Source organism: Aotus nancymaae, unplaced genomic scaffold (genome assembly GCF_030222135.1).
Source record: "Aotus nancymaae isolate 86718 unplaced genomic scaffold, 86718_ANA_hifiasm-v0.15.2.pri h1tg000012l, whole genome shotgun sequence".
Classification (NCBI taxonomy): Eukaryota; Metazoa; Chordata; class Mammalia; order Primates; family Aotidae; genus Aotus; species Aotus nancymaae.
In genome coordinates, this window is record NW_026988423.1 from 12161450 (window position 1) to 12413209 (window position 251760).

Below are 251760 nucleotides of genomic sequence, written 5' to 3' on the forward strand. Positions count from 1 at the left end.
ATGATCAAGTATGTCACTGATACGCTGATAGATAAAAATGAGCACTGAGCATTAATTCTGGATCTGCTAGTGTGGAAAGTCACCAATGACCTTGACCCGAAGAGCTTAGTAGAATGATGAGGGTGAAGTCAAACTTCATTCTCACTGCACCGAGAATAGAATGAGAACGGAGGAGAGAAAACAGACTTTTTAAAAATGAGTTTTCTGTCAACTGGAGGAAGGGCTAGAGGGAAGAGGCAATGCCAAGATTTGCTGTTTACACATTATAAAAATGTTATTGTATGCTAATAGGAATAATCCTGTAAAGAAGAGAAAAAATTAATAACACAGAGAGAAGAGGCAATTTAGTAGTTGAGAAGGGATAAAATCCAGTGCATAAATGAGTGGATTGGCCCTAGATAAGAACAACAAAAAAATTTATCTGGAGTTACGAAGAGAAAAAGTAGAGTTCATAAGTATAAATGCAGGTATACCTACAGATATGCTACAAATTTCCTTCTATTTGCTCAGTAAAAAACGAAGTACAGTCATAATCTGAGAATGAAAAGAGGGAAGATATGAAATAGTCCTTTAGCACTGCACTCAAATATACTTGGCACATATCTCACTTGAGAACTTACCACATTGTGCTGTAATTATTTATGTAAAAATCTCTTTTTCCACTAAATTATAAAATAATTTAAGGTAGAGGAAGTGCTTTTTATTTTTGCTTTACCAGCACATAACACAGTGCTCTAACCAACAAATGTTTGTCAACTCACTGATTGAATAAATTAGTATTATTGATTCCTTTAAGATTTGGGAGCAAAGCCAAGAGTGTTAAAATAGCAATCAATAAAATACTGTCAAACATCTACTTGATATATATGCCTAAGCGTAGGCTGCAAATATTCAAAAATTGAAAACATTAAACTTCAACTTATTTGTGAAATTAAAAACTACAGATAGAACACAAACATTTAGCTTTTTAACGTACGAAGGAAGTAATTACATGCTAATATAAAAAAATGTGCAGAGTTATAAGTTATACTGGAGTATATTTCACACTGAATCTAGGTATCCAACATTTTATACAAAACATCAAAGTTCAGCTTCCAAAAAGCCAGTATCTGAAAAAAAGTTACTACAACAATAATTTCCATTGAAAAAAAGTAGAAGCACTCACAACATAAAAACTGTTTACTTAGAAAATACGACTACGGTGTGAGTTGAGAACAAATAAAAATTACATTCCTTGGATCAGGTAAGGGAAAACAGAATATCCCATACTCTCATCCAGGCATGGTAGCTCACACCTGCAATCCCAGCATTTTGGGAAGCTGAAATAGGAGGACAGCTTAAGACTAGGAGTTCAAGGCTACAGTGAGCTACAACTGGGTCACTGCACTCCAGCCTGGGTGAAAGGGCCAGACTCTGTCTTAATAAATACAAATAAAACAAAAAGAAAAATAAATAAAAACTCGTATTACTTAAGATTTTGTGACAATCAGTACAACTCAAAAGCAATGATTAGGCTACAATTTGTTAACTTACATGCAAACCCCAAACCACCCTAAAATGGGTTATTTGGAACAGTTACTTTTAGAACCACCAAAATTCAAAGATACTGTTTAAAAATCCAGAAATAAAAACAAACTTGAATCATATATATTTTTAGTATCATTTAATTCTTTAATACTTTGGGGACATTTCCTTTTCCTTTAACAAAAAGAGTAGAAGTGATACTATATACTGCTATTAGAAAATTAAGAGCTTTTCTATAAAATCCTATGACATGAAAATTAAATTATTACTGAATACATGAAGTCTTATTTTTTAAAATGCTAAAGAAGCCAGACAATAGACTTAACAACCATGAAGCAAACCCATTTCCCTTCGAAACAAGGATTTCCTATGCTTTCTAAATATCCCTTCAGAAAAGCCCTTCTCTAAATTAACTGAACAATTTGGAATACCAAGAAGAAGGTACAGAACAGGAACATGAGCAGATCATCGAATATATCTGTTTTTACTCCCTGGTGACTAAAATGAAGTGCACAGGAGCAGGTGAAGAAGAAAACAACACAATCTCCTGATGTACAGTTGTCACAGACTCAGAGCAGTCTGCTGCTGTGACTCTCTCTGCCTGTGACCTGAGGGTCAGTTGCTTCATTAGATGCAATGGAAATAAAACCGGGATCTGAAGAGAAATTTTAAGATGCAAGGTACACTCAACGGTTTTTACTTTTGGTGAAGTCATATGGTTTCCACCATTGAGCAAACTGCAGTGCCTTTTTCCTCTGATCCTCAAAGCTTTCTCGGATGCCTTTCCTCCAAAGACGTGGTTCTATATCCAGCATCCCACCAATGATTTCCTTTTAAAGAATGAGAAAAGCAAAAACACAAGCATGTATAAATAATAATGAAACCAGAAATGAAACTATTTCTGTTTATTCTGCTATAAACTATAACAAGTAGTTCTCCATGACAATGTTCAATAATAAATACTAGTTGAAATTTTTAAAAACATTGTTTTCAATTAATTCTAACTCTGCAAACCCTGTGATTCTAGGAGTGCAAGTTAGCTGCATCTCCTATCAAGTAATTTGTCCATTTTGTTGCTGCTTATTAGCACATCTACTAGATGGTAACAAAGGGGAGGCAGAAAAAGTGAAATTTAATTAATTTGGTCTCTATTAGAGGCTCTGGTAAACAATTTTGCAAAAGAGTTAATCAACTTGTAGCAATTATTAACTTTACTGCTCAACTGCAGTTAAAACCTAGGCTAATGTTCTCTCTCTGATACCAAGAATATTTATAAATTAGTTTCTTCCACTATTAGCAGGAAATCTTTTTTTAGAAAGCAAAATTCTATTTTAATACTAGCCTAAGTAAACCTATTAATAGAATTAAAAATTATATATTACTTTCATTTAAAAAATCACATTCTCAAGTCCTAAAACAAATGGCTTTTTGGTTATCTGCTTATCATTCTTGATTTCCTTCAAGATCCTCTTCCTGTGCTGTTAGCTATAGAAAAAAATCAAATTTAGGCATGTGAGTATCCATGTACAGGAAGACATGGGGAGACTCCTAATACTTAAATGCTTAAAGGGAGGGCGATATGCAACAAAGCAAACAACACAGACTAAGGTCAGGTTCTGCACAGTCAGCCCAGCTCCACTGGACTGTGTGGCGAGATCCTATGCAAACCACAGACTAAGGTCAGGTTCTGCACAGTCAGCCCAGCTCCACTGGACTGTGTGGCGAGATCCTATGCAAACCACAGACTAAGGTCGGGTTCTGCACAGTCAGCCCAGCTCCACTGGACTGTGTGCTGAGATCCTACGCAAACCACATCATCTCTCAGATGCAGTTTCTTCATCTTACTTGGGGACCTACTATGCACAAGCCAATGCCGTATTTGTAGGGGATACAGCAATCACTAACATTCAGTGTCTTCAGACAGAATAGAATCTGGAGTTGTGATGGAAGCAATAATAATCCAGTTACATAGCATACTGTCTCATAAAGTAGAAGAAGGTAGAAGAAGGTAAGTGCCAAAGCAGACCATTTGGAAACTCAAAAAAAGAAAAAATTCTATTTGTTGGATAGACCAGGAGATGCTTCATGGAAAAGAGAATCTCCTATACATCAGGGAAGAGAGACAAAGGGGTCAACAGAGATAGGAGAAAAGAGAAATGTGGCAAAATTAGATTTAGTTCAAGAGTTTCTCAGCATTGGTCCAAATAAGCAATGTAGTTTAAGAAAGACTAGCTTATAAAAGTTTACCTAAAACTGTCTATAAAATATCAAGTTTTGTCTTATATGTACCGTATAAGCTTGATGTTTGTTGTTATCCAAGCAGCTGCTAATGCAAAGAGACTATCCCAATAATCTTTTCTTTGTCTCTGAACAACTGCTTAAGTAGCAGACTGCAGGGAGTTCTTGAGCCCACAGGCTGTGTCTTAAAAAGCACATTTTGGGGAAAATGGGTCAGTGACACAGTGCTGACAGAGAAATTTACTTTTCACTCCAAAACTGTATCATATAAACTAGAATGCATGAATAATAAGTGAAGGGAGGGCAATCTCCCAGTTTAATGTATACAACTGTTTTTAAAAAATGAATATTTTAAGTCCTTTTTTCTAGGAATAATTTTTGTTCGTTTTTTGTTTTTGTTTTTAATAAATCCAGCCATAGAACTTTCAGTTATAAAGCTCTACTGAATAACAACAGGATTTTTCAGAACAGCGGAAAAGCATTTCTTTCTAGTTAAAAAAAAAAATTGTGAACACTTCTCAAACAAGTTTCTGTAATATGTTCTAACAGTTCAAAGATGCATGTTACTCTGTTACTCTGGTTAACCCATTAAGGACAAGATCATTACAAGTTTTGAATCAAACCTCTGGAGTTGCAATTCCTCTTGAGATATTTTTACTCATTGCAGAAGATAGCCCTCTGAAGGAGATGAAAGTGGGGACCAGGGTGGAGAAAAGGGAATCCCAAGCAGAGTTCATCAAGGCCTCCTTTTTTAGAGGGCCTGGCTACACAGGGATAAATATGAGTGGAAAGGCCTGATCTATACTAGATTAAAGCCTCACTTCTAGGGCTATCATTGCCCAGACTACTTTTGACTGTTTCAGTTGCTGCATTAACTTTATTCCAGTTCCTGATACAAATAAACTTCTGAGATATTCTGTAGACTTTAATTTTAAAACTATACCCCACAGAATATAAGAAGGCAATCTGTGGTAGTGGATTAAAAGATCTGTATGCTAATATTTGCCCAGAAACTATCAGCGTAAAATGAGTCATGTGCTCTTCTTGGACTACGTCTTGTTTAATTATCAATGGAGATGAGAAAATTTGTTCTGCAGTTCAACCATGACTATATGTACCCCTAGTTTTGTCACTTATTAGCACATTACCCTAGGCAAGTTACCTCATCTCTCTGTAGCTCAGTTTCTTCATCTGTAAAGTGAAATTCATAATAATATCCACACAACAGGATTATTGTGAGCATTAAATGAATGCAGCTGGCACACTGTAAACCCTTAATAAGTTTTAGCAATTATCATCATTCTCAACACAATCCTGGCTGCCTCCAAAAACAACCATTATAGTAACTGTTGACACTGTCAAGAAATGTTCGGTTCCAAAGTAACATTCCTGACTCTGTTATATATATTCTGGGATATTTTTATTAATAGTTGCCAGGTATTTTCTCTCTAAAAACTGGGTGGAGCAGTACTCACCAACTTCTTTGTATACTGTGCCCAAAGTTTCTATTTCCCTTCAAAAGAAAAACGTTACCAAATTGCTAACTCTGGGATTTTATCAAATTTGTGAGCATACCTTTCCAAAGTAATGAGAGAATTTCTGCTGATCTTCAATTACATGGGCAAACCCTCCGTGAAGGCCAAAATCCACAGAGAAATAAGGTAACCCTCTGGGTACCTAAGTAAACAGACAAATCACAAATGGAATACAGTATGAAATCAGAAGTTCTGTTTAATCCCTCCCCTCTTCTCTGGAGGGAAGTAATTTCAGGCATCTCTCAAGACAAATGTATAAAATTAATTTCCAATTCTAGAAATATTTAAACAATGACCTACATTTCTGAGTAAAATATTTCATTTTGGTAGCCTTTCAGCCAGATAGTTCACCATTATCTACCAATTATAATCAAAACCAACTATTTTGCTGTCCTTGGGGAAAACCAGGAGGAAAAATGGCACTTTTTAAAAACACAAATGCAGAATAATTTCCCTTAGGCTACACAAATAGAGAATAAGCATATGCCTTCTTAAATTCTACTCACGATGCAGAACAGCAAGAGAGACATGGCCACATACTAAGAGCTCTCCTTGAATCAAAGAGAATTCTCCAAAGAATTCTCTTTGATGAATGCACAGCTGTGCATTTATCAAAGATAAATTAAACAAAAATAATCATAATTTTTTTATGAACTGGTGAAGGAGATATAGCAATACTTAGTTTATCAGCCTTATTTCAAAATATCTCCAGGATTAAATCCCTATTGTCTTTTTCTCTTCCTTCTTTACTCCTCCCCTCTTTCCCTCACTCTACACACACACACACACACACACACACACACACACACACACTTTAAACTATCTCATGACTAGAAAAAGCTGAAACTTCTTTATCAATTAAGTAGATTTTGGGTCCTTGCAAGTTTTGCTTCAAAGCCCAAACTTTGCCACTATAAATTATCCAAGCATGTCAATTTATAGTAACATTTCTCCTCTCTAAACCCCTCAGACAGTACATACTTGCTTTACTTATTTGGGCACTGAACTACAGGGTCCTACTTAACTATACAAATTGTGTATTGTGTCCTTAAAAGGGCACAATGTGGAAGGGCACAGTATGGTATAGTGGAAAGTGGTCACCTTGAAATATTATAAGGCAACTAAAATTAATGCTTATAAAAAGTTCCTGTTATTTAAAAAGTACAAGTAAAAATCTGTTTACAAAGTAGCATATAACATTAAATACAGACAAATGGGTTACGAGTTGTGGCTTTAATTTTTCTTTCTATATTTCTGCATTTTTAAATATAATAATCATGTTAGGACCTTGACTATTAGGAAAAAATAAAATAAAAGAGACAGACAAGGCTCCAACTGCAACTCCGATTCTTATAAGTGTATTTCAGACAAGTTAATTAACATCTCTGAGTTGCATGAGAAACATGAATGCCCTAGTCCCCAATTTGCCATGAATATGCTGCCTTACGTGACAAAAGGGACTTTGCAGATGTGATTAAGCATCTTGAAATGAGGGGATTATCCTGGCTAATCCAGATAGGCCCAATGTAATCATAAGGACACTAATAAGACAGAGATAGGAGGGTCAGAGTCAGAGAAAGATGGAAGATACTACACTCTTGGCTTTGAAGATGAACAAAGGGACTTTGCAGATGTGATTAAGCATCTTGAAATGAGGGGATTATCCTGGCTAATCCAGATAGGCCCAATGTAATCATAAGGACACTAATAAGAGAGAGATAGGAGGGTCAGAGTCAGAGAAAGATGGAAGATACTACACTCTTGGCTTTGAAGATGAACAAAGGGGCCATAAGCCATGGAATGCAGGTGGCTTCTAACAGCTAGAAAAGGCAAAGGAACGGATTCTTTCTAGAGCTGCCAGAAGGAATGCAAGCCTGCTGACACCTTGATTTTAGCCCAAAGAAACCCAATTTATACTTATGATCACCAGATTTTTAAGATAAATCTGTGGTGTTTTATGCCAATATGTTTGTGGTAATTTCTTACAGTAGCAATAGGAAACCGCTATACATGCCAAGGCTCAACAAACTAAGGCATATTTGCCAAGATGGCACAGCGAACACATTGCTACTTTCCACAAAATGCAACTGCTGTCACAAGCTCCCCTATTCTCTCCCTGCAGGAAGCAAAAGGTACAACCTGCTGCTTGCTAGAAGAGTTGCTGGTCAGCAGGCACTGCAAAGGCTCTAGTATCAAAGCGTTGGTACATTTACCACTTTCTTTCCCCTGCACTGGCCAGTCAGAGGAAATGCATTTGAAACTCTCATACCACTCTTTAAAGGCACTGACAGAATTAAAGCAAAATTTTTTATTTATGGTAGAAAAATAGAAGAAGTATTTGGATTTTTCACTTTTATTCCACGTTACTCCTGACTTCTTATGAGTAGCCTTGAGTTTGAAGGCCTCTGGTAAACCCACATTTTCGTGAGAAGTGCTTTCCTTAGTTTATAATATCAGTCTCTAAATGTCGGATGTTTCTTCGATTTCTATAGTTATCACAAGATTAAACTTAAAATACAATTTTTTAAAGTTCAGAAAGAATTCTCATGCAATATCACTAAAAGAGCCTTGTGAAAAATGACCACTTTTCTTGACAGTTACTTATTATCATGTAATTCCTCTGCAATGAACACTCAGATCTGTTTTTCCTGTTTATTTCCATGAACTTCCTATTACACTGAAAAAAAAGCAAATGCGCCAGAGAAGATGAACCAAATGGGTGGAAAAAGAGAAGTTTACCTTCATACAGCATAGAAAAATATAAATTTTAAAAACTCAGAATGGATTACATATACGTGAATCTCTATTATAAGCCAAGAATTTACACAGTGGGAAAAAAAAAAACACCCCACCCTCAATGATGCAGGCGAAATACTTTGTGAAATTATTAAGGACATAAAGCTTTTAAAAAAGAAGTATAATAAGGTTCTTTCAGAAGTAATAATGTTAAAATAACTCAGTATTATTAACTTCATGTTTAAAAATACTTTTATTAATTTTTGAAAACATAATGGAATGTTTATTAACTAAAAAGTGACCTTCTTTGGAATTATTCTTACACTTATGAACTCTTCCCATTCTTAATTCCATCCACATAATTACAAAATCTTAAATCTAAAAGGGGCTGGGTGCAGTGGCTCACACCTGTAATCCCAGCACTTTGGGAGGCCACCATAGGCCAATCACAAGGTCAGGATTTCGAGACCAGTCTGACCAACATGATGAAAGCCCATCTCTACTAAAAATACAAAACTTAGCTGGAGGTGGTGGTGCACACCTGTAATCCCAGCTACTCAGAAGGCTGAGGCAGGAGAATCACTTGAACCCAGGAGATGGAGGTTGCAGTGAGCCGAGATCACACCACTGTACCATAGCCTGTGCGACAAAGCAAGACTCTGTCTCAAAAAAAAGGGGATCTCAAGAGGCCATCTGGCTCATCCTTCATTGACTGTGACCCACAGCTAGTCTCAGATACAATACTATGTGATGCCTTAATAAAAGCAATTGTTGCTGTCTTTGAAATGCTTTAAAGTTGAATATACAATTGCCATTTTTACAGAATCTGTATTTCTTATTTTTCATAATGTTAAGTTAAAATATTAAGACCTACTGGCTACTTAATTCAGGCACTCGAGCTTTTACAAAAGAAACAAATAATAAGGTATTAGATGTTTTGCCAGTAAGAAAATGTATGTACATTATAGAAAATGAGGACTAATACATCAAAATTTTTTTCCTTTGAAATATTTTCAACTGTCATTAAAATTGTGTTCTGAAAGAATACTTAACAGCATGAGAAATTATAACATGAGAAGTGAAAAACCTAGCACAAAAGATGTATGTATATTAAATGCCTTTTTCTATAAGCACATAAAGGAGAGAAGTAAACAGTACATTTAGAGAGTTTGTTTGGTTTTGTTCTATTTTGTTTTTTAATGTGTCATCTGGCCCAATTCATCAGCAGAGAAGAGAAAATGATTGTAGATAATGTTTTACCTCTGAAATAAGACTATGTATCTTGAATAATGTAATAAAATGGAATCTTTTGATGGGAATATAGTAAGTGTAATAAGGAATCCTATTAGTTACGTGACATTTAACAGAAGTCTGGCTTCCCAAAATAAGAAATGGGGAATAAGTATTCTAGTGACATCTAACAGAACAGGGACTGGCAAACTTTTTCTGAAAAGGACCACACAATAAAATACTTTAGGCTTTGCAGGTCATACGTTCTTGGTAGGGACTATTCAAATGTGTCCTTGTACCATGAAAGCAGAACATAAGCAATACCTAAGCAAATAAGCATGGCTGTGTTCCAATAAAAGTGCATTTACACAAACAGGCAGAAGACTGGGTTTAGCACACAGGGCTTGAGTTGCCAACCCCAGCACTAGACTATAATCTCCATCAAGTCTAGAATCTTTCTGTTTTTTCCCACTATGTACAAAAAGCATCCTGAACAGTGCCTGGTAAATAACAGGCACACAATAAATATCTGTAGAATCAACTTCTTTTTCAATAGAAAAACAAAAAGGAACCACACTTCTATTAAATCTCTATTCCATTTCATTTGTATTTCTAGAAAAGAAAAAAAAGTCTTTACCAGACATACTCAACTTATGTGTAACCTGTACATAAAAGTTGATCTGCAAATAAAGATTAAACTATGAAGTGTGATTAAGCAAGTCTCAAAAAAAACCCCACAATCTAACTCAGCTACTATTTTATAGTTTTATAGGAACATAATAGTGAACCTCTGTATAAGAAAAAGAAAATGAGTTTCCAATTCAAAATAGAACCTCTAGGAAAATTTTCCTCTCAGTATAATTACAGAACAATATATTCCAAGAAGGCCCTTCTCATGACTTGTCCCACAGGGGCTGAGAAGCTCACCACAGGAGTTCTTACAGCAGACTAATGGCTGCCATAGCCAATTATAGGGACTACAGTGGCAGAAGACCAAAGGTCAGGGAGAAACATTCATGTGAACAAATAGAAACCCTCTACAAAGAAATAAGCATTTTCTAGACCAGGTAGGATAAAAATAACTTCTTCATTTGTGGAATTAGTTACTTTGCCTTTAACCAGTGATCTCTTTCTAAACTAAGATGTAGAAATGAATAAAGATGCTCAGCACTAGGATAATTTCTTTTACCAGAAAAAAAATTGATACTTACAGACTTTCTGATATCTTTTAAAGAGAGATCTATCAACTTCCTGTTCATGGACCATTCTTCATCAGATTCCATTATGGCTTTCTAAAATATAGCCATTTATTAAGTGAAAAAAGAACATGTAAGTAAATAAAAAGCAGACAGCTTATAACAAGTAACGCAGTAAAGTAATTATGGGGTATATTAGACATAGGAGGCCATTATTCTGAACTGATTAAGGCTTTAATTTTAGTTTTAGAATATGAACTTCTTAAATTTTTAAAATCCTATCGTTAGCCAAACATGATATTATTTTACTCATACTTAACTGTTGTACTAACTTGAGTTCAACTTTACATGACAATCCTTAATAAGACCAACCAATTTAATATGAAACATAATTTGTGTTCATAAAGTTCAATTTAATATGGAACATAATTTGTGAACCTTAGTAATCTCTATGACCTTGCTGCAGTCATAGAGATTACTGAATAAATTCATGTAGTTTTACTGTTCTTCTTCCAAAAAGTAACAGAGTAAGTTACATGCTTTCTGGCAACCAAAGACTTGCACGATTTCTGCCCATATAATGACAAATTACAAATACAGGAAAAAAATATGCTCTAGAAAATAAAGCCTGTTTTTTAAAAATGCAGAAAGCATAAGTCTATTTCAAGCGGATAGTAACTTAACTTTGATTGCATGCAACTGAATGATTTTATTTACCCCACACACGTTTTATGTTTTTGATGTCAGAATTTATACAACTATAATTTGTCAATTTGTAATTTAAAAAACAAGAATTTTTTAAAATGCAGGGAGAAAATATATAGAAATGGAATAAGACTTTTTATGCTAAGCAATGTAACTACTATTTATGCTAAAGAAATAGCTAAAAGCCAGAGTGATGAATATAAAATAACTTCATGTTTTTACAGTACTGTTATTAATGAAGCAAATTTTAAAGATAAAATAACACTCAAATAAGTTCAATTTAAATAGAAAAGATACAGTGCTATTCCCTATTTAAAAGATATAAGTTGCTTGGTTTGACACTGTAATATAGCACATTCAATACAAAAGCATCTTCAATGATCACATAAAAGGTTTAGTGTAGTAAAGCGATACACCATTCTAAGAGATGACATTTTTGTCAACCCTTATGAGCAAAAGTGGCTGCTCTATGTTAGGTCATATTCCTCAAATGACTCTAGTCACAATCATCTAGGACTGTATTGAGGAAGTACAAAATTAAGCACGCTGAAAAAAAGTATAATAATCTCTTTTCAACTAAGTTTGGTTAACACAGGACTGGCATGGGTCTTTGGGATTATCTGGCTGATTCTCTTATATCTTAATAGCATAATTCTTCACATCAAATAATCAAGTTGTCTTTAAAAATTGCTAGAGAGAAAGTAAAATTTTACCAATTCATAAATCTTAACAGATTTTACAATTCTTTTTATTGGAACTTACAGTTCATATTAATAAATTTTGTCATCCCATGTTGTCTAAACGTTTCACATGCAATCTTCTTATACCAGATCACAAAACATTATCTTCCTTTACCTTTGGACTTGTTACTGTTTCATATATGGTTCTACATTTACACATCTGTATTAGTCTATAAATTACAATGTATTTAGGTCAGGATCAAACACATACTATTTTATAAAAGCTCTTTGAATACTGTAAATTATACTTAGTTGGTTATGAACTCTAGTCATTATATGTCCAAAATTACATATCAAGGTTAGAATTTTTTCTTTTTACAAAAAGCATGAAATATTAAATACTAAAACTTACAGCAATAACTTGTCTCAGCAATTGTAATGTGTATTATTGGTTATCTTTGGCTCTAGTGTATTTCAGTAGTCAGTTTTCTAGAGTTCTGACTATAATTCTGACTTGAAAGTATTTCAAAGTAAAATAATGATTTCATCTGAGAAATAGGAAATTAAAATAGAAATTATAAGTACCATTTAATAGTACATTTGTACTCCTAAATAAGCATGCTTTTAAAAAGGTCAAAATCAAAAATCTTCTGACAGCAATTTATAGAGCAGAGTATTTTGTGCTTTATTTCTTTCTTTCTTTTTTTTTAAATTTTTTTATTTTTTTGAGGCAGGGTCTCACTCTGTCACCCAGTCCAGAGTGCAGTGGTGCAACTGCAGTTTACTGCAACCTCCACCTCCCGGGTTCAAGTGATTCTCCTGCCTCAGCCTCCCAAGTATCTGAGATTACAGGTGCCCGCCACCATACCCAGTTAATTTTTGTATTTTTGGTGGAGTCGGGGTTATCATGTTGGTCAGGCTGGTCTTGAACTCCTGACCTCAGGTGATCCGCCCACCTTGGCCTCCCAAGTGAGCCACTGTGCCTGGCCTATTTCATTTCTTTGTATAAATTTTGATGTAAGTATATAGGAGAAAAATACATTAATAAAGACAACAATATCTGTAAAATAGCACTGTAGCGAAAAATAAGTATATATGCAAATACTACCTATAAATACCTTAAAATAGATGGGAGCCATATCACCCACTTCCTTGGGGACAGGAATACATTCATAAACCATGTGATACTGTTTCTTCATGCTCATATTAGTTTCTAAAAAGATGCAGTCCAATCCTTTATCTTCAAACATCTTTACCAATGATTTTCTGAACATCTAAAAACAAAAGAACTAGGTAAAGAAAACACTTATAGGAGATTCAAAATAAAACATTTTCAGGAGACTTGAAATATGAAAACCTTAATTAAAAAGTACAAATCCCTTTAAGGTGAAAAATAAACAATAATACTGAACTACGTAATGTTATAATTACTTTACCTTCTAGATCTACTATATAATTTCATATATTTAAGCAAAATTTTTTAAAAAACTGAAACCCACTATGTATATATTATAGTTTCAATAAAATGAGAAAAAGATGAGATAAAAATCAAATTTCAGTGGTAAAATACGCAGAACTGACAGAACAATTACAGGAAAACATCCATAAGCCAAAAGAGGTACTCTGCGCAGATGGGCATCCTTAAACTCAGAAATACATAAGAGAATTCACTTCCAATTGTTTTCCTGTGCTTACAGTATCTGCATTTGTTGGTTCCCTGTCTGCTGACCCATCACTAGTAACTTTGTATATTCAGGTAGTCCTCTATTTTCACAAATAACGCAATCCTATAAAGTATATGATATCCAAATATACCAAAGCTGGAAAGTAATAGGGTTTTCTCTCCCCAAGGAACTAAGCATTATTATACAACTATATACAAGTATACACACACATATAATCAGTATGTGTGTGTGTGTGTATTTCACACTCCTAGGCCTAAGGGGCAGCTGTTTGTAGAGGGTGGCTGAATGGAGCTGAGTGCTCCAGGATGTCCACATACATTCACGTGATACCCCTTGGAGTACAGGATGGAGCTAGGGATTGAAAATAAGGGGCCAGGAGCAGTGGCTCACGCCTATAATCCCAGCACTTTGGGAGGCCGAGGCGGGTGGATCACGAGGTCAAGAGATCGAGACCATCCTGGTCAACATGGTGAAACCCTGTCTCTACTAAAAATACAAAAATTAGCTGGGCATGGTGGCGTGCGTCTGTAGTCCCAGTTACTTGGGAGGCTGAGGCAGGAGAACTGCTTGAACCCAGGAGGCGGAGGTTGCAGTGCGCAGAGATTGAGCCATTGCACTCCAGCCTCGGTAACAAGGGTGAAACTCCATCTCAAAAAACAAAAAAAGAAAAGAAGGGGAGCAGGCTGAAGGCTGGGTGCCAGAGCCCAGCTCTGCCCATACCACCATGTCTTACTGTGAACCTCTCAAGGTGTCTAAGAATTCTGGATGGGCGCAGTGGCTAACGCCAGTAATCCTAACACTTTGGGAGGCCAAGACAGATGGGTCACCTGAGGTCAGGAGTTTAAGAACAAGGTGTCTAAGAATTCTAAATTAAAGCTGGCCTTGTAAAATGTTGTGAAAGTATATTTAAGTAGGAAGATAAAATGTATTTTATTTAGATTTATCAGCTTGATTTATAACTTTTTAATATTTTTTTAAACATTTTTGTTTTGAGGTAATTACAGATCACATATAGTTATAAGAAATAATACAGAAAGATCTGTGTACCCTTTACTCAGTTTCCCCCAAAGGTAACATCTTATAAAACTATACTATAATATCACAACCAGGATACTGACATTGATATAGTCAAGATTAAGAGTAATTCCAACACCGTCCAGAAAGATCTCTACTGTTACCGGCTTACTACTTCTTCTTCTTTTATTTTTAGAGATGTGGTTATGCTATGTTGCCCAGGCTGAAGTACCATTGGCTATTCACAGGTGCAATCATAGCACACTACAACCTCATATTCAGGCTCAAACAATCCTCCCCCATTAGCCACCTGAGTAGCTGGGACTAAAGGTGCACACCACCATGGTCAGCTCCTGTTACCCTTTTATAGTCACAGTCATTCCACACCCTACCCAGTCCCCATTCCCACTTCTTCTGCCTTCACCCTTAATGTGTTCCTGATTTAATTCTGACATTTCAATAATGTTACATAAATAGAACCATGTAATCTTTTGAGGTAGGCTTTGTTTTTTTCTTCAACTATTACTTTAAGTTCAAGGGTACATGTGCAGGATGTGTATGTCTGTTACAAAGTGTGCCATGGTGGTCTGCCGCACAGATCATCCCATTACCTAGGTATTAAGCCTAGCATCCATCAGTTATTCTTCCTGATGCTCTCCCTCCTCCCACACCCCACCCACCAACAGGCTCCAGTGTGTGTTGTTCCCCAATGCCATGTATCCAGGTGTTCTCAACATTTAGCTCTCATTTATAAGTGAGAACACATGGTATTTGGTTTTCTCTTCCGGCATTAACTTGCTGAGGATAATGGCTTCCAACTCCATCCATGTCCCTGCAAAGGACATGATCTCATTCCTTTTCATGGCTGCATAGTATTCCATGGTGTACATGTACCACATTTTCTTTATCCAATCTATCATGTATCGGCATTTAGGTTGTTTCAGTTCTCAATGTAAACAAGTGTGCTTTTCAGGGTCTATTTAGTGCCACATTTCCACGTATTTGTGCTTTCTGTTGTTGACTTTCCTGTTCAAATTGGACCCTAAGCACATTACTGAAGTGCCATCTGGTGTTCATTAGCACAAGACTGTGATGTGATGCGCCTTATGGAGAGAATAAGCTTTAGAGAAGCTTCCTTCAAGCAGTCTTTAATCTTTGATTCTGAGAGTTTTTATCATAAATGCGTATGAATTTCATCAAATGTTTTTTCCTTATTGTTTGATATGATCATGGTGAATTATACTAATTTATTCTCAAAATTAAACCAGTCTTGCATACTTGGTATAAGCCCCACTTGGACGTAGTACATAATTGTTTTTATTATAGAGTTTACTGCCAAACTCTATTTGTTAACATTTTGTTAATAATTTTTACACCTCTATTCACAAGGGATATCGAGCTGTATTTGATTTAACTGTCTTGCGGTATGAGGATAACACTAACTTATGGTATCAGGATAATACTAACTCCCAATACAAATGAATTGGAAAGTGTTCCTTCCTCAAGAGATTATATAAAATTGGTGTCAATACTTTAAAAGTTTTATAAAATTCTCCGGTGAAACCATCTGGGTTTAGAGATTTAATTTTTTAGAAGTTTTCCATTTTGAAGTTTACTTCTTTATCAGTTAAAAGATTGTTCAAATTGTCTCTTTCATATTGAGTGTGTTGTAACAGTTTGTAATTCAAGGAACTGGTCTATTACATCTATGTTGTCAAACTTATTTAGAGTTGTTCATATTATTCCCTTGTTATATTTTTGATGACTGCAAAATCTGTACTGATACTGTTTCCTTTCTGATATTGGTAACTTGTTTTTTCTCATTTTTTTTTCTTTGTTGGTCTTGCTGGAAGTTTGTTAATTTACCTTTTTTAAAACACCAGCTATTGTTTCACTAATTTTCTCTGTGATTTTCTATTTTCAATTTCATTGATTTCTGCTCTTATCTTTATATTTCTGTTCTTCTGCTTGCTTTGGATTTACTTTGCTCTTCTTTTTCTAGGTTATTGAGGTGAAGGTTTTTCCTCTTTTCTATCTTAAGTATTTAGTGCTATAAATTTCTCCCTCGGTACTCCCTTAGTTGTGCCTCACAAATCTTAACATTTTTAATTTCATTGTAATTCAGTTTGATTATTTTTTAACTTTCTCCTGAAACTTCTTTTTGAGCTTGATTGAAGTGTATTATTTAATTTCCAAGTATTTGAAAATTTTTCTATTATCTTTCTGTTATTAATTTATAGTTTGATTCCACTGTGGTCAGAGAATGCACTATGTGATTTCAATTGTTTTATTTCTTGAGGTTAATTTTGTTTATTTTGATACAGGCTCAGAGAAATATAAGTATTCTAATATTGTTGAGTAGAGTGTTATACAAATATTGATTAGATCTTTCTGACTGATGGTTAAAGTAGGCTGACTAATGGCCCCCAAAGAAATCCAGGTCCTATTCTCAAGAACCTGGCAAAAGAGACTTTTCAAATATAATTAAGAATCTTGAGATAGGAAAATTATCCTGAATTACCTGGGTATATCTTAAATGTAATTAAAAGTTGCCTTATAAGAGGGAGGCAGAGGAAGTTTTGACTGAAGAAGAGAAGGCAATATGATGATAGAAGCAGAGACTGAAAGGATGCAGCCACAAGCCAAGAAATGCTGGCAGCCCCCAGAAACTGAAGAGGTAAGGAATAGATTCTCTCCCAGAGTCTCCAGAAGCAACCAGTCCAGCCGATACCTTGATTTTAGCCCCATAAGACTAATTTGGAATCTGACCTCCAGACAATAAGAAAATACACTTCCATAGTTTTACAGCACAAACTCTGTGATAATTTGTTACAGAAACCATAGGAAACTAGTGCAATGGGGTTTTTAAGTTCTTTTATATCCTTGATGATTTTCAGGCTGGTTGTTCTATCAATTGTTGAAAAGGGGGGAGTTGAAGTCTCTAACAATAATTATGATGTTGTTGTTTTCTCCTTTCAGCTCTATCGATTTTTGTTTTACACATTTTGTGCCTCAGTGTTCGTGCACACACATTTAGGACTGCTATGTCTTCTTGGTGGATTGACCCTTCCGTCATTATGCAATGTCCCTCTCTTCTTTGGTAATTTCCTCTGCTCTAAAGTCTACTTTATCTAGCATAAATATAGCCACTCCTGCTTTCTTTTGATTAATAGCTGCATAATAGATATTTTTCCATCCTTTTATATTACTCTACCTGTGATATTATTATATCTGAAGTGAGTTCTTGTAGACAGCATATAGTTGAGTTATAAAATCCCGTCTACCAAACTATCTTTTAACTGATATGTTTATACTGCTTATTGATATAATAGAAATACTCTATTTTTATTTTTTTGTTTTCTGTTTGTTTTCTCTACTGTTTTTCTGGTTCCTTTCTCCTGCCTTCCTGTGGTTACTTGAACATTTTTAGAATTCCATTTTGATTTATCAGTCGTGTTTTTCAGTCTGTCAATTTGTATAGTTTTTAAAGCGGTTCTAAGTGTTGCTCTAAAGGCACTACATATACATACATATACACTTAATCACTGTCTACTAAGGCCATTTTACAAATGCAAATAAAATAGACACCTTATTCCCTTTATGTCCTTTCACTCTCCCAGAGTTAGAATATAATTGTCTTAAATACTTTCTCTACCTACACTTGGAAACACATCAGACACCAGGCGCAGTGGCTCATACCTGTAATTCCAGCACTTTGGGAGGCCAAGGCAGGTGGGTCACTGAGGTCAGGAGTTCAAGACCAGTCTGGCCAACATGGTGAAACCCCATCTCTACTAAACATACAAAAATTAGCCAGGCATGGTGATGCATGCCTGTAGTGCTAGCTACTCAGGAAGCTAAGGCACAAGAGTTGCTTGAACCCAGGGGGCAGGGGTTGCAGTGAGCCAAGATCACACCACTGCACTCCAGCCTGGGTGACAGAGTAAGACTCCATCTCAAAAAAAGTTTCGGGGGGCTGCCAGCATTTCTTGGCTAGTGGCTACATCATTTCAGTCTCTGCTTGTGTCATCATATTGGTTTCTCCTCTTCTTTAGTCAAAACTTCTTTCCTCCTTCCTTATTTTCCAGGACTTTTTCTTTTATCATTTCTGTTTAAAGAACTACTTCCTTTAGCTATTCTTTTAGGATATCTCTGCTGATGACAATTTCTCTTTGTTTTCCATCACCTAACAATGTCTTGATTTTCTTCCTTATTCCTGAAGGATATTTTCACTAGAAACAGAATTCTTGCTTGACAGTTATTTTCTTTCAGCACTTGAGAAATGTGCTACTTCCTTCTGGACTCCATGGTTTCTAGTAAGAAATATACTGTCATTCAAACTGTATTTTCCTTCTAGTACTTGTTGCATTTTCCTAATTGCCTGTTGAAGCATTTTTACAAGGGCTGCTTTAAAATCTCTGTCAGATTATTAGAACATCTCTGTTATCTTTGTGTTGCTGTCTATTAATTACCTTTTTCATCCAAGTTGAGACTGTCTTTATAACAAGTAACTTTCAATTGAAATCTGGACATTTTGAGAATTAAGACACTGGATCTTATTTAAATTTTCTGCTTTTTAAGGCTTTTCCTAATAGTGCTCCATCAGAAGAAAGAGGGATATTACCTCATTACTGCCATATGGGAATAGAAGTTCAGGTTCCCAACTTGGCCTCAGTTGACACTCAAAAATGGAAGAGGCTACTCATTACTGCTGGGTAGCAGATGGGAGTTCTAGGTTCCCATTAGGCTTCCACTAATACTGTCCTGACTGGGAGGAGGAGGCATGCCTCTTGTCTCCTTCCCACATGGTTTCCACTCATCATTATCTTCACATGCCTAGTGTTATGTGCACACACAAAAAAACTGAAAAACAGAATTAAATAGGAAAACATACAAATTCAGTATCATGACAGCTTTTCAGATTGTCTCTATTTTGTTATTTGTTACTATGCTTATAAACTTTTATTTATTTAAAAAAAACTTTATAGTTACTTATTTCAATATCTAGTCCTAGAGTGAGAAGATAACCTTATATACTAGAAAAAAGGAAAATCGTTACCAGAGTGGAACTATATATTTGTAAATCAAAGTTTTTTAAAGAAGAAAAGATGTACACAGAAAGCAATAGCAACAACAATAAAAGGTTAAATAATCTAAAAATTACCTCACAAACATCCTTACTTCACACTTGCTCATACTCCCTTTCTGGCTTAATTATTGGATGACTGTTCTAGATTTTATCTGGAGAATAGTGAAGAAGGCAGCCTCAAAATGTTATGAATTATGAACAAAAACTGAAAAAACACTAAATTAGTGTTGCAACAATGGTTCTGTATTATAAAATATATAAACCTCATACTAATAGCTTCAAGGAGAATACACATTTATGTACTTCTCGCTTTCTCTTTTTTCTCTCTCTCTACATAGACACACACACACATAAAAGATTTTAATTTAAAAATATGAGTTTAATGAAATAATTTGAGTTTGATCAACTCTACCAAAAGCATGATGTTCTCCATACTCAAAAACAAATACACTATATAAAAATATTCATTTTTTTAAAAAGTTATGTAACAACTAAACAATGGAAAAAGTATTTGTGGTTCCCTATCATAAGGTAAATCAAAACCATTTTATATTTCACAGAGATATAGAGTTCCTATGTTATTGAGATGACATAAAATTCCCATATTCCTAGTAAAAAACACTTCATTCTTTGGGTAACCCCTACTTTCCACATTTCCAACCTATCATTATTCATCTAATTGCCCATTCCTCATTTAGTCAGTGCATCCAGACTACAATTTCTTATAATCAGTTTAAGGAAACTATACTGCAGAATGTTGCAGGTCCTTTTGTATTACCACAGCATAAAAAAATCAAGCACCTATGAATACATAATTTTGACATTAAAATTAAAGTACTCCTTAAAACTATTAATGCTATATAGGATGAATTTTGGAATATTAATGCTATTTAGTCAAGTTTTTAAAATATAACATGCCTAAATATAAAGTTAACAAGTTATCCCAAGGTAAATGTTATGAGACAGAGCAGAACACACTTATCTCTACTCTCTCCACAGAGTAACACCTCAAAAATAAATTAAAACAATTGTTTAAAAGGCATACTTGAACAAAGGAAATCAGAGAAGACACAATGACAAATCTGATCATTCTATAAGGTCTGACTTACATGCTAGAAAGTTCGCTAATACCTCGAGGAGGAGAAAGAAGGTTAGCAGGGATAGCAAAGAAGAAACCCACGCTATACTGCAGATACTTCAAAAGGCTCAGGAGTTGGTAGCACCAAGTACTTATGGAAGTAGAGGTGAAAGTGTGGCTAAAAACAGATGATGTAGAGGAAAGCCTATTAAAAAAGCAGTTAACATGCCAGATCACGTCCTTGTCATCAGAAAACTAAAGGATTATCCTCTGGAAAAGGTAAAATAAGGTATCTGAGCTAGAAAACCAGATACAGTTAAAAGTTTACATTCTGAAAACAGGGATGTTATCAGAAAGGTTACTTAATGTCCATCCATTGTTCAACACTCTGCCACCTCCAGCCTTCTTCCCCCATTCAGCTCCCAGAACACTGGCAAGCAGACTCAGACGGCAGGAGATGGAGATGGCAGAAAGAGTCTTTTCTGAAGATCTGACTAGCCCCAAGAAAAAGACCTAAAGGTACTAACATTGGCTATTTCCTAACGACATGGCCCCACATATCACTCCACATTGAAATTCACTGTACATAAGCATCAGTGACCCTCCATTTTCCCCACCCTACCAATTTGGGATTTTTTTTTTAAGGGACTTATACAGTGTTCGACTACAGCATATGTTCAAGAAAATTTCTAAAAATGGTAACAATAAATTTAGAGGGAACCAAGTTTCACTATATATTTAACAAAACCAGCAATTTGGATCTTATTTGAAATCTGTGATTACTCAAGTATGCTATGCTAAATGATCTTTGCATTTTCTGTTAAATAAGAAATCTAAAATTTCATTTAAATATGACTAGATAATGTTGACTTTTAAAACCACTTGCAAGAAGTGGCTCCTGCATTACAACATTTGGCAACAACATTTTGCACAAGTCAAATCATTTTTTTAATATATTCAATAAAAGAGGTGAATAATCAAAGATATTCACTAGGGTAGAATTAATTTGACTTGTTGTACATATTGGAAAGTAAAATAACAACAACGGCAAACTGTACTTCTCCAAGGTAGGATTCAGATGTTTCATTAGTTCGCTAACCTACAATAATTTATAACTTCTAACAATTATTTTCCTGTCTCACAAAAAAGGAGCTATAACACCATTATTTGCATAAAACAATTTGGCTTTTTCTCTCTTTTTCCCTTTTCCACAATGCATTTGGTTTCCAAAATCTGCTAAACTATAATGTAAACTATACTAGAAATGCATCATATATTTATGGCAGAATTAATGAATTGACTGATCTCTTCATTTCTTACAGCACCTGAAATATTATATTCATGTATTCAGTATCTGCTAAATTGAATAAAAATCTTCATCTACTTAAACTGTTTTCATCAAGCAGCTTAATTTCTTGTAGAAATATAAAACATACACACTGCATTTCTGACATTACTTAAAATATTTCTGGCACTACATTTTGCTCTAAGTTAAATCAGTTTTATATGTGCAAATTTTTAAAAGGCATCCTGGAAACATTCTAAAATAATTCTAAAAACTGAATTTCCATACTTTCCACCTTAAATTACCCATTGGCATTGGCATCCACTACTAGGAAAACCCAAACTTTCACTCAAAAACACTTATATTCTTACTTTTGCTTAGTTGAAGATGCAATAAAACAATCTACCCTTTTAACTTTAACAGCATAAACTTTAAAATTACAAGGTGTTAAGGACTAAATTTCATTAAATGCCATCAAAACATCTCTTCTTTTGACATACCTATCAGCATGGTGCAAAGACTAGTCATCTCTTGTACAGCACTAACTTACAGTTTTCATATTTCCTAATTAAGGCTCCCCATGGCCCCTATTCAGCTGTCTGGCATTAGAAAAATAAAGAGTTTTCTTCCTTTCTTTCCTGGTCATTATTAGGTCTTGAAATAATTCAGCAACAATTTCACCCATGTTGTGCCTTTCACTCTCTTAAAGCCAGCCACAAAAACAAGTCCCTGAATCCAAAAGCTAGGCCAGATTATGAAGGAAAAAGAGCAATTAAAACTAGTAATAAAATCACCACAAAAACACAGCAGCAGAGAAGACTAATTCTATTACAGGAAAATACGGCAACTGCTAAATATAAACCTCTGACTCCTAAAATTTCTTTTCATTATCTGAAAATGTCTCTCCTTTTAGCTGCAATTTATTGGCTTACTATGGTAAGAATGATTCTTTCATGCTACAAAAGAAGTGTTGAAATATTCAACTAATTTTTTTAAGTAAAAATAATTATTACTTTGTCACAGTTTATTTCGTAGACAAAAGGTCTCAAAATCTTGAGTAGACAAGGGAAACAAAATGATGGAAACATCATGATCCACAGATATATACAACTGTGAAAACACATATGTTTAAGTTCAGAAACTGAAATCATTAAATGAAGGTATTAAAACCTATTGGAATTTATCACAATAATTTACAAAAAATGTTCATGAGTTTTAAAATGATAATGAACATTTATCATGCTGACCTGGATTTCCTCCCAGATGTCTTCATCCAGTAAAGTAGCTGCTCTGTGGTGCTGCAAAGGGACTATCAGGCAGTGCCCCTCAGTAAGAGACTGTACGTTGGGTAAACATAAATAAACCTATGGGGAAAAAATTCAAAAGGTGAAATGTTATTGCTATCTATTCTCAGTTGTAACAGATGAACCCTTAGCAGAAAAAAAAATGATGAATATTTAATGAAGAATACTTAAGAATTGTTTTTGTAAATGTTAATATTTTTAAAGATATTTAATATTTTTAAAGCCATCAAAATAGCTTTTAACAAACTGTAAATTTAGAGCACAGATCTCAATTTTCACCATTATATATCAGACAAGGATTAAGACTAGACAAAGAAGAGCAGAATGAATGATACATTACCCTTAATCTGAAGAAGCTACATACTTTGAAAACTCTTGAAACAACACAACTTTCACAAAAATCAAAAGACACAAGGCCTGGTAATGGTATTCTAACTGAAGCCTACTTATCAGGCCTTCCTTGTCTGATTAGCTGAGAAAAGAGAATTAACTCAGCTAAGAGGAAGAGGAAATGATCTCAGAATGGCTTTACCGCTCTGCTTATTTACATACATGTATAACCTAAAAACTGGTGCTATTTTTCCATTATACACAAACTGTGTAACTTTTTTATTTTTTATTTTTTGAGACGGAGTTTCACTCTTGTTACCCAGGCTGGAGTGCAATGGCACGATCTCGGCTCACTGCAACCTCCACCTCCTGGGTTCAGGCAATTCTCCTGCCTCAGCCTCCTGAGTAGCTGGGATTACAGGCACGCGCCACCATGCCCAGCTAATTTTTTGTATCTTTAGTAGAGACGGGGTTTCACCATGTTGATCAGGATGGTCTTGATCTCTTGACCTTGTGATCCACCTGCCTCGGCCTCCCAAAGTGCTGGGATTACAGGCGTGAGCCACCGCGCCCGGCCCTGTGTATCTTTTAAAAAAGGGTTAATCAGTATGTTTGCAGAGAACAAAAGCATTACAAAGGGCTTTATCTTATTTCTGTTATATTTTGCTGGGTTTTAGCTAGAAATAGTTTGTATGGCAGACATTATTTAATAGAATAACTCAAATTTTTAAACCTTCGCTGACAACAAAGCAGGAGTAGAGTGGACATCTACCTAAAATTACAGTAAAATCACAACCACGTTCATGAAAAAAAGAAAAAGAAATCAAGATTAAGGGCCATGGAAATGTCTGCAGACAACTTACAAGATTCAGAAAATGAAATATTTAAAGACATTACTGAATTTTCTACATAATTACTGAAATAGAGTCAGGTACAAGCGTCAACGATAGGTCAATTAAGTTGCAATAAAATTCATTTTTAAAAGCAGTATAAACATAAAAATCACCTAAAATTGGTATCAAAATCAGTTTTTCTAAACAAAAACAGACACATAAAAAAGAAATTAATACCTAAATAAATCAGAACACACAAAAAAGCAGTACTTTTTATTTGACAGACAGCAGAGCTACTAATTGAATAATCAATAATTACTGAGGGCCTATTACATGCCAGGTAGTGTTGTACAGCTAGGGAATCAATAATGAGCAGGGACACAAATCCCAACCCATAAGGAACTTATGGGGTGCTACAGATTGAATGTCTGTGTGCCTCCAAAATTAAATCTTAACACCCAAGGTGATAATATTTGGAGGTAGGGGAATTTGGAAGGTGATTGGATCATGAGGGCTCTGAATGGGATTGATTCCCTTATAAAAGAGGCCCCAGGTAATGTGCTTGTCACTTCTACCATGTAAGGACATGGTAATAAGATGGCTATCTGTGAACCAGGCCGTGGGACATCACCAGACACTAAATCTGCTAGCACTTTGATCTTGGACTTCCCAGCCTCCAGAACTGACTTCAATAAATTGTGTTACTGATAAGCAACCCAGTCTAAGGTATTTTTTATAGTAGCACAAACTAAGGCATGAAAGAAGAAAGACAAATAAGCAATGTAAATGTAAAGTAAAATGTATATAATATTTCAGATGATGATAAGGGGTACTAAAAAAAAATAAAGCAGAAAAAGGTATACATAGTGTCTAGGGAGATGTTAGGAAGCCCCCCTTTAAAGTTATCTATTAGGGTAACATTTGAGAAGATATGTGAAGGAAGGAAGGGTATACACAGAAAGAAGCCCCCAGGCAAAGGGAAAAGCATGTGAGGAGGATGCATACCAAGTATGTTCTCCAGATGGTCAAACAGCCAGTGTGGCTAAGCTGAACATGAGAGGAAGGCTCACAGACAGTGAGGTAAGAGGAAGAATTGGGCCTGTAGGCCTCATAGGCGACGATAAGGATTCCAGCTTTCGTCTGAAAGCCAGGTCTGACTAATGATGACTTAAAAGTCAAAAAGATCACTTGCTACTGTACAGAGAAAGGGCAAAGGAAAAAGGCAGAAAAACCCATTAGGAAACTATTACAGGAGTCTAGTTATAGATGATAATGACTTGAGCCAGGGTGGTAGAAATAAAGATTATGAAATGTGGTCAGAACAGGAATATATTTTGAAACACAGCCAATAGAATTTAGAAATGGACTAAAAAAGAGGAAGACTACAGGAGGGTTAGTATTAGCTTAAGATAAATAAATGTGGAGACAAGTATTAGACCTTTACCTAAGTTTGAGATGTTTATTAGGTATCCAAGTGGAAATTAGGTTGGATATATAAACCTAGAATTCTAGGAGATACTTGGGTTAAAATGTAAATTTGCTAGTGGTCTATAAACAGTACTCATGAAGTGAACAGAACATTATAAGCAAAGATATCTCTATTATAGCTTTTTAAGAGAGTGCAAGCAAAAATTCTGAAAGTCTTCTGTAGCAGACTGCACAAATGCATCCAGTTATTCACTACTCCATATACCCAAACTCTTCACAATGTTACTATGTAGCTCCTCCCATCAAGAGGTGGAGTTGCAAACAGGCCTTATGATTCATGAGAGCCAAAAGAATATGGTAGAAATGATGGTGGTCAGTTCCAAGTCTCTGCCTCAAGAGGCCTTGTGCACTTCTGCTAATTCTCTTGGAACAAGCCTAGCTCCCATGTGAAATCTATGCTAGCCTACTGGAAGATGAGAGAACATACAAAACAGAATGATTTAAATGTCTTAAGCCACTAAATTTTGGTGTTTTCTTTATGTATAAATACTAGTATATCTCCACTTCCCCCATTTAAGGGGATAAATGGAAGACTAGATAATTCTCAGGTCTAATGTATAAAGTCTTTACTCTCCTAAGATCTGAGATCCAGTAAGGGCAGCACCCATTTCAGACAGCTTGTATTCCCAGAATGAACCATGTTGTGTATACCTCAGTGTCTTTGCTCATGATGTCCTGTATTTCCCATATACTGAAATTTATCCTATTCCACCATTAAAATGAAGCACAAGACATACTTCTTCCAGAAAGCCTTCCTTGATACTCCACGGTAACTTAAATATTCCTCCTTTGTGTTTCCATAACACTCTTGCATATATATCACTGCATTAAAATTTATCTGTTTATGTTTGCCTGCTTCCCGTAAAGCTGTAAGCAACTTGAGGAGGTTTTAGGCATATTTATATTTCTAGTACCTAGGACTAGAGACTGACAAACAGGCTGATAAGTGAATGAATACCTGATAAGTGAACTAATTACCAAAGAGATTTTGTTTCTTTTTCTAAATCAAATTAGAAGTAATGACTAGAATCATGTAAAAATATCAAAGAATGAACATAACTCTTATTTAAGTTATAACTGTTTTTACGTAAAAGTTGGGAAAGAAACTGAGAAAAATAAATATAATTAGTTAAGATGAATTTTTACAAATTATTTAATTTTGAATGGGACTTTGACATTTATCTTTTAGTTAAGTATGAAGGAAAAGAGAAGAAAAAGAAGGATGAAAAAATAAAAGAAGCCAAAATTGACATTGATGAATTAACTACTTCAACAACCTAAAGATATTAAAGACTACGGATATGTGTACATACATGTATGTATACAATAAACAACATAAATATGTATATGTATGTTTTCCAAACTATAAGTTCCTGAAACCAGCATTCATTCAACTTCTTCCACCTTTTCTCACTGACTCCACTCCTGCCTTCTTTCTGCTCCATCAATGCCAAGCTCATTTCCTCCTCAGGGCTTTTTACTGATGGGCCTTCCTGAAACATTATTCATTCCTATCTTCATGCTACTTGTCCTTCCCATTTTATATATCTTTACTAAAGATCCTTAGAGAAGCCTTCCAGACTACCGTGTGAAAAAAATACCATCATTTTCTCCATTTCTTCACTTTACTTGCTTTATGACAATTAATTCTTTCAAATCAGGGCAATTATACCTTTATTTACTGCCTTATTGCACTAGGCATAAGGTCCAAAAGTCTATCTGATTCTTGACTTTTCCCCAGTGACTAATTAGGGTATGGCATATATTAGGTATACCAAAATTATTTACTTAATATAAGAATTAAATCAGTAAGTATTTATTGAAATCAATTACTATTATGTACTACAACCAGGGCTAGATGCTTGGCATACAATGGAGAGCAAGAGTTATCGCTATCTTCACGGAGCTTAAAAACTATTAGGGGAAAGACCCAATAAACAGGTAAAACAAAGAAAATAACTTCTTCAAGTTATTCTATGAAGAAACAACAAAGCTCTATGAGAATGTAAGTAAAGGTTAATAAATACTTCTTACCTTAACACCTATTGCAACAATAAGATGCTTGGGAAATTGAGAGCTGTCAAAACAATACAGACATTTTTCCATTTGTGCAGCAAGACTCCGATGCTCAGCAATAGCTTTTTTCCGCTGGTTCTCTTCCTCTTCACCAAGACGTTCTCTCTCAGCTGCTTTGGAGACAAACATGTCATCCAGGGTATAATAGTCTCCATCTGTTTTTCCCATAAACTGAAAAACCAAAATAACAGTAATGAAGAGTAGAACATAGTGATTAAGCTTTCATTGTACTGTGGTATCCTAAATCCATATCTGTAAGTTCTATGATAAAACTCATACATTTAAAAGAAAAAAAAACATGATTAATATTTAAGCTTGATCTTCTAGAGTCAATCATCATCATCATCACAGCTAAAGTTGACTAAATATTTACTATATACAATTCTATATGACTTGTTCATGTTTTATACTCCTATGAGGTAGGATCATTATCATTTTCAACTAATAGATGAGCAAACCGAATCACAGAGAGGTTAAGAAAGTGTAACTTTAAAAATTCACATATACACTATATATTACAGGAAACATTTTTTTTTTTTTTTACCACATCTCCAGGTACCTTCTCCATACCTCCCCTAACATGAACTACAGACAGATTGATGCCTTCAAAATACAAAAACATAAATTTTATTTTCTTATTTTATGTACCTCCTTATAATCCTCAGAGTTCTATACTGTGTACAGAATTAAGTTCAAACTCTTGAACTTGAAAGCCAACAAAATCATACATACAGAAAGTCCTAATGGTTTAAAGCTTAGATTCTACAGTCAAAATGACCATGGTGAAGTTCTCTCTCCTGTATATACAACCTTGAACATATTATTTAATTTCTCTGTGCCCTCTCTATACCTTATTTCCTCATTTACAATGGTTATAACAACCTGCCTGAGTATCCCTTATCCAAAATGCTGGGGATCAGAAGAGTATTAGATTTCCAATTTTTTCTGATTTTGGAATATTTGCATATACATAATAATATATTACAGGGATGGGACACAAGACTAAAATGAAGTTCATTTATGTTTCCTATATACCTTAAATGCATAGCCCTAAGGTAATTGTATATAATATTTTAATAATTATATGCATGAAAAAAAGTTCATCTATATCAGAAAGCAAAGATGTCATTATGTCAGCCACCCGTAAGGAATTACAGCACATTTACACTTAAGTATACCTGCTGCATTGGCACAGGACTGCACAGTTACTCTGTCCTTGGCATCCTCATTTCCTGACAGCCTGTCTCATCAGTTGTAGTATGTCTTCCTGGGTCAACCCTTGAGGTTTAATTCTACTCATTTTTCAATCTTAGGGTAAGATTTAGCTGTCACTTCCATCAAAGAAACTTCCTCCATCTTGCAGGCCCCTCCAATGCGTACTTGCACTGCTGTCAGTCTCAGGATGACTACATTGTATCATACTCATTAAATTGGCTTTTTTTTTCCATTATACTACATTCTACTAAGTGTAATAGAAGTATTAAAGTACTAAGTGTAATGTAAATTACTTAGTGTAATGGAAGTATTAAAGTACTAAGTATTAAAAACAAAACAAAACTACATTTTCTTTATCATCAAATATAAAGCAATAGCAAGATGCTCGGATGTTAGTAGACATTTTAAACAATTTGAAGACAGAGCAATTCTATTCGTGTCAGACAAAGCAGATTTCATAGCACACAGTATTATGAATGATAAAGGGTCACCTGATAAAGGAGTCATAACATCAAAAGGACATAACATTCTGTAGATTACATAAGTTGAAAAGAAAAATTTTAAGAGAACATAACAATCCTCAAGTTTACATACCTAATAACAGAGATTCAAAATATATAACATAAAACCTGATAGAACTGCCAAAGAAATAGATAAATCCTAACGGTAATCAGATTTTAAATACCCCACTCTCTGTAATTGGTAGCACAAACAGAAAAGCAATAGCTACGTAGACTTGCATACACTTTCAACCAACTTAACTTAATTGACATTAATAGAAATTCCACCCAACAGCAGCAAAATTTACATTCTTCTGAAGTGTACATGGAACATCGACCAAGATAGATGACATTCTGGGTCATAACACATGTCTCAGTAAATTTAAAAAGACTCTAGTAACTTAAGGTATGTTCTCTGAACACAATGGAATTAAATTAAAAATCTGTAACAGAAATATCTTTGGAAAACTGCCACGTACTTGGAAACTAAATAGTGTACTTCTAAATCATCCATGAAACAACAAAAAATTAAAAAGGCAATTAGAAATGAATTTAAACAGCAATAAAACAAAAATACAACATACAAGAATTTGTGCAATGCTGCTAAAGCAGAATTTAGAGGGAAAATTGTAGCATTAAACATCTGTATTAAAAGACAAGAAAGTTCTCAAATCAATGATGCCAACTGCCACCTTAAGATACTAGAAAAAGAACAAAAAATAAAATCCAATGTAAATAGAAGAAATTTCTTTAACGCCATCGCTGATAGGTAAAAAGATTATTACCAAGGTATTTCTTAGGGCACACTGACTTCCTTGTTTCTACTAGCAATTTATTTTTTTCTTCCACATTTTCTCCATATTAACCCTTGTATACCTCTTGAGTTTTCCAGGTTTGTCTATTTATGTAAACTGTATTGCCTTACAAATAATTGTTTTAACTTTATATCCTCATCTAAACCCTAATTCATTGTATTCTTAAAAAATATCAGAACTGGTGGACTAATCATTTTCATGAATAAGTGTCCAACTACATGCTAGATATTAATATAAAATTTAAGTATTCTCTAATCCAAATATTTCTGCAACACAGAAATTTATATTCTCACTTGACAGATCAAAAATTGAGGCTAAGAGAAACTAAGTAACTTAATCAAAATCACACATCTATTAAAGGACACAACCAGGAATCAAAATGGGTTTGTCTGACTACAAAACTGCCGAGTGTCTGGGATATAAGTGAGGCTTTCTCCCTTAAGAAACCAATGTTTGAAACACAGAAAGGTTATATTGTGAATACAGTCTATGAAGCAGAATAAAGAGCTAGAAGAAAACTTATCTCAACTGGAATAAACATACCAAATCAAGTTAAGGTACTTATCAACGGGAACACAGATATCTAGTAGGTATTTATCTTATCCAAATACCACAATTATCGTATCCACAATACACATTTATACATACATAACTGGCCCTTCATATGATATAGCCCATTGTGTTTTTGAAAAGTTCATAAACGATCAGATAAAACATCCAATTCAAATCAAATGTTTTATACATGGAAGATGATATTTCTACTCTTAAATCTAGTTTTCATGGATGTCGTCAAACCTCTCTGTTTTACTGAAAAGGATACAGTCTTGCCAATTAAGTCTGACTGATTCTTCAATACAACGGAAATACGGTCCCCACTGATCCAAGAACAATTAATTCCCTCCTCCTACAGCCTCAATTTGCATTTTTACTCATTATCTTTTCTTTGGGCTTTGATACAAAATATTTTTAATTTATCAATCATGTATGCCTCTTCTATGACCTCCAGCCTACCATATTCTCATTACGTGACAGTTAACCATCAACATTTTTTAACACATAGACTGGTAAAAGATAGTGGAGAATGTACTAAGCATAAGATGGAAAACGCGAACAAAATTGCTGGAGGAAAGGAGATAAATAAAGAAAAGAGGGGCATGAAAATACACCTCTTCATCATTTAGACAGACTCCTTTAAAAAGTATATTGTACGAAATCACTTTGGTATACCATAAACAAAAACTAAACAACAGTAAGTTAGCCATTTCATACTCACTAAGATGGCTAGACTCAGATAATAACAAGTGTTGACAAGCATGTGGTAAAATTAAAACTCTCATACACTGTTGATGGGAATGTAAGATGGTGTAGCTGCTTTGGAAAATGGTCTGGTAGTTCCTCAAACAATTCAACATAGATTAATAAAATAGTAAACATATGGCTTACAGGTGTATCCAATCTTTTGGCTTCCCTGGGCCACAAGGAAAGAAGAACCGTCTTGGGCCACACATGAAATATACTAACACTACCCATACCTGATAAGTTAATTTTTAAAAAATCACAAAAATCTCATAATATTTTAAGAAAATTTACAAATTTGCATTGAGTTGCATTCGAAGCCGTCCTGGGCCACATGTGGCCCATGAGCCATAGGTTGGACAAGCTTGGGTCACCACATGACGAAGAAACTCCACTACTAGATATATATATACCCAAGGAAAATGAAAATATATGACCACACAAAAACCTGTACATTAATCTTTATAGCAGCATTATTCATAATAGCCAAAATGTAGAAACAATCTAAATATCCATCAAATGGTGAATGGATAAACAAAATGTGGTACACACAGGGTAGTATTATTTGGCCATAAAAAGAATGACGTACTGATACTTGTTACAACATGGATGATCCATAAAAACATTATGCTAAGTAAAAGAAGTCAGTCATTTAAAAAAGACACTATTCTATGATTCTATTCCTATGAAATGTCAAAAACAGGGAAATCTACAGACAAAATAGATTAGCAGCTGCTTAGGGCTTAAGGAAGAAGAATTGAGAGGGTTAGCTAATTTTAATCTGTATTTTTTCACTGTCAGCAACTTTAACCATGAGTAACAGCTTTTAGTCAATTCTGTGAGTCTGTCCAGCAAAATATTAAATTCAAGAATGGCCTTAGGAACCTATGTACTTGCAGTTGGTGTCAGAAGTAAAGGTGGTGTTGAGGACTCCCCAACATCATGTTTGGCTGGATGGTCAGGGACTTAAAACACAATTAGAGAACTGATGACAAGGAGGTCTGGGGAAAAGGTATGCAAACAGATAGAGACTGCAAGGATACTCATGTCTCACATGACAGCATTGATGCCACTAGCTACGCCTACCATTGTCTCAAAGCTTGTGAACAGCCATGCACCGATAAAAGTTACACATGAGCTCACCATCGTGAGCTTCTACTCCCCAAAGCCAACTGGGCTACAACCACTGATGAATACCCAGTCTGCCAAAAACAGAGACCAATAATGAGCCCCTGATATGATAAATCTCCCTAGAGGGATAAGGCAGCCACCTGGCCATCAAGGTGAATACAACAGACCGCTTCCATCATGGAAGGAATAGTGCTTTCTTCTTACTGGAATAGATACTTACTTTGGATACGGCTTTGCTTTCCTGGCATGCCATGCTTCTGCCAAAACCCCCATGATTCTGAAGTAGTTGGCTGCACAGAACAGTGGACTGTCCTTCTGAAGATGTAATTACAAGTACCAGCTAGGTGCGCACTCTTTGTAGAGCTGGGCTATGTCTTCCAGGACATAGTATATGCTCTAAGTCAGCATCCAAACAATGATGATCCAAAACTAGGATCCGCAGGTCTGGGAATCTTAGGGAAAAATAGGAGTGACTATTACCCTTTGTGATAAACTAGCAAAATTTTTGCTTCCCATTCCTGTTACTTTAAATTCTACTGGTCTAGAGGTTTTGGTACCAAAAGGAGAAATACAGGGCCAGGCACAGCGGTTTGTCTGTAATCCCAGCACTTTGGAAGGCCAAGGCAGGAGGTGGGAAGATTCCTTGAGCCCAGAAATTCAAGACCAGCCTGGACAACATGACAAAACCCCATCTCTATTAAAAAATAAAAATAAAAAATAAAAGGAAAAATGCTTCCACCATGGGACACAACAATGACTCTGACTCACTGAACTTGAAGCTGGGATTGCTACCTGGCTGCTTTGACTCCTCACTCCATTGAATGAAAAGGCATTGTATTGGCTGGAGCAACTGATCCTAACTATCAAGGGCAAATTGGATTGGACTACACAACAGAGGTAAGAGGAAATATGTCTGGAATGTAGGGGATCCTTGAGGGCGCCTCTTAGTATTCTCCTGTTGCATGCATATCGATTGTATAGTAATGAAGTCAGGGCATTTAGAGTATCCATCACTCAAATAATGTACATTGCACCCATTAAATAATTTTTTCATCATCTGCCCTCTTCCCACCCTCTCACTCTTCTGAGTTTCTGTTTTCTATTATTCCATACTCTACATCCATATGTATAAATTACTTAGCTCTCAAAAGTGAGAACATCTGATAATTTGTCTTTCTGGGCCTGACTTGTTTCACTTAAGATAATGGTTTCGAGATTCATTCATGTTGCAGCAAAAAAACATGATTTCATTCTTTCTTATGGCTAAATAGCATTCCATTGTGTATACACCACATTTTCTTTATCCAGTCATCTACTGATAGACATAGGTTGATTCCATTATCTTCGTTCTTGTGAACACTGCTGCGACAGACATACAAGTGCAAGTATTTTTTTATATAATGATTTCTTTCCCTTTGAGTAGATACATAGTAATGGGATTGCTGAATCAAATGGTAGTTCTACTTTTAGTTCTTTGAGAAATCTCCATACCGTTTTCCATAAAGGTTGTACCAATTTTTACTTTCTCCCCAGCAGTGCATAAGAGGTCCTTTATCTCCACATCCTCACAAGCATCTGGTCTTTAAAAAAATTTTAATAATAGCCATTCTGAATGATAATATCTCCTTGTGGTTTTAATGTCCATTTTTCAGATGATTAGTGATGTTGAACATTTTTTCATTTACCTGTTGGCCATTCGCACATCCTCTTTAGAAAGATATTTATTCATATCCTTTGCCCACTTTTTAGTGTGACTATTTGTTGTTACTGCTGAACTGAGTTCCTTGTATATTATTGGATATTAGACCCTTGACAAATGCATATTTTGCAAATCTTTTCTCCAACTGTGGAGGTTGTCGGTTCACTCTGTTTATTGTATCTTTTGCTGCATAGCAGCTTTTTAGTTTAATTAACTCCCATTTGTCTTTGTTTTTAATGCTCGTGTTTTTGAGGTCTTAGTAATGAATTATTTGTCTAGATCAATGTCCAGAAGAGTTTTTCCTAGGTTTTCTTCTAGGATTTTTATAGATTCAAGTCTTACATTTAAGTCTTTAATCCATCTTAAGTTGATTTTTGTTTATGTAGAGAGAGATGGGCCCAGTTCCATACTTCTGCATAGGGCAAACCAATTTTCCCAGCACCATTTACTGAAAAGGGTATCCCTACCCTGGTATATGTTCTGGTCAACTCTGTCAAAGGCCAGTTGATTGTAAATATGTAGCTATATTTCTGTATTTTCTATTCTGTCCCATTGATCTGTATGTCTATTTTTTATGTCAGTACCATGCTGTTTTGAATACTATAGCCTTTGCAGTATAATTTGAAGTCAGATAATGTGATGCCTGCAGCTCTGGGTCTTTTTGTTTGTTTTTGCTTAGGATTGCTTTGGCTATTAAGGCTCTTTTTTGGCTTCATATGAATTTTAAGATTGTTTATTCTAATTCTGTGAAAAATGATGTTGGTATGTTAATAGAGGTTACAATCAATCTGTAGATTACTCTGGCCAGTATGGCAATTTTAGTTTTATTAAGTCTTCTGATCCATGAGCATGGGATGTTTTTCCATTTATTTGTGTCATCTACAATTTCTTTCACAGGTGCTTTACAGTTTTCCTTGTAGAGATCTTTCACCTCCTTAGTTAAATATACTCCTAGGTATTATTTTTTGTAAATGGGATTACCCTCTTGATTTCATTCTCAGCTACATTGTTACTGGTGTATAGAAATGCTACTGATTTTTGTATATTGATTTTGCATCCTGAAACTTTATTGAATTTTTTTAACAAATGAAAATGCAAATACAGCACATCTAAACCTGTGAGATAGAGCAAAAGCAATGCTAAGAGAGAATTTTATAGCATTAAATGTCTACATCAACAAAGTAGAAAAAATAACAAATGAATAACCTAATGTCACACCTCAAGGAACTAGAAAAGCAAGATGAAATCAACCCAAAATTAGCAAAAGAAAAGCTAGATCAAGGCAGAACTAAATTGAGATGCCCCCAAAAAATACAACAGATCAATGATATCAAAAGCTGTCTCTTTGAAAAGGTAAACAAAATTGATAAACTGCTAGCTAAACTACCCAAGAGATAAGAACCGAATAAACAAAATCAGAAATGTAAAAGCAGACATTACAACTGATATCACAGAAATACAAAAGAGCATCAGAGACTATGATGATCAACTATATGCTCACAAACTAGAAAACTAGACGAAATGGATAAATTCCTGGAAACATAAAACCTCCCAAGACTCAACCACTGGCCTTTCTTCCCTTTCCAACAACTTTTTCAAATCAGAATTTAATTATTTAAGCATGCAAAAGATTCTTCTATTTTGAAAATTTGTCTGGCATACATATCCACTTGCCATCACAATAACTACTAAACTTCATGAATAAATCAGATATAGAAGAGAATGATACAAAGATATCATGATTTTATTAAACAGTAACTGACAACTGATAATGAGTGAGGTGCCAAATTATAATTGATACTCAGAATACAACCTTTGTTATTTTAAACTGGCAGAATATGTTTTTCTAATTAGCAAAATTTTCCAAATAGCTAAGAGTTTACCATTTAAATATAAAAATATTTCTTTTGTAGTCATTTTCAAAGGAAATATTCCCAAAGTGTTATAAGCTTTCCTGCCTTTTAGAATATAATAAATGAAACTTTAATCTTTTCCTGATAATACACAATAATTACTGTGATAATAATGTGTCATAATTCAGGAATGGTGCTTTAGAATGCAAAGCGCATTCAAAATCAGAAATGTAAAAGCAGACATTACAACTGGTATCAAAGAAATATAAAAGAGCATCAGAGACTATGATGATCAACTACACACTCACAAACTGGAAAACCTAGAGATAACGGATAACTTTCTGGAAACATACAACCTCCCAGGATTGAACCATTGGCCTTTCTTCCATTTCCAGCAACTCCTCCAAATCAGAATTTAGGTTGGCCAGAATGTAACGCCAGTTGTTCTATGCTAACTATATCAGCAAGAGTTATATGGCTTTTTAGTTATCCATTTTTCTCTTCATTATTTGTGCTCCCTATAAAGTCTGTTGTCAGTTCTTACTGTCATAAGCTCCTTGTGGTAGTCTGTTTCTTCACTTATAATTTGATGGTTTTATCATATTTCTTTTCTAAAACTGGATAACCAATATATTAGAATTATTTATAACATAAAAGTAGAGCTTCAGAGGCACCCTCTCTAGGTAATCAATAAATATTTGTTACATTTGGAGCAAAAATAGAAAAGCTAGCCTACAATCCATAAACATTTGACTAGCATCAAGAGAAGAAACACAAAATGCCACATTTTTTAAACCATAATGACAAACCACAGAAAAAAAGACACATATGCTTGTCTTATTCTCTGGCCCACAGTGACATCCTAGCTAGAAGCAACTTTTTGAATCCTGCAGCTTCTACTACCAATTCTCATTTGTATATTGCATTATTATGATATCAAAATATTCACAATAATTTATTACTGGAGGAAAGTAAGGACACAGATTCTATATATTTTCAAAATTAATTTAAGATTTAAAACCCAACCAAAGAAAATGATTCCAACAAGAAATTATTTTTCAAAGTGGAACTAGAGCCAACTGCCAACTTGATAAAGACACAGAAGAGCAAATAATGATGTATTAAGACAACAAGACAACATAATTAAAACTGTGGTGTTAGTCTTCACTTTATATATTTATACTATTTGAAATGTAATATTACCTGGCTCTTTTACAAATAATTAAAACTAACTTTCAAATGTTTTTTTTTTTTTTTTTTTTTTAAGAGACAGGATCTCAGCCTGTAGCCAGGCTGGAGTACAGTGGTGCAATTGTAATATTAGCTTTTTGATACAGTTAGAAATATATCCACGTTTCAATTATTCACATAAGTACCAAATAAGCATCCAACAAAGTCAACAGTCCTTTGATACTCAGCCTACTAATGATTAAATAACTATTAAGTTCAGGGAAAATCTCAAGTAAAATATATCCTACTATAGGAACTCTCAGGTGACATACTGTATTTCTAAAAGTTGTTCTTCTATAAAATCATGCACCACTGCAATGCTAAAAAGTCAGCAGCTAAATAGATATGCTCAATAAATCATGCTAACTAACCAAGCCTGTTTAAGAAAGAGGGGAGGGGAGTAAGACAAGACACACCAATGGAATTTCATTAAATCACATTAAAATCTTGTGAGTGATCACGACATCAGAATCAAATTCTTTCACTTCCTTGAGTCCCTTAAGCTGATTTCTTACTTGCCTTCAGTGTCCCTCACAAAACATTTGAGAATTAAAACTAACATATTAGAGAGATAAGTTTATGGCACAAGAATGAGTCATCCTTTCCTAAGAGATTGTTTATTGAAGGAAAAAAAAACATCAGCATGGCGTTGGAAAAAGAGAATAAATCACTGAGGTTGAGCCACAGAATTAAGATAATCTCTTCTTAAACACTGAAAATGGAAGTGGATATTTCAGATGCCATACATAAACAGCATGAGATCTGACTTGTCAGCAACCAAAATCTAGGATGGTTTTTAATTCTATACTACTCTCTTACCATCTAAGTAAATAAAAATAAACTTTAATGTTAGCTTTGACAAACAGGTGGCAATGTTTTTCATTAGAATATGTGTATGTCCAAAAGAACTGGGAGCATTATAAGTAATTTCTGTCATCCTTGTCTTGTAACAGAGATAATTTAACATTAAACTACTGAGAGACATAAGTACTTTTCTTCATTTTACTCTGTATAATTCAGTAACTTTAAGAAAACTATTTAACAAAAACTATTCTTTTTTGAGAAAATTAGTATTTCATGATTTTAAGATTTCTATTTTCTATCTTTAATGTTATTATTGGGTCATGCATATTATGCCAAGATGTATAAAAATCCTAATTCCTGCCTGAACTCCTTGTTAGAAAAGAGATAATGATAGGAAGTAGAAGCAGGACTCAAGACTATTCTCCAATATGACATTGGCTTATGTGTAATTTTATATATTCAATATTTAAAGTAAGACATGAATTACAGACTAATTTTTTTAAAGGTGCTATTAAAACATTGCTACTTTTATTCAGGCAAGCTAGTAATATACTCAAGCCATTTGTTAAGCATCTGAGCTTCTAGTTATACACTAAAATATACTAAAAGAATATCACTATTTTTGAAATTTAAAAACGTCTATATTCAATTCTTGATTCTGTGCACTAAAAATTAATCATACGTTCCAGGAAACCTACCCCAGGATCTGACTGTCCCTAAAACCACAGTTCTAGATGATAAAAACTGAAAATGACGATTTCTCCACAGCTCAGTGTTGTCATCACTTTGAAATTTTTAAAAAGTGGAGAAGGCTGACAAAAAGGAAAACAAAAGTAAGAGATGAAAGATGGTACCCCCACCCCACATCCAAGACATCATTTTATTCATCATCGTTTTTTTGTGCTTGTTTTTTAAATATTATTGTTGCAAAATCAAAACCACAGACATCAGTGGCAACAACAGACTGTATCTAAATTTTCTAAGCAATGTTATATAATAGTGAAAACGAGCTTTCTGGAATTCCATGCAATTGACTTCAAGTCTCAAATATGAGATTCCAGAAAACAAATATTTATTGACTGCTATTATGTGTTAATGACTATACTAGATAGGATATATTGGTGAGCCAATGGCATGAACCTTACAGAACAGTGGAAAAAAACACTAACTAAAGGATTACTCAAAGAACTCAAGTTAGAGCTGTGATGGCAATTTGAGATGCTAGCAGAGGGACTAAATAACTCTTCCCTGAAAGAGTTACTATAAAGATGAGATTTGTATGAATCTTCTGTTTAATCAACTAGATAAAAGGGGATAAAAGATGGCAAAATAAAAAAATACTAGAAACAGTATATGCAGTCTGTGGCAGGAGAAAGTACATTCATTTGACAAACTGAATGCAAGTCACCATGGAGGGAGCAGAAGCAGCAAAACAAAAGGGTATGATTCAAGATGAGGCTAAAGAGGTAGTGGCCAGGCCATTTGAGGTCTTGTTAGGCTACATTAAAAAATGTGGTGGTTAGCTTAACAGCAAAAGAATACATTCAAGATGTTTTAACCTAGGGACTAAAGGAGAATATGCACATTTTGAACAAAAAATTATTCTGGTTTCAGGGAGATAGAGATAAGAAAGAAGTGGAAGTTAAGAAGGAATGCTAGAAAACTAGTTAGAAGGCTATTTCCTAGACCAGATAAGAAACAATAATAGCAAGGATAGTGTGGCAACAGGAACAAAGAGGAGACTGACAAAATTGGTGACAGATTGGATGTGGAGAACAAAGGAGAAATCATTCTCCCTCATCTGATGACTGGAACCTTTCTAATCTAGGTTAGATAGTAGTACTACACAATGATATAGGAAATACTGAAAACAAGCCAGATTCTTAAAGAGATACGTGATCATGGGCAAGCTACTGAATATCTCTGAGCATCAGTTTCTATTAAATGGGGTTATAATACCACTGCTAAGAGATAATTATAAGTATTACAGTATGTAAATGGTCTGGCACCTAGCAAGTACTCAAAAACTTGTAGTTATTACTATCTTCTCCCAGATTCTCAAAAGACTGTGTTCACAAATGAGGCAATTTTGCTTCCTGCCTCTTATTCGGGACATCTGGCAATGTCTGGAGACATTTTTGGCTGTTACAACTTAGGGTGAGAGGGGTTGCTACTGGTATTTACTGGCTAGAGGCCAGAGATGCTACTAAACCTTCTACAGTTCACAGACAGTCCTTCCACAACAAAGACTTAGCCAGCCCAAAATAGCAATAGTACCAAGGTTATGAAGCCATGTTCCAGAGGGTTTCTGATTCTGATAACCGCACATGAAAAGTGCTTTTGTATCCATTAATGACAACAACCATCCACATGAGTTAGGGAGTTAAACTGATTTATTACTGATACCCTGTTCAGTCAGTTTCCAAATTCAAGCCTGGTAACAGAAGTAGTTACCACAAGTAAATTCATAACCTAAATTTTAAACATACAAATATATTTATGTCTTCTAACCATGAAAGCTAATTTATTTTTTCATTTTGATGTCTGCGTAAAGAAAAACTTGAATTGCTACAAATTAACTGTCATTTTATTAAGAATCAGACACTCAGATCCTTGAATAAAAATTCTATGAAAACTGGAGGCTTCTTTAGTGTCATTATGTGGAAAAAAATGGTTTGTAATGAAGCTGTTTAATTAGTACTTCATTATTACACAAGGATTACCAACAATGAAAAACAGACTGCAGTCAAATTCTTACAAAACCATTTCAAGTTTTATGTCAGTGTTTATTAAATCAAAATTTTAATCAAAACTGTGAAACTATCCTTCAAGCTCCAAGCTCTTAAATTTATTGGAAATAGATGAATTTGTTGATTAAATATAAACTTCATATCATTTTGGACTCTATGGATAGTGAAGCTATTGAACCACTAGGCTCAACTGCCAACAATTTAAACTTTGATTAAAATCTGAGAGTGTCCAACAGACTTCATAAAATCTCACCAGGGTCAAGAACTAGGACCTGACCACACTGATTAGGTTGTTAATCTCTTGAAATTTGATATTAATATTATAATTTACTGAGAATAAAAACAGTAGATGATTTCAACTATATATTATTAGAGAAACATGTAATATGTATTTTAAAGATTACTTCCAGGGGAAAACATATTAAGCCTTAAGTGATACAAACATAGAAAAAAAAATCAGTAAAAATACAAACATTTTATTACTCAATAAAATCATCTTGTTTTCTTATAATTTAAGAAAAAATCCTAATTATTAGAGTCTTTTTTTCTCTCCATTATCACTCCTTTCTTGTACCTTTCATTTTTCATCCCCTCCAGCCCATGTTTAATGCTCTATCAGTACAAAAAGGATAAAATTACTACCCATAGTACTAACAAAATTAATGAGGAAAGATGTATATAGATCTCCTGAAGATGTGCCTGGTTTATGTTGCCAAGGTAACACTGACGTTCTTAAATTTTAAATGGAAGAGTTTATATTTAAAGAATGTTGGAGTCAACAGAACGTATTTTAAGAAAGAGCAAAGCATACACAGCTTATTATTCCCAAATACCAATAAATGATACAGGGAAATTGAACAAAGACAATTAAATTTAGGCAACAGTCAACAACTATCCATTAACATGAGTCATTTGAATGACAGTACTGCTTACTGTGGACTGAAAAGTAAAGCTGAAGCTTCTGGTGCTGGCTTTTGCAACTCATTAGCTATGGGGACTAGGACAGTTACTTAGCCTAGCATAAGTCATTTAATTCTCTGAAAGTCTCACTTTCCTCAGCTGTAAAATATAAAAGGTTAAACAAGATTAGTAAGGTCCATTTCCAAATCTAAAATTCTTTCGTTCTATGATTTCAAAGGAAGAAATTTCTTTATCAAAAACAAGTTACTATATACCTATTATGCTCTAGAACAACGTAGTGAAGATACTGGCATATCTATGGTAAGAAAATTAGACCAACGTATACTTCTGTGGTATTATGATATGCACTGGTTTTCAACCACAGTTCCTGATTCATAACTCCCGTAGCTATTGTTACAGTCTTGTATTATAATGTTGGGTATCTTACCCGTCAGAGGCAGGCCTCAGGAAAGTCTCTCTCCTGCCCTCCTTTCACACGCCCTAAGGCAGGACTCTAATCTTTTCTATTGTGGGTCTTAAGACCATCCCCAGAGAGAGTCACACCTTACCCTTACGCACTGGGGGAAGGAATACTGAAGTCACGAAGCCTTCATAAAAACCAAAGAGGCCTGGATTTAGTGTCTCTTGATATCTGAATACATGGAGGTTCCTGGAGGGTGGCAGTCCCAGGGATGGCAAACAAGTTCTGCGCTCATTCCCCTACCTCACCCTACATGTCTTTTTGCCTATATCCTTTGTGATAACCTTTATAATAAACCAGTAAAGGTAATTTAAGTGTTTCCCTGAATTCTGTGAGCTGTTCCAGAAAATGAATCAAACCTGATGAGGGGGTCATGTGAACCCCAACTTGAAGCTGGTTGGTCAGAAGTTCAGGAAGCCTGGACTTGTGAGTAGTACCAGTCTAGGCATCTGGGGGACAGACTTGGGAACTGAGCCCCCAACTTGTGGAATCAGACACTATCTCCAGGTAGACAAGTGTCAGAACTGAATTGTGAGGACATCTTGCTGGTGTTCAAGGCTTGGTGTGTGGAGAAAAAAACCCACACATTTGTTCACAGAAGGCTTCTGTGCTGATGACTGTGATGTAAGAGTAGAGGAAAAACACAGTTTAAAGGAGAGTTTTTCTCTACACATCTTTTTCAGGATATTTCTTATTCCCCCTTTTTCATTAATTATGTAGTACATATTTGAAAACACTGAAAAATACAGAAAGGATAAAAAACCAAGAATAATTTCCTCATACAAATGCAATTAAGTTCATATTTGTCATGAAATCTCTTTCTTGATTTGGTTATAAGAAAGAAATGCTACTAAAGATTTAATAGTAAAATACAACTGGAAAGAACATAAATATAACCTGAATTTTGGAACTGCAAGGAAAAAATGGGCAGTAAAAATTAAATAAACAAATATAAGGTACTAATTAAAAAGTGAAATACACATCAACAGCAAAAGGCAGTAGGGCAGACCTAAATACTGAGCACAGGCAGGATCAGACTTCTGTCCAACATGAAACCTTTCCTGTGTCCCCAGTTTAAATTAGGACACCCGGGTATTACTTCCAAAAGACTTTTCACTTGTCTGTCAGAGTACTTTGTACATCCAAATTGACTGAACTATTTTCATAGTTATTTACTTAGTGCGTCCTTTTCCCCACTAGCCTCATAAGCGCCATAAAGTCAAGGATCATTTACTCTTCATGTGCCAGTATGTCCCCAGTAGACCTTATACATTGAATGAGTTCAATTAATATGTGTGGACTAAATAAATAAGCAGAGTATTGTTTTATAAATTTGTATCAACTAATCCTGACTATTCCCAAGGCCTAAGGTCCATTTTCAGAGGAACTACTAAGTAAGAACAGTACGGATTGAATATCACTTATCCAAAATGCTTGGAACCAGAAGTGTTTCAGATTTTAAATTGTTTGGATTTTTAAATGTTTACATACACATTCCATCTTGGGGATGGGACCTAAATCTAACCTTGAAATTCATTTATGATTCATATATACCTAATACATATAGCCTGAAGGTAATTTTATACAATGTTTTAAATAATACATGCAACAAAGTTTGTGTATCCTGAACCATCAAAAAGCAAATGTGTTACTATCTTAGTGTCCAAAAAGTTTTGAATTTTAATGCATTTCAGATTTCTAATTTTTGGATAAGGTATGTTCAACATGTACCCAAATTCAAATACATTTGCCTTGAAGATTATATATCCTAGTCCAGGGATTGAAAAACTACAACTACCAGGCCAAATCAGGCCATTCACAAGTTTCTGTAAATAAAGTTTTGTTGGAATATAGTCAAATCCATTCATTTACATACCATGTATGGTTGCTTTTGTGCTACAATAGCAGTGCTAGTAATTGCAAGAAAAAGCTAAAAATATTTACTATCTGGTCCTTTACAAGAAAAGCTTGCCAACCTCTGTCTTAAACTAATGATTTTAAACTAATAATAAAAATAAACATAGGATAATGAACTTTTTGGGTCATTCATGAAAATATTTGACATAACTAACCTATATACCAACAGTATTACTATCTAAAAATTCAATAACTTAGATACTTTGGTTCATAAACTTTTACGAGTGAAGAGATTAAGCACAGTATTCATGGAAATGGCCAACACTTCAAATACTTTCTTTTTTATAAGCTTTTAGTAATGCTTCCAATTGTTAGCACAGCTGATTTTAATTATTAAACACACAAAACAAATTGCTATTCTGCTGTAATTATTAGGCAGGATGAACTAAAAACCACAATGCGAAATCAGCATTTCCATAGCAACCTGTACTTCCATTAGCCCCACTGCACATAGGTAGGAACTGGCATTACTTTGTATATTGAGAAAAATCACCTCCATTAAATAATACAAGAAAAAAACAACAACAATTTGCTTGGATAAAAATAACACACTTGTCAAGATATTAACACTGCTACAAATTCAATAATATATAAATATTAGTCAATAAAAACTTTTTTTAAAAGTCTGGATTGAATGTGTATCAGCTGCACATTCAATAGTTTATCTAATTTGTAGGTTTATTAATGCTAACAGTTCTGGTTGATTTCTGCTGAAATTTTTGGGTAATAGCTAAATCATATAAAAACCAAAACAACAAGCATATATTTATAAATAATGTAAAAAATGAATGAAAAGTGAGGAATAAACATTTAATGAGTACCTATTGTCTATCCTAGTAAGACCTCTCATAAATCGATTTTAATAGGAAGGGATTTATATAACTGTTTAATTCAAAACGTCATTTTATAAAATTGGGACACTATTTTCTAAGTCAGAACTTTCTATTTCAGCTAACAGAGACTGGAAACAGAAATGTTAACGGTCAAATATCACTGGTAAATTTTTACAGTATTCTAGCTTCTATAATGTTCTAGCTTAGTGAAGCCAATTATATTCTCTTCATTAATCATTTCTTCAATCCCATTGCTTTAAATACCATTAATGCTAACACATCCAAATCTATATGGGAAAGCCAGCATCTACTCAGAACTCTGGGGCAGTCAGCCCACATTACCATGTGACTAGGCATTTCATAATTCACATGTCCACAACAGCATTCTTGATTCCCCCCAGCCCCCAAATGTGTCCCTCCTGCAATTTTTCCCATTTCAATATATGGCACCAGCAATGCCCCATATCCTGACACTTTTCACCAGTTTTACCATCATAATCCATCTATGACTCTATCTGAACTAATATAATATTCTCCTCCTAAGTGATCTCCTGCTTCCACTTCTGCCTCTCTCCAATGCCTTCTCAAAAGAGCAGCCAGAAAAATGCTGTCAAAATATAATTCAAATCATAACACAGCCTTGAAACAACAACAAAAAAAACACCCTTCAAATGGTTTCCCATCATTAAAACAAATGTTAAAGTTCTCCATTTGTTTGAGGTAGGCCTGTAAGACCCTACCTCAGCAGTCCCCAACCTTTTTGGCACCGAGGACCAGTTTCATGGAAGACAATTTTTCCACAGACAGGGTGGCAGGGGCAGTGGTGCGGGTAGGTGCTTTCAGGATGAAACTGTTCCACCTCAGATCAACAGGCATTAGTTAGATTCTCATAAGGGGGTGTGCAACCTAGATGCCTCACATGTGTACTTCACAATAGGGTTCGTGCTCTTATGAGAATCTAATGTTGCCGCTGATCTGACAGGAGGTGGAGCTCAGACAGTAATGCTTTGCTGGCTCACTCTGCTCCCCTTTTGTTGTGCGGCCCAGTTCCTAACAGGCCACAGACCAGTACCCAACCATGGCCCGGGGACTGGGGCCCCCTGACCTAAGTAATCTGACTCCTGTCTCCTATCTCATCTCTACTTGTCTTTCTCTTCCTCCTTCTACTACTAATCACATTTGTCTTTCTGCTGTCTTTTGATGTTCTTCAAGCTTGTCTCTGCTTCAGATCCTTTGCTGTTTCTTCTACTTGAAATAATCTTCCCTCAGATATTTACATGGACCTCTTCCTCACTTTTTTCAGTCTGATGAAACATCACCTATACAGAAAGGCTTTCCCTCAACACGCTGTTGAAAATATCATCTCAGCTCCTTCTACTTTGCTTGATTTTCTACAAAACCGTTTTCAATTTTGTAACATTACATGGTTTATATTATATATTTGCTCACTGTCTTTTTCATCCACTAGAAATATAAGCTCCTGAGGGCACAAACTTTGACCTAATTGCTTCTCTGTATCTCAACTAAAATGGAATCTGGCACAAAATAAGTGTTCAATGACAACTGCCGAATTGATAAATAGCTATTGCAATTTTTAAGAAGGATTTTTCTCTTGTGCATAAACTTGAATGGTTTATAAGATTACTAAAACTATTTAATTCCGACTCCATATACAGTGGTACCACTTCTGAAAAGAAAACTAATAAAAATATGTCTTCCTTCTTTCCGCATTAAAATTCCAGACCCTAGAAAACTTCTGGCATTTTTTCCAAAATAAATAGAGGTAAATTATCTTAATAGGCTAAATGTAAGATTCTGAGTAACTCTTGGTGATAGGTACAAAAGCCATTTCCATTTAAATTCAATTTTATTTTATTGCCCTCTTCCCCAGCACACACATATACACAGAGATACCTTGGTTACTTTATTTTAGTTTTCATTAAGTTTAGTTTTTTTACTGGGTAACATACTCACATAATTATGTTAATATTAAAAGTTAAAAAATACATGATTGTAAGTCTGACAAGGTATACAGTTAAAGGTCTCCCTATCCCATGCCTGTATCTCAGTGACTCAGTTCAAACTTCCACTACCAAAAAGTAACCATTGGTATTACAGAGTGGAAGCTGGCCATTTTTTTTTCTGTAAAGAGCCATACAGTAAATATTTGCAGCTTTATAGACTATCCACTGGCTGTCACGACTACTCAATTCAGCCATTATAGAGTGAAGGCAGCCTTAGATAATATGTAAACGCATGTATATAGTTGTAGTTCAATAAAACTTTATTTGCAAATATAGGCAGTAGGCTGAATTTTTCTCATGGGGGTCACAGTTTTCCAAAACTTGTTACAGAACAGTTTAAATACAATGTCTATTTTATAAAAAATGTTAATGGTAGTGTTTGAAAGAGACTTCAGTGGAAGAGACTGCCATAAAGAATGCTATTTGAAACAAAAATTCATAATACCCATAATGATGTGTTACAATAAATTATATTTTCATATAGATTTAGGACTATTCCCAAATGCCTCTCCATAATTCATAATATATTAATCCGAATATTTTCTTCAGCCTCTTCATGGGACAATTATGAAGAACTGGAAGAACATTAAGACAAGGCAGACTGGTCACCTAATGAACAGCGCACTGCCAATCATTAACTCTGGCTTAAAATTTTCTCTTAAAGGGTAGATTAAATATGTAATTAAAATCTCCACAGAATGCATTAAAGAAATAAACCATAGTCTATATTTAAAAACAAAATTTCAAATGTCTGTTTCTCAACCAGATCAATTCCAAAATGCATGTTTCTAATAAGTCGTACAAAGGATTTAATTTAATAAAATGAACCAAGGTTAGAAAGAACCAAATCTCTCCAAAAAGCAGAATGCTGTTACACTGAATAACCTGATTCTCAAAATTCAAAGGTAACCTAGGAATATATCTTACCTTAGAGGCCATTCTCATGAAGAGCTTGTTTTGATTTTCTGCTGTTCCCATCTTTTCATTTTTGACTAAATCATTTAGGCTTAGATTATCATCATCGTGAAAGTATCTGACCCTTTCTTTTTCCTCATGGGTTGAAACCTATGACAAAATGAACATTATGAATTTAATGAAAACACAAGTCTCTGAGGTATTTCTTAATGGATTACATAAAAATCTGATGTTAAATGTAAAAATTCCACTATATATCACAACCTTTCCTTCCAGTTTATCCCTAATCTATCAGCTTCCATGTGAAAGAACTTCCATTAGAATTACATTCCCTACTTCTGCCTCTTTCCTCTCCTCTTCCCCAGGGATGGAAGCATGATATTATCTGATTTCTGAGTTTTGATAAAAGAGCAAAACTGCTCTATCCCTTCTTCTCTCTCTCTTTTCTGCTCTTCTTCTCCTTATGGTTAAAATTCCTTACCACTGTGGTGGGAAGACTGAAGTTAACCAGACATTGAGTAAGTATATCAGAAACAGAGGTGAATTATTAGCAAATCCACTGCTATGAACTTAATGATTATGTTGCCCCAAAATTCACAGGTTGAAATCTTAATATGAAGGTATTAAGAGGCATGGTTTTTGGGAGGTAACTGAGTTCTGAGCAGGAAGTCCTCAGAAATGAGATTACTACCTGTGATGGTTAATACTGAGTGTCAACTTGATTGGACAAGGTATTGTTCCTGGGTATGTCTGTGAGGGTATTGCCAAAGGAGATTAACATTTGAATTAGTGGACTGGAAGAGGCAGACCCATCCTCAGTGTGGGTGGGTACCATCTAATCAGCTTCCAGTGCAGCTAGAAGTTGAAAGGACTTGACTAACTGAGTCTTCCAGCCTTCATCTTTCTCCCACGCTGGCTGCTTCCTGCCCTTAAACATCAGACTTCAACTTCTTCAGCTTTTGGACTCTTAGACTTACACCAGTGGTTTTCCAGGGACTTTTGGGCCTTCAGCCACAGACTGAAGGCTGCACTGTCAGCTTCCCTACTTTTGAGATTTTGGGACTTGGACTGGATTCCTTGCTCCTCAGTTTGTAGATGGCCTATTGTGGGACTTTACCTTGATATCATGTGAGTCAATCCTCCTTAATAACCTCTGCTTCATATATACATCTATTCTCTTAGTTCTGTCTCTCTAGGGAACCTTGATTGATACAGTACCTCTATTAAAAGACATGACAGTTTGTTCTCTCCCTCTTCTCTCTGCCATGTGAGGATACAAGAAAACTATCATCTACAAACCAGTAAGCATGCCTTCATCAGACAATGAATCTGCCAGCACCCTAATCTTAGACTTCTCAGACTCTGGAACCGTCAGAAATAAATTTCTATTGTTTAAGCCACCCAGTCTATGTTATAGTAGCCCAAACTAAGACACCTAATTCTAATTATTAAACCCTTGATCTGTAAACAGCTTTTATCAAAGCAAAGCTGAGATTCTGGTCTCCATCTAATTCAGTCCCAGATGTTCCTTTCGGTTGGTTCCATACACCCAGGTGTGGAATAGAAAAATACTATTTATTTCCTCCCAAATTAAATCTTTGCAATGCTGCTCTCACATTCCCTTATCCAAATAAAACCCTGTCTTTAACCTCTTTGAGATCTTTGGAACAGGGGTGCAACTACATTTCCCAACATTACTATTCTTGTCTTTACAACTTAAACCTCATATCCCATTACTTCAATCAACCCCTGGCTCCACACACTTAATTTCTGGCCCTCTTGTCTTTTCATTACACTCAAAGAGCAAGCTCTAATCCTGAATGAAAGTGTCTACCTTCTTTACTCCTATACCTAGATTGCTCAGTAGCATGCAACTCAAAAAGGACCCTCGATGCCTTCCGACAATGCATTTATGGATCCCTAGTCAGTTCCATCATTTCATATAATTCAAACCTTTACTATTCTCTCCTGTACCTCTCCAAGCACCAAATTCCTCCCATTACATTAGAATACATATCTATGCCACTTCTGTTTGTTGAATTAATTAATTAGAACCTCTAGCAACACAGGCACTCAAAAGGCAAAAAATAAACATTTGACAGAAATATTCTGAATGAATAGTTCTTTTGTATATGTAATTACCACTTGTCTGATCTTCCAAATTTAAAATAAAAAACCTAACTTGGGAAAGCTGACTATGTTGTTTTTGCCATCTCAAGGGCCTCAAGGTAGTGGTAAAAACTAATTGCTAGAGTTGGAAAATGGAACAGAAAATTAGGTTTATAAAGGATCATGGCACCTACATTAATAAGCCATTACTGTGTATGGATACCCCATTCACCAGGTCTCAAGTTAGCTGTCTAACACTAGTAACAGCTCTGGTTTTCCCTACATTTTCCCTGAGAGCTATAGCAAGTATGCCGAAAGCAGCTGAAAACAACATCAAAGAAATGTACGCTAAAATTAAAATTCTCTTAAACATTCAACATTAACAACTATTTGAAAAAATATAGCTGGATTAGTTTCCATTCTGTAAAAGGCAAAGAGATATAACTAAGAATAAAAGTAATAACATCATTTACTACCTTCCAATATTGGCATTTGAAAGCTACATTTCAGAAAATATTTTGTAGTCTGATACAAAGAAAGCCCCAAGGGGAAGAAAGAATTCTGAATTAATAAACAAAGACATATGTTAAACATACCATCTGTCTCTTTCTTCTTCCTCCTTGTGATTCCAGAGATTTTCCTGGTGTGTTCACAGGCCATACTCTACCAGACTGATCTGTTCGGACAAGGATTACTTCTTGCTGATCTTCATTCTATAAAAAGATTGAGATAACTATTGAAATTATTGTGAAGAAAGTTCAATGTGTTTATTTAATAACAAAAAAAGCATTAAAATGATTTAAGTTTTCCATAATAATGTAGATTGCCTTAAATCTCTTGAATTTTCATTATTCTCTATACTGTAAAATGACCATAATCATTTTACAGTGGGAAAAGGGTGAAAAATATCCAATGTTTATTTTAGTTTTTTTTGTGTTTTTTTTTTTTTGAGACGGAGTTTCGCTCGTTACCCAGGCTGGAGTGCAATGGCGCGATCTCAGCTCACCATAACCTCTGCCTCCTGGGTTCAGGCAATTCTCCTGCCTCAGCCTCCTGAGTAGCTGGGATTACAGGCACGCATCACCATGTCCAGCTAATTTTCTGTATTTTTAGTAGAGATGGGGTTTCACCATGTTGACCAGGATGGTCTCAATCTCTTGACCTCGTGATCCACCCGCCTCGGCCTCCCAATTAGTATTTTTTAAAAAGCAATCAAGAAAAGAAAATTTCAAATAAAGTTTTCATCTAGACAATATTAAAAGATGACGATGTATCAACAGTACATGTGGCATTGTATGAGAATGCTCATCACTTATGCAGCAGATGTAATGTTTAACATCTTTTTAAATTTAAAAGATCCTATTAAAAGTTGATTATAAGAAATAAAGCAATGCCAGACAAACTTGCTAAATTAGCAAATACAATAATACTACACGTAACTTCTATTCTTCCTATTAACAGCCTTCAAATGCCTTTCAGTTTTCTGACTCTTCAGAAGTAATTATATTCCACATACTTTCAAGCCATAATATTTTTCCTACAAACTTTTGGCCAAGTATAAGCCTAGCACAGTACAAAGTAAAAGTAAACTTTATTCTATGATGGAAATGGAAGGTTATTGGAAGGATTCTAATAATCAATAAAGAATATTAGGGAATGACAAAGGAAAATAAATTATTATATCGAAAAGACACCTGCACTCAAATGTTTATCACAGCACTATTCACAACAGCAAAGTCATGGAATCAACCGAAGTGTTCACTAATGGATGACTGAATAGAGAAAATGTGCTGTATGTGCCCTGGAATACTACACAACCATAAAAAGGGAAACATTTTTCACAGCAGCATGGATAGAACTAGAGGCAATTACCCTAAGTGAAATAACTAAGAAAAGCAAATACCGCATGTTCTTACTTAAAAGTGAGAACTAAACAATGGGTACACATGGACCTAAAGAGAACAGACACTACAGTCTCCAAAAGCGAGGAGGATGGAAAGGGCGTAAGGATTGAAAAAATTACCTACTGGGGATAACGTTCACTATTCAGGTGATGCGTAAAACAAAAGCCCAAACCTCAGCATTACATAATATATCCCTGTAACAAACCTGCATATGCAAACCCTAAATCTGTTTTCAAAAATTAAAAACAAAAATTTAATTATGAATATATATAAATAAATATAAATAAATATAATAATTTAATGATTTAAATAATTAATATTATTTTTGTTTTTAATTTTTAAAAACAGATTTAGGTTTTTAATTTATATATATTTATAATTATATATATTTATAATTAAATTAAAATATTAAATTATTAAAATTCATTAAAAATCCATTTGACATAAGACCAAGCAAATTATTCATACTTCAGTTTTCTTCTCAATCAGAATCAAATGTAGAAAAAAATCAATCCCAATTCCATTTAATAGATGTTAATTCCCCAGCTGAAATGGAAGAAAAATATACATATCTATTCTTGATCTTACATTCAAACACAATACTAAATTGATACCAAAGATTATGATTACTTTTCTTCCTCAATACATAAATGAACACTGATTAATGAAGTGCCATCTTTTAAAAGATCTTTTTACTAGCTCCCTTACCAGATAGTAGAGATAGGCAACACATTATAATCTGGTTTCTAACTTTACCATACTGATAAAGCTGGTCTCCCTAAGGACTTTCAAATTACTAAGTCCAATACATAATTAATAAATTATCATCCTCTCTGATTTGAAAGCATTTGGTTCTGTTTATTACATTTTCTAGCCTGAAATTCTTATTCCAGTTTTAAACACTCTACTCTCTCCTGGTTCTGCCTTTACCTCTCTGACCCAATTCATTCATTTATTCATTCATCCATTTACTCATTCATTCATCAAATATTTCTGAAATGTCTGTTTTATCTTAGGAGTAAAAAGAACTATAGCCCCTGCCTTCTATAGGCTTATGGCCTAGTGGGGAAACTACTCCCCACATGAATCATTAATATAAACAAAGTCACCTTCACTTTCTCCTCCATTTCCAGCTACCCTTCAAATGCTGATGATTCCAGGGTTCCTTGGTTTCCACCCTTCTGCCTGAAACCTAATCAATGCCCATATCCCCCAAAAAATTCACTGTGTTAAACACAAATATAATCATGCTATTCTTCGCCTAAAAATCTTCAGGAGCCATTTTTCACCTAGAAGATCAATATCACTCCAAGTACGGCCCACAGACCATTACGAGTCCAAGAATTACTAGCTGTTAAATATTTGTTACTAATCCATGATAAGCTAAGTACGGAAGCCGAGTGTTTATAAACATTTACAGCAATTGTATAGAATTAATATGGTTTGGCTCCACGTTCCCACCCAAGTCTCATCTTGTAGCTCCCATAATTTCCACATGTTGTGGGAGGGACCTGGTGGGAGATGACTGAATCATGGGACAAATCTTTCCTGTGCTGTTCTCGTGATAATGAACAGGTCTCACAAGATCTGATAGTTTTAAAAATGGGAATTTCTCTGCACAAGCTGTCTCCTTCCCTGCTGCCATCCACATAAGATGTGACTTGCTCCTCCTTGCCTTCCACCATGATTGTGAGGCCTACCCAGCCATGTGGAACTGTAAGTGCAATTAAACCTCTTTCTTTCGTAAACTACCTAGTCTCGGGTAAGTCTTTTACAGCAGCGTGAAAACAGACTAATACAAGAATCATTTTATGTGGGCTCAGTCTAAATAAAAACTTGGGACTTTATTTCACGTATCTTTATTTCATCTTTCTGTGATTAATTTTTACTGTATTTTATAAAACTATTAATCCATCACGGTCTGTAAAATTTTAAAATATATATAAACAACCCCGATCCTACACCACAGTCTAAATAGTACTATGAAATAAAGGTAAAGCATTTTCACACAGTATACAAAGCCTTCAAATTTGGGCCCTAGACTTTTCTAGCTCCTTGTAATTTTTGTAAATGTACTATAAATTTTATTTCCTCTGCATGCAACAATTATCCCTTCTTGCTCAACTAGGAAATTAAGAATTTAGTCACAGTCAATGTTCTGTTCCCAATAATTTTAGGCATATGTATGTTGTTAGACTGTAATCATTTCAGTAACTATTTGTCTATTTATATTTTATCAGTCTTTGCAGGACAAAGACTAAGCTATATACTACTTGGTATCTCTAGGACCTGTCACAGTGTAAAACAATAATGGGGATTCAATAAATGCTTGATAAACATCATTAACAAACTGGTGCCTCAGAGAGATTAATTGTACTTGCAAAACTAACCCACTTTCCCTTTAGTCAGCTCTTTCTTTCCTTTGCTGACTTCCTGTTCCTTAGGACTGCCAATACAGAAGATCCCATGTTGCTCCATTTTGGGTACCTGAGACAGAATGCATTCTAACCATCTACATGGCTTTAAAATATAAGACAGAAATGAGAAGTTCACTCTACACAGAAAATATGCAAAAACATTTTCATCATCCATGTAAGTTTGTAATATATCTCAAAAGAAAGCAGAAATACTTCTTCATATAACTAAAAAGCATTTACGAAATCTTTCCATTTTCATAAGAATGCCAAATGCTCCAGGTTTTTAAATTATCCCCAACAATTACAATTTGCTCTGGAGGAAATTGTTTTATATTTTAAAAACATCAAAACTGACAATTTATTAAAGCATTTTATACAGACACTTTAATTAACAAAACCCAAAATGCTCTGGAACCATTTACTTATTAATTCATAAAAGAGCTTTCTGACTGACAAAAATCATAGATTCTTATTTTAAAAGAAGAAAGAAGAAAACAAAACACTTTATATAAAGCCACAAAATCAATTTGTTAACATAACCAGCATAAACCTTCCCTATTGGTATCTACAATATTTGTGAGATAATAAATAATTTTCTCCCACAAATGCATATCATTTTTATAGGAATAAAAACTTGAGGATTCAGGAGATTGTGGCAGACACAAGGCAGGAGTAGACTGTAGCTCTAGAGAGACCAGCATGCAGAGGCTTGCACTGTGAATTTTAGCTTTAGATCAACTGCAAGAACAAACCAACAATCCAGAGAGGACCCATAGACCCTCTGAAGGAGCAGACTGCTCCTGCAAGACCTGGGAGCACCCCAAATACTGTGAGTGTCCCAACTGTGGAAGTGGGAACACACTTCCTCCCAAACACATACCCCCACTGGAGAAGCTGAAGGTCTGTTTGCAGGAGAGGTTTCTGACTTTACCTGGAACTGAGTCAAGTTAGAGAGCCAAGTGAAATACAGAGGTACAGGAAGCAGCAGAAAGGCCCTGGGAGCTCACTGGGTCCCCAAACAGCCCATTCCTGCCTGGCACCACAGGGACCCATCAGGAGGGTGGTCAGAGAAGTCAGTGGTAAAACTCCACAGGGAAAAGAAATTACCTAACTGAACTTTATAAACAGTTTGAACAGGGTGAGAACCCTCTTGGCCAGAACTCGGAGGAATACATGAATCCGGTGTACACACTTCACAGGTAGGAGAAGAACTAAAGCCATTTTCTCTTGCAACTAGAAGGCAGATATCCTCTGGCAAGTTTTCAAGTCCAATTTGCCCTCAGCCTGGAAACAGACATGGCACTGTTGGTGGGCAGTGAGAGTGTGACTGGCCCTTCAGTTTGCGTGTGAGCTGGGTGAGGCCCGTGATGCCGGCTTTCCCCCACTTCCCTGACAACCTGCATGACTCAGCAGAGGCAGCCATTATCCTCCCAAGTAACACAACTCCAGTGACCTGGGAATCTCAGCAGCCCCAGCAAGGCCCGCCCATGGAGAGTCTGAGCTCAGACATGCTTAGTCCTGTCCCGACCTGATGGTCCTTCCCTATCTACCCTGGTGGTGGAAGACAAAGGGTATATAATCTTGGGAATTCTAGAAGCACATCCACCACCAGTCCCTCTCCACACTACTATAGCTCATGGTCTCTGGAAAGTGCCACCTCCTGGCAGGAGTCCAACCAGCACAAATATAGAGCACGAAACCACCAAAGCTAAGGACCCTCACAGAGTCCACTTCACCCTCCGCCACATCCACCAGAACAGGCACTGGTATCCACAGCTGAGAGACCCACAGATGGTTCACATCACAGGACTATGTGCAGACAATATCCAGTATCAGCCTGAAGCCAAGTAGACTTGCTGGGTGGCTAGACCCAGAAGAAAGACACCAAACACTGCAGTTTGGCTCACAGAAAGCCACATCCATAGGAAAAGGGGAAGAGTACTACATCAAAGGAACACTCTATGAGATAAAAGAATCTACACAACAGTCTTCAGCCCTAGACCTTCCCTCCGACACAGCCTACCCAAATGAGAAGGAACCAGAAAACCAACCCTGGTAATATGACAAAATGAGGCTCTTCAACGCCCCCCAAAAACCACACTAGTTCACTAGCAATGGATCCAAACCAAATAGAAATCCCTGATTTCTAAACTCCTAAAAAAGAATTCAGGAGGTTAGTTATTAAGCTAATCAGGGAGGAATCAGAGAAAGGCGAAGTCCAATGCATAAAAATACAAAAAATGATACAAGAGGTGAAGGGAGAAGTATTCAAAGAAATAGATAGCATCAAGCAAAAATACAAGAAGTACAAGGAATACCTGGGAAATTCATTGCAAAAAGATGTGTGCCTAGGCACACTGTCATCAGGTTATCCAAAGTTAAGAAGAAGGAAAGAATCTTAAAAGTTGGGAGACAGAAGCGCCAGGTTACCTATGAAGGAAAACCCATCAGATTAACAGCCGATTTCTCAGCAGAAACCCTACAACCTAAAAGGGAATGGGGACTTATCTTCAGCCTCCTCAAACAAAACAACTTTCAGCCAAGAATTTTGTAACCAGAAAAACTAAGCATGACACATGAAGGAAAGATACAGTCGTTTTCAGACAAATGCTGAGAATTTGCCATTACCAAACCACCACTATAAGAACTGCTAAATGGAGCTCTAAATCTTGAAACAAATCTTTTACATCAAAACACAACCTCTTTAAAGCATAAATCACCCAGGACCTATAAAACAAAAATACAAGTTAAAAAACAAATTTCTGTTCCTTAGGCCTGCCAATAGAGATTACAGTAAGTTTTGCCACTTTGGGTAACCAAGACAGAAACACTGAGGAACTCCGAAATAATGAGTAAGTTCCCAATTTGCCATCACATTAATGCAGAATATGAGGTTTAAGAATCTGTATCAAGCCGAGGCAGGCAGATCACGAGGTCAAGAGATCGAGACCATCCTGGCCAACACGGTGAAACCCTGTCTCTACTAAAAATACAAAAATCAGCCGGGCATGGCGGCACGTGCCTGTAGTCCCTCGGGAGGCTGAAGCGGAAGAATCGGTTGAGCCCGGGAGGTGGAGGTTGCAGTAAGCCAAGAATGTGCCACTGCACTCCAGCCTGGCAACAGAGCAAGACTCCTTCTCAAAAGAAAAGAAAAAAAAATCTGTACCAGTGTCAACAACTATGGCCCACAGGCCAACTCCATTCTTGTGCTTGTTTTCAGTCAGCCCACAAGCTATGGATGGTCTTTACATTATTAAATGATTTGGGGGAATCAAAACAATAGTATTTCATGACAAATTAAAATTCTATACAATTCTAATTTTAGCATCCATAATTAAGGTTTTATTGGAACCCAACCAGGCTCATTCACTGATTTATCATCTATGGCTGCCTTCATGATACAACAGGTGAATAGCTGTAGCACAGATAGGCTAGCACACAAAATCTAAAATATTTACTATGTGATCTCTAAACAAAGTCTGCCAATCTTGGTTCTATATTACTATTAAGCTGATAAAACTAATTCAAAATCATTTTGTAGATTTTTTTTTTACTACATAATAACAAGCAAGATTAAAACTTGCAATTGCTTAATAATAATACACAAGATCCATGTTCGTAACAACAAGAGTAAGAGAATGGGACCTGGTACTCTTATTCTGTTAAAATCCATTCCATGCCATGATGGAGTAACAAAAAACAGGATAACCAGCTGCTGTTTAAAAAAACTAGACAACAGGACAAATACATGAAACAACCATTTTTAGACATTGACTTCTAGAGGAGTGTGATCCCTAAAAGAAGAGAAACAAATGAGATAAACCCTACAATGGCTACAGTTTTCCACCAAGAGGCAGTTTATAGACTACAGTACAGGAAAAGGAATCTAATCAGACCTCAGCTTCCTGGCTGACTGAATTGGGATGTATTTTAACAAGCTGTTAGAAGTAAGAGAAAACCTAACAAAGAATATTAAGCAAACCAAAAGAAAAACAAAAAGAAAGAAAAAAAAATAATGCAAATTAAGAACAAATTTTATTTATTTACATAAAAGAAAGGCAACTATAAAATACTATTTGGCATAACAGTATCTATTTGCAGGATCAAGAGATAATTTTAAAATATAGAAGTAAAGCAACAGAAACAACTAAGAACCAAAGTGGCTTCCACCAGGATTGGAATAAGGTCTGGAAAGGGCTCACAACATTGTTATTATTTGGTATAGCCCTTTTAGCACTACTTGTATGTAATACATTGATTAAAAAGAAAAGAAAAAAGCATACGCTGCTTTGATTCAAAGCTGGTATTAAAAAGTTTAAATGTTTGAAAGCCTTTTCTAGCATTGGAAAATAAAGTAAAACTCTTCCACTAAATCAGATTTTTTTATCAGTGGTCCAGAAACTTCCAGAGTTCATGACGGTAGTCTACAAGTTTGTTATCAATGAATGCCATACAGCATGTTTCAACTTTTATCTTTTAAAATTTCCATAATAATCAATTATTACTATTCTCAGTATTTTCATGACTTTTGAATAATTTCTACTTTATCTCTAATTACGTCCACAAATTGCTCACTACACACAAGTACCTGGCCAAGGCAGTGGGTGGACTGAACACTAAGCTACATTCTGATAAGTGAGATGTATGTCCTAGCTTAAGGCTACTTTTTAATTTGTACAAAAGCATTCACAGGACTGCATCTGCCCAAAGAAGACATCTTTTTCTAACTCCATGAAGGCATCATACAGGCTCAATGCACCCCTTTTAAAGATGCTTTTGCGTGCGCCTGTGATCCCAGCTACTCAGGAGGCCGAGGCAGGAGAATCACTCAAATCCAAGAGGCAGAGGTTGCAGTGAGCCCAGATTGCACCACTGCACTCCAGCATGGGCAACAGAGCAAGACTCTGCTTGAAAAAAAAGAAAAAAAAAAAAGCTTTTAAATTCTCAATTCTGTCCATAGTGTCCCCTTTTTAAAATTCTTAATATACTGCTGTGTTTTCCGTTTTTTTTTTTTTTTTTTTTTAGACTGGCCTTCTTAGAGGCTACCTATTAACTTTGTTCAAATAATAAATTCTAGGGTTCTTTTAAAGTATTTCTATTTATTTTTGGTTTTCTATTTTAGTACTTTCAGTTTTTAATCTATCCTTTGTATATCGTATCTACTCTTTGCTATATTCTCTCATCTCTTTTTTGTTACTACTGGCTAATGCCACAGACACTACTACTAATTATTAATAAATAATAGCTACATTAATTATAACTTAATTTTCTGTTAAAGAATGACACACAAATTATTTACTATTCTTGAGTAAACAGGAACATAATAAATACTATAAGATTTTTCTATGATTCACTGTGCTGTATCAAGTGTTTTTCTTTTCTTTCCTTTTTTTCAGTATTGTGGAATTTCACTCAACTAATTTTATTTTCTTTTCTTCATGAATCTTCATTAACAACTGTCTACCATAATTATTCTAATGAGAACCTCTTTGGTACCTGCGTACTTATGCACTATGTAATTGAAAACTCTATTTTCAGTTTTCCTAAAAGCACATTAAATTTTATTTCTATCTTCAACAATTGGTTATGCATTCAACAATATGGTTAATTTAAAAATACGTACAAGGATAAAATTCACTTTGGGTTTGATATTTTTTCACTTAAAATGTTTTCCCTTTAAACTGCAAATACATAACTATGCGATATTATCCCTCCACCTAACCCCTCCACACACACAAAAAATCTGGAACAGAACATGTACGAATCCATCCCTCCAAAAGAACACCTAAGTCTCAAATGCTACTGTACAGTATAAAGACTTAATTTTTTCATATGCAGTAACATTTCATTTTTCCTTTAAATTTAACAACAGAAAAGGGAATTAAATGCTAATAGTATCGTTAGTGAGAAAAAAAAACGAGCATTTGAGGGAATAGAAGCAAACTGGTGAAGGAGAGAGGCTGGGTCACTCTTCCTTCTCTAAGGAACCACTTAGTTATGGCTTCAGTATCTGTTACAAAGCTCTGTGCAAAGTTTGAAATAGTCTAAGACATAATTCTTCATCCCAAAATTAGATCATTAATATACAATTATAACTATCCAAAGCAACTACTCTACAAGTTTCTCTAAATTATTACACTTCAGAAAATACCATTCACAAAACAATAAAAAAAAAAAATTAACTACCCCAGAAAGCACTAAGAATTAAATACATCCTAGTCATAAGAATGAGTGTTTCCTATACCATGACTGAAGCCTACAGGTCAACACTCCCAGCTAGGATAATAGGATAATACCACGCTAAAGACTATTTTTGTGGTAAATAAATAAAGCTCACAGATAGCAGTCATAAAGAGAATAGCTTTTCCTTTGGCAAAGTTACAAAATGGTAACAGGATCCAAAAATAATGACTATAGCCTCAGAACATTCTCCGGATGCCCAGACTGTACTAGGCCCTATTCAATACCTCCATATTTCTATACTTTTCCTTTGAAGGGTCACCAAAGGACTGTACTTACATATTTGTAAAATTGACCTTATTTGTATGTTCTCTTTCCTGAAAGCTTTTAAAAGGAGTATATGATGTCTGAATTAAGAGCTCAAGGATACATAGAAGTTAACTACGTGAAGAAAAGTATTCTAGGCAAAGAAAGACTGTGTAAAGGCACTGAGGCAGGAGGGAAAACAGCTACTTAGGAAGTCAAGACAAAACAGTGGTCATCTTAGTGTGGTAGATACAGAAAACAAAGAGCAGAGTTAAGAAATATTTAGCAGGTAAAACTGACACTATTTCAAAATGAATTTTCATGAGGTATGAGATTAGAGAACAGATAGATTCTGTATGCTAATATGAGTTTGTATTTATATATCATTTGCTTTATTATTTTTTATTTTTGCTTAAAATATTTGCTCCTATAGTAATACTCTATTTAAAGAAATAAGCCCTCTAGTAATGCCTAACATGATATTTCTAACTGCACAGCACAGAAATGAGGGATACTTTAAGGAGAGTTAAAAAAACAAGCTGAACTGTATAGAAAATAGGTATATCTATTGACCTATTTTGCTTGGCTAGGGAAAAAAACTAGCTAAATGACTAAAAAAATATATTTATGCACACCTACTCTGTGTCAAGCAAGACTGTATCTCAAGTAAAGTGTGCCTACAGTAACATGGTAAGGTAATAGTAGAACAAATGCAAAGCTACAATAATGTTGACTCTAGATTTAAAATATTTGACTTAGAAAATTGAGAGTGCAAAGACCATCTACAAAGAAGGAACTGCAAAGTGTTCATTGAGTAAAGGTCAAACCTCACTGCTTCAATATTAAAAGGAAACCACAAGCAAGTTTTCTGGTCTTATAACTTTTTTTCTGTTGTACTATGCATATGGGGATCAACTCCAGAGATTGGGATGCTAACACATCAAAAAAAAAAAAAAAAAAAAAAGACAGTCTAGGAGTTCACATATTCTGAGAATCACAGCTATGACAAGTGAATGTGTGAACACAGTGAACGACGTACCCAAGAATCAGATCCAAAAGACAGTGTTAAAGCAGTAACTGAATATGGTCAAACTATTACTGGAAATACTTCAAATCACCAGGCAAGCACCTGAGTTTATATACAAAATGATGAATTTATCTATTTATTTATTAATGTTTCTCTATGGCCCTTAGTTAATTCCTCAATTTCTTTAAAGAGAATGTCCATAAACCCTCTCAACATACATGCACAGGAACCAAAATGCATTTCTCTTCTTCATCAGCAGTGTAGACAAAACTTTAAAGCTACTACACCATTATGCAAAGATTATTTCATTCTTTGTTACAAATGTTGAGCTTAATTTCCTGCATTATCTTTTCTTATAAAGTACAGAGCTGAATTCCTTTAGATTAAATGTATACATAATGTGATTCCATTAAAGGATTATTAACAGGCACAAAATATAGAAGGGCAGATTAGGACTAACATATTAAAGAATTCGTATTAGATTTTTCCTGATATAAAACTAGCAATCTCCAAAACTCAGTGAGACCTCATCACTCAGTGTCCAAGCACAAGTTAGATAAAGAAGCTATGTAGTTGGCTTAATGTTAAAATAAAGAAGCTTCACTTGTGTGATGGCCAGACTAGATGAAGTCAAAGATCATGGATCATTTTTAAAATGTACAATAAAATACTACAGAGAATAAAATAAATTAAAGACATTCATAAAACAAGTATTTCAGCATGTCTTGGTTGTCTACAAGATGTCAAGTATTACTCTAGGTACTAGATATGAATTGAAAGAATAACCCTTGTCCTAAATACGAAATAGTTCACCCTCTAAAGGAGAAGAGGAATAAGCAAATTAAAATGCTGATGGTTTTTCACTAAAGCCAAAATGATATTCATATATATTTGAATGAAGATATTTACCTTATTCCCGTAACTTAATACTTCCAACAAACGAGCTAAGCAATGAAAAAATTCTTCCCTGTTCAAGTGTTCTATGTATAGGGTTTTCTTTCCTCTCAAAGGGCAAAATTTCCAGCAGAAGTATTACAAGATATTCCTCTGGAACGTCATCAAATTTCCGTTTAGCAGTAAACAACTTTGTATTCTACTCTAATTTCTAACAAAACCACTTTGAAAGGTAATCAAGGCCCTGGAACTGATGGAATAAATTACTTTAGTGGCAGTAGAGAATTCTTTCAGAATTGTTGGCAGAGATTTGTTTTATATATATACTTAGTAAAGCTTGAACCAGATGTGCAAGTGTACTTGAATCTTCTCTGAAGAGAAGATAAAAATATGCCATTCAGGTCAAAGAATCCTTAGGAAAAAAAAAAACTTTCTGTTTGAAGTTTCAAAGGGCTATACTGTTCCCAAAAGAGACTAACAAACAGAAATTCTACTTGGTGTGATATTTTGAATACTAATCTACTGAGTACTTAAGTCCACTGCTCAAAGCTAGGAGGGTTTAGAAATTTTAAAAACATGAGTAATATCAGAGTCATGTGCACAAGAGATGAGACATAGCCTGTCAATTATTCTATCATACCCTCAAAACCATAGGAAAAATGTTATTTAATAGAATTTCTGCTTCAAATTTTTTCCTTCTGTTCCAAGCCACAAACCACCTCAACCATTTCAAGCAAAGTGGCTCCTTTTGCTTGCCTAAGATACTTTGAAAACTGATTTTACATTAAACAACTGCACAGGATAATGGAAAAAACACTTCACTTTAAGAGGTGTATGAAATGAAATCTAATGGGACATGGCAAACCTTAGTCAAAAGATGTGAAGAAAATGGTCAATTCATTTGATAGGGTCAGCAAAGCCTGACTACAAGAAATAACACAAAAATCTCAGGCTCTGGTCTATTCTTTTATGAGAGAGGAGAGCGAGAGTTTGTGTATGTGTGTGCATGCACACACGTGCGTCCATATGCTAGCATAAAACGGCAAGGTCTATTCTTAATAGTTAGGGTCTCATATAGTAATATCACATTTCTGATCCATTATTCCAAATCTGTTAATTGTACAAAGATCCCTCCTTCTATGGAGTGACATTAACCTGCCAAAAACAGTTAATTTCCCTTAGATGGTTAAGTAACTTTGCAACTCTGAGATTAAGAAATAAATCAAACTTAACCTTTTATATTGCGTTTAGGTAAAAGTATAGTAATAGCTCTGCAACCTTTTTTGGTATAAAATTTATTTCACTTTAATGAAGGAAACACATTTTTAATGGCACTCACATTCATTTATAAATAACTTTTTAAGAATTTGTGTGTCTGTTTTTTGAAGGTATTTGAAACACTTATGTGAATAAGGTATATAAAACGAGTAACAGTTTAAAATTTTATAATTTAATTAAGCTAACCATTAAAATTGCATTAAAGAATTTTAGTCTGATGTATTTCTTAAAATAATTGAGTGATTTGCTAAATTTACCAAGATTATTTAACACTTAAGAGTAGGTTATTTAAGCTAATAAATTTAATAAATATACTAATTAAAATAAAACTAAGTATTCCTTGCTATACTCACAAATATTTAATGCCCTTCAGACATTTTAAAACCTGATTATCAAAAACACTCGTTTTCTATTCTAGAATATATGACAACTAAAGTAAAATGAAAGAGTACTTATGATTCATACTGTATTTTCTTTAATAGGACTAATATTTAAAGAGAGGGACAAAGGCAGAGACGGATTGTCAAAAGATCAAAATGGCACAGTGGTCTCTTTGTCCCATCGACTGGAAGTCACTCTAGAGGCCTCAGCCCTGCTTCTATGAAGCTTGTGAATGAATAAGTAAAATGTGGCACCTAAACACCATAGAGTATTATTCAGCACTAAAAAGAAATGAGCTATCAAACCACGGCAAGATGGACAGGAATCTTAAATACATATTACCAAGTAAAAGAAGCCAATCTGAAAATGCTATTTCAATTATGTAACATTCTGGAAAAGCCAAAACTATGGAGACTGAAAAGATCAGAGGTTGCCAGGGGTTAAGGAGTAGGAAGGGATGAACAGCTGGAGCACAGAGAATTCAGTGCAGTGAAAATACTCTGTATGATACTATAATGGTAGATACATGTCATCACACATTTTTTTCAAACCAACAGAATGTACAATACCAAGAGAGGACCTTAATGTAAACTATGGACTTTGGGTGTTATAATATGTCAATGCAAGTTCATCAACTATAACAAATGTACTACTCTGGTAAGGGCAACTGATTATAGGGGAGGCTATGCTTAGGTAGGGGCAGGAAGTATATGAGAAATCTGTGTACCTTCCTCTCAATTCTGCTGTGAACCTAGCACTGCTCTAAACATAAAATCTTAAAAAGAAAAAAAGTCTCTGAGGTTTCAAAAATGAAAAATGTTGCAACTGTCTAAGAGGATTAGAAAAAAGTCATAATGAAGAAAGGTGATGCCTGGCACAAATAATAAATAGCAAAGGTAAATGTGAAAAACATTTGTTATGTGTAAGACAGTCTTGGAGGTAGGCCTGGAAAATGGGGCCATGCTGTGGAAGGCTCTGCTGCAGGAAGATCTGGTATTTACAGTTAGCACTAATAAACCACTTGAAGTTTCAGAGTACAAAATTAGTTAACCACAAGGACACCTGAAAAAATTGTGTAAGATGGATTTCACAGTACACCTAGTTCTAGCTATCCTCCCAGTCCCTACTTTTGAATACTACTAGTAATTTCTCACTTTCGATTCTTTAGTCTGTGTGAGAAACTTTTTAAAAATATTAGGTACCACAGCTTAGTGTAAACAGCCATTTTCATAAACATATTCTCTATAGTATTATCTAAGTCATGAATGATGTTAGCCTGAAGAAACTTCTAGGGAAGTTGACTTTATACATTCTCATCTCCTTCCACACTGACAGTAAATTATGTAAATTAACCTTTAAGAACAGACCTTTAAAATCAGTTTTAAACTTCATTATATCCCAAACCTGATTCTCCAAAGGAGCTGTTAACCTTGTCCTTCAGCATGAAAAAGAGAAGTACTTTCATGGGTTTAAATCCTTGCCCTACAGTTATTAGTTGTACACCTGGACAACTTACTTAACCTTCTGTGCCTCAGTTTCTTGATCTATAAAACTGTAATAATGACATGGACTACCTCACAGGATATTGTGAAAATTACATGAGTTATTTTGCGGGGAGGGCAGATACTGTTTTTAAAGTTTTTATTTTTATTTATTTATTCTTTTTTTAGAGACGGGGTCTCACCCTGTCATCTAGGCTGGAGTGCAGTGGCATGATCATGACTCACAGCAGCCTGGACCTCCTGGCCTCAAGCAATCCTCTGCCTCAGTCTCCCAAGTAGCTGGGACTACGGGAGCACACCACCACACCCAGCTAGAGTTATTCGTCTACCTCCAAATCTGTAATGAAGAATTTGAACTCAGCTGTTCAACCTCTATCTACATTTATGCTTGTGATTATTTCATGCAGTATCATAGATTTAAATATCACCTATATGTTAATAACTCCCAAATTTCTATCTCCAGCACAGAGGATTTTTTTCCCAACTACCCAATTCTGTCTTCTCCCTACTCCCAACTATCCAACTGCCTACTTGACATCTCCACTTGTTTTACAACTTACAAGCATCCAAACTCTCAATATATCCAAAATAGAACTTCTGACATGCCCCAAAACCTACTCTTCTTCTTTCTTCTACAACTCAAATAATGGCTATTCGTTCAGCTGCTCAAGCTAAAAGCCTTGGAGTCCTCTTTGCCTCCTCTCTTTATTCCATTACCCACACCCTACCTAAATGATAATAAAAATTCTGTCAGCTTTTCTTTCAAAACATATACAGAAAGTATCTATACATATACAAAATGCAGTCACTTCTAACCACCTCCATAGCTACTATCTATCTTGGTCAAAGCCACTATCATTTCTTACACACATTACTACAAAAGCCCACCTCTACTTCAGCTTCTACAAACCGTTCTTAATAAAGAATCCAGAACGGTCCAGTCAAAATATGTTTTCTGCTCAAAACCATCTAATAGTTTCTCACCATCTCAGTCAGAAAAAAAAGCCCACCTCCTTACTAAGACTTCAAAGCTTAACATGATCTGGCTGCCTACAGTCTCTCTAACCTGTATCTCCTACTTCCCTCTGTCATTTATTTCACTCCAGCAACACTGGTCTCCTTGCTATTCTTCCTGTACATCAGACATATTTCCATCTTTGGGCCTTTAAATCTCTGTTCCCTTTGACTGCAACACTCTTCACTCAAAATACACAGAAATTCACTCTTTCACAAACTACAGGTCCTTACATAAAGGCCTTATACTTTTTCAATGAGAATTGGCCAGGCCACCAACCCATCTGTCACTCAAAATTGATACTTCCCTGTCATAGGATAATTTTCAGATATACTGTATTTTTTAATCTGTTTATCATTTTTATAATTTATTGTTTCCATCCCTACGCAAATGAAAGTTCCATGCAGGTAGGTGTTTTTATGTTTTGTTCACTAACAAATAGATGAATCAATCATAGACCAAAGTAATTTGTTTTATATAAAATGAATATCTAATTCAAGTCTCTCATTCTGAAGGAGACAAATTAAGGAACAGTTTGACTCATACAGAAGCAATTAGTAAGCAGCACAGTCTAGAATAAAAGTAGGTCCCCTTGGTCTCAGGCTGAGGTTTTTTTTCCACCAGGGCACACTGATAGATGTAAGAGAATACATAGAAAAGTAATTTTTTAAAAACAAGCATACATACAGATAAACACACAGATACATACACAGACACATCTCACATTAAAATATTACCACTGCACCCTGGACACTGTGGCTCACATCTGTAATCCCAGCACTTTGGGAGGCCAAGGCAGGTGGATCACTTGAAGTCAGTAGTTCAAGACCAGCCTGGCCAACATGGTGAAACCCATCTTTACTAAAAATACAAAAACAAGCCAGGTGTGGTGGGGCACACCTGTAGCCCCAGCTACTCAGAAGGCTGAGGCATGAGAATTTGTTGAACCTGGGAGACAGAGGTTGCAGTGAGCCGAGATCACACTACTGCACTACAGCCTATGCAACTGAGCAAGACACTGTCTCAAAATAAATAAAATAAAAAATTAAATTAAATTAAAATGTTACCACTGCCCAGTAATAATGTTATGCAAGGTAATTACATTCTCCAAAAAAACTTTTATTACTTACCTCTACCCCAGATTTTTTTGGTATCTGCATTACAGTTTCTTTGAATTTATTTGCCTTTTCAAGTTGAGCTTTAAGTTGTGCAGCTAATTCCTTCAAAAAGAAAAACAAGTAAAATATGTGTGACATGTAGTTTAATTCTTTATGACAAAACATTCAAATATACATAACAGAAGAAAAAACAGCATAACAAAACACTCATGTAGCCATCACCTAATTTCAATTACCAACTCACGGCCTAGTATATTACTTTTTAATGAACTTATCTCAGTTACAAACTTCTTGAATACCTGTGACATGTGTTTATGCTTCAAAGATAAATAATTACAAGAACACATATTTTGGAGGAAACATGAAGGAAATACATAACCTTAATGACATTTTTAATAATTCCTAAATATGATAAAAGTTCAATACTTTCAACTTCAGTTATTGGTAATGAAAAAGCTATCATGAGATTGAAAATGTTACCTTCTTGTTTATAATTTAGACGAAAAATTCTGAATATATTTCATTTTTACTTGAGGAAACCTATACAACTGCCATGTAAAGCAATAAACCATGAATAAATTAAATAAGTAGATTTACGTGACATGCAAAGCAAGCTCCACCACAGTGTTCTTCCTGAACACAATAACACACATTTTAACCTCTTATCTCGGTGACCTCTCTTTCACTTCTTTAATTCCTCTGTACGTTCAAAGCTCAAATTGTACTTTCTTGCTATCGTTACTACTGTTTTTGGTTTATTTCCCTTACCAATTTCTAGGATGAGCAGAAGTTCAGTGTTTCCAGGAAACAGATTCAAAAAGATAGAGCAGCATATGTAAGATATGCCCTTTATTAGACGTAACTAACTAATAACAACAGAAATATCTTGTTTGGTTACCATTTGTTCTACTATACTATTGTACTAATAGTTTACCAAAACATAAGATTACTTAAAGATCCCTTGTACTTGGGTTTCAGATGAGTGCATATGTATGACCACGACTGAATCTATTCTACCAAGATGTGCAATATCTGGCTGTGCTGTTCTGCCATGTGCACTTTAATACATACATCTCACTGTATATTATTTCAACATGCATGTGCCATATAATAAATGAATGGATGAATGGATAAATGCAGCTCTTACCAAATCATTCCTCCTTCTTACAATTCTGAGGTAAATCAGTCTTAAATCAAACTTTGCTAAAGGAATTAAATGAGTTAGCCTACACAAAGCATCTAACACAGTATCAGGCACAGCACATTTACTTAAAACTTGAATAAATGACTTAATCCTCCTTTTTTAGGTTCCTAAGTAATTTGGAAAAGTAATAAACATTCTTAACAATACATGACAAAAATGAGGGAGAAAAAATGCTATCTTTATCTCCCTTAAATATGCTCAGTGAGTTAGAAATGCTGGAATAAAGCAAATATCAAAGTAAAAAAGAAATCTAAAAGCACGCAGTTCCTTAGGATCTTAAATTTCAGAGATCTGACAGAGAAAGTAGATCATTTACTTGGAAGTAGGCAGATAGTACTGTTCACAGAAAGGTTCAAATATTTTCTTTCTTTTTTTTTTTTTTTGAGACACAGTCTCGCTTCGTTGTCCAGGCTGGAGGGCAATGCCATGATCTTAGCTCACTGCAATCTCTGCCTCCCAGGTTCAACAATTCTCCCGTCTCAGCCTTCCCAGTAGCTGGAATGACAGTCACGCATCACCGTATCTGGCTAATTTTTGTATTTTTAGTAGAGACAGGATTTCACCATTTTGGCCAGACTAGTCTCGAACGCCTGACCTCAAGTGATCCACTCTTCTTGGCCTCCCTAAGTGCTGGGATTACAGGCGTGGGCACCAAGCCAGGCTGAGAATTTCTTTAAGGAATCGATAACCAACAGTTATTTTCACAGTGTGCTATATCCACACTGCTAAAGAACTTCTAAAATTACTCACAAGAAGTTAAATATTTACTCACTATTCTCCAAAACAACAACTAAGAGTCTTACCATATTCCCCATCATCTCTGCTTTGATAATCTTGGCTCCCAACTTGTTTTTCTCATCAACACTCAGGATGTGAATGGACTCATGCTCTGGACTGCTGTTGGAACAGGACAGATTAACAGCATATGAATTATAGGTGCAATGCAGGCAGTAACATCAAGATTCAAACATTATTTTAACTGAACTCAACAAAGCATTCAGCACCAATAGGAGATCATGATTGTAACACCTGAAAATGAAATTCGATGTTCTACCATAGTTGATAGTTTAAAGTTCTCTGTTACACTGCCATAACTGCCTATGGCAGTTTTAGTAACTGATCAAAATCCCAATAACAATGAGATATACAGTATTTATCAACTCTTCTTATTTAATATCCCCATACCCGTAATTTTAAAAAGGAAACAAACAAAAAACTAGAACCAGGCCATAATTCTATATATCTTTGGAAACTCTTGTCATTCAACATGATTAAGTTGTTAATAATCTAAGAAACTATAAAATGATATATTTAACTTCATTCAAAGAATAAAAGCAATAAGCATGTGCTTTTTTATAAAGTCAGTCCAGAACATATAGTCATATAATATAAACTAGTTTAAAATTGATATCATGTTCCAAACCTGTACTATAGAAGCCTCACACAAAAAATAAACCTCCAGCCAAGGTCAGATTTCCCTAGCTTACTACCTTAAGAAATAAATCAAGGCTACAGTGTAGGACAGTGACCTCAGGCAGAGTCTGAAGGACTTCTGAGTAAAAGAGACAAGAATTCCAAGGTAGCTAGAGTTCACAGAACAGAGTACCAAAGAAGAGAAAACTGCACCAGAAGAAAATCCCAGAGAACTGCAGAGGGCTCCCCTTGAGTACTCAGCAAGGAACTACATGCAGTCAGGAAAAGAACTAACCCAAAGGATTAGAGGTAGAATATTTGGCATTCCTGGGAACTGTGTGTCCAGTCCCACCAGCCAGACTAGGAAATCACATAATTCAAAAAGCACTAGACACAGTATTAAGAGTCTTGCTTCATTAGTGGGAAATAACATCCCCTAGACTAAATGCTGCTCTAGGCCCACCTAAAAAACTTAAAAGTTAAAAGGATTAAATGGTTTCCAATTAACCATATTCCAGAACAAAGCTCAAGAATATTTATAGAAATTCAAAAATGTCTAGCACTCAACAAGGTAGTCTATAAAACAGTATCTAATCAATGATGATCAGACAGGCAAATCAGGCAAATAAGTAGAAAAACACAACCCATAATTAGAACAAAATGCTATCAGTCAAAATCAACCCAGAACCGACACAAATGTAAAAAACAGCAGACAAGGATACTAAAAGTGATTATTATAACACTGCTTCATATGTTCAAAAAGTCAGATACAACAGATATAAAAAAGATCCAAAATAAACTTCTACAGATGAAAACTACAATATGTGAGATTAAAAAAATGCTGGATAAGATTAAAGATTAAACTGTAGAAGTAGAGTTTGGTGAACGTGAAGCAATTTTCTATATGAATTTGAAACACAGAGAAAAGAATCTGTAAAAATGAAAAGAACATCAGAGGGGTGTGGGACAACCTTAAGTATCCCACCATACATGTAACTGAAGATAACTATTTTTAAAAATAATATATTTGAGGTTTAAAACAAGTATAAGCCAAATGTATGACAATGCTAACAGAAAGGAAGAAAAGGGAGAAATGAAAATAAACAATGATTAAGTTCTTATACCATACAGGAGTAGCATATCCCTTGAAGATAGACTATGATAAGTTAAAGGTATAGTACACCATCAAAGACAAAGCAACGGCCGGGCGCGGTGGCTCACACCTATAATCCCAGCACTTTGGGAGGCCAAGGCGGGTAGATCACGAGGTCAAGAGATCGAGACCATCCTGGTTAACATGGTGAAACCCCGTCTCTACTAAAAAAGCTGGGCATGGTGGTGCACACCTGTAGTCCCAGCTACTCAGGAGGCTGAGGCAGGAGAATTGCTTGAACCCAGGAGACGGAGGTTGCAGTGAGCCGAGATCACGCCATTGCACTCCAGCCTGGGTAACAAGAGCAAAACTCCATCTCAAAAAAAAAAAGACAAAGCAACTACTATTTTTTTTTTAATTACAGCAACCAAGGAAATGAAATGGAATGGAATCATAAAAATAATCAAAACAAGTGAGAAAAAGAGGACAAGGTGAACAAAGAATAGATGGGAAAAATAGGAAACAAATAGCAAAATTACATATTTGAACCTAATTATATCAATAACATTATATAAAAATGGTTCAAATACCTAAATTAAAAGGCAGAAATTATCAGATGGATAAAAAGCAAAACTCAACTACAAACAATGCTTTATAAATACAGACATAAGTATGTTAAACATAAAAGGACTGAAAAAGATATATCACATTAATGCTAATCAAAAGAAAGTTGAAGTGGCTACATTAATATCAAACAAGTAAGATTATGGAGAAAAAAATATTGCCAGGAACAAACAAGTTCATTTCATATGAAAAGGAGTCAATCCAACAAGAGTTTACGAATACACAAGCAAAAACTGACAGAAAAGAAATAAACAAATCCACAATTATAGTTGTAAATTTCAATACCTCTCTATCAATACTTGATAGGATAAATACAATAGTCCCCCCTTATCTGCAAGAGTTATGTTCCAAGACCCCTAGTGGAAGCCTGAAATCTTGGATTGTATCAAACTCTATCTATAGTATTTTTCCTATATATATATATACCTATGCTGTCTGACTTATAAATTAGGTACAGTAAGACATTAACAACAACAACTAATAACAAGATAGTACAATTATAACAATATACTGTAATAAAAGTTATATGAAGGTGGTGTCTCTTGCAAAATACTATAATATTTTCAGAGCATGGTTGACCATGGGTAACTGAAACCTCAGACACCAAACTATGGATAAAGGGGGACTACTGTAAACAGAATCAGCAAGCATATGGAAGTCTTGAATAATACCATCAACTAACATGCCCAAATGGACATTCATAGAACACACCACCCAACAAGAATAGAAAACACATTCTTTCCAAGTGCATACAAAATATTTCCTGATAATAAAAAGAAATATGGGGTATTCAATTAGGAAAAGAGGAAGTCAAATTGTCTCTATTTGCAGACGACATAATTGTATATTTAGAAGACCCCATCGTCTCAGCCCAAAATCTCCTTAAGCTGATAAGCAACTTCAGCAAAGTCTCAGGATACAAAATCAATGTGCAAAAATCACAAGCATTCCTATACACCAATAACAGACTAACGGAGAGCCAAATCATGAGCAAACTCCCATTCACCATTGCTACAAGGAGAACAAAATACCTAGGAAAAGAACTAACAAAGGATGTGAAGGACCTCTTCAAGGAGAACTACAAACCACTACTCAAGGAAATCAGAGAGGACACAAACAGATGGAAAAACATTCCATGTTCATGGTTAGTAAGAATCAATATTGTGAAAATGGCCATACTGCTCAAAGTAATTTATAGATTCAATGCTATCTCCATCAAACTACCAGTGACCTTTTTCACAGAACTGGAAAAAAACACCTTAAACTTCATATGGAACCAAAAGAGAGCCTGCACAACCAAAACAATCCAAACCAAAAAGAACAAAGCTAGAGGCATCAAGCTACCTGACTTCAAACTATACTACAAGGCTACAGTAATCAAAACAGCATTGTACTGGTACCAAAACAGAGATTTAGACCAATGAAACAGAACAGAAGCCTCAGAAGTAATGCCACACATCTATAACAATCTGATCTTTGACAAACTTAACACAAACAAGCAATGGGGAAAGGATTCCCTGTTTAATAAATGGTGTTGGGAAAACTGGCTAGCCATATGCAGAAAGCTGAAACTGGACCCCTTCCTTACCCCTTATACAAAAATTAACTCCAGATGGATTAAAGATTTAAATATAAGACCTAGCACCATAAAAACCCTAGAAGTAAACATATGCAAAACCATTCAGGACATAGGCATAGGCAAGGACTTCATGACTAAAACACCAAAAGCAATGGCAACAAAAACCAAAATAGACAAACAGGATCTAATTAAACTTAAGAGCTTCTGCACAGCAAAATAAACAATCATTAGAGTGAACCCACAACCAACAGAATGGGAAAAAATTTTTGCAAGCTACCCATCTGACAAAGGGCTAATATCCAGAATCTACAAAGAACTAAAACAAATATACAAGAAAAAAGCAAACAAACCCATCAAAAAGTAGGTGAAAGATATGAACAGACACTTTTCAAAAGAAGATATTTATGTGGCCAACAAACATATGAAAAAATGCTCATCATCACCGGCCATTAGAGAAATGCAAATCCGAACTACACTGAGATGCCATCTCACACCAGTTAGAATGGCGATCACTAAAAAATCTGGAGACAACAGATGCTGGAGAGGATGTGGAGAAACATGAACACTTTTACACTGTTGATGGGAGTGTAAATTAGTTCAACCATTGTGGAAGACAGTGTGGCAATTCCTCAACGATCTGGAAATAGAAATTCCATTTGACCCAGCAATCTCATTACTGGGCATATATCCAAAGGATTACAAATCACTCTATTATAAAGACACATGCACACATATGTTCATTGCAGCACTGTTTACAATAGCAAAGACTTGGAACCAACTCAAATGTCCATCAAAGATAGACTGGATAAAAATAAATGTGGCACAAATATACCATGGAATACTATGCAGCCATAAAAAAGAATGAGTTCATGTCCTTTTCAGGGACATGGATGAATCTGGAAACCATCAATCTCAGCAAACTGACATAGGAACAGAAAACCAAACACCACATGTTCTCACTCATAAGTGGGTGCTGAACAATGAGAACACACGGACACAGGGAGGGGAGTATCACACACTGGGGTCTGTTGGGGGTGGGGGGACTAGGGGAGGGATAGAAGGGCTGAGGAGATTGGGAAGGGATAGTATTAGGAGAAATACCTAATGTAGGTGAAGGGGGGATGGAAGCAGCAAACCACCATAGCACGTATATACCTATGTAATAATCCTGCAAGATCTGCACATGTACCCCAGAACGTAAAGTAAAATAAATTAAAAATATATATATTTCCTGAGATACACCATGTTCTAAACTATAAAAACAGTCTCAATAAATTCAAAGGAGTTCAAGTTGTACAAACTATGTTCTTTGATCACAATAAAATTAATTAGAAATCATTAACAAAAGCCTCTGGAAAATCCTCAACTATAATATTTGGAAACCATATAGTATACCTGTAAATAACCCATGGGTCAAAAATAAGACCAAAGGAAAATTATATAACACATGTTAGAACTGGTGGAATGCTGCTAATGCATTACTTAGGGGGAAATTTATAGCACTAAATATTTATGTTAGAAAAGATCTCAAATCAATCACCTCAGCTTACAACTTAAGAAAGCACAAAAAGAGCCAATTAAAACAAAGTAAAAATAGTACAAAAAACAAAAAAATCAGAGTGACATAAATAGAAAATAGAAAAATAAATTCAATGAAACCAAAAGCTGACATCTAAGGCAATAAAACTGATAAACCTATAGCGACCAAAAAACAAAGAGATCTAAATTACTAACAGAGAGGTAACATCACCACACATTGTAAGCACTTTACAAAAAGATACCAGATGGCAAATAAGCACATGGAGAGATGGTCAGCATCAGCAGTCATTAGCCATGAAAGGAATACAAATTAAAACCACAATGAGACACCACTACACATCCACTAGAAGAGCCAAAATTTAAAAGACTGACCATTTCAAGTTCTTACAAGGATGTAGAGAAACTGCAAGTCTTATACACTGTTGGTAATCATGTAAAATGGTACAATCACTTAGAAAAACACTTTAGCAGTTTCTTAGTATTTAAACCTACAGTTACCATATGATCTAGCTACTGCTCTCCTAGGTATATTTATCCAAGAGAAAGGAAAGCATATGTCAATACAAAGACTTGTACATAAATGTTCAGAGACACATAATTTATAATAGCCAAAACCTGGAAACAATCTCAATATTCACCAACAGGAGAATGGAAAAACAAATTGTGATGTACTCACCAATAGTATATTACCCATCAATAAAAAGGAATGAACTACTGACATATGCAACAACATAAATGAAGCTCACAATTACACTGAAGTGAAAGCAGACAGACCAAAAAAATAAGACTGCATAATGTATGACCCCATTTACACCAAATTCTAGAAAATGCAAACTACAGTTAACTCTTTTTTTTTTTTTTTTTGAGACGGAGTTTCGCTCTCGTTACCCAGGCTGGAGTGCAATGGCGTGATCTCGGCTCACCGCAACCTCCGCCTCCTGGGTTCAGGCAATTCTCCTGCCTCAGCCTCCTGAGTAGCTGGGATTACAGGCACGCGCCACCATGCCCAGCTAATTTTTTGTATTTTTAGTAGAGACGGGGTTTCACCATGTTGACCAGGATGGTCTCGATCTCTTGACCTCGTGATCCACCCGCCTCGGCCTCCCAAAGTGCTGGGATTACAGGCGTGAGCCACCGCGCCCGGCCCTACAGTTAACTCTTGAACAATGCTGGGTTGAACTGCCCAGGTCCACTTATACACAGATTTTTTTCACCCAAACGTCAATCAAAAATACAGCATTCCAGCATTCACATGATGCAAAAATTACATATACAGAGCAACATATTTTCATACATGTGGGTTCCAACTTGAGTATGTGCGATTATGGCATATTTGAGGGGTCCTAGAACCAATCTCCCATGAATTCCAAGGGACAACTGTAGTCTATGATGAAAGAAAGCAGATGTGGTTGCCTAGAAGTGGAGAGCAGGGGTGTGGGAAAGCAGGAGAGAGAGATTATGAAAGGGCACCAGGGCTTGAGGGGCAATGGTTTAATGAAAATATATGCATTTCAAAACATACCAAAATGTACACTTTTGTATGTTTGCAATTTATTGTATGTCAATTATATCTCAAAGTTTTTTTTTTAACCCTCAAAGGGAGTAATGAAATTTAAAACCAGAGTATAACTAAGCTGTCATAATCTTAAATGTAAAGGATATATCTGATATTATTAGTTTTCCTTAAGTCCCACATTCTATAATACTCTATGAAAATTAACATTAATCATATTTTCTACAAATTTGGTTTCCAAATCAAAACATGACCTACTAAAAATCTTTGGAAATTATTTCTAAATAATAAATTCCTCTGGGGGTAAAAATCTTTTAACAGATAGTATTGGAAAAAAATCTCTACAGAAAACCTATAGCAGCCATTTCTTCCCATATTGTTGAAAGGAAAGGCAATACTCTGGTGTTTAAGAAATCTAAAAATGCGCGGTAAAGCAACACTAGAAAGTAACATATTTTCATTCCCCTCATATTCTTTCAGTCTACATTTTAAAAAACAATTAAAATGAACAGTAGGGACACTGCATTCATGTAAGCAGAAAAACATTATTACTTTTTAGATGCGTCCATGGGCTGAGTTATTGCTTGTTTTATTAGTCGTACTTTTTGTATGGAAAATATTTTTTAGTACTTTTTTCAAATTAAACGCTAAGGTACATGTCATTTTCATTGTATTGCAAATGTAATTTATTTTAATTTCTAGCAATCTAATCATCTCTCTCTTACTAATCAAAATAACTTTTCTCAATTTGCATTCTTTCCCTTCAATTAATTTTCTAAAATTCCCTGCTCTGAAAACTTTTATTTATGTTTATTATGTGGAAGTATAGATAATACATTTTTACATGTATGTATAATGCAAAATAAATTAAATCACAATAGTTGATGCCCTTTCTAAAGAGCACCAGTACCATTATTTCCCTATGAAGTCGCTTTCTCCAGGGTCTCTCAAATTCCTGTTTCCTAAGTGAGAAACTTCTCGGCTTATTTTCCTTCTGCCATTTGTACCTGACCAAGTTTTTCTTTCCAACTAAAGTTATGTCTAGTTCATCCACTTTTCATCTCAACATCAGACAACTAAGAAACCAAAGAACTGAAGAAAGGATCTTTAGGATAAGGAGGTGATGTATCCAGTATTTCTACAATCCTTTCTCTGTTATTCCAGTAGACACTTACTGTAATTCAGATGCAGAACAAATCCATACATAATCACCTATTGAGCTCCACATCCAGAAATAAGCCATCTTGCAAGCAACCTTAAATCTGATAGGATCAGAAGAATTAAAGACCAAGCCACCCATCAATCCATCTCCTTCTCCTAAGAAATGTTTCAGGGTTATTAACACAAACTACTACATCGAATGTCAATATGGCAATAGAATCATGACTATTAATAGATATGAGCAAAAATAAAAGTATAAATACCTAAAAACAGGGTACTAATCAAATTGTTTCTAATGTGAGCTTTTCATGAAGAACTAAAAGTTTCTTTATAACGCCAATACCAATCATAACTGACTCTCCATATATACATAAGAGGATCACCAATATTCTGGGGATCATATGTCAAAAAAACACTGGCATAAGTCATTAAGAAAGAATTCCTAAATTTTCTCCCTTGCCACCCACAATCGGTAGCTACACTTCTCCCTCTCTCTCTCTCTTTTTTTTTTAATATTTCCACCCAAAGCTAATCCTTCTACTTTAATAAGTAAACTGGACCCCACATTCATCCACACTAACTTCAGGGATCTTGCTCAATTGCCCCATCTGTCATCTGCCTACCTGTCTTGCTTCTTCTAAAATGGAAACTAACTCTTTTCCATTAATTATAAATATGTTCTAGTATATATACACTTTCTATCTCTGTCATTCCATAACTCTTAATAATTTAGTCTCCTAAAATCTGACTTCTATACTCTTTCATTAAAAAAAAAAAAAACAGATTAAGTAGCCAAAGAAGTTTGTTATTGTCCATCCAAAGGGCACATCTTTGGGTCATTTCACTTTCCTCTTCCCCTCATGTCTCAAGATGCCAGCTTAGAGATTCTATGAAGGAAGGGCAATGAAGGTAGGCTGACGTCCATCTAAAGCCCATGCATTTTCAGAAGGTAACTAGAATCTCAATGGATCTTTAAAAGAGGTGATTTCCATTGTCATGAAATGGAATAACTCCACACAATTTTTTTTAGTATTTTCTAACAAGAATTGTTTACTAGTAGATGGAAAGTAATGAGGATAAATTACAAAAATACATAAGAATTCTGAACATCTCTTATACTAGTAATTTCAACATTAACAGTTACTTCAATACAATATAACAGTAATAGGCATCAGGTAAAGACATTTAAAGGAAAGCTGTTGAGCACAAAATAACTAAAGAAAACATTATTCTATTTTATTTTGTGAACACCACAGCAAAGACACTGCTCTACAGCAAAAATCAGGGAATCGGCTCTTCCTTTCTTTCCCTAAGCATTTATAATGATAAGCAAATGCTTTCAAAGAAACATCACCATGACACCTGCAATTATCCTGCAAAAAGAAAAAAAGCCCAAGCATGTCTCAATTTCCAGAATTACTGCTGTATTTCAGAAGTCCTTTTTATAATTAATTTCTAAAAAGCAAATCTTATTTTCGCATTAAAATATACTCTCTTTGAAACACACACACACACACACACACACACACACACACAGAGGCTTTGAGGAATAAATAATTAAAAGAGCTCTATCACAACAACATTTTTAAAACCTGCAATTAGTCATCCATAGCATAATGACATTTCAGTCAATGACAGACCACATATAACAGTGATCCCATAAGATTATAATGCTCTATTACTATTGTACTTTTTCTATGTTTAGATACACAAATACTTATCATTGTGTTACAACTGCCAACAGTACTCAGTACAGTAACATGCTGTATTTTGAAGCCTAGAAGCAAAAGGCTGTACCATATGGTGTAGGTATGTACTAAGCTACACCATCTAGGTATGTGTAAGTACACGCTATGCTGTTCACACGACAAAATCGCCTAATAATGAATGTGCCTAACAACAGTTTCTCAGAATACATCCCCATTGTTAAGCCATGTATGATTTTATTATTCTTGTGCTGGCAGTGTTCACAGATCTCCCTTATTATTTTCTCACCAGTTGCTCTCATATCTGCTTCCTTGCCTAAGGATCTCACAACTATGCGCAAAGCCTTCAGAACCTAGCATCCTTCAGTTGACCTTTGTGCTACAGTAACAAACTCTGCCAAGAAGATGACATCCAAAGGTTAAAATATTACATTAAATAAGTTAAGTTTCTGATATTAAATTTATAAAATCAAAATTAAGGACATCTCATTAATTTTTGTTCACATTACATACTACTCTAACTTTCAAATTCCTGGAAATACTTAGCCAATATATTTTCTAACAAAAGAAAAATATATGCAAAAGCACATTTTATTTCTAATAATAAAAAGTTCAAGGTTCTTAATTGCATAGGCCACAATAGTGGATGTTTTTCTGCTAGTTAACATAATCACAGGGCCTAAAATGAATAAAGGAAAAGAGTGATAAATTTGAACACATTCAAGAAAGAATAAATGAAAAAAGAAAAATAGGAAAATTACAAATGATGAAAAATCTATTTGCATTACATGACAAATATAAAGAGCTCTCACGAACAACAACTCAAAAAGAGGGCAAAACATATGACTAGCTAACAAAAAATACAAATAACACATAAAAATATGGCCAACTTCACTCATATTTTAAAAAATAAAAATCAAAGAAATAATCTGTTTCTCAATTATACATATGGCAAAGATTTTTAAAAGTTCAATAATACTATCAGCAAGAAGTAGGAGAAAAGTCATTCCCATGCATGACTGTAAGAGTCTAAATTGGTTAATACCACAAAATATGTAAAAAGTAAAATGTATGTACTCTTTGACCTTACAATTCCAGTCCTTGGAATTTATTTTACAGCTATATTTAAATAGCATGCAAAGATACACACAAAAAATTAAATGCAGCATTGTTTCTTAGAGCAACAAACTGGAAGCAACCTAAAGAGTCCATCAATAGGAAACTGGTGAAAAATATTAGGTTATGCCTAAGTTTTACAATGGAGTATTAAGGAGCCTTTAAAATAAAAAATGTAGGTACATATGGGCTGAAGTAAAAGGATCTTTAAGATATACTTACTCAGAAAAAAGCCAAGATTCTAAATTGTGTATGTATTGTGGAGTTATTTAATTTACATATTAAATATATATTTAAGTTTTTATATGTTTTATATAAAATTTTATACATTAACTATATAGATTACACATTTTCAAATACACTAAAAAATTTGGAAAGATACTACCAACACTATTAAACTGGCAAATAGGATTAGGGTGGAAGTGACATGAAAGGGAGATTTACTCTTTCATTTTATACACATCTACGTTTTATATTCTTGTTTTATACTCTTCTGTCTATATTGTTTAAATTTTATACAGGTACATTTATTCAGATGGTAAATGGCATGTTCTAAAAAACAATACTGGTATAAACAGCAAGAAAGGTAAAGATAAAAGAACAAGACATATAAAGAAGTAAAAACCAATTCAACTAATTTTTCCAATGATGACCATTCATGTAAGACAAAGATATTATTTGTGACAACTTACAGTCTGGTAGACTGACCCATGATATGTTGCAATATTCATTTTACAAGACACAAAGTTATTTTCCAGTCCTCCAGTTCTTGCTGAAAATTCTTCCCTTCTTGCAGCTTATCTGTCTCTTTTTCTCTCTCCTCTGCCTCTAACTGTATTCTAACAAAATTACTCTCACGAAGGGTATCAATAACTTTTCCATAATCAATGTATAAAAGGATAAGATTTTTCTTTCAAAGCAAATTCAAGGTTCTCCCTTTAACCTTATTTGAAAGTATGCTAAACAGACATCAGAATAGAGTCTAAGCTCTCCAAATAACTAATTACATAATAATATCAATGATAACAGTAACAGCTAAGATTTATGGAGCCTTTACTAGGTGCCAGATACTATGCTAAGTTTTTCATACATTAACTCACACAACAACCCCATGAAGTAGATCCTGTTGGTATCCTGGTTTAAGATAAGAAAACCGAAGCACAGCAAAGTGTCAACTCTTGTGAAAGGTCATAAACCCAGGAAATGCATAAGTGTTACACACATGATTGCTAAATAAAATACATGACACTTGGCTAAATTTGAATTTCAGGTAAACAACAAAAATTTTTTGGCATACATATGTCCAAATATTACAAGGAACTCAGTTTTTATTAAAAAAAGAACCTGGAAATCCTAGTTATATAACATTGTGTAAGTCACAACCTGAGTTCCCTCAGTTTCTGCATCTGCAAAATGCAGGGTTCAGACAATTTCTTTTAGTTCTAAATCATTTCTATGTTTTTTTTTTCCTAGTTCTAAAATTCATTAGTCCTAGAACTTTCTGGAATTCTAGCACTTTATAAAAAATTCAGTATTCCCAGGATAATGTTCAGACAAATTAATAATTTCTAACAATCTTTCACTGAACCTTTCTAGGCATTCTTCAAGGTCCTGTCTTGGTCTCTTACTTTACAACCACTCTACATTCTCAGGAATCTTTTTTCTTTTTTTGGATGATTCCTAGATTTTTCCTTCCCTCTCCAGCCAGTCACAGAATCACAGAAAGCCTAAAACCCTTTCTACCATCAAATTAACAGAGTTAACAAAGAATACTATCTTCAAACCAAAAATTACATATATACATACATATATACACACACATATACCTTTTAGTGAGTGCGCTCTTCAAACCAAAAAATTATATATATATATACACAGAGACACACATACATACACAGCTTTTAGTGAGTGCCTATATTATAATGTATCTCTCAGAAGATTACAACTTAAATAAGACATGCAAATATGCAACAATCAGAAAAACAGTTGGAATACTAATTGTGTAGCAGGCATTTTTCTTAGCTACAGTCACAGAAGACCTACAGATCATCCAAATGCTAACCCAATCCTAATGATATCAGGAAAATAAGAGCCTCATTTCCTTAGAGGCTGGGAACTGGAAAAAGTCTACCACCCAGGGTACCTGGAGTGAAGACAGGATAATTACATATGCACACAGGCTTAGGCACTAATCCCTGCCATGTTTATTCGGTCAATACAATTGGATTTCTCCTTCTGTTTCCTGGGAGCAAAGCCCTGACCTGAACCAGAGCCCATTTGACTGGGGCTTAATCACTCGGTTCTGATTTTGCCAGCTCCCTCCCACTAAAAGTTACACACTGAGTTTTATAATCCACTGCTTCAGATGGAGTCATTAACAAAAGTGATTTATCAGACTCACAACCCCAAACCACAGTGCTTTTATTTACTACAACCATAGGTTTCTATTACTTCCTAAAACCTCTTCCTTTAGTGTCCCACTCATTTGGTGCCATTTTTAAACAGATTTAAATGATCATTCAAGTGTAAGTTATTACCCTTTGGACACTATTTTTTCTTTTTCTGCCTATCTTCAACAGGGCCAGCCTTATAGCTAAAGCAAATTGTCTTAGGTTTGGTCCCATTCAATGGGGGTTTCCTCATCTTCTGACCCAGCCCTACGTAAGTGTAACGTATATTTTACATTTAAAACTCTAACATTATCTTTAAAATCTGTCAATTGCCCAAAGTGGATTATTTCTCTCTCTGTGCAAAATAACAACCATAATTCATGCTGCCTTTTGCAAGATCTCTGGCATATATTTGTCACTTTATATTTGGGCTGTGGTAGTATGTTTTCCTTTTGTCTCCTAGACTTCCTGTAGACATACATTATTTATGATTATGATTATACTTAATAAGATAATTTACTTAGAAAATAATGGCACTGGTAACAAAATCTACCAAAATATCTCCTACAGCACATACATTGAAAACATTAACTCATTCTGTTTTTTAAATTGCAAAGAAGCAACATATTTTGAAAAAATATAGTTACTGAATTCAGCTCTTCTAAAAAAAAAAAAAAAGCAAACCTGTGGAAAAAAATGCAATCTACAACACAATATTACTGCATTGCTAAATCTGCCTCTCTTACCCCTTCTATCAATTTTAAGATGTGTGAGACCATAGTCAGAGTTAATGATGTTCTAAAAATACATTTCAGTTCTTTGAACTCTCTGGATCTTACTATTCACTTATCGGGTTAAAAAATGATAAAATACCCAGCAAATGTAGACTTTGTGTCCTGCAGATGTTTATTTAGAGGGTCATCTCTGAAGCCTTCATCTTGTGATTTTTCTCTCGCATCTTCTGGAATGTGTTGGTATTCACCGGTACTGGTTTCCAGCGGCTTTTGATTTGAATGTTTCTTGTCTCCTCTCCCATCAGAGTGACTCCATGTTAATCCTTCTTCACTGTTCTCGGTGGGTTTTCTGAAACCACTATGCAAAGAACCCTGAGCTACCAATGCTGAAGATGAACTAGATGATTCAAATTTTCTGCCTTTGCTGTGAAATGACAGTTCTTCATCATCAGAGGGTCTCAAGAATTTAGCTCTTAAATTTCCAGAAGAAAACTCTTGATTTTGCCTTGGGTTAGATACTCTTCTACATGTTTCTAAAGACCCAGGTCTCTTATCTTTTTCATCACCAATAAATTTATCATTATTGCTATTTTTTGCAGAGTCTGTTATAGCATATCTATCACGTGAACTGTTATCATATTTTACTAAGTCTGATTTTCCACTTTCTTGACTATTTTTCGCTTTATCTGAATATGTGGGTTTCCTCCACCGTTCTCGTCTATAATCTTCTTTTATGGATGCAGCTTTTTCAGCGTCTTCTAATTTCGACTGAAATGCTTCCATTGACTACAAAGGAGAAAAATTAAACAAGATATCTAAAATTAGGAATGGCTAAGTGACTTGCACCCCACATGTCATTGTATGACTCACTGCCAAGTGGCATACTGAAAAGCCCACTAAGGGGGTGAAAGAAGACCCATATAATCATCCTACGCTGACACACTTTTTAAAAACATGCATAAACAATCAAAAATTATCAAATAACAAAAAGATACCCAAAAACAGCCAGTTAGACCAAACGCTCTGCACTAATACAAAGTACAACAGTGAAAACAGCAGAGACAAACTTTTCAAAAAATAATTAATTCCTACTGGTTGTGAGATTCAAGAGGTTAAAATGCTAAAACAGCCTCTCAAGAAAAACATAATAATAATTCAAGAACAAGAAAAACTTCCAAATATAAAATTATGTGCCATAAAAAACTGCACAGATACACAAAAGGAAGAACAGAGATTGCTGAAAACTAAATTAACCTGGGAATTCTCTACATTTTAGGAAAAGGTAGTAAATAAATGTTAAGTTATAAGAAAGAACGACACAAACAATTGATTCTAGAAAATCTAATATGCATTTATTAGTGCTTCCAGAAAGATGGAGCAAAGATGACGGGAGAAGAGCATTAATTTTAAAAATATATAAGAAAATTTCCCCCAGCCAATTTCTCAGAAGGGCTCATCCAATAGCCTTGGGTGGGGAAGAGAAACAAAGAAAAACACAGGAAAAAACCCTAATTCCTGAATCTCAAAACTCAAGGAAAAAGAAAATCCTTTACAATGACTAAATTGGAGAAGGAGTGAATAAGTGTGAGCCTGCATTTGGACAGGGGTAGATAAATAACAAATTACGTGCAAAGGAAAGACAGACTTATCAGCTGTTCATTTATAATAATAAATAAATAATAGAATCAAGATAAAATTTTGAAAAAAATTAAGCTATAATTCTATATAAAGAATTCAACTTACAATCAAATTATCCTTCCTTGGTATGGGAAAAAGAAAATCATTTTCAAAAATGCAGAGAATAAGAGGGCATAGCACTAGCAATTCTGAGGGAAAAAAATTACTCAACATGATTAAGTCACTCCATAAATGAATTAGGGCAAAGATCTCTGGAAAGAAAAAAAAACAGATGCTAAAAACCAAACGGCAAATGCAATGGTCAAGTCTAAATAAATGTCCTTGTAGTTGCAAAGTTAAAAACAATTTTCAAGGAAAAGATGCATCACACAGAAACAGAAAGCAGAAAGGTGGTTACTGCAAGGAGAGGGGATGGGAAGCCGGAGGTCAAAGAGCACAAAGTTTCCATTATATAGGATAACTAAGTCTGGAGATATGATGTTCAGTAAGAGGACTACAGTTAGTAATACCACATTATATACTGAAAATTTGCTAAGAGAGTAGATTTTAGGTACTTTTATCAGACAATAAAGGAGAATAACTATGTGAGATAAATGATACATTAATTTGCTTAACTGTAGTAATTATTTCCTTGTGCATATAAAAACATCCTGGAATACATACCTTAAACATATACAACATAAAAAATAAATAAATAAATAAAAATTTAAAAAACAAACAAAAAAGCACCTTTTACTCAACTTTGAATATAAAGATACTTAAACATGATAATCTTAAACACAAGAAGTCATTACTTAAAGACAAGAATACCAGCTTCCAATCCTCTCATCAAAGTTCTAAAATTACAACTATTTCAAAAAGAAAAGAAAGTTTAAATATTTTAACAGAGAGGAGAAAAGCAAAATAATTATTTGCATATAACTACCTTCCCACATAACCCAAAATTTTCTAAATTAGAATAAGTTTAAAAAATTGGCCAACCAACACCAATAGCAAGTCAGAAAACATTTTTAGATTTCAATTTATAATTGAAAAAAATAAAAATAACCTCAATGGCATATGCATAATAACTGCAGAGAAAATTAGTGAAGTGCATAAATAAATACTCAGTGTTTTGGGATGGGATGACTCTATATTATAAAGATACTAGTTGTTCTTAATTTATCTACACATTTAGTTAAATCAAAATTCCAAAAAGTTATAAATTTATAACAAATTTTGGAAAAATGTTTATTTCTGGTGAGCTTAAACTAAATTTACTAAGAAAAATAAACACATAAGAAAGCAAAGCTAAAGTTTTAGTGACTAACAAGAGAGACCTATTAGTCACACGGTGACTACCATGTAGTAGGTGTTTATTAATTATTTGCTATCTGCATAATTTATCAAAAACCACAATAATTATAACAGTATGATACTAATTCCAGGAAAAGAGAGAAAGATCAATGAAACAGATCTGAAGATAGAAAGATCAATGAAACAGATGTGAGAGAAAAGGAACAGACCCATGTATATAAGAAAATTTAATGCATAATAAACGTGTCATTTCAAATTAGTGGTACACAAAATAATTCATTCAATATATTATAAACAACTATATAAGACTTATGGAAAGTTTGATGCCTATTTTATACCATACACAAATATATATTCCAGAAAGATTAAAGATAAAGCATAAAACATAAAACTGAACAAGTACTCAAAGTAAATATAGCTGTACATTTTTACGACTGTGGTGGTGGGGAAGGCCTGTCAATGAGCATTAACTCATGAAAAAATAATATGAGGGATTTTGATAGGTAAAAATATTTAAAACTTATCCATGGCAAATTATAAGCAAAGTAAAAAACAAACATGAAGCTGAGAGGAAGAATCTGAACAGATTTATTAAAAAGTCTTAAATCATTATTCCAAAGGAAAAATGGGCAAATAATATCAATAGTCAATTCACTAAAAGATACAAATGGCCAAAATAAATATTTAAAAAACTCCAATTCGCCAGTAAACAAATGTAAAAACAAAAGCAAAACTTAAAATTTTTGCCAATCACAATAACATAAACTATAAGGAATGATCTTACTCTTGAAAAATTATGTGATAAAAGATACTCTTAAGCGTAATTTGTTCATTCTTTACGTAGGGAAATTTGGCAATATGTACATTGCTTTATATGTCTATATCCTTTAAACAGGCAATTTCATTTTTACTAATTCACCAATAAGAAAAATATGCAAAATACATTGGACACAGACAGTCAGCACAGTGCTATTTAACAAGGGAAAAGGAAAGCATATAAATGTTCATCCACTGACCAATAGATAAAGGAAAATTCTATAAACGTATAATAAAATATTAAGAGGTCATTAAAATGTATATATTTACTGGCATTAAACTATGTGTAAATTAAGTTAAAAAAGCCAGGGCATATTCCATAAGCCTATTTTAAAACACAGGGGGAGAATATCTGGAAAAGTAAGTTCCAAAAATCTTACTACTTTCTAAACCTGCTTTCCTCTGGCAATTGAGGGAAAAAAAAACAAAACATCAATAATTATTGCAATAGACTGTCCAGAAAAATGGGGAAACTGGTTCTAAAATATATACTGTTGCATGCTTTCATTGTTTTAAGAGTATATACACACTCTTCTAAAAATTCTGTAAAACACCCAAACTCTAGAATATACTTAACTCTGGAATATACAAAAATTTCAACAGTGGTTACCTCCAGAAGTATACCATGCAAACTTTCCAGCATTGTTTAAATTTTCTCACAATGAGAAAATGTTACTTTTACATTAAACACACCCACACTTAAGTTTTATATAGTTAAGCTTTACATTCATTATGCCAATAAAAAATAGATACATGTTTACATAATAATGAAAAGCAGAAAATTACTTCAGTAGTATGAAGACATGAAATTTAATATTAATTCAATTCTTCATGGCACAAAACAAAGCTAAAGGCACTTAATTTTTCACATAATTCTGAAAATAAGACCCATATCCTTAATACAGATACTCACCCCATATCTTTCGGCTACAATGTCCTCAAAGTTTCTGTTTTGTTTCTCAGCTTGTTCCTTCATTCTTAAATAAGACTTCCTTAGCCAGCTTAATCCACCATCTTCTACCACTGAAACTAAATTCCAACATTAAATATTCGTTATACTTTTAATGTGGTTATCATACAATTAATATTTATTGCTTCTATAATGACTTCTAAAGTACAAATATTTTCTTTAAATATATAAGTGCATTTGGAATTCAAGATATGTATTATATGTGAGTGCCCATATATGTAAGCCACAGAGTTTTGCCACTAGGAAGAAGGAAAAGATAAATAAATCTATCTTTAAGAAAATTCCAGTCTAAGAGAATAAGAATAAAAGGACATAATTAATTAAAATAAAAATAATGTGACCACTAATATAAAAAGATACACAGGGTTCAAGAAAGTGAGAAAAGTAAAGAGTTATTTCTGAGTGAGAAGTCAGAGAAAATTCCACAAACCAGGCTCAAGAAAATGAGTTGGGTTTCTATTTTAAAAAGGTAAGAGAGGACATTCCAAGAAATAATTAAGGAGTAAAAGGATACACACAGAAAGGAAAAAGCTACCTCAGTTGCAGAACAAAGAACAAATAGGGAAGCTATGCAAGTGGATGTTAAAACAAATTATCTACTTTACTCATAATTACCAACCATGAACATTTGAAGGCCTTTAATGAATTTTTTAAGCTGGCTTTCTTTTCTTCTTTACACATCACACTTTGGATATGTGTCAAGAAGAAATCAATTACTTAAATAAAAATTCCGTTCCTTATTTTCCTTGCCCCAGAACATGACTGCTTTAAGATCGCCCCAGCTCTATAACCAACAAAAATGCACACACATTGACCCCAAGACATATATAAGAATATTCCTAGCAGAACACTGCAATAATTCCAGCCTGGAAACAACCCAGGAAATGTATACCATCAGTACACAGGACACCTCCTACATTGTGATATAGTCCTAAAATATACTATTTATTTTTATACAGCAAAGAAAATGAAAAACTACAACTGTATACAAGAACATGGATGAATCTCGAAATGTGGGCAAAAGGAGCTTGAAACAAAGGAGGATATACTGGTATCTGGTACTGGAAAACAGAATAATGGTTACCCTTCTGGTGACAAGGTAGTGACTAGAAGGGCCATAAAGGGGGCTTCTGGGTTGCTAATAAGATTTTTCAAACTGTGTGCTGAGTAAATAAATGTTTTCATTTGACGAAAATGATTAGTCTGCTGCTGTACACTTATGGTTTGTGTATTTATGTACATACATAATTTACATGTAAGCAATGGTAGAAAGGTTTTTATATTCGTATTAGATAGTCACTAAATATTTTTTGAATATTTTTATGTATATGTTACATTTCAATAAACAGTTTACTGAAAAAAAAAAACAGATTTTTCAAGGCTCAAATTAATTATATTCAAATTAATTCCATTCCCCCACTCAGATCTCAAAAGTTTGTCTTTACTACGCAATTTATTCCAATATAGCTTTTCTTTATAGGCCTAAAATATTTTGTACTTCAAAACCTAGATCTCTAACTTAATGCAATGATTTCACATTTTATTCAAAAGTTTATTTTACTCTTGTTTTGTTATTCATACAGTTTATGAGTTCAAAGTTAACTATGCAACTACTAGAGGAAGTTAGTCTAAATCTCCAATCTACACAGCAATGAGTAAAAGAAATCCACAGTAATAAATCCCTATATGAATGTTTCAGCTACATAATTAAATTGTTTATTCCAAAGAATTATCTGTGAAACTGGAAAAATGCTGATGCACACAGTATTTTTCTGAACAATCAACAAAATATAATAGCTCAGATAAAAAAAAAATCAGAGAAAAAAGTAAGACTGCTTTTACTCCTCTATGTTGAGAAAATCCAATGGGAATAAGAATTTTCAGCCAATTCCTTCACTAATTAAATCCATACAATTCTAGAAATATTTAAATTAATATTTTATACAATAATTTAATAATTTCACCTTTAGTTGATAATATGTTCTATTTAAGTAGTCCTATTTATCTTGTAATTAGAGATGGCAATAATGAAGTCTTTCTGGTAACGAAAAAAAAATCACCAAACTTAGTATTTAAAGAGTAAACAAAAAATACCAACTTGCAGTACCAACCCGAAATTCAATAAAAAAAATTAAATGAATATTTATTAGGAATATAAAAACCTTCCTACAATAGGAAGTATAAACATGAATGCAGCATGGTTCAGGTCCTGTATGCTCAGAAAAGGATGTATCAAATAATTATATAAGTTAACTGATATGTGGTACGTAACATACACCTAGATTTCAAATCTGTTCTTTATAAGTAAAAAATGAAGACATTTCAATGTATGATTCCATCATAACTCAAAGTCACACTGTTACAGATAAAATATTAATACAACTAAATGAATCTGGGCTATATTCCCCAATTCTCTCAGAAAAAAGACTAACATAAAAATAGCGATAAACTATCAGGAAACCTAGATTTTAGTCTTGATGCTGCTATTAAATATTTGTAAAATCTTAAGTACGTCATTAACTTCTTTGGACCTTTACTCCTTCATCTCTAAAATAAAATAGTTGATTTAAACCATCTTTCAAAATCTTTTCAACTCAAAGATTCTAGCAGAAAAAGCCAAAAAATAAACATAGGGGAAAAAATCAACAGAAAGAACAAAATCACATCGAAAGAGTCTGTAAGCAAGAATTCCTACTAACTACATGGTAATAAAAATAGTCTTCCACTAAAGAATCTAGAGTACCTAATGCTGGACAAAGAATCAGAAGACCTGGGTTCTAGTACTACTAACATGACTAAAGGAAAAATTACCTGCCCACTCTAAGCCTTAGTTTCTTGAGCTATAAAATTAATATAACATCTACACTGCTCTCCTTTACATGATTGCTAAGAAAAAAGCTGATACATAACTGTGCCATATAAATTCTAAAATTCTACAAATATTCCCATTACTAAAATATGACTTAAAATAATTTTGTATGGACTCTGAAAATGATTAACCTACTTTTCTACTGAATTCTAAGAAAAAAATCAAGATTAACATATTAATTATTGAAAATATGTCACTTCAATCATTACAAAAACCTGTTGATAAAACCTTCCCAAAAGATTTAACCATACAAATATCAGACATTATCATCATTATTGAGTACTCACTGTATTCCAGACACTGTGCTAAAAGATTTTCTAATTTAATCTTCACATTATGTAGGATAGGTAACATCATTATTCCCTATTACATATGAATAAATTGGGCTCAAAAGGCCAGAAAATGTCTCCAAAATTATGAAGCTAATTAGTGGAAATGCCAAAATTCTAATCCCAAGTAGACTGACTCCAAAGTCTAGTCCTTTAACAATAACACTATGTCACCTCTACCACCTTAATACTGATACTGCAATATTTTCAGATGCCTAACAGTTCCAGTCCTACCATTGGTCTAAGTAGATGACAACTCTATCTACATATGCAGTAAAACCCATTGATCATTTTTTAAAACTTAATTTCAACTCTGGGATCTTAGCCTCTGACAGACAGAAGCTTTCTGTCATTTTTTTCTCCTTCTGAATAAACAGAAGATGGGAAAGAGAAGTGGTGAAAGCAGATATGAAGAGGGTGGGAGAAGGGCTCTCTAAAAGCTTTATGTAAGGACATTTTCTCCTAGTATCTCTGATTCTGCTGTTTCAGTCTGCTAAAAGATAACACTTAAAGTAAAATTCCAGATCTTCTCCACTCAGTAAAGAACCTGTCGAATGACAAGATTCAAAGACTGGATTTCTCAATTTTAGGTTTTCCTCAAAGAAATTTATTGACTGTTCTCTGACATTAAGGATGGTAAAAGCCTAGATCACAAAAACAGCCCTACAGTAATGGTTGAGTGAGCTAATTTACTGCTTCTCGAACTTTTCTTTAAGTACCTATGAAACAGTATTTCAAAGAGAACCTTATATGACTACAGTTACTATTACATAACTTAGCAGGGACACTTCTGCCTGAAGTTGAAAGACAAAAAAAGATACTACTACAATTACCAATAACTTAGTAAAATTGCTAAATTAAGAAGGAAACTGTAAGGTGCCTCCACTGACATCACTACATAAAATACAAAAGATATGTAGAAGTCCAGGTGAAAAAAAAAATACAAAAGAAATTTAACAAATAGCCAAAATAAAAATACACTATATAAAAAAAGCAGGAAAACATCCTACTGATAAATCACTAAGATGAAAAGAGAATATCATAATGTATAATACTGCCATCTGTATGCTGGGTTAATTGTAATAAACTTTTCATTGAGGTGTCAACACAACATTTAACGTGAATATAAGTGTTTTTCAAATCGTGTTATAAAGTATGCTTATGTGACATTTAAATATTTTGTCTCCATCTGCTGGAAAATAATAGAACTTTCCTAAGGTCAATACAAATTTTATGAATTCCAGAAAAGTAGGAAATTCTGAATATTTAAACTACATCTTTAGTTTTTATACATTACTGTCATGAAATTTCAGAAAATACTCTTACATTTTGTTACAGAATATAACAAACCAAATACATTATTATGTACTCACAGAATCATACTTTGTATTAATCTATTTTAAGTAGAAACTCATATATGAGAATATTTTCAAGTACAAAACTATGTATTTAATTAACTTGCTCCCAAATACATCATAATTAAAACAATCTTCCAAAGTACTAATAATTTAAATAAGGCTTCAAAAGACTGCAAATTTTTATCAATGGTTTCTCATATGTAAACTCGGGTCATACACTTATAATACCAAAAGAAATGCCGGAGGCCAGGTGCAGTAGCTCACACCTGTGATCCTTACACTTTGGGAGGTCAAGGCAGTTAGGTCAAGGCTTAAGTCCAGGAGTGCAAAACCAGCCTAAGCAACACGGTAAAACCAGCCTAAGCAACATGGTAAAACCCCATCTCTACAAAAAATACAAAAAATCATTTGAGAGTGGTGATTCGCACCTGTAGTCCCAGCTACTTGGGAGGCTGAGATGGGAGGATCACTTGAGTGGGAGGTGGAGACTGCAGTGAGCTGTGATTATGCCACTGCACTTCAGCCTGGGTGACACAGCGAGACTGCCTGGAAAAAAATTTTAAAAAGCCTGTGTGTTTATAATCAAAATGCAGAAATACCTTTAGTAATCGATGACACACTGCAGTATTCGGGTGGAAGACCTGTCCCTCCATCCTTCCAGTATGGATTCAATTCTCTTTCCATCAGTTTGGACTAGAACAAATTATTTTCACAGGTGAAATTTCAAAAATAGATCCATCACAAAAAAATTAACAAATAATAAATCTGAGACCCAATCAACAGCAACAATCCTGGACAAATCACTTAAAACATTCTTAAGACATGCTGTTCTGTAACTTCCAGGAAATGTCTAAATTCACATTCATTCAATGTTTTTATTGAATGCCTACTATATCTCAATATTGTGCTAATTGTAGAAGATTTAACTGTCAAAAATCCTGGTCAGCCCTTGCTAGCTTTTAGTACAGTAAGGAATACAGACAATAAAAACAGACATGCGCTTTGAAGACAGAAATATACAGTACTAAGGATCCACAAAAAATTCAAATCCTTCTCACATTGAAGGATCAAAGACTTCCTAGAGGGACTAAATGTGCAGTCTTAGACCTAAGGATGAGCAGAAATCAACTACATTTTCTTTTTTCGTGGTGGGGAGGGAACATAAAAATGTTCCAGGTAGAAAGAATAACAGCAGTAAGTGCAGCACTTTCAGGAAACTTAAAGTAATTCTAACTGGCTAAAACTTAGACTGTGAGTGACTAAGGCCACAAGATTAGGTTGTAGCATAATCAGGGACTGGGCCAGGTGAGCCATTTTGAACTGCTGTGAGGGTTTCATACGGGACCAACGGAGACTCATGAACATGATCAGCTTCAAATCACACAAAGAGCAAACCAGGCTCAGCATGGAGGAAAGACTGGAAAAAAACAAGATTAGAGGCACAACTCCAGTCAGAAGTCTGTGGCAGTAATCCAGGCAAGAGATGAATAGCAGCCTAATCATAGATGCAAGTGCCTCCTGTGTTCTAAGCATGATGTCAGGCATTGGGACTGTAATGTGTAAGGTAGCCATGGTCCTTGCCATTAAATAAATGACGGTCTAGAGAAGGGGGAAAGACAATCAAGCAATATAAATATAGATAAATGAGATCAAAGTAAAGGATGCTAAAGAACTACATACAAATTTTACCTAACTTGACCTTGGGGAGCGGGGGTTAGAAAATGCTTCCTACAAGAAGTAAATGGTGAGAGGATGGCAAGAAATGGAACAAGTCAAACGTTAGGAACTTTAGTTTCCAGGAATACAATATACTACTAAAAATTAAAATGCTGTGTAAAATTTGTTTTTAAAAAGGCTTTTTTAAATGTATTCATAAGCTGACCAGAAAGTAAAGAATCTTCAAAGGAGAAAATTTAAGTTAAAGACTAACCTAAAGGGATACGCAAAACCACAGGGATTTTATTTCTTAGTTTGTATCAGAAAAGGTTCTGTAACCTCCTTTGTTAGTTTACCACAAAATCTTTCAATATCTATAGTCAACGAATTTCTTCCAATGGTCTTAGCTAGACACTCAAAGACACACATATCAGACAGTCAACTGGAAAAAACAAAAGGCTAGAATTGCATACTAAGGACAATTGACAAGAAGCTAGACAAATTGTGAGATACTATCTGAAAATGTATAAAAGACAAAGGACTAAAAACAAAGAACTTCTTTAATCAGTTAGAAAAAGACAAACAACGCTAGTAGAAAAGTAAGCAAAAAACACAAACAAGCAGCTCACAGTACCAGAAATCTGAATGACCAAAAAACACAAAAAGATCTCTCTTGTAGTAATCAGATAATGCATACAAAAAAATGAAATACCATTTCTCATCCATTTATTAGGCTGACAAAAAATTATAAAGTTTGACAATTACTGATACTGAGTAATAGAAAAGAAACATATGCTGCTGGTGCAGTAGAAATTGGAATTCCATTTCACCAGGATCACATGATACCCCTAGAAAAGCTACCAGATTCGGCACATCCTTACTTCTCTGGATTCACGCTTTTGCCTCGTTTTTCGGTCTCTACAGATTTCCTATCGCTTCCTTACCAGCATAGTAACAACAATAAAGTATAAAATAAGCATGCTTATTTTACATTTTATCTACCAGAAATTCTAGATGTCTTGAAATGGAAGTATTTTTATGGTATCTAATTCAACTGAAACAGAAGTTGAGTTTACTTTCAATTTAATGGTATTAAACTAAACTCAATATTCACTCACCATTATATATGCCCTAGATTTATAAACCCAGTAAACTTTTAACTCACTTCTATAGGAAATATATTTTTATTAAACTGATATCACATTTCACAGTTGTTTTCACTACTTGTATTAAATACTATAAAAAATAATATTTTACAAGTTAAACTGCTTTATATAAATGTCTTATAAGTTAAAGGTAAATTAGAAAATTAAAGCATTTCCAATATTCTCTTACCTGTTCAAGTGCTTGGGTTTTCTCCTGCTCTATTTTCCTCATAGTTTCCTTTTCAGCTTTGAGTGATGAGGACGACACAGTTTTAACAGACATAAAATCAACAGTCATCCACTCATCCCTCTGTTAAAAAAGGCAGCCATTTCAATCTGAACTGATTAGAATTTAATAAACACTTGGTAATAAGAGCAAAGATTCTGGAGGCAATCAAACCTGAATCAAGTTCAACATGGCTATATAACTTGAAGCAAGTTTCTTAATCTCTCTGTACTTTAGTCTCTCCTCTATAAAATGGTATAAAATCCCTACCTTTCAAGATTGTTTTAAAGAGTAAACAAGATAACAGATCTAAAGCATCCAGCCCAGTATGGCGATCAAGCAACTGACAACAAGCAATTAAACTTCGTTCCTGTTCAACTTTCTCCTTCACCTGTGGCTAACAGTGAACTAATTACATTCTTCCTTAGGCAGATGAACTATAACCCAAATTTGTGAACTATTCAACTGTTAAGTATTGTTAAGAAAATTAAGGCATGAGGTAAAGGGAAAGAAAAACTGTGAACTCTACTCACTGTAGAAGGGTCAGACAGAGAACAGTATAAGGCTTTAGGTACATAAGTGGAAGGTGCCACTTCTTAACAATCAAAAGCATGAAAACCTCTAAGGCAGGAGAATAGAGAGGAACACTCACTTTTTCACAGTAGAAGGGGAAGTGGGGGTTTAAATATTCAGCAAACAGCACTACTGCCAAAATTATTCATAAAGTATATTGTTTTCAAAGTCTAATTTTTCTCCTGAAAAAAATTAAATCATCTTTCATTTTTATATTCATTTATTCTCAGAAGTTGATACTTCTTTCCTTAAAATCAAGTGGTAGGCCAGCTGCAGTGGCTCATGTGTCTAATCCTAGCACCTTGGGAGGCTGAAGGGGGAGGACTGTTTGAGCTCAGGAGTTCAAGACCAGTCTAGGCAACATAGGGAGACCCCATCTCTACAAAAAATAAAAAATTAGCCAGGCATGGTGGCACACACCTGTGGTCCCAGCTACATGGGAGGTTGAGGTAGGAGCATCACTTGAGCCTGGTATGTTGAGGCTGTGGTGAGCTATGATTGTGCCACTGCAGCCCAGCCTAGACAACAGAGTAAGACCCTGTCTCTAAAATGAATGAATCAAGGATGGACAGGCGGACAGAAGGAAGGAAGTTAGGAAGGAACGAAGGAAGGAAGGAAGGAAGGAAGGAAGGAAGATAAGGTGGCTTGCTTACCTTCATAATTTGGCTGTCATCTTTTTGTGACTTTTCATCTTTCACTTTCCAGGCCTTTTCCTTGTCAGGAGTCTGGGATGGAACAGCCTCAACCCACTCATCTTCAGAGCTCTAAGAACATTTAGCATATAAGTGAAATTCTCAAATTTGCATATTTTGATATAAAAATTCTGTGCTGTTAAGTGGTAGAAATTCAGCATCTTAGAAAAAATGCTTACACTGTATTTCCCCTTTACAAAATGATATTGAAATTTTAAAGAGCTGGGAACTGGTACCATTCCTTCTGAAACTATTCCAAAAATCCAAAAAGAGGGAATCCTTCCCAAATCATTTTATGAGACCAACATCATCCTGATACCAAAACCCGGCAGAGACTCAACAAGAAAAGAAAACTACAGGCCAATATCCATGATGAACATAGATGCAAAAATCTTCAATAAAATACTGGCAAGCCGATTACAACAGCACATCAAAAAGCTTATCCACCATGATCAAGTAGGATTCATCCCGGGGATGCAAGGCTGGTTCAATATACGCAAGTCTATAAATGTAATTCACCACATAAACAGAACCAAAGACAAAAACCACATGATTATCTCAATCGATGCAGAGAAGGCCTTCGACAAAATTCAACAGCCCTTTATGCTAAAAACTCTCAATAAACTAGGTATCGACGGAACGTATCTCAAAATAATAAAAGCTATTTATGACAAACCCACAGCCAATATCATACTGAATGGGCAAAAACTGGAAGCATTCCCTTTGAAATCTGGCACTAGACAAGGATGCCCTCTCTCACCACTCCTATTCAATATAGTACTGGAAGTTCTAGCCAGAGCAATCAGGCAAGAAAAAGAAATAAAGGTATTCAATTAGGAAAGGAGGAAGTCAAATTGTCTCTATTTGCAGACGACATGATGGTATATCTAGAAGACCCCATCATCTCAGCCCAAAATCTCCTGAAACTGATAAGCAACTTCAGCAAAGTCTCAGGATACAAAATCAATGTGCAAAAATCACAAGCATTCCTATACATCAATAACAGACTTAAAGAGAGCCAAATCAAGAACGAACTGCCATTCACAATTGCTACAAAAAGAATAAAATACCTAGGAATACAACTAACAAGGAATGTAAAGGACCTCTTCAAGGAGAACTACAAACCACTGCTCAACAAAATAAGAGAGGGCACAAACAGATGGAGAAACATTCCAGGTTCATGGTTAGGAATAATCAATATCGTGAAAATGGCCATACTGCCCAAAGTAATTTACAGATTCAACACTATCCCCATCAAGCTACCAATGACCTTCTTCACAGAACTGGAAAAAACCACCTTAAACTTCATATGGAACCAAAAGAGAGCCCGCATAGCCAAGTCAATTCTAAGCAAAAAGAACAAAGCGGGCGGCATCACACTACCGGACATCAAACTCTACTACAAGGCTACAGTAATCAAAACAGCATGGTACTGGTACCAAAACAGAGATATAGACCAATGGAACAGAACAGAGGCGTCGGAGGCGACACAACATATCTACAACCACCCGATCTTTGACAAACCTGAAAAAAACAAGCAATGGGGAAAGGATTCCCTGTTCAATAAGTGGTGTTGCGAAAACTGGCTAGCCATATGCAGAAAGCAGAAACTGGACCCCTTCCTGACACCTTACACTAAAATTAACTCCAGATGGATTAAAGAGTTAAACATAAGACCTAACACCATAAAAACCCTAGAAGGAAACCTAGGTAAAACCATTCAGGACATAGGCGTAGGCAAGGACTTTATGACCAAAACACCAAAAGCATTGGCAACAAAAGCCAAAATAGACAAATGGGACCTAATCAAACTCCACAGCTTCTGCATGGCGAAAGAAACAGTCAATAGAGTGAATCGGCAACCAACAGAATAGGAAAAAAATTTTTGCAGCCTAACCATCTGACAAAGGGCTGATATCCAGAATTTACAACAAACTAAAACAGATAAGAAAAAAACAAACAAGTCCATTCAAAAATGGGCGAAGGATATGAACAGATACTTTACAAAAGAAGACATACATGAGGCCAACAAGCATATGAAAAAATGCTCATCATCACTGGTCATTAGAAAAATGCAAATCAAAACTACATTGAGATACCATCTCACACCCGTTAGAATGGCGATCATTAAAAAATCTGGAGACAACAGATGCTGGAGAGGATGTGGAGAAATAGGAACACTTTTACACTGTTGGTGGGAGTGTAAATTAGTTCAACCACTGTGGAAGACAGTGTGGCGATTCCTCAAGGACCTAGAAATAGAAATTCCATTTGACCCAGCAATCCCATTACTGGGTATATATCCAAAAGATTATAAATCGTTCTACTATAAGGACACATGCACATGAATGTTCATTGCAGCACAGTTTACAATAGCAAAGACATGGAACCTACCCAAATGCCCATCGATGATAGACTGGACAGGAAAAATGTGGCACATATACACCATGGAATATTATGCAGCCATCAAAAACAATGAGTTCGCGTCCTTTGTAGGGACATGGATGAACCTGGAAACCATCATTCTCAGCAAACTGACACAAGAACACAAAATCAAACATTGCATGTTCTCACTCATAGACGGGTGTTGAACAATGGGAACACATGGACACAGGGAGGGGAGCACTATACACTGGGGTCTGTTGGGGGGAGTGGAGGGGGACAGCAGGGGGTGGGGAGTTGGGGAGAGATAGCATGGGGAGAAATGCCAAATATAGGTGAAGGGGAGGAAGGCAGCAAATCACACTGCCACGTATGCATCTATGCAACAATCTTGCATGTTTTTCACATGTACCCCAAAACCTAAAAAAAAAAAACAAAAAAAAAAGTCTAAATTCCGGAAGTTAGGGTATCTGAATTCCAGAATCATAAAATGTCTGTATTCTAAAAAAAAAAAAAAAGAAAAAAGAAAAAAGAAAAAGTGCTAGAAATCTAGTTAAAGGACACTTGGAGTCTTCAAAGAAAGACCAAGCTGAACATGCTGAGGATAAGAGTCCACAAGGTCAGGCAAAGAAAAACTACCATGGAAAAAAGAATTACCAAGGACCTGTAAGCAGAACAATCCCCAGAGCTCACAAAGGGCTGGAGGACATTCTAGTTCCTACCAAACAGAGTAAAGAAACCTCACTGAACATCCGGGACAATCAGCAGAGAACCAACAAGGGTCATGCCTTAGTAGAAAGGCTAAACCAGCCCAAGAGTAAAGCTATTCTAGATGCATACGAACAAAACTTAAAAACAAGCCTTGAAAAGGATTAAGCTATTTCACAATTAACGGCCAAAAGAAAGCTCAATACCCTCTAAAGAAGGCAACAAAATCTAGCAGTCACAACATAACTTTCATAAGATTCAGCATCCAATTAAAAGTTTCTAAACATTCAAAGCAGCAAGCAAACGTAATCCATATTCAGGAGAAAAATCATTTAATTGAAACAGAACAGGAAAAAACGAGATAGAATGAAATAGCAAACCAAGACTTTAACACAACTATCATAAATATGTTCAAGGAAGGGAAAATGTGAACATAATGAGGAAATAAACTGAAAAACATTAAAAAGATCCAAATGAAACTTCTAATGATTAAAAAAAGACACAGTACCTGAAATGAAAATTCACTGGATAGGGATAACAGTAAGCTAAATACAGAAAAAGAAAAGTCCAGTGAACCTGAAGCTCATGACATAGCAATAAAATATACCTAACCAAAACATAGACAGGAAAAAGGCTAGAAAGAAAGTGAACACAGGCTCATCAAAGCTGTGAGACGTTATTTTAAGGAGACTACCAAAATGAGAGGGAACAGAAAAAAAAAAAACTCAAAAAAATAGCCAGAAAATTTCATATTTGATGGAAACTGTAAATTCACAAAGCAAAGCAGCGCAGTGAACCTAAGGCAGGCGCTACACTATGAATGTTTTTGTCCCCCACCAGATTCTTACACTGAGATCCTAAACCCCAAGACAACGATAGTAGGAGGTGAGGGTTTGGGAGATGACTGGGAATGGGATTGGTGCGCTTATAAAACATAGCCCAGGCTGAGCACGATGGCTCATGTCTATAATCCCAACGCTTTGGGAGACTGAGGTGAGTGGATTACCTGAGGTCAGCAGTTTGAGATCAGCCTGGCCAACATGGTGAAACCTCGTCTCTACTAAAAATACAAAAATTAGCCGGGCGTGGTGGCACACACCTGTAATCCCAGCAACTTGGGAGGCTGAGGCAGGAAAATTGCTTGAGCCCAGGAGACAGAGGTTGCAGGGAACCAAATCATGCCACTGCACTTCAGCCTGGCCGAAACAGCGAGACTCTGTCTCAAAAGAAAAAAAAAAAAAAAGCCCAAGAGCACTCCCTTCTGCCACGTGAGGTTAGAGTGAGAAGACAGCCATCTATAAGGAAGCAAACCCTCACCAGATACAAAATCTGCCAGCGCCCTCGATCTTAGACCTTCTAGCCTCCCAAACTGTGGGAAATAAGTTTCTGTCATTTATAATCCACCTGTTTGTTTTGGTATAGCACAAATAGACTAAGACAGCAGAATAAACACAAAGAAATCAACACCAAGACATAACACAATTGATTCACTGAAAAATAATCATGAAAAAAAAAAGCCCTAAAAGCATCCAGAATAAAAAAGCACACTACATACAGAGGAAAAAAAGATTAAAATGACTACAGAATCCTCAATATGTACAATACAAGGCAGAAGACACTGGGATGACATTTTATGGGGGGGAAAAAAAACTATAAACTTAAAATTCTATACCTAACAAAGTATCTGAAAAATGAAGATGACTAGTAAGAACTTCTCAGTTTGTAGTAAAAGAAAAAAAGAAAGAATGAAGATGAAATAAAAGAAATTTTCAAACAATAGCTGAGAGAATTCACTGTCTGCAAATCTGTAATACATATTAATGGAAGTTCTATAGACAAAAGGAAAATAGTATTAGAAATTTAGACCTGCATAAAATAATAAAGAATATCAGAGATGATACATCTGTGGGTACATATAAAAGACTTTTCACATGTGTAACTTATTTAAAAGATAACTGACTAAAGTAAAAATATTAAGAATGTATGACATTAAAAATTATAAACAATGTGGGTTTATAACATATGTAGAAGTAAAATATATGACAACAACAGCAAAACAATATGGTAGGAGAAAATGGAAGCATATTTTGGTGAAGGTCTAATCATAAAAGTAAAATCATATATTATTTAAAAGTAGAGTATGGTAAGTTAAAATATGGATAAGACTTAGAGCACTCATTAAAAATAAATAAGGTATACCTAATAAGCCTATAGCAGAGATAAAATGGAATGTTAAAAAACAATCCAAAAGAAGGCAGGAAAAGGAGGGAACAAAGGAAAAAAGAACAAAATAAAAAATAGAAAAGGAGTAACAGGTTGGTAGACTTAAACTCACCCATATCAATTATTACATTAAACATAAATAATCCAAACCAGTACTATTCAACAGAATTTTTCTATACATATACTGTCCAATATAGTAGCCACATAAATATGGCTGATATAATTTTAATGAGTTTTAATTAAAAATGTAAAAGCCATTTATTACATACCTAATAAAGCTTCAAAATACGTAAGGCAAAAACTGACAAAACTGAAAGCAGAAATAGGTAAAAATCCACAAAACAATTAAAAGATTTAAATACTATTTTCTCAGTAACTGTACAGGTGAACAGAAAATCATTAACACTAAACTTAATACTATTAATCCACTTTCCCTAATTGACATTTATAAAACACTATACCTAACAATGGCAGAATACTCATTTCAAATACACGCAGAATTTTCACCAAGATAAATCATAGGCTAGAAAATAAATGTCTCAAAAACTGTTTAAAAACTGAAATTATACAGAGTATAATAAATAATTAAATTCAAAGTCAATAACGAAAAACAAACTCGTAAAATCCACAAATATCTGGAAGTTAAAAAATGTATATATATCCATGAGTCAGAAAAAGTAAAGTAAAAAATATTTTGGCTAGGACAGCAATGAAAACATAACAATGGCAGAATACATACTCATTTCAAATACACATAGAATTTTCACCAAGACAGATCATAGGCTAGTACATAAAATGTCTCAAAAACTTTTTAAAAACTAAAATTATAGAGTATAATAATAATTAAATTCAAAGTCAATAACCAAAAAAAACTAGTAAATCCACAAATATGTGGAAGTTTAAAAATTCATCTATATCCATGAGTAAGAAAAAGAAAAGTAAAAAATAGTTTTAATAGGACAGCAATGAAAACATAACAACTAAGTTAGGTAGAGGTACAACAGCGCTAAGAGAAAAATTTATAAAATAAACACTCATTAGAAAAGAAGATTTCAAATCAATGGCAATGCATTCATCTTAGAAAGTGAGAAATTAGCAAATTAAACACAAAAGTATAAGCAAAGAATAAATATAGTTTAAATCAATGAACTAGAAAACACACAACCAGAGAAAAATTCAAGGAAACTAAAAGGCAATGAATAAAGATTAATAAAACTGATATGCCTCAAGATAGACTGACAGAGGAAACAAAGAGAAAATAGAAATTACCAAAATCAGGAATGAAAGAGAGGATGTCACTATGAATTCTGCAAACTTTAAAAGAACAAAGGAAATATTACAAACAACTTTATGAAAATAAATTTGACAATTTCTATGGAATAAATTCCCAGAAAAACCCAAATTACTAAAACTAACTCTAGAATAAACAGAAAATATTTAACACAGCTATTAAGGGAATTAACTTTGCAGTTAAACCTATTCCACAAAGAAACTCCAGGACCAAACAGTTTCACTGGTGAATTTTAACACTTACAGATGCAAAAAAAGCATTTACCCAATTCAATACTCATTCAAGATACAAACTCTCATAAAACTAGAAATAGAATGTAATTTCCTTAATTTGAAAGGGCATACATGAAAGTCCCAAAGCAGACACCACGCTTAAATGTAAAAACCTGAACACTTTTCACCTAAGTTAAGGAACAAGGCAATCATGTCCACTCTCACCACTTCCATTCAACACTATTTTTAAGTCCTAGCTACTGAAATAAGGCAACCAAAATTAACAAATAAAACAGACATAGAGATTGAAAAGAAAAAATAAAAGTATTTTTCACACATGACATACAATTTACCTAGAAATCCTAAGAAATCTACTAAAAAAGCTACCAACACTAGTATTAGTAAATTTAACAAGGTGACAAGATATACGAGGTAAATACACCAAAAGCAGTTTTTTTCGGATCTTATTGTTTCAAAATCAGTTCTACAATTATATACTAGCTGTAAAGACATTTATTTTAAAATTCAATTTACAATAGCACTTCCAGAAAACAAAATGGATACAATATGTAACAAACGACATGTAAGACCTCTACACTAAATATTTCAAAACGTTATGAGAAAAACCAAAGAAGACATAAATGGCTGGAGAGTGTACCCTGTGCATAATGGATTGAAAGAATATTTTAAGATATCAGTCTCCCAAAACTCCTTCCAATAGCATCAACAAATGATGCTAGAAAAACTGGAAATCCATGTGGGGAAAAAAATAAACTGACACTACATAACATAAATAAAAAATATTTATGGATTACAAATAAGCAAAAAAGCTAAAGCTACAAAACTTCTAGGGAAAAAAAATAGGCCAAGCATCGTGGCTCACACCTGTAATCCCAGCACTTTGGGAGGCTGAGGCAGGAGATCACTAGAGCCCAGGAGTTTGAGACCAGCCTGGGCAACATAGTAAGACTCCATGTCTACAAAAAAAAAAAAAAACTTTTAGCAAATTATCTGGGTGGAGGTGCACATCTATAATCTTAGCTGATTGGGAGACCAAGGCAGCAGCATTGCTTGAGCCCAGGAGTTCGAGGCTGCAGTGAGCTACCATGGTGCCACTGCACTCCAGTCTGTGCAACACAGTGAGATCCTACCTATCTCTTAAAAAAAAAAAATTAATAAAAACACCAAACATAGGAGAAATCACAATCTTGAGGTGTGCAAAAATTAGTATACCAGAAGCACTAAGAAAAAATGATGAAAAAACAAAAAGAAAATATTTAATAAACTGAATTTTACAAAGGAAGACATAGGATGCCCTACAGAGACTTAAAATGATGCTCTACATCCTTGTCCTTCAGGGAAGCACCACATGGGATGTTACACAGTAGAACAGCTAAAAACTACTAAGACTGACAATACCAAGTACTAGCAAGGATGAGGAATAACTGGAACTCATACACTTTGGCTGTATGAGTAGAAAATGCCCAACCACTTTGGAAAACAATGGCATTTTTTCTCCCAGAAAAAAGAAACATGTATATGCACAAGTGTATACGATGTTCACCGTAGCATTATGCCTAACACCCCCTAACTAAAAATAACCCAAATGACTTTAACAGATAAAAAGAAAAGCAAATTGTGGTATATTCACACACTGAAACACAGCAATAAAAAGAAAGTATCTACTGACACATTCAGTAGCAGGAATAAATTACAAAAACACTACGTGGGGTCAAAGAAGCCAGGTACAACAAAGATTATGTTACATGAACCAATTAACATAAAAATCTAGAACAGGAAAAACCTATAGTGTGCAAAAGGAGATATGCAATTGTTCAAACCCAAAGTGGAGGAGGAGAGAGGGAGACAGGGGACCGACTAGAAGAGGCTATGAGGAACGTGATGGGATAGCGGAAATACTTTGTATCTTAACTGACATGGTTCAACAGGCATATTCATCAACAGTACACTTAAAAAAGGAGTACTGTACTTACATAAATTGAACCTCAGTAAAGTTGACTTTAAAACTTAAAAGAAAAAATTAAAGTGACCTTGACAAAGCCAAGATATGCTTTGCAGCCTCACATGTATCCTCAATGCTGCTCAGTAATTTTTTTTTTGCTTCTTTTATTACCTAAGGAAAGCTGTTTCAAATCTATACTATTTCCTCAATCCCTCTGTCCTACTTTTACTCTCATATTATCTCCTCAGTCATTTTACCTTCTACTGCATAAAGGAAAGAGAGGACAAGCAGAAACACCATCACAAATCTGTTCCCTTCTCACCACACCTCCTCATTTATTTATATTTGTATATTTTTACCACTTCCCTCCTCGTTCAGAAGAGAAGGTGCTTCTACTCCTGTACCCTCTCTTCTGAGCTAGGAGGGAAGTGGTAAAAATGTGTAGCTCCAAAGCTACCCTTTCCCCCAGGACCTTGCTATATCAAATTTATCATTCTCCTCAATATTATTTCTCTCTCCTTCCCTAAAAGTATTTTCTCAAAAAGACCCTACCAGGAAAAAGACAGAGCAAGATGGCCAGTAGAAGCCTCAATCCATCATCCTCCCCAACTCCCTGCAAGAATACCAACTTAACAACTATCTACATACTCAAAAAGCACCTTCATAAGAGCCAAAAATCAGGTGAGCACTCACACAACTTAGTTTTAACTTCATATCACTGAAAGAGACACTGAGGAGGGTAGCAGACAGTCTTAAATGGTTGACACCATCCCTCCCCCATCCCCCAGCAGTGGCCATGCAGCACAGAGAATCTGTACACTTTGAAGAGGGAGAGCACAGCAACTGCAAGACATCGCATTGAGCTCAGTAGTGCCGTCAAAGCGGAAAGCAAAGCCGAGCTAAACTCAGCTGATGGCCACCCGTGGAGGGAGTATTTAAACCAGCCCTAGCCAGAGAGGACTCATCTATCCCAGCAGTCAGAACTTGAGCTCCAGCAAGCCTTGTCACCTCAGACTAAAGGGCTATGGAGCTCTAAATAAACTTGAAAGGCAGTCTACGCCACAAAAATTCCAATTCCTCAGTGACTCCTAGTGCTGAACTGGCCTCAGAGCCAATGGATGGGTGGTGGTGGGGCCACTGGGTTGGCTAAGGGAGTGCTTGCACCACCCCTCCCCCAACCCCAGGCTGCACAACGTGCAGCTCCAAAAGAGACCCCATCCTTCTACTTGAGAGGAGAGAGAAGAACAAATGGAGAGAGAACAGCAAATAGAGGACTTCCTCTTGCCTCTCGGATACCAACTCAGCCACAGCTGATATCCAATAAAGAGCCCTTGGGCCCTGAATAACCACCAGCAATACCCAGGTACTACACTGTGAGCCTTCACTGTGAATCTGAGACTTGCTGGATTCAGGTGAGACTCAGCAAATTCCCAGCTCTGGTGGCTATAGGGAGGGCCTCCTTCTGATTGAGAAAAGTAAAGGGGACTTTGTCTTACATCTTAGGTACCAGCTCAGCCACAGGGTGGCAGAACACCAAGAGGGATCTTGGGGTCCCCAACTCCAGGCCTTGGCACTTGGATGGCATTTCTGGATCTGCCCTGGACCAGAGCGGGACTCAGTGCCCTGAAGAGTGAGTCTCAGGCCAAGTAGCATTCACCATAAGCTGACTGAAGAGCTCTTGGGCCTTAAGGGAACATCAGTGGTAGCCTGGCAGTACTCCCGGTGGGTCTACGGTGATGGCTACAGGGTGACGCCCTTCTGCCTGTGGGAAGGGGAGGGAAGAGTGGGAAGGACTGCCGTTCATAGGTTGAGTGCCAGTTCAGTCACAGTTCAGTAGAACACCAGGTAGACTTCTGTGGTTTTTGATGATAGTACCTGGGTCCCTGATGGCACCTCTGGACCCACCTCGGGCCTGGGGGAACTTGCCACCCTGAAGGAAAAGACATAGGCTTAGCTGGCTTCACCATCTGCTGATTGCACAGGGCCTTGAGTGAACACTGGCTGTAGCCAGGTAGTCGTTATAATGGGCCTTGGGCAAGAGCCAATGCTGTGCTTGGCAGTAATTCCCAAATCATATCCCTATCCTCTTAACCCTTCTCTGAAATTCAAGATCAACATTCCTAATATTTCCTGGACATCTCCAAGTAGATGTCTTCCTTTCATATCCTAACTAGTAATACCCTTTTTAAGTTCTCTTGTATTTTAAGTTCCCGTAAGTTATGCATTCAAATAAAATTTTCTCAAATAGCTGCTTTGATGAATTTTAGTACATACTTACTGATGAGCTATCAGACGACTCATTGTTTTTTTCATATTTCTGTTTCTTGCTCTTTTTTTTCTTCTCTCTCTTTGCTTTTTTTGAATGCTTGTCTTTTTTCTTCTTTTTCTTCACAGAGTGTTCCTGCAATCATTTTGAACAGGCAAGAAAAGAATTTATCTTCATCTTAATTTAAAAGAATGTATTTTGAGAGAAAAAATAAAATCCACATTCTAAAAAACTTTCAAACTTTGATGAAATCTTTCAGTAAACCTTAAAACGCCTTCTACAACATACACAATATTAATAAATCATATAACTGAGACTTCTTACCAGAAAAATACAGGGAAAATTTCGGCTTTATTTGGATATTAATGTGACAAATATAATCAAATAAACACATATATACACAAACATGTATACATATGCATATATATACACACACAAACACACAGACATATAATATCCTTCTATGGTCCCCCCAGAAATTCATACAAGACTATTAGGCCATAAAAAATATAACAAGATAGCACAAACTAAAATTACACGAAGAGGCTAGGGGAAGGAGCAGGGATAGGAAAAGGGAAGATGTTGATCAAAAGGTACAAAGTTTGCATGACACTAGAAATAAGTTTTAGTGATATATTACTGAGGATCGTAGTTAAGAATAATGTATTATCTATTCAAAACCATTAAAGAATAGACTTTTAATGTTCTCATCACAAAAAAATAAGTTGGTGAGTTGATGGATATGTTCATTAGCTTGACTGACTCTTTCTGTAATGTATACATAGATCAAACCATCATACTGTACCCCATAAATTTACAATTATTTGTCAATTAAAAATAATTTTTTTAAAAATTATAGGAAAACAGGCTTGAGCCCTAAATAAAATAAAATAAAATAAAATAAAATAAAATAAAATAAAGACATAAAGCTTAAAATGCATAAATTTTTAGGCCTATAAGCTCACTACAGTGGGCCAGAAATTTGAAGCTAACTCTTCTACCAGCCAATTCAAATAACAAAATCTTTCCATGTCATAATGTCCAAAATATTACAATATCTTACTTCTGCCAAGGAGATAAAACTATTCAACAATGCCAATTATGTGATATTCATTCAGTAACTTATGAAAAATTCTATAAAATTATTCCTCCAATATCAGCTTGAATCAGTACTAAAAAAAAAAAATCCTTACATCAAGTAAACCTGTTAGTATTCACCTGTGTGAACTGTTCAATTCGCTCATTCACATCAGGTAGCATCCATGTGTCCTCACCCCGAAGTCGCTTAAGTTCTTTATGCCTTTCTTCTTTTTCAAAATTGGCTTTAGCCTACAATCAAAAGAGAAAGAGGAGAGAGGGAGAGGGAGAGGGAGGGAGGGAGGGAGGGAGGGAGAGGAGAGAGAGAGAGAGAGAGAGAGAGAGAGAGAGAGAGAGAAACCGGCAATTGATCCAACTGTTTTTTTTAAAAAAAAAGAAAAACAAAAACCTATGTCATTTTTATATAAAAATATCCACTCATGAATGAATGTCTACTCCTTGCCAAGAATTTGCTTCTCCAGTATGGAAAACATTGAAAAAACAAAACAAAATCTCTCCTGCATTTATAATCTTCAGTGATTTGATTCAGCAATCAGAGAAAATCCAGGGACAGGAGTCCAGGCCCTCCTGTTTCTCTAAGCTCCCTACCTCAATATGACTTGGAATCCCTTTTTCCTTCACCATTCCCATGGCTACTGCCTTAGACTTTTGCAACATTTAGACAGACCTCCATGGCTTCAATATGCAATGCCTGTACCCCAACACCCAGCGCCCGAATGCTTGAGGAGGAATCATCTTTGCAGAAAGAAAAGATCATATTGGTAATTTGTATTCACTCTTCAACAATGGTCAAATAAAGCAAGTTTTTTCTTGGAAATCGTTCCTGACCTCTCTTTCTTTCCCTATAACTCCAAAGCTGAGTTTGGTCCTTTTCAAATTCTATGCGTATCTCTACTGTAAGATTTATCTCAGCTTACAAACCTTACTCCAAAAACTGCTTAAAATACCAAAGAGAAAAGGATAAATCATATTATATATAGTATATATATATATATATATACACACACATCACTTTATATATATATACACATATTACATATGTTGAAATTAGGAAACAATGTCAACATTTTACCTATCAAAGACTAATCGCCCACTCTTCCCCTTTAAAATCTGGCTGTAGTCATTTTCTCCTGAGTCTCCTCTCTCTCTTCTCCGTTGGCGCCTTCCCATCTGCATTTAAACTGGTTTAAAACTCTTTCAACTCAAAAACTATCACTGAACTCTCCGTTGCTCTCCAACTACAACTTTTCCCTTTCATTGCCACATTTCTTATATCTTGAATAGATTGTCAGATAATTCAGTAGCTTACTTTCTCCATTCTTTTTATGTTACCTCTATGTATCTGAAGTTTAGTGAGAAATAGAATGTTTCTCGATCTTTTGTGAGAGGCTAAATAGACTGGGATTCGTGTTAACTTTTGTTTGGATCAGTATTTTGTTTGGATCGGTAAGAGCTTACAGTATACTAGTCTGGAATTGATACCAACATAATCAGAAGAAGGAAACGTCAAACTGAGTTTCTTCAAATGTGACTTACATGTATTCCAGAAACAGGAAAATTTCATTTCAGATACAGCAGTAGCAATGACTGAGGCTGAGAGACCTGATGACAGTCATTGAAAGCCGCTGGGGACCTACAAAGTGTGCAGTGCGAGTGATAGAAATGTAAAGAATGGATAACTTAAAAGGTAAAGAAACTTTAAGAAAAAGAGACAAATCTCCGTGAAAAGAGAATGAGCAACTGGGACCTGCCAGAACATCTGAAACCGGGAGATTCAAAAGGCTTTATTGGCATTGCAAAGGAAGACCTCACCCAAATTAAGGTGAGATTCAGTACTGACGAGGTGAGGGGAAGGGGTGGATGGGCGGGCTAGCTTACGGGAACCCTCAACTCCTACAACGCTAAATAACTACAAAGGCCCCAAAACAGAGGTACCTGGCGCAACACCTCGGCTCTGGCATTCCGGGTCTGTTCTTTCCGCTCTTCGATACTCTTCGCACTTTCAAATCTACCACTAGCAGCCGCCATACTTGTTGCCATCGTAAAGCTAGGAAGCCGTACGGTAAGTCTAGTTTACGACGGTCGTGATTTAATAAACAAACCAGGACTTCCGGACCCGGAGAAGGAGGAGCGCCGCTCCACCAACAGAGCATGCGTACTTCTGAGGTCGCGGAGGGTTGGGATTACTGCGGCCTGGGTTTTGAAGACTTGAGCAGTGGTGGAGGGGTTAGTGCTTTCGAGTGTTCGATTGTGAGCAGGATTAATACTCATATACATTTATTATACATTTTGCACTGTGTTAACAACTTTCTCACCAATTTTGTCTTAAAAATCATCGGAGTAATTTAGGAACTCCTGGAAGTTAACTTGGTACCTCTCAAAGTTTTCTGCCGAAGTACCCTTTGTCGCCAGAGCATCATCTCCCTGTGCTGGAGGAATGGGATGAAGGGAGACTGCCAGAAAGGTAGTGGAAACTGGCAAGGAAGGGCAGAATTCCTTGAAGATTCAGTATTTTGTTTTGGTGGTTTTTATTTAGCATATGAAACACTCGTGAATTTTGCATTGCACTTAACAATTTATCCGTGTTTACTTCAGTTGTTAAAAGTTTACATTATTTTTTCTCTGACCTCATTATTCACTCATCCATCAAAGCATTTTTCATTACAATGGGCAGTTACCTATTTATTTGTGCGGGGATGTCTGTCTTTTGTTTTACGGATGTATCGCCCAAACATAAAACTTTTATGTTCATGAAGAATGAGATTCTAAAGTGATGAAGTCCTTTGAGAATTTAAGACACTAAGCTTACATTTATAATTATAAAGAAGAAGACCGGGGAATTAATTATAAACTAGATACCTTAAAGACACTAAAAATAAGTAATAATCGAAAGTTGAGGTAAATACTCTTTCTCTTCAGATTTCATAAAATCTAATGCGTGTTTGCAAGAAGGTTTCCAAGAGTTTCTGCATTCACTACCATTCTATGACAGTCTAAATCTTGAGCACACAATGGTTACTGTTTGATATGCAATAGAAAGTATTCATTTTTAAAAAAAAAATGTGATTTACTAATTGACCTTACAAGGTAATATTTAATCAACTGACTACATTGACTAATTTTTGTCATAACTAGCATTTATGTCTTTTCAGATTCTCTTGGAATTCAGAAAAACATCCACTTCACTATTATGCATCAATTCAATAAAAATAAAAAGTTATTCTATTAGAAACGTGTGTTTTAATCAGTTCTGGCTGCTATAACAAAAATATCGTAGACTGGATAGCTTATAATAAAAACAAGTATTTCTCACAGTTCTAGAGGCTGGAAAATCCAAGAACAAGGTGTTGGCCACTGTGCTGTGTGGTGAGGGTGTGTCCTGGTTCCTAAAGGGCAATATTTTAGCCGTGTCTCAAATGGCAGAAAAGGAGAGAGATCTCCCTAGGACTTCTTGTATAGGAATTCATGAGGATGCTGCCCTCATGACCTAATCACTTCCCAAAGTCCCTCCCTCCATATACCCGCACACTGGGGAATAGGTTTCAACACAAGAATTTTTGGGAAACAAGCATTCAGTCTAGAGCAATGTACAGTGATATGAAGAAAACTTTAAAATCTTGCATAAGCTCCCCAAAAGGACTACAACAAATGGAGAGGTATACCATTTGCTCAAAGAAAACAACATCATAAAAAATCATTTCTCTATAAATTTGTTGGTAAATACCATGCAATATAAATAAAACTACCTACAAAAAAATATGTTGGGGTTAGAGAGGAGAACTAGATATATTAAAATAGAAAGAAAGAAAAAGCAGGTTTTGTTGGCTCGGTTTGCTATTTGGCCACACCTAATACAAATCTAGTCCCATGGCTTAATCAAATAAAGAGTAAAATTATAAGGAGCCTAAAGTAGCTGGTCCAGGTTTGATGCAGTTGCTGAAGGAGCCAAATTGTTTCTCCTTTTTTGCTTTGTTGCAGTCTGTGACTTTACTCTTTGTAGTCACAAGGAGGGTATCACATTCTTTCACATCTGTTCATGGCGTCTGATAAACACAAGAATAAAGGGAAAGGACTAAGGGTAAAAGGTGAATGCTTGCTAAGCTGGCCTCAGTTTTTATTAGAAAAATGATAGCTTGGCCGGGCGTGGTGTCTCACGCCTATAACCCCAGCACTTTGGGAGGCCAAGGCGGGTGGATCACTAGGCCAAGAGATCAAGACCATCCTGGTCAACATGGTGAAACCCCATCTCTCCTAAAAATACAAAAATTAGCTGGGCATGGTGGCGCACACCTATAGTCCCAGCTACTCAGGAGGCTGAGGCAGGAGAATTGCTTGAACCCAGGAGGTGGAGGTTGCGGTGAGCCGAGATGGCGCCATTGCACTCCAGCCTGGGTAACAAGAGCGAAACTCCGTCTCAAAAAAAAAAAAGAAAAAGAAAAATGATGGTTTTACCTGAAGGCTACTTCAGTTTTTTTTTTCATTTAAATCTTATGATTCAGAAATAGTTCACGTGGTCACAACTACAAAAGTTTCATGAAGATTGCAGGACAGTTGCGTTATAGAATGTCACTCAGCTTGGGTTTGTCAGAGGTTCTTTTGTGATTAAATTCAAGTTAGGCATCTTAAGCAGGACTATCGCAGAAGTCAGGCTGTCTTACTGCATCTTGATTTCCATTTATTCTATTACTGGTGATGTTAACTCTGATCATTTAAATAAAGTGGCATCTGCCGAGCTTCTCTGCTGTAAAGTACCTCTTTTCCTTTTATAATTATTAAGTATTCTGTGAAGTGGTTCTTTGAAACTATGTAAATTTTGTACCAAATTTTTAAGTTATTTATTTTTATATAATATGGACTCATAATTTCTCAGTGGATTCCTGTTTTTATTTAGAGAGATAAAAAATAGTTATCAGTATTTATTTTGATCCTCAAATTGGTGCAGGTTAGGCCAGTGAGAGCCCTTGCAAGTTGGATTCTGTGTCCTTTAGACATGCACCCACATTCTTTCACCATTTTCTTACTTTCTGGTAGAAGATGGTCCAAGCTCATCTTGTACTTTCTCTGTATGAGTCCTGGAATCAGCTCTTTTTTCCAAGAATCCTGGGCTTATTTTAGTTTAAAATGGTATTCAGACGTTGTCAAAACAAAATAAATCCAGACTTACGTAAAGAAAGACTTAAAGACTATTGAAATAGGGGGAGGGAGAGTGTTACAATAGGGAGAACATTCTGACACTAAGATCTATAAAAGTCTCAAAGGTTGGGAAGAAAGGGCTTTCCTTTTTTTTTATCTTTCTTTCTTTTTTTTTTTTTTTTAAGAGGCAGAGTCTCATTCTTGTCTCTCAGGCTGGAGTGCAGTGGTATGATCATAGATCACTGCAGCCTCAAACTCCTGGGTTCAGACGGCCCGCCAACCTCAAACTCCCAAGTAGCTAAGACTACAGGCATGCTCCCCCATGCCTGGCTAAATTTTTTTTAATTTTGGTAGAGATAGGGTCTTGCTGTGTTGCTCAGGCTGGTCTCAAACTCCTGGGCTCAAGCAAACCTCCTGCCTCAGCTTCCCAAAATGCTGAGATGACAGGCATAAGCCACCATATCCTGCCAGGGCTTTTATAGGGAGGAATAAACAAAGCTAGAAATACCCAGGTTTAAGGGAGTAGGTTGAGCAGGCAGCGTGACAGTTTCCTGTAGCACAGTGACAACCGCCGTTTCCTGTAACCCAAAGGGTAGAGAGATTTCTTGATGGTTGTGGTTTTCCTGGAGCATAGGATTTGGGTAAAGGTCAAAACTGGCATGACCAAGAGCTAGGTCCTATGTATGCTCATTAATTTTGGACTGTTGCTGCTCCCAGGTTTTTTCAATGGGCAGAGCTAGAGAGACAGATATGTAGATATAGATTAAAATATAGATAACATGGCTGGGCACAGTGGCTCATGCTGATAATCCCAGCACTTTGGGAGGCCGAGGTGGGCAGATCACAAGGTCAGGAGATTGAGACCATCCTGGCCAACATGGTGAAACCCTGTTTCTACTAAAAATACAACAATTAGCTGGGCATGGTAGTGCACACCTGTAGTCCCAGCTACTTGGGAGGCTGAGACAGGAGAATTGCTTGAACTCGGGAGGCGGAGGTTGCAGTGAGCCGAGATCGTGCCACTGCACTCCAGCCTGGTGATAGAGCAAGACTCCATCTCAAAATAGATAGATACATACAGACATACATATATACATATAACTACTTCTGTATCTACTTCAATATATTGAAAACCATAAGATCATATACATACCTCCAATTCTAACTCAACACCACAAGATTAATTCTAGTTCTTTTCGTTTCCATATTTGTAAATTCATATTCCTAACAGGGATAAACCTAATTCCCATATATATTTCTTAATATATTACCTTATTTGATCAATGATTCAGCATGTAACCAACTTCCTGTTGCCATCATCACCCCCTCTGATGGTGCCTTCCTCACTCCACTGAGGACTTGACATGCTGTCCTAGGTTACCCCACTCAGGTTTCAACACCCTAAACAGGACCGTTTTCCCACACAGATGGCACTTCTTACCCTGCTTAGGCTCTGATACCCATGTTCCAGGTGTCCCTCATGTGGGTCCCAACCACGTGGGTACCCTTTTACCCTGTTTGTGTTCAGAGCCACTTCTCATTCACCCACATGGATAATGCATTCCTTGTTTAGAACACCAAGTTCAGAAATGGAACGAAAAGGGAAGGAACTGTAAGAGGAAGACCAAGACTTACACCTCTTTTAATCATAACGATTTTCACTTAACCTCCGCAACCCCACATTATTTATATGTCATTTATTTATTGATGAAACTGGGTCACTTTTTTTTAGATATCTCACATTCTGGATTAGTTTATTGCATCTTTTTTTTACTTTAACACTTTTATCCCCTATTTCCATGTCACCTAGCTGGCCCCAGCTACAAGTCTTGCTACTCAGGAGAAACTGCAGCTCTAACAGCTCCCCTCCTGCCCCAGGCCTGCAACAGGGGAGAACACAACTTCAGCATCTACTGCTGAGGTGCTTTCCACAGTTCTGACTGTGAAGGCCATTAATCCATTCCAGAGCAGGCACTCCAGTCTCTGGTTCCAGACTAAAATGCCTATGTGACCATGCTGCTGGGTCGCCAAAGAATGGCTGACTTTGTATATGCCTGGATTAAAAATGACATCCTGCTCTGAGTCCCAGTACTAGAAAAATTTCTGCAGCTATTCTGGGTGTCTTTCCCTCGAAGCTCTCTAAGCCTGTCCCCAAGGTAGCTCCAGGGCTTGGGAGAGACAAAGTGCTCTTCCTTCGCCCAGGATGCTCAGATCCCCAGTGGAAAGATGAGTCACAAAAGGAGGCTCTCTGCTCTCTGCCTGTCTCACATGGATGGGGCTTCACTCACTTTTATTAGCCAGACACCATCATGGGGTCTGTTTACTGGCATTCTCCTTCCCGGGATTTGGGGTGTCTTTCACGATTCTGGCGGATTCCCATTTTCCTTCTTGAATTAAAGCTCACGGAGTTGATCCTTACATACTATCTTGCTATCTCCAAGAGACTGAAGCACACTAAAAGCCTCTGATCCACCATACTGGGAAAGGAAAAAAAAAAAAACAGCGCATTGTTTAAAAACTTTTTTGTAGAGATGGGACCTTGCCGTGTTGCCCAGGCTGGTCTCCAGCTCCTGGCCTCAAGCGATTCTCTTGTCTCCATCTCCCAAAGTGTTGGGATTACAGTCGTGAGCCCCCGCATCAAGCCTCATTGTTGTATTAATTTTCAGTTACCTAATGACAGATGATGCCAAGCATCTTCCTCTATGCTTATTTGCTATCTGTATATCATCTTTGGTGAAGTGTCTGTTCAGATATGTTTGGTTTTTTTATTGTTGAATTTTAAGGGTTCCTTGTATGTTTTGGATAGAAGTCCTTTATTACATATGTGTTTTTTCTAAATATTTTCTCCAAGGTTGTGGCTTGTCTTTTTATCTTATGAATGGTGTCTTTCAAATACCAGTTTTTAATACTAATAAAGTCCAACATTAATTTTTTCTTTCATTAATTGGGCTTTCATGTTGTATCTAAAAAAAAAGTCATCACCAAGTCCAAGGTCACATATATTTTCTCCTAGAAATTTTATACTTTTGCACTCTACATTTAGGTCTGTGGCCCATTCTGAGTTAATTTTTGTGAAAAGTATAAGATCTATGTCTAGGTTGATTTTTGCATATGGTCATTCAATTGTTCCAACACCACTTATTAAAACGACTGTTCCATTGGAGCTTTTTCCAAAGGAGCTTTTTTGCTCCATTTGTTTTTTTAAAAGATCATTGACTATATTTGTGTGGGTTGTTTCTGGGCTCTCTATGTTTTTCTATTGGTCCATATGTCTATTCTTTCACCAGTATCATGCTGGCTTGATCACTGCAGCTTTACAGTAAGAAGTATTAAAATTGGGTAATGTGAGTCCTCCAACTTTGTTCTTCAGTTATTGTGCTGGCTATTTGAGGCTCTTTTTCCTTCCGTATAAAACTAAGAATCAGTTTGTCAGTGTCTTCAAAATAGCTTGCTGGGCATACTGTCACATTTTATGTTCTATAGTTTATATTTTTAGAAAACTAGATTAAGTTTTCCAAATATGGAAATATGTTGTAGACTACGTATGCTTATAATATTAAATATAATTCTTCAATCTCTGAAAGACTGAAGAATCTGGCATGCCCTCCCCTGAAGTGCAAGCATCTGAGTGAGTATTCCTGACTTAGACCTTCCATACCACAGAGAAACATAATTTATTCCTATCAGTCTTTTCAAAATCATAGCTCCTGAAGGTAGTTTATTCACCAAAAATATATAGGGCTTAATATGTGCCAGGCAGTGTTCTAAGTACTTTATCAAAGTTAATTCATTTAATCTGTAAGAGCACCTATGCTATAAGTGTTATTATTATAATACCTACTTTTTAGATGAGGAACTAAGGCATGGAGATGTTATATAATTTGCCAGAGTTCACACCATTAGTAAATTATACACCCAGGATCTGAATGAACGTAGTCTAACTCCCCTGTATATGTACTTAACCACTATTCTGCATTGCTTTTCAACAACAGATGAGAAACTTCAGCCTTTAATGAGCCATTTCTTTCTTGTCAATGAGTAGAATTGTTTTGATAATAATTTAAACAAAATAAAGTATTCATTTGCTTATTCTAAAAGCATCTAAGGGACTCACCATGTACAAGTTATTACCTAGATTTTTCTTTACTACTTTTTAATAGATACAGAAATGAGTTAATCAATCTTAATTGGGCCAAATGAGCTTCACATTGTAAAATTCACTTGGAAGACTTGCATATCATAAAAAACAAAATTATGAGCCACAGACAAAGTCTATAAAACTTGATGTCTCTGGCTCAAAACTGAAGTGCATAAACATTATTTTATTTTATGTTTGTTCCATTTTTATATGACCACACTGAACAGATGATTATGTCTAATCCATGTTTCTCTAAGATAATAACTAATACATGTTTTAGAACCAGCACTGGGAGGAGAATGAGGGCTCAGATACTGGGGGCAAAAGTGAATCTACTTTTCATGGTATTCCTTGATTTCCTTAGTGTAGGTTCTTTGATGATGGCAATTTATCACAACAAAGAATTATAGCAATGAAATGACCACAGTGGTACATTTTCCCTCTTGAAGGCCATAGCCTATGAAATGTTGCTCTCTTGGCACCAGAAAGCTCATATTTTTTCTGAGTAAGTTTTGACAGCTGCTGTGTATATAAAATATAAAGTTTATACAGAGATTTTTAAATTTCATTTCCAGTATTCAGAACCTCAGAAACAAGAAATTTCATTGATATTACTCATACATATGATCACTCACTCAATCTATACTTTCAAGGCTTGGCTAAAAAACAGTCTTCAGATGCATCTGACTGACTCCACAAGGATGGATACTTGCTCCCACACCACTTCTCCTTTCCTCTGCCAAATCACTGAGTTTAGTGGGGTATAGGCTAAGCTTCTGTAACAGAGGAATCCCAAAATACAGCAGGTAAATGAGACAGATGTGAACACTCTGTTGGCGAATGGTCCACCCATAGGAGGATAGTCAGAGACAGGTGATGGCACTCCTCCACCATCCAGGGGCCCAGGTTCCTTGTGGCTCCACCAGCTCCTAGAGTATTTGTAATATTCAAGTTCAAAGCTGGCCCTATGCCCCCACATCTCTATGTCAGCCCACAGGAAGCATGAATAAGCAGAAAGCAGACAAGCAGTTTCATTAAAGAATGTGATCCCAAAGTTGTACACATCATTTTGTATGCAGCCCATTGGCTGGAACTTTAGTCCCATGACCACCACTAGTTGAAGGAGAGTCTGGAAAATGAGCTGAGCAAACATGTGCTCAGCTAAAACTCAGAAGGTTCTATAAATAAAAAGTAGAAGGTGGAGTAGATATTGGGGGATTATTAACCATCCCTACCATGAACCCTTGACATATCATCGTAATGATTTATTTTTTATGTATGTTCCTCCTGAACACATAAATCCTTGATGGGGAACATGTCAAATGTACCTTTATCTCCAGTGCTTATCATGGTGCCATGGTAAGTGCTCAATAAATCTGTTCTTGATTAAATTCAGATTTGCTTAATCTTTCACTGCAAGAGTATTTCTTTTTCTCATTACCTTCACCAGTAAGCCTTCCCACACTCATGTTTCTGCTAGTCCTTCAGTGCCACTCCAGTCTAGGTTCTGGAAATACAAAAATGACTCACTAAAACACAACTGCTGCCTCTGAGGAATTTCTATTTTAATAGAAGAAATTGACACTTTGTGCCTAACCACATGTGCCTATTTTAATTTTAAATTCAGTTTTTCAGTCATGCTGTATATTGGGGAACACAGATATAGGATGTCCACAGAAAGTTCTATTGGACAATGCTGGTCTAGGAATTTTTATTAGCCCTTTTATATACATTTGCATGGCATATGGCTGTTAATTTTCACACATTGCTACAGTGTGTTGGTTTTTCCATCATCAACTTAAGGGGAACACAGAGAGGATGATTACATTGCTGTTAAGTGGGTGCCTTGATAATTTGACTGTTAGATATAGAAAGAACTTTAGAAATAATCTGCTCCAACCCAGTAATTTCAAAGAGGATGAAACTGAAGTCCAAACAAATGAGTTCCCTTACCCCCAGCGTTTGCTGATTTTGCCCTTTCCCTTTTTCATATTAGAATATAATATACAGGGGCAAGATAATATAGAAGAGCACTACCAATGGATAGACCAAATTTATTCATAAATTAAACATTTACTGAAGTCCTTTATATCAAATTATCTGATAGGCCCAAGACCCTGCCCTCACTAGTGGAAAGAAGGAATCTTCCTCCACCTTTCTTTAACCAGTCACCTATATCTAGAAACTCTAACTACGCATCTTCAACCCATCAGAGGCCAAAAATACGTTCCCCTTTATTCTGCAAGTTTTGTCCATTAAGTTGGATGCCTCAACTCATGCAGAGATAAACTGAAAGAACAACAGTAATCTTAAACCCCACCTCCTTCACCTCTTCTCTATTTTTCTTAATGAGTCATTTATTGCTTGTAAATGACATAGTTTGCTATAGACAGACATGAAGGGATGATGCACAATGTTTGCACATGTGGATAGAGAGGGGAGAAACAGCAGAGGACTAAGATCTTTACTTTATCCTCATCTAGGAAATATATGCATTTATTTATATATTTAAATTATTGTTTATTTGTAAATTTTTACAAATTATTTATAATAATTTACTTATTTATAATCATTAGTTTTTAATTTATTCATTTATAATTTTTAATTTTATTTATTTTTAAAATTTTGTTTATTTTTATCTTATATGGTTTTTGTGTTTTTATATAAGCCTAATGGAAAAAAAGATGGCTCCGAAATGTTCTTTTCCAAGGAACAGTATGGCTTTTGGGTTTCGATATGCATGGAAGATGTTTAATAACATGCTGATATTTTTGTTTTGCCTCGGTTATCTTGTTTTAGAGACCTTCCAATCTCCTGATTCATCAGAGAGAATTGATTAGGAAAATTGTAGACTGATGACTTTATGGCAATGATATTCTAAGAGTGCCTTACTCTTCCTTTTTGTCCCCCTTGTCAAGGGTACTGAATGATTGGAATCAAATTACTTTTTACTCATTGATTCAACAAATACGTATCACATATAGAATATGTTCTAGGCACTGCATAAAAGCTGAGTGTCCAAAGATGAAAGCCATAGGCCCCATCTTCAAAAGCTTAGAGTCTTGTAAGGAAGACAAACAAGTAAACCAGAAATTATTCACCAACTGTATCAGTCTGTTCTCACACTTCTAGAAAAGACATAAGTGAAGCTGGTAATTTATAAAAGAAAGAAGTTTAATTGACTCACAGTTCCACCTGGCTGGGGAGGCCTCACAATTATGGTGAAAGGCAAGGAGGAGCAAAGTCACATCTTACATGGTGGCAGGCAAGAGGGAAAATGAGAATCAAGTGAAAGGGCTTCCTCTTATAAAAACTATCAGATCTTGTGAGACTTATTTACTACCATGAGAAGAGTATGGGGGAAACTGTCCTCAAAGTTCAATTATCTCCCACCAGGTCCCTCCCACAGTACATGGGAATTATGGGAGCGACAGTTCAAGATGAGATTTGGGTGGAGACTCAAATCTCTAGTCTCTTTAGAGACTCAGCTTTTAAGTACTGCTCAACACATATTCTTTGTCTGATACATATTTGTTGAATAAATGAGTAAAAAAGTTATTTGAATCCAATCATTCAATGCCCTGGACAAGAGGGACAAAAAGGAAGAGCAAGGGGACATAGTCAAACCATATCACCAACCTTCTTTGAAAACAACAAGCATGCTTCTGCCTCAGGTCATTTATACATGCTATTCCCTCAGCCGGGGATGCTCTTTTTAAATTATGTGAATGTCTATACAGTTTCAACAAAATACAATCAGAGAAGGTTTGTCTCTGTGCTTGTTTCTCCCACTCTCTCCTCACTCCCCTATAGGTAATTATTGTTATTAACCCTGGGTAATCCTTCTTTGGTTTCTTTTTAAAACTATAAGAACAAAAGGAAGCATACCAGACATTATGTACCTTATGATACAATAGGAAGCATATAGAATCACTGACAAGGTATTTTTGTCAAAAACAAAAACCAGTGAATTCAACCCAGCCTTTAGAACTATTTCATTGGAAACACTGGAGCTAGAGAAAAAGGTTAAGGGACACTACCAGGAAGCAATTGACCAAATCCAGAATTCTACCAGACAAATAATACATCCTGAGATACGCCATAGCAGGATCATATTTCATCCTAACTCCTTTTTATAGCTGCATAGTATCCTGTTATAAGAACTTATTTAAATTCATTTATGGCCTATTTTCCCACACCAAAAATAAGTTATATTAAGGTAGAGATTTTAGTCTATTTTTGCTTCAGTGCCTACATAACTATATGTTGATTGAATGAATTTCAGGGCACGTAGTGGCTCTGATACAGAAATCCTTGGGATGATTGCCAGACGAAGGGTGAAGGATGCTCTTAGGTCAGGACTAAGTTTCAGGGTTGAAACTTCTGAAAAGATTTCCCATAAGCAGTAATACTAAACTGCATCTTGAAAACCTGTAACAGGTAGCAGGATAAAGGTGTGGGGGAAGAGGGGAAGGTGACTTCTGGGCAGACAGCACAGAATGACCAAATGGACAGCAGCATGAGAGAACCATGGTACATACAGGCATAGGATCAGGTAAATTGACTGCCCCTACATCTAACAAGTTAGCTAGGAGTGAATTAGAATGATCTCTCCCTTTGATGTGACAACTTGGGAAGAATCTTGCTTCTTTGAATGTCACTCGACACCTGACTCTACTCCTGGACTTCTTCCTTGAAAATATGTATAGAGGTTGAGGACTAGTACTGCTTATGCCCCGTACAAGAGGCATTTCCATCACCCTAAGGAAAAAGGCTAGCTGTGAGATTATCGCCCACCGATGGACCAAAGGAGGTCCTTCTTTATCTTCTCTACATTCCCAATAAATAGGTCTCTGTATCAAGAGGCTGGGTATTATAAGTGATTCATTCAGTTAACTGAAATAAGTAAGTAAAGGAAGATTGGAATATGCCATTTTCCTTTTTGCCTCTGGCTAACTCAGAGATATCTGGAAAATGTATATCTGTATTAGTCAGGGTTCTCTAGAGAGAACGAATAGGATAGATGTATATATGAAGGGGAGCTTATTAAGGAGTATTGACTCACACGATCACAAGGTGAAGTCCCACAATAGGCCACGTGCAAGCTGAGGAGCAAGGAAGCCAGTCTGAGTCCTAAAACCTCATAAGTAGGAAAGCCGACAGTGCAGCCTTCAGTCTGTGGCCGAAGGCCCGAGAGCCCCTGGCAAACAACCGGTGTAAGGCTGAGTCCAAAAGCTGAAGAACTTGGAGTCTGATGTTCAAGGACAGGAAGCATCCAGCACAGGAGAAAGATGAAGCCCAGAAGACTCAGCAAGTCCGCTCTTTCCACGTTCTTCTACCTACTTTATTCTAGCCTCACTGGCAGCTGATTAGATGCTGCCCATCCACATTGAAAGTGGGTCTGCCTCACCCAGTCCACAGACTCAAATGTTAATCTTTTTTGGCCACACCCTCACAGACACACCCAGCAACAATACTTTGCATCCTTCAATCCAATCAAGTTGACACTCCATATTAACCATCTTAGTATCCAAAGGGAGTGATCTGATAAGTAACTGGATTCATTTGTCTAGGGTAACAATTTGTAAGAAGCCATAAACTTTGCACTTCTCTGGACTTAGAACTTCATCTTTTTTAAATTCCAGATCAGGTTATAACCAAAAGCAGCAGTGGCCTCTTGGAGACTGTCTGATTTATTTTATTAGGAAGGCTGCACATCGCACAGCTGGTGCATCTCGGGCAAGGATAACCAGCCAAGGCAGAGTTGATTAGAGGGGCTGAGGCACCTGCTCACCCAGTACCACAGGCATCCAAGACAGCATGCCATGAAATACTGTCTAACCACTCTCGTACGGTTTACACAGTGACCTTGTGTCCATCTTTAAAAGGCAATTTTATTGTTAAGAAGAAACACCCATGAGCCCTTCTACTGAAAAGAGTCACAGGAAATGAGCACATCAAAAATCTAAAGTCTAGATTTTGATACCTTTTCCCTGCCCTTCCCTGTCCCCCACCTATCACGCAGTGTAGAGGAGAGACCGTGCCGACATCGTTAAGCTAAGGTCAGAGCTGCCAGCTGAGCCCTGGCTTACTATGACAAGTTGCCTGTGTCTGCATTCATCTTACAAGGTCTTCTCTACCCTGTATCTCCTTACTATTACCAACACCACCACCTTGCAAAGACATATGCAGACCTGTGAGGCTTGATTCCAGATTCTGACATCGTTCAGTCCCATTCCTCACTAAAGACAGTCAAGCTTAAGGAACAATGAGCTTTTTTTCAAACTTTTTTCTGTGTTTCTTTTTTTTAATTGTTTAAAATTTATTCTTAGAGATCTCTGTTATAATCCTTTTTACTTTTGAAAGAGTCCCAGTTTGGATAAATCGTATGTCCACCCTCCTATTAAGCTGACCTTTTTTCCTTTTCAGAGTAAGGCTGCCTACCTTTAGGTGAAGGTGGAGTTCAAGGAAAGGCCAAGAGCCATCTCTCGCAATGTGCTGAAGTCAGTAACACAGATTTAAAAGTCCCCATCTTCCAGCGACTAGAGTACTACTTTAAAAGGTATTAATGAAGTGTTAATGCACAGATTCTGAACCCAAACTTCCTTGGTTAAATTCTAACTCTGCCAATTGCTGGTTTACATAATCTGCACCATGCCTTAGTTCCTTGCCTGTAAAATGGGAATAAAACTTCTGTGACAACTAAATGAATTAAAACATGTAAAGGTTACACCATTGCCCCCCAGATTTTAAGTGCTCAGTGAACGTTACCAACAATTATTTTCAGGCTTTGCTGAGGACTTCTCTTCGTCTTGTCAACTACATGATGCCGCACTAAAGCTTTTTGTGCCTAATCTTTATGACATAGATGCTAGATTCGCTGCACTCATCTTTGCAAGTCATGTAGGAAACTAAAAACCATTTCTCAGTAAGTCCTCCATGCCAGCGCTTCTCCAGAACTGGAGCCGATCACTGTTTCTCTGGCCGAGCACCAGACAAGGTATTTAGGGGCCATGTTGTCCCCAAATCACCTTCCCCTCGTCTGTTCCATATTAGTTAAGTGTTAATGTGCTTAATTTAACATTAAGTGTAATTTATTTGCAAGGTCAGAGAAGTCACCATGATAAACACTGCTATTACTACTTCCTTAGTGTAATTGTTCTGAAAATATTCCCTCTCCCTCTTTCTGACTACTGTGAACACTAGAAGTCTACTACCCAAGAAGTTCAGCTCCATTGGATGTTTAAATGAAAGCCTAAACAAGCGGGACACTGGCAGTACTTCCTATCTGGGGGGGATTACGTGACTACTCTTTGACCCAGCATCTGGTTTTTCTGGGGTGAATCTCTTACCGGAAAGGGATCCCAATCCAAGGGATTTTGGGAAAGAAAGAATTCAGGGTAAGTCCAGAGAGTAAAGTGAAAGTTTATTAAGAAAGTAGAGGAGTAAAAGAATGGCTACTCCATAGACAGAGCAGCCCCAGGGGCTGCTGATTGCCCTTTTTAATGGTTATTTCTTTAATTGTTAAACAAGGGGTGAATTATTCATGCCTCCCCTTTTTAGACCACATAGGCTAACTTCCTGATGTTGCCATGGCCTTTGTAAACTGTCATGGCACTACTGGGAGTGTAGCAGCAGTGATGACAACCGAAGGTCACTCTCATTGCCATCCTGGTTTTGGTGAGTTTTGACGGGCTTTGGTGGCTTCTTTACCGCAAGCTGCTTTAGCAGCAAGATCTTGAGGACTAAGCTCTGATTTTTTTTTTTTTTATCTTGCCCAAATTCCTACCTAAGGGGTCTGTGGAGTCATGTCCTACAAACCATAAATTCTCATCAGATGGGTTTATTTAACCCAGTATATAGTTTACTTTCCAATGTGACTCTGGCATAACAAGGAAGAAAATCAAAATGTTTTATCCCAAAAGATATTTCCTTGCCATACCTTGAAATTGCCCTGCAAAGTCTCTGTGGGAAAAATCCATATTCTATAGAGAATCCCCTTTCCCCTTTGTTTTCCTTCCTTCCTTTCCAGATGCAGGAGATAATCAACTAAGAGGCAGGCACCCGTTCAGGTCCCATAAGAAGCATTTTACAATCTGCCGTCTCTCTAAAGCTTGCTGAGCGCTTCCTCTGCACAATAAAACTTGGTCTCCACAATCCTTTATTTTAATCTGAACATTTTCTTTCTATTAATCCAAGGTCTTCTGATAAACTCAACCAATTGTCAACCAGAAAATGTTTAAATTTATCTGTAGCCTGGAAGGCCCCACTTTGAGTTGTCCTGTCTTTCTGGACCAAACCAATGTATTTCTTAAATGTATTTGATTGATGTCTCATGCCTCCCTAAAATATATAAAACCAAAGTGTACCCCGACCACCTTGGGCACATCCTGGGACCTCCTGAGGGCTGTGTCCCAGGCCATGGTCACTCATATTTGGCTCAGAAAAAATCTTATTAATTTTACAGAGTTTGGCTCTTTTCATCAACAGTCTTGATGACCGGTGTCTTGTGCTGACCTCCTATCTCATCCTGTGACTAAGAATACCTTAACCTCCTGGGACTGCAGCCCAGTAGGTCTCAGCCTTATTCTGCTCAGTCCCTATTCAAGATGAAGTTGCTCTGGTTCAAATGCCTCTGACAAATCTGGCTCAATGGATGCTTCCGTTTTGCATCCCCACTCCGTGTGGTACGCCTGCCTCATGAGTCTCTAGGTTTCTGGTTTTCCCTCACTGAGGTAAAACTGGCACTGGAATCTGGAATTGGAAGCTACTCCTGAGCCTCAGCTCAGTCAGAAAAGAACTTTGGGGTCTCCCTTTCCTCTTTCCTGGAGCTGGCTCCTGCTTTTATGATCTTTCACATTATTTTGAATGGATCCCGAACCTACATTGTTCAAGTCTGATTCTGATCCCTACCAGATTACTAGGAATGCCCCTTGGCATTTGGATATTGACACCTTCCCTAATCAGAACAGAACTGGTTAAACTTCCTTGGTCTCAGTGACTTAGAAGTGTTCTTTCTCCATGGGGGTGGTATTGACCTGTTTTCCCACTCAGTGGGAACACTGGTGTGCTGTGTGGCTCAAGACAAATCATTCCACCAACTCAGTGGTTTGAAACTCCCACTGTTTTGCCAGGTGAGGCTTTCTCTGGTCTGGGACCTGGGTTGGCTGAGCCTACAGTTAGCAGATTACTAGTCCTCTAAGCAAGGAAAGTAGGAAATGACAAGCTATGAATTTCTAATTTCTCACACTTAAAGTTCATTATATTTTAAGTACCAATCAACTCCTAATTATCCACAGTAATGGGAGGGGGTAATGGCTTATTTTTATACAGCATTGTCCTAAATCACATATGCCTTAAAGCATAATCATTTTCCCCAGAAGCACATTTACTTTGCTAGTTATGCTGTATAAATATGTAAATAAAATATGTAATTTTATTAAAATGAGTCTGCTTTCTCTGAGCACTGTGCCTTATGATTCTAGGAGACATCATGAAGTCTTGTTTGGTGGCAGAGACCAGTCAGCCTTGGATGTGATATTTAGATTAGATGTTTGCTATAGAAAAATTCCATGCATCTGTTGAAGAGTCCATCATTGTGGCCACTTTAAAAATTATGTAACAAGATCATACAGTGAGATTAGGGGTGGAAGTAGGGTATAATTTGGAGTGAGATAGTGAACATATAGATAGTTAGGCTCATCTAACACTAGAACAGGACAAACAGGCAGAAATGGAAAAAATGAGACAATATATTTATTCAATGACAACTTATTGCAATGTTCACATGTTTAAGGACCATGGTTGTTTACTTCATAGTGAGAATGATTTTATACTAAAAATAAAAGTTAGGAAAAGGAGGAGAATGAGAAGAAGAGGATAGTCAGGGGGTGGAGAGAGGAGAAAAGCTCACATATACTGAGTGTGTCTTCCATGCCGAGAACTGTGCTGAGCAATTTATGTGCATTCACTCTTTCAGTCCTTGCAACCACCCTAGGAAGGTATCATCATCGTCCTCATTTTACAGATGGACAAGAAATGTTCAAAGAAGTTAAGTTATATAAGAATCCAAGATAATCTGATTTCAACATCAATACTATTTCCAGTCTTTATTTTTGACTGCCTTCTATAGTATTTTCTACAAGTTATACAGAACAGTGACGTTTTCTATAACTTGAACTGGACAACAACATCCAAGAAGAAAAATAATTTCTTCCAATGAATGAGCCCTTTTAACTTGGATAAAAGATGATTTGGGTGTGAAATGGAAGCTAAGGGTGGATGGTGAATGACATATTTATACTTCTATCTCCATGTTAGTCCAGTCCTCAGTACTTACAACCATGTATCAAAACAGATTATGTTTTTAAAAAGTGTCCCTGCTTGGGGCTGAAGTGACCTACATCTGAAGAAAAATGGTGTTATACAAAGGCAGGGTCTTTGAGAGCTTAGTTTGTTTTGTGCAGGACACAATATAAACTAACATAAATTACGGTGTTATAAAAGTAGTTGTACTTATAGAGCAACTACTTTTATAACACCGTGATTTATGTTAGTTTATATTGCCTACTATACTGTTTTGTATTATTTATATTGTGTACTATAAATGAACAGGTGCTATATTTCTCACAAAGTAAATATTGTCATTCTACAGTAAGTATGTAATTGAAAGAGCCAGCTCTCCAAGGGACAGGATATCAGTGGTGTACATATGGTCAGATGCCAGATGAGTTGTAATGCAGAAGTTTGAGTACTACCGCTTCTCTATGGTTTCTGCTTGTTTCCTTAAATTCTAGCTTATTTTTCATCATGACCAATCACTTAAAGAAAATGCAAAGATCTGAATTATTTTCCTTTTAACTAATTTCTTATAAGACTATCTTCCACAGATCACAAAAACCTGTACAACTCACAGTGTCAATCTGTCTCTAAAAAATAAGTAGAATAAATTCAGTAAGAACAATCATATTCATTATTGTGAGATTCTGTGCCTGGAAACCGCACCTTGTTTGCTAGGATACAGTACATTGTCCCTTCAAAGTGCCTCAGCTCACATGAAGTAATTAAAATGCAAAGTGAAAGCTCATGTTGCAGTGAGGATTTGTCTGATTTTCAATTCAGAATTGCATATCCAGTCAAACTAAGATTCATAAGCAAAGGAGAAATAAAATCCTTTATGAACAAGCAACTGCTGAGAGATTCTGTCACCAGTACACCTGCCTTACAAGAGCTCCTGAAGGAAGCACTAAACATGGAAAGGAACAACCAGTACCAGCCACTGCAAAAACATACCAAATTGTAAAGACCATTGATGCTATGAAGAAACTGCATCAACTAATGGGCAAAAATAACAAGCTACCATCATAATGGCGGGATCAAATTCACACATAACAATATTAACCTTAAATGTAAATGGGCTAAATGCCCCAATCAAAAGACACAGACTGGCAAATTGGATAAAAAGTCAAGACCCATTGGTGTGCTATATTCAGGAGACCCATCTCACTTGCAAGACACACATAGGCTCAAAATAAAGGGATGGAGGAATATTTACCAAGCAAATGGAAAGCAAAAAAAAGCAGGGGTTGTAATCCTAGTCTCTCATAAAACAGACTTTAATCCAACAAAGATCAAAAGAGACAAAGAAGGGCATTACATAATGCTAAAGGGACCAATGCAACTAGAAGAGCTAACTATCCTAAATATATATGCACCCAAGACAAGAGAAACCAGATTCATAAAGGAAGTTCTTACAGACCTACAAAGAGAATTAGACTCCCACACAATAATAGTGGGAGACTTTAACACCCCACTGTCAATATTAGACAGATCAACAAGACAGAAAATTAACAAGGACATCCAGGACTTGCACTCAGCTCTGAACCAAGTGGACCTAAAAGATATCTACAGAACTCTCCACCCCAAATCAACAGAATATACGTTCTTCTCAGCACCATATTGCACTTATTCTAAAACTGACCACATAATTGGAAGTAAAACACTCCTCAGCAAATGCAAAAGAACAGAAATCATAACAAACAGCCTCGCAGACCACAGTGCAATCAAATTAGAATTCAGGATTAAGAAACTCACTCAAAACCACACAACTACATGGAAACTGAACAACCTGCTCCTTAATGACTATTGGATAAACAATGAAATGAAGGCAGATATCAAGATGTTCTTTGAAACCAATGAGAACAAAGACACAACGTACCAGAATCTCTGGGACACATTAAAAGCAGTGTCCAGAGGGAAATTAATAGCACTAAATGCCCACAAGAGAAAGAAGGAAAGATCTCAAATCACACCCTAACATCACGATTAAAAGAACTAAAGGAGCAAGGATAAACAAATTCAAAAGCTAGCAGAAGATAAGAAATAACTAAGATCAGAGTAGAACTGAAGGAGATAGAGACACAAAAAACCTTTCAAAAAAATCAGTGAATCCAGGAGCTGGTTTTCTGAAAAGATCAACAAAATAGATAGACCACTAGCCAGACTAATAAAGAAGAAAAGAGAGAAGAATCAAATAGATGGAATAAAAAATGATAAAGAAGATATCACCACCGATCCCACAGAAATACAAACCACCATCATAGAATAAACACCTCTATGCAAATAAACTACAAAATCTAAAAGAAATGGATAAATTCCTGGACACTTACACCCTCCCAAAACTAAACCAGGAAAAAGTTGATCCCTGAATAGACAAATAACAAGGTCTGAAATTGAGGCAGCTATTAATAGCTTACCAACCAAAAAAAGTCCAGGACCAGAGGGGTTCACAGCCAAATTCTACCACAGGTACAAAGACGAGCTGGTACCATTCCTTCTGAAACTATTCCAAACAATAGAAACTAACTCATTTTATGAGGCCAACATCCTCCTGATACCAAAACCTGGCAGGGACACAACTAAAAAAGAAAATCTCAGGCCAATATCCCTGATGAACATTGACGCAAAAATCCTCAATAACATAATGGCAAACTAAATCCAATAGCATATCAAAAAGTTTATCCATCATGATCAAGTCACCTTCATCCCTGGGATGCAAGACTGGTTCAACATACACAAATCAATAAACATAATCCATCACATAAATAGAACCAATGACAAAAACCACATGATTATCTCAATAGATACAGAGAAGGCCTTCAACAAAATTCAACAGCCCTTTATGCTAAAAACTCATAATAAGAGCTATTTATGACAAACCCATAGCCAATATCATACTGAATGGGCAAAACCTGGAAGCATTCCCTTTGAAAACTGGCCCAAGACAAGAATGTCCTCTCTCACCACTCCTATTCAACATAGTATTGAAAGTTCTGGCCAGGGCAATCAGGCAAGAAAAAGAAATAAAGGATATTCAATTAGGAAGAGAGGAAGTCAAACTGTCTCTATTTGCAGATGACATGATTGTATATTTAGAAGACCCCATCGTCTCAGCCCAAAATCTCCTTAAGCTGATAAGCAACTTCAGCAAAGTCTCAGGATACAAAATCAATGTGCAATAATCACAAGCATTCCTATACACCAATAACAGACAAGCAGAGAGCCAAATCATGAGCAAACTCCCATTCACAATTGCTACAAAGACAATAAAAACTTAGGAATACAACCAACGAGGGATATGAAGGACCTGTTCAAGGAGAACTACAAACCACTGCTCAAGGAGATAAGAGAGGACACAAACAGATGGAAAAACATTCCATGCTCGTGATTAGGAAGAATCAATATTGAGAAAATGGACATACTGCCCAAAGTAATTTATAGATTCAGTGCTATTCCCATCAAGCTATCATTGACTTTCTTCACAGAATTGGTAAAAAAAAAAAAAAAAAAAAAAAAAAAAAAAAAAATCCTAAATTTCATATGGAACCAAAAAAGAGCCTGCACAGCCAAGACAATTCTTTTTTTTTTTTTTTTTTTTTTTTTTGAGACGGAGTTTCGCTCTCGTTACCCAGGCTGGAGTGCAATGGCGCGATCTCGGCTCACTGCAACCTCCGCCTCCTGGGTTCAGGCAATTCTCCTGCCTCAGCTTCCTGAGTAGCTGGGATTACAAGCACGCGCCACCATGCCCAGCTAATTTTTTTGTATTAGTAGAGACGGGGTTTCACAATGTTGACCAGGATGGTCTCGATCTCTTGACCTCGTGATCCACCCGCCTCGGCCTCCCAAAGTGCTGGGATTACAGGCTTGAGCCACCGCGCCCGGCCCCAAGACAATTCTAAACAAACAAACATACAAACAAAAAACAACAAAACTGGAGGCATCACGCTACCTGACTTCAAACTATATTACAAGGCTACAGTAATCAAAACATGGTACTGGTATAAAAACAGAGATACAGACCAATGGAACAGAACAGAGTCCTCAGAGGTAACACCACACATCTACCATCATCTGATCTTTGACAAACCTGACAAAAACAAGCAATGGGGAAAGCATTCACTATTTAATAAATGGTGTCGGGAAAACTGGCTAGCCATATGCAGAAAGCTGAAACTGGATCCCTTCCTTACACTTTATACAAAAATTAACTTAAGATGGATGAAAGATTTAAATGTAAGACCTAAAACCATAAAAACCCTAGAAGAAAACCTGGGCAATACCATTCAGGACATAGGCATGAGCAAGGACTTAATGACTAAAACACCAAAAGCAATTGCAACAAAAGCCAACACTGACAAATGGGATCTAATTAAACCAAAGTGTTTCTTCACAGCAAAAGAAACTATCATTAGTGTGAACAGGAAACCTACAGAATGGGAGTAAATTTTTGCAATCTACCCATCTGACAAAGGGCTAATATCCAGAATCTACAAAGAACTTAATTTACATGAAAAAAAAAAACACATCAAAAAGTGGGCAAAGGATATGAACAAACACTTTTCAAAAGAAGATATTTATGTGGCCAGCAAACATATGCAAAAAAGGTCATCATCACTGGTCATTAAAGAAATGCAAATCAAAACCACAATGAGATACCATCTCATGCCAGTTAGAATGGTGATCACTAAAAAGTCAGGAGACAAAGGATGCAGGAGAGGATGTGGAGAAATAGAAACACTCTTATGCTGTTGGTGGGAGTGTAAATTAGTTCAATCATTGTGGAAGACAGTGTGGCAATTCCTCAAGGATCTGGAAATAGAAATACCATTTTACCCAGCAATCCCATTACTGGGTATATGCCCAAAGGATTATAAATCATTCTATTATAAAGATGCATGCACACGTATGTTTATTGCAGCACTGTTCACAACATCAAAGACTTGGAACCAACCCAAATGCCCATCAATGACAGACTGGACAAGGGAAATGTGGCGTATATATACCATGGAATAATATGAAGCCATAAAAAAAGGATAAGTTCATGTCCTTTGCAGGGACATGGATGAAGCTGGAAACCATCATTCTCAGCAAACTAACACAAGAACAGAAAACCAAACACCACATGTTCTCACTCACAAGTGGGATCTGAACAATGAGAATATATGGACACAGAGAGGGAAACATCACACACTGGGGCCTGTCAGGGGGTGGGGGTTAGGGGAGGGATAGCATTAGGAGAAATACCTAATATAGATGATGGGGTGATGGATGCAGCAAACCACCATGGCACGTGTATAACTATGTAGCAAACCTGCACGTTCTTCACACGTACCCTATAACCTAAAGTATAATTTAAAATAAAAAGAAATTGTCTACGCTAAAGAACTAATAAAAAGTCTTCTCCCTTCTTCCATAGCATTCATCACTGAAAGCCAAAGATAATGCCACTCATGGTGATCAGGACCAGGGAATGACAATAGTTTGCGACTTCTTTCTTTCATTCAGTGAACTGTGGAAAACCAACAACTGCAAAGTCCTAGGTATGTGTATGACCCAGGGATACAGTTTCATAAACAAAGGATTGGCTTACATAAAGTAGGCCTCCCAAATGTTACTGTATTTACACATTGGACTTACTAACAGTTAGATACTATAAAAGTTAAATGCTGAGACAAAATTCCTTTTTTGCATGTATCAAAGTTTTATTCAACCTATTAATGACAGAACTATCCAAAGGCAAGAGCTCTAGTTCCTGAAGTATGTGAACAGAGATTTATAGTCTGTTACCAAAGAAATACTGAAATAGGATTGCTAAATTAGATATACGTTGGTTAGTTTCCCACATTCATGGTGACAGCTTCCTTTAACCTTCAATCTAACTGTAAAGCACTACTGTTTTAAAGCTGTACATCTTCCTTAAGGAAGTTCATTTTTCTGATCTTATTTTTTCTTAAGAGAGGCTTATATGCTTTTTTTTCACATCATACATGGGCTAGTCTGCCAGCCTCCTAAATGGTCTCCTGGCACCCAGTTTTGCCCTCTCTCCTTCCACCCCAAATCATTCTATATAGTGCTACCAAATTAATCTGCCTGAATTGCTGATTTAATTTAAATTGACCTGGCTGATATGATTTAAACTGGCCCAGAGCTATCTATTTATCTATCTATTTTGAGACAGAGTTTCACTCTTGTTGCCCAGGCTGGAGTCCAATGGCGTGGTCTTGACTCACTGCAATCTCCATCTCCCAGGTTCAAGTGATTCTCCTGCCTCAGCCTCTCAAGTAGCGGAGATTACAGGTGCCTGCCATGACAGTCGGCTAATTTTTGCATTTTTTGTAAAGATGAGGTTTCACCATGTTGCCCAGTTGGTCTCGAACTCCTGACCTCAAGTGATGCACCCACCTCAGCCTCCCAAAGTGCTGGGATTACAGGTGTGAGCCACCATGCCCTGCCTACTGATTTATTTAGACACAAAATAATTGTATATATTTATGGGGTCAATACATATGACAGACTGCTCTGTATTTTTAAAAATCTTCCCAGGTGCTCCTGATGTGTAGCAAGATGGAGAACCACTGCTCTAGTCAAACAAGACTTTGCTTTCACTGTGTTGTAATTCCCTCACCATTCAGGCCTATTGAAATCCTTAACCATTCTTCAAAGTCCAATAAATGCCACCCCTTCCATGAAGTCTTCTCTGATTACTCTCACCAAATGTTTTCACAGCCTTTCTCTAAATTTCTACATCAATTTGTATCACATACATAATATCTTATTGTTATAGCAATTAATTATCATTTACTTAGATATTTACAGTTTTCAAAGGTTTTCCATAAATCTCTCTTCTAATCTTTATTCTCTGTGTATGGACACCTAACCACTCCCAAGTTATAATGGGGAAACTCTGCCTCAAAGAGTGTACGTGAGTTTTTTTTCCAAACCCACACAGTTAGTAAATGACAAAGATGCAAACTGAGCCTGGATCTCCTGACTCCTGCCAGCTTGTTGTTGGAAATATTTAAAACAAAAACAAATCCCCTTTCACCACCATTAGAGCTCATAAAAATCACCTAGGAAGCCTGTCAAATGCATACACCTGGGTGGCAGCCTCAATGATTCTAGTTCACTCTAGCCAGAAAGGCCTGGATGCCTGGATTTTCACCAGGCACTGCTGGGTAATTCTCATGCAGGTTTTTGAGAAATACTGCACTAGGTGATTACACACCATATGGAGATTGTAGAAAAACCTCCAAGGGCCATTTTACCCATGTAAAATGATAATTCAAAAATAATTAAGAATTAATGGTGGGAAAAACATTTTTGGGGCCAGCATAGATCACAGACTTGTGCCCAGGGCACTTACTTTTTAATTCTGAACGTTGCTTCTTTAAAACCACATCTGTTGGGTTTTCCAGATGAGCAGGTAGGTTGACCAGAAGTACTCTCAGTGATCGCTGCAAACCTCCTCCTTCTGAATTGTGGCAGGTGCACTTGCTTTGTATTTCTCCTCTGGGAAGCAGAGAGGTCACTTGTAGCACTTCTCATTTCAGAAGGGTTTTGGAGGAACTCATTTGGCTCAGAGTTTTCAAACTAAATATGCCTCATAAGAGACCTGCTGACATTGTGTTCCATTGACTAGGGCGATGATCTAGGCCATCTGGAAAAAATCTCTGCCCAGATTAGAGAAGTACCACTTGTTTCCATGGGAAGAGGCTGAAGTACTTTAAATAAGACATAATTTTACAACCTTGACACTGAAGAAGATATCATTATAGTGTCACCCAAGATAAAAGCTGCCATTTTCTGTTTGGCATGAATTTTCTTCTGTAGGTCATATCTGTTCACAATATCCTGGCTTCCTTCTTTTTTTTTTTTTGAGACAGAGTCTCACTCTGTTGCCAGGTGCCAGGCTGGAGTGCAGTGGCACAATCTCGGCTCACTGCAACCTCTGCCTCCCGGGTTCAAGCAATTCTCCTGCCTCAGCCTCTCGAGTAGCTGGGACTACAGGCGTGCACCACCACGCCGAGCTAATTTTTGTATTTTAAATAGAGACGGGGTTTCACCATGTTGGCCAGGATGGTCTTGATCTCTTGACCTCGTGATCCGCCCACCTCGGCCTCCCAAAGTGCTGGGATTACAGGCTTGAACCACCGCGCCCGGCCTATCCTGGCTTCTATGGGGGAACTTTGTGTCGTCCAAGAAGACTATTCAGATCCATTCATTTCTCAAGCAGAAAATGTTTAAAAGGCTGTCTACAACTGGAAGTACAGAGATTTTTCATTCCTTAAGGGAATATTTACTTGCTGATGTAGAGAGAGGGCAGAACACTGCATTGAACAAGCCCTTGTATCTAGGTGAACTGAATTTTAAAATAGAGTAGACACTATTTATTCTCTTGATCACTACTTAACTTTGGATTCCAGAGAACTTCTGTCTTTTCTCCTCCCACCCTTCGGAATCCTCTGCTGTTCTCAAAAGAAGGTCTGAAGAGCCTGGCCAGTAATAATAATAATACCTAGCATAACCCTATAGGATAATTACAGTGGTAAGTTACCTCATGCTGCATGTTTCTCTCTGAAAAGTATTTTCTCCATTCCCAGGATGGTATGCAGGCCTTTTCGTTTCTTGAAAAGAAAAGAAGGAAACCAATCAACTTTTGGGTTTTGGGGGGCTAAAAGCAGGAGTCATCAGTTAGGTGTAGGGAAATCCACCCTACACCCTGCTCTGTGCCCTGGGAAGCTGACCTTTAGGGACTGCATCAGCTGGGCTCCTTTGCTTCTTGGTTTCCTCTTGAGTTCAGCCAGTGAGAGACAGAGGCAGAGGCTGAGAGTAGGAGAAAAAGGAAGTAGGGGTATTTACCCCTGTAGGGCTTCAGGTTAAATTGCCTGTGTTCTGTTATCAAAGGCCACAGCTCTTGTTAAGTAGCTCTTTCTCCTACAGCCATCATCTTACAGTTCCAATAACTATCCACTCCTCCTGGCCTTGTCATTTTATGTTTAGAAAGAGTAATGGCTCCCAGCTGTCACTAGCTATGGGGTACTTCCACAACCTTATGATGGTTTTCATTAACTTTGCCCACATTTTAAATTTTTATTAAATTTCAATAGCTTGGGCCAGGCGCGGTGGCTCACACCTGTAATCCCAGCACTTTGGGAGGCCGAGGCGGGTGGATCATGAGGCCAAGAGATTGAGACCATCCTGGTCAACATGGTGAAACCCCGTCTCTACTAAAAATACAAAAAATTAGCTGGGCATGGTGGCGCGTGCCTGTAATCCCAGCTACTCGGGAGGCTGAGGCAGGAGAATTGCCTGAACCCAGGAGGCGGAGGTTGCAGTGAGCCGAGATCGCGCCATTGCACTCCAGCCTGGGTAACAAGAGCGAAACTCCATCTCAAAAAAAAAAAAAAAAATTCAATACCTTTAGGAGTACAGTTGTTTTTTTGTTACATGGATGAATCGTATAAAGGCGAAGTCTGGGCTTTCAGTGTACCCATCACCCAAATAGTGTACATTGTACCCAACAGGTAATTTTTCATCCCTCACCCCAACCTCCCCTCTGAGTTTCTAATGTCTCTCATTCCATTCTGTAAGCCCTCGCATACCCATAGCTTAGCTCCTACTTATAAGTGGACAACATCACGGTATTTGCTTTCTGTTTCTGAGTTGCTTCACTTAGGATAATTGCCTCCAGTTCCACCCAAGTTTCTGCAAAAGACATTAATTTGTTCTTTTTCATGGTTGAGTAATATTCTATGGTGTGGGTGTGGGTGTGGGTGTGTGTATGTGACATTTTCTTTATCCACTCATCAATTGATGGGCACTTGGACTCCAGATCTTTGCAATTGTGAATTGTGCTGTGATAAACATACGAGTGCGGGTGTCTTTTTGAGATAATGACTTCTTTTCCTTTGGGTAGATACCCAAAAGTAGAATTGTTGGATCAAATGATAGATGGACTTTTAAGTTCTTTGAGAAATCTCCATACTGTTTTCCATAGAGGGTGTACTCATTTACATTCCCACCAACAGTGTAGATAAATGTTTCCTTTCCACTGCATCTACTTGCCCACAATTTTGTAAACATTTCCTTCATTAAATTCTCCCCTATTCCCTAATTTGAATATTCATCTGTGCTATTTGCTGGGACCCTGACTTATATAGAGGGCAATGCTTAAACAGGCCATGTTAAATGATTTTGGTCTTTCTAGTAATCTTGGTGTATGGAAGCTAGGGGTGACTTTAATTAAATTTGTAAAGTAAAGAGAGCTCACAAATAAGACAATAAATAAGGCAGATCTGATCTATTTCTGTATTAGGCCACAAACCAAGCCTTGATAAATTATAAAAAGTAGAAACAACACAGACAACATTCTCTGATAACAAATTCAATAAGATTAGAAACTCATACAAAATAACAGTTTGCACTATGACTGAAATTTTTTTAACTCTGTCATGGAAGTAACTCTGATCAAAAACAAAATACAGGCCAGGTACAGTGGCTCACATCTATAATCCCAGCACTTTGGAAAGCCAAAGCAGGAGAATCCCTTGAGCCTGGGAGTTCAAGATAAGCCTAGGCAACATAATAAGACTGTCTCTACAAGAAATTTTAAGAATTAGCCAAGCACAGTGGTGCACACCTGTAGTACTAGCTGCTTTGGAGGCTGAGGGAGGAGAATCGCTTAAGTCCAGGAGATCAAGGCTGCAGTGAGCTATGATCACACCACTGCACTCCAGCCTGGGTGACTGAGTGAGACCCATCTCTAAAACATAAATGGAAGTTGCCAAATTTTTAAAAATCCATCATGATGAAAACAAAACATTATCAGAACCTAAAGAAGAACTTAGAGGAAAATTGAATACTTACATCAGTATAAGGGAAAAATAAAAATAAATTTAAAAAGGAAAGCAGTAGGAAAGATATCAATGAGTTAGAAAATAGAAAAACTGTATTAAGAAATAAATCTAATAGCTAATTTGTTGGAGGAAAGTTAAAAAAACCTGCTAACTGAATCAAGTGATAATGAGAGAAAGCACAGAAACACAAAATAAGAAATGGTAAGAAAAAGTAACAACAGGAAAATAAAACTAAAATATCCATAGGTCACTTTGCTCAACTCTGTGCAAATAATTATAAGGTCTGGGTAAAAGGAATAATATTCAAGATATAGCATCTGGCCCTAGAAGAGGCAGAAAGTATATTTCCATAGAAGAAACAGAGAATTTATCAAAGAGCTAATCCCCACCCAATGAAAAAAAAATGATTTTAATAAAAACAGGTTCAAATTGCTTCTTTTTTTTTTTTCTTTGAGATGGAGTCTCACTCTGTTGACCAGGCTGGAGTGCAATGGCACCATCTCAGCTCACTGCAACCTCCGCCTCCTGGGTTCAAGTGGTTCTGCCTCAAGCCTCCCGAGTAGCTGGGATTATAGATGTGTACCACCATGCCTGGCTAAATTTTGTATTTTTACTAGAGATGGGGTTTCTCCATGTTAATCAGGCTGGTCTCCAACTCCTGGCCTCCACTGATCGCCTGCCTCTGCCTCTCAAAGTGCTGGGATTACAGGCATGAGCCATCACACCCACCCATTCTCAAATTGCTTCTTGAAAGAATTCTAACAATTTCATTTAAGGAGCAGACCATTCTAAGGCCAGTTATCTTAGAGCTCAAGGAGTGGAGTGGAGGAAGCAGATGCGTGGAGAGAAAAGTTTCAAATTATTTATGAAGAGAGTATAACATTGACACCAAAACCTCACATGAACTGTAGAGAAAAGAAAACTACAAATGCTTCTCATTTATGACTATCTATGCAAAAATCCTGATTAAAATATTAGCCTAGTAAAAGAAAAAGCACATCACAACGGGTGGAGTTTACCTGAAAAATTTTTAAATGACTGACATTAAACTATCTATTACTATAATTTATCAGATTACAGATACAAGAAAAATAATTGCACTTAGGTCCTCGAGTGCTCAAATAGCATTTAAAAATTTTTAAAAAGATACTTCTTTAAAAAAAAACTCAATAAAATAGAAATAGACTAGATGTTATAATAAAATTTTAGTCATTTTAGCCCCAGAACCAGCAGCATGTTTCATGAAAATCACTACAATTATTTCCACTCGAGTAGAAATAAGACAAAAATAGTTACTGTGTCCACTATTATTTACACTGTACTGGGGGTATTGGCTAACACAAATAGGCAAGAGAAAGTAGTCATAGAAACTGTAAATAAGAAGTGAAAGCTGTCCTATTTGCATATGATGTGACTGGATATCTGCAAATATCAAAAGAACTCACTGGAAATTACAATTGGAAGATACAAAATTGGTACATAGAAATCAGGTTCAAAAAATATTAACACATATAAATACACAAAAAATGACTAGTTAAAATACATACACCATGTCCTTGGGATTAGAGGACTCAACATAGAAATATCAATTTTTCCTAAATTAGTATATAATTTAATATAATCCCAATTAAAATACCAACATGGTTTTTAAATTACCCAAGATGATTCAGAAGTTCACGTCTTAAACAACCCAAAGCAGACAGACAGGAAACTGGGTAAGAGTAATTGGAGGGAAAAGAGGGAGGTGACTAGGCTTGGCAGATATTATTAATCTTTAACAACTAAAACATTATAGAACTGGTACATGAGTAGACAGTGAAATAATGAAAGAAATTAGAAAGTACAGAAATATTCCAAATATGTAGAGATGATTAATATATGGCAAGGGTAGCATTTTAAATCAGTGAGACAAATACAGGCTTTTTAACAAATGGTATTGGGTCAACTGAGGCGCCATCTAGGAGAAATGAATAAATTTGATTCTTACATTATAGAATAAACAAAGACAAATACCAAATGGATCAAATATTTAAATATAAAAAATGAAGCCAAAAAAATTACTAGCATTTAAGTATGAGGTGGGAGCATGGCAGAAGATACAAGGCAATTCCTTATTATCTTAGTGGGAAAAAATCTAAATTTGATTAAAAATCTAGAACCATTAAAGAAAAGATTAACACCAAAGTCACATATGTGGCTAATTATATCATAAGCAAAAGAAAAAGAAGAAACTGGAAAAAAAGATATTTCCAACTCATCTCACAAGACTTATCCCTAAAAATCAACAAAGAAAAAACTTAACAAATCATAGAAAAACAGTCAAAGGTGCAAATAAACAATTCACAGAAGAGGATTTATAAATAGCTTAATATATGAAAATATGTTCAACCTTCCTCATAAGAGAAATGCAAATTAATATACTCTGAGCTATAATTTTCTACTTTTCAAATTGGCAAAAAAATCTAAATTTTAATAACAAATCCAGATGGGAAAGTATTTTCATATATGCTAGCAGGATTATAAAGTGGTATGAATTGTTTGATGGGCAATATGAAAACAATAAACCAGTTTACAGTGCACATTTTCTTTGCCCCAGCAATCCCACACATCAGTGTTTTCCCTACAGATATTTTATTGATGTATATACAAATTTTTAATGTATATGCTTTTTTCTAATAGCTGAAGATTGGTGTATTTATTATCTATTGCTGCATAACAACCCCAAAACTTAGCAGCTTAAAACAATATATATGTATTATCTCAGTCTCTGTGGGTTAAGAATCTAGATACAAATTAGCTGGTTTCTCTGCTTCACTGTCCCTCACAAGGCTGCCATCAAAGTATCAAATCCAGGTCTGCAGTCTCATCTGAAGCCTCAACTGGGGAAGGCTCTGCTCCCAAGCTCATTCTGGTTATTGGCAGCATTCATTTCCTCAAGTTGTTGGACTAAGGGCCTCAGTGCCTAACTGACTATTGGTGAGAGTTTGCCTTCAGTTCCTTTCCATGTGGCCTCTTCCAAGTGACAGCTGACACTATCAAACACGCAAGCCAAGAAGGAAATAGAGAGTTGGCTAGCAAGATTGAAGTCAATCTTTTGTAATCTAATCATGGAAATGACATCCCATCACTGTTACTGCATTGTGTTTATCAGAAGCATGTCTGTATATCTAGCCCACATTCAAAGGGAAGGAATTACACAAGGGCAGAAATACCAGAAGGCAGAGATTACTGGGAGCCATTTCCTTTCACGGTTGGAGACAGCAACGCATTGTAAACTGGGCATACAGGTGGTGGGTATTGAAGAGGTAATTCTCTTACGTGGTTCAAAAGTTATAAAATAATGAAAAAGTCTTCAGAAAAAAGCTACTCAGTGTTGAAGGCATTAAATATCTTTCTGTATTTTAAAAAGTTTGAACCATCTAAATACATTAATAAAATTTTTAAATTAAAATGCATCTATTTTTTGTATAGCCTCGTTATTGTGCAGGAATTCTCCCCCTTTTATTCTCTTTCGGCAAATCTCATTTATCTCTTTGGAGCACTTATCAGACTTTGCAAGTATATAATTGTTTGCATATTAACTTGTTTATTTTTTGTCCCTCTCACAATACTTTAAGCTTCAGGCAGACAAGGGCAGGTCTGTTTCATTCACCAATGTATTATCCAGTACAGGTACAGTGCCTGGCACACAGTGGGCATTCAGTAATTACTTCTTGAATATTGAACAAACCAATGAATGATGCAAGCAGTAAGAGTGAAAATGTATCCTCTGTTAAAATCCAGATGGCACAAGATAGTTGTTGTCCTGTCATTGTACCTCTATCATACCAGATTTCGATGTATTTTACACACCTATGATCTTCATGGGAGATGATTAAACTTGATACAAGAAATATAATAGATATCAAATATATTAATATGACCTCCTCAAGTGTTAGCTCTAATCTATTTAATTATGACATATTACGACATGTAATTATTGATCCCCAACTAGGTATCAACAGTGGCCCTATTCTAAGGGTGCCTAAATCACAAAATAAAGAAGACATTCATATGCACAAATGAATATAATAAGGTACGAAGGAATAAATAAAAGCAGGGGTGGTGATTCCCACCACATCTGATTTCTCTTTAAAATCAGAGGAGAAAGAAATTGTTTCCATCTGGTAGAAATGAGAAAGGCTTTATGAAGGAGATAACATTTAAAGTGGGTCCTAAACAGTGGGTAAGATTTGAGGATGAGAAAATAACAGAAAAGTATATCCTAGGAGCAAGAAGAACAAGATTCTGTAAATGATACAGGGGAAGGGTGAGGCATGCATGGGAAGAGGCAAATAATTTGGGAGAAGGGAAACCTAGGTGTGAGGTGGGGAGCAGAGAGAATTGAGGTTGGAGACACAGCAGATGATAGTTATAAAGTGTTATTTAGACTTTGTGTTTTATTTACAGGATTTTGGATTTTATTGCTAAGAATTGGAAGTCACTGACAGAGTTCAGTTAAGGAGAAACATCTTCAGATTTTATAAATCTCCTTTATGCATCAGTGTAGAGAAAATCAGAAAGGTGAGGCTTGAGGCAAGGGAAAAATCAATACATGAAATATTTAGGAGTAGGAGACAGCAGGGCAAGACAATCAATTCATACTCCTAAATTTCGAAATATAGACTGTTTGTGGTATAAAGTTCAGGGTAGGGAGAAATCAAAATAAGGGCTGGCGAGGCCTGGGAAGACCTTTGAATACCTAGTTATGAGGGCGTGCCTTCTGTGAGTTTTCAAGGAGCTGCCGTTGCTGCTGCCTAAACCACGACTTCAGTGTTGTTAAAGAGCTATGCTTTCTATTCAATTACAGATCAAGACTCCAAAACCTGGCTTGTTCTTTGTTACTAAAACAACTAAGTAATTACATAGTTTTAGCTCCTCAAATAATATAGTATTTAGTTAGAGTGATCTAAGAAAAAGCAAAATGAATTGAAATTTGTGTGTGTGTGTATGAGACAGAGTCTTGGTCTGTCACCCAGGCTGGAGTGCAGTGGCACGATTTCAGTTCACTGCAACCTCTACCTCTTGGGTTCAAGTAATTCTCATGTGTTGGCCTCACAAGTAGCTGGGATTATAGGCATGTACCACCATGTCCCACCAGAAATGTATTTTTGTAGTTAATTTAGCTATACATCAGGTAACAGAGAATGTGTTAATTTGCTTGAGCAATTAAACCACATCTGAAACAGCAGCTGCAATTGGAGTCACCACCTGGTTACATTTACAATAACCCACCATTGTTATCCAATATGCATGCATTCTCTAAAACCACCAAAAAAATGAGTTGCAATGGATGTGGTGGGAATCACCATCCTTAAATCCTTCAAGAAGATGCACCCCTTCCCCTTCAAAGGTGGCCGTAATATCTACAATCCCTCCAGGAATGTGGCACTGCTTTTGGCTTACTATCGTCACTAGAAAGGCATTCTAGTGGCTTCCTCTTAGCCTTTCCTGCAGTAACAGCCCATACTTCACAGGTTAGAGAACCAATGCAGGGATTATGCCAGTCGCTGAGTATGTCTGTTCTAATTACTCATTATGGAACTGGGGAAATAACTATGGTACAGTTTTGGGAACCCACTGGAACCACTGTTTGAAGGACCTGAGCTAAAACTCCTGACCTCTATAAGCCCCTACTCTAACTGAAGTGCCTCAGTGACATTTTGGGTCTCCTAGAATTTGTTTTGGTTAAGATCCAGTGTCCAGAACTCCTCAAAAGTCTGATTATTTCCTTTTTTCCAATGCATGGTCACCCTGGTTGAAAGTCATAGGTCCCTTTGGGAAAGACTGGGAGAAAGATTAAAAGTATACATTTTTGGCAGTGTAGCAGGATCCTTCCTCAAGAGGACTGGACTTCCCCTTCATTCAAAAGATTCTGGGTCTGTAAACTGGCTCAAGTCTGGGAATTGAATGAGAAACTATGACTCCATGTTTTGATGCTTCAAGTTAGGCTTGACCTAGAACTCTTCTATTTACACAGATCAAGAAAGAATCTAGTAGATTATCATCTAATTCTCTTCTAGACACCATATTCAGCTAGCCAACATCATTGGCCTCTGGGATTCAGACTATTCTGATTTCTGCTTTGACACTACTATCTACTATGGTAACCACAACCACCTTGCCTTTGGTGATTAAGTGCCACCAATTAACCCCTGCCACCCCAAGATCCAATTATCTCCTTGCATTTAGGAAAATATTCATAGTTTTTTGGCAGCAACTTCCAAGTGTAATTTCACAGAATGACCACAGAACTCTTCGGGGATGCTGGGGTGTCCTCACAAATTTGAGATCTCCTTGAATATATCAAGCCTTCAACCCTATGCCTGCTGTCATCACTGTTTCATGTGGCCCTGAAGTCTCTCTGGCTGCTACTTGGAATCCAAGTAGTGCCTGTTGTTCTGCCTGTCATTGTAGGCATTGCTGTTAATGCTGTGGGTATAGTGGTACCGACCAGAAGATGCTTCTATATCATTTCTACCCTGCCAGAAAGCACCATGGTGCCAGTGCTGCAAGCCTGTATGGTGTAGGTTCATTTAAACTCCTTTTTAGAAGAAATTTAGAATGACAGTGAAATCCTTGTTGCAGTCCAGCATCCATTGCCATTCTGGTTAGTATAGCCCAAATTTCCTTTGGAAAACCTTCTCCCCATTCTTAAGCCCTTTATTTGTGTGAGACTAATGCTACCCAAAGACAGACAAGAAGGTCCTGACAGGCTGAAGCCAGGCAAGGTATCCCATTCCCTGACCACGTTAAGTGAAGAGAAGTACACAAAGCCCAAGCCTGAGCCAATCAGCACTCCATTCCCCTAGCCATGGTGATAGTGCAATAGTACTGTAACTTACATACTTATAATTAATAAGTTAATAATCTATATAAGTTACATAATTAAGTTACATAGATAATAAGTTACAATAAATAACTTACATAGTTACATAGATAGTCTTACAACTGGTACTATGGGATTATCTCTGATCTATTATACAATCCAGTTAATCAGTGACAATCTATGAAACGGGATTTTAAACATTATTGGCTTACTCTTTTTTCTGATTGGCCTGAAAGTGTAGGTGTCCATTACTCTCTATTTTACAGGGATACTTATTAGTATGGCTTCTTTTGTTTTGTTGTCTAAGAGGAAAAACAGCGAGAAGTTTTCTGTAGAAAAATACTCAGTATCCTGGTTAAGACCTGTCTTATCTTTCCTATCCCTGCCACAAGGCTAATCATAAATAAAATTTTAAGTGATATACCACATACTCTTTTCATTTTCACTTATAGTCTTCTTTCTAGAGTTAGGATCCAAAGGGCTGGGTCATGAACTGATTCAGATAATCACGCAGAGATAGGACCTTTACACACACACACACACACACACACACACACACACACACCCCAGCCACACGTTTGAAGCTTTGTATGCTGCACAAATCCAAGGGGCGCCTTTATATCCTAGGCCATCGGTGCCTCTGGTGCCTACACTTTGGGGCTGCCTTTGAATCTCATGAGCATCAACAAAGGAGGATCACTGCTGGAGTCATAGTTCGTGATTTTTAACTATGTTTGAAAGGCTGACAAAAATATGAACCCTCTTGCAAGGAAGATGGACACATGCACCTGCACACAAAATTTGTACACAATTGTGAGTCATTTACAAACCCTCTGAAAGGCATTCATGGACCAGAGGTTAAGAACACCTTCCGCAACCCGACAAGGCTCTCTTACTTAGTTCTTCATGCCGATCCTTTAAAATGATTTTAAAGGCTTTTATTTCCATAAGTGCCCTATTTTCCTTGCTGGAATCTACAAAAGCCAGACTGGACATTTTGAAATATTGTATTAGATGCTAAGTCATTATTTCGTATTAATCAATAATGAACTCCAATCGTTTTTACAAGATTAAAGACAAAGAGGCTTTGCACTCCGACAGAACATCTTTTTTCTTTCACACTTGCTTTAGGTTTTTCGGGACCTGTAAATAGAGCCACATCAGAAGGTAAGGCAGCAATAAAGCTCTTAACTCTCTCTTTTCAACCTCACTTATTCCCCCTTACTTCTGCAAAGGGTATTTGAAGGTTATTCTCATCTAGGCCTAGCTCTTCTACGGGAAGCATTTTCTTTTTAGCAATTTACTGAAAATAAAGTGCCATGCATCACTTGCCTTTCTATTGCATACGATGATTTGGAATTGCTGGATGTGTTTGTTTGTCTCGGTCTAACGGTCTCTAAAGGAATTTATGATCACAATCATCGCACTGCATTCGGTTTGTTTTCACATACTGGCTGCACATCTAGCTGCTCAGCAGTGCATGGAATATCTGAACTCAAAGTAACTGCTGGGTTTGTTTGCAGATGTATTACCAGGAAGACTTGCTCAGGGCAGCACCATGCCTGAAAGTAAAGAGAAGAAAAGGAAAAACCAACACTGCATTTGAACTCAAGTATGGCAGCCCCACAGGACAGACTAAGAACTGTAAAAAAGTTCCATGCTCATGAGTGTGGAGACATCGCTGACAACTTCTATGCCCCAACACCTGACATCCAGCTCATCAGAAATCCTGATGCTTCTACTTTCCAAGTTCACATCCGGAAGCCTACTATTTCTCAAGGCCTCACTACCGTCACACTGTTGCAAGCCAATCATGATCTGTCATCTGGATTGTGGATTACGGCAAATGCCTCCTAACTGGACCCTTTGTCGCCGCCTGGTCCTCTCACTGTCTCATCTCCACAAGGCAGCCAGAGTATCCCTTTAAAATAGAACTTGGAGTATGTGACTCATGCACTTGAAACTCCAAACAGCTTGCCATCTCAGAGTGAAAACCAAAAGCTTCTGGGCAGGTCACGCCTGGTCTACCTTACTTCCTGAATGACTCCCTGACCTTGTCCTCAACCACTCTTGCTCACTCTGCTCCAGCCACACCGGCCTCCTGCGGTTCTCCATGGCAGGCCTTTCCCTATGGGCCTTTACACTGGACTTTCCTCTGACTGGAATGGTTTTTTTTCCCAGATAAGCACATTGTTAACTCTGCCTTCAAGTCTCCACTCAACTGTGTCCTTACAGAAACCATCCTGGGCACTCTTAAAAATTGAAACCCATCTGCCCTCCCACTTCTTTTCCTGATTGAGAAAAAAAGCCTCACTTTACAACATAGTATATTGTTTACTTATTATTATGGGTATTGCTTATTGTCAATTCCACCACATTCCTTTATAGCACTCCCTTGAATTCAAATGTAAGTTCCATGAGGGTAAGATCTTGTTGTGTATCCGCATATGTATCCATTATTTAAAATAATGTGCCTGGCATATGGCAGGCAATCAGTAAATACATGAACAAATTGTATGAATTTATTACTGAATGTCAATGTCAAATTGACTACACACACAATTCTTAGAGCATATAAAACATGATTCAAGTTATATAGCTCCATTATTATTTCTTTTAATATTCTATTAAAAACTTTTTTTTTCCATTTTCCCTCCTCCCCTGTTATGTCTTAGACTTTTGTCTTATCTAATGCTGATTTTACCATACCATAAATAAGGTATAAAGTGACATGTGGAAAGCTAATATATGTTTTTTAATTTTTATTTTTAAGTTCCAGGGTACCTGTGCAGGATGTGCAGGTTTGTTACATAGGTAAACGTGTGCCATGGTGGTTTGCTACACCTATCAACCCATCACCTAGGCATTAAGCCCAATATGCATTCGTTATTTTTCCTAATGCTCGGGGGAGAGCTAATATTTCTATCAAATAATGCCTACCCTCAGTTCCCAGATATGTTCATTCAAATGTTGATAAGCAATAGAGTGAGGAAGGAAGAATTATGAGATACATTACATCATGGTCTCTCAACATCCTCTGTTAAAACTTGAGCTTCTTTCCCTCATTAACTAAAGAATGATAATTCTGCAAAACTATAGCATCAGCCGGGCATGGTGGCTCACACCTGTAATTCCCAGCACTTTGGGAGGCCAAGGTGGGAGGATCATGAGGTTAGGAGTTCAAGACCAGCCTGACCAATATAGTGAAACTCCGTCTCTACTAAAAATGCAAAACATTAGCTGAGCATGGTGGCATGCGCCTGTAGTCCCAGCTACTCAGGAGGCTGAGGCAGGAGAATCGCTTCAGCCTGGGAGGTACAGGGTGCAGTGAGCTGAGATCGCCCCACTGCACTACAGCCTTGGCGACAGAGTGAGACGCTGCCTCAAAAAAAAAAACAAACAGAAAACTATAGAGTCATAACTGACAAAAGCTAATCGGAGGTCATATCTTCCTTTATGACAGTTCTTTTACAGCAAAATCAAAATATTTCTACTAAAGAAGACTCTAGAAAGGCAGCATGATTTTACATTGGAGATTCCTCTTCAGCTCTGACGAAAGAAAAATGATACAGGTGGAGCTAGGCAGCGAGAAGCAGATAGAAATGGGTGGAGAGAAGTAATATGTTCTCTTCCCCACTTCTGTGAGTGGAAAATGTTGGGCCAGTTGCTCTAATACCCTGGAAAGAACAATGGACTTACTGCTTAGTGAATTCTTGACTGACAGCCAGGGTTGCTATTTCAAAGCAGAAAAGCAATAAAGGGAATGATGCCAGGAAAGGGCTCCTCTTTTCTTTTTAAAACGTCAGAGAATACAGAAGTACTCAAATTAGCGAAACAACACATTTTAAGAATTTTTATGCTTATGCTCGGTCAACATGACTGACTTGTTTTACCTGTAATCTCAAATTCTCAAACACAATATTCAAACTCATTGTTAGATCGTATTTCTTTTCTTTTTTTTTTTTTTTACAAACAGGGTCCCACTCTGTCACCCAGGCTGGAGTGCAGTGCAGTGGTATAAACATAGGTCACTGCAGCCTTGAACTCCAGGGCTCAAGTGACCCTCGGGCCTCAGCCTCCCAAGTAGCTGAGAGTACGGGCGTGCACCACCACACCCAGCTAACTTTTAATTTTTTTGTAGACATGGAGTATCACTATGTTGCCCAGGCTGGTCTTGAACTCCTGGCCTCAAGTAATCCTCCCCCCTCAGCCTCCCAAAGTGTTGGGATTACAGATGCAAGCCACTTCTCCTGGCGCTTATTTCTTTAATACATAAATAGTGTTATATTTTCCTCAATAGATGTATTATGGAAAACTTGTGTACTTAAAATGAGTTGTCATATAAAGTAATCCTACTGCAAATATTTTTCCAAAAAAATTTGTTAGTTGGAAAACCTTTTCAACTAAATAATAGTTTTGAAAAGTAGATACACATGAATGTAAATTATGCTTTCTTGATTGAATTAATCAGTTATACAAACTATAAAATTCCTTCTCTGGTCAGCTCAGTGTGGCTAGAAGTTTACTGATTTTATCAGTCTTCTCCAAGAGTATGCTTTTAGTTTCAATGGTTTTCGCTATTGTTTGTCTGTTTCTGTTTCATTGATTCCTGCTCTGAGATTTGTTTCCTTTCTTCTGCTTACTATGCATTTCATTTCCTTTTCTTTTTCTAGTTTATTTAAAAAGAAGTTGAGGCCCTTAGATTTAAGAACTTTCTTTCCTAATACAGGGAATTTACTGTTAAAAATTTCTCCCATGTACAATTTTAGTGTGTTGTGAGTTCCCGAGACTATCTCTAGGTTCAGTGATTCACTAGGAGGAGCCACAGGACTTAGCACATATTCACACTCATGGCTACTGTTTATTACAGCCAAAGGACAGCAAAGTGAAAAGGGACAGAAGACAAAGTCTGAGGCCGGGTGCCATGGCTCACACCTGTAATCCCAGCACTTTGGGAGGCTGAGGTGGACAGATCACCTGACGTCAGGAGTTCAAGACTAGCTTGGCCAACATGGTGAAACCCCATCACTACTGAACATATAAAAATTAGCCAGGCATGGTGGCGGGTGCCTGTAATCCCAGCTACTCACGAGGTTGAGGTAGGAGAATCGCTTGAACCCAGGAGTCGGAGGTTGCAGTGAGTGGAGATCGCGCCACCGCACACTCCAGCCTGGGTGACAAGAGCGAGACTCTGCTCAAACAACAACAACAACAACAACAAGGCAAAGTCTGGAGGAAATGAGGTGCAAACTTCCAAGAGTCCTCTCCCAGCGGAGTCACACATGACACACATCATACCTCCAGCAGGAAGTTAAAAGTGTAAAATGTTGCCCATCAGGGAAACTAGTTAACAGACTCAGCACCCACAGTTTTTACTGGGAACTGGCCACATCAGCACCCTGGAACCCAAATTTCAGATTTCCAGGAGGAAAGGAGGTGTCCACCATAAACCATATTGTTTGCACAAGCAGTGTAGGTATAGTCAACCACCCTGATGAGTTAGGTTGGTGGGAACGCTCCCAAAATCCAAGTTCTCAGATGCCAGCTAGAGGCCAGGCCTTTCTGAGGACACCAGCCTCAGGCCTGCTGCAGTTTCTCTGTTTTGCCCAAAGGGCATCCTGAAAATGGTGGTATGTTGTGCTTTCATTTTAATTGTGTTCAAAATACTTTCTAACTTCTCTTTTCAGTTATTCCTTAATCCACAGGTTATACAGATTCGAAATATTTGAGGCTTTTTCCAGAGATCTTTTTGTATTAATTTTTAACTTAATTCCCCTTTTTTTCCTCTCTTTTTTCTTATGTCTCAGATCACAGAACATTTTCTAATTCTATTGTGGTCAGAGGGCAAATTTTGAATGGCTTGAATCTTTTAAATGTACTGAGTCTTGTTTGTTCTGTGAAAGGGCTGTATATGCCAAGTGGCCCCCCATGCGGAAGAAGCCAAGAAACCAAAGAAGGAGGCAAGCAAATTTAGTTTTTCAAGAAAGGATGTTTATATTGGGGGAATTTACAAACAGAGGCATGGTCTTGGGCCAGCCATGAGACAAGTGTTTATGTTCTCCAGCAAGACAATAAAAGCAACCCTCTAGAACAGGCAAGAATACTCATAGCCTATAATTTGTATATGTTCTTTTATACTAGGGACAGTAAAAGTACAGTACTGCAGCTATTCGGAAGTCAACATGGTGGATTAGCACCCGAGATGAAGTCACTTTTGTCTCCACATGTTTTGTGACCCAGAATATGGTTTTCCTCAGTATATGTTCCTTATGTAATTGAGAATAATGTGTACGCAGCTGTTGTTGGCTGAACAACCTGTAAGTGCCAGCAAAGTTGGTTGATTATGTTGTTCAAGTCTGCCATATCCTTACTTTCTATGTACTTCTGTATTAAATTTTCTAGAAGGAAAGTAGGTGTTCATCATCTCTACTATGGATTTGTCATTTATGAATTTGTCTATTTTTCTTGTAGTTACACCAGTTTTTGCTTCATATATTTTGAAACTCTGTTATTAAGTGCATAAAAGAACAAAGCTAGAAGCCTTATACTATCGAGTGCCAAGACTTAATTTTAAGCTATAGTAACCAAAGCAGTGTGGTACTGGTATAAAAATATTAATAGACACATAGATCAAAAAAATAAAATAGAGTCCAGAAAGATGCTCACATATACATGGTTAACGGATTTTCCACCAAGGTGTCAAAGCAATTCACTCAAGAAAAAAATAATATTTTCTAAATGATGCTGAAACAACTAGATAGCCACATATAGAAAAAAAAAATGAGCTAATTTCCACCACACATCACAAACAAAAATTAATTTCAAATAGATGGTAGACCTGAATGTAAGGGCTAAAACTATAAAACTCAGAGATTAGAATACAAAAGAAAATGTTAGCAATTTGGGTTAGGTGAAGATTTTTTAAATAAGACACTAAAAGCTTGATCTATAAAATTTAAAACACTGATAAACTGGACTTTATCAAAATTTGAAATGTTGGCTCTTCAAAAGGTATTGCTAGGAAAATAAAAAGGCAAGCCACAGACTGGGAGAGAATACTTACGAAATGTACCTATAATAAAGTACTTGTATCCAGAATACTCATAACTTACATAACCCATTAAAAACGAGACAACTCAATTTTTACAAAATAAGAGATTTGACCAGACATTTCACCAAACAAGACATACAAAAGGCAAAATAAGCATATGTAAAAACGCCCCAAATCACTGGTCATTATGGAAATGCAAACTTAAAGCAAAAAAAGACCATTACACACTTACTAGAATGACTAAAATTAAAGACTGATGACATCAAGTGCTGACAAGGATGTAGGGTAATTGAACTCTCAAACACTGCTGATGAGAACGCAAACTGGTAGAGCCACTTTGGAATATAGTTTGGCCGTGTCTTATAAAGTTAAACATATACTTACCATATTATCCAGGGGAGTCAACTCTGAGGTTTACCCAAGAGAAATGAAAACCTATGTCCATACAAAAGCGTGTTCTCAAATGTTCATAGTAGATTAAAAAAACTATTAGTTCTAAACTGGAAGCAATCAAGAATAGTAAATGGATAAGTTGTGATGTATCTATATAATAGAATACTATTCAGCAATAAAAAGGAATAAACTATATGTAAGAACACGCATGAATCTCAAAAGCACTGCCCAATGTGAAAAAAGCCAGACACAACTGTCTACTAAGTATATTCTTCCATTCTAGAAGAGGCAAAAGTATAGCAATAGAAGGACAGACCAGTGTTTGCCATAGAAGGAGGGGACTGATTGAAAGGGGCAGGAGGAAACTCTTGGGGGTGATGGAAATGTTCTCCATCTTGGCTGTGGTGATGATTACATAACTATATTTGTCAAAACTCATCAAATTGTACAGTTAAAATTGGTTAATGTTATGGGCAAATTATACCTTATAAAAGCTGATATAAACATATTTTTAAAGATTTCAGCTGTGCTAATTTAGAACTTTGTCACAACTTGTTTTAAGTTTTGAAGCTTCTAATATAGATACAAAAAGTATAAAAATCATATCACTGGTTTATCACAAAGCAAACACCCATTTTAAATACCACCCGGGGAAAAAAGAAAACATTGTGAACATACAAGTAGGCCACTCTTTCCCTCTAACCAAAAATATTACTCAGCCTCGTAAAAATGTGCTTTGATATTACTGGTTTTTGAACTTTTACCTAAGGGAAATTGTGTAGTAGAGTTAACCTTATGCAAAGAGAGGTTGGGCTTTTGCCCTGGGTTCCTGGGAGCTGATCTCTAGCCCTTGGAATATGCTGCCTGATAAGCATGTCTGTTTACCTGGGGACTTTGGGCCAAGCAGTATCAGCTTGACCAACTGCAGAGGGACTGAAGACTAAAAGTCAGCCACATGTGTGGTCAACCATGTCTGTGTGATTGAGTCTCAATAAAAACTCTGAACACAAAAGCTTGGGTGAGCTTCCCTGGTTGGCAACACTGCACCGTACTGTCATACAACATTGCTGGGAGAAGTCAGTTCTGTCCACAATGCCACTGGGAGAGGACAACTGAAAGCTCCATGCATGGAACTCTCTGGACTCTGCCCCTACACCTTTCCCTTAGCTGATTTTCATTTGTATCCTTTCACTGTAATAAACTATAACCCTGAGTATAACAGTTTTGCTGAGTTCTGTGAGCCTTCTAGCACATTATCAAACCTGATGATGGTCTTAAGAACCCTAACCTTGTAGTTGGCATCAGAAGTGTAGGTGTTCTTTTGGGGACCCTGAACTTTGTAGTTGGTGTTACAAGGGTGGTCTTGAGGACTCCTAAAGTCTGCAGAAATCTTATGGAATTATTTTGTATATGGCTTCTTTTACTCAGCATTGTTTCTGAAATTCATTTATATTACAGCTCAAAAGTATATTCACTTTAATTGCTTGTGTAGTAACATACTGTATGAACTGACTGTAATAGACTCACTCTCCTGTTGATGAACATTTGGACTTTTTCCAGATTTGTACTATTGCTGTTGACAACCCTACAGAGAAAAATAGAGAAATCCATCATCATAGTGGCAAATTTTAAAACATCTGTCTCAACTGTTAAGAATAAGCAAACCAAAAAAAGTCAGTAAGAACATAAGATTTTTATTACACAATTAACAAATTAGATTTGGTATCACTCAATACTTAAAACCCTTTAAGCCTTCTTTGGCAATAATAATGATGAACGTTTCCCAAATGCATACTATGTTCTTACGCTATTCTATGATCTACACAAGGATCATTTCAGTGAATTTTCATAACAACTCTTACAATTTTACAACTAAGAAAACTGAAGCATAGAAAAGTTAAGAAATTTGCCCAGAATCCCACAGCTAATAAACTGCAGATCTAGAATTCAGCTTTCAGGAAATCTGATTCTAGAGCCACGTTCTGAATTCCTACGCTGTTTTTCAGCATATTCCATTTTCTCTCTCTGCTTGAGTCAATTTTGGTATTTTTCGTCTTCAAAGAAAAATCATCTATTTCATTGGGATCTTAAAATTTATTAGCGTAACTTGACTTCAAACTTTGATGCAAAGTACCAGAATTTATATCAGAAATAAAACTATTTTTAGCCCTATATTCTTTTTCCTATATCACGAGCCTTATAAATTCATCCAGAGGGACCAGTACCTCTGGACGTTGTACTGAAATTCCATGACAAAAATAATCATCCTCTCATCTAAAACCTGTAATTGATTACTACAGGTTTCTGAAAACTTGATGCTTCAAGATTATCACTAGCATTAATAACAATATATATTAATTACAGAGGCAGCTATAATCCACAGAAAGCAATTTTTCTTTAAACAGTCTTAAGCATTACTACTACAAAAGTAATGAATACTGGGAGTGAAGTGTTTGAGAAATTTTTTCTTTTAAAAAAAGCCTTTCCATTCTATTTGATAATTTGACCTACAGTTAACTTTCTGCCTTTGTTCCTCCTGGAAATCTGACCTAAGTGGTAAGTTAACTAGGTTACTATTATGCAATATTGTATAATTTTTAAAATAACCCCTGATTGACCCTAAATTGGGACAAACTATGAATAAGCTAGAAATAACCAATAATGACACCACAGCTTTGGCTCTAAGGGCACAGTTAGGTCTGAGTGATCACATTCTAACTTTGTCATTTAAACAAAGGAGTTAAAGGAGCATATTTGGGTTGTTTTTAGCACCCTGATCAATGAACTCAGAATACCAATTAATTCTTGATAATAATAAATTAGTCAGGATTAGTAGTTACTTCAGCCATTTAAAGTAATCTTTTGCTCCAAGGTGAATACTCTTCTCATATCTGACACATAGTATCTATTTATTTATTTGCCTGCTGTCTGTCTCCTCTTCTAGAATGTAAGCACCATGAGGGCAAGAGCTTTGCTGTTTCTAATTCACTGCTCCATTTCCAGGACTTAAAATAGTAACTGGTATGCGGTCGGGTTCAAAAATTAGTTTTTGAATGAATCTCCTACTAACTTCTGGGTATTATCTGATTGACTAAATGTTATTGGACACCCGCTATATGTCCAGGCCTGGGCTAGTCAGATATGACAACACAATGGTTATTGTCTATGATTTTACAGAGCTAAAAATGATAGGTAAAACTTCAGGCCGGGCACAGTAGCTCACGCCTGTAATCCCAGCACTTTGGGAGGCCAAGGCAGGCAGATGACGAGGTCAAGAGATGGAGACCATCCTGGCCAACATAGTGAAACCCTGTCTCTACTAAAAAATACAAAAATCAGCTGGGCATGGTGGCGCGCGCCTGTAGTCCCAGCTACTTGAGAGGCTGAGGCAGGAGAATTGCTTGAACCCGGGAGGTGGAGGTTGCAGTGAGACGAGATCATGCCACTGCACTCTAGCCTGGCACCTGGTGGCAGAGCAAGACTCTGTCTCAAAAAAAAAAAAAAAAAACCAGACAAACAAAAAAACTTTAATTTTCCACTGACCAAGAATATTTTCTGTATTAACATATGATATAATTACTTCCCTAAAATCTTATATAATTTAGAACATTTAGTAGCACTTTACTAAAAAATGTTATCTTCAAAATGCTGAACTCTTACCCAAGAATTACAAACACTGCACAAACTACTTCAATCACTTTTAGAAGTCGTCTCTAGTAGGGAAGTAGGAGGAGCCTATATCACATCTGTGATGTCAGCCAACAACAGCCATTTGAATGTCTCCTAATGAATCCCTATTTCCAAACTTTTCTCAGCGTTCCTTTGGTACTTTCCCACAAATTTTCTCTTTACGGGGTAATTCAGCCTCTTACTCTCTTTTTTTTATTTTAAATGAGCATTTATTCTTTATATATGATGTGCTCAGGTAAGTAATCAGGCCTTTTGAAGAATCACACACCAGTTTCCCTGATCGTAGTAGCTTTGCAGAATGCTGACATCACTCACAGTCCGGCAGGCAGCTTCCAATTCCCCCTCACGGAACACATGGTAGTAACGATGAAACACGGGACTTGGGTCATGGGATCCTATGGGACCAAATAGCTCAACAGGTTTGCCTTTATCAGGGTTTCCCTTAAGGTGCCATGGAACAAGTACATCTTGAGAATAAAAAGAAGTCCTGTTAACATGAATAGGCAGCTTGGAATTAGAAACTTGCCTTGAATTACATCTTCCCTCCTGAGAGTCATTAATGGAGGGAACAGAAGACGCTGAGTCTCGACTGCCCAAATCAGACATTTGCTCCACAAGCAGCCTCTGCACTGAGGTATCACTGTTCATCTCCTCTTTCTTTTCTTGGCTAGTTCTGTTTCCTCTAAGATACTTGGACTTCTGCTTATTATATTCTTGTTCCATTGCCCAGACATAAATGAGTGCCTTCCCACCTGGTCTCAGGAGTCGGACAAGTTCTTGGAGAGCTGCCACTCTACGTTCCTAATGAAATAAACCAAAACACATTAAGAACCTGGAAGATAGGAAATCAGAAAATATAAGTGAACATAGGATTGTTTTCAATTAGGATGAACAGTAAGAAAATCTAACAAAATATCTTATATGAAACAAAAAAGAAAAAAGAGGAAAGGGCATTCTGTTCTGTGATTAAGAAAAAAAGTGATTAGGAAAGAGAAATTAGAGAAGAGCAAATTTTTATTTCTGTTAATCTTTCCTGTCACTTTTTCCTTAACAGTCTGGCTGGAATACATGAAACAACTTATAGGGCTATAAGTGGTAATATGAAGCACTTTGATATTCCTCATCTATATAATGCTTTTAAAAGGAATTCTGCAAACTATACTATGGAGACTTCTACTTATAGCCTCAATGAAGTTGTTGGTTTAATTCTCCCACTGAAAACAACCAGAAAGGTTGGATGAAACACATAAAACAGCTGCTTAAAGTACCAGAGAGGGATCCTGCAAGCAGGCCTTGAAGGGCCATAATCCCTGAGAGAAGGAAAGTAAACCAAGGTGAGCTCTAGATCGACTCTAACTTTTTCCTGAGATTATCTGCTAAGCCATAATGTGGGCGAATAGAATATGAGGGGAATGCAGAAGTCTTAGTGGCCTGAAAAGATAGGGCTCAGAGTATAAGGAGGTCAAAGCAGCTGGAGGACACAGTTATGGATAAAGGAGATGCAGGAAAATTATTCCAAAAATCTCTATGCAAACACCCTTTGAAGCATTTGCCAGTTTCTAACCTGCATGTACATAGGGTAAAATTCCAAGAAACTCAGCAGAGTAGAAGTTGGGAAGCTAAAATGCTAAACAGAAATTTTAGCAGCCAATGTTAGAGAGACAGACATTGGACTTTAAGATCTGCTAAGGTGTAATAGCCTTGGAGTACATTCCAGGCTGTCACTTGAGACCTGGAAGGGCTACATCACAGAAGTAGGAACAAAAGTAAAACAGATATAAATCATCTCCAATAAAGCATAAAATCAGTTCTCTGCAGAATGCAAGTGATCTGCTTATGCTTTATCTGCTTGCACTTAGAAAAATCTAACCTTCTTCAGAGAAAAAGTACCCAAATCTTTAACATAAAATGCCCAGCATACAGTGAAAAGTTATGAAGAATGCTAAAAATAATGATGACCAAAGGACTAAAAAACAGAGAAAAAAAAACAGACCATAGAAATAAATCCCCAAAGACTTTTTAATAACTATTAGTTCAAAAAACCAGAGGAAAAGATCAAGGATTTCAATAATGATAAATATTAAGAAGTCAGAAATTCTAGAAAACAAGATGAATTTAAATTTTTAGCAAATTAGATACATTTATAAAGATAAGTATTAAACTATAGTTCAGGTCAGTATAAATTACCCAGATTGAATCACAGAGATGAAAAAGAGGGGAAAATACAGAAAACTGTCAATCAAGAATTCAATACCTACTAAAAACATCATTTGTAAGATGAAGGCAACATAGAGAGATCTCAGATACACACAAGCTGAGAGAATGTGTCACCAGTATACTTACACTAAAGAAAATAGGACAGAGAACTCTTCAAGCAAAAGAAGCCTACTTCTTCTGAAACTCTGAAGATGCAGGAAAAAGGAAGAATACCAGAAAGGGTAAATAATGTGAAGAAACATAAATGAAGGTTAAGAGCTCAAAACAATAAAATAATAATAATACAATAAAAGGCAGAAGGGCTTAAATGTTATTAATGAAGTCTTACATTGTCAGGAAGGGGTAAACATGCCAATTTAAGGTAGACTATAATGTCAGAGTTACATGTTGTAATGTCTAGGGTTACCAGTTAAAAAACAATATAAGAATATCTAATCAGCAAGCTAACAAAAGAGGAAAAATTTAACAATAAACTACATTATGGAGATAAGACTGGCAATCAAAGAGAACTAAGATATATACAATATTTGACAAATTAGTATTTCCAGTTCCATAGCTCTCTTTGCCTCAGATAATGCCTTCTTTAATTATCAAAGTAACATACACTGTATTGTACACCCAAGTAACCCATTCAAGATGGCTAAAAAGCCCAGGAAATAATCTCAGGTGATATGTTAAAATAGGAGGAAGCATCTTCAGTATAACTGATATATAGAGAAGTGAATTAATCAGGAGGAAACTTTTCAGGATTTCTCCAAAATGGGTTTAAGGAGCTAGGAAATATCGGGAAAGTAAACTAAAAAATAAGATGAGACCATTTTATAAAAATGGTTGAAAAAAAGATTATTAAAATAATAACATTTCCTGACACAGGAAATATCTTATGTGTAAGATACTCTAATAAGTATTTTATGTATTGTCTCATTTATCCTGACAGGCCTGTGAGATAGGCTATTGTCATCATTATTTTACAGCTGAAGGACCTAAGTATTCAGAAATTACTAAAAATGTTTGTTCAAGGTCACAAAAGCAAAAAGAATGTCAAATAGTAGAAGCGGTAGTGTCAGGGAAGAAGAGACTGGCACCAGAATGTCAACTGGATTAAAATAGATATATCAGTTGAAAAGAACATGGTAGTAGTGAAGGGATGTAGCACAGGTCAGTAGACTCTTTCACTTTAATTCCCTTACCTCATTGTCTCCAGATACTTGGCTGAGATTTTCCATATAAAATCTTATCTTCTACCCTAAATCATGTTTCACAGTGTCATAAAAATGATCTCTATCAGGCATCTATCTCATCAAGATATTCCCATGTGTTAAACCTTTCAATGACTAAGTCCAAATCATGACTATGGCATTCAACCAACACCACACAAATCCAACAAATAATACATAAATAAATAAATGCTGCATCCTCCACTAAACTATGAGCTCTATGAAGCAGGACTGAGTCTTCTCCATCTTGTGCCCAGCTATTTGCTTAATAGTACTGTGTAACTGATTTTCAGTGACTTTTTTTTTTTTTTTTTTTTTTGAGACGGAGTCTCTGTCACCCAGACTGGAGTGCAGTGGCATGATCTCAGCTCACTGCAACTTCTGCCTCCTGGGTTCAAGTGATTCTTATGTCTCAGTCTCCTAAGTAGCTGGGATTACAGGCATGCGCCACCACGCCCAGATAACTTTTGTATTTTTAGTAGAGATGGGACTTTGCTCTGTTGGCCAGGCTGGCCTCAAAATCCTGACCTCAAGTGATCTACTTGCTCTGGCCTTCCAAAGTGTTGGGATTACAGGTGTGAGCCACCATACCCGGCCTCAATGACTTATTTTTATTGTGGTAAAATATATGTAACAAAATCTGCTAAGCATTTTTAAGTGTACAACTCAGTGACATTAAGTATGCTCATACTGTTGTGCAACCAACACTATTATCCACCTCCAGAATTTTTTTCATCATCCCAAACTGAAACTCTGTATTAATTAAATCATGACAACGCCCATGTCCCTCTCCCACAGCCTCTGGTAACAACTGTTCCACTTTCTGTCTCTATGAATTTAACTATTCTAGCTAGTTCACATAAGTAGAATGATATAATATTTGTCCTTTTGTGTCTGGCTTATTTCACTTAGCATAGTGTCCTCGGGTTTCATCCATGTTGTAGTATGCGTCAGAATTTCCTTCCTAAGGCTGAATAATATTCCTATATAGGTGCATACCATATTTTCTTTTCTATTCATCCATCAGTGAACATTTGAGTTATTTCCACCTTTTGGCTGTTATGAATAACGCGGCTTTGAACATGGGTGTATTAAATACCTGTTCAAGTCCCTGCTTTTAATTCTTGTGGGTATATATCTAGAAGTGGAATTATTGAATCATATGGTGATTCTATGCTTAATTTTTTGAGGAACCACTGTACTGTTTTCCACAGTGGCTGATCCAGTTTACATTCCCATCAGCAATGCACAAGAGTTCCAATTTCTCCACATCCTCACTGACACGTTATTTTCTATATTTCTGATAATAACCATCCTAATGTGTGTGAAGTGGTATCTCACTATGGTTTTGGTTTGCATTTCCCTAACAATTAGTGACGCTGAGTATCTTTTCATGTGCTCAAGGCCATTTGTATATCTTCTTTGGAAAACTGTCTATTTAAGTCCTTTGTTCTTAATTGTTTTGTTATTGTTGTATTTTTGTTGTTCTTTATATATTGTAGATATTAACACCTTATCAGATACACAATTTGCAAATATTTTCTCCCATTTTGTGGGCTGCCTTTTCACTCTGCAGATAGTGCTGTTTGATGTACAAGTTTTTAATTTTGATGAAGTCTGATTTATCTATTTTTTGCTTTGTTGCCTGTGCTTTTAGTATCATACCCAAGAAATCATTGCCAAATACAATGTTATGAAGGCTTTCTCCTGTTTTCTTCTTAGAATCTTATACTTTTAGCTTTTCTGTATAAGTCTTTAATTCATTTTGAGTATTTTTATGTATATAGTATAATGTAAAGATCCAACTTCATTCTTTTGCATGTGGTCAATGAATTATTTTTTAAATAAATGACAGTAGATACACAGAAAAAGTAGGACATAACAGATTTCTAAGATGACTACACAGAACGTCATACAGGGTAGAGTATCCAACATATATTTGCAATTGCAAAGAATGGATATAGATATATTTGTGTACATTATTGCCTTTTATAACTTGAAAATAAGTTACAGTAATAAGTTATAGCCACTGAGTTGTAGCTGAAGCAACCAATGTCTGCCAAACATTTCTTCCAAATCATGGGGATTTTAAAATTTACTGGTATAGCTGCTCCTTTCAAGCCTTTCTCCGTTTGCAATAATGCCTATAAGCGTACTGAAGCCTAGTGACTTGTGCCGTAAAGAGCCTAATATTGTTTGCTGCAGCCCAGCAGAATCTCTTGGTTATTATTAAAGTAAAGAGCTAGCAATTGAAGAGACTAATGACACAGACAGTTTTCTGATTTGTTTTGATTTGTTTTGAACTCAGTTAAAGTCATAAGGTCTACTGAAATTGCTGGTGACCCATAAGGTGAGCTATACAGCTATTGCTTAGATCAGGGGATCAACTGCTGACACCCAAGAAAAATAAGTGGCCTTTTGTTCTTAAAAGAAAATATTAAATATTAAATTCATTTATTTTAAAACTAAGAACATACTAAAAGAGTCAACATACTACTACTAGCTAAATAAGACAGAGTTTTGAAAAAAAGAATAGGAAAGGAAGAAAAACAGAAATTTACAGGAAGAAAAGAAGAAGTAACAAGTCAGGGATAAAACTAAGGGTTGAGAAAGAAAGCTGAGAAAGAAATAGAGAAGGGACTCACAGTCTGAGCAGAGAGTATACTCAAAGAGGCCTAGAGCTGATGATTTCAAAGTCTCTTCCAGCTAAAATTCTGTGACTCTGTGGGTTTGAAGGAAGGTATTCAGAAGTGAATGAGACTTGAGGTAGAAAGGGGGCAAAAGCATGCAGCAATAAAAGCATAAAGTCCCATCAGGCCTCTAAGTAGAAGATACTTAAACAGGCGCCCATCGTCATTCTGCGTGCTCTCTTACAAAGAGGGCAAACCGTGACAAGAAAAGAGAAAAGAAGGAACTGAAAAGCTAAAACAGGGTCCCAAATCAGCAAAATTCATGAACTTTTCCTGCTGCTTTAGCTACAAGTTCTTAAGAGAAAGAAAGCCCATACTTACTGCTGTTGCAAAATGATGAATAACAGCAATGGAGATGCAGGCATCACAAGCTCCACTGCGGACTGGTACTGCCAGTGCATCACAGACAGAAGCCTGAAATTGCCTCTCTCTACAAATGTCCACAAGGTTTTGGCTACGATCACAACCAATCTGTAACAGAGAAGGAATTTCATCACATTTTGTTTAAATATCACATGAAATTAAAAACTATGAGCTTATTCCATACCTTAAAGTATATATAATGAATATAAAGATCTCATATTCATTGTGAAATGGTCTGAGACCATGATATTATCAGTTCTTGCAGCTAGTACAAAATCAGAATATATAATTGTAAGGGAAGCATTTATTACCTTTACAGATATCAAACAGAACTCCAATCAGTGCAACAAAATGACGAGAATAAAAATGACAGTGGTGGAAATGGGAGGTCCAAAATTACAGCAAATTCATGACCATTCAGAATCTGGATGTTTCTGTAATATCACACATTTAAAACTGGAAAGTATCCCATAAACATAGTCTTTTGGGAGAGCTACAAATAAGATGTTCTACGATATCTCTCATTACCATATATACTATATTGTAATGACCCAGATAGCAGAAGGATGGGCAATTTTTTTTTCTGCTTCTTTATACTTTTCAACATGGATTACTTTTACAATCAGAAAATAAAATCCCAAAACAAAAAAATTTTTTTTTCTTTTTCTGTTAAATGCCAAAACTTATCAAGAATAAAGTGCTGAATTCGAAATTTATAAAATGTTATTTAATTAAACCTTTTCATATACCCGAACAATCCTATAGGATTGATGGCATGGAGGGCAGCTAGCAACATGCTTTTCTCTCCCCAAACAGGTGAGACCTAGCACACCTCATGCATGCATCTGGTTCTGTGAGAAGTGTTTAGGAGCTGGGTTTTCTCATCTTCTTTCTCTCTACTTTGTTGCTGTTGTATACAGCTTTGCTGCTTAGCTCTAAGAATATCAAATATGTATGTAATATATAGACACACACACACACACACACATTTTGCAATATGCCCATGTAAATTGAAGAATAAATGGAAGGCACTTAAGACATTTTTTTTTTTTTGGAGACAGGGTCTCACAGCCCACCACAGCCTCCACCTCCCAGGCCCAGGCAATCCTCTTGCCTGTCTTCCAAGCAGCGGGGGCTATAGGTGCACACCGCCATGCCCAGCATTTTTTTTTTTTTTTGTACTTTCTGTAGAGATGGGGTTTCATCATGTTGCCTAGGCTAGCCTCAAACTCCTGGGCTCAAGTCATCCATCCGTCTCGGCCTCCCAAAGTGCTGGGATTACAGGCATGAACCACCATACCAGGCCACAAAAAATGTTAAATCACTGATTAATCATTATCCCTGGATAATTTTTTCTTAACGCAATCTCTATAATAGAGAAAATAATTATATAAGCAGATTTAGTCAAATAGAAGTAGCCACCTAAAGTGTATATTTACACATTTAATTTTTTGATATAATAAGCACTGATCCTAGGGTTCCCTTGGCCCTTCTGATAATATGAATGCTCATATCAAACATGTTGGGATAACTGGCTAGCCATGTGTAGAAGATTGACACTGTACACCTTCCTTATACCGTATATAAAAATCAACACAAGACAGATTAAATGTAAAACCTAAAACTACAAAAACTCTGGAAGATAACCTAGGAAATACCATTCTAGACATAGGCTCTGGCAAAGATTTCATGACAAAGACACTGAAAACAGCCACAAAAACAAAAATTGACAAATAGGACCTAATTAAACTAAAGAGCTTCTGTACAGCAAAATAAACTATCAACAGTATGAACAGACAACCTAGAGAATGGGAGAAGATATGTGCAAAGGATGCATCTGACAAAGGTCTTATATGCAGAATCTATAGGGAACTTAAACAAATTAACACACAAAAACCAAACGGCTCCATTAGGAAGTGGGCAAAAGACAAGAACAGATAGTTTTCAAAAGACATGAACAGATACTTTTCAAAAGACATCCACATGGCCAACAAGTATATGAAAAAGGTCACAACATCACTAATCATTAGAGAATTGTAAATCAAAACCACAATGAGATACCATTTCAGACCAGTCAGAATGGCTACTTTTAAAAAGTCGAAAAATAACATGCCGGTGAGGTTGCAGAAAAAAGAGAATTCTTATATACTACCAGTGGGAATGGGTTCAACCACTATGGAAAGCAGTTTGGCAATTGCTCAACGAACTTAAAAGAGAATTACCATTCGACCCAGCAATTCCATTATTGGGTATATATCCAAGGGAATATAAATAGTTCTACCATAAAGACGTATGCACACGTATGTTCACTGCAGCACGATTCACAATAGTAATCAACCTAGGTGCCCATCAACAGTAGACTGGGTAAACAACTGTGTTACACACCATGGAATACTATACAACTATAAAAGAGAATGACATCATGTCGTTTGCTGCAACATGGATGGAGCTGTAGGCCACTGCCCTAAGCAAACTGATGCAGGTACAGAAAACCAAATACTGCATGTTCTCACTCATAAGAGCTAAATACTGAGTACACATGGACACAATGAAGGGAACAACAGACACTCGGGTCTATTTAAGAGTAGAAGGAGGCGGGGGGTAAGGGTCAAAAAACTACCTATCAGGTACTATGCTTACTAACTTGGGTGATGAAATAATTTGTACACTGAATCGCTGTGACATGCAATTTACTGTTTAACAAACCAGCACATGTACCCCTGAACCTAAACTAAAAGTTTAAAAAATCTTTTTTAATTTGGCTTTTTCTTAGACAAGCAAGCATATACAGATTTCAGATAGGCTTTTAAAATTGACATACAGTGAAGAATGTAATATTGTCTCTGATAGTAAGTAGTGACATTCAATTTACCAAAAAATAGTATTTTTATGAAAAGTTCCTTAAAGTGCTATGTTATTAATTCCCTAGACGAAGAAAAAGATTTTAAAATGCAACATTACATTACAAAGTTTATATTTTAAATGCACAATAAAAGAATGGAAATAAAAAAAATTCTTACTAAGTTAAATCACATTGCCATGCTAGTCATACTTAATCAGTTTGCTTAATTTGTAATCGGTATTAAACAGCTTCTATATTTTATCCTGGAGCTGCTTTAATTTTAAAGTAAAATAAAAGATACCAAGCTAGAGATAAAGTACAGCAATTTATCTTTAAAACATTTTAAGATAAAAAGTACTAAGGGCCTATTAGTCATAATAATGACATGATTCCCAATTAATTGCTCCCTTTACCCATGTAAGATGCATGCCTGGATTATTACTTATTATTTATTTTCATCCATATTCTATGCCATCAGCCAACAATCACAGTATCAAGACGACAATACCACTCAAATAATCTGAACATTATATTTGGTGCTTGTCTCCTTTTTTGTTACGTTTAAATTCCGTTCATAGAATTGGAAGTTTCAAGTATGCCCAATTCTGACAGATAGCTCCTATAACTTGCTAAAAGTCAACAGAAAGAAATCCAGCCTGTCTATTAAAAAAAATCCTCAGGGATAGAACTCAATAGTTATTCAGATGAGGAAAGTTATTACCTGAGAACCACAGATAAGACAGAACATGGAGAACAATAGCCAAACAAAACAAGAGAAGATTTCCCTCTCCTCGCCAGGCTCTTACGGCTATTTGTACACAACACTCATTTTCACCAACAAGAAAGAGCAAGGCCAATTTTAGCAATAAAGCACCAGGTCTGATGTAGATTCCCCACTGACCAACTATCTGACTCATGCCTGGCTCACTACTTTCACCTTTTACTTTTTTGCCTGTCTTCCTTATACTATAGTCATGTCATTATTTTTTCTCCTCTTCCCCCTTTCCATTTTTAAATTTTTTAAACCAAGAAAAGTGTTTGAAAAATCTCCATAATAATGTTGCATCATGTCAACAGGACAGAAAATAGCTTATTGATAAAAATCACGTATACTCAAGGACTCGTGTAAAGCTACATATTTCTGTGTACTGGGTGAAGATCAATGACATTAAAACATATACTGGGCTTAAAATGTGTGTGTGTGTGTGTGTGTGTGTGTGTGTGTGTATTTTTTTGGAGATAGGGTCTCACTGTCACCCAGGCTGGAGTGCAGTGGCACAAACACAGCTCACTGCAGCCTCTGCCTCCTGGAGTCAAGTGATCCTCCCACCTCAGCGTTCTGAGTAGCTGGGAATACAGGTGCACACCATCATGCCTGGCTAATTTTCTAATTTCTTTGGAGAGTCAAGAGCTCGCCATGTTGCCCAGGCTGGTCTTGAACTCCTGGTCTCAGGCAGCCTCTCAAAGTGCTAGAAGTACAGGTATGAGCCACGGTGCCCAGCCTATAGTTTTAACATAATTTTTAAAATCCTAAACAAAATATGTAATTGTGGAAGTACAAGTAAGAATAAAAAACACTCAACCTGATAAGCAAAGGTGCAAACTAAAACAAAGTTCCCTTTTTCTTCCATTAAACTATCAAAAATATTTAAAAACTGAAATATACTACAGCAATGTCAGTATGACAGAACTTCCTCTCATATAAAATACAAATTGTCTCAATCATTTAAAAGAGCAATTAGGCAAACCATTTTTTAAGGAAAAAATAATGTTTATAACTTTTGACCCAATAATTACCTTTCTAAAAATGTATCCTTAGAAAATAAATCACAATAGGGAAAACGTTAACCAGGCTAATAATAACTGCCTTTTCCTGAGTACCCATATAGATTAAAAGCAGATTCTTTGTAGCAATGCACTTAATCCTCATAACACACTTTTAGTTGTTATTTTCACCATATTAGAGATGAGAGAATTTTGTCTCAAAGAAAATAAGTAATTTGTTCAAAGCTGAACAGTCATTAAATGATGAAACAAAAATGTAAAACCTGGTGTTTCTCATTCCAAGATCCATGTTCTTCCATCTTGTCCCACTGACTCTCAATCTACATGTTCATTACAGTGTTATTTAGAATATTTCCAAACAGAACACAACCAAATTTCCAGTAACTTCTACCACATATTAATAAAGTCTAAGTCTTTTCAATAAGTGGTATTAGGAGGAACTGCATATTCACATGCAGAAGAATGAAATTAAACTCTTATCTCATACCACCTATAAAAATCAGCTCAAAATGGATTAAAGGCTTAAATATAAGACCCGAAATTATGAAACTACTAGAAGAAAACATATAAGCAAAGCTCCACGATCTTGGCATGGGCAATAATTTTTTAGATATGACCCCAAAAGCAAAGGTAACTAAAGCAAAAATAGACAAATGGGATTAGATCAAACTAAAAAGTTTCAACTTGAGGAAACAATCATCAAAGGGAAGAGACAACCTACAGAATGGGAGAAAATATTTGCAAATTATACAACTGATAAGGAATTAATACCCAGAATATATAAACAGGCTGGGCACAGTAGCTCACAACTGTAATCCCAACCCTTTGGGAGACAAAGGCAGGTGAATCACTTAAGTCCAAGAGTATCAGACCAGCCTGGGTAACATGGCAAAACCTCATCTCTACAAAAAAAAACAAAAATTAGCTGGGTGTGGTGGTGCATGCCTGTAGTCCCAGCTACTAGAGGCTGAGGTGGGAGGATCAATTGAGCGCACAAGGTCAAGGCTGCTGTAAGCCAGTCATGCCCCTGCACTCCAGCCTAGACAACAGAGCAAGACTTTGTCTCAAAAACAAACAAAAATATATAAAGAACTCAACTCTATTACAAGAAAACAAATAACCTGATTTAAAAATGGACAAAGGTCCTGAATGTACATTATTTTTAAAAAGACATACAAATGGCCAAGTACATGAAACAATGCTCAACATCACTAATCATCAGGAAAATGCAAATTAAAACAATGAGATATTACCTCACGCTTGTTAGATCTGGCCATTATCACAGAGACAATAGATAAATGGTGTTGAGGATGTGGGGAAAATGAAATCCTTGCACACTGTTGGTGGGAATGTAAATTAGGATAGCCACTAGGGAAAACAGTATGGAAGTTTCACAAAAAAATTAAAAATAGAACTACCATATGATTCAGCAATCCCGCTGCTAGCTATAGATCCAAAGAAAATGAAATCAGTAGGTCAAAAAGCTATCTGCACTCCCATGTTTATTGCAACATTATATACCATAGCCAAGATATGGAATCGATCTAAATATCCATCAATGGATGAATACAGTAAACATGGTTTATATACACAACGGAATACTATTTGGTTATAATGAAGAAGAAAATCCTGCCATTTATAACAACATGGATAAACCTGGAGGACATCAGGTTAAGTGAAATAAGCCAGACACAGAATGCAAGCATTGCATGATCTCACTCATACTTGGAATCCAAAAAGTTGACCTCATAGAACTAGGAGTAGAACAGTAGCTACTAGGGACTGAGACAGCTGAGGGGTGGGAAGCTCGGGAGATGTTGGTCAAAAGACAAAATTTCAGTTAGACAGGAGGAATAAATTGCAGAGTTCTACTGTACAACATGGTGACTATAGTTAACAAAAATGTATGGTATTTTCAAATGCTAAGAGAATGGATGATAAATGTTCTCACCAAAAAAATGGTAACTTTGAGAGGTAATAAATATGTTAATTTGCTAGATTTTGTTAATCCATAATGTATATATACTTCAAAACATCATATCATATACAATAAATACATATAATTTCATCTGTCCTTTAAAAACGTTTTTAGTAATTTTAATTTAAAAATAAAATAGTGAAAAAATACTGTATTATAAAATTCAGAAACATTGTAAGATTATATATCAGAATGGAAATAAGTGAGATAAATGAGTTATCAAATTGTATGCACATTCATTATATATAAAAAATTATTAGGAAAAACACTAGAAGGATATTCAGCACCATAGGATGATAGGATTATGCAAATACCTCTCTTTTCATCAATTTTCTGAATGATGGTTATGTATGTATGCATGTATTTATTTTTAGACTCAGAGTCTCACTCTGTCACCCAGGGTAAGTGCAGTGGTACGATTACGGTTCACTGCAGCCTTGAACTCCTGTCGCAGTCTCCTGGGTAGCTGGGACCACAGGCATGCACCACTGTGCCTGGCTACTTTTTTTGTTTTTATTGAGATGTGATCTTGATATGTTGCCCATGCTAGTCTTGAACTCCTGGCCTCAAGCAATCCTCCCTCATCACTGAGATTATAGGCATAAGCCACTGCACCCTACTGGTTACATTATTTTTATTTTTAAAATACACATTTAAAAAACTATTAAAAATATGCAATTGTAGGAAAATTAGACTGGTAATATAGAGTTTAATAAAGTGCAGAGAAATAAACAGAAGCAGTAAAGTACAGTGAAAAGAGCATACTACAAGTTGAACATCCCTTATTTCAAATGCTTGGGACCAGAAGTGTTTTAGATTTCAGAATTTTTTGGATTTTGGAATATCCGCAGAATACATACCGGTTGAGAGTCCCTAATGCGAAAATCTAAAATCTGAAATCCTCCAATGAACATTTCCTTTGAGCATCATATTGGTACTCAAAAAGTTTCAGATGCTGTAGCATTTGAGATTTCAAATTTTCATATTAGGGATGCTCAACCTGTAAACTCTGAATGTGAATCCTGGTTTCAGCAATAACAAGCTGAATAACCTAGGAGAGCTACTTATCTATCTCAAAGCCTCTGTTTCCTCATCTAAAAAGTTAAGAGAAAAATACCTGTTTATCAGGGTGATTATGAGAGTTAAATGAAAAGATCTATGCTAAATATTTAATTAACCATTGAAGTGCTATGAAAATGGTAGTTATTATAACATATGGAATACGGAGTACCCAGGATTCTACATAAAAAGGGAACTCTAGATCCTAAAAGTAATTTTATCCTGCAGTAAGACCCACCCATTTTGAGGTTGCCACATTCCTTCAAGGCTGCCAAACACAGCACTGTTTACATTCTGGTTTTCATGTAAAGAACTGAAGGTAAATTCATAGGTTTGCTCCTCACCATTCAACAAACCACTAATGTAAGCTTCTACTACTGTCAAGTAATGTATGCCTGGAGATGAGGCAATGCAGTAAGCTCCGGGGAACAACAGACAGGAAGGAATTACGTGCCAACTGCTGCTGATAAACAGAATATGGTTAATAGAGAGTGAGTGTATTTATGATTTTCCAATCCTTCCAAATACATTCCCTCTTGAATCAGCTGCAGATTTTGTTTCCTGTTTATCAAGAAATCATTCTTCTCAACTGTAACAGAATAATGTTATCACTGAATAAATCAGCATAGTTGATTTCGACCTAGTTTCACTGTCACAAATGATACCTGACTAGATAAAACCACGGATTATCAACAAGAAAGTGCAAAAGCAGAGCCTACTGAGAAACATTTTTGGACTATCTTTAGATTAAAACATTAGAAAATGTCACCTTGTTCTGAACTGTGGTTAGCTGTGATTTTAAGTGACACATCAAAGATCTATTTCCTCTTCAACATGAACAAACTTAACTCACTAGGCCTTGTTCTTTATAAATTAAAATTTAATTATAAACATGTTAACAATAAATGAATATCAATGTCTTATCTTGATGAAAGCTATTATTTTATATGCCTGTTAATGTACAAACTCTACACTTCCTAAACAACCAGCCCTCTGTATCTATGAATTCCACATCAATGGATTCAAGCAACCACAGGTCAAAATATTTAAAAAAAAAAAAAATCCATCTTTACTGAACACATACAGACTGTTTTCTTGTCATTAGTCCCTAAACAATAAATACAGTCTAACAACTACTTACATAGCATATACATTGTATTACGTATCATAAGTAACCTATAGTTAATTTTAAATATACAGGAGGATGTGCACAGGTTATATGCAAATACTACATAATTTTGTGTCAGAGACTTGAGCTTCTGCAGATTTTGGTATCCACAGGGTCCTGGAACTAATTCCCCACAGATACCAAGGGACTAATATACTTTTTTCAGTGCATTTTTTGTACTTCCTTGGTAGAATCCTAGGTGACTGTAACTAGAGGCATTTGAGATGTATGGCCCTACACAGAACAGCCACTGTTGCTCATGTGGGGGTGATAAAAATGTAATCTCTTAGAAGAATGGTACATCACTTTTCCCTTTTATACTAAATCTTTTATGATCATTAAATATGCATTTTATTATTTTAATTTGGCTTCAATTTTATATACCAAGAGACAATTATAGTAACTTTCTTCATGAAGGTGCACAATTTCTAGGATGGAGTAAAAACAAAGAAGAAAAGCAATCTGACATACTCCAATAACCCAGGAACGTCGACTGCTCTCGTTCTTTTTACCTACTCCCTTATTGTCATCCTAAATCCCCTAATCTTGAGAAGGGGAAGCTCCAGTCCTCACAGAGCAATGTTAAAATATGATTACTTACAACAACACACAAGAACATTCTACCTCTTAGCACAGCAGAAAAAAAAGGCTCATAGAAAAAAAAAATGATAACAACTGAAAATAGACACTCTGGAATCAGACAGAAATAGGCTCAAATTCTGGGTCTAGCACTGTAACCTTTGTCAAGTTTTTAATCTATTTGAGCCTTAGTTTTCTCAACAGTAAGATACCAATAAATAGCAATTTTTTTTCTACTATGAGTAAAATTTAGAGTAGAAAACGTAAGTTCAAGTTCCAGTTATTTCCCCTAATTATATGACATCAGGAAATTAATATGACCACTGTGAGCCCCAATTTCTTCATTTTACAAAAGATCGATGAAAATATCAGCTTTCTCTTCTTCTTACTTAGGGAGATCCAAGCCAAAATAAAGATTTCTATAAAAATCCTTTCTAATCTATAAAGAGTTTTATAACTATAAGATAGTTTTACTGATAAAATAATAGTGGTAGAAAGCAAAATCTAAAGGGAGAAAAAAATTATATAATGATGGTGTGCCCATAAATTCCTAGAGGAACAAGAAAGAATGGGGCAGTGTTCATTAATTTTGAATCTGTTGGTTATAACTTTTTGGCAATGAACTAAAAAAAACAGCATTATATCATGAGGAAGAAAGATGATGATAACCACGGCAAATTAAGCAAAAAGAAAGCCAAAAGCAACATTACTTGCCATATATAACTCCTTATTGATGCCAAGATATTTTCCATTACCACATCCAATATCAGCCACTATTGAACCATTTGGCAAAGCCTTCAAAAACTCCACAATGTGTGGCCAAGGGGTATGTCTCGTGCTGCTGAAGTGCCCAGCAATCTCTTCATAAACTTGATGGACGTACTCTTGCTCCAGCCGTGAGGCTTCTTTATCACTCTCTGGAAATGAGGGAGGAGTCTCTTTCCTCTGGCTATCACAGACCAAAGGGTAACCTTAATGAAAAACAAAGCAATGTACACCTTTCTTTTTTATGGGAATGACTCATAAGGTATCAAGTTTTCTTAAATGAAAAAATAAAATCAATGCAAATTTGGTGGATAGACTGATTTATCAGTTAAAAGAAAAAGTTCTTCCCTAATAAGTCTAATATAAAAAGAAGGGGGGAAATCCATTTACAACAACACATGACTACGATTCTGCATCTGCCTTATGGTGATGATGCCTATTTAATCTAGAGATTAAATAGATTTAATCTCAGGATTAAAAGTCCTCTTATTCAGAAAAGCATCTTAATAGGTCTGGCCTACATGGGAAAAGTTTAGCTAAATTAACCTTGGTAGGTAAAGGAGATAGGAGTTCTCAGGACCCTAGGGCTCTCAGAAGAAGAACAAGACCTGGAGGCACAGTGTCATTTGGTAATAAGTGCAAGCATTTACTGAGCACTATTTGAAGCAGTTTCTAAGCATTGCCTCAGTTCTCACAGTAATGCAATGAGATAGGTACTGTTACATCCACTTACAGATGACAAAACAGAATCACAAAGAACTTAAAGAACATTCCTAAAGACAGAGATAGTAAGTCATACAGCCACAATTTGAACCCAAGCAGTGTAGACTCCAGAGCCCACATTCTCAATGACTACATTATGTTGCCTGCTTCAGTAGAATAAGCAAACCCCAGGGAGAACACCACCAAGCAGAGCTGATGACAGAGGAAATTTAGAATACACTGTCTCTAATTTTAAAGTTGCTCCCTGTTCTCTGTAATAATGTCTAACACTCATTTTAAATCCTTGCTTGTTCTCTGCTATGGCATAATCTCCCTTTGTCTTCTGCCAAAGTCTGTGACTTTTTATATGGGTAGTGTTATAGACAATAAAGGAAGAAGGAGTAGTGTTCCCAAAGAACTCACGGACAAGACTAAGACAATAATTAGAATTCACATAGCAGGCCAGTCGTGGTGGCTTACACCTGTAATCCCAGCACTCTTGAGAGTCCGAGGCAGGTGGATCACCTGAGGTCAGGAGTTCAAGACCAGCCTGGCCAACATGGTGAAACCCTGTCTCTACTAAAAATACAAAACAAACAAACGAACAAAAAATTAGTGGGGTTTGGTTGTGCACGCCTGTGATCCTGAATCCTTGGGAAGCTGAGGCAAGAGAATTGCTTGAACCTAAGAGGTGGAGGTTGTGGTGAGCCGAGATCACACCACTGCATGCCAGCCTGGGCGACAGAATAAGACTCCATCTTAAAAAAAAAAAAAAGAAAGAAAGAAAGAAAGAAGGAAAAGAAATCACATAGCAAAGAATTCAGCTGCAACACTGATGGCTGCAGGAATGAACATAAAACAGCCCTCTTTTCCCTAAATATAACTAGAATATGCCAAACTTTGAGAAAGCCGAAAATTGAGAGAGACAGAAGTATCTAGTGCCTATTAATAGGTGAAGAAGAACTCTAAACATTTTTAATGAATATTTAAGAAATAGTTATTTAACTTCTTTGTGCTTCAGTTTTCTCATCGGTAAATGGATGTAACAGTACCTATCTCAGCATTACTGTGAGAATTGGGGCAATGCATAGAAACTGCTTCAAATAGTGTTCAGTAAATGCCTGTGATTATTACCTCAATTCCCAAATGACTGAGGGCTCTAAAACGTACATTTGGAAACAAATGGGTTACATTATACTGGTTAAATGAGAGTTGTGATTATGCTAAAATATAAATTACAATTTATCCTTAATTGGCCTTTGTAAAATTGTATTCTCTTGGAAACTATGAACATCTAAGTTGCCTAAAGGGATAACCAACTCCTGTCACTTAAAAATCTACAAACTTTGGCCGGGCACGGTGGCTCACGCCTGTAATCCCAGCACTTTGGGAGGCCGAGGCGGGTGGATCACCAGATCAAGAGATCGAGACCATCCTGGTCAACATGGTGAAACCCCATCTCTACTAAAAATACAAAAAAAATTAGCTGGGCATGGTGGCGCGTGCCTGTAATCCCAGCTACTCAGGAGGCTGAGGCAGGAGAATTGCCTGAACCCAGGAGGTGGAGGTTGAGGTGAGCCGAGATCGCACCATTGCACTCCAGCCTGGGTAACAGGAGCGAAACTCCGTCTCAAAAAAAAAAAAAAAAAAAAAAAACTACAAACTTTGATCAAAATTATGCAAAGAACAACCATAAACTAAAAAAAAAAAATTCGCCAATCATCAGGAAAATCCAAATTCAATACACAAAATATCACTTCACGCCTGTTAGAATGTCTATTATAAAAAAGACTAAAAATGACCGAGTGTGGTGGCTCTCACGCCTTTACTACCAGCACTTTGAGAGGCCAAGGCAAGAGCATCACTTAAGCCCACAAGTTCGAAACTAGCCTGGACAACACAGAGAGATAGTGTCTCTGAAAAAAATAAAAAAATTAGCTAGGTATGGTGGTGGGCACCTACAATCTCAACTACTGAGGACTGCTTGAGCCTGGGGTGTCAAGGCTGCAGTGAGCCATGATCGTGCTACTGCACATGCAACAGTATTTAAAAAAAAAAAAAAAAAGACAAAAAATACCCAGTGTTGGTGAGGATAAGAGGAGAAGGGAATCCTTGCACACTGTTGGTGGGAATGGAAATTAGAGCAGTCATTATGAAAAACAGCACAGAGGTTCTTCAAAAAATTAGAAATAGGGGACTATCTGCCTTCAGGCCCTCTCTCACACAGAGGGCTACCCACTTCAGGATCAATGCCCTCTTGTGTCAAGAGCTGTTCTGTCACTCAATAAAACCCTTCTCTGCCTTGCTTAAAAAAAAAAAAAAGATTAAAAATAAGTACTATCTTATAAACCAGTAATCCTAGTATGGGGTATATATCCAAAGAAAATGAAATTAGTATGTCAGAAAGACAACTGCACTCACATGTTTACTTCAACACTACTCACAACAGCCAAGACATAGAATCAATCTAAGTGTCTATCAGTAATGAATGGAGAAAGAAAATATGGTACATATACACAATAGAATACTATTCAGCCACAAACGGAAGGAAATCTTGCCATTTACAACATGGATAAACCTGGAGGATATTATGTTAAGAGAAATAAGCCAGACACAGAAGGCAAATACTATACAATTTCACTCATATATGGAATCTAAAAAAGCTGATCTCACAGAATAGAGAGTAGTAGAATGATGGTTGCCAGGGGCTGAGGCAGTTGGAGGTGGGGACTGGGGAGATACTAGCCAAAGAATACAAAATTTCAGTTAGAATAAGTCCCAAGGATCTAGTGTAAAACATGGTGACTATAGTTAATAATAATGTATTGCATTCTTGAAAATCACTATGAGAATAAAATTTTAAGTGCTCTCATCACAAAAAGGTTTATGTGAGGTAATATGTGTTAATTCGCTCAATTGAGCGATTCCACAATATATATGTATTTTAAAACATCATGTGGTACATGATAAACATTTACAATTTGGGGGGTTTCTGTCGCTGTTTTTTGTTTTGAGACAGGGTCTTGCTCTGTCACCCAGGCAGGAGTGCAGTGGCGCGATCATAGCTCACTGCAGCCTCGAACTCCTAGGCTCACACAATCCTCCCACCTCAGCTTTCCTAGTGGGTAGGACTACAGACACACACCACCATTTATGTCTAAATTTTTATTTTATTTTTTTGTAGAGAGGGGGTCTTGCTATGTTGCCCAAGCAGATTTCGAACTCCTGGCCTCACGCAATTCTCCTGCCTCGGCCTCTCAAAGTGCTGGGATTACACACATGAGCCACTGTGCCAGCCACAATTATTATTTGTCTTTTAAAAAATAAAAATTTGTAAACTGAATCTCCATAAGAGCTTCTTACATTTAATAAATGCCCATGACAAACATTTGCATAAGAAAACTAGCTTGTCTCTCCAACTACACTTTAAGTTCCTTGGGAACAGAATCCATGCTTTATTTTTCTACATCATGTAACTCACTATCTGCAATGTTAGATATTCATCAAATAATGAATAAACATTTTAAATTAAATTTTTAAAATTCGGTATTTTAAGCCTTCAAGGACACTTTTAGTAAAATAAGAAGTTCTTTTAAGCTTAACTAACATCAAGATACAAAATATAGAAATGTCAACGTTCTAAAAGGATAATATTTTGTAGCTATAAGAGTTTTTAATTAAATTTATTTTTAAGATTATGACCAAATCCAAAAACTATTGGTAGATACCACCATAATTAAAACCCCCAAGATATAAAAAGGATTTTATTATCATTGTCATTGCAAAATACTATTTACAAAATGAAAGAGGTTCTGTTAATTGACTCAAAGAAATCCAGAACATAATGTACTTGTATAGACAATTCAAAATAACATCCTCTTGACAAGTTTTTGAGCAGTTCTTTTATTCCCTTCTGAGTTTTCAAATTCACTAAAACATAAACTATTGCTTACCTCCCTAGAGTTATCTACTATAGAACAATTTGTCAACTCCAACTTCCCTGTTAGATCAAGATGTAATTTAGAAACTTAGCAAACCATTCCCAACAATATCCTTTTTTGAACAAGTAATATTTTATTGCCCTTCAATCGCAGCACTCTTAACTGTTACTTCAATAAGTTAAATATTTATTGGGCACCCAATTCAAGTACTAAGTTTGGAAAAAATAAAAAGATAATAAGATCCAGATCCTACCCCTCAAAGAATGTAAAGTCTAATAAGTGTGGTTAAGAAAAGTGCATGAAAGTACAATACAGGAAATGCCATTAGAGATTCAGAAAAAGCTCTCCTAGGTGTTGATGGGACCTTAAAGGACTTCTATATTAAGTTGACTCCATTTTACAGTAGAAACAAAAGTATATACTTACTACAGTTACAAGGTGTTTGCCTCACTTTCCTAAACGTGAATGATGTTCGTAGTCCCCTCTTGCTTAAAGTTAAGTCTCCAACATCATTGGTGATAATTCCACTTTTTTGACTTCCAGATGCTTGAACAGTATCAAATTTTCTGCATGTGATTCTAAACAATAGTCAAAAAAAATTGCTTAACATTGTATTAATAAAAATATTTCAGGCCTTTAAAAATTTTAACTGAAAAGAGCAAATCTAGAAGAATTTATTACAAATATCTATTGGATTCTCTGAATTGTTAGACATTGTGGAAAAACAAAGAAATGAAAGTATTTAAGGAAATTATCTTCAAGATAATAATATTAAAAGAATGTACAACAAATTATTCCAGGGAAAATAAAATAACAAATATTTAATTAATACCAATTCCAGCACAGATGGGGCCAAAAGGAAACAAATAGATGGTAAATTTAAACTCATTATCAGTAACATATTAAATGTAAAAGTATTAAAAACTCTAATTAAAGAACAACAATTACTGGACTGGATTTTTAAAAATTAAATACAACTACATGGTGATTACAAGAGACATACCTTAAATATAAGCACAGAAAATTGTTGAAAATAAATAAATATATATATATGTAGCACACAAAATAAATATTTTACATATACTAAGCAAAACCAAAAGAAAGGTGATATAGAAATACTAATCAAAGTAGACTTTAAGGCAATAAAGTCTCCTTTTTACTAAATATAAAAACAGACATAACAGTAACTCCAACAAAAAGATACAAAATCCTATATATCTGTATGCATCTAAGTAATAACACAGTCTTAAAATACATAAAGCAAAAAGTAAAAAAAAAAAAAGGAGAAATAGACAAATACATGATTATCACTGGAGTTTTTAATATATCTTTCTCAGTAATTGAAATTTAGTTAAGGTTCAAAATTATTAACATCAGAAAACCATAGATAATGGAACAAGAAAGCATCTAATTAAATCTTAAATTGGGTAATATTGATAAAATAAATAAAATAAAGATTGAAAAGTAAAAAAGAGGCTGAGCAGAGTGGCTCATGCCTATAATCCCAGCACTTGAGGAGGCCAAGGTGGGAGGATTGCTTGAGCTCAGAAGTTCGAGACCCGCTTGGACAACATAGTGAGACCTCGTCTGTACAAAAAATTAGAAAAGAAATTAGCCAAACATTGTGGCACACACCTGTAGTCCCAGTTACCCAGGTGGCTGAGGTGGAAATATCCCTTGAGGCCAGGAGGTTGAGACTGCAGTGAGCTATGATTGCGCCACTGCACTCCAGCCTAGGTGACAAAGTGATACCCAGTCTCAAAAATGAAAAATAAAAATAAAAGTAAATAAGTACAAGCTATTGGACTGTAAGAAGGCATGAAGAGGATTCATTGGAGTAAGATCAAATTTTTGAATGAGAAAAAGGATTTGGTAGAAAAACAATGCCCTTTTTAAAGTTCAATTTCCACATAGTGAAATGCACAGATCTTAAGTGTAGAGTTCAATTAGTTTTGACAAATATATATGTGCATTTAACCACCACATTAAGATATAGAATACTTCTATCACCCAAGGAAATTCCCTTGTACCCTTTTCAAGTCAATCCTTCCCCACCTTGAAGCAACTACTGTTCTGATTTCTATCAGCATAGTTTCGTCTATTCTTGAACTTCATAAACAGTTAGTGCTATTTTGTGTCTGGCTTTATCCACTCAACATAATGATTTTGAGACTCATCCATGTTGAGTATTTCAGTAGTTTGTTGTCTTTTTATTACTAAGTAATATTCCGGAACACAACACAACTTATTAAAAATCTCACATCGATGGAGATTTTGGTGTCCGCAGTTTGGAACTATTACAAATAAAGCTTCTGTGCACATTCTTATATACATCGTTCTTTGATATACAGTTTTACTACTCTTGGGCAAATACCTAGGACTCAAATTGGTGGGTTTTAACAAGTAATAAGGAGTGAAATTGGTGGGTCATAAGGTAAGAAACTTCTAGTTTTCCAAAGTAGTTTTACAATGTTACACTCCAACCAGCAACATATGAGAGAGTTCCAGGCTGCTTAATTTTCTCACCAAGACTTGGTATTTTCTGAGTTTTAAATATTAGCCATTTTAGTGAATGGCATGTGGTATGAAATTGTGATTTTATTATTTATCTGATGACTAATAATGTTATATATCTTTTTATGTGCTTATTAGACACACATACATCCTTTTTTGATGAAGGATCTGCTCAACCCTTTTGCCCAATTCCTTGTTAGATAGAAATAGATAAAGACATAGATGTAAACATAAATACATAGCAGATATTTTCTCCCCATGTGTGGCTGCCTTCTCATGTTCTTAATGGTATCTTTAGATGAGCAGAAGTTTCTAATTTTGAGGAGGTTTAATTTATTATTTCTTAATAGTAAGTATGTTATTAAATCTCTCTTTAAAAAAACTTCGGCTACCCCAAGTTCACAAAAATAGTTTTTTGTGATTTCTTTTAAGCCATTTTATAGTTTTTCCTTTTACATTTAAATCCACGATCAACCTCAAATTAATTTTTGTGAATGGTATGAGGTAGACTAAAGGTTCATTTTATTTCCACATGGATTTTCAGTTGCTCCAGCACCATTCGATGAAAAATTTCCTTTCCACACTTAATTACATTGGTATCTTTGGCAAAAATCAACTGACTATGTATATGTGGAGCTATCTCTGGATATAATCTGTCCCACTGATCTATCTATCTGTACGATAATACTATTTTGATTATATAGTTGTATAGTTAAGTCGTAAACATCAGGCAGAATAAATCCCCTAACATTGTTTCAAGATTGTTTTGACAATCACCTTTTCTTATACATTTTAGAATCAGTTTGTCAATTTTGACAAAAAAGTCCTTTAGAGTTTTAATGGGAATTACACCGTCTCCATAGATTTTGGGGACAACTGATATATTAACCATATTAAGTTTCCTATCCATAGGAAACTATGAATAGCAATAATTTTCCTATAATTTTCAGTCTATATGTGTTGTATTTCTTTTAAAAACTTATTCCCAAGACTCAGATCTTCTTAGGCCAAGTTTTCTGCTTCATTTACTCTAGGCAAGGTTATCTCTCTATGGAAGTAGGCTTCTTCATATTCACAAGGAATGTGCTAAGCCTGAAAGATCTCAGCAAATTATATAAAATTATAATTTTTTTTTTTGAGATGGAGTTTCGTTGTTGTTGCCCAGGCTGGAGTGCAATGGCGTGATCTCGGCTAACTGCAACCTCTGCCTGCCCTCACCCCCAACCTACCCCCAGGTTTAAGTGATTCTCCTGCCTCAGCCTTCTGAGTAACTGGGATTACAGGCATACAGCACCACACCCAGCTAATTTTGTATTTTTAGCAGACTGAGATTTCTCCATGTTGGTCAGGGTGGTCTCAAACTCCCAACCTCAGGTGATCGCCCTCCTGGGCCTCCCAAAGTGCTGGGATTATGGGCATGAGCCACCGTGCCTGGTCTTAAAATTATAATTTTTTACTTAAGTTGTTGATACCTCTTTACTCTAATAAACGCCAGGTAATCTAGAAAGAGAAATGTTGACCTAAAATTGATTTGATCCTAAAATGAAAAATATAATGTATTTCAATTCTCAACTTTCATTTTGTCATTGCTATATTTCACTCCATCTGTTATAAGAAACAAAATTCCCAAGCTAATTGCTTTTTAAACACCCCAGTAAATCAATTCTGAGTACTAGAAAGGAAATATTTATGAGTCTTGATGCTATTTTAAATAGCATTTTAATTTCATTTTCCAAAAATTAATTTCTAAATATTGACCTTGTATGCCACTAAACTCACTTATTAGTTCTAGCACTTGTCTTGTAGATTCCCTAGGATTTTTTACATCCACAATAATGTAATCTACAATAAAGAATTTTATTCCTTTTTTTCAAAAATTTATGATTTTTATTTCTTTTTCTTGACTTCTCATATTGGCTAAAATATCCAATATAACATTAAATTGAAAAAGTATGAGCAGACATCCCTGACTCATTCAGTATCTTTGGAAAAAACATTCAACAGAATACCATTAAGTATGATGTCGGCTGTGAGTTTTTCATAAATACCCTTTATCACACTGGAGAAGTTCCCTTCTTGTCCTAGTTTGCTGGGTTTTTATCATGAATGGGTACTAAATTTTGTCAAATATACTTTTTGCATCAATCAAGATGATTATGCTTTTTATCTGTTATTCCTTTAACGTGATGAATTACTTTGATTTTGAAATGCTAAACCAACCCTGAAATACTGGTATAAACTCCACTAGGTTATATTTTCTTTTTATATATATTGCAGGATTAGACTTTCTAATGTCCTGTTAAGGATTTTCTCATCTCTGTTAGGAGAGATGTTGGTTTGTAATTTTCTTTTATTTAACGTCTTCCAAATGTTTTGGTGTCAAGAGTAATTAATGCCAGTCACATAAAACAAGGTAGAGAATGGCTCTTTTTAAAAAGCCTGAGCTAAAGGCAATTTTTTAGAGGTGAAAACAAGCAATCATTGCCTAAATTTATATTACTGTTACTCTAATAGATATAAATGATTAAAACTATGGTACTAATAAATGATTAAAACTATGGTACTAAACAAAGTCAAGATATTTTAGAGGAATAAGTCTCTTGAAGCTCTTGTTAGCAAACTAATTCCTCTTTTGAAGAGTAAGTCATTCTTTGTTATGGCTTTAAGTCAATTAGTTCACTTGTCAAAAGTTACATCTTAGGCAAAGGTCAAGGAGTTCCTAACTGCTTTTCCAACAATCTCAAATGTTTAAGAACAAGTAACATATGTTAAAGTAATGATTTATTTAAACATTGCTAAACATTGTTTTCCCTCTGCACTCAAATTCTAATCATATTGGGGCAATAGTCAATAAGAATATAAAAACAGTTTTTTAGATTTAAATAACAGTTCAATATAATAGAAGAGATATCTCAAGGTAGTAGAAAACAATACAAACTTTAAAAGTTAAAATAAGGAAGAAATTATTTCAAGTTTATGTAGTCAGGACAAATTTATAAATTACGAAGGAAGTAAAAAAGCTATATGTTAACAGATACAGGGCTGGCAAAGGTGTGAAGGCTAGAAGGCACAGTATAAGTTCCGAGAAAAGGGAACAAATTTAGCCCTAATATCATTGGTAAGAACGCAAATTCTGAAACCAGACTGCCTGGCTTCTGAGCTTGGCTCTGCGACTTACTGCTCTGTGACTTTGTACAAGTTACTTAACTTGTTTATGCTCCAATTTCCTTCAAACATAAGGACAAAACCATGGAACAAACTTCCCACTGTGATTGTGTAAGTTAAATGAGTTAATATATGTAAAGTTTTTAGAACAATGCCTGACACAAGGACAATGCTCCAGAAATAATTTAAAAGGAGCATTCATATAATCTCATAAAATAATGCTTCCTGGGGCCAGTCAGATGGCATAAATAAATGAAACAGGTGAACTTGTTTAGAAATACATTGTTTGCCATTACACACAGAGGATTAATTTTCATTTCAAAAAAGCAGAGTGTTCTGCTCATTTTTCTTGAAACATACATTCTCACTCAGTCTAGCTTTCTATCTCCTACTTTTAATACAGAAATGAGTTCAAGAAATACCCAATTTTCATTTAACTCTAAGATAAAAACAATAGTACAAGCACAGTGTTAAATGACAGCTGATGCTCAGCCTTAGATGAAGGAGTAACAGAAGGAATGGGAACTGTGGGGAACTGGAGAAGTCGGCCCCCACCTAAAGAATGCTAGTGATAAATACTTTCAGGTACTGCTGCCAAGCAATACTAAGGTTCAATGTTGTCAGATCTTCTCAATTTTTCAAGAGAAGCTGAAAATTCAAAATTTTAAGTGAAAGCTCCTAATTTTTATACGCAGAAAATTGAAAAAAACAAACTGCCACCATGTGGACAACTATTGCACCAGCCAAATAGAAACGCCTGACTGTGAAGTTTACCCCTGTGCTGCCAGTCTTCACTTTTGATTTAGGGTATGATGGCTAGAATAGTAAATTTAAACTTGAACAAATTCAAGTTAGATTGAGGAACCTGAAATTAAAATTACAAGGCAGTGTTAACTTTTTTCAATCCATGTCCCTCTACAATGCTTTCTAGTGCTTTTGTTTTTCAGCATAGAAATCAAAAAATTTTATCAAGGCTTACTTCCTGTTATTTATATGTATTTTAAGTGTATTAAATATGCTTTTCCAATCTATTCTCCTTTCTACTCAAAGATTCTGATAAACCTCTCAGTGGCTGATATACTCTCTCTCTCTCTCTTATTGCCTCTGGTCTCTTTGCCTCCTTCCCTCCCTCCCCCATTTCCCCATCTCCCTCTCTCTTCCTAACACACACACACATACAAGCATAGAGTCATGTTACAGGCAATGTGTATCAATGGTAGCCTTTAAAAATAATACTGAGGGTTTTTTCCCTGAAAATACTGCAGAGAATTCTGACTCCAGAGCAAGTATTAGAAATAAATATTACTATAACCTAACTTTCCAGAGACAACTCTATTAACATTTAATAGTACAACATGCTTTCAGTAAGAGAATAATGTGATCAAATGTTGTTTTAGAAAAAAATTAATCTGTACCATTACCAGAATAGAATATTTTCACAACATATTTATGAAAAGTAATTTCTTATTTTGTATTTGCTATAGTAATACTATTACTCTTTAGAAGTTTAAACATTAGTGATAGCAAAAATGCTTGAATCCAGAAAAGATAATGTCATTATCCTCAAAATTCCAAGAAGACCTCAAATTAATGGATCACATCATCATTTTTTTTTTTCATTTTAAGTGCACAAAATCAGGTCGTCATTTTTTAATGGCTCACATTTAGGACAGGTTACAAACTCATTTACATGTTCATTTCCTTGAATTTTTATAAAAATATGTCAGCTAAAATCTCCAAGCAGGACAGAAGTAATAAGTTCAGAACTCAGCAGTATTTTAAGGGACAATGCATGTAAATTTCAGCAGTGTAATGGTCTCTCCTCAAAAGGCCAAAGATGTATCCCTACCAGAAGCACATACTAATTTATTTAGATTTTGATTTAATCAAATAAACTCAAATTGCAGAACATTCTACAACACAATTGGCTTCCTCAAGAGAGTCAATGTCATTAAGAGCAAAGAAAAGTTGAGAAACTGTTTCAAACAAAAGACTAAACAGAATTGACAAGACTTAAACATAATGTGAGATCACAAACTGAATCCTGGATCAGAAAGAATGCTTAAAGTACTACAACATTTAACTAGCAATATTTGAATATGGATTGTATAAGAGTATAGTAAGAGTATTTTGTCAATGTTGCATTTCCTGAATTTGGCACTACACTGTGGTTTTATAGAACAGAGATTGGCAAACTTTTTCTGTAAAGGGCCAGAGAGTGAATATTTTAGGCACTGGGGGCCACATATAGTCTCTGTCAAATATTCTTCATTGTTTTTTTCTTTTACAATCTTTTAAAATGTAAAAACCATTCTTAGCTCAAGAGCAGTACAAAAACAGCCTGAGAGCTGAATGTGGCCCACTAGCCAGAGCTTGACAATCTCTGACATACACAATGTCCTCGTTCTTAGGAAATACACAATGAAGCATGGAAGAGTAAGCCATAATATGTGTAACTTACTCTAAAATGATTCAGTAAAAATAATAACATATGTGAGAGAGAAATAAAAAATGTCCCAAATGTTCAAAATCGGTAAATGCAGGTGAAAGATGAAAGAAGTTCACTGTACAATGCTTGCAACTTTGCTATAAATTTAAATTTTTTTCCAAGTAAAAAGGTAATGTTTAACAAAAATCAGACTATAGATTTATGCTCCTAGGAGTTTTGAACCCAGAAGCCTCAATCTGCAGGCACAGGGCATGGTCCCTGTGGCTCAGACACAGAAGAATGAGAAGTCTCATGAAGTAAAAAGAGCCCTGTCATATTTCAGTACATACCCATGGGTCCAAAGGTATCTAGATTCTCCAGTCATCACCAGCAAACTCCGACGAGGCAACATAACTGGCACTGTGATACCATCGGGGTGCTTAAAATCCATGACAATCTTGAAGCAAAGACAAAAGCATAAAGATGAAGCCAAAATTTCATATACTCCAAGGATAAGAATGATTAATAGAGTTTGGCTATTTTTCTGGGCTAACAGAGATTAAAACATAATAATGCTTAGAGAAAAGCATAGCACCATGGTTCTCAAACTTTACTGTATGTGAAAATCGACTAAATGACAAAAAAAACATATTTCATCCACAGAGATTCAGAATCAGCACATCTGAAGTAATACTCAGAAATGTACATATCTAATAATCAACCCAAGAAATTAGGGAGTCTCAGTTCACACCATAGAAAACAGCAGGGTAGAGGTCAAACACAGAGACTTTGCAGCTGAAACACTCATATCCTGGTTCTTCTATTTATTAGCCATGTGACACAGGACAAGCCATTTAACCCCGCTCTGTCTCTCAACTCTTACAGTATTTTATGTAAATTATATAGAGAATTATACAGATAATCACAATACCTGGCACATAGTGTAACAAATGCACAAAAAGTAGCTACTGTTTTTTTCTTATTCATAGAACTAATCTGAGAAGAAATAACTATTAAATGCACATTCTGGGAGAGAGATCCAAGATGGCTGATCACTAGCAGCTCGGGCTCCTAGCTCCCAGTGAAAGCGCAGAGAACGAGAGGACGCCACACATTCAGACGAATATTTGTTGCTCACGGACCAGGAGATTCCCAGCAGAGGAGCCTCACGGGTCGCCAGGGCGACTCTTGTGGCCGGCGCGGCAGTTTTGCTGGTGCCTTAGCGCGCCAGTTTTTGGTGCAGAATCCAGAGATTCCCGGGCAGAAAAGCACCATCAATCTTAACACCGCTATTTTGGCCGGCGCAGTGGACTGCTCAGATTTCGGCGCTGGGAATCAACAAGTTGGACGTCCGCTCAGAGACCTAGTTAGAAAGTCGGTAATTACAAAGACGACAGACGGATAAATATATAATGAAGGGAAGAAATCAGCGTAAAAAGGCAGAGAATACTCAAAATCAGAATGCCTCTCCCTCTACAAGGGATCGCAATTCCTCATCAGTAACGGAACAAGGCTTAATAGATTACAAGTGTGTTCCAATAACAGAAGCAGGCTTCAAAACGTGGGTGATAAGAAACTTCTGTGAATTAAAAGAACTTGTTCTAACCCAATGCAAAGAAACTAAGAACCTTGAAAAAAGGTTTGACGAAATGTTAACGAGAATGGACAATTTAGAGAGGAATATAAGTGAATTGATGGAGCTGAGAAACACAACACGAGAACTTCGCGAAGCATGCACAAGTTTAAACAGTCAAATTGATCAAGTAGAAGAAAGGACATCAGAAGTCGAGAACCAGCTCAGTGAAATGAAACGAGAAGACAAGATTGGAGAAAAAAGGATGAAAAGGAATGAGCAAAGTCTCCAGGAAATATGGGACTATGTGAAAAGACCTAATTTACGTTTGATAGGTGTACCTGAATGTGATGAAGAGAATGAATCCAAGTTGGAAAATACTCTTCAGGATATCATTCAGGAAAATTTTCCCAACCTGGCAAGGCAGGGTAATATTCAACTCCAGGTAATACAGAGAACACCACAAAGATATTCTTCAAGAAGACCAACCCCAAGGCACATAATTGCCAGATTTATTAGGGTTGAAATGAAGGAGAAAATACTAAGGGCAGCCAGAGAGAAAGGTCAGGTTACCCATAAAGGGAAACCTATCAGACTTACAGCAGATCTCTCAGCAGAAACCCTACAAGCCAGAAAAGAGTGGGGACCAATATTTAACATCCTTAAAGAAAAGAACTTTCAACCCAGAATTTCCTATCCAGCCAAACTAAGCTTTATAATCGAAGGAAAAATTAAATCCTTTGCGAACAAACAAGTACTTAGAGAGTTCACCATCACCAGGCCTGCTTTACAAGAGCTTCTGAAAGAAGCACTATACATATAAAGGAACAACCAATATCAGCCTTTCCAAAAATATATCAAAAAGAAAAGAACATTAACACAACGAAAAATTTACACTAACTAATGGGCAAAACAGCCAGCTAGCATCAAATGCTAGTATTAAAGTTATATATATTCTAATTGGATAAAAAGCCAAAACCCATTGCTATGCTGCATCCAGACCCATCTCACATGCAACGATACACAAAGACTCAAAATAAAGAGAAGGAGGAAGATTTATCAACCAATCAGAGAGTAAAAATAAACAAATAAAAAGCAGGAGATGCAATTCTTGCCTCTGATAAAGTAGACTTTAAAGTAACAAAGAGCAAAAGAGGCAAAGAAGGACATTACATAATGGCAAAAGGATCAATGTAACAAGAAGAGCTAACGATTTTACAGATCAACGAGACAGAAAATTAACAAGGACATCCAGGACTTGAACTCAGACCCGGAACAAGTAAACTTAATAAACATTTATAGAACTCTCCACTTCAAATACATAAAACATACATTACCACCTCACACCTATTCCATAAGTGACTACATAATTGGAAGTAAATCACTCCTCAGTAATCGCATAGCATTTCATAGGTTTAAATGAAATATTGGTTGGCTGCTCGTTTGTTATTTTCTTCCCTTATTCCTTCCTGTTTACATCAAGTATAATTATTGGTATAAAAGAGGTTTTCAATACCCATTACTAAACTGCATTCTAGGCTGGGCAAGAAAGCAATACTCTCATTCTCTCTCTCTCTTTCTCTTCCTTTTTCCTCCTCTTCTTTATTCTTTTTCTTTCTTTCTTTCAAAAAAAAATAAATAAATGCACATTCTGTTATAATCCATTACATTATATGAGATTTTGCACTTTTTTTTTTTTTTTTTTTTGAGACGGAGTTTTGCTCTTGTTACCCAGGCTGGAGTGCAATGGCGCGATCTCGGCTCACCGCAACCTCCGCCTCCTGGGTTCAGGCAATTCTCCTGCCTCAGCCTCCTGAGTAGCTGGGATTACAGGCACGCGCCACCGTGCCCAGCTAATTTTTGTATTTTTAGTAGAGACGGGGTTTCACCATGTTGACCAGGATGATCTTGATCTCTTGACCTCGTGATCCACCCGCCTCGGCCTCCCAAAGTGCTGGGATTACAGGCTTGAGCCACCGCGCCCGGCCGAGATTTTGCACTTTTAAAGTCATGCAACATACTAGAATCAGAGGCTGATAAATAGAGTCAATCAAAGAAAACAGGAGTATTTTCAGCAACTTTTCCTAAGTTATGCTCATATATTATTCTGAATAGCAACCTATAAAGATAAAATATCCAAGAAAATGTTTCTGTCCTAGGAATCCATCAAAAACCAAAGACTTCAGTCTAAAAATAGCAGCAGCTGGCAAATATGAATTTAAAAGGTTTACCACAGGGCTGAAAACTATTCCTTTAAGTGAACAAATCAATCCATTTGAAAAATAGATATGACAACCAACTATAAGTGGGATGAAAAGAATTTGGCACAGTACCTTCCTTAAAGGTAAACTTGCACAGTACCTGGCACAAAGTAAGCATTCAATAAATGTTAGCTACAATTACTGTTAATAGTAATATTAGCTCAAATTAGATGACACACATGAAAATTCTCTGTAAACTATAAAATAAAGTATACAGAGCTAAACTCATTTTCTTCCTTTCTAACCTATCCTTCCAATCTAAGTATGGAAAATAAAGTAAGGTGGTAGAGTTTAGTTTCCTAACAGTTATCAGTTCCAAATGTCTACATATAATTTCATATAGTCAAACTCTGAAAGCATCAAAACACTAGAGATTAATTCTGAAGTTTTTAGAGACGAAGTATATTGATACCTGCAACTTTCTTAAACTGTATAAATAAAAGATGAACCAATAAACAGATAGAGGGATGAGGAGATGGTTAGATTAGTTGGTAAAGCAAGTATATTAAAATGTTACTTGTGCAATCTAGGTAGTAGACATGTAAGTATTTACTGTACAGTTCTTCAACTTTTCTATATGAAAATATTCATAATTGGCTGGGCGTAGTGGCTCACGCCTGTAATCCCAGCACTTTGGGAGGTCGAGGTGGGTGGATCACTTGAGGTCAGGAGTTTGAGACCAGCCTGGCCAACATGGAGAAACCCTGTCTCCGCTAAAAATACAAAAAATTAGCCAGGCATGGTGGTGGGTGCCTATAATCCCAGCTACTTGAGAGGCTGAGGTAGGAGAATTGGTTGAACCTGGGAGGCAGAGGTTGCAGTGAGCTGAGCTCACACCACTGCACTCCAGCCTGGGCAGCAGAGCAAGACACGTCTTGAAAAAATATATACATATATTCATAATAAGTTATTGGGGTGAAATGGGAAAACCACAGTGGCCCATTTTAAAACCAATTATATAGGTTTCAATTTTCTTACTAGAAGCTAAGGCCCACACATAGGAAAGAATAATGAGCATATTTATTATTAGAGACAATTATCTGTGGCTTAAAGGAAATCCATGTCCGGATATCAGGATGAAAACCGTCATCATGGGAAAATATTCTAGAAGACTAGACTCTAATTCATTAAACAAATATTTATTAATCGTTGGGTGAGACATCAAAGGCTACAATAGTGAAGACAGACAAGTTCTATGCCCAAGTAGAAGTTACACATTTTGGCTAATACGCAACACATTTTACAAATGCACAATACATATGTATTTGTGAAATTCAAATATATTTCCTCCTATCAACAAAGAGTAATGATTTCCAAATAGGAAAATTTCAGTATAAACAAGTGATTATTTGTTTTTTAAATTTATTATTAAATTTTTTTATTAAATATTATTTCTCACAAGAGAAATATGAACATGATATTAATTAATTCAGAAACACTTGTCCTGGCATATACAAGCCAAGTTTCAAGGAAGAAAAATACACAACAAAATAAGCTAAATGTTATCAAGTATATTTAAAAATGTACAGAATACTGGCCGGACCAGGTGGCTCACACCTGTAAAACCAGCACTTTGGGAGGCCAAGGCAGGTGGATCATTTGAGGTCAGGAGTTCGAGACCAGCCTGGCCAACATGGCAAAACCCCGTTTCTACTAAAAATACAAAAATTAGTTGGGTGTGGTGATGTGTGCCTGTAATCCCAGCTATCTGGGAGGCTAAGACACGAGAATTGCTTGAACCCAGGACATGGAGGTTGCAGTGAGCTGAGATCATGCCACTGCACTCCAGCCTGGATGACAGAATGAGATTCTGTCTCAAAAAAAAAAAAAACTACAGAATACTTATTTTTGATGATTATTATTGATCTGTCCTTCCTGCTGCATCTTGCTGAGTACTTACATTGTAAAACATTACATTTTAGGACTAGTTATCATTAGGCCAATTAACTCATCCCATATTTTGTATCAAAATAAAAAAGCTATTCATTCATATATTCGAGAAAAAATTATTTTATTATTTTGTGTCAGACATGAAAATACAAAATGAACTAAATCCTTCAAACACACACTGTGGGTATTACTTTTCTAATAATTGTTCTTAAAAACTATTAAGCAAAATAATAAATGAATATGCACAAATCCTCTACTTTTAAAATTTAAAAATCTCAATGTAAAAATTATGTGATCAAGACATATACTTTTAAAATACATTTTTAAATGAATGAATGAAATACAGAAAAACTTAGAGAAAAAATAAAATACCCAACTTTCCAGAGATAACCATCTCTATTAACATTCAGATCTGTTTTTTCCAGTTTTTCTCTAGGCATTTAAAAAAAACTTCATTTTCATTTTTATTTTTTAGATACAGTCTTGTTACATTGCCCAGGATGGGCTCAAGGGATCCTCTGCCTCAATATCACAAGTAGGTGGGACTACAGGCATGCACTACTGCCCCTGTCAAAATGTTTATGTTATTGAACACACCTTTTATGAAATATGCTATTTTCATTTAATATTAATACAGTATAATAAACACTACTTATGTCTAAAATATCATTTTAATGACTGCAAAATAGTCTATCATAAGGCTATACCTTAATATTCATACTGTCAGATGTGTAAGGTATTTATAATTTTTATAATACTGTTTTCATGAACAACTTAAACTTTCATCATAATTTCTATCTTAGAATAAGAGTTATCAGGCCAAAGGGTATGAATAATTTGAAAGTTCTTAATATAGAGAGACAAACTGCTTTCAAATAACTGTACACTCCTCCTAGTAGTATGCGACTATTTGATCACATTTTCACCAACACAGGGACATGATCTTCTTTTAAAATCTTAGTTTCATAGATATACACCACGGAATACTACTCAGCCATAAAAAGGAACAAAATAATGGCATTCACAGCAACCTGGATGGAACTGGAGACCATTATTCTAAGTAACTCAAGAATGGAAAACCAAGTATCGTAAGTTCTCACTTATAATTGGGAGCTAAGCTATGAGGATGCAAAGGTGTAAGAACGATATAATGGACTTTGTGGACTCACGGGGAAGGTTGGAGCAGGGGGTGAGGGATAAAAGACTACACATTGGATACAGTGTACACTGCCTGGTTGCTGGGTGCACCAAAATCTCAGATATCACCACTAAAGAACAGATCCATGTAACCAATAACCACCTGTTCCCCAAAAACTATTGAAATAAATTTCTTTTTAAAAAAATCTTAATTTCAAAATACAAATAAATCATACATTATTGCTTTAATTTGCAAATAACTGCAAACTTAAATTGCAAATCATTCCCAATTGTTATCTTTTTATTATGGCTATTTAACATGCAGAAGTTTTTGGAGCCAGCTTTGCGGACATACAACCTGTGTCCAGAGCTCTATGTGCAGAAGGGTCCCACATTATGATTAATGCTCTGCTGTCACTATTCTGAAATTCTTTTTTTTTTTTTCTGAGCTTCTTTTTCTTTCCTGAGAATCTCCTTTTCTTAATTGATAGGAGTATTCTTCTGTATCAAACTGACCATTCCCCATCTTTTTTTTTCAATAGGCTTTTGGGGAATAGGTGGTGTTTGGTTACACGGATCAGTTTTTTAGTGGTGATTTCTGAGATTTTGGTGCCCCATCACCCGAGCAGTGTACACTGTACTCAATGTGTAGTCTTTTATCCCTCACCCCCTACCCTTTCTCCTAAGTCCCCAAAGTCTATTGTATCATTCTTATGCCTTTGCATTCTCATAGCTTAGCTCCCATTTATGAGTGAGAACATATGATGTTTAGTTTTCCATTCCTGAGTTATTTCACTTAGAATAATGGTCTCCAATTCCATCCAGATTGCTATGAATGCCATTATTTTGTTCCTTTTTATGGCTAAGAAGTATTCCATCATCTATATATACCACATTTTCTTTATCCACTCATTGACTGATGGGCATTTGAGCTGGTTCCACATTTTTGCAACTACAAATGGTACTGCTATAAACATGTGTGTGCAATTATCTTTTTTATATAATAACTTCTTTTCCTCTGGGTAGCTATCCAGGAGTGGAACTGCTGGATCAAATCGTAGATCTACTTTTAGTTCTTTAAGGAATCTTCACACTGTTTTTCGTAGTGATTGAACTAGCTTACATTCTCACCAACAGTGTAAAAGTGTTCCCTTTTACCACATCCCTGCCACAATCTATTATTTTTTTTTATTATGGCCATTCTTGCAGGCATGAGGTGGCATTGCATTGTGGTTTTGATTTGCATCCTGATAATTAGTGATGTTGAGCATTTTTTCATGCTTCTTGGCCATTTGTATATCTTCTTTTAAGAATTGCCTATTCATGTCCTTAGCCCACTTTTTGATGGGATTTTTTTCTTGCTGACTGAAATTCTTATCTTTGAACTTGTGTTAAATGAAGTCCGATGTAACAATGGATAATGTGCATGAGCAAGGAGATATATGCAATTATTATTAAATTTTTTTATGTTGTCTATCTATTTTTTATTAAATTTTTTTATGTTGTCTATCTATTTTTTATTAAATTTTTAATGTTGTCTATCTATTTTATGACAACAAAACACAAAAATACAATTTCTTCATATGCTTTCAAAGCCCCCATCTTGGTCAGATAAATATTCACTCCTATTTTATTACAGAGTTTCTGTTCTTTTTTACACATTTTAGCCTTTATTTCTCTGGATCAAATCGTAGATCTACTTTTAGTTCTTTAAGGAATCTTCACACTGTTTTTCGTAGTGATTGAACTAGCTTACATTCTCACCAACAGTGTAAAAGTGTTCCCTTTTACCACATCCCTGCCACAATCTATTATTTTTTTTTTATTATGGCCATTCTTGCAGGCATGAGGTGGCATTGCATTGTGGTTTTGATTTGCATCCTGATAATTAGTGATGTTGAGCATTTTTTCATGCTTCTTGGCCATTTGTATATCTTCTTTTAAGAATTGCCTATTCATGTCCTTAGCCCACTTTTTGATGGGATTTTTTTCTTGCTGACTGAAATTCTTATCTTTGAACTTGTGTTAAATGAAGTCCGATGTAACAATGGATAATGTGCATGAGCAAGGAGATATATGCAACATGCTTGTCCACAGTTCCTTGAGGCCCATTTGGGTAATGCGTCCACAATATCCCATGAACACAGAAAGTGTGAGAGTACACGGAGACTCAGCGTACACAGTAAGCCCTTTATGACTACCACTGAGTGAGTGGTTATACTGAGCCTCGAGGGGCCGCCAGAACTTGCTTCAAATGCAGAAAGAAGACAATGGCGCTATAAGAAACACAAGCAACGAAGTGTTAAGTTAAATTTTGCCTTAAGTTGCCTCCTTGTACGTTCAGCCTAAAGGTTTCTTCATACATGGTGAGCTGTAATGTAACTGGATGTCTAAACAGACTGCTACCTACTCTTTTACCAGTCACTGAGTTTTACCCAATAAAGGTGGCCATTTGTTCAGACAATGTCCAAATAAGGCAAATGCCAAGCTGTAACTAATCCAGCTGTTTCTATACCTCACTTCCATTTTCTGTATGTCACTTTACTTTTTCTGTCCATAAATTCTTTCCAACCACTCGGCAGCACTGGAGTCTCCCTTACCTATTCTGGTTCAGGGAGCTACCCGATTTATAAATCATTCATTGCACAATTAAACTTGTTTAAATTTAACTTGTCTAAAGTTTTTAACACAAGGAACCCTACCATCACATCCTTTCTTATTCATGTTACTTCCCTGTATTAGCTCATCACTTAACAGTGAAAATGATGATGTAGAAGAAAAGAGAATGACAGGCCAACCTGAAGGCTGAAAAAGCTCACAGTAGTGGATTAGTGCAACAAGCCAGAAATGAAAGCTGATCACTTATTGTGATATAAGAGTATAAACAAGGGTCTAAAACCAAGGGAAGCACCAACTCCCTCTAGTCCCATGTTTCTCCACTGAACACTGCATGCATCAAGAGTGAGGTGGATCATTGTGAATATGGGGATTGTCTCACTGCTGAGGGAGCCCTGAATGAAGCGCTCCAGCAGTTTTATAAGCTCAGCGGTCAGGGGAAGGGTGAGGGGGAAGGGCTACGAGTTGAAAAGTAACTAGTACTAAGTCAGAGTAAGGAAAATGTCTTTGAGGTTTCCAACTCCTCCCTCCACAAAAAGGCCTTGGCAGAGGTGCCTGAAGAGGACCTCAGCCAAAGACCTTAGATAAAGAGATTGAGGAAAGAAGGTGTCTAGGTTAGGAATGCAAACAGGCATAAGAGCATGACTAGCCAGGGAGGTCTCACCCCTTCGTTACAACTCCACTTAGATTGTAATACACTGGCTGTGCAGCAAGTCTACTATGGGGAGGGCAGCTTTCCCCCATTAGGCCACCAGGTAAAGCCTTTGTCATCGCCTATGGTGAGGCCTGAAAAAAAGTCACACAGGGTTTCAGCCTGGAGCTAGACTCCTCAAAATTCATAATTCCTTTTCCTTCCAGTCCTTCCTTAATCATCAGCAAAACGGAAGACAGACAATGTTCGCAGAAGGTGCACAAATCAAGAAGTGAAACCAAAATGGTTACTGTGGAGTTAGTTTTATGCAGTGTTTCCACTGTTCTGGTAAAAATGATCACAAATGTAAAAGTACAAAATACAAATTGTTTAAGTTTGGTGATTCCCAATAGCAAAGACATGGAATCAGTCTAAATGCCCATCAATGATAGACTAGATCAAGAAAATGTGGCACATATACACCATGGAATACTGTGCAGTCATAAAAAGGAATGACATCATGTCCTTTGCAGGGACACAGATGGAGCTGGAAGCCATTATCTTCAGCAAACTAACACAGGAACCAAAAATCAAAGCTACATATTCTCACTGAGTAATGAGAACACATGGACACACTGAGGGGAACAACACACACTGGGGCCTATTGGAGGGGTGTGGTGGGGAAGGGAGAGCATCAGGAAGAATAGCTAATAGATGCTGGGCTTCATACCTGGGTGATGGGATGATCTGTGCAGCAAACCACCACGGCACATGTTTACCTATGTAACAAACCTGTATATCCTGCACATGTACCTCTGAACTTAAAAGTGGAAGACAAAAAAAAAAAAGTTTGATGACTCCACACATGAGTTACATGTTCTTACATTTGTGTTTAAAACTAGTGTCACACAGTATGAAGACAAATGGTAAAATTCATGCCAATAATTCAAAATTTAGATTTCTTTACACTGATGGCATTAAATAGAAAATAAAAACCACCCTGATAAGATGAGAAAGACCACAGAAGGAAAAGCTTTATACTTTAGCACCTTCCTGGTCCATTTTCCTATGTTTTGAATAAGGAGTCTACATTTTCATTTGGAATTGGGCCAGCCCCACAATTTATATAGCTGGCCTTGGAAGTTCTGCATTTTTTTAATGTTGTCTATCTATTTTATGACAACAAAACACAAAAATACAATTTCTTCATATGCTTTCAAAGCCCCCATCTTGGTCAGATAAATATTCACTCCTATTTTATTACAGAGTTTCTGTTCTTTTTTACACATTTTAGCCTTTATTTCTCTGAGACTTATTTTGGCATAAAATTTGACAGTATAGTCTTTTAAAATTTAAAGATATAATTTTATTTATAAAATAAAATGTAGACTTCCTATGAAAATTATTCTTAGCACATTCCATCATCAAATCAGGTATTTTCAGTATCATCATATTTAAAGTATCTGTACCTTAACTAAATGCTTGTTAAAAGACCAAAAAATAAAAAAGACTTTTAAAAAACGTTCAATCAATAAAGTTCCCCTGAAACTGCTGAATCATTCTGCTATGTGACAATTTTGCTCCACAGGATCTTTTTCCAATTACTCTTTTTTGGTTTTAGTTATTTTCTCTGTTTTCTGAGATGGCAGAGTCGATAAAGATCATGTGCCCAGCAAGCTTACAGGGCATGAATGAGGATAATGTTCAGTCCTAAGCAAACAAAAAGTTGAGACATTCTCACCTTATACAACTTTTACACATCTAAAATACAATAGAACAAAAATCTCAGACACAGTTAACAATCTATCAACCAAGAAAAGTTAACATTCATAACAGAAAAGCACCTGAAGGAATAAACAGATCTCCATGTTGGCTAAACAGGATAAAGAAGAATATATTGCTACTGTGAACACGTCTGAGAAAGAAGACAAATTTAATCCTGAACCTTAATGGTTAGAAAGAGGCCGAGATCATTAACGTTTTTAGGGAAATTCCTAAAGAACATCTGGACAAATGACAATATGATGTGAAAAATGATGTGTGATTCATAGAGAATGATCAAAGTTAAGAGTGGACAACTTACTATATTTAACTAGAGAAAATATTTTATAGCTGAAAGTCCACTTGTTTCGCACAATCCACCAAACAAAAATATTCTATAGTTGTGCTAACAATTTCATTTGACCCAAATGAAATAAGAGTTTGCTTTTTATTTTAAACAGCAAAGAGAAAATTCCATAAAAGGTGATACCCCTAGAAGTATACTTTGCTAAGCTGAAGAGTAACTGGAAGAAAAGCTAGCTGATATGCCATATTTTTCCAGGGCTGAGGAATTGATAGTAATTTTGCCCTGGAGACACCTTGGAGACTAATGGCTGATGCCAGTGGCCTTTAAACCTTCTACCTACACCATATGGCCCGCTTCTTTAGAACAGGTTAAAAGCAAGGCCCACCACAAACCTGTTTCCCTTCCCTGATTCCTGCTGGAAAGAGATGTTTAAAAAATAACAACAACAAAAGCAAAAACAGAAAACAACCTCCACACACAGGAGACTTAAATCCATCGCCTAAATTTCTTGAAAGTTAAAATCCCAAAATTACAAAGTCCTGTGAAACTCTAAGGAAAAGTGGCAATGTCACCAACACATTTTGTAATCAACATACAGGAACTACCACTTGAAAGAGACTGAAAGAAAACAAGTTCTACTCCCTTGTCCTGCAGCCAGCAGCAACCGTATAAGGTACAAGCCTCAATAATCTGGTCATGACAGGAGAAAAACTGCACATATTAGCACAGGGTGGTGCCCTATGGCATCAAAGAGCAGGCGCTGAAGTGTTACGGGCAGCAGCTAAATATTACTGTGTTCCAAAGGCACTTAGTTCTCATTGCTACTGAGAGAAAATGAGAGGCAGAACACCATTTAATGCTTCTGGTGTAGAAGCTTTCCTAGTTGATCAGGTACGATGCACACATTTAGAGTATATATCTGGGAATGTGCCTGCAGTAATGCATATGTGAAATAGGCAAAATTAGATTCAGCAAAAGCTTTAAAAGAAAACACCACAAAAAAAATCTACCGTAAAGCAAAAGTCGGCAAATTCCACCTTTCAAATACAACCTTGACTTCCAAAACTAGGTCTCAGCTGCTGAACAAATAAATTCTGCCCTCTCTTTCTCTTTATCCCCAAATACAGATGACTTTGAACTGTTTTGTCTAGCTGAGCTCAAGTATAATGTAAAATAAAAATAAAACGCATCTTTTTAGCTAATGGTCTAGACACTATCAAATGGCACAATAGAGAACAAAATATATGTTGCGTAACTGGAAAATAAGCTAAAAAAGAAAATGCTAAATTGGAGACACTTTAGCCACCATTGCATATTCAATATTATAAATGCTTAGCTTAAATGCCTAACAGATGATATGCTATGTTTATCTGTTTACACTGAGACCACTTGCTTTGAGTTCTCACTTATCATATACCATGGCTTCATTTATTTCCTTCATTTGTTTGCAGGAACTATGAAGTGAAATTCACCACCATTCAAAAACGGGCTCACAAACCACTTCAATAAAATTAAGTTTTACTTTATAATATGAAAAGGTTATAGAGGTAGTGAAATATTTTAGCTTAAAGAATATTTTAAATTGTATCTGTTTACTTGTTAGATTCTGTCTAGTACAACATTCAACAAATATTTTTGAACAAATGAATGAATTCATCATAAATAATGTATTTTTACAAATAGGGTGGTGTATATTATATATTTGGACAGAAGACTTTCTAAATTGTATTTGTTTATTCTCTAGGCTTTCCTCAAACAAAATAAACCATCAGATTCAAAAAAAACAGACTGACAGCTAGATTAATAACAGTCATGGGTATATCTATTCCTGAGGCCCTAGATTACACCCCATGAGGAAAAGTTCACTTAATATAGCATCTACCACAGTCTCTAGCATAGAATAGTTAGCTGCTGGCAGTGATGATCATGGCAATGGTAATGTTAATGGTCAAAGGAATAGAAGCCATAGTAGCTACTGTTCCTATTACCAACTGCGTATCAACTCCCTACAACAATTAAAATGCAAGTATTCCATGTTCAACTTAAGACAGAAAGCACCAAAATTTTCTCCATGGTCAATTAAAAGTTATTAATAGGGATAAGCTAAAACCCAAGTCCCCCAACTTGCCCAATGTTTAATTCAGCCCTGGTACAAACATCTCAGGATTTGAAACCAATATACATAGCCTTTAACTTCTTCAGTTTCTAGCAATGCACTGGAATATTTAACTTAATAATGATTAGAACTGCCATTGGGGGCCTATATTCATTTCTATTTATTCTTTGTCTTAAAGAATAAATCTAAAATCCCACTGCCCTTGGAGCTGATATCATACAACCTCAGCATTTCAGCATTTTCTAACTCAATGGTATAAAATCCTAAGTAACACAATCACCTGTGAGCTTTCTGTAAATATAGAAAGCCAGCCTCCTCTCAGACATTCTGAATCAGAATAAGACACAGTACCTGCTCTGGAAAAAGACAGCCTAGCAGGGGGAACAAAAAAAAAACCCACAGGACCTCAAATACTCTAATATCAGAAATAGGCTATAAAACAAAGATGCTTACCATTTTAAAGATATAAATGCTAAGCTTGAACATTGCAGCAAGGAACAGAAATGATTAAGAAAAAAAAAGAGACCCTGTAGATATAAAGAAAAATCAAACATTCTAAAACAGAAAAATGCCATAACTGAAATTAGGATATCAATGAATGAGCTTAACAGCATGTTAACACAGCAAAATAAAGAACTAGTGACAGAAGAGACTATTTGGAGTAAAGCATGGAGAGACAAAAGATAGAAAACACAGAAGACAGCATAAGTAAAATAAAAAAAATACAGAAAAAAGGTAAATGAAGAAAGGATGGGAACAAGGGCAAAATCTACAGAAGCAATGACTAAGCATTTTCCAAAAGTGATGGAAAAACTCAATCTACAGATTAAAGAAACCCAGTAATTCCCAAGTGGAATAAACAAGCCCATCAAAATAAGCAGAATAAGCAGGATCATAAAAACACAACAAAAGATAAAAGAAAAAAATCTTAAGAACCTAGAGAAATAAACAAAAATCACCCTCAAATGTAACAAGAGCAATAACATAAGCCACAAAAAAGTAAATGAAATCTTTAGTGCATGAGGAAAATTTAGTGCACGAGGAAACTTTTGGGAATGATGGATATGTTTATTATCTTGAGCATGGTAAAGGTTTCTTGAGCATTTATTAACTACGTGCAGCTCATGGTATTCCAATTACATCTCCACAAAGCAGTTTTTAACAGAAAACATGGGATGCAATAAAGAATTACTTAGAAGCAAAATTTATTATCATAGCATGTCAAGAATATTTGACACCAGCCAGGTGTGGTAGCTCATGCCCATAATCCCAGCACCTTGGGAGGCCAAGGTAAGGCAGATTGCTTGAGCCTAGGAGTTTAACACCCGCTTGGGCAACATGGTGAAACCTTGTTTCTACAAAAAATACAAAAATTAGCTTGGTGTGGTGGCTCAGGCCTGCAGTCCCAGCTACTGGGACAGCTAAGGTGGGTGGGTCACTCGAACCCGGGAGGTCAAGGCTGCATTGAGCCATGAGTGTGCCACTGCACTCCAGCCTGGGGGACGGACAAGACCCTGTATCCAAAAAAAAAAAGGAATATTTTGCCATGTTCTGAATTGATCAACTGGTAGACAGTGTGGTCATTAACCAGACCAGGAAACCCAGAGAGAGCAAAGATTTTGTTGTGCATGGGAGAATGACACTGGGAGGTGAATGGCTGACAACAAAAATGATGAGCTCTGATATGGGCAAATTAAAATGCCTTTTAGAATGTGGGATATTCAGGTCTAATATCTAAGGGGAAAAAAATCAAGGTTGAAAGTATTTCTGTATCCCCCAGAATGCCCAGGACAACGCTGGTCACATAGTGAAACTCTTTTAACCACCATTCATTTAACCAACCAACATGCTCCACTTCTTCTATAATGCATACTCATCCCTGAATATTTGTTGATGATAGACAACTCTCCAATATGTTCATGCATTTCTATTCTCACCAATAGAGCTATACACTTAACAAGTCAAATTGTGTATGTTCCCAAATCTCCGTGTCAGTTACCCTTATCACTGTAATTATTTAATATTATAGAAATGAATGAAAATTGAGAAAAGACAGCCTTCTTCTATAGAAACCAAGTTGAATATTGTAGAATGACTCAATAAAGATAAAAAAAAAAATAAATATAATGTTACAACATATGTGAAAATTTGATAATAAAATATTGGAAATAAAAACATCAAAATGTAAAACCCCACACTCAGATGGTTTCATGAATGTTTTTAAATGTTTGCTTCACTTTAAAGAAATGAAACTGGAAAGACAAAGCAGACTGTGGCCCCTCACAGAAACAAAGACCTTAGCCCCACCACAAAATATTGATGAGTGAATTTGTATGTGTTAAGATAAAATGTCTGCAGTATGCATGTATCTTTTATTATTATTATTCCCTAACTTAAGTGCAGCCAACTAGTAGTTTCAACTACATAACCTAAGCGGGTTTCTACTGTAGTTTTCTGAACTCCACTGATTTTTCTAGACTTTATTCTAATTCTACAATCTAGCTAGAGTGATATAATGCTGCTTTCTTGCTTCAAAGTAAATGCACATAGTTCTAACTGAAAAGATAGAAGAATCAATACTCTAAAGGCTCCAAATACAGCAGAATGTTCTATTTTATGATGTCATGCCATGAAACAGACTCTGTTAGCCGACTGCTGGCTGAAACAGGTGTATTTCTTTGCCATTTTACTGAAGGGCCTTGAATAAAGGAGCTTCTACTCCACAGAAAGAAGATAAAGAGTGCATGTTAAGAACTGTCAGCACTGAGTCTTATTTGCCCAGTTTATGTAAAAGGGAATGCTGGCTTCCAAGAAATCCTGAAAGATGATAAAATTACACAAAGATAGGAGAATCTTCATAACACAAGTTACTAGAGAAAGTGCTTAAAAGTGAAAATAGAATTCAATGTACAAAAGCTAACATGATCAAACAAGGTAGAGCATTTATTTATTTCTGACCCACGAACCAGCAGATCTGCTTGTCTAATCCAGAAGTTTCAAATGTTAGAGACACATAGGATAAAATGCAAAATGAAGATTGGTGCAATGCCACTTTAATTATACTATGATGCAACTATATATCCCAGGTGAGAATTACGCTCTTTTTCCACATCTACATTAATATACATATACAGCCATATAGAAGTCACCATGACTTTAAATACAAACCACACACACACACACACACACACACACACACACAGAGAGAGAGAGAGAGAGACAGAGAGAGAGAGAGAGAGAAACATACACCAGGATGGTAGATCTTTTTAATGCCAAGGGCACTACAGAGAGAGAAAAAAGTTCTCAAATAAGCTATAAAGAACGAGAGAAAGGAGAGAAGAGCTACACAGCAGAGACAATTCATTTTTCAGAACTTCAGGAAATGTAAATATTCCAAGGACTGTCAGACAAGAATAAAGTGTGGAGCCTGGATAAGACAAAAACTGGAAGAGATTGTTTGGCTTCTGAGGCTGTAAACATTGCTTATATAGGCAAATACTGAGGGCTGAATTTAAGGTTGGAGATGAAGCCGGTACATCTGTGGTCCAGATTGTATTGTTGTTTTAAGTGGTATAAAGAAAATGTCTGGGTGTTTTTTCCAGTTTGTGCTAAAGATCTGAAAATAATAAAACATCTGTCCATTAAAACAAGAAACTCTTAGAATAAAGTACCCCCACGAGTTCTTCTGATTGACCAGACTGGGCAAACAAAACAAAAACAACCACCCAAAAAATCTCATTCAGCAGGTGTTTAAAAACAATGCACAAATAATTTTTACTCAGTACCCTGTGACAGGAGATCAGGCTGGACTCAACAGGTATTTGCTGAAACCGTGACCCTGGAAAGAGTGAAAGATGTGGCCCTCTATAGCAAGACATTCAGCAGATGGGGTCTTCACCATCCAACTATCCAATTGCCCGCACCCACTGAGTTGCAAACATCATCATAATAAGAAATATTTACTGATGAACAAACTTCCATAAAATGAGTACTTGCCCAAGTATCTCTCTCTCTTCAGTATCAGCAGTTATCTCTGCCCATCATGGGAATCCCTTTGGTCAGTCTCTTACTGAATGTTGATGATATAAATATTAGCCAGTGCAATGCAAATGCAAAACTAACTGCAATTGCAATTCTCAAAAAAGATGGACTTCCTGAAGTTGATAAAAGGGATAGCAGAGAACCATTTAAATCACATGCGAATCCATTTAACATTTGAAAATCTGGCAGAGTCAGGACTTTTACAATGAAGAGAAAAATAACACAACAATGATGCACTCTTTATAATCAAGCTGTAAAAGTCAAATAAAGGAATTTGTAACATGCTGTCATATTTTATCAGAAAAACAAAACCAAAACAAAGTTAATGTGACTCATTCTTTGTTCTAAAAATGTGTACATAGTTGTAATATAATCTAAAAATTGTTAAATAAAAATTTTCTTTAAAAACTATCTTCATAAATTTTAGTTTCATTTTCCCAGATAAGTCCTAATCAAAAGTTTTTTTCTTATTTATAATAGAAGTTAGGTAGTGGTTTCAGGGAGATGCAAATTAAATAGTTATTTTCACTGTCAGCTGATCAACTCTTAGAGTATTTGATGAACTGAGTATCTGCCCAACAACATTACTAGTTTATTATCATAAAAAGTTATAGCAAAGGCATCTCTCAAAACATGCCTGGCCAGCAAGGGGAGGTTGCAATTTACAGCAGCACAAACCTATTAGTGAAGGATTATCTAAAAACATAAGCCTCGTAGACTTCACAGGTTTTATGCTATTGTCCTATATCCCGATGCAGCCTACTCCTTGGATATTTCCCTAAGCTCATCTTTGGTTAGGGGAGCACTAAGTATTTGAGACGGAAAGAAACTGGTTGGTTCCTCGATTAAATCACTGACCTGAGCCAACAAGTTAAAACTTTTGGAAGTAGCCTTCCTTGAGACATCTTGTTATATGAGATATTAACTTGTTTTTCTATGTAATCATTTTTATTCGGGTTTTCAGCTATTACTTGCAGCTAAAAGCATCCTCACTTACACACATATCATACATATTTCAAAGGTACAAAAGCCTTAAAGAAAATCACGACTTAGCTGTAGAAAGAAAACCAATATATTTGAAAAAAATCAAGACTATTTTTGCTTAATCTAAAATGTTCACTATTTTTAGACATACTATAAGAGTTTTAAGAAGAATATGCTCCAATAGTCATAAAAATAAAGTATTTAAATAATAAAGCATTTAAGATTTATATTAAAGTTAAGAATACCTCATGGGAATACCATGAACTGGAACATTTAAGAGTTAAAAGAGATCTTGGAAATTTCCTGGGAAAGACAGAAAAGTAAAGAATTAAATATAACATCAAAGACTTTAGCTGAGTCTTTGATGTTATATTTAAGTCAAATAAAACAAAAAGGCATTACAAAAAACAAAACAATAATGTCACTGACAAAATTATTACAATAAAATGGAAGCTACCATAGGCAGCTTAAAACAACTGAGGATGTCAAAGATGAGAAAATAAGGAAATAGGGCCAAAGGTATAGCACTCAGATTCTAGGTGTGGAGCAAGGTGCTAGGAGAAAATTCAAGTAATTACACAGCATCAATAAATAAATAAAACAGAACAGCACAAGTTGCAAGGGTGGAAAGCCATCTCTTTTATGACCCCTTGAAACCCCACTTTTAGGCTGTGGGAACATGAGCTTCCTTCTGTTACAGAAGCGAAGGCTTTAAGTAAGGAGCCTTAGAACAGATACAGCTCAAGAACAGATATACTCGTGGATTGCGCTGAGTTTGAAAAACACTTTCACATACATTACCTCATTTTAATTCTATCACAATCCTTCAGCCAAGAAAGAAATATTATTAATCCCATTTTAGAGATGAAATAAAGGCCCAAATTTAGTAGACTGTTTTAAATCGCATTATAAGCTGAAACAAACATTATTATATACTTAAACTTATAAGAGGTTTAAGAATATGCTCAAGTAATCAAAAAAACTTTTTTTTCAAAATTACAATGATTCATTTACTCTCAAAGGTGTCTTTTAAAAGAAAATCAAGTCAGACACAGTGGCTCACACCTGTAATCCCAGCACTTTGTGAGTCCAAGGTGGGTGCATCACGAGGTCAGTACATTAAGAACATCCTGGCTAACATTGTGAAACCCTGTCTCTACTGAAAATGCAAAAAAAATTAGCCAGGTGTGGTGGCACACGCCTGTAATTCCAGCTACTCAGCAGGCTGAGGCAGGAGAATCACTTGAACCGGGGAGGCAGAGGTGTTGCAGTGAACCGAGATCACACCATTGCACTCCAGCCTGGGCAAAAGAGCGAGACCTCATATCCAAAAAAAAAAAAAAAAAAAATCTGCTGTTCCTGTCATAACTTATGCACACTTTCCAGCCATTACAAAGATGGCTTTAACCAAAAGTCGTTCAAACTGGCAGCTGAAAATTATAGAGACACCAAATGGAGATAATGAATGCAGCAGATTTTCAGTTCAACTAAAGGGCAAATTTTCCCTTCTTCACAATTTCTAATTAAAAACTGTGAAATGATCTTCTAGGGCATTGCGGGGAGGGGGAATACTGAGTCCACATTTCTCATATTTCCCTGGGAAGGGAGGGAACTTCCCCAGGAATAAAAAGTACAAAGTGCACTCCTAGTTTTCTTCCCACCCCTTCACTTACAACTCTCCAGAAAAGAAGGAATACCTTTGTTTATTGGTTACCCTGAAGCCAATCTCACTTGGCTCAGCCCTTTCCTCTCGTTTACAGAGCCAGCTGGTTTGCAGGAGCTAACACATGTCGTTAGAGGAGCTCCTTCATAGGCACAGCCTCTGCCTCTATGGGAGAGGTCTCCAGTTGTCCAGCTATGCCAGTGACAAGGTCAGTATGTCTCTTTAATTCAGGGGTGAAGTATTAACAAGTTCATTTGGCTACAGATCTAAAGTCATGTTCTGCTATCAGTTTTCTCAGTAGTAAAGTTGACACTTTAATCTCCAACTATCTTTTGTCTCATTTCTCAGTTGGTTACACAGTTGGGAGGAAAAAGTGAAGATGTCCTTTACTGGACCCTAAAGCTAGGATGGGTGATAAAAATAAAAAAAGAAACCAGAGAGAGAAGAGTGCTTTTTCCTCCCCGATCTCGTTATTTTTTAAAGCACCTGTATTAAGTATCTATACACAAAGTTAATAAGACAGTTTTGTCATATCAAACAGCACTAATTATCAAGTCACAGTATCAACATGATTACACAAGCTCTGGAAAGGTTAAGAAGCCAAAGCACTGAAGATCTAAAGATGGAAATTATATAAATATGAAAAAACAAAAATGAATAGTTTTTGCCTCCAGGAACAAAATCAGAATTTGATACAGCCTCTAGTTAAATTAGACGAACTCATATTTTAAGGACTTGTCCAGATTTAAAATTCTGATTTCTATCCAAAAATCTGTCTGTAGGTTGCATAGATCACTTCAAATCACATGTAATATTTTCTTTTAATGGCTCAAAGTGCAGCTACAGAAACAAATCAATGAATAAACATGAGTCTCTTTTTCTTCATCTATAAAAATGAAGATATAACCCTCTACTGCTCAGAGTTTTTGAAGGGACTGAATCAGGTAATACATGGAAAAAGTTCATCAAAATTCAGAACACAGAATTTGTTTCATCTATGATCTGCAGCTACTATCTTTTGCCACTAGATGGCAATGCTGCACCAGTAGGTCAAAAAAACAGGCCAAATCGCACCAAGGAGAGTCTAGATCTTACTTAACTGCTAAAAGTTGGTGTAAAAATTTAAATTTCAAGTTGTTTTCCTGGCATCTGATGAGGTGACAGATAAAACTTTGGACATTTAAAAGAAGAGGACATTAAAAAGGGTTAATGGTGCCCTTATTTTTCATTTTTAAATCTTAATTCATTTTCATTAAGAATGCAGATAATCTTTGAAAAGGGCACTGTACAAGGTAAGATGCATGATAATAGCTAATAAAAATGAACATTTACCTCTGACCCCAAACTGAGAGAAACGATCTCATCCTCAAAAGCAGAATGTGTGTCAATATGAGCGGGAATTCCTGAGATGGAAAATAGGACAACACGTCACTTCATTTTTCCTTTTAGCAGATTTAAGATGGCTGTAAATATAGTCTTATGCTATTGTGGTGAAAACATTGCTTGATAATCAGGAAAGTACTATAATTTTGGTTAAAAGGAAACATTTCGGGTGAATGTGACTAAAATATATTAAAATAAATACAAACTAAAAATACCTTAACTGGAAGTGCCATTGGGGTTTGATCTGAAATCAAGGCTCAGGAGTCACTGATTAACTAGGACACTTAACTCAATTCTAGCCCAAGAGAAAAATGTAAAACACAAATACAAAAGTCATTTTTACCCTCGAACACTGGATTCCCAACTACTTGCAGAACAAAAGTAATAACCAGGTATAAAGACTAGGCATATCAATAATCACGACATGGCCTTCTCCACTGATCCATCAATTTACATTATTGAGCACCTCTTAAGTAAAAGAAATGTTGCCACACAGTGAGCGTATACAAAGCAAGTAAGAGGGTCCCTGTTTTCACAGAGCTTACAAACCAATGGAAAGACAGCTAGGCTAGAAAGATAAAGAAGAAATGCCTTAGCTGACTAGTTAATCTGTGGTCAAGCTCACTTGGCTCAGCCCTTCCCTCTCATTTTCAGAGCTAGCTGGTTTGTAGGAGCTAACACATGCTCCTTCACGGTTCATCCTATAGGAGCAGCCTCTGCCTCTTTAAGTGGCCCCAGCCTCTGCGCTCTACAGGATCGGCCTCTGCCTAGCTCCAGTTGTCTTGCTGTGCCAGAGACCAGGTTAGCACATCTCTCTAATTCAGAGGTGTAGTATTCACAAATCCACTTGGCTACACATCTAAAGCCATCAGTTTTCATTGTAATAAATGTAGAAAAGAAAACAAAACTCTAGCTCTCTCTCTCTCCATGCACATGCACACACACACACACACACACACACAGAAAAAGACATGTGAGGACATTGAGAGAAGGTGGCCAATGACAAGCCAGGAAGGGAGCCCTCACCAGGAACCCCATCCACCGGCACCTTGATCTTGGACTTCCCAGCCTCTATACTGTGAAAAAATAAATTTCTGTTGTATTTTTTTTCCTCTCTTTTCTTCATATGAGCTATGGCTTTGTTGTATATATATTTTTTAATTTATTGTTTAGCCAAAAAAAGAAAAAAATAAAATGCTTAAAATCATTTGATTACTATAAATATCAGATGAAGATGCTGCTAACAAGTATAAGAAATTAATAACTTAAAGATTTTTCACCAGAATGTCATCCTGCAGTTGTCTCCCATGTTCTCAAACACAGAGAGAAGAGAAAGATCATCCAACCAATTAGCCTTCTTCTATCTATAAATTATTTGGTTTCTTCCATTACACATCATCTGTGTTTTTCCGACCAATGTCTTATCTCTCTAAAGGAAATGCTGAGAGGGAAACAAACCAAAAAAATCCCAAACAGCGATTTGTGTCAGTGTGTTTACACTTTGAAATGCAAGTTCTTCAAGGGATTAAAGTGTAGGTCTGCAAGGATTGAAATCAACACAAGTAACAAACATAAGCAAGGCATGAGAGAGTTAATTTGAGCTTAAAAATAATATATTTGCTCTTAGAGAATTACATCATCTACTCAGTTACGAAATATGTGACTAGAATTTTTAAATAAGAACTACTCACCGTGACCAGGTTCATACTGATTTATGGTCATTTGATCAGGTTTATGTTTAATGTAACCTTCCCTCAACCATTTCTCCAAAAAGCCATCACAAATGTCAGGAAGACCTAAAATGAGTAATCATAAAGACAAAACATTAAAATATTTGTTTTGCTTGTTTTACTCAAGAATTTTAAAAGTCACTGTTTAAAAATCACTGAGCTTTTAATTTAGCAGTCAATTATTAATTAATAATTATTATTAATATAATAAACCACAAGTAAAGCAAAATTAAAAAACAGGAATCTTTTAAAGTTATTTCATTGATTTTTTTTCAGATAAAAGGTTTAAAAGAACAATTCTAACAACAGTTTTGGTATTTTGTAAAATAGCAATAAAATTATAAAAAATATACTATATATTGAAATTGTCCACTTTCTTTTTTTGTTATTTTAAATTATACCATTTATTTTAAATTTAATTATTTTAAATTATTTCCCTTACAAAAACAAACCTTCCAAAGTGGAACTAACTTACTTTTATTAGAGTCATAAAAGTTGTTTCACGATGGAAGAAAAGCCTTAAGTAAGACCAAAGTCATTAAAAAAAAAAAGATAAATTTAACTCCAACAAATAATTACAGCAATTATATCAGAGGATTAAAAGCCAGAATATACAGTAAATTCTTAATCAATTAGACACTTCATTGGAAAAAAAAAACTGGCAAAGGATATAAAAAGGAATTCATAGTAAAGGAAATACAAATGACCAACCCTACCAGTAATCAAGAAATTACAAATTTAGAAGCTTTACAACACTACAAGTTGTTAGGGGCAGGGGGAAATGGGTAGACATTTGGTGAGAATATGCTGGTACAGCTGTTTTGGGAGGCAATTTGTCAGTATCTATTAACATTTTTTAGCGAACATAAACTTCAACATCACAATTCTACTTCTTAGTAGTCTCCCTTGAGAAACTCTTACACAGTGTATAAAGAGGCAGGTACAAAGATATTCACTACAGCATTACTTATGAAAGCTAAAAACCAGAAACGACCTACATGTCTATCAATAGGGAACTATTTGAATAAGCTATTACGGATCATTCAGTAAAATGAAAATCTGTATAAGCTTTCCAAGACATATAGTGGAGGAAAAGAACAAGCTGGGTTGATATATGGATTACATGGAATATAAAGTATATGCATTAGCATACAATACTACATATGTCAACAACTGGGTACTTTTATTGTTGTATATACTTTAATCTAAACTCATTTTCCATGTTTAAATGGAAAAATATATAATAAACTGTTAGTAGTATGTACTACTGAGAAGCAGCATGGGAATAAGGATAACAATGATGAACTTCAGCTCTATCTAGTTTGAAATTTTTTTACAACAAAACTATACAGTTTATCTAATTAAGCTGTTTTAAATCCATTGTTCTGAAAGTTTATCTACAAATGACAAATGAAACATAATCCCCCAACTATAATATTCTATTAATATATTAAATTTTTTGAGCCAGAATTTATTATGTATTAGCAATTACTTACCCCGAGATAATGGCTTATCTTTATCTACATTGTTGTTCTCATAGTAGAACTCATAACCAAAATGCTTTACTCTTCTGTGTTTTAAGGATTTTTGAGCTGTGTGAAGAGAATAAAGTAAACAATTAAGAAGGAAAAGAACTGCATTCCTTTGCATATTTCAGTCAACTTTTTGAGTAAGGATTAGTTTAGTAATGGCAATTTCTGTTAATTGCTAAATTATGGCCTTTAACAAAATTACCATTCTGCCTTATATTTATTGTTATTTCAAGTCTAAAATTGTAACAAACTCTTCAAGAGTGTCACCCAATCAATCTGAAAACTAAACATATACACTATCATTCACAACACTGCCAATGAGCTAGAAAGAGTCAGAAAAACTCCAATTTGCAAAGATCTCCAGGAAGCTCTCACTACATCATAATAGTTTGGTACTGAACCCCTAGTTCCTCAAGGGAAATTTGCCTTAGGGTGGGAAGGAATGAATAAAATAAGTGAAAAGGCTTATAAAAGCTATATAAATGTTGAGTAATAAATATTAATCAGTTTAGAGTTTAAATTTGATCACTATATAAATGTTATTTATTATTAATGTTCCTCAGAACTGTTGGTATGACTTGCCTAACATTAGATCCAGGCTGGTTTCAGTAATTTTGAGGAAGTATTAATAAACCGAGAAAGAGAAAAAGAAGTTTCGCAGAAACTTTTAAATATCAGATTTTGAAAGTTTTACTTACAATTTTGATCGTCTGTATCTTCTGTCCAATCAACACTTTCTAAAAGCATTTTCTCATCCTCAGAAGAAATTATTTCTTCTACTACCATGAGTCCTGGTGGTAAGGCTTGAGGCCTCAACTCCTTCCATTGTGCTATGGGAAACCAAATTTAAATAGTCACATGCAAAAAAGTTCCTATATACAAATAATTCTGCCCAATAACTCTTTATCAGTTCACAAAACTTCGAATACTCATTTTTGGAAATAAGATTGCTGAAAGGCACACAACATATTAAAAGTGCAGAAACTCCATCTCAAAAAAAAAAAAAAAAGTACAGAAACAAAGACCAAGATCAATGGTGGTACATTTTGTCCACTGCAATTAACAACAGCAAACAGAACAGTATTTATTTATTTAAGTATTCAGTGTGAACATGATTAAGTCACTTTTAAAATCTCACTAAGAGACAAGGTTTCTCATAGTAGCCACAGTATGCACCTCCATTAATAAGTCAGATAGTCTAAATAACGAATACAAGAATTTAAATGTTCATTTTTGCTCTTAGGCTCTTGATACTAGCTATGGTCACACAACAGAAACAAATGTAAAATAAAATACAACTTTCTAAAAAAATACAAACTATCATTTATGAAGAATTACTTAGCAGATATTAAAATAATTTAAGTTCTGTGTCCTTCAAAGTTTTAGATAGGTATAGTCCTAGAAGGAAAAGAAAAAAGAATCTGCTATTAGACAAAGGGAATAGTGCATTCACATTTATTGTTAGGGATCTGATCATTGATTTTATACACATGATTTCTGAAGCTTTTCTGCCGGGCAGTTTTCTGCCAGGCAAATTAAATCTTTGAATTATTTAATTCACAAAAATAGCAAATATTTACTAAATTCTATTAATAACATTTCAGAAACATGAATAGTAAATCATTTGCTAAATACATACCACTGCCTACTATATGCCAGACATTATACTATTTATTCAAATTACATAAGGAAAACTTTGGAAAGAATTCCTTAAAGACAAGTAATTTACAGTGTATGTAATTTGGATTTAGTTTCTGAAATATTTTTTTTAAAAAGAATTAAAAATATCTCTTCTATTTGTTATTCAGTGCTACTTGGTAGCAGATATCTAAACAAGCATTAAACTATTTGTGACACAATTCTATTATCAGTTAAAAATGATTTTCAAGGTTATAAATGTGATTGCCAGAGTCTTAAAAGTACATATGGATCTAATGAAGAATTTCAAATAAAGAACAATCCAAAACTTGCTTTGTGCAATTTCTTACTGAGTATTCACCATGGAGATTGGGGGTAAACCCAATGACTATTTTCTGATCAAAACTTACTCCTCAGCCATTCAGTTTTTAAAAACTGACCAGACCATAAACATGTAAAATATGAGGATAATTTACTTTCCAAAATATGTAAAGCTTAAGTCAGATTTAAAATTAAATGCATATGAGCACTGAGAAATACAATTTCTAAAATGTATCTTTAAAAGAGTCTGTAAAAGTTTTCAAGTCTTATTTTACAAAAACAGAAATTTGAGCAGATTAGTCACCTCCTCACTCCTAGGATATTTAAAACAGGGCTCTTTTATTGCCTAAATAGGTGGCAAATGAATATATGATTAGATGTCTAAATCAAAGTTCATCTCAATATATCCCATTTCCATGGGGCAGAAGTAATCACTCCCGTACAATTCTGTAAATTAGTACATAAAGCTATATTTAAATTATTCAGTTCCTCAATCACACGGTCCAGTGGCTATTGTACTGGACAGCACAGACAAGAACACTTTTACCATCAAAGAAAGTTCCATTGGACAGCAGCACCATAAAGTTTTAGGAATCTTTGGTAGCTACAGGTGCTCTGCTTATAAATATGAATATTGGCACAAGATCATTTGGATCACAATTCATTCTTAAGTGATAAATTCAAAGCTCCTGGGTATACATATCAAATAAACAGGTAATCCGAACCCTCATTATTAAACTTTGAAAAACACAAATTAGGCAAGAGTGTTCCAAAATAAGCCATGTGCCTAACAAATATATTATTGATTAGTGGGACCAGCTCCGTAAAGGCAGCTTGTACCTTATTCACCTCTATAATGCCAACTACTTGTCCCATGCCTGGCACAAATAGCTGCTTAAAGAATGTTTGTTAAAGTAAAAGGGGCTGCTAACCTGTGTCCTCATTTTGTTTCACAATAACTGGACCTCCCAACTTAAATCCCTGAAAACAGAGAAAAGAACCATTTTTTAAAAGATAACTGTATGATAATACCTTTTTCCACAAAATTCAAATACAGAATGATCTTCTGTCCTAAATCATCCACTACTTCTTTTCCATTGAGGGTAACGTAGGCTCTCTTAGATTCTTCTACAGTTTTGTATCTTGCAAATGAGTAGGGCTTGTTAGGCGGCATTAAGAGAGCATCCACCAGTCCACATTTCTCTAAAACCGGGAGCAGCTGGTTCCTACTCATACCATTACCCAAACCACCATTGGCAACAACCAGGCTCTTAAAAAAACAAAGAAACAAAAAGAAAGTGACATGAGCAACTGGTATCAACCCACTGATTTTAAAATACGATTATTTTTTAAATAAGATTTCTACAAAGATGTAATTAAGAAAAAAAAAGGTTTCCTTGTAGAGATTGTTTGGTTTGCCAATTTCATATAAAGTATGTAAACCAATTCACCAAAAATTTGGGGAATAAAAAGGACTCCTATATTGTAAATGATATTGATATTTAAAGAGCCTATTTCACACAATATTCATTTGTAAATGACCACAAATGCAAAGTAAAACATGACTATTACTCAGAAATATAAATTTTGCATAATGAAAGAGAAGGAAAAGAGGAGAACGCACAGTTACATAATACTTGCTTTTTTGCAGAACTGTTCTATATGCTTCTATCTACTTAATCCTCATTAACATAATCTTCACAAAGTAGTGAATTTATTTGGGCAATATCAGCCCCATCTCATAGAAGAATATCTGACAAATTAGGTTAAGGTGGCGATTAGGGGTGGGTTTAAACCTATTTCTGGGCCAGGTGTGGTGGCTCATGCCTGTAATCCCAGCACTTTGGGAGGCTGGGGCAGGCAGATCACCTGAGGTCAGGAGTTCGAGACCAGACTGGCCAACATGGTGAAACCCCATCTCTACTAAAAATTCAAAAAAATTAGCTGGGCATGGTGGCAGGCGCACTTGGTAGGCTGAGGCAGGAGAATTGCTTGAACTTGGGAGGTTGCAGTGAGCCGAGGTCACACCACTGCACTCTAGCCTAGGCAAAAAAAGTAAAACTCCGTCTCAAAATAAAAAAAAACACCTATTTCTGCCAGTTTCCACAATCCACACTTTTAATATACACTGTTTACTAAAAATTAAAAGTAAAGGTACTATTAGCTCAAAGAAAAATCAATTATAGGTTCTATTGAGCATAAGTAGGAAAAAATTTTCCACTAAGGAAATTCAGTCTTAAGTAATTCAGTCAGTTCACAATGAAAATTTTTCCTTTGTAAGTTTCACACTTACTTCCCACTATTTGTAGACTCCTGCACTAAACTTTATTCAAGGATATTTTGAAGAGATGGAGAGGGAGTCTCTTATATTATTCTGATATTCATGGCCCAGCACCCTTATAGTCTTTATACTTAAAAACCATTCTATACGGTGTAAAGATTTTTAATGTATGATCTATGACTTCTAAAAACATTTCAATATGACAAAAGAAAGCCATGGATGACCTACTCTCATCAGTTTCTTCATTTATACCAGGTGTTGATGAAGAAGTTTTTCTGAGACGAGGTAGATAGTAAATATTTTAGGTTTTACAGGCCGTAAAAGTTTCTGTCAGATAGTCTTAGTATTATTTTTTAACAACACTTTAAGAATGTAAAACCCATTATTCTGCTCACAAGCCTGATTTTGTCTAAGGGCAGTAGTTTGCCAACCCCTAATTTTACACTAAGCTCAATGACAGTACATAGTATATTGGTTTATTACACAAAATAAGAATACCTAGAACTTTGAAAAGGATATAATTATTAAGAAATTGGATAAGAAAAATAAAACTGTTTTGTCATGGGACAGCCAATACTTTATATGTATGCAAGCATATACACTCATGTAATAAACAAGCCCACTAATACAATACTATCTGATATGAAGTAAAATGGAGTCTCAGATGGCTTGCCCTGGACCTCACTTAATGCGGTATATTAATTAAAATAGCAAAATAACTTGGTTATATGTGGCCATAGTTGCAAAAACATTTCCATATTCCTAAATCTATGGAAGAGCAAAGGTTTCATTGGTGTTGAGGGTCTACTACCTCATCTAGGAATGGAAGATGATGACATATGACTTCAGGAATACTAGAAGTCCTCAAAGATTTCTTCCAAGTGTTTTGTGGGCAAGTCAAAGGTAAACCACACAAAAATAAGTGCAGTAGAAGAGGAGAGGAACTTATTTTCCATTAAATGTGAGATACATATAATTAAATGTAATAACTAAATGTTACATAATTAATGTAATAATTAAATGGAACCATTATTTTATTTAGAATTTTTCTTCAAGCTATTTTCTAAATAAGAAGTATGGTATGAAGTACAGAATTTGATTTTTTTTAAGTTATCTTCAGTCCTGACAATTTGAGGATCATTGCTCTAGAAAAATATATAATGCTATACATTTGTACAAAGGAGTCTATAATTATACCACATCTGATACGGTTCAGCTCTGTTCCCACCCAAATCTCATCTTGAATTGCAGCTCCCATAATTTCCACATGTCGTAGGAGGGAATAATCAACTAATTGACCCAGTGGGAGATAACTGAATCATAGGGGCCATTTCCCCCCATGACACTCTCATAGTAGTGAATAAGTCTCACAAGATCTGATGGTTTTATAAGGGGTTTCCCCTTTCACTTGACTCTCATTCTCTCTTGCCTGCTGCCATGTAAGCCATGTCTTTCACCTTCTGCAATGATTGTGAGGCCCCTCCAGCCACGTAGAACTGTGAATCCATTAAACCTTTCTCTTTATAAATTACCCAATCTCAGGTATGTCTTTATCAGCATCATGAGAACAGACTAATACAATATCATTAAAAGAATATTTGTTCTCCCCTGGAAAGATAAAATATAATTAGAGGTCCATCTACAATTTTATTCTTTTCCTTTAAGAATATGGAGAAAAAAGAAAGCCTAAATAAAATGCTACTTTGGAAGCCATGAAGGACATCAAAGCTTCTAGAGATCCTTAAAGAAAAGGCAGACCCAACCAGAAACAAACTTCAAAGAGGTCACATAAATGGAGCCTATTTTGTTTTCTTGCTACTTCTCTTCAAGAACCCTGTAAGGAAAGGAACCCAAGTCACTCTTTCAAAGAGATGAGAGCAGTGTATGCCAGTTTAATCTTCTGAATGTTTCACAGCCTCAGTGGCTCTTAACTGAAACAGTAAAGTGTATGCAAACATATTAATTCCAATCTGTTATCTATTTAATCCTTGCTATAGGAATGTGGCTTAAATTCTCTGAAGATATTAACATTTAATTCCAAGTATAAGCCTTTTACCACCTAAAGTCAAATGGGCCTCAACAGACTGCTCATTTTTTTTTTTTTTGAGACGGAGTCTCTGTCACCAGGGTGGAGTGCAGAAGCACACTCTCGGCTCAAGGCAACCTCTGCCTCCTGGGTTTAAGCAATTCTCCTGCCTCAACTTTCCAAGTAGCTGGGACTACAGGTACGTGCCACCATGCTCAGCTAATTTTTGTATTTTTTGTAGAGACAGGGTTTCACCATGTTGGCCAGGATGGTCTCGATCTCTTGACCTCGTGATCTGCCCGCCTCAGGCCCCCAAAGTGCTGGGATTACAGGTGTGAGCCACCACGCCCGGTCCAGACTGCACATTCTAAAGCTATGATGTTGTATAGAAGACAGCATGAAAATCATAAGGCAAGAGTATTGGTCTGAGAGTCAAGAGGCTTAAGTTTTAATCCCAGCTCCACCCTCCACCTTCTCAACTATATGTCCACCCCTCAGTTAAATTATGTCTAAAGCTTACTTCCTACTTTTAGTCTGTAACTTTATGAACCAAAAAGAATTCCTTATATTCATGTAGTAATTTAGTGTGCTGTAAGAACAATTAGATCCTCTATAATCTTAAAATCTAATGGGGTTAAAAAGGCATGAAATACTATGCCCTGCTTAAAAATGAAGAAAGCCAAGGTGAAAGGATATTACTGCTCATGTCCAGAAAAGCTAAGAGTTAAACTGAGTTCTCCTAATTCATAACCCAGGAAATCTCACGATCCTCACATTTATCATCTCATTTAATTATTGTCAACAGATAATGAAAAGACTTGTCAATAAGGTCTAATAAAATAAAAATGTTTTATATCACATAATCAAAATACTTTATAAAACAGGTAAGGGTGGGAAGAGAAGTACGAGGGCTGTATTTTTAAGTTTCTGTTAACCACTTACTAGCTTACAGCAATGGACACATCATACTATAACCTTTCAAAACTTTAGTTTTCTCACCTATCTCATAAGGACTTCTAAGGAATTAAATATAATAATGAATATAAGTATGCTTAGGAAACTGAGAAACTTGTACAGTGTTATTATTAATATATAACTACAACCTCATTTAGTTCAAAAAACAAAATAAATTGAAATTCAAACTATAGGCTATGGACCAAAATAGAAAGTTAGCAGGTCCTAACATATGTACATTTAACATGGATGTAAAACATGACTGAACAATTACCGCCTTAGGCAATTATTAGCAAATATTAATATAATACATTGACATATCAATACATTTACATTTGAATAATAATAATAGTTTTAGGTCACCTGAGTGGCATAGGAGACTGTCTGAATGCCTTCATGTCTCAGCAAAGTATGACTGGCTTTAATCTGTTTCCTTAAGAACTTCTTCTCAGTTTTACTGAGTTTGTAATTACTATGATGGTTGCTGTCCATAGCAAACTGTAAAAAAACAGTAAAAAATGTCAACCTTAAGAGTCCTGAAGGAACAATTATAATGATGTTATTCATATATTCTAGAGTGTATCAATATTTCTATGTGACAATTTTTTAAAATACTTCGTTTACCTTGTACCAACCAAGAGAAGTGAGAAAAGATACACAAAAAATGAAGGAATATCTAAGAACATCTAGTGACATATCTCTGATGGTTCTAAAAAATACTCCAATGTGGTAGCTCCATTAAGTGTCCTATTTTACTCATAGGTGATGAATCCCTTTACTCATGGAGTCTTAAGTAAAATGTGCCATACACAAATTTCACAATCATAATGTAAAGCAAGGCGAAGAGGAGGCAGGGGAGGAACAGGGGGAGAAATAAAAAAAATTAGAAGAATATACAGTATGATTCTCATTTACATAGAGGTCAAAATCAAAAAATAAACCATATATTATTTAGAAATACACACACAGAAGAGCTAAAAGAAAAGCAAGGAAATTATAAACACAAAATTCAGGAGAGAGGCTATTTCTGTGGGTGAGAGGAAAGGAAACTGACATGAAAGCAACACACAGGAGCATCAAAGATTTCTTAAGCTACATGGTAGATGTAGGTGTTTGTTTTACTTTTTTAAAAAAATAGTAAACATGTATATAAAATATATGTACATGTCATATGTTTTATATCTATAATCTTTTAAATAACAGAAATGAAAGCCCCATAAAATTGTGCTTTCTCTTTATTGAAATACGTCAATCAGCAAGTAGTTAGTAAGCATTTTCGCAGAGTCGCTCTAATCACACCATCCAAATCAGCACCCCATATCACGCTTTATCACACTTTGTCATAGTAGTCTTTTTTTCACAAAATTTAACATAATTTGTGATGATTCATCTATTAGTTTAACTCCATCATGATATAAATCCCAAGAGAGCAGGAATCCCAGCATATAGTAGTTGCTCAATATTTGATGGTAGAGCTTAATGAATAATAAATGAGTGAATACACACAGTCTCAGCAACCTGCAGCATGCAACCATAATAAAGTATATAGTTTATGCTTTCAACGTTTGTAACTTAGTTGTGGAAAACAAACACTAAACAATATAAAGATGACACCTCTTTATATAAATTAGTGCTGATGGCACAGTCTTTAGATATGACATGAATTAGAGACAAAAATAAGATGGATGTGGGCTGGGAGCAGTGACTCACATCTGTAATATTTGGGAGGCCAAGGCAGGGGGATCACTTGAGGTCAGGAGGTCAAGACCAGCCTGGCCAACATGGTGAAACTCTGTCTCTACTTAAAATACAAAAAATTAGCTGGGCACGGTGGCGCGTGCCTGTAATCCCAGCTACTCAGGAGGCTGAGGCAGAAGAATTGCCTGAACCCAGGAGGCGGAGGTTGCGGTGAGCCAAGATTGCGCCATTGCACTCCAGCCTGGGTAACAAGAGCGAAACTCCGTCTCAAAACAAAAGAAAAAAAAATACAAAAAATTAGCCAGGTGTGGTGGTGGGCACCTGTAGTCCCAGCTACTCGGGAGGCTGAAGCAAGAGAACCCAAGAGGCAGAGATTGCAGTGAGCCAAGACTGTGCCACCGCACTCCAGCCTGGGGGCAACAGAATGAGACTCCGTCTCAAAAAAAAGAAAAAAAAAAAAGATGGATGTGAACTAGAAAAGTTGGGAAGACCTCAAAACAGGAGATTTGTACCGTGTACTGAAGGACAAAGAACACTAGAGAGTCAAATAAAAGGAAGATACTCAGTGAAGCAGTAAAGAGAAGCTAAAACCAAAATGGACGTGTCTGGCCAAGATACCAAGATGTAGGCATAATTTTGTTAGAGCAGAGTTGGCTGATCCTCCAGTCTCACTCTCTGCAGACTTTAAAGTCTTCAAAGTTAACCAAATAAATAAATTTGGGGGTTAAATAAAATCTTATTTATCTTATTTCAAATAAAATCATAAACAGTCAAAATTCTAATTACTAATCTTTAGTATAGAAGACAAATGCCAAGTCTATTGAAATGCCAGCACTCCAGCTTTCTAGCACAGGGGGTACATACTATAGGAGGTAAGGCCAGTGAGGCAGGCTGGCTGACAGCATAGCAGAGAGATGAGAGATAAGAAAACACAAAATAATCCAGCTTGTCAATTAGAAATGCTGGCCTGATCTAGGCTGGGGGCAATAGAAAGAAGGGAAATAGGGGGAGAGGGGAAAGAGGAAGGGTGAGAGAAAAGTTCAGGCAGAATCGAGAGGCCTTGATGACTACCCAGACATGAGGGAGACGGGAATCAAAGATCACTTACTAACCGGTTAGAGACTGAGTGACTAAGAGATGAGTGCTATCACTTCAAAACCGGAAAGTCAGGAGGAAATTCAGGAAGAGCTGCTCAGTATAGGAGGTAATGAGTCAGATTTAGGATATAATATGGTTAAGGTACTGATGAAATACAGGGCAGCAATGTCTGGCTGGAAAGTGACAATATAAAGTGGCTCCTAGGAAAGGAACGGAGGTTAAAAAGGTTTAGGAGTCGGTCATCATTAAGACAGGAAAGAGGTAAGTGAATGGACATTTCTAACACTGCATTAATTATAATTATTTGTTCTAATATCTGTCCCCTTCCACCTAACTGTGAGCTTTCTGAAGACAGGGATTAAATCATACTTTTCTTAGTTACCACAGAGCCTCATTCAGTGCTAGGAGTAATATAACACAATGTTTAGGAGTTCATGCTCCAGGTTCAAATCTTAGCTCAACCACTTATTGCCAGCTGTATAGTCTTTGATGAGTTGGTTATATGTCTCTGTGCTCCAGTTTCTTTATCTAGGAATAGGAATAAAAACAATAGTGCCTATCCCATAGCATTTTTTGAATTAAATTTATTATTTATTTATTACTGTTCATTTTCAGAAGAAGCAGATCAAAATGGCTTAACAAAACAATAACTGAGGGCCTTCAAAGGAGTTATTTTACAGCCATTCCATTTCAAGATCTTCATCTGTGGAACAGAAACTTTGCCGTATGTCATGGAGAACAAGGGATGAGTACACTACAGAATTCTTTTTAATGTGGCTAGTATCATAGTTTAAATAGTGATTCTTTTTAATATTTCACATGAGCAAACACTGCAAAGTGGAAGAAATGAGAAAGAAACCATGCTAAATACATCTTTTTAAAAAGTCTGCCACTAAGAGTCCAGCACCAGCAGGTGGAGCCTCATAACCACATTTTTGTCATCCCCTTTCCTTTCTCCCTCAGTCATGCAATATTATTGCATGTGAAGGAAGACACTAAATGACCTTTGAGGCTCAGTTTTCCTCCATTCCAGTGGCTAGGCAATGTGCTGGCCCAGCATATCTGACTCATCTCAACAAAGATAGGTTGATACCAGCTGCTGAAGTCTGGAGGTGTCCCCTTCTGTCAAGGCCACTTCCTTGGCCAGAGTTCCCACTATTGCACAGATACTTGGATGTATCTTGTGATGTTATTGGAGTGAAGTCACTATTAACTATGATACTAGCCATGCTGAGTCCAGTCGAGCACCTCCAGCCTAAGCATACTCTCTGTGGGATAATGAAAGTTTGGAGATTATGCATGCTCTGCTACTTGCTTATTAGTGAGTTTAAAGCCAATATATCCTACTAGATATTGCCCTAAGTGGTAATAGTAATAAGTATGTCATGCCCTTCTTAAATAATAGAGAACCTATTATGAACCGAGCAGTATAGACAAATATTCTAGTATATTTAAAAAAACAAAGGCAAAAAACACAATTACTTTTTCACCAACCTAATAATAGCAAAGATTAGAAAGAATCTAAATTCCTATCAAATGAGGCCCGATTTTAAAGTACAGCACAGGTATACAGAGTTTACACATAAATCTTTAAGACACACAAGAAATTGGTGATATCAACTTTCCAGGGAAGGAAAATTGATCCTCCCTTTCATTCAGAGAAAGTGAGCTTTCCTCTTTCATGATTTTGGATTTAGTAGCTATTTAAACTGCATTACCTATTTAAAAAGAAAATAAAGATTTAACATGATTAGAAAAAATTCACTCCATCACTTGTCAGAGCACCCCATTTTAACTCCTTAAATAACACTAACTACATATTTTCTTACACTCTCATTAATTTGTTTCTTCTGTCTTTCCCCATAACTTAATAAAGTACACTCACTCCATGAAGTGGAGATTTTGTCTCTATTATTCACCCTGTAGCACCCAGCACTTAAACAGGAATTAGCACCTAGCAGCCACTCAATAAACATTTGTCAAATAAACCAAAATCGACTTTGCTGTCTTAGCTCCTAAACCTCTCCTCCTCCAGAATTCTGAGTTTGGTGGCCTTCCTCAACGTTTTCATTAACACCTACCACAGACCTCTATCTCTACAGAGTTCTCACATTGTATTACAATTGCCTGTTTGTGTTGGGCTTCCGCCAGAAAACTGTCACCTATTTGGGGCACAGACTTGGCGCCTGACATACACCTGACAGTAAATATTCAATGAAACCAATCAAAATAACAAGCTGACGCTACCAGAGGCCCAGGAGTCGCAGGGATTGCTCAAATAAGAGCACAAGAAGACTCAGCTGCGCAAGGGAGCTGACCATCAGCACAGACTTTGGGTCAGAAAAGCCCTAGAATAGCCAAAGGAACACGCCCCAAGTTGAAACCGTCCTCTCCAACCCCAAAGAAAGCAGAAGATTGACACAGACACCATGTGAGCACCCGAACCAAACACAAACACGTGCACCCTAAACACTGACAGAACCACCCAACGCAGACACCTTACTGCCCACAGACTGCACCAAGGGCGCCTCTGGGGTCCATCCCCATTCCCCAGGTTCTCAGCCCTAGCAGGAACGGCGGATAGAGAAGACTGGAAGGGGCTGACGAGGAAGCGGGGATTTGAACCCCCATACTCGCCAGCTAGAAGTGCCACACACCTCCGCTTCGGCTCAGGCCGGGTTCTCACTACGCGGGTGCCTTCTTCTGCGCCAGCCTCTCCACTCTAGCACCAGAAAGCCGCAGCAGATACCTGTACACTGTCTCCCTTGGGCGCGGCCATGTTGGAGAAAACTGCACTACATTTCCCATGAGCCAGCCGGACTACGAACAGAGCTCCCACAGTCCTCTTCGCCTCCCAGAGCCCGGCAGTGACCCTTTCTCGGCCAAGTGTCTTTGTAAAGTGCTCTCTGTTGCACTGAAAATTCAGTTGTCTTCTTAGGGGAAATAGTAATAATTGGTAGTGCAGCTATATTTTTATCTGTTTCTCTCCAAATGGATAAGTTCAAACAGGTTTGGGCCGTTCCATCATTCAATAATTGCCCCTGGCACCTTGGATTCTTTGTGCATATTTCCTCCTGAATCTTATTAGAGGTGTGAAAGGAAAATAAATCTTGGTGCCACAAAATCACTAAGCTAAAGGGAAAAGTCAGGCTGGGAACTGCTTGGGCAAACCTGCCTCCCATTTTATTCAAAGTCATCCCTCTGCTCACTGAGATAAATGCGTATCTGATTGCCACCTTCGGAAAGGCTAATCAGCAACTGGAAAGAATGCAACCATTTGTCTCTTATTTATAATACCTATGACCTGGGAGCCCCCTCCCCACTTCGAGTTGGCCCCCCTTTGCTTAGATTTGTCCCCTCTTTCTGGACTGAATCAATGTTTATCTTACATATATTGATGTCTCATGTCCTGTAAAATGTATAAAACCAAGCCGTGCTCCTACCACCTTGGACACAGTTCGTCAGGACCTCCTGAGGCTGTGTCACGGGTGGGCGTCCTTAACTTTGGCAAAGTAAACTTCCTAAAGTGTCTGAGACATGTCTCAGATATTCAGGGTTCAGATCTGAGAGAGGATCCTGGGGTCTGAAAGATGACATTGTATGGGCGAGAGGAAATGAGGTGAATATGCATGCATGTGCCAGGGGAATGGTGTGTACGACAGAGTAATAGAAAGATGTGTGGAAGAATGTTGAAGGAAGCGAGAGAGAATTCTGCAGGCCTACAGAGTGAGAGTTGGGGGGAGGAAGGTTAGAAAAATGAAGTGATAAGACCAGAGCTTCTTGTGGTAAGTGGGAGGAGAAACTAGGAGATGCCTGTTGACGTGAAAAGTAACGAAATATTAACGAACCCAGTAGTGGCAGAGGGAAAGAAAAAAGAGTTGGTAACAGATCAGAAGTAAAAGACACAGGAGAGAGGATGACTACCAGTTGTTCCTGCTCTGTTACTTGTTATATAAATGTATTATAATCATTCTACCTGCATTGGTTTATAAGCTGTGTCAGTGTGGGGAAGGAAAGGGGGAGAGGAATCGCTTTCTCGTGGCACGACGGCTAGTGAGAGTACCCTTCCTGCAGTCCAGGAAGTAAAAATTGTGTTGCCGAAAGATCATTTGTCTTAGTGCTAATTTTTCTTTGCAGCACCTAGCATCTATTTCCAACATCTATTTCCAACAATCACCTTTCCATGTTGTTGATACAGCGCCCCCTATCTGCAGGGCACCACAGTTCCTTAGTTCAAAATTGAGTTCCTTAGCTGTACTAACCACATTTGAAATACTCAAAAGCCACATGTTACTAGTGTCTACTGTGTTGGACAGCTCAGACCATAAAATATTTCCATCATTGCAGAAAGCTCTATGGGGATGTGTTTTTGAAAGCATCCGGTAGTGCAGAAGCAGAATTGCAATGGGAGAGATTCCATGTGTATCCTCTTATACCCAAGTAGCTTGCAATGTCTGGTTGATTTGACCTCCCCAGCTAGCATTTGCCTCCTCATTTTTCTATTAAGTTTTGTTCTCACCCTTTCTTTCCTAGACTATTGCAATGCTTGCCTATTTGCCCTACACCTTTGTGTAGGGCCTCCTACGGAAAGGCTAATCAGCAACTGGAAAGAATGCAACCATTTGTCTCTTATTTATAATACCTATGACCTGGGAGCCCCCTCCCCACTTCGAGTTGGCCCCCCTTTGCTTAGATTTGTCCCCTCTTTCTGGGACCCCTCTTTCTGCACCCCCTACACCTTTCCTTCCCCACACTGACACAGCTTATAAACCAATGCAGGTAGAATGATTATAATACATTTATATAACAAGTAACAGAGCAGGAACAACTGGTAGTCATCCTCTCTCCTGTGTCTTTTACTTCTGATCTGTTACCAACTCTTTTTTCTTTCCCTCTGCCACTACTGGGTTCGTTAATATTTTGTTACTTTTCACGTCCCACTTACCATCAATAAAGAAGCTGGCTGGCAGGGAAAAGTAGCAGCGGAAAGAGGGTGTTGTTGAGTAGGAGAATGATTTGTGTGGAGAATATGTTACAAGGATGAAAAAACAGAAGTTAAGAGGCAAATAGGCAAGCATTGCAATAGTCTAGGAAAGAAAGGGTGTGAACAAAACTTAATAGAAAAATGAGGAGGCAAATGCTAGCTGAGGAGGTCAAATCAACCAGACATTGCAAGCTACTTGGGTATAAGAGGATACACATGGAATCTCTCCCATTGCAATTCTGCTTCTGCACTACCGGATGCTTTCAAAAACACATCCCCATAGAGCTTTCTGCAATGATGGAAATATTTTATGGTCTGAGCTGTCCAACACAGTAGACACTAGTAACATGTGGCTTTTGAGTATTTCAAATGTGGTTAGTACAGCTAAGGAACTGAATTTTGAATGTTTAAATTTTAGTTTCAATTAAACTTAAGTAGCCACAAGTGACTGGTGTCTGCCAAACTGGACAACAGTGTAAAATATCCTCTTATCTCTTACTGGTCAAATTCAATTGCTTTATCTCAGTATTTTTGTCCTGCTTTAAGGTACTGAAGCTTTAAAAAATTTTTTTTCTATGCTTCTCTTTCAATTCTCTTTATACATTCTGATCACTTACTTTCAGAATTTTCCACTAGCTTCTCTCCCTCTGTCCATAATTAAACATAGGCAATCGCTTAGAGTTTGAATTTGACTCTTTTCCCTTATTCTAGTCTCTTCCTGTCTGCCCTCCCCAGAGTTATAAAGAGATTTGTGAATCATTCCCTAATCTTTATCCTCAACCCTGGCTTCTGTTAAAAGAAAAACTTTGGCCAAATTAAATTTAAAGGAGTTTAACTGGGCAACGAACAATTCGCAAATCAGGCAGCCCCAGAATCACAGCAGATTCAGAGACTCCAGCATAGACATGTGGTAGAAGAAGATTTATAGACAAAAAAAAAAGGGGGAAATGACATACAGAAATCGGAAGTGAGGTACAGAAACAGCTGTTATTGGTTACAGGTTAGCATTTGCCTTATTTGAACAGGGTTCAAACAATTGGCTACATTTGATTGGCCAAAAAAAAAAAAAAAACTCAGTGATTAGCACAGGTGTGGACTATGGTCAGTTTACTCCTCTACTTGTTAAAATTCCCGATGTACAGAAAAACCATTAGGCTGAACTTAAATATGTAAGGAGGCAGCTTTAGGCTAAATTTAATTAACACTTCCCTTTAAAAACCACTTTGGTTTAGTGAAAAGAATGTGGGGGTATTGGTGGAGTATGACCTGAAACCGAAACTATAAAACAGCATTTATTTGTTGAGATTGACGTGATAATTAACACAGACATTAGCTGTTAAGTGATTATTCATTTCTCTTCTACTCCTGAGTTAAAGCCCACATTTCCCACTGCCTGCTGTCCATCCTGGTCTCAGTATCTCTAGAAAAAGATGAATACATATAAAATGTTGTGTGCAATCCTTTGTATACAGACCCTTATCTTTTCTTGGAATATTGCATAGACCATTTCTCTTAGAGAAGATGATTCCCCAAAAGATTTTCAGGTACACTGACACCTTGTTTTATTTATTATGTAACCACAATGTCTTCCATAGTCTTGTAATACTAGAAATTTAATAAATGTTGAGCTGAAAAGGAATTTTCATTTGAAGATATAATTCATCTTCACCTGTGCCAAACACTTTACATGGTGATCTATAATAATTTTTCAAAGGTATGAAATGCTGAGCTGTTTCCTTACTAGAACCTTAGTCTCAGCTTCCTGAGAGGTGAGTCCTCTGTGTGACTAGTACGAGGATCGGCAAGATTTTACTGTAAAGGACCAGATAATAAATACTTTCCACTTTGTGGCCAAATATTCTTTATTTATTTAATTTTTATTTTTTTGAGACAGAGTCTCACTCTGTTGCCCAGGCTGGAGTGCAGTGGCACGATCTCTGCTCACTACAACCTCTGCCTCCTGGATTCAAGTAATTCTCCTGCCTCAGCGTCCCGAGTAGATGGGATTACAGGCACGTGCCACCACACCCAACTAATTTTTTGTATTTTTAGTAGGGACAGGGTTTCACCACGTTGGCCAGGCTGGTCTTGAACTCCACCTCAAGTGATCCACCTGCCCTTGGCCTTCCAAAGTGCTGGGATTACAGGCGTGAGTCACCGTATCCAGCCTGTTTTTATTTTTTAACAATCCTTTAAAAATGTAAAAACCTTTCTCACCTCCCCCTGCTTATGCTGGCAGGATTTGGCCAAGGGGCTATAGTTTTCCACCCTCTGGACCCTCCCTGAACTGTGTAATTGAGAGCGCCATCTCAAAGTAAAGGCAAGATTAGCCCACCAATGAAGACATTTAAGATGAATTATAACAGACTATAAATGAAATATAAGTGAATTTAATTAGCTTAACCAACAGTGCATTTTAAGGATTGAAAAATAAAGTTCTGGAAATGAAGGCTAGGAGTAACATGTTGAAATAGGAAAAGTTCTCTTGTCCCCCTAGCAGGGCATGCAATGGGGGAGTGATTTTCTTCTTCGCTGCCGTGCTGCTCCAACCTCTAGGGGAGCATGCACAAGAGCAGGCTGTGGGGCTGTGACCCCCATGGCAGTGCCTAAGGGTGAATGTTTACAGCTCCTGAAGCCCCAGTGGGCATGTGTTAGAGCCTGCTCTTACAGTTCAGTTGGCCATTAGGTGGCTTGTGTTAATCAGCTCAGTGAGACCCCCTTCCTCATCACAAGGACAGAGGGCTTTCTGTATCCTAGGGTTTCTTGCTTTGGTGTGCTAGAAGAATTAGATCACACGTGGGCTTGGAGAATGAATACAAGGTTTTACAGAGTGGAAGTAGCTCTCAGCAGATGGGGGATCCGGTGGGAGATGGTTTTTCCCTGGAGTCCCACTGCTCAGTGGCTTGGACTCTCCTCCTACCAACTGGCCAAACTCCACCTTGTTCTGCTGGTTGAAGGCTACCAACCTGCCAGTGTCTGTTGGTATGCTCTTCCACCAGCATGTCCCCCTCGATGTCCAGCGGCTTATGTGTTTGCCTGCTAGGGTCTCAGGGTTTGTATACACACAGGATGGGAGCATGGCAGGCCAGGGTGGTCTTGGGAAATGCAACATTTGGATGCAAAGGCAGGAGTGCCTGTCCTCACCTAGGTCCGTGGACACCAGCCAGGGGGTGGAGCCCTTGCCAGGGACCCGCCCTTCTCCTCCCAGCATTTCCCTGTCCCCCTTCTGTATCGATGTCATTTAGAATTGCTTTTAGTTGCCAGTCACAGAAAACTGGTCTGATTGCTTAAACAAATAGGTACCTTTCCTCACGTGACAAGCCGGCCAGACAAGGCAATTGCTGGTGCTGTTTCTGCAGTTCAAAAATGTTACAAAAAGCCCAGGTGCCTTCCCTTCTCCTTGCTCGCCATCCTTGATGTATTGCCTTGTTATTCTCATTCCTGATGTCTGCTTGTTACAAAGTAGCTGCCACAGCTCCAAACATCTTGTCCTCATACTGGCATCTCTAATTTGGGGGGGAAAAAGCAGTTTCTCAGTCTTTTCATCCAGGAAATACAGCTCCCAATGAACTTCTCTTTCTTTTTTAAGCACACATGGGTTTCACACTGTGGTAGGCAGGATAATTGGTCCCCATGAACATTCACACTCTAATCCCTGGAATTTATGAATATACAGGTGTAGTTAGGTTTGCAGACTTTAAAATAGATTATCCTATATTTGCCAAGGGCACAGTCTAATCACACAATTCCTTAAAGGCAAAGCATTTACTCTAGCTATACCAGCTAGAGAAGTCAGAATAGTTCCAAGTGTGGATTCCAACACCAGCAGGCTCTGAGATGTAAGGATCTATGTGCAAGGACGTGGAGAGGCCTCTACTGAGCTAGGGGCTGTCCCATCTGATAACCAACACGACGTGGGGACCTCATCCTGCAACCACCAGGAACTGGCTTCTGCCAACAACCTGAATAAGTTTCGAAGCAGATTCTTCCAAGGGTATCTTGATAACAGCCTAGTCAGTTGGCATTTTGATATTGTCTTTATGAAGCTCAGAGCAGAGAAGTCAACTGAATCAACCCAAACTTATGACCTACAGAACTGTGAAATAATAAATTTGCATTGTTGTGAACTGCTAAATTTGTGGTAATTTGTTACAGCAGCAATAGAAAACTACTATACACGCTTACCCAATATCAACCAGTAGCTAAGGGAAATAGAATTGCCATGACTGCTATAAGGCAAATCATGATTCGCTCTGCGGGGCTTGGATGAAGTGTGTCCTCCCTGATCAAGAGACCTTGGCAGACTATGGGCAGGGAATAGGGAAATAGATTTCTATTAGCAAGAAAAAGGGAAGACATTCATTGGGTAGACAACCAACATGTGTTCCATAAGGGATGGAGCACTTAACTTTTGGTCTGATGATCATATTATGAGCTCTCTCAAAACCTAAGAGAAAAGGATGCTAAAAGGATGGCCACTCTCCAGTATCGTAGCCAATGAGGTTTATCCGAGGTGCGATTATTGCTAATTGAAAACTGAAAAAAAAAAAAAAGAATGGCCACTCTTAAATTAGCCAGGCATGATGACATGCACCTATAGTCCTAGCTACTGGAGAGGCTAACATGGAAGGAGCACTTGAGCCCAAGGGTTCGAGGTTACAGTGAGTTATGATTGCACCACTGCACACCAGCCTGGGCGGCAGAGTAATGAGCGCCCTCATCAACTAATAAAGCATCCAAAAGTAGAATTCTTACAGCTATTGTATTCTACTTCCAGAGTCTTCAATCAGAAAAAAATTGAAAACGGCCCCAACAGTCCTTGAAAATTATTACATTTTTACTGTAGTTCCTACAGTAACTATGATACTGTTTTCTGCAGTTTCAAACTCAATTCCTATGATTATGAGGTTTCTAACCTCCCCCTTCCCCCTACACCCCCTTTCCCCACCATCTGTTTCTGGCTACTTTCTAGTTTTTCTTTCACTTGTCCCCAGTGGCGACTGTACTAGTTTTGCTTGTCTTTCTATTTATGGTTTTAGAAAAAACCTTTTATTTCTCAGTCTTTCCTCTCATTTACTCCTCTGCTACTTATTTTATGCCTCCTGGAAAAATGACAAATTTGTATCAAGTTTTCTTTCCAAACTTGTGTCTTCTCTGCTGCTTCCCAGGTTGCTGGCTTCTGGAAACTTCAGCAAGAATGCATTATGTAAAACCATTTGATGTTCACTGTGACATTTCAGGACTGAATACATTATTCATGCTCTGGTGATAAAAATTCAATGAAAAGTTTGCAGTTTTATAAGTCATATGGTGAAAGTATTCCCTGTACAGTAATTAGAGGCAAAAAGTAACCAAGAAAAAAAGAGAAGGAAAAGGGTCAGCCTTTAATTTATAATACAAAACATAAAACTCAGCTTGGAGAATTTTTTTTTTTTTTTAGTCATTTGCAAAGCATACGATTTTAGCTGTGAAGCATTAACCTCCCCAAAATGGTCTATTTATTATTGAGGCTAAAGGCCTGCTTACTTTGCAGAATAATTTTCTCAGATTTTTTTAAATAGATGAGAAGAAAGAACTAGCAGTCGACTCAGGGTGCAGGAAAATCTCTGGGGTGGCTAAAGGTGTGGGATTTGTGGATTTTAAAAGGTTATAATAAAATAAAACAATCTTTTAAAAATCTTTCCTTAAATCTACAAGAAAAAAACTCTTTAAAAAATGTATAAACATTTCATTTAAAAATATCTTGCCACTTTGATGGCTTTATTCTATCATTAATCTCTGAAAGGCCCAAAGATACTTGCCCAGAGAGGACAAGCTTCATCATTAACTATATTTGTGATCACTTCTAATTTGGGGAATAGTCTTCTTGTCAGTTCCGATTACATAGTCTTACCTGTTAGGTTGGGACTGAGATCTCAGGCTAGAAGCATTAATTTTGCCATTTTCTGTTGGTTATTTGTGCTTGAATTATTGTCTTTATTCATCTTCACTGCAGGGAATTTAGAGTTTTCTAATTCACTTGTCCATTTTGCAAAAAAATAGTTTTTGGATTACGTAATCCAAAAATCCATTTACCAGGCACAAAAATGTCTCGCTTAAATCAAAAGAGGGAGGATGCCAGAGGCAGCTCCTCTGCCTGTGAGCTCCCACTCTTCTCTTCTAGAGCACCTCTCATAAAGTCTGTGACATGTAACATCAGACATGCACACCTAACAAAGCTTCCAGGATATTAAATGTGAACAGAGGTTAATTTGCTTTAGATAAATGTATAAGTAGAATTTCCAGAATATTCTTCTAAATCCCGTAAGCCATACACACTTCACTTTAGAGGCCACTGCACTAGGGCATGTTTCTCAAAGGCTGTTTCTTAGAATACTTGCATCGGAACCACTGAAGTGCTTAGTTAAGTGGTCTCCAACCCCCCTAGACATAACAGTCAACTAAAAGCAAATATAAATGTTAATTCTCTGAACTCCAGTGGGTTACAGTGTGTGCTCCAAAATCTCTGGGGCCAGGGCCCAGTAACTTGCAGTTTTAATAAGCAATTTTGCTACTTTTGCAAGTGTTCAACCACTGAAAAAAAAGATTGTATGTTATTTGTCAGCATAGACGTCTTCAGAAATCATGCCCAGAGTGCCAAGCTGCCAGATTTCTAGTATATTTGGAATTCTCATTTCAAGGGAAATATTTTAATTTTATAAGGTACAAAGGACCAAGAAGCAGATGATTCAAAGTCCAGATTATTAAATTATTAAAGAATAATACATTATGTTTTATGTAATTTGACAAAAGTTTAAAATTTTTTTTAATAAAAAATATAAACACCTCTAATTATTGGCATCTCTTATATCCTATTTTACAAGTATAATAACTAAGACTTAAAGACAAAATTTATGAGCTGTTTAAATAGAAAATATTTTTAAGAGTGATTTACATTCATACCTGTTATTGCATGAGTAAAAGGGCTAACTTTTTGAGACAGAGTCTCACTGTGTCACCCAGGCTGGAGTACAGTGGCACAATCTCGGTTCACTGCAATCTCAGCCTCCCAGGTTCAAGCAATTCTCCTACCTCAGCCTCCTGAGTAGTTGTGATTACAGGCGCCTGCCACCATGCCCAGCTAATTTTTGTTATTTTTAATAGAGACAGGATTTCACCATGTTAGCCAGGCTGGTCTTGAACTCCTGGCCTCAAGTGATCCTCCCACTCTGGCCTCCCAAAGTGCTGGGATTACAGGTGTGAGCCACCATGCCCAGCCTAGGGCCAACTTTTATACATCAAAACATGTACCTCTTTACATCTAACTTTTATTGCAAGTACACTTACAAGCACAAAGTCCTTAACATACACTATTCCTGAATTCTTCAATAACCGTACAAGTTTTATTCTCCCAATATTACAAATGAGCTCTGAGGCTCAGAGAGTTTAAGCAACTTTCCCAAGATGACACAGTTAGTGATGAAGCCAGGAGTCTAACCCAAAGGTTTCCTCTTTACCAACTGCATGCATTATTGCTGAGGGACGCCACTGCAGAGAAGACATGTCCTTTTTTATATTTTGAAGTTTTCCAAGTAAAATGAGACAAAAATCTAGACAAAACAAAGATGAAATAAGTTTTGTTTAAGTGGGTGCATCTGTTATGCAAGCACATTCAGGGCAGTTTACATGTATAACTTTAAAAATCTTCAAGAAAGATAGTATATACAGAGTCTTAATTCAAAGTTTAGATACAGTAATATTTCTAAAGGACAAACAGCATTGCTTGTCTTATTTTCTTCTCTTGCCCCTTCTTTCAAAGTCAGAAATATGATTGATTATCATTATTTCCTCACCTATTTTAAATATGGCTTAGGGGACCACGTGGTCAATGGAAAATTAACCAGACCTAGAATTTACTTTTCAGTATCTTTAGGAGGCCTGTTGACATAATTAGGATGAGGAATTAGTAGTTAATTAGCATTGATAATGGCCCTCTTCATGAAACAACACATTGCTATGGCCTGAATGTTGGAGTCCTCCACTCTCCCACAAAATTCATAAGCTTAAATTTAGTCCCCACTGCAATCGCATTAAGAGGTGGGTCTTTCGGAAGTGATTAAGTCATAAGGGCTCCACCCTCATGAATGACACAAGTATCCTTATAAAGGAGAGAATGGAATGTGTTTGCTCCTCTGTCCTTCTGCCATTCAAAGATATAGAAAGAAGGTGCCATGAGGAACAGACCTGTACCAGATGCTGAATCTGCTTCTGCCCTGATGTTGGACTTCCCAGTCTCCAGAACTGTTTGAATTACATTTCTGTTGCTTAGAGTAGGTAGTTTATAAGGCATTTTGTTATAATAGCAGGAAAGGACTAAGAAACATATCATATTGGGAAAAGCTTTGAAAAAATTACTTGAAACAAAAAGTTTAGTGAAGTTGAATGTTTGACCTGGTAATATTGGTAGACCATGATCTCATATTAACAAATGTTTTTCATGCCTGTCATTATTATTTGAGGCTTGTGAGTTTCTGACTTATTTCTTATGTCATCCCTCATATTAGACATTCCTCCCTAGTTTTAAATACTCTTTCAGGCCAATGAATATAAACAAATATTATGAGGTGAGGTGAGGTGGTTAGCAGTGGCTTCACATTAATTTGTTCTAATCTAACCCAAGGAAATTGGGGTGAGGTGAGGTGAGGTGGTTAGGCAAGCCTTGGCAAAGAATTCAGGAAACAAAAAATTAGTGACAAATTGTTAAAGACATAAAAATTTAGGACCCGAAGAAATACTAGCTTTGTTCTTCTCAGTGTAGCAGGCACCTTTGACCAGGAGGTGGCAGCAGTGGAAGCAAGAACTTCTAGAAACAAAGTATCTTGGGGCAAATACTAACACTATTGGAACCACCTTTGCAAAATTATACCTGAGGAAATTATGACAGTGAAAGAAATCAGACCTCACTGACTCTATGTTGCTTCTAACCTTTAAGCTGTCCTTGTTGATTCCTGGGTGTAGGCCAAACTAACTTTGAGAAGGAATCCAGTTCATGGTTTGACTCTGAAACAAAACTGGTAACAGTCCTTTCCTGAAAAGACCCCCTTCTTGCCTGGGGACCAGTCTGCCTTTGTGGACTAACAAGTTAGCTACAATATGGCTGGCGCAGTGGCTCATGCCTGTAATCCCAGCACTTTGGGAGGCCAAGGCGGGCAGATCACAAGGTCAAGAGATTGAGACCATCCTGGCCAACATGGTGAAACCCCATCTCTACTAAAAAAAATACAAAAATTAGCTGGGCGTGGTGGTGTGCGCCTGTAGTCCCAGCTACTCGAGAGACTGAGGCAGAAGAATTGCTTGAACCCGAGAGGCGGAGGTTGTTGTCAGCCAAGATCGAGCCACTGCACTCCAGCCTGGCACCTGGCGACAGAACAAGACTCTGTCTCAAAAAAAAAGTTAGCTACAAGATTAGAAATTACAGTTTAGGGGTCATACAGCCTCTGGCTCCAAGAGTCTGAACCTCCCCAAATTGCTCCTGGGGGTAATATCACGATTATAAAACCTAAAATCAGTGCTTGAGATATTTTGCAGACCCTGCACTTGATGGATAAGCTGACACCACCCAGACTGGTAATCTGGAGCAACCAGTTCTGACATCATGCCCAGGAGGAGCAGAAGACAGCAATAAAAACTCACTTCAACTCCCTATGATTCCACTTTCAACCTGACCAATCAGCATTCCCTGCTTCCCAAGCCTCTACCTACCAGATTATCTTTAAAAACTCTGATCCCTGAATGCTCAGGGAGACTGATGTGAACAGTAGTAAAACTCTGGTCTTCAGCACAGCTGGCTCTGCGTGAATTATTCTTTCTCCATTATAATTCCCCTGTCTTGATAAATCGGCTCTGTCCAGGCAGAGGGCAAGGTGAACCCATTGGATAGTTATACTGTCTCAAGAGCTCCTGAATGACCAAAGGTTTCTGGCTGATAAGGAGGCCTTTAGAAGGTGCCATTTCCATGGAGTGATGCCAGGCTCCACCAATTCAGTGTCCAAAAGAGGAGTCCAACTACCAAAATCAAAGCTTAGGGGTTTTAGGCAGATGTTACTAAGCCTTAGTAACAAAGAATCTCTCAAAAGTCAGCCCCGCTGATACCAAAAAAAAAAAAAAAAACCGAGAAGTAACAGAGACACCGAACCACCATAATAACTATTGAAGGATGAACTAGGATTTAAGCCACAAGTCACAAAACAGAAAAAAAGCAAATCTGACTGGGAACCAAAAGTGCTGATATAATGGCTAGTGCCAGTGGTCTAGGCTGGGCTTCTGGTTCACCAGTTACTAAAGCAGTGGTGGGAAGCAGACCAGCAGGCTTCCTGGGAGGATGAGGGTCTGGGCTAGGAGGTGTTTGGGCAATGGAAAACCATCACTTATTTGGAGGGTAGTCCACTTTCCTGGGCTGTGCGAAGATGTCTGTGGAGTAGTTAATATCTAGTGGTATTGTTCACAAATGTCTCCTTCCTTGCCAATTAGCTATTTAAGTAAATAGCGATGAGGACTGAAACAGGGTTGTCAATTAGGCCAATGAATGATCTTCCCATTACCTTGAAGAGATGGGAAAGACCATCACCACAGGAGGAAGAGATACTGCAGTAAGAAGTTCACTTCTAATACAATGCCTTACACTCTTGGTTGTGCACTTTTTTAAAGCATGGCTTGATCTCAAGACTCTCTGGAACTGCCTGTAGTTATTCTAGACAAATCTACACCAGGGATGGTGGTTGGAGCCATAACTGCCTAGGAACAGTGAAAGTGGAGAAATGAAGGCAAACCGTACTAATGGAAAAAAAGCTGAGAACTTTTGTTTGGTTTTCTAAGCAAAACCACTTAGATTTGAGAGATCTATCTGCATTTCCTGAGGAGAAACGTGCTCCAGGAGCATTACTTCCATTAGCCATACTTTTTAGGTTTCATAAGCAGGGTGAAGACCAAAATGTATTGGATTGTTCGTCTAGGCCAGAGTCCAGGATCAAATGAGAATCAGTCATCCTTCTTTTAAGTTATGGGAGACAGTGGTCAGCATGAGATAGGTCCAAACAGTCCTCTTTTACATCAGGATCCAAGCTCATACTCTCCTGTTCGGGTCAGGTTTGGAATGAGTGCTTAGCAGAGATGGTTCTGAGGTCGGGGCAAGCCACACCAGAGTACTCTAGTTCTGTTTCTCATACAAATGGGACAAGAAAACCTCCACGGAAGTCTGATAGACAGAAATTCCTGAAGGATTTGGGTTTCAGACTTTGATCACCTAGAAGGCCCTAAAGCCACGGAACACATACTGAGAACACCCTTTGATCTCAAAACACTGAAGGGAAGACTGGTCTCCAAACTGAAAGGTCACAAACCGTGGAAGTAACAGCCTTCAAAGGACATAGAAAAGCCACAGTCCATGGAAGTGACAGGCTTCAAAGGAAGGCCCAACTCTCAGGTGTACCAAGTTAGAGTTGGGCTACGCCAAACCAAATAAGAAGGACTAAGAGAGGTGTGCACATTCAAGAAGCAAGTGCCCAGAGGCGAGGTTCCTATGCGGACCTGGAGACTGAAACGCCAAAGGACAGGAAATCAGCATATCGAAGAGAGAGCTGCACTCCCGTGTTTGTTGCAGCACGGTTTACAATAGCCAAGATTTGGAAGCAACCAAAGTGTCCATCAACACACGAATGAACAAAGAAAATGTGGGACTTATACACAGTGGAGTACTATGCAGCCATAAAAAAGAATGAGATCCTGTCATTTGCAACAACATAGATGGAGCTGGAGGTCATTATGTTAAGTGAAATAAGTCAGGCACAGAAAGACAAACGTCACCTATTCTCACTTAATTTTGGCAGCTAGAAATTAAAACAATTGAATTCATGGAGTTAGTAAAGGGATGGTTACCAGAGTCTAGGAAGGGTAGTAGGGAGCAGGTGGTTAACGGGTACAAAAAATAGAAAGGATAAATGAGACCTAGTATTTGCTAGCACAACAGGGTTTCTGTAGTAAAAATAATAATAATTTAAGTGTTCATTTTAAAATAACTAAAGGAGTATATGATTGGACTGTTTGAAACATAAAGGATAAACACTTGAGGTGATAGGTACTGTATTTACCATGATGTGATTATTTCTCATTGCATGCTTGTATCAAAACATCTCATGTAACCCATAAATACATACAACTACTATGTACCCACAAAAATTAAAAAAAAAAATCCTCCCACCTCAGCCTCCTGAGTAGCTGGGACCATGGTGTGCACCACCATGCCCAGCTAATGTTTGTTTTTTTTTTTTTGTAGACACAGAATCTCTCTGTGTGGCCCAGGCTGGCCTCAAACTCTGCTCAAGAGATCCTCTCACCTCAGCCTTCCACAGTGCTGAGATTGTAGGAATGAGTTCCGGAGCCCAGTTGGGCTTGTTCAACTATTTAACTTTTACGTTATTATTCAGTTTTCCCTAATTAGGCTGGAAATTCTTTGAAGGCCACTGTTTACCTTTGTATATTACACTGCAGCATCCAGGACCCAGTGGTGCACACAGGTAGTGCTCAATATGTATTAGTTGATTTATTCTGTTTGCTGGTTTAAAAGCAGAGTCGTAGGACAGAGCGCACTGCATGGGGGTGCAAATCCTGTCACCTTTCCACAATTGCTCCTCTGTAAAATGGGGTAGTTGAATGAAACCATTGATTTTCAAACTGTGCTCCTTTGAGCCTTGTTCGGGCTTCTTACAGATGCCTCAGTAGCCACCAAGCCCAGAGGAGTGGGACACTGGCCCACCCCAGCTTTATTGAGAGTGAATCTGCTTTTTTCAGTTTAACATCTTGGGGTTCACAGTAGAAAGTCACTAATAAGGGTTCAATGGCTAAAATTTTAAAATCTGACCTGAATTGATTATTTCAAATGTCCCTTTGACTGTAACCTTTGCTTTTGTTGTTTCATTGACATTTAAATGACACTTGTCTTATCTGGTATTGGTCCATCCCAATCTAAGAACTGTGCTTTCCAATACCTTCACCCTCCTCTGGGGACACTCCCATTTTTGCATGGATGTTGTTTGTATCTAACTGCATTCCTCTTCTGGGCTCCTAATCTTAGTCATCTCCAACATGTAACCTCCTCCCTTCCCTCCAACCTTTGTGTGAACTTAATTAGCTTCCTAATTGTTGGGAGAGCCACCTGGGACACCTCCCTCCCTCCACTGAGCTTGGATACATTCCTGGTTCTTTCTGTGTTTGCTCTCCATTACATTCTTATCTTGTGCTTCTACTATTTCTCTTTTGCCTGGCATAGGATTTGGCTCCTCAGACCCAAACCCTGGCCCAGGCCCATGATCACTAAAAAGGATTGCCATGAACACAAAAAATGTTTGTGAGTGATGTCTATTGATTCATGGCCTAACCAATGGAGAATAGAAAGGGACAAAAGAGGAGGAAGAAGAAGAAAAGAAAAGATAAAAGGAGACAAGGAAGGCGAAAGGAATGAAAGAAAGCGTGTGTCTCTTGGCATGGGTGATATGCACTCTTCCTCACTTTTTCTCCAAAATATATCCCAATTTCCACTATGTGTGAGGCTGCTTATGGCTAACTAGTAAAGAACAAAAACAGGATAAAACATGCGCTCTCCATTCCTTCTCACCAAATAGAGTCAACTGGTATGATTTTGCAAGATAATACCACACAAAATTTAAGTGTGGGCTCTCGGTTAGACTGCCTGGAATCTTGCCGCCACTGTCATTGCTAGCTTTGTGACCTTGACCTTGTTATCCCTCAGGTTCTTCGTCTGTATGAAAAGTAGGGGTAATAATAGTTTAAGGTCATTATGAGGATGAAATTAGATAATATGGGTACAGTGTCCTGAATAAGACTTGGCACAAAGTAAGGCACTATACACATTGGTAGTTATTCTCTTTTTTTTTTTTTTTTTTTGAGACGGATTCTCGCTCTGTTGCCAGGCCGGAGTGCAGAGGTGCAATCTTGGCTCACTGCAACCTCTGACTCCCTGGTTCAAGCAATTCTCCTGCCTCAGCCTCCCGAGTAGCTGGGATTATAAGCACATGCCACCACGCCCAGCTAATTTTTGTACTTTTAGTATACACGGGGTTTCACCATGTTGGCCAGAATGGTCTCGATCTCCTGACCTCGTGATCTGCCCGCCTTGGCCTCCTAAAATGCTGGGATTACAGGTGTGAGCCACCATGCACCCAGCCAGCTGTTACTCTTAAAAAAAAAAAAAAAAGAAAGAAAAGTTTTCCTTTAAGGCTCTTCCCCGCCTTGAGTGCAACATCATGTTCCCTTGTAAATGAACTGGCCAGTCCCATTTGGCCTTACCATGCCCATCACAGCCTAATAAATGTTGATGGTAATGGATGGCAAGCTTTGGGGCAGTTGATGCTCTTGCTTCTCTCTGTGGAGAGCCTATTAAATGTTCTGACTGTTGTGCTAGTAATGCACTAATTTCAGTTAGTCAAAGGAACTAACCACATTGTAGTCTATTCACAACAGGCCTGTTTAGAAGATTCAGCCTGGGGCAACATATATGTTTTATTATTTTATTGCAAGAATATAATAAAATAGGAAACTAACGAGCTTCAATTGCTGCTTTTACTTGGCTCAGTCTCCTAAGTGTGTGGTTCTTAATCAGCTATATGCATTAGAATCACCTGGGGAAGTTTTCAAAAACCATACAGGTGTGGATCCCCCAGGGGTTCTGACTCACAAGGTCTAGGTGATGCTCTGGCATGTTTATTTAGAAAACATTCACCCAAGGGATTCTGAGACAGAACCACTGTTCTGAGTATTTCTGGCCCCTTTCTTCCCATTCAGCAAAAACCAGCTTCAACTAGAATGTAAAGACCATCTGCAAGTTTGACAGCATTCATATAACGAGGGGTGCTAGAAATTTTCTACCAAATTCTCCACTCACAGAAGAAAATGTCTTTTGTTCATGTCCCTAATATTCCATGGAATTATGAATTATGTTTCATTAAGGTGGAGCTACTAACCGCTATTCAGTAAGTTTTTCTGCCATTTTTATGAGAACAACAACAACCACAAAAGCCTTCGTGGATAATTTTGCAACTTCTCTCACTTGAAGCTGACTCTGCACTGAGACGTTTAAAGTATGATGGCATTGCTGTTGCAGTTTCTGTTTTTTTCTTGAGCGTTCAGTCCCCTACTTTCTCATTTTAGGATACCTGTCTACTTTCATACACAAGGGACTCAAATAACTCAGAACTTTTATCTAGAGATAAGAATGAAATAGAGAACAGGAAAAGTATAACTGAATTCTATTTAACTAAAGCATACCAAGAGCCAGCTCATTCGGGAGACTCCCACCCAAGGGAGCTGAAGGTATTGAGAGAGGCAGACACCCAGAGAGCCAACAGAATGGAGCTATCCCGGGGACCAACAGCCTGGGAGCCTGCGGGGCTTGCAGCTCTCCAGGACTGAAGGCCCTGAGCAGAGATTCATCCATGCATTTATTTGCTGTTTGACAGCTGATTCTCATTAATACACAGGTGTTACATATACACATAATTCAGGAATATACCAAATAGGCAGCTGTAACCTGCCTACCACTAATTACAAACTACAAGATATCCTCCACAAGGAGCCATGGGGGCAGGGTAAACAATGTTTCTCAAAAAAAGCATGCTTCTTATTCTCATAAAAACATAAGTAATAGAAGGCATACTGGTTCATCTACTGGTGCCTCCTGAGTCTCCAAATTTCTCCCTATTATCACTGGCTGCTTCTCTGTCTTTAAAAATTATTGATAATTCTACTATCTACAGGAGTCCCTCCCATACTGGCTCGAAGGAAATAGCAGGTAAAGTGATCTGACAAATAAAAAGGGGACTTTAAAGGGGCATTTTATTTCCCTGTACATTCAACACAATCTCTCATCTCCTTTATTCCCAGGACCATAGAAAACAATCAAGTCAGAGGCTTGTGGGAGCCCCCATGTCACTTTCATTGAGTTAATATGTAAAGTGCTTAGGACAGTGCCTGGCACATAGTAAGAGCATGTATGTGTGTTAGTTATTTTTATGCCTTTTTTATTACTTTCAGGTAATATCATTTTTATCTTTGGGCTACAACCAATTTTTAGGACCTAAACATGTAGAATCTCTCTAGATCTGTATCTTATTTATAGCAGGCACTCAAGAAATCTTATTTAATTGAAGTAAAGGAAGTTAATCCCGGTGAATTCATAAATAACGTTTTCAAGTTTCAGAGATGCTTCGTAGAAGAAATGCGCTTTCGAGAGTAACAAAGGAAAGAGCAGTTGCTCTAAGCTCAGCTGTTATGTGGAATTTCAAGAGCTGAAAAGTCAAAGCTTTCAAGGGCACATCACTCCAGGCCACTCTATGTTGTGATTAATACACTTCAACACACAATGCCGTGAAATGTAAAGCCACAGACTTTTACGTGACCTACATACCTGTACTGCATGAGTAACAGGGCACTGTCATGATGTGTCACTGAGCTAAGAGTAGGCTTGTTCCTTGATGGAATATTTTTATTGTGTATAGGAAATTCTGGGACATACTAAAGAAAAATAGATCATAAACACTCCTTCAATGGGCTCCCATCAGAAAGCTGTTCCTATCTCTAGTCTACCATGTACTCCTTTGCACTGTTTATCTGCTTCCATGACTTTCTTCTACTACCAAGCTGTGAGCTTCTTGAGGGCAGTCTCCACATTATTTACCCTCATATCTCCAGTGCTCACCAGCACCCAGCACACAGCACTCAACAAATGTTAAATGAAAACAGAATGTCACAGTAATCTTCATCTTTTTCAGTTTCCATAGTAAAAAGGAGGAGAAATGTCTCCATGTATATTTTGTGTATTATATTTTACAAACCAAAAATTGAGACCTGTCATCTGAAACACAATCTGACAGCGAGAGAAAATATTTGAAATCTAGATGGTCTCAGAAAATTCTGAACAGATGAATGCCCTATCCATGCGCGAGTTACATTATTTATTCTTCCCTTTCTCTCTCCATCTATCCAGCCACCCACTCACCTATCTGTCCCTCATCATCCATCCATCCATTCATCCATTACTCATCTAAAGGACACTACCAACTTATATTTTCAAAAATAGGGGGAAATGTGTTGCTTTAGACTTACTAATAACTGCAAAGTGGTAAGATTACTTTTCTTTGCTTCTTAGTACAGAATTTGTTGCTAACAGCTCATATAGTATAGGATTTTATTCAAATTAGTAAAAATATTTTAAAACTTTTTTCAAAATTGAAACAAAAACCTAAATCAAATTCTTCTCTATTGCATAACTGTCATGGAAAAGAACACATTCGATTACTTTTTAAAATCTTTCTACCACAAGCTGGCAGATTCTAGAAAAAGAGGGTTGGCCGCAGTGGCTCAGACCTGTAATCCCAGCACTTTGGGAGGACAAGGTGGGTGGATAACTTGAGGTCAGGAGTTCAGGCCCAGCCTGGCCAACATGGCAAAATCCCATTTCTAAATACAAAAATTAGCCAGGTATGGTGGCACATGCCCGTAATCCCAGTTACTTGAGAGGCTGAGGCACAAGAATTGCTTGAACCCAGGAGGCAGAAGTTGCAATGAGCTGAGATTATGCCATTGCACTCCAGCCTGGGTGACAAAGTGACAGAATTCTTTAGTTTTGAAATAAAAATAAACTTCTGTTCTACAGACACACATAAGCCTTAGTGTTTATGTTTATTGTGAGGTAAACAGCATAAAAATTAAGTCAAATTGTACAATCCTCATGTGGGGTATAAACATGGATTTTTTCATTAGAAAATATTTTTGAATAAAACAACCTTACAAATTTGCCACACATACCAGAATAAGAAAATTGTTAAAATATTGTACTGTCTACTAACTGTTGTTAGAATGTTGCAGTTGTGTCCTTTCAGTAGTTTAACATGATGATGCTATCTGTTTTAAATGTAATTTTGCCTGAGATTTTGGTCTTTAGTTTTTTAATTCTTCTAAACTAAATGTCCAGCAGAATTACCTTCAATATCTAGGGCCCGATTCAAAGTTTTCACCATATCCACGTTGTCTGCCACGTAGCTTGTGCCTGAAAGTCAGCCCAGTACTTACTGTCTACTGACAGCTTTACCATCATAAAGAACATAACATGCAAAACAGACCATTATTTTAATGAAGATTATATGTGAAATCAGAATTATTTAGGCTATCTGGGTATCTATTCCCGAAAAAAAAGAACAGATTTAAGATTTTTTGTTACTGATTACTGACCGTCTTCTACGCCCTCCCTTTTTCCCCCAAATGGATATTTTCTTCCCAGTAATGACTCCCTTTTCCTAGGATGGAGATTTCTCCTCCCAGCAGATTAGAAAGAAGAAGCGTGGCTATTTCTTTGCCATGCTGGCCACAGCCTTCTTAACTGTATCCTCTAAGTCAATGCCAGAAGTAATGGGGAGTTAGTTAGTTAGTTAGATGCTATTGAGGATGTTCTAAGGCTCCTGGACACTGATTCCTTTAAACTTGACCACCAGAGGGGCGATGAGTTCTAGTTCTCAGTGGCGTTTGATGATGCCATTGGCAATAACAGCAAAAATCACGATGACACCTAAAACAATGTTGAGGGTGATTTCAAACTTAGGATTGGCAAGGAGCTATTTAAATGTTTAGTACACCTGAGCTTCCTCTACACTACTGCTAATATCTAAGAAGGTGGCTGGGCTTTGATCATTAAGGGAATAACGTCTCAGAGAGCCATGTATAGCCCAGCATCATTTAGTAAGGATTCCCATCTAGTTTTAATTTTAGGTCATATCTGGTTACTTCATTTTTGATAGATACATTTTTAATTTGTTGTCCATGCCAAATATGTATTTTGTGGGCATTCTGCATTGTCCTCAAAGTTTATCTTGGCATCAAAAATAGACAACCTATCATTCCAGAGTTTCACCAAAGGGTTTCACTTCAAGCTAAGTAGGACATATTTTCAGGAAGAAGTGAAACAGCTGGTTAAGTCTGATTTTTGTAGACCTGTAGAGGCCTAAATTTTCTCCCATTTACTAAACTTGACTGTTCTTTACGCCTTCGAAATATAAATTTCCTCCTTAAAAAAAAAATTCTGGTAAGAAGCTGCCACCTATGACTGTTAACGCCTCTCCTAGAAGCTGCCATCAGTAAAGGCCATTGCAGGATTAGCCCACTAAAACTTCCAAGTGGAAACATCATACCCAGTGGCAGTCACAAAATATTCTTTTACCCTGTCGTCTGACATCAGTTTCTTGCTCTGAGGTACCTGCAGGATCAGCCATCGTTTAGAGAATAATTCAATGCCCTTGGACTTGTCTAAAAGGAGTGGGGCCTGAGCACCAGCACTCACAAAAGTTTTTAACCCACATTGTCATAGGAGAATGACGTCTTAAACAAAAACCAGGCACACAGGAGCCCGACTAGGTAACTGAGATGAGAGAAGAAGGGGCCTTTTCTTCTTCTTTTCCTTCTTCTTCTTTTTTTGAGATGGAGTCTTGCTCTGTCACCCAGCCTAGAGTACAGGGGTGCAATCTTGGCTCAGGCGATTCTCTCACCTCAGCCTCCGGAGTAGCTGGGATTGCAGGCGTCCACCACTATGCCTGGCTAATTTTTGTATTTTCAGTGGAGATGGGGTTTCACCATGTTAGCCAGGCTGGTTTAGAACTCCTTACCTCAGTTGATCCGCCCACTTCAGCCTCCCAAAGTGCTGAGATTTTCTTCATTTTATTGAGATGGGTCTCACTATGTTGACCATGCTGGTCTCAAATTCCTGGGCTCAAGTGATCCTCCCACCTTAGCCTCCCAAGTAACTAGGACTATAGGAACCAGCCACCATGCCCAGCAAGGAGACTTCATACAGATTTAATTCTATATTGGAAACCAACCTTGAGAGAAAGCCCACTGTGTGGTGTGTGTGTGTGTGTGCGCGCGTGCTTCTGTCCAGATCTGAGTTCCTCAAAATCATACTGCCTTATCCAGCTTTGTATCCCTAGTATCTAGTATAGTACCTTACATATACTAAGTGCTTAATAAATAGTTATTAAATGAATTATAGTTTGAATGAGTCCTTGTGCCACCGGAAACCCTCTCTAGATCACATTTAGAGAACTGCCACAGCAGCAAGTCTGAGAGTCTTAGTTTGTTTAAAGCATTCTCTAACATGATGATTAACCCTCATGTAATCCCAGTCACAATTTTATCACTATAGATATAAATGAGCATGTTGAGTCCAGCTGCCGCTTTAGTTTTATGTCCAGAATTATAAGCTTATAAAATCCATTCCATTGGAAAGCAGAGTGGCCTTACATTAATTTCTAAACTTTACACAACAATTAGGCAAATTTAGACAAGACTTAATGTTTTTTTAAGTCCAGAGATTTCCTTTCTAGTTTTATTATGAAGCAAATACATCAAAGAATACTTTCCTCCCACCAATTCAAGTTGCAGTGCCTATGACCAGTGCTAGATTAAAATAAATAAATGGGCCATGACTTCCACTCCACCCACAAAATGATCCAGGAGGGAAATTCCTACTTGCTTGTCCATTGCTCAACCTAACCTTGCTAAAGGAAGACATTCCTAGCTGAGGACATTTATATTTAAATAAATTCCAAATGACAAAGTTCAGTAAGAGATCTTCTGAGCAAGGAAGTATATCCACCTGTCTGGAAAAGACTCAAATTCTGTGTCACTTGTAATGGGCCAGTGTGGAGTTTAAGTCATGACAAAGCATCTCCTAGCTCCTCCCCTACCTCTTCAGCTTTCCTGTTGTAACTTTGGGCAGGCCGTAGAGGCATAGCATTCTCCTCTCTGGATTCTTCACTCTTCACCTGTAAATGCTACATCATATGATCTCAGTTTCTTCAACTACCCTTTCTGTTGACTGCATGTTAATCTGCTAAATAGGTTTTGCTATCCAAAAATAATGCAGAACCCAGAAGTGAAGAAATGTGTGGATTTGTCATAGAAGACAAGTTATGAAAAGAAAAACTGAGCCAAATCATAGTGAAGCAATTCTAGGGTTAGCAGGAAACCCAATTAGAAAAGAACTGTAGTCTAAGGAGGCACATAGAGTTGAGAACCTGCTTACAGTCATTAACTCCTTTCACACTTTACATTGAGGATCTATTACATGTTGGTCATCTGCTAAGTTCTGTAACACAAAGATGAATGAGACTCTCCCCTTGAATTGCTGACATTAAACAGTTGCAAGATTATCTCTAATGGAATACATGTGTACAAATATGCTTTGGAGAAGTCAGTTCTAAGTGATACCAAGGCTGCCTCACACTCAGACAATAAGAGAATCAGAGAGAAAAGCTTGTCATTCAGACAGTAGGTAGATTCAAACAGATGATATACGACAGAGAATAACTATTGACATAAATAGAGGCCAAAGGTTGTGAAAAGGTGAGGGTTTGGGAGTGGTGTGCAAGACCCTGGGAGAGACGTTTGGAATGCAGGAGATCTGGGGATCCAGGTTGATTCTGGACATTTTAGAAATGCCATTCCTAATGGTTAAAGGATATAATTTGTTGCAGAGATTAAACTCTCTGGCCTTCCCCTACCATTTTCCATTCATCATATCGGATTCCAGCTCCCTGGAATCACAAGGTGGGTGGATCACTTGAGGTCAGGAGTTCAGGACCAGCCTGGCCAACATGGCAAAATCCCATCTCCAATTATAAAAATTAGCCAGGCATTGTGGCACATGCCTGTAATCCCAGCTACTCGGGAGGCTGAGGCAGGAGAATTGCTTGAACCCGAGAGGCGGAGATTGCAGTGAGCCAAGATCGCACTATTGCACTCCAGACTGGGCGACAAGAATGAAACTCTGTCTAAAAAAAAAAAAAAAAAAAAAAAGACTGTGATGAGCGGTGTGATAGCAGTATGCACTGGTGCTATGACAGCAGAGCATTCACTCTGCCTTGAGATTCAGGGTAGGCTTCAGAAAGAAGTTGACATTTGAGCTTAAAGATGAGTAGCACTTCACGAAGTAGAATAGAATGGTATTCCAGAAAGGGTGGAACACCATGAATAAAGCAATGTGTTACGAAGAAAATAGTATGTTTGGGGGATAATAATAAGTTTATCTTTTGAACGCTGATACTTAAACAAACAGTCAACAGTATGTGTGGGGAAGTAAATTTCCTTCCATACATGGATACATTTCCTCATGCAATAGTTGTGAAACAAGGACCACAGGGAGATGCAAGTAAATTACTTTTTAAAAGACTATAGAGTAAAATTCTTTTGTCAGGTGGATAAATCTTCCCTAACGAATCTCTTCTGAGATGCTTTCCCTCCAAAGGTCTAGCTTTTTCCAAGAAGTTTATTCAGGGAGGTATGAAGAAACGCGTTGCAAGAAAAGTAAATACTGACTAATGCTTTTAACAATGATAAAAAAATCAGAAAGGTCAAGGCTTTAAGGTCATTTAATGTGAAGAGGAAATAAATGTTCAGCATTTAAGGATTATCACGAACCCAACTGTTCCTAAACACAGAATAGTGGAGGTGGAACCAGCAGAGACTTTTATTCAGGGAACACCCACTACCTGACAGGTAGATGCTTTGGTATCCGGGCTGCTCTGCGCTGCCCCCTGCCCGGGTAATCATCACAACAGCCCACAGAGGTAGGTATTACCACCCTCCGTTTTACAGGTGAAGAAACAGAGGCGCAGGACGGCCAGATAACCGGCTTGTGGTGATAAATGAACCTAAAATAAGCGCCGACCTCGAAGCTCATCGTCTTTCCCCAACCCCATGTGGCTTCATTAGAGAGACTTTTTTGATTAGCTATGGAGAAAACGTTCCTTATCAAACATGAAATGCAATCCCGAAGGCACAGGTGTCTCTCTCTCTCTCTCTCTCCCCCCCCTCCTCTCTCCTTCTCTCTCTCCTCCCTCCTCTCTCCTCTCTCT

The 251760-nt window shown here is 36.5% G+C and overlaps 2 protein-coding genes across 3 annotated transcripts; both read right to left on the reverse strand.

The window, feature by feature from the left end:
• Nucleotides 1–1648: 1648 nt before the first annotated feature.
• Nucleotides 1649–138719, reverse strand: CWF19L2 (CWF19 like cell cycle control factor 2). Of its 2 annotated transcripts, XM_012474458.3 has the most exons (20): nucleotides 138657–138719; nucleotides 138467–138536; nucleotides 137276–137421; nucleotides 110424–110534; nucleotides 109218–109340; nucleotides 98122–98232; nucleotides 96860–96979; nucleotides 94468–94561; nucleotides 89256–89371; nucleotides 84732–85378; nucleotides 70528–70621; nucleotides 68533–68622; nucleotides 51095–51211; nucleotides 48402–48539; nucleotides 27985–28197; nucleotides 23243–23359; nucleotides 12963–13118; nucleotides 10475–10555; nucleotides 5338–5439; nucleotides 1649–2354 (listed from the first exon to the last, which is right to left on the reverse strand). In XM_012474458.3, the coding sequence occupies exons 4-20, from the start codon at nucleotides 110463–110465 to the stop codon at nucleotides 2211–2213; spliced, it is 2505 nt and encodes an 834-aa protein (XP_012329881.2). In that variant the 5' UTR covers nucleotides 110466–110534; nucleotides 137276–137421; nucleotides 138467–138536; nucleotides 138657–138719; the 3' UTR covers nucleotides 1649–2210. The 2 variants fall into 2 exon arrangements, with proteins under 2 accessions (XP_012329881.2, XP_012329880.2); XM_012474457.3 differs by lacking the exons at nucleotides 137276–137421; nucleotides 138467–138536; nucleotides 138657–138719 and adding an exon at nucleotides 112239–112352.
• An 18034-nt stretch (nucleotides 138720–156753) lies between these two features.
• Nucleotides 156754–226608, reverse strand: ALKBH8 (alkB homolog 8, tRNA methyltransferase). The gene is made up of 12 exons (XM_021670809.2): nucleotides 226482–226608; nucleotides 221392–221526; nucleotides 216800–217037; nucleotides 214507–214638; nucleotides 213773–213868; nucleotides 212238–212342; nucleotides 210496–210566; nucleotides 188534–188640; nucleotides 180503–180654; nucleotides 175383–175639; nucleotides 165216–165365; nucleotides 156754–159571 (listed from the first exon to the last, which is right to left on the reverse strand). The coding sequence occupies exons 2-12, from the start codon at nucleotides 221518–221520 to the stop codon at nucleotides 159014–159016; spliced, it is 1995 nt and encodes a 664-aa protein (XP_021526484.2). The 5' UTR covers nucleotides 221521–221526; nucleotides 226482–226608; the 3' UTR covers nucleotides 156754–159013.
• Nucleotides 226609–251760: the final 25152 nt, after the last annotated feature.

Coding starts and splice junctions, on each gene's coding strand:
- CWF19L2 (XM_012474457.3), bottom strand. CDS start 112,343: ATGGCAACAAGTATGGCGGCTGCTAGTGGTAGATTTGAAAGTGCGAAG. Junction 110,535..112,238: donor GAGCCGAGGTGTTGCGCCAG/GTACCTCTGTTT, acceptor TTTTGATTGTAG/GCTAAAGCCAATTTTGAAAA. Junction 28,198..48,401: donor TCATGAGAATGGCCTCTAAG/GTAAGATATATT, acceptor TTGGTTTTTCAG/TTTATGGGAAAAACAGATGG.
- ALKBH8 (XM_021670809.2), bottom strand. CDS start 221,520: ATGGACAGCAACCATCATAGTAATTACAAACTCAGTAAAACTGAGAAG. Junction 212,343..213,772: donor AGATAAGCCATTATCTCGGG/GTAAGTAATTGC, acceptor TACTCATTTTAG/GTCTTCCTGACATTTGTGAT. Junction 165,366..175,382: donor TCAATAAGGAGTTATATATG/GCAAGTAATGTT, acceptor TCTCTGTTACAG/ATTGGTTGTGATCGTAGCCA.